The sequence below is a fragment of the Phyllostomus discolor genome, chromosome 6 (genome assembly GCF_004126475.2).
Source record: "Phyllostomus discolor isolate MPI-MPIP mPhyDis1 chromosome 6, mPhyDis1.pri.v3, whole genome shotgun sequence".
Lineage (NCBI taxonomy): Eukaryota > Metazoa > Chordata > Mammalia > Chiroptera > Phyllostomidae > Phyllostomus > Phyllostomus discolor.
In genome coordinates this window covers 85,829,512-86,117,869 of record NC_040908.2, presented here as the reverse complement: position 1 = coordinate 86,117,869, position 288,358 = coordinate 85,829,512, and the positions used below count along the sequence as shown (strand labels likewise).

The window sequence follows — 288,358 nt, the reverse complement described above, 5'->3', positions numbered from 1 at the left end:
ATGGAGGGGGGTAGGAGGACACCAGCCATTTATCAGAAACAAGTAGAAATTACCACAGAAGTTAGATACATATACATGGTTTGGCTATGAAATAATTGACACCCAATCATACCCATTGGCAAAGGTCTATTAGACTTCAAACATGCAAGAAAGTAGCTAGAATTAAGTAAGAATGTAAATTTAATGTTCAGCTCGTAACTGACACTAGCAGCTGACCATGGCGTTATCCAGCTTGGTATCTGCAATGTTCACCTACATGTCATAGAAAGGTCAATGTCTGCAAAATTCCTATACAGTATTCACTGATCAGGCTATTCTTCCCTGTGGAGAAAGTTGTTCTTTTCACTCCCCTCCTGCCTGTTAAAATTCTATACTTCAAATGCTAATTTCAAATACTGCTTCTGTGAAGTTTGTTAACTGTGACCTAAAGAGACCTCTGATTGTATTACATATTTTGGTATAATAGTGTAGAGCAGAGATTTTCAACCTTTCTCAGCTTGTGGCACACATAAACTAATTACTAAAATTCTGTGGCACACCAAGTGTTTTTTGCTGATCTGACAAAAATAGGTATGATTTTGATTAATTCACACCTGATGGCTACTGTTGTGTTGGCTGATGTCATTTTTTTTTATTTGACAGTCTAAAGGACAGGAGGTCAGTGCCCCTGACTAAATAGTGAAGTATTGCATGTTTTAAAAATTCTTCTGGCATACCGGTTGAAAATTGCTGGTATAAAGCACTGTGATAAATTTTAGATAATTTTATGAGATAGTTAATATAAATACCTTCAGTTTATAGATGAGGAAGCAAAAAAGGATTAAGTAAGCTTACCTAAAATCATGCAACTATTAAGTAGTAGGTGTGGCTTTGAATCCAGGTAGTTTGGCTCCTAAATCTATGCTCTTCACCATTAGACTATTCCATTATCTATGCTGTTCACCATTAGACTGGCTTCCATTATTATGCATTATTAAAAATAGGTGATCGTCCCTTTACATGCCAAAAAGCATATTCTTTGTACTTTTATTTACTATTTACGGTTATAAGTCTGCCTTTCCAACAAGACTGTGTGTTCTTTTGGAGCTTTATATTCCCTCTAAACTTATAGTAATTTACACACGTATGCCTAATTCCCCAAACTGTTTTAGTGCATTATGTAATGTACATCTTAAACATTTTAGTTGTGAGTGCTCTTCTTTCCTCACCTCTGGAAAAATTTGGAAAGCAGCTCCCTGTTCCTAGCTACCCCAGCTTTGCGTCCACAGTGCGGAAAGTTAAAACAAATTTGATCGAACTCCCTGTCGTGCAGTTCAAAGGCATCTGCGAGCTGAGTACAGTCCACACCAAAAAGTATCTTGGTACCTGAAATATAGACAGGAGGATGTCTTAACAGAAAACCAGAGAAAACCCTTCCCTAACCTGGACCGTGCGAAACAACTCTGGTCTAGGCACGGAGCGCGCTTTCTGTAAAGGTTCGTGGGAATTCCAAAAGCAATCCTCACATTACTTGAATCCCCAAGTTCCCACCCTTCCCACTTGGGGCTGCGCCAGCCCCTGGGTGGGGCTTCGAGGAGGGGTCGACTTACCTACCTCGCTGGCGCAGGCGACGCAGATTCTCCCAGGCCACCGGATCCCGGGCTAAGTCGGCCGGGAGCTGGAGGCAGGTGGCGGTTAGACTTGTGCTGGGATCCAGGGTCTCGCTTATTGCGGCAGCGAAGGAGAAATTCCCCTCCCCAACCAACAGGAGGCGCCGAGGTGCCATAGCCCCAATCTACTCCCCGCTCGCTCGGAAGCGCTAACTTTTGACGTCACTTCCCTCGCGGGTCTCCCGCGGCTTCCTCCTCACCCGTCGCTTGTTGATGGCGCAACACAGTGCTTGGAGGCGTTGACAACGTAGTACAGCAACAGCCAGGGAGGAAAATAGCAATGAGTAGAACGCGAGACGCCGACCGCGCCGTATGTCACCCCACCAGCACCCCTTCGGAAGTGTCAAAATAAAGGCCTCTTAGCCCGAGAGTGGCCTTGAGCGACTTCACACCTGCATGAAGTCACAAGCAGTCAGTAAAGCGGAGGGGCAGGCCGAGGGTGAGGCGAGTTGTGAGTGATGGAAGCGGGTCCGGGCTCAGGCCAAGGAGAAGTTAGGCTGTGTTTTGTACCTTCCTGTCATAGAGGATTTTGTAAATTATCTCATCCGAAATGGCTGCTGCCCATTGTCTCTGCTGCTCGGAATTTCTTCAGGTGGTTCTATCTCCTGCCTTTTATTTATTCAAGAAATGGCGCCTAAAATATTGAAATCCCCTTAAGATACTAAAAGAAAAATGGGAAAAAATACGGAGTACTTGTTATGTGCCACTGTGAGGATGGTTAGATAGATATTTAAATGAGCAAGATGGAGCCTGTGGTTTCACTGAGCTTGTAGTCTGTCGAAGGATGCACAGCAGCAAAGGCAATTCTGATATAATCAGATGCCATGCTATGAGTGGAGTAATTCAAGGTGCTGTGGGAGAACTGTGGGGTCGTGCTGGACATGGCTCCTCCAATCCCCCAGAAGGGAAGGCTGGCCCGAGGGCCCCTGGCCAGAAGGAATGTGCATTCCTTTAGAAATAGATTGTAATTCCCTCCTTACCTCTTTTTGGGAGTGGCCTCTTGTCCTGCTGACTGCTTTTCGACCTTTTCTCTTTGCACATACACAGTGAGGTAATGCAGTTTAGAGTCATGTGCAAGACATGTGTCCCCTTGTCCCCTTTGTCTGGGACTCAGGGAGGTGTGGTCCTGCTGCACAGACCTGCCACCATTGGTGCTCCCTGTAATGTGAGTAATAAAGGCTATGTCTGGTCCATCCAGTCGTCCTTGTGGTTTTTTCGGCTTATCTGAAGGAGCAGGTGCCCCCAGGTCGACCTTCTGCATTATAGGCACACAGAAGGGAAATCTTGCCATTTTGGGAGGTGGGGGGTGGAGAAGTGAAAAATTTCCTGGAGTTGAAACTTGAGTTGAAAGCTGAGGGGGAAAAGTACACCAAAGGATCAAGAGGAGTGAAGAGGCAAAAGGAACAACATATGCCAAAGCATGATGGAGAAAACGAACTGCTGTTTGGCTGAAATGTACTTGGAGGGGAGCGTGGGTAACATGTGAGACTGAAAAATAAAGCAAGGGTTGGGTCATCAAGAGCATTATAACCATTGTAACAGCCTGAATCTTACTCTGAAACAGTGGCCAGATCCTAAAACATTTTAAATCTGTAGGAAAAGGACACACTTAGATTTTCATTTTTGAAAGTCCTGCTTTTTTTGTGGAGAAGGACTTGAGAAGAACTAGGCTGATGGCAGGGAGATCCGATAGCATCCAGGGCTGATAGTGGTCTGAATTGGAACTTGGCAGTGGAATGGAGGCTAGTGGGCTGATTCAAAAATGAACAAGACCTAGTGATTGGATGGGTATAAAAGGTTGAAAGAGAAATCAGTATCCAAGATAAGCCCCAGGTCCCAGGAGTAGACAACAGAGTGGTTGGTGGTATCCATCCTATAGCCCCAGAACAGTATCGCCTTGGCCTGCAGTCTGAATACTAAGCCTGTTGGACTTTGGGACCAGCTACTCTTCAGTCATCATGCTGTTTGTTGACATCAGTGCATGCATCTATCTTCACAAAGGCAGATGGTATGAGGACAGTTACCTTTAAACCTACAGTATTGGCTTTGTCCCTACCTGTGGAAAGGTGGGTGAGTGGTGACTCCCAAATCATGGCCACCTGGTCATGGTGATTTGGGTGATGTACATTTCTTTTTTTGCTCGGAGAATTGAGAGGACCAGATTTGGCAACATCTCTCTTTTAAGAACATGGACTGGAAGTGGAAGGCTTTCTGTCACTTTCCTATAGAATCTGCAAACAACAAAAGTTACTCGGCCTCAGATTACTCTTCTTTGGGGAAGGTATTGTCTGCTCCTAAGCCAAGGAACCAGACTTTTTAAAATTATTATTATTTAATCTTTACCCAAGAATATTATTGATTTTAGTGGGGGGTTGGGGGAGGAGAGAGAGAGAACAAGAGAAACATTGATGTGAAAGAGAAACATTGATTGGTTACCTCCTGTATGTTTTTGGGGATCAATCGGGGATCAAACTCACAACCTTTTTGGCATACAGGATAATGCTCCAACCAACTGAGCCACCTGACCATGGCCAGATATTCATCATTCTCTCTCTTTTTTGTCAATAATAAAAATGGGTAGCCTTTGATTTCCTACAAAACTGAAATTCAGACATTGGTCATCTGGTATGTTCAAAGAACTGTTGTTTGATAGGGCAGGCAGAAGGAGAGGGTGTTGGAATGAGTAAGACACAGATCTTGTCCTTGGGATTCTACAGTTAAGGGATTCCACAGGTACTTCAAGAACTCCTGACACATGGTAGAAATCATAAATATAGAAAGATACAAACAAGTACTATGTGAGACAAATAAGGAAAGGTATATGGAATAAGTGGCATTTGAACTGGGCCTAGAAGGAAGGAAACTAATTTATTGTTAACTCGTTTTCAAGTTCTCATTTGTTCCTATTATCTTTGTAACAATACTTTTAGTTCTTAAATTCCCATATCTCAAAATGACCTGAACATTTAGCTAGTATGTAGTATTGGGGGTACTAAAGTTTTTCTATCTTTTCAAGGGGGAGCATGATCTCTATAGTCATTCATTACTGCTGAATGAGAGGATAGCTCAAAGGACTTGTGGACCTGGAGAAAAAGAAACAGAATGACAATTAATTTGTGATGAGAGTCTAGATTTTTAGTAAGGTGTGCTTGTATTGTGCTTGGCCAAGGGTAAAAAAGGGATGCCTTTTCTGCTCTCTGATTTGTGTAACAAGCTTATCTATTCTCACCTTTTCCCAGAGACAGTTCCTCACCTGTTTCCTTACAAACCCACACTATGGCAGCCTCATTAATGCAGATGGCCATGCTGAAGTGTGGACAGATTGGAATGATATGTCCAAGTTTTTCCAGTATGGATGGAGATGCACCACTAATGAGAATGCCTATTCAAACCATACCCTGATGGGCAACTGGAACCAAGAAAGATATGACCTGAGGAATATCGTGCAGCCCAAACCTTTGCCTTCCCAGGTAATCTTAACTTTCTCTGTTTCCTTCTGTTAGCAAAACAAATACCAGTGGCCATTTGAGAGGCAGTCATTTGATAACTTCTTATGCTGAAATCTCTCATGCTTCTGTTCAATGAAGTGGTTTAGGGAGGGAAGCAGTTCCTTAGCTGGAATACTTATTCCACTTTACTATCAAATTGAATATTGTACCATTGTAAGGTAATAAAAAGATGGGTAATATTCTTTCTCTTGCTTCTGTGTGAACTTTATTCACCTACAAAAATATATAATGTCTTCTGACTCAGCTAAGCTCTTCCCCAGTCCTTGCCCTTGTAGCTCTCCTAAGCACACAAACATATAAAGATTATGAAAATTGGTAGGATATCAAGTAATGACATATAGACCTTTAGTTAATCTAAAATATGACAGAGACTGTTAGAATTCATGTCACTTTGTCCTTTATTTCCCAGTATTGGTTATAGACTCCTATATTTTTAATCTATTACTTTTTCTTTCCAGTTTGGACACTACTTTGAAACAACATATGATACCAGCTACAATAAAAAAATGCCACTTTCAACCCATAGTAGGTGGACTATTCTTTTTAATTCTTATAGTCTCAGGGCCTAGTTCAGGGCCTGGAATGTAAAAGGAACTCAAATAAAAGTAAACTGAATAAGTGAATAAGTGAATGAATGAGTGAATGATGTCTTCTCTCTTCTGAATTTTGACAGGACTCACTCTATATTCCCTTAGAAGTAAGAATGAAATTGGTTACTAAGACTCCTTGCTATTGACTGATTTCTCTTGTGTTTCCTTCTCTTTTCTCTTCCCTTAGGATTTAAGCGAGAGCCTCACTGGTTCCCAGGACATCAACCTGAGCTGGATCCTCCTCAATACAAATGCACAGAGAAGTCAACTTATATGAGTAGCTATTCAAAACCTCAAATTGGACATCACTCTGCATGTGTGTATAGTCACAATAATTGCCCATTTCAGGGTCTAGGAGTCTAAGAAAAAATAAGAAGCTTCATTTTCCACAGTAGAATACAGGAGAGACCATGTTCTAAGCACACCTAAGAATTTAGCAGACTATGGCATAGTTTCACTCTCTGAATAAATAAAGCACAAAAAATGTTCTCTACCCTCTTTTAGCCAAGATTTGAACGTCAAATTTAAGTTGATTACATCTATTATTTATACCTTAGGGGTGCTGTAGAAGGGCAATAAAAATATTATTTCTCTCAAATCTACAACCAGTTTGTTCTTCCCTGTCTTCCATCAGGAGCAAAATTCAGTAAAACTTAGGTTACATTTGGCTAGATGTTCTCTGGGTATGAGTCTGGTAGACATGGTCACATAATTTAACTTTAATGTGATCTTAATGAACATTCCTCTTAAGGACTAGAGAAAGAAAAGTAAGTTTTTATTATGAAGAATTTAAAACATAAAAAGTAGAATGTTATAATGATTTTCCATCTTTAAGAATTTATGACCAATTTTACTACCCCTACTTTTTCTGTTTTTTTTTTTTTAATTAATTTTGGAGCAAATCTCAGAAATTATATGATTTTATCTATAAATATTTCCATTTATATTTCAAAAATATATAGTTGTCTATTTTTTACTCCCCATAAACATTACCACAGGAACCTGTTGATCAAACGAAGGTGAGTTATTAAACCTATAGCAAGGAAGTACATCAACTTGACGGTCTTAGTAATGATTGGAAATGAGAATATTTGGGTAAGTTATCCTCAGGAATCTGGGATAAGGGGTCATTTGGTTCAACTTTAAGAAGGGTCTTTGTAAGTAGGAAACTTGTAGGCATTGAGAAAAGTCTGTGATTAGTTTAGAGTTTATGAACCCATAGAGGCAACAGTCTTAATTTTAAAATGGCTAAACTTAGGGAAATCCAAGATGGCTGTGGAGGAGGTGGAAGCTACACTCACTTCCATCCAGGACGAAACTGGAATTACAACTAAAATATAGAACAATCAACCCGAATATTGAACTGAAGACTAGCTGAAGAGAAGTCTTATAACCAAGGATTTACAGAAGAAGCCACATCAAGACTGGTAGGAAGGTTGGAGGTTGCACAAAGGACTAGACCCACTCCTGTAAGCAGCAGCTGAGATTCTGAAGGGACATCTCAGCTGCAGAAGATCCCCCTGAGAAGCAGGGGGTCTCAATCCCAAGCCAGGCTTCCCAGCCCAGAGCACCAGAGCTGAGAAGAAGTGGCCACATAACATCTGGCTGTGCAAACCAGCAGGGATTCTATTTGCCAGGAAGAGGCAGGAGTCCACTAGAGACACAGGCACCCTATTAAAGGGCCAATGCACAGTCTTGTTCATAGCTACTCATCCTGGACTCTGGCAGAGGGAGGACAGAGAAGACTACAGTTGCATGAGGAGAGTCTGGGTTTCATAGCTCTGGAGAGAGAGCTGAAAGGATAACAGCCAGGATCCCTGTGATGAGTTCTCCTGAACTACAGATGTCATCTTTTTTGGCTAGAGCACTCCCCTTCATATGGCATCAGCCTGGGGGAAAGCAATAAACCCACTCCCTGGACTTCCTGCCCCACCCTGTGGGGTGTGTGCACTGCTGAGGAGTCAGGTGCCTAGGCCAGAGTATAGAGGTCTGGGCAAACTTAGGGGGTGTCAGTCACTGAGTTGTGTGGCTTTGGGGCAGGGGCCATTACCATCACTTTCCTGTGAAACTGCCTGGCTCCAACCCTCCATGAGAGATCTGCTAGCCCCACTCTCTGAGTTCCTGGCAGCCCCACCCTCCTGACTACCAGTACCTCTTCTCTGCAGAAGTCTGGGAAGAATCTGGCACAGACTGATTTGGGTGGAACCTCCCACTCAAAGGGGATCCACTACTCTCATCCTGTGATAGGGTTCCTGGCAGAACCTGTCACAGACTGAGTAGTGTTACTCTAGGGCAGGGGCTATTTTTCTCTCACACACCTGAACAGTGCAGAGCCCTCTCTTCACACAACCAAATCTTGGTCTGTTTGGGTCTCACCCTGATTACTCCCTGAGACCACACCACACCACAAATGTTTGCAAGCACCCAAACTTGGTGGCACCTAAACTTGGTATACCCTGGGACATTTTCTGAGTAGCGTCAGACCCAGTGCTGGTACCAAGTTTGAACCTGTATCAATATAGTGAATACCACTTGCCCCAAGCTTGTGAATCACTGAGAACCTACCTCATACAACTCAAGTACTGACAGAGGCTTTTACAATGACTGAGCTAAACAAGCAGTCAACAGGTGAAGGCAGGCAGAGGTGAAACTTGGGGTAGCTTGGGAATTTTTCGGACTTGCCCCTGGACCCAGTGTTGGTAAAAGCTGGCCTTGCTGCTCAGCTTTTACCTCAGCTTGGTCCTTCCTGTACACACCCAGGCCCAGCAGAGGCAGTTACAAACTGTGGATCACTTTGTAGCTCCAAACAGATTGCCCAGGGAAAGTCACAGGCAGCATCTGACATTGGTCTCAACCAGAGTCCCTCCCAAGAGGTCCTAGAACCAATACATCCAATTACAAGCTTCAAACAACATCAGAGCAGGATCCAATTAGCTTCACAAGTATCATATCCAAAGGCAGATCTCAAAAGGCACCAGACCATGTTTATACAAATTCCAATTTGTGTGGTCAGCATCTGCACAGCAGCTCAAACACTGGAGGTATGGGTTGATCCTCAAGTCAGCCAAACTGGGATTAACTCCAGACACAAAGGCCAATAGAAATCAAGATTCAGTCACAAGAGGGCCTACTTAACCCACATAAGGGAAATTTCTGGAGCACCCAGCTAAAGTGATCAAGGAAACTGTGTCACTGGGTTCCAAAGGACACCTACTAAATAAGGCCATATTACCAAAAATTGGAATTCATGGTAGAACTACTTCATACATAGAAACAAACACAAAGAGGCAGCCAAAATGGGAAGACAAAGAAATATACCCCAAATAAAAGAACAGGAGCATTCTCTAGAAAAAAAGCTAAATGAAATGGAGGCAACTGATTTACCAGATATAGAGTTTAAAACATAGTTATAAGAATGCCCAAGGAACTTAGTGAAAACTTCAGTAAAAAAGATAGCAAACATAAAAAAGGACATAGAAACCATAAAACAATTCAAGAAAGAAGAATGCAATATCTGAAATGAAGAATACACTAGAAGAAATAAGCAGTTGAAATGAGCAGAGGGTCAAATCATCAATTTGGAAGATAAGATGGCAGAAAATACCCAATCAGAACAGCAAGAAGAAAAAATAATTTTAAAAAGTGAGAATAGTTTAGAGGACTTAGGGACAACATGAAGCCTAACTATCTGTATCATAGTGGTACTAGAACAAAAAGACAGAAAGCAAGAGATTGAAAACCTATTTCAAGAAATAATGGCTGAAAACTTTTCTAAACTGGTGAAGGAAAAAGACACAAAAGTCCATGAAGCACAGAGTCCCAAACAAAATAAAGCCAAAGAGGCTGACACCAAAACACATCAAAATTAAAATCGCAAAGTTTAAACACAAAGAAAGAATCTCAAGGGCGGCAGGAGGACAGTTACCTACAAGGGAGCTTCCATAAGACTATCGACCAATTTCTCAATGGAAACATTTCAAACCAAAAGGGATTGGCATGAAATATTCACAGCGATGAAAAACAAGAACCTAAAATCAAGGCTACTATACCAGCAAGTTTATCATTTAAAACTAAAGGAGAAATAAAGAGCTTCCCTGTTGAGAAAAGCTAAAGAAGTTTGTTATCACCAAACCAATATAACAAGAAATGTTAAAGAGTCTTCTTTAAGAAGGAGGAGGAGGAGAAGGAGAAAACAGGAACATCATAAAAAGAATAAAATGGCAATCAATGTATACCTGTCAATAACCACTTTAAATATAAATGGCTTAAGTGCTCCAATTAAAAAAATAAGGTAGCTAGATGAATAAGAAAAGAAGATCATATATGTGCTGTCTACAAGAGACTCCACTCAGAATGAAAGATACACACAGATTAAAAGTAAAGGGATAGAAAAAAATATTTCATGCAAACCAAAAAGAAAACTAGCTAGGGTAGCAATACTTATATCTGAAAATATAGACTCTAAAACAAAAGCTATAGTAAGAGACAAAGGATACTACATAATGATGAAAAGAGCACATAACACAGATGCACCCAACATAGAATAACCTAAATATATAAAGCAAATTCTGATGGACATAAAGGGAGAGATTGACAATAATACAGAAGTTGTAGTAGGGATTTTAACAAATCGCAATCTATCTATCCATTGACATCAGTAGATAGATTTTCCTGACAGGAATTCAAGGAAACAGCCCTAAATGACACACTGGATCAGATGGATTTAATTGGTATCTTCAGAACATCTCACCCAAAGCACCCCAGTGCACATTGAACATTTTATAGGATAGACCATATGTTAGGACACAACACAAGTCTCAATAAATTCAAGAAGATTGGCTCTGGCTGGTGTGGCTCAGTGGACTGAGTGCCGGCCTGTGAATCAAATGGTTGCAGGTTTAATTCCCAGTCTGGGGCATATGCCTGGGTTGTGGACCAGGCCCCCAGTAGCAGGTGTGAGAGAGGCAACCACACATTAATGTTTCTCTCCCTCTCCTCTTTCCTTCCCCCTCTCTAAAAATAAATAAAATCTTCTAAAAAAATAAGAAGATTGATGCTCTGGCTGATGTGGCTCAGTTGGCTGGAGCATCACCCCATAAAACAAATGGTGTGGGTTCCTGGTCAGAGCAAACACCCAGGTTCGAGTTCAATCCCCAGTTGGGGCACATACAAGAAGACAACTAATCAGTGTTTCTCTCTCACATCTATGTTTAAATATATTTCTTTCTCTCCTTTCTTCTCTCTCTAAAGGCAATAAAAAAAATGTCCTCGGGTTAGGATAAAAAAATTAAATAACTTTAAGAAGACTGAAATCACATTAAGCATGTTCTCTAACCACAATATGTGAAAGTTGATATTAGTCACAAAAAAACTGAAAAACACACAGACAAGGAGGCTAATTAACAATATTAAATAATGACATCAAGGAAAAAGATCAAAAGATATCTTCAAACAAATGGAAAAGGGAACACAACAACCCAGCCTATGGGACATATCAAAAGCAGTCCTAAGAGAGAAATTCCTAGCATTAGAATTGTGTCTCAAGAAATAAGAAAAATCTCAAATAATCTAATTTTACACTTAAAGGAACTTGAAAAAGAACAACAAACAAAACAAAAATGTGTAGAAGAAAGGGAATAATAAAGATCAGAGGAGAAATAAACAAAATAGAATCTAAAAATGCCATTACAAAAGATTAATGAAACCAAGAGATGGTTCTTTCAGAAAATAAAACAGATGGACAAACATTTAACCAAACACATCAAGGAAAAAAAAGAGAGAGGACCTAAATAAGTAGAAACAAAAGAGGAGAAATAACAACTGACACCAATGAAATACAAAAGATTGTAAGCAATATTACAAACAATTATGTACCAACAAATGGAACAATCTAGAAGAAATGGACAAATTTTTAGGAATATACAATATTTCAAAACTAAATAAGGAAGAATCATAGAATCTGAATAGATAGATTACAACTAATGAAATAAAAGCAGCAATTTAAGAAAAAACTCCCAACAAACAAAAGTCTTGGATCAGATGGCCTCATGGGGGAATTTTACCAAATATTGAAGGAACTAACACCTATCTCAAAAAAAATTCAAGAGAAGAGAAGACTCCCAAGCTCATTTTACAAGCCCAACATTATCCTAATTCCAAAACCAGAATAAGACACTACGAAGAAAGAAAATTATAGGCTAATACCCCTGATGAATATGGAGGCAAAACCCTTAACAAATCATTAGCAAAGTGGATCCAGCAATACTTTAAAATGGTCATACACCAAAATCAAATGAGATTAATTTCAGGGATGCAAGGTTGGTACAATATCAACAAATGCGATACACCACATAAATAAAGTGAAGGATAAAGTCATATAATCACATTAACAGACACAGAAAAAATGTTTGATAAAATCCAACACCCATCTATGACAAAGTTCTCAGCAAACTGGGAATAGAAGGCACATGCAGTATAGGACAAACCCACAGCAAACATCATACTCAACAGGCAAAACTAAAAGTGTTACCCTTAATATCAGTAACAAGACAGGGATGTCTGCTTTCACCACTCTTTCAACATAGTACTCAAAGTCCTAGCCACAGCAATCAGACAAGAAGAAATAAAATGTTTACAAATTGGAAAGGAAGAAGTAAAACTATTATTATTTGCAGATGATATGATACTTTATATAGAGAACCCTAAAGACTTCACCAAAAAACTACTAGAACTGATAAGTGAATTCAGTAAATTAGCAGGATACAAAAAGCAATATTCAGAAATTAGTGGCATTTTTATATACTGATAATGAGCTATCAGAAAAAGAAACTAAGAAAACAATCTCATTTGCAATAGCAAAATAAAACTAATGTTCTAAAAATAAATTTAACCAAGGAGCTGAAAGACTTGTACTTAGAAAATTATAGGCTATTGAAGAAAGAAACTGAGGAAGATACAAATAAGTAGAAGTGTAGACCATTTTCATGGATAGGAAGAAGTAACATCATTAAAGTGTTTAGATAGCCCAAAGCAACCTATAGATTCAATGCAATTCCTACTAAAATACCAATGGTATATCTCACAAAACTAGAGCAAGTATTCAAAATATTTACATGGACCCACAAAAGATCCCAAATAGCCTCAGTGATCTGGACAAAGAACAAAACTGGAGGTTTCATGCTACTTAATTTCAAAGTATTCTACAAGGCCACAGTAATCAGAACAGCATGGTACTGGCATAAAAACAGGCATATAGATCAATGGAACAGACAGAGAGCCCAGAAATCAACCAACACCTTTATGGTCAATTAATATTTGACAAAGGAGGCAGGAACAGTCTAATGCTGAAAGACAGTCTATTCAATAAATGATAGTGGGAAAATTCGACAGATACATGCAAAATTATGAAAATAGATCTCCTTCTTACACTACACATGAGAAAAACCTCCCAATGAATTAAAGGCTTAAATGTAAGTCATAAAACTATAAAAATCGTTGAAGAAAACAGAGAGAGTAAAATCCTAGACATCTCTCACAGTTATATTTTTTTCTAATAGATCTCCTTGGGCAAAGAAAACAATAGAAAAAATAAACAGATAGAACTACATCAAACTATAAAGCTTTTGCACAACAAAGGAAACCAAGAACAAAATAAAAGGCAAGCCACCGAATGGGAGAAGATAATCATAAATGCTACATCTGATAAGGGGTTAATTCCCAAAATCTATGAAGAACTTAGACAACTGAACACCAAGAAAATAAATAATGCAATTAAAAATTGGCAAAGAATCTCAATAGATACTTCTCCAAAAAGAACATAAAGATGGCTAGAAGACATAGGAAAAAATACTCAACATCAGTAATCAGAGAAATGTAAATTAAAACCACAATGATATATTACCTCATGCCTGTCAGAATGACTATCACAAATAAGTCAACAAACAAGTGTTGGTGAGGATGTGGAGAAAAGGGAGCCCTCATGCACTGTTGGTGGGAATGTAGATTGGTGCAGCCACTGAGGAAAGCAGTATGGAGATACCACAAAAAATTAAAAGTGAAACTGCCTTATTACCCAGCAATTCCACTTCTAGGAATACAGCCGAAGAAACCCGAATTGCTAATTAAAAAAGAATTTTTGTATTCCTAAATTCAGTGCAGCATTATTTACAATAGTCAAAATTTAGAAGCTGCCAAAGTGCCCATCAGTAGATGAGTGGATTTAAAAAAACAATGATACAGCCCTGACTGGTGTTGTTCAGTTGGTGCATCATCCTGTAACCCAAAAGGTCGTGAGTTTGATTTCAAGTCAGGGCACATGTCTATGTTGTGGGTTTTGATCTTAGTTGGGACGCATAGGAGCGGCAGCTGACTTAGGTTTCTCCCTCACATAAGTGTTTTTCTCTCTCCCTCTCTCCCTCCCTTCCCTTCTCTCTAAAATAAAAAAAAAAATTAAGCATATCCTTGGGTGAGGATAACAAATGAAAGCTGTGGTACATTTACACAATGGAATACTACTTGGCTGTAAAAATGAAAAACAACCTTACCTTTTACAACAGCATGGATGTACCTAGATAGTATTATGCTAAGTGAAATAAGGCAGTCAGAGAAAGATAGATACCATATAATTTCATTTATATGTGGAATCTAATAAACAAAATAAAGTAACAAATAAAATAGAAACAGATTCATAGAAACAGAGACCAGAATGACAGTTTTCAGAGGTGAAGGGGCTTGGGGATCTGGATGAGAAAGGTGAAGGGATTAAGAAAAAAACAGACACAGATGAGTGTGGTAATTGCCAGAGGGAAAGGAGGTGAGGGAATTGGAATAGAGCAAATGGTGAATGAATGTTGGCAGAAAGATTCTGTACTCTGAGTGGTAAGTACACAATGCAGTATGTGAATGATGTGTTATAGGGTTGAACACTTGAAACCTGTATGGTTTTATTAACCAATGTAACCCCAATAAATTTAATTGAAAAAGACCCCTGGATGGTGTGACTCAGTGGATTGAGTGCTGGCCTGTGAACCAGAGGGTCACCAGTTCATTTCCCAGTCTAGGGCACATGCCTGGGTTGTGGGCCAGGTCCCCAGTGTGGGGCATGTGAGAGGCAACTGCACACTGATGTTTTCTCCCTCTTTCTCCCTCCCTTCCTCTCTTTAAAATAAATAAATATAAAATCTTCAAAAAAAGAAACTGATGTTTAAAAAAAGATAGAACAAAATGAAAAGAAATACACGTGTAGTATACAAACTTTATGTTTAAGATATCAGTATCTTTGTAGTTGTCATATTCCAGTATGTAGTTTTTATGCTTTAGAAATGTCAACTAGATAACTCTCTGGGACAAAAGAACATTCATGTGTGCCAGTGGGGCATGAATGACAATTATTTTTAAAGTGTGCAAGAAGAGATGTTCCTTGAGACTTTCAAAGTATCTTTACTTGACCAGAATGAGCATTCAACAATTTTTTAAAATTGTGAAATTTATTAGCATGAATACATAATATTGTCTTACTATCCTTTTAATATCTGGAGGGTATATACTATAACATTCTTTTAAAAAATATTTTCCACATTTTTTATTGTTGTTCAAGTACAGTTGTCTACATTTCCCCACCACCACTCCCCCTGCCACTCCAGCCATCTGCACCTCCCACCCTTGATCCTAGCCCCCTTTGGTTTTGTCCATGTGTCCTTTGTACATGTTCCTGAAACCCCTTCCCTCTTTTTCCCCTATTATCCCTTCTCACCTCCCCACTGGTTACTGTCAATTTGTTCTTAATTTCAATGTCTCCGGTTATATTTTGCTTGCTTGTTTATTTTGTTGATTAGGTTCCACTTATAGGTGAGATCAAATGGTATTTGTCTTTTACCATCTGCCTTATTTCACTTAGCATAATGCTGTCCAGATCCATCTATGCTGTTGCAAAGGCAGGAGCTCCTTTTTTCTTTCTGCTACATAGTATTCCATCATGTAAATGTACCATAGTTTTTTGATCCATTCATTTATTGATGGGCACTGAAGTTACGTCCAGCACTTGGCTATTGTAAATAATGCCGCTATGAACAGTGGGGTGTATAGGTTCTTTTAAATTGGTGTTTTGGGGTCTTAGGATATAATCCCAGCAGTGGACATGTTGGGTCAAAAGGCAGTTCCATTTTTAGTTTTCTGAGGAAATTCCATACTGTTTTCCACAGTGGCTGTACCAGTCTGCATTCCCACCAACAGTGCACTAGGGTTCCGTTTTCCCCATATCCTCTCCAACACTTATTGTTTGTTGATTTGTTTATGATGGCCACTCTGACTGATGTGAAGTGGTATCTCATTGTGATTTTAATTTGCATCTCTCTAATGGCTAGTGATGCTGAACATCTTTTCATATGTCTCTGGGCCCTTTGTATGTCCTCCTTGGAGAAGTGTCTGTTCGAGTCCTTTGCCCATTTTTTAACTGGATTGCTTGTCTTCCAGGACTTGAGTTGTGTGAGTTCTTTATCTATTTTGGAGATCAAACCCTTGTCTGAGGTATCACTGGAAAATATGTTTCCCCATATAGTTGGTTCTCTTTTCATATTAATGCTGTTTTCTTTAGCTGTGCAGAAGAAGCTTTTTATTTTAATGAAACTTGGTCACCAACTTACACGATACACAAAATAAATTCAAGGTGAATAAAAGACTTAAATGTAAGTTGTGACACCATAAAAGTCCTAGAGGAGAACATAGGCAGGCAAGTCTCAGATATTCCATGCAGCAATATTTTCACTGATATGTCCCCGAGAGCAAGGGGCATTAAAAAAGAATATTGAACACTTTTTTTAAAAACACAGTAAGTAGGAGAGAGTTTATGGTGGCTAAGTAGGTGAAAGGTGAGCCTACTTGCTTGTGCACCCAACTGGGACACATAGCTAATCTTCTGAAGGACAAAGTCAAGAGCAAACAGAATCTTAGCTGATATGAAGATTGAAAGCCAAAGTGTGCAGATGATGCTTCCAAATGGGTGCATAAAAGACATAATGAGAGCTGTGATTACCAGTAAGCTGGCTGGAACCCACCAACAAAGAAGCCACCAACAAGTAAAACTCAAGAACAATCAGAAAGCCCACACATACAGAAGAAAGGGCAACACTGGAACATCCAGACAAGGAGATCAAAGAGACTACACCACCAAGTTTCACAGAACTCCTACTACAGAAGTCTACCTCACAAAGACAGCTGGCAAAGCAGCACATCCTGAGATGTAGAAACAAACAAAAAGAGTCACTTGAAATGGGAAGACAAAGAAAGAACACTCAATTAAAAAGAATGGAAGAATCCTAAGTAAAAGAGCTAAATGAAATTCAGGCAAGCAAATTATCAGATATCGAATTCAAAAAGTGGTGATAAGGATGCTCAAGGAACTCAGTGACAACTAAAAGAAACTGAGTTGGGATACAACAGCGTAAAAAAGGAAATAGAAAATATAAACAAGAACCCCCAAGAAATGAAGAATACAATATCTCAAATAAAAAATACACTAGAAGGAATTACAATCAACCTGGATGAAGCAGAGGACTGAATTAATAAGCTGGAAGACAAGGTAGAAAGAAATAATCATGTAGAGCACCAGCAAGAAAAAAACTCAAAAAGTATGAGGATAGCTTAAGGGAATTTAAGGACAACATGAAATGTAACAACATTCGAATCAGAGGAATACCAGATGGGGAAGAAAAGGAGCAAGGGATAGAAACACTGTTTGAAAAAATGACAGGAAACTTTCCAAACCTGGAGATGGAAAAAGCCATGAAAGTTCTTAGAGATTCCCAATTAAGATGACCCAAAGAGGCCTACTCAAAGACACACCATAAATGAAATGACAAATCTTAAAGACAAAGAAAGAATATCAAAAGCAGCAAGGGAGAAACAGGAAGTAACACACAAGGGAGCTCTGATAAAGAAAGCGGCTGACTTCTCAAGAGAAAATTATAAGCCATAGGGGAATGGAAAGAAATATTCCAAGTAATGAAAAGGGCTACAACCAAGACTACTCTACCCAGCAAGACTCTCAGCTAAAATGGAAGGAGAAATAAGGAGCTTTCCATACAAAAGGTTAAAAGAATACACCTCCACCAAACCAGCATAGCAAGACATGCTAAAGGGACTCCTTTGAGAAGATGGAGGTATAGAGTGAAAGAGAGTGGAACACAGGAACAAAAGGAAAAAAATGGCAATGAATAAGTACCTTTCAGTAGTAACATTAAATGTAAATCGATTAAACATTCCAATCAAAAGACATAGGGTAGTTGAATGGATAAGAAACCATGACCCCCATACAAGCTATCTACAAGAGATCCACCTCAGAACAAAAGACATACACAGACTGAAATTGAAGGATTGAAAAAAATATTCCAAGCAAATGGACAGGAAAAAAAACCAGGTAGTAATACTTATATTGGACAAAATTAATTTCAAAAGAAAGGCCATAAAAAGAGACAAGGAAGGTCACTTCATAATAGTAAAGGGAAGAATCCATCAGGAAGCTATAAACATTGTAAACACATATGCATTCAACATAAGAGTGCCCCAAAATGTGAGAAAAATCTTGGAGGACTTCGTGGAAGATATGAATAGCAACACACTCATAGTAGGGGATTTTAACACTTCACTGTCAACAATGGACTGATCTTCCAAACAAAGAATCAACAAGGACATTTTGGCACTGAACAAAGCCCTAGATCAAATGGGCTTAACTGATATATACAGAAACTTTCACCTCCCAAAAGCAAAACACACATTCTTTTCAAATGAACATGGAACATTTTCAAACATAGACCACATGACAGGACACAAAGCTAGCCTCAACAAATTCAAGAAAATTGAAATCATATCATGCATTTTCTTGAATCATGATGGCTTGAAACTAGAAACCAAACTCAGGGAAAAACTCAAAAACAGTCAAATATATGGAGACTGAATAACATTAAACAATGAATGGGTAAACAATGAGATAGAGGAAGAAATCAAAAAGTTTCTGGAAACAAATGAAAATGAACACACAACAACCCTAAAACTATGGAACACAGCAAAGGCAGTTCTGGGAAGGAAGTTCATAGCAATACAGACCTACCTAAAAAAGATAGAAAAATTTCAAATAAATGGCCTAACCCTACATCTACAAAAACTAGAGGAACAACAACAAACAAAGCCCAGAAGAAGTGAAGGAAGGAAATAATAAAAAACCAGAGCACAATGAAATGACATAGAGACTAAAAGAACAATCCAAAGGATCAAAAAATCCAGGAGCTGATATTTTGAAAAGATAAATAAAATCAACAAGCCTTTAATCAGACTCATCAAGAAAAAAAGAGAGATGACCCGAGTGAATAAAATCAGACATGGAAGAGGTGAAGTTACAACTGATACCACAGAAATACATAGGATCATAAGAAATTACTACGAACAACTATATTCCAAGAAATTTGAAAACCTGGATGAAATGGACAAATTTCTAGAAACATATAATGCTCCAAAACTACATCAAGAAGAAGCAGATACCCTGAATTGACCAAGATTAGGTAGTGAAATTGAAGCAATGATAAAAAGAACTCCTGGCATACAAAAGCCCTGGGCTAGATGGATTCACAGGAGAACTTTACCAAACATTTAGAGAAGAGCTAACCCTGATTCTTCTCAAACTATTCCAAAAAATCCAAGAGAAGGAAGGCTCCTAAACTCTTTTTATGAAGCCATGATTATCTCCTAATTCCAAAACCAGATAAAGACACAACAAAAACTACAGGCCAATATCACTGATAAGCATACATGCTAAAACCCTCAACAAAATATTGGCAAACAGGATCTAGCAATACATTAAAAAGATCATACACCATAATCAAGTTGGATTCATCCCAGGGATGCAAGGATGATACAATATATGCAAATCAATAAATGTAATACACTACATAAACAATAAGAAAGACAAAAACCACATGGTCATATCAATAGATGCAGAAAAAGCATTTGATAAAGTACAGCATCCATGTATGATAAAAACACTCAGCAAAGTGGGGGTAGAGGGAGTATAGCTCAACATAATAAAGACCATATATGAGAAACCCAGAGCCAACATTATAGTCAATGGGCAAAAACTAAAAGCTTTCCCCCTAAGATCAAGTACTAGACAAGGGTTTCTACTTTCACCACTTCCATCTAACATAGTATTGGAAGTCCTAGCCACAGCAATCAGACAAGAAAAAGAAATACAAGGCATTCAATTGGAAAGGAGGAAGTGAAGCTCTTGTTGTTTGCAGATGACATGATAGTGTACACAGAAAACCCTATAGACTGCACTGAAAAACTATTCAACCTAATAAATGAATTTGGCAAAACGGCAGGATACAAAGTCAACATTTAGAAAATGAAGGCATTTTTGTATACCAACAATGAAATATCAGAAACAGAAATTAGGGAAAAAAATCCCATTTTCTATAGCAAAGAAAAATAAAATTCTTAGGAATAAACTTAACTAAGGAGGTAAAAGATCTGTACACAGAAAACTACACAACACTGAAGAAAGAAGTTAAGGAAGACACAGATACATGGAAGCCTATACTGTGTTCGTGGATTAGAAAAATTAACATCATCAGAATGTCCATACTACCTAAAGTGGTCTATACATTCAATGCAATCCCTATCAAAATATCAATGACATAGTTCACAGATATAGAACAAACATTTCAAAAATTTATATGGAACCATAAATGACCCCAAAATAGCCTCAGCAATTTTGAGAAAATAGAACAAAGTAGAAGAGATCACAATATCTAATATCAAACTATAGTACAAGGTCACTGTAATCAAAACAGCCTGGTACAGGCATAACAACAGATGCATAGGCCAATGGAACAGAATAGAGAGTCAAGAAATAAACATATGTCAATACTGTCAGTTAATGTTCGACAAAGGGGGCTAGAACATAATATGCAGTAAAGATAGCCCCTTTGATAAATAGTGTTAGATCTGGACATCTACATGCAAAAAAATGAAACTAGACCACCACCTTACCCCATACAACAAAATAAACTCAAGATGGATAAAAGACTTAAATATAAGTTGTGACACCATCAAAGTCCTAAAGGAGAACACAGGTAGGAAAATTTCAGATATCCCTTGCTGCAATATTTTTACCAATACATCCCCTAGGGGAAGGGACATAAAGGAAAGAATAAGCAGGGGAGGGAGGTAGAGATGGCTTGCAGGGAGGAGGAGTGCAGGGAAAATGCAGAAAACTGTACTTGAACAACAATAAAATAAAAAAAACTTATGAAATTATAAAAAAAAAAGAATGAACAAATGGGACTACTTCAAACTAAAAAGTTTCTGCATGGCCAAAGAAACATCAACAAAATAGAAGGGGTGTCAACTGAATGGGAAAACATATTTGCTAACAATACTTCAGACAAGGGTGAGATCTCCAAATTATATAAAGAACTCACATAACTCCACACCAGGAAGATAAGCAATCCAATTAAAAAATGGGCAAAGGACCTGAACAGCCACTTCTCCAAGGAGGACATACAGAGGGCCCACAGACACATGAAAAAATGCTCACCCTCACTAGCCATTAGAGAGATGTAAATTAAAACCACCAAGAGATACCACCTTACACTGGTCAGGATGGCCATCATTAATAAATCAACAAACAACAAGTGCTAGTGAGGTTGTAAAGAAAAGGGAACCCTAGTACATTGTTGGTGGGAATGCAGACTGGTGCAGCCACTGTGGAAAACAGTACGGAACTTCCCTGAAAACCTAAAGATGGAACTGTCTTCCATCCAGTGATCCCACTTCTGAGACTATACCCTAAATCACCAAATGAAATCCTGAATACTGAATCACCAAATGAAAAGAACCTATGCACCCCAGTGTTCATAGCAGCATTATTTACAATAGCCATATGCTAGAAACAGCCTAAGTGCCTATCAGTAAATAAGTGGATCAAACTGTGGTATAGCCCTGGCTGGTGTGGCTCAGTGGATTGAGTGCCTGCCTGAAAACCAAAGGGTGGCTGGTTTGATTTCTGGTTGGGGCACATGCCTGGGTTATAGGTCAGGTCCCTGGTGGGTGGCAATGTGAGAGGCAACCACACATTGATGCTTTTCTCCCTCTCTTTCTCCTTCCCTCCCACTCTTTCTAAAAACAAATAAATAGATATCTTTTTAATAAGTGGTGGTACATTTAGACAATGGAATACTATACAGCAGAAAGAAAGAAGGAACTTCTACCCTTTGGAACAGCATGGATGGAATTGGAGTGCATTATGCTAAGTGAAATAAGCCAGGCGGTGAAAGACGAATACCATATGATCTCACCTATAAGTGGAACCTAATCAACAAACCAAACAAATGAGCAAAATAGAACCAGAGACTTGAAAACAAAGAACAAACTGATGGTGACCAGAGGGGAGTGGGGAGGGGGATAACGGGGGAAAGAAGGGGAAGGGGCAAGCAAAAGAACACAAACAGAGGACTCAAGGGCATGGACAATGGGATTGACTGTAGGATTGGGGGGATGGCATAGACATGAGCGATGGGGTAAAAGATGGGACAACTGTAACTGTAATTTGAAAAAACAGTAGGTAGTTTGCTTACTTAAATGATGCCATATATTCAAAGCATGTGGGTAGGTACAAAATAAAGGCCAATGTATAATTTCTGAAGGTTGAGTTCAATGATGATTCATATGCTGAATATCACACCCAAGCTTTCCATCCTGGGAAAAGTCAGCTGAGGTTTTTAGGGTCTATGGCCTCCTGTAGGAGCAAACTCACTTGTCCACCCACACTGAGAACAGTTCCTTCCTCCACTGCTTTGGGTTTTTCTTGTATTTCCCTCAAGGCGCTTTCAGCTACTTTTTGAGGCTCTGATCAGTTTCACAATGACAAAAACACAATTGTATTAATGAAGTGGAAAAACAGTTCAAAGGGCTTTCAGAACAGGAAAGTATGAACTGACAATAGTCCTTCCTAAAATACTGCTACCTGAGATTTTGTTTGCATTCCTGGTCATCTGCATTCTGAGTGGAGTGGAGCTCAGTTTTGTCTCCCTGCCTCTGCTGTAAATGCAAAGCTTTCAAAGGGTTCATGATCCAGTCAAAGAGAGGATCATACTGGAGGACCTAGATAGGAGAACATACATGTTAAAAGAACAATGTGCAATTTGATCATGTATTTAGAAACAGTAGAACAAATATTACAAAACTCAAAGAAGCCAGTCATATGGTAGTTGACTGGTGGATGGGACTAACATGGCACAGGTTTCTTGTTTCCTCATGGAGGAAACTATACTAGCACCATGCTCTGGGCTTCTTATCCCATTCTCAATAAATTCATTCTTCCACATGAGTGGAGGCAGTGACATCTCTTGACCCATGTTTCCTTATGAGGTGAAACTAATCTATTGAAAGGAGATAAGCACCAGTCACTCTCTTTCCTTCTTTCTTTCTGTCCTGGGTAAGGGCATTTACTTTGCAGGCCCAATTCTCCCTCAGGGGGATAGTGTAGGTTGTAAGACCTGGACAGCACAAGTAAGCTTGTTTGGACCTCACTGCTAAACCATGTTCTCCAACAGCTTTATCAGTAATAACCTGACATTTTGATCTCTATTCTATTCCTAAGGCTCTTTCTTTCCACCCCACCCCCAATTAGTTCCAACTTTGAGTGGAGAAAAAAAAAGCATAATGTATTGAAAGCTCCTCAAAACCCAAAGTTTAGTGCCATGGTTGGCATCTTAATACATACATGGAGTAGAATTTGAATACCAAAATAACTGGCATGAGCAAGCGGCTTCAGGTCATAAATTTTAGTAGTGAAGTCATGAAGGGTTCCTGACCTCGGCAACTCAGAACAGCTAACCAACTCTGGTGTTTATAAGTACTCTTAAAAAAAATAGGCCTTAGCAAGTGCTTACCATACAGGTCTTAATAATAAGTAAAGACTCAAATCCAGGGACAAGTCACATTGCAGGATATCCCAACACTACAAAGTCAGAGCACTTTTTTTACTGATGCCTTTACTATGTTTCTCAGCAGGTCTTCAGGCTGGGACTGTAATATGCCTTTAGCATTACATGTTTAATGTACCAGATCAGCAGTAGCAAAATCTGGTCACTTGTTTATGCAATTTTGTGTGTCCTCCAGGGCCATTAAACTGAGGAGGGAGTGACTGTGAATATAAGTGGTTTGTCCATAAGTTCAGGGTCCCTATGTGACTTCAAGCTGAGCACTGACATGGCTTTAGATTTCAGAGATACAAACCAGTTTCACCCCAAAAGGGAGGTCTATTTTATTAGTGAACTAATGAGAAGGAATCAAGTCTTCACTTATATAAAAAGATTATATGGTCTTGCTAGGTTGAAGTAGAGAAAAAAACACAAATAAATTATTTCAAACCCAAGGACTTGTATTAGGAATCATATTTGCAAACTCTAAAATCAAGAAGGGAGCAATTTGAAAAATATACTTTTGTTTTACTGTCAGAACAAAAGTGGTTGGCTAAAAAAGAAAATAACATCTTACTATAAATGAAAGACAGTTTTGATTCACGGACCCCCAAATAGAATTGGGGACCCTCAGGAATCTCTATGCCACACTTGAAGTACTGCTGTTCACCAGCTCATCAAACTTTCCCGTTGCCTCTCTTCCTTATAACTCCCCATCAAAGAAATAGTTGGAATTACTCTGTAGGGGTTTCTTAAGGAAACCTATCCTCTCTTTACTTAAAGACATCTTTCATTCAGAGGAAAAGTTCCTACATTTGTAGCACTAAGAATTACCAATATACTTATTAATGAAAGCAGAAAGAAGTTTTATTCCTTCATTCTCTAGTTAAGAGAAGCCACACCAATGACTGTGTCTTTCACTATGCAATTTTGAAACACCATATTATTTCCAGAGTCTAAAATTTCCCTCTCCTTTTACTCACAAAGTATATTCATGCTTTACTTTAGCATAATGTGATGTAAGTATGGTGATGTTAGTAAATTATACCCTCTTTCCTTCCTCCTATAATAATAATATGACTCAGAATGACAGGTCTGCAAGGGGCCTTAGAGACCATCAAATGTAAATCCCCCGTTTTAGAAATGAGGAAAGTGAGACCCCCCAAATAAGTGACTTTCTCAGGGTCATAGAATCCAAACTGAGATCTATAGCATCCAGAAGAGCTGCTTTAGCTCATTTTCCAATATTCTGAATCACTTCCTTGTCACCAATCTCCCCGACACAACCCTCCCTGACACAAATCTCCCAACTCATTGACAGTCACTGAATAAAGACAACTGAATGTTTGATATGAACATTCAGTACTATACAGTATGAGTCAGTCAACAGGAAAATACACTGGAGATACAACAATAAACAAAAGAATGAGCCCCACTTTTAGGGAGCCTCTAGTACTGCATAGCAGAGTCTCTATAAAATGGCACTAATGTCAATGCAGTGTTAAAGCTTGATGGAGTATAATATGCTATGGCAAAAAACATAAGGAAACACTTTTATCTGGGGTAGAAAATGGAAAATGTGGTAAAGAAGAAAACATAAAGATAAATTTTAAAAACTTATATTCAATACCTTTGAAAATGTTTATTTGAGTAAGACCACAGTTCACAAGACTAATCAACTTCTATCTCCATAGAAGGAAAGAAATAAACTACTGTTGGTCTCTCTTTTGATTTTTAAAGTCACTGCTGGTAACAGAAAAACCACAACCGAGGGTGACAAAGCCATGTGAATCACATACCTTGAGAAAAGCTCCCCGATGTTTTCAAGCTCTCCGATGGCCTGCAATCCGCTCAGTGTGGGGTACAGTGAATACACAGACTCGAGGCTGCCCTTACACAGCTTTTCCACTTCTTTTATTCTAGTGACAAAAGAAACAAAACAACCAGAAAACTAAGACAAGGTTTTCAGGAAAGCCAAAGTTCAAATCTGTCATCAAAGAGCTCTAATCATAGGCTCTGATTTTGATCTAACAATACTGATATTCTCATCCCCAGTACAATGTAGTGAAAACAAAGTCTGGAATTATACAGTCCTGGATCTGAGTGCCAGTTCTGCCTCTTATGGCTGTGTAACTTTGGGCACATACTGGTTACCTCTGAATGTAAAATTTTTACTTCTAGAATTATTTTGAAGATTATAGGATACATAGAAAAAGAGCCTAAATGGCTAGAACATAATAAGCACTTAAATGGAGGCAATATTACTTCTGTAACAAATATAGGATTTAATAAGTAATTAGCAACTGTTAAACAAAAAAATAATGTTTAGTTTGTTCTATGTAAGTACTTTCTGGTGCAATATCTCATTTGTGCCCCATAACAAGCCTGTAACATTGACCATTAATACCACCTTATTAAACAAATCACTAATACTAAGAGAGGTTAAATCCATACAACTACTAAAGGAGACAAGATTAAAACTCTCAGTGTCCTAGGCCAGGAAGTGGCAATCAACAAATCTTTATTGAGAGTTCAGCACACAAAACTGACCTAGGATCCCAAAGAAAATTTTTTTAAAGGAAATAATATATTTAAACCACATAAACAAAGAAAAATATATTAGGAAAATGTAATGTTACTATGTAAGTACTCAGCACATGAGCATGGTCCTACACCTAAAACAAAAAAAGACATTGTTAGGGAGTTCCAGCCAAGATGGAGACCTAGGTAAAAACGCTTTGCTTCCTTGCACAACCAAAATAAGTATAACAACCAATTTAAAAACAAAAAAACAACCAGAACTGCAGCAAATCAAACTGCATGGAAGTCCAACAACCAAGGAGTTAAAGAAGAAACATTCCTACAGATTGGTAGGAAGGGTGGAGATCAGCAGTCCAGACAGAGAGGAATGAGGCAAGGCAGTGACAGAGGGGAGCAGGCTAGGCAGTGGCTAACGCATGGGATTTTCCACATTCAGATGCAGATCAGCCCAGAGAAACAACTGGGAAGCAAAACAAACTGAAGCAGCCCAGGTTCCAGCACAGGGAAATAAAGCCTCAAAAACTCTGTCTGTAAAAGCTGTGGGAGTTGTGGCGGGAGACACTCCCAACCTCACAGGAGAGTTTGTTGGAGAGACCCACAGGGTCCTAGAACATATACAAACACACGGACCCAGGAATTAGCACCAGAAGGGCCCAATCTGCTTGTAGGTAGCAGGGGAAGTGACTGACAGCCGACCAAGCACTCAGTAAGCGGCATTGTCCCCTCTCTGACCCTTTTCCCAAATACAGCACCACAAAGCAGCTATGTGGGTTGTTCCACCCTGGCCAATACCTAAGGCCCCACCCATTACAATGTAATAAGTGCACCAAAACAAAGAAATATGGCCCAAGTGAAAGAACAGATCAAAACTCCAGAAAAAGAACTAAGCGATGAAGAGATAGCCAACCTGTCAGATGCACAGTTCAAACACTGGTAACCAGGATGCTCATGAAATGGCTGAGTTTGGTAGCAAAATGAAGGAAGAAATGAAGGTTACACAAAGTGAAATAAAGCAAAATAACCCTCCTAAAGGAGGGTTATCAGCTAATGGTGAAGGGAAGGAAACCAGAATTCAAATCAATGATTAGGAACAGAAGGAAGAAATAAACAAACATCCAACCAGAACAGAATGAAGAAACAAGAATTCAAAACAATGAGGAGAGGCTTAGGAACCTCCAGGACAACTTTAAACACTCCAACATATGAATGAATCATAAGGGTGCCAGAAGGAGAAGAGAAAGAGCAAGAAATTGAAGACTTATTTGAAAAAACAATGAAGGAGAACTTCCTCAATTTGTCAATGGAAATAGACTTCCAGGAAGTCCAGGAAGCTTAGAGAGTTCCAAACAAGTTGGCCCCAAGGAAGCACACATCAAGGCACACCATAATTATATTACCTAAGCTTAAAAATAAGGAGAGAATTTTAAAAGCAGAAAGAGAAAAGGAGACACTGGTACCTACAAAGGAGTTCCCATTAGACTATCAGCTGATTTATCAAAAGAAAACTTACAGGCAAGAAGGGGCTGGAAAGATGTATTCTAAGTCATGAAAGGCAAGGACCTACATCCAAGATTACTCTATCCAGCAAAGCTATCATTTAGATTGGAAAGGTAGATAAAGTACTTCCCAGATAAAGTCAAGTTCAAGGAGTTCATCATCACCAAGCCCTTATTATATGAAAGGTTAAAGGGACTTATCTAAGAAAAATAAGATAAAAAACTATGAACAGCAAAATGACAACAAACTCACAACTATCAACAACCAAACCTAAAAAAACAAAAACAAACTAAGCAAACAACTGGAACAGGAACAGACCAGAGAAATGGAAATCATATAGAGGGTTATCAGTGGGGACGGGGTGGGGGAAAAATGGGGGAAAATGTACAGGGAATAAGAAGCATAATTGGTAGGCACAAAATAGACGGGTAGAAGTTAAGAACAGTATACGAAATGGAGAAGCCAAAGAACTTATATGTACAACCAATGGACATGAACTAAGGGCGGGAGGCAGAATGCTAAAGAGTGGGCATCGTAGGGTGGAGGGGGATAAAGGAGAGAAAAATCTGGGACAACTATAATAGCCTAATCAATAAAATATAGTTAAAATGCAAAAAAAGACATTGTTATATATATATATTATATATATATATATAATATATATTTGACAAATATACATTGAAGACTTCTCTAATATCCAACATTTAAAAAACCAATACCTTTCAAGATACAGAAAATAATTGTTAAGATAGGCACACCCGCACTTACAAAAAACATGCTTGCAGAAGATAAAACTCATCTGAGCACTCATTTCTCAGATATGCAAGAGCTATGAAACTGTTAATCACTGGATACTGCCCCCGCCCAGCAATTTGCACTGTTTGAGTTTCAACACTAATTTGTATGAATTTTTGTTACACAAGGAATTTTTTTAGAGGAGGTCAAGAATGACAAGGAAACACCCTAACAACAGCCACCAAGTCCTTATCCTACTTCACCAGTGCAAATCCATACACTGAAATCATTTGTCAAGTTTTCAGAAAACCAGCCAAGATATTAAATGTTAAAACACAATAACTGTCTTTTTATACTTCCTGATGTATTTGTGACTTTCAGAAAATGTGGAGAATTTTCTGTCTCTTAGAGACTGTAAAGCATTGTGCAATGATTCGTGGTAACTTGTTCCTTGTATTCCTTTGCTGCTTTGAGATAATTTTGAAAATAAAGGAATAAAACATTTAAAAACAAAGAATATTAAGATATACAAGTATAAATAATTTCACCCAAAGACATAATTTTTAAACTAAAATTAAGATTTCTTCATTTTAAAAAATGCATTTTTAGAAATTTTTGTAAGAAATACAAAGAATTTGGTCATTTAAATTCTTCAACCAGAAAAAATAAATTTCTCACATACTGTGCCTGGTTCTAATTATGCTATATTCTCACTTACTTATTCAATTAACATGTCTTATGTGCCAGGAACTAGGAACCCACTTCTAGATGCAGACAAGTCAGATTAGGTCCCCATTCTTATAGAGCTTGTGTGCTGGTTTGGAGAAGATGGACAATAGATGAGAAAAATATCAGGTAGTGACAAGGAATATGCAAAGAATTAAAACAGAGTAACAAAATAGAAAGACTATTTTAGAACGGGTTGTCAGAAAGGACTCTCTGAGAGGTGACATTATTAAACCAGAATCTGAATGATAAGAAGCCACACATATTAGGTAACATGGGAGAAAAGAAAATACAGGTGGAACTTGGCGGCTGCTATGGCATCCAACAAGGACCAGGAGATGATCCTGGCAGATTTTCAGGCATGTACTGGCATTGAAAACATTGATGAAGCTATTATGTTGTTTGAACAAAATAACTGGGACTCAGTAGCAGCTATTACTAGTGTAATATCCCAGGAAAATGGCATTCCACAAAGTAACTATGGAGGTGAAGCTATACCAGGACCTGTATTTGATTCAGCAAGTCAGCCAGCTGCAGTTCCTGCTCCCTCTTCCTCATCAGCATCTCAACCTACAGTACCATCTAGCCAGATTGTAGAAAGGCAACCTCAGATGCTGGACTTCAGAGTTGAGTACAGAGACAGAAATGCTGTGGTACTTGAAGACAGCTATACTGTTAGAAAGATTAAATTCATTCTAGAAAATGAACTCTAGATACCTGTGTCTAAAATGCTGTTAAAAGGCTGGAGGACTGGACATGTGGAGGACAGTATGGTCTTAAAATAGCTACATTTGCCAAAAAAACAAAAACAAAACCCAAACAAACAATAGTCTTTTTGTTCTTACACCAGACTTGCCACCACTTTCATCCTCTAGTTATGCTGGGGCCCTGTAGGAGTCGTTAAATCAAAACTTCATGCTGATCATCACCCACCAGAAGCCCAGCAGGAAAACAATCTGAACTTCTCAGGAAGAAGTACTATTCAAGAGGTAAAAAGAAATGCGTAGGACCTTATGAGTATCCCTGTTTGCCATCAATTATAGGAGGGCTGGCCAACTTCTGCCACAGATGACACAATGTGTCTTGCTGAATCAGGACTCTCTTATCCCCGCCATCCTCTGACAGGGGGAAGATCTTCACCTGCATAGACCAGGAGCAGTTGGAGGAGCACAGGACCAATGTTCGTATGGTTAGCAATAGTAATGGAGATGACTGTGAAGATGCTCCGAACTGCAGAGGATGATGGAAAGGTATTCAGTATGGTGTCGTCTGTCCTGAGAAAATCTCCAATGATGCCAGAAAATGCAGAAAATTAAGGAGATGCCTTATTACAATTTACAGCAGAGTTTTCTTAAAGATATGGATATTGCCATCCTGTATTTTTCATTGGCTTATTAGAAGCTGCTTTACAGGAGGCCTTCTATGTGAAAGCCCAAGACAGGAAAACCTCTTGTTATTTACCTCCACCATGATGAAGTGTATTAAACAACGTGTTTTGCTCACTAATGCTTTGTGCTGAATCTGTTGTCTCTTATCTGAGTCAAATTTTATAACCTGGGCTTGGGATGTGACAAAGGAAACCAATAGAGCAAGATTTCTGACGATCTATTTTTTAAAAATGCATTTTTGAAATTTTGAGGCAATAGATACCTCAGCAGCATTGTTGCATGCACCTCAAAGAACAGATCACTTTCCACTTTTTCTGATTATTATGGGAAAGCGGTCATCTAATGAAATGTTAAATGTGATACCAGGTACAACAGTGGATGAGTTAACGATGAGACTCAGGGCTGCAATGGAGATCTTCACTGCCCAACAACAGGACAATATAAAGCAGGGGTGTCAAACTCTTTCTCACCGGGGGCCACATCAGCCTCACGGTTTCCTTGAAAGGGCCGAATGTAATCTTAGGACTGTATAAACGTAACCACTCCATATCTAGGGGTAAGGAGCTCAGTGCTGCTGCTGGGTAGAAATGAGGTGCTGGGCCAGATAACACAAGGTGGAGGGCCAGATTTGGCCCACATGCCTTGTGTTTGCCACCTGTGATATAAAGGATGAGGATAAATGTGAAGCCAGAAGAAATATGAAAGAGAGCAAGATGAGGCCTATCACCTTCAGTTGAAGCTGACAGAGCAAACAGGGAAGCTCTTGAGTGATGGCAGAACAGTTTAGTCTCTGGAGCAGATTCACGAACAAGAGAAATGGGAGCCCATTTGGCCCTCCTTAGCGCAGGCTCCGCCCCCAGAGCCAAAAGAAGATGATGTTGAGCCCACTAGCAAATTGAGGATCCCACCCGGTGAACAGTTCCTCCAGCAGTCTGCGGCATTTCCTGGCCAGCAGTAAGCTTCATGTTGTCTTTGATTTTGTAGCTTCCAAAGGATTTCCATGTGATGAGTTTGAGTTACTGAGCATCTTTCCTAGTGATAGGGGCTTAAGACTTGGGAAAATTTAGCTTAAGGTAAATAGTCATAAATCTAGTGAGTAATGTGTATGTTAAGTTTTTGTTTCAGTAACTACAGATAAGGCCCATCCTGGCGCCTGAGAATAAGCAGCTGACCTCCTGGAGACATCTGTACCAGGAAGAAGCAAGTGACTACCCTTTCCCCCTTGGACGCAACTGTTGAATTTCAAAGCTTCATGCTGACACCTTGTTTGCCCTCCCCCAGACCCCTTATAAAAGATCTGGCCGGGAAAGAAAGAGTAAGATGGTTTGTTAGGGTATAAACCCGCCATCTTCTCAGATCGCCGGCCATCTGAATAAAGCGCCTATAAAAGATTCAATCACTGTCATTGCTTACTGGATTTGGTAGTGACAGGCAACCCAAATGCTGGTGTCTTTTCCGGTTACACTAGGAGAGATATAACCCAGCTGGACCCAAATAAATCATTATTGGAAGTAAAGTTGTTCCTCCAAGAAACCCTTTCCCTTGGAACAAGAGTAAAAAAAGCATGGTCCAGTGGGGGAACCAGCTGTTCCTTGGTTCCTTGACCAGCCCAGGCCTGCATCAAGAACAGGGCTCTTTGCCATTACACCTATGCCCTCAGCTCACTGAATTCAATGTCACACTGCTGCCTCTTACAAGACAGATGGAAAAAAGTAATAATAAACATAGCTACTTAAAAAAGAAAGAAAGGAAGAAAAGAACATACATGTAAGGCCATTAGGTAGAAACAGCCTGGCTTGATGAAAAATCAGAGAAGGCCTAGGTACTGAAATGGAGCAGGCAAAGGGAAGACTAGCACATGGTGATTTACAGGGCAGGTAAGAGCAGCTCACAGACTGTAATGTTTTAAAAGTATGAAAGCATATCTCTAATGTTATGAAAATCGCATAGTTTGAAACTTGAAAGACATACCAATTAACGAAAACTTTTTTTCTGTGAAGACAGTTAAACATACAGTTAATATGATTTCATTTTTTGGTGTTCACTAGTTCAAAAGACTTTTTAACAAAAATACAAAGTCTTTTATTAATTAGGCATTTGGCTTTTCACTTAGAAAACATGGTAATCTTACATATAAGCTATAGATATTATCTTCTTGTGTTAGTAATTTAGCAGCATATTTAATAAGAAAAGTTATTTCATAAATAAAGCTAAACAGTCTTTCTTTCATGTACTGTTCAGCCAATAAAAATGCTAACTTTTTTGTAGAAAGGAGTGGGGACAGAAATGCTTATTTTTCCCTTTGGATTTATAAATATAAGTAAGGACATTCTCGTGAGAAAATATGTTTTATATTTCTATTTTCAAATATACTTGGAGGTGAGGGTAGAGTTTCCATAATGGAAGAGAGTAAAATTAAAGCCTAGGGACATTAATTGCTTACTGCTATCTTATTGAAGCATTTGGACATATTTATATCTTACAAGATCTCAAAAACATAAAAACAGAAATACTGCTACATTCACAGAACAGTATTTCAAACTGTGCCATTTATGCCATTTAGAGAAATGGCTTAAAAGTGCCAGAGTTCTTAACAGAAGCACAGTGGTCCCATTGCTTACTCCTCCATGCTGCCTGGTAGTGAAGTTCCTGTAGTTCAGCACAGCGCTCTTTATTTCCATGACCTAATCCTCTTAAATAGACAGAAAGAATATGGCAGTGTCCCAGGTTCTGCAGGGCCTGAACAGGAGTTCAAAAATAATAATAAAAGATAACAGTAGAGACACAAAAACCAGTCAAACACAAAAAGTAACTTTTAAAATATTTTAGTATTAGAAATGCGCCAGAAATATGCCTGGCTGCTGTAGCTCAGTGGATTGAATACCGGCCTGCAAACCAAAGGGTTACTGGTTCCATTCCCAGTCAGGGCACATGCCTGGGTTGTGGGCCAGGTCCCCAGTGGGGGCCATGTGAGAGGCAACCACACATTGATGTTTCTCTCCCTCTAAATAAATAAATCTTAAATCTTAAAAAAAAAATGCTCGAGAAACAGAGGGGGGAGAAATAGAGGTGGGAGGTGATCCGATCCAAGTGCCTTTATTTGATGGCAGGCTGAGGGGGTGGGGGGATAGGGGAGGGATTAGTCTCTAGTTCTTTCAGGTGGGTGCCTCAGGGTTCCAGGATATGAGCCGTAACAATGTGTTTAGGTAAAGGGCCTGGCTGTTCCAGGTACAAAAGGGTCAGTCTGGCCACCGGCTATTGTGGCTGGTGCCAGGTGTCCATTGTGCAAGTGAGAGAGAGTTTTGATTAAGCCTCTGGCTACCAAGTGAGTCAAAACAACTGAGTTACAGACAATCCAGAGGGTTGGAAACTGGCCTGACTGGGTCTTTAGCAGTTGGGGGTTGGGGATCTGGCCTGACCCTCTATTTAGTAGTGTTGTAATATATCGCTAAAATTTTAAAAATATTGGTTGGCATGTTCCCCACAAAACACAAAATAAAGTTCAAAGGACTCTAATATTTGACAGAAGCATGGTTAAGGAATATTAGCCAGTAATAGAAATCATGTCTTCTGGGCCCAATTCTGATGCAAACTATAAGAAACAGTTTACATGAGATTATCCAGGTGAAGGACTTACTCACTATCTGGCACATTGTACACAGTCAAGAAATGTCTCCTACTGTTAGCTAGCACTTTTCTGATTGACAAATCTATACTATCTTTTAGGTCAGTGCCCTGTCCAATTTACCTCTGACTTTTTAACCCAATTCCTGAAAAACAGGTAATTTTCTGCTTTATACCTAGAATTTATTTGGCTGTATAAATAAATATTCTCTGATGTACTGAAATAATCTCAGCACCACATTTGTAGTGCTTTTCCAAAGCAGAAAAATAAAAGTACCTGAATTATTCCTGCCTGGTGGGGCGATGAGATCACTGACTCAAGGGCATGTGTTATTGGGGCTTTCTCCCCACACTGCTTCATGTTCCTATGTTCATAGTCTGTAACTAAAAATTTCAAAATACCTTTGAGTTCTACATGTATGTAACTCCTTTCCAAGCAGGATTCCAATACCATTACCTAGAAAAATGCAACTCACCTAGTCAGGGGTTATAGAATTTTCCCTCCACCACAGCCATACAGACTATCTGGTCTCCTATATTGTGTAAATTTCTGAGAGCAGATCCTAAAACATGGAAACAACAAAAATTGGAGAGGAAAACCATCACTTTATGAATTTAGCAAATTGGAAATTTACCAATTGTACTGTAACAAGGTGCAGCCAAGGGGGGGGGGGGCCCAAATAGGGATTTGGAATGGGGTCCAGAACTCAAGGTGTCCAGGAAATATTAGGATGTCCTCACTCACCGCCCCCCCTCCACAGGTGTGAGTTGGGGGAAGGGACAAGTGGAGCAGGGCCACTGAGAGCTGTTTTGCATAGCAACAGCTTTGCAGCTACCCTCTGGTGTGGTCATTTAACATATCTATACCTTTAACTGGTTGCATAGATATGTTAAATAGCTGTGGCCTTGCTCTGAGCCAGGGGAATGGAAGTAACTACACCACCAAGACATAACTGGGGGCAGGTCCCCTGAGTTACAGACCCTGCGTGGGAGCTTGGAGAAGATTGGCTCCATGACATAGGGCCATGCCTGCCCATATTCACGATGGCAGCCCAGTAAAGCTGGAAAGGATATCAGAATGCTGGCAAGTGTAGCTGATTGTGGGAGGAGTCAGAAATGGGGCTGCAGAGGAAGATTGGCGTGGGAATTTAAACTGAGACTCCACAGCCATTGGAGGGAGAGGACCACGAGGCTAGGGTAGTAGAGAGAGAACCACGTGGTTTTGCCAAAGTGGCAACCACCCCTCCTCACAGCCATTGGGGAGTACCATGCAGTTTTGGCTGAGTGGAAACTCCTTGCAGCCATTGGAGGGAGAACCACTCAGTCTTTAGCAGAGTGGGGACTCCTGCAGCCCTGTGAGAGAGAATCACCATGTGGCTTTAGCAGAGAATCGCTACTTGGCTTTGGCAGAGTGACGACCCCCCCACTTCCTAGCAGCCATTGTGCTGAGAGAACCACGCAGCTTTGGCAGAGTGAAGACTCCCGCAGCCATTGTGAAGGGAGGACCACATGGCTGGGGCAGTGGAGAGAGAACTTCGTGACTTTGCCAGAGTGGGGACTCCCACAGCTTTAGAAGGGGGAACCACCACCCAGCTTTGGCAGAGATCCTGGGGACAAAGCTGATGGTACTGGGAACTGAGGGAGGCCTACCAGCCAAGACGGATTACTGGGAAGAACTAGGGGCTGCCTGAGGCACAGACTTCTATTTCTTTTCCTGGGATATGGTACCCCAGACTGGGCAAAGGGGGAAGGAAGGACTGTATGTGTTTGTGGGTGTTTTAAGGGACTTTGGGATTTTGATGAAGACATTAGGTCACTACTTTAAGTCTGTATAGCATTAAATAAACATTTCCTTTCCTTTTCATGAATCTCTGGCATTGAGAGATGTCTTTCCTCTGGTGGTGGACATAATGAACCTGGGGGGGGGGTCCTTTCGGCAACAGTATATTGCCTTTGGCCCCCTTTTGTTTCTGTAACAGTACCAATGTAAATCCCACTTCTAAATGCTATGTTAGAAAGTAAAATATGAGATTGAAATAAATGCTCAAGGTTTGGATTAGCAACACAAAAGGATTCCAGACAGCAGAATTATGATGTAATACCTGAGAAGAGTTGCTCACAATTTCATGAATGAGATAAGAAACAAACCTCAACTAAGCAGGCTTTTCATACATGCAAAAATAATCATTAAAAAGAAAAAACACAAATAATCCTGTCAACAGCTAAAACTGTAGATAGGAAAATAACATTCTGAAACAAGGTCTGACTCTTGAAAACAGAATTTGGTAAAATCAAAGGTCATTAATTTTTCTTGGAAAGAAAACTCAAAATTGCATTATGTCATAATTGGTAAAATGTGATGTGAATAAGAAGAGGTCTGATGACTCAAATCTTTGCTGCAGAATTTACACACCAAATATTAATTCTGTTTAAATCACCTCAGTAAAATTAAAATTAAGAAAGTTAGAAATGGTATTGAACAGAAAATTGATCAAACAATTTAACTGCCTAAAGGTGCTTGTTCTAGAGAACATTTCCTACTTGAAAATTCATTGATATTGGCATCATTCTGTAATTGTAATTACATTGTTTTTATTCATAAATATGAAATCAAGTCTTTGGTGTTGGAACATTTAGGACTTAAGCTTAGCCCAGTGCCTGGTAAACAGAAAATATTTCAAAAACTCAGTAAAAGAGAATAAGACCATAAAGAAGCAAAAGAGAGAAAAAGAAAAATTGATAGAATGGAATAAAAAAAGGGTAAGTAGAACATATTTCAAGCAAGGCATGATTGATGGTGTTAAGTGTTAATGAAACATTAATAAACATTGAATGACAGGTGACCACCAGACTTAGTGACATGAAGTGTATAGATGACGTTAGCAAGTGCTATGTCAGTGGAGAGAGAAGGAGAGGAAACTGAGACACCAAATACAGATAACACTTTCACAGAGTTTTGCTGTGAAAGAAAGAGAGGGGAAAAAATGACATTTGAATAAAGAGAGAACACTGGGACAAGAAAGACAATCCTGTGTTAGTCTAAAGGAAAATAATTTTAATTAAAAAAGTCTGAAAATGTTTGGATATGTTGAAGGAGGAGGGCACAGCACAATAAAAATTAATTTTCTGGGAAAGAGTGATGAGAAACAAAGCCCAGGAAGAAGGACTAGTCTTTGGAAGAAGGAGAAACTAGGTCTCTTCTTTACAAGAGGAAAGGGTGCAATGGGAGCAGAGGCAGGCAGGTTTCTATGTCTGGTGGTGGGTGTGGTGGGATTCCCTCCCTATCTATGCTGCTGTTTTCTCCAGAAGCAGGAGGCAAGCTGAAAGCAAACACAAAGGGAAGATCAGACGTTTAAGCAAAATGGAGAAGTTGAAACTGTCATTTCAGAGGAATGAGTTTATTCAAGAAATTCAGAGCAAATATTAACTAATTTATTTTAAAAATCAGTTTGCCCCAGATGTGATATATAATAAACAAGTAAACAAATAAATATGTAGTTACAAATGTTAAGTTCAGTAAGGAAAATAAACAGAGTACTGTGGCAGAAAATATATGGTATAAATTACCCTATGATACAGGTGTTTTTACATCAATTTTTCTAATTAAAAAAAAAACGACTCTAGGTTGGAAAGGTCAAGTAACTGGTACAAGATTATACAATTTAGTGGTAGAGTCAGGATTAGAACTAAAGTTCTAGTCAGGATTAAAACTCAAGTTTGTCTACTCCAAGGCCTAAGCTGCAAACCATGAATTTGTGTATGTGACACTCAGTCCAAAAAGTAACTTCAGTTTGAAAATTAAATGACATCTATACAGGTTCTATAAGAAAGTAAATCAAAGCATAAAATAAATAGTATCACAACTAATAGGGCCTGTAGCATTTACCTATAAACTTACACCAGTCTCTTTTTTACTTTTTCCACTCAAGTTAGAAATATTTGTACTTTGTCTTCTTTCTTCAAATGCAGAATTTCGGTTTGTCACAGAGCACTTCTTTTAATGAGAAAATACTATTTTGATGTTTGTGAATATATATGCTATAGACTTTGATGGAAAAACTAACAAAGGTCACGAATAAAACCCTTTATTCTATAAAACATAATACCATTTGGCCTAGAATGAAAAACAAGTTTGTGAAATCAATTTTTCAATGAGAATTACATTGTAATAACAATGTCATATATGGGAAGGCTACATATCAAAATGTGGTTATTTACATAGACAGGCTTATTTAAAAATACAGCAGCTGACCACAGTACAATTCCTAACTGTTCTGCCAGTGATTTTACCTAAACTTCAACCTTATTAACAGCCACAAGCACACAAAATAAGATCATACTGTAATACCACTTAACACCTGATAAACTGGCAAAAATTAAGATGTCTGAAAATAGTAAGTGTTGAGAAACCTACACCCAAGATTTTAAAACTAGTAAGTAACAATAAGGATTAGAACTTGTTCTGCTCCAAGGCCTTAGCTTTAAACCATGCATTTATATATGATCTTCAGTCCTATAAGTAATTTCAGTTCTAAAATCATGCCACCTACACAATGTCTATGAAATACTATCATATGTATCATATGTGTCCTGGCTGGGTGTCTCACTTGGTTAAATGTCGGCCTATACAACAAAAGGTTGTGAGTTTGATGTCTGGTCAGGGCACATACCTAGATTGTGGGTTCAAACCTTGGTTGATGTGTGTATAAGAGACAACTAATTGATATTTCTTTCTTTCTCTCTCTCTTCCCCTCCCCCTCTCTCCAAAATCACAAACATATCCTCAGGTGAAGACTTAAAAAATACTATCATATATGACAGAGCTTCTATTATTTATCTATAAACTTATTCTAGTTTCTTCTTTACCTTTTTCACCCAAACTACAAATAGTTGTACTTTGGCTCCCTCCCTTCTTCCAAGGTAAGACCTCTTACTGATCCATTTCCTGACAAACCCCACTCCTGAGAAGCATGCAAACTGGTATAATCAGTTGAAAAGACAGTTTGGCATTATTTTATGAGATTCAAAATTTACATATCCTGCCACCTAGTAATTCTACACTTAGGCACTTATCATTAACAGGGGAAGGGGCAAATTAATTGTGACATATTCTCCCACTGGTACACTATGTGTCAGTGACAAATTAATGAACTATAGTAGCACACTACATAAATAGACCTCATAAATGTATTAAATGAAAAAACTAGTTGTAGAAAAGTAGACATACAGTTTCTTATGAAGCTCAAATATAAGGAAAACTACTATATATTTAGGGATTCATACTCACATAACAATATCACCTAAATGAATGATAACCACAAAACAAAAGATAACTTTGACCCCTTGGAAGGAGCACGGAGGGATGGGACAGAGACCACTGACTGACATGATGGTACTGACAACATTCTACCTTGCTTTACTACCCTTGTACGCAAGTATCACATAGATTTCCTTACTGGAAAATCATACAGAAAAAAAGTTTTTAAAGGAGAAAATAGGAAAGTAGAGAAGACAATATTACAGATTGTGACTCTGAGTCTAAATCTGCAATTCATTCAGACAAAATGAAATTTGCAGGACTTTTGTCACAAACACTGAAATGACTGAGGTTGCCAACTAATGACACTTTTTGTCTAAATCCTGTTTGAAGAAGTTTTGACTTCTTTCTAAAAATATTATGGATATTAACTTTTGAAATCTCATACTTTCTCAGGAGCAAATTACAATAAAACTGGATATGTATTTTTGAATACCTAGTGTGGAGAAACTTTGCTATTAAATAATTTTAATTAAAAAGTTGAGAGCAATTCACTTCTTGCACATGACAGTGTTTGTAAACTGTTTGTGTTTTGCTTACAGTTATTCTTTTCCTGATCACCTTAAATTTACAAAGTGTCAGTTCACCAGAGTTACTGAACAATACTGGCATTTTCTTCACTCTATACACCTCGTATCTCTGTTTGCCATCCCTTACCCATCAAGCATCTGGGGGAAAAAAAAATCAAAACCAGAGTATTAAAGCAAATAGCAAGCACTATTTATTTGTCAAGCACTTTTTCCAAATGTTAACCAAAGTAAAATCTAGGCACTTTTGCTCGTTAGACAATTAATTTTGCAAAAATTTGCTACATTCTATATAATCACCTACCATCAAATTAAAGGTACTTTTATTTATACTCATAGAAGAGCTCAATTATAGACTCCGTATTAGTAACAAATACCATTAGTAAGAAATACCAAGATACTGAAGCACATTTGGTTATAATTACTACTACCAAGTGTACAGCCCTGACTCAAAATTTTAAGGCTTTGAGAATAGGCAATAATCAATTTATTATTCAATACATACTTGAATAAGAATGTATTCTTAGAGAACAATGTACTAGTCTTCACAGGAAGTCCACAGTGATTGTGAACATATCAGTTACATATCATTTACATACTATACTTATAATCTACATAGTGTAGAGGTTTTCTGTTTTTAGTTGGAAAGTGGAAATTAAATACCAAACCAGAGAGTTAAGAAATCAGTTCAAGTGTACTAAATTAATTATGTTTGGACTAGGATCTGAATTTTGGTTGCTAGTTTTCCACAGTGTAAAAACCATGCTTCCAGATTAATGGAAATTAAAAGTAGCAAGCATGAGAAATGTATCAACATAATACATATTTGCTGTTTCCATTTTGTAGTAAGTAATTTTGTGATGGGAAAGTGAGACTTACTATAAAAATAAACACTAGGCTATTTCAAATGAATAAAAATTTGAGAAGGGCAGTTGGGATAATAAATTGTATTTTTACTCTTGAACTTTCTTGACTGTTTTTTGTTTTTCACTGTTACATAGGACTATACTTATTAGATTCTTATGAGAGTTCTAATTTAGAGGAAAACAAATTAAAATATTAGAAATACAAGTAGGTAAAAACACAGTAATGAAAGTGATTTAATCACAGAAATAAATCAGTTATAGTACTTCACAGTCAACAAGTAAAATGGATATTGACTAAGCTGAGAAAATAATGGTAAACATAATTTAACTGAAATCAGGGAATCACTCAACTATTTGAAAAATATCTACTGTTCCCTTATATTCAGTTTGCAATGCTGGTTGCTACATGGAATACAGGGAAAAAGAATTATGGCCTCTGTCTCCCAGTAGACCCTTATCTGTGTAATTTTTACAATTCTTAAGTAATAAACACCTCTAGTTAATGGAGAACAAAATTATTTATTTCTTTTAAAAATTATTATTTCTCTTTAAAATATAGAAAACTTTCATCTAAAATATCTTTTAAATGGGGGAGTTAGGATAAAAGTCATTAGCTTAATTAAAACAATGTCAACACTCATTTTAAAAACCAAAACTTGTAAATTCTACTACCTATTCTCTTGATCATCCATGTTTTTCTTGTCTGTATAGATTTCTGCATTGAGTAATGCTGTAAAGTGAGCAGCACAAGACTAAGCTACCTTAGCAACCTCTAGATAATTCAACTCTAGCTCAAAGATTCACCACACATTATTCCTGAAGAAGCTCAAAAGAAAAATTCTAAGTGAAGTCATGTACACTGCTTTAACTTCAATCTTAAAAGAAAAGTATGTTGACATAAAATACAATGGAAGATGGGGGCAAGATAGGTGGGAGCTGAGTTCACTTCCCCCTGCACATGGGTTAAATACCTAGCCTATCTTCTGAGGAACAGAGAGAACACCCAACAGTATCCCAGCATATAAGAAGATTGGAGACCAAAAATTGTAGAGGACATTGAAAAATCAGATGAGTAGGTGGAAGCTGTGAAAACCAGGACACCTACTAGAAGGGGAAACCCACCAACAGATAACAATGGAAGAACATGATGGAGGGAGTGGAAGCTACACTAACCTCAACCCAGGACAGATCTGGAAATACAACCAAATGGCAGAGAAATAGCCTGGAAAAAACAACTGAACAAGAGCAAGACCTCTTGAAGCTTCTTTGAAGAAGCTTCAAAACCTCATACACACAGAAGAACCAGCTTCAACACAACCTGTCCACACATGCACAACAGAATACAAGATGTGGCAGATGAAGTAGCCCTCAGTTAACCAGCTGGAGGGAAGGACCCACCAAAGAAAGACCCAACAACAATCAAAGCCCAAAGACATACAGAGAGCCAACATAAACGACAGCCTAGGACCAACGAGCTCAGGAGATCAGGGAGACTACACCACTGAATCTCACAGGTCTCATACCATAGAAGTTCACACCATAAACACAGGGAGACAGAACAGACCAATTTAACAAGAAGAGTCTCACAAACAATGGGAAGACAAAAAAAAATCCCCAAATGCAAGGAAAAGAGGAAGTTTCAGGGAGAATTCTAAATGAAATAGAGGCAAGTCAACTATCAGATATTGAGTTCCAAGCAATGGCTATCAGGAAACTTAATGAGCTCACTAAGAATTACCAAGAACTACAGGGAAACTACAATGAACTCACTGTGAGTGATATCAAAATGAAAAAGGAATTAGAAATTATCAACAAGGGCCAAGAAGAAATGAAGAATACAATTTCTGAAATGAAGAGCACAATAGAAGGAATCAAAAGCAGACTAGATGAAGCAGACACTTAGATCAGTGAGCAGAGGACAAGGTAGAAAAAATCTCTCAAAAAGAGGAAGAAAAGGAAAAGAGGCTCAAAGAATGAAGAGGAATTAAGAGAAATGCAAGACAATATGAAACGTAATAATATCCATATAATAGGGATACCAGAAGGAGGAGAAGAAGAAGAGCAAGGGATAGAAAACCTATTTGAAAAAGTAATAAAGGAAAACTTCCCTAATCTGATGAGAGAAAAAAGTCACACAAATCCAGAAAATACAGAGAGTCCCAAACAAGAGGAACCCAAAGAAGCCCACTTCAAGACATATCACAATTAAAATGGCAAAATTCCAAGACAAAGAGAGAATCTTAAAGGCAGCAAGGGAGAAACAGGAAGATACAAGGGAGCCCTGATAAGACTAGCAGCTGACTTCTCAATGGAAATGCTCCATGCCAGAAGGGAATGGAAAGAAATATTCAAAGTAATGAAAACAAGAGGCCTGAAACCAAGACTACTTTATCAAGCAAGGCTCTCAACTAAAATGGAAGGCCAAATAAGGATCTTCTGAAGCAAAAGAAGCCTCAAAGAATATATCTCCTCCAAACCAGCTCTGCAAGAGATGCTAAAGGGTCTGCTTGAAGAACAGGAAGAAAAACAATGAGGGAGAGAGAGGAACACAGGTATGAATAAATGTCAATGAATAAGTACCTATCAATAATAACCTTAAACATAAATAGATTAAATGCTCCAATCGAAAGACATAGAATAGCTGAATGCATAAGAAATTATGACCCACACATATGCTGCCTACAAGAGACCCACTTCAGAATGAAAGACCTTCACAGACTGAAAGTGAAGGGCTGGAAACAAATATTCCAAGCAAATAGATGGGAAAAAAAGCCAGGGTAGCAACTCATATCAGACAAAATAGACTTCAAAAAAAGAGCCATAAAAAGAGACCCAGAAAGTCACTTCATAATACTTAAGGGAAGAATCCATCAAGAAGACATAAACATCGTAAATATATATGCCCCCAACATAGGAGCACCAAAACACATAAAGAAAATCTTGGAGGACTTCAAGAAAGATAATGACAGCAACAGAATTATAGTAGGGGATTTTAAAACCCCACTGTCAACAATGGACAGATCTTCCAAACAAAATATCAACAAAGATATTGTGACACTAAACAATGCCCTAGATCAAATGGACTTAACTGATATATATATATAGTCTTTCATCTCAAAGAAGCAAAATGCACATTCTTTTCAAATGCACATGGAATAGTTTCAAAGATAGGCCACATGATAGGACACAAAACAAGCCTCGACAACTTCAATAAAATTGAAATCATATCAAGCATTTTGTCTGACTACAAGGGACAGAAACTAGAAATGAACCTCAAGAAAAAAAAAAACCAAACACTCAAACTCGTGGACATTGAATAGAATACTACTAAACAATGAATGTGTGAAGAATGAGATTAGGGAAGAAATAAAAAAATTTCTGGAAACAAATGAAAATGAACAACAATCCAAAACATATGGGACACAGCAAAGGCAGTCCTGAGAAGGAAGTTCATAGTGATACAGGCCCACCTAAAAAAGTTAGAAACATTTCAAATAAACAATCTAACCCTACACCTACAAGAACTCAAGGAACAACAACAAAGACAGCCCAGAGCAAGTAGAAGGAAGGAAATAACCAAGATCAGAGCAGAATTAAATGACATAGAGATTAAAAGCACAATTCTAAGGATCAATAAATTCAGGAGCTGGTTCTTTGAAAAGATAAACAAAATCGACAAGCCTTTAAGCAGGCTCATCAAGAAAAAAAGAGAGAGGACCCAAATAAACACAATCAGAAATGAAAGAAGAGAGATTACAACTGATACCACAGAAATACAAATGATTGTAAGAAATTACTATCAAGAACTATATGCCAAAAAATTTGAAAACCTAGGTAAAATGGACAAATTTCTAGAAAAATATAATCTTCCAAAACTCAATGAAGAAGTAAAAGCCTTTACAGACCAATAACAGCTGATGAAATTGAAGCAGTAATCAAAAAGCTTCCAACACACAGAAGCCATGAACCAGGCAGTTTCACAGGAGAATTTTACAAAGCATTGAAGGAAAAGCTAACCCCTATCCTTCATAGATAATTCCGAAAAATTCAAGAAGATTGAAGACTCCCAAATTCTTTTTATGAACCCAGCATCATCCTAATCACAAAACCAGATAAAGAAATAACAAAGAAAGAAAACTTCAGGCCAATATCACTGATGATGCTAAAATCCTCAACAGAGTATTGGTAAACAACATCCAGCAATACCTTAAAAAGATCATTAGCATAATCAAGTGGGATTTATCCCAGGGATGCAAGGATGGTACAATATGTACAAATCAATAAACATAATACATCACATAAACAAAGCAAAAGACAAAAATCACATGATCATATAAATACATGCGGAAAAAGAATTTGATAAGGGAAACTACCCATTATGTTAAAAAACACTTGGCAAAGTGGGAATAGAGGGAGCATTCCTCAACATAGTAAAGGCCATATATGAGAGACCTACAGCCAATATCATATTCAATAGGCAAAATTTTAGAGCTTTCCCACTAAGATCAGGAACAAGACAAGGATGCCTGCTTTCACTGCTCCTATTCAACATAGTATTGGAAGTTCTAGCCACAGCAATCAGACAAGAAAAAGAAATGCAAAGCATTCCAATTGGAAAGGAGGAAGCAAAACAATCACTGTTTGCAGATGACATAATAGTGTACATAGAAAATCCTAAAGACTCCACAAAAAAACTATTTCACCTAATAAGTGAATTTGGCAAAACAGCAGGATACATTGTCAATATTCAGAAATCAAAGGCATTTTTCTACACCAACAATGAAACATCAGAAACAGAAAGCAGGAAGAAATCCCATTTGATATAGCAATAAGAAAAATAAAGTACTAGGAATGAACCTAACCAAGGAGGTAAAAGACCTGTACTCAGAAAACTATGCAACACCCAAGAAAGAAATTAAGGAAGATACAAACCAATGGAAGCATGTACCATGCTCATGGATTGGAAGAATTAACATCATCAAAATGGCCATACTACCCAAAATGATTTATAGATTCAATGCAATCCCTGTTAAAGTACCAATGACATATTTCACAGATATAGAACAAACACTTCAGAAATTTATATGAAACCATAAACAACTCCAAATAGCTGCAGCAATTTTGAGAAAGAAGAACAAGGTAAGAGGGATCACAATACTTGATATCAAACTGTATTACAAGGCCACTGTAATTAAAACAGCCTGGTACTGGCATAAAAACAGGCACATAGACCAATGGAACAGAACAGAGAGTGCAGAAATAAACCCAAGTCTCTACAGTCAATTAATATTTGACAAAGGGGGAAAAAGCACAAAATGGAGTAGAAATAGCCTCTTCAACAAATGGTGTTGGGAGATCTGGACAACTACATGCAAAAAAATGAAACTTGGTCACCAACTTACACCATACACAAAAATAAATTCAAGGTGCATAAAAGACTTAAATATAAGTCATGACACCATAAAACATCGGCAGGAAAATCTCAGACATTCCATGCAGCAACATCTTCACTGATATGTTCCCTAAAATAAGGGACATAAAGGAAAGAATAAACAAATGGGACCTTATCAAATTAAAAAGCTTCTGCATGGCTGAAGAAAACACTATTAAAATAAAAAGAAAACCAACTATATGGGGAAACATATTTGCCAATGATACCTCAGACAAGGGTTTGATCTCCAAAATATATAAAGAACTCACACAACTTCACTTTAGGAAGACAAACAACCCAATTAAAAAATGGGCAAAGGACTTGAACAGACACTTCTCCAAGGAGGACATACAGAGGGCCCAAAGACATATGAAAGGTGCTCAGCATCACTACCCATCAGAGTGATGCAAATTAAAATCACAATGAGATACCACTTCACATCAGTCAGAGTGGCCATAATAAACAAATCAACAAACAAGTGTTTGAGAGGTTGTGGGGAAAAGGGAACCCTAGTGCACTGTTGGTGGGAATGCAGACTGTTACAGCCACTGTGGAAAACAGTATGGAATTTCCTCAGAAAACTAAAAATGGATCTCTCTTTTGACCCAGCAATTCCACTTCTGGGATTATATCCTAAGAGCCCTGAAACACCAATCCAAAAGAACCTATGCACAGCAATGTTCATAGCAGTACAATTTACAATAGCCTAGTGCTGGAAGCAACCTAAGTGCCCATCAGTAAATGAGTGGATTTAAAAACTATGGTACATTTACACAATGGAATACTACTCAGCAGAGAGGAAGAAGGAACTCCTATCCTTTGAGACAGCATGGATGGAAATGGAGAGGATTATGCTAAGTGAAATACACCAGGTGGCGAAGGACAAATACCACATGATCTCACCTTTAACTGGAACATAATCAACAAAAGAAAAAAGCAAACAAAATATAACCAGAGACATTGAAATTAAGAAAAATCTAACAATAACCAGAGGGGAGTGGGGAAGGGACAACAGGGGGAAGGGTTTTCAGGAACTATTGTAAAGAACACATAAACAAAACCAAGGGGGAGGGTGGAAGTAAGGGAGGGAGGTGGGTTTGGCTGGGGTGGGGGGAGTAGGGAGGAATGCAGACAAGTGTAACTGAACAATAAAATAATTTAAATAGCCCTGGCTGGCATAGCTCAGTGGATTGAGCTCGGGCTGTGAACCAAAGTGTCGCAGGTTCGATTCCCAGTCAGGCCACATACCTGGGTTGCAGGCCATGGCCCCCAGTAACCGCACATTGATGTTTCTCTCTCTCTCTTTCTCCCTCCCTTACCTCTCTAAAAATAAATAAAATCTTTAAAACAAACAAACAACCCCCCCAAAAGATTAAAAAAATAATTTAAATAAATAAAATACAATGGTAGCAAGTACCAGTTAAAAATGAAAATTACATTTAAATAATCAAAAACCACATTTCCTCATACATATGCAGTTTTCCCTTGGTATCTGTAGGGGCTGGTTCCAGCACCCTACAGACATACTAAAATTCACAGATGCTGAAGTACCTAACATAACATGGTGTAGTATTTGCATATAAGATATGCAAGTCCTCCTGTACACTTTAAATCATCTCTAGATTAGTTAAAATATGCAGTACAGAGTAAATGCTATGCAAATAGTTGTTATACTGTATTGTTTAGGGAATAATGACAAGAAAATAAAATCTGTTTATATTCAGTACAAATGCAACCATCATACGCCTAATTATACATTACATGTCAGCAACAAGGTAAAACTTCTTTTTTCTAATATTTTTGATCTGCAGTTGGTTGACACTGATTAACCAAAGCACTATGCTAAACATGAATTATAACAGGGAGATATAAGCATCACACAAATTAAATACAGCACCTTGCAGCCACATCACTTCAAATAATCATGTAAAAATTCAGCCAACAGTAACAAGCTACACTTCCAAATCCCCAAACTCAAAAAGCAGTATTCATTAATTACCTCTTTTGTCTCTTCATGTAGTCCACAACAGCAAGCATTGTTCTTTGTGACTTCTTACGCAAGCAACATTGGGGAAAAGGCTCTGGCTCTGGGGAACAAAGATGCCTCCTCTCAGTCCCAGGTGCACTTGCTTAAGCCCATTCTTCCTTTTGTGTGTGTGCCCGCCTCCCTCTACACTATAGAAGGATCCTGTGGGCAGCACCAAGTACAAAATTGGTTCTTAATAAATATGAATTGATACCTGGAATTTAATGGCATTCTTTTTCTTTTAAAAGAAAGCACTGTGCTTAATAAAACTGAGAAATTGATTGTAATTTATATTTTATTTCTGAATGGGACTAATTCATTGATTTGATAAATATTTATCTAGGATCTTTTATGTTCTATGTACAGTATACAACTATGAATGAGACACACTGTTTCTGACCACCTAGAATTCACTAACTAGCCTGAGAGACTATTAATATAATGTGATAAATACTATGATTGGAAAAGTTTAGAATAGCAGCAAAGAATATAGAAAGGAGCAAAATCTCAAACAGAAAAAATACCACAGAAAAAGTGAGATCTGAAAGAAGAGTAACGGTCCAGCAAGAGAGGAGGAAAGGACAGTGTTCCAGGCAACAGTGATTCTACCTGAGATGCTGGAACAAGGGAGAACTTGGAAAAATTACTGAAAGAAATTCAATATGGCTGAATTACAGAGATGTAAAACACTAAGGACATTGGGGACAAAGAGAAATACATGGACTAAAGTTATTTATAACACGGAATTGGCAGGGTTTGGTAATGAGATGAGACATGTGAGAAAGATTTCTGGCTTGGGCAACTGCATGCCATTTGTTGATGAGGTACACATTAGAGAAGCAGGCTGGGGGAAGAGAATGAAGACAGTAAGTTTCCCTTCCCCTTTGGACAGTTGAGTATGAAATGCACAGGGGACCTTCAAGTGAAGGCAGCGAGATTCACATCAGAAAAGATAAACTACTTAATTTGATAGAAATCTGTATTTACTTTCCTTTTTAATAATAGAATTTTACATGTGAAATTTAAGTTTTCAGTGAAGGCAATGAACATATTGGCACTCTACATACACAAAATAAAATTGGCTGATTTTGCCTTTGAATGTTTATAGCATAAACATGTATGTACAAAGAATAAACATTAAAAAAAATCTTGACCATGTTTATAATAAATTATTAAGTTATCATAGGTAGTGATTATATTAAATTTGGCAGGTAAAGTTGTGTTTAATACTGCTTTAAATTATGTAATATTTAAAGTTTAAGTGCTTACTAGTAACTGTGAATTACTTATACCTGTATTTCCTGAGTTAAGGAAAGGAGATATGTAGTCTAGAGAGTTGGTGAAGCCTCTATGATAATTTTTATTTTAGGACTTTCATTACAATGGCCTAAAAAAATTTCAGGTTAGCATATTCTGGACAATTTACATGACAAATTTATAATCTAGCAGGACCACAAAATGGGTATCCGTATCTATGTTTATAAGTATATTATCACAAATACTAGGTTTATTTTTTAATATATGTTATCGATTATGTTATCACAGTTGTCCCATTGTTTCCCCCTTTATTCCCCTCCACTCTGTACCACCTCTCCCACAACCATTCCCCACCTTAGTTCATGTCCATGGGTCATGCATATAAGTTCTTTGGCTTCTCCATTTCCTATACTATTCTTAACAACCCCCTGTCTATTTTGTACTTACCACTTATGCTTCTTATTCCTTGTACCTTTTCCCCCAGTCTCCCCCCTCTTCCTCCCAGCTGATAACCCTCCATGTGATCTCCATTTCTCTGGTTCTGTTCCTGTTCCAATTTGCTTAATTTGTTTTTGTTTTTCTTTTATTTCACTTTGCATAGCCTTCACTTTTTCCTCAAATTTTCAACCATACTCAGCCATTTCTGTGAGCATTCTGGTTACCAGTGTTTTGAATTGTGCATCTGACAAGTTGGGTATCTCTTCATAGCTTAGTTGTATTTTTTCTGGAGTTTTGATCTGTTCTTTCATTTGGGCCACATTTTTTTTTTGTCCTGGTATGCCTTTTATGTAGTAAGAGGTAGAGTCTTAGGTATTCCTTAGGGCAGGGCAACCCACTTCTCTGCATTCTGGAGCTGTATGTGGGGGAGGGGTCTGAGAGGGGACATTGTCACTTGCTCTGCTCTCAGCAGGCTTTCAGTCACTTCCTCTATTACCCACAAGCAAATTGGGCCCTTCTGGTGCTGATTCCCAGGTGGGTGGGTTTGTGTATATTCTAGGACCGTGGGGGTCTCTCTAATGAACTCTCCTGTGAGGCTGGGAGTTTCTCCCACCACCGCAACCCCCACAGGTTTTTTCATTCAGAGGTTTTGAGGCTTTATTTCTCTGCGCTGGAAGCATGGGTTGCGTGGTCTGTCTCGCTCCCCAATTGTTCCTCCTGGTTTACCACATGCAAATGTGAGTCTGCCTGGTCTGCTGGCCACTGCCTCACCTACCCTGGTCCTCCAGCTGCGGCCTTGCTGCAAATCCTCTCTGCCCCAGCTACCCATCTCCACCCCTCCTACTGGTCTGGATGAATGTTTCATCTTTAACTCTTTGGTTGTTGGACTTACATCAGTTCCATTTTATGGCACTTGTGGTTGTTTTTTGTTTTTAAATTTGTTGTTGTCTTTCTTTTGGTTGTGTGAGGAGACACAGTGTATCTACCTATGCTTCCATCTTGGCTAGAAGTCCCAAATACTAGATTTGTAATTGTTGTTATCCAAAAGAAAAGAACACACATAGATCATGAAGCAAAGTAAAGTGAAGTGTAAATGCCATCACAGTCATGTTAAATTAAAGTTGTACTAGTAAAAGTAAAAGAAATAATTGGAAGAACTGAGTAATCATGACCTATGCCAAAGTTACTAGTCAAGGCTGGGAAGACAATTTAGTTGAAACAAATATCACATTAAATTAATACTTTTCTTATAATTGTATTGGTGTTAAAGCACAATTAATGAATTTGTACTTAGCTTTATGTTTGTATACAAAATATATTAATACAGTATATTAAAGATAATAAATTAACATTAAAGATCTATGATTTTTCCTCTTTTTTAAAATTTGTTTGAAAAACTGACCCATAGCAAGCCTTCATTTATGCATTTACTTATAATGCACACCCAGTTCCTGATGGAACTTCTCCTGCTGTAAGCCCTTAGCATGGGAAATACTTACAGAGCATGGAAGTTTTAAAAAACTAGAAAGATACATAGCAAATGTTAACTGTCATTATCCTAGATTATAAAACTATGGGTAATTTTTTAAGTTATGTTAATTTTTCTATACTTTCCAGAATAATTAAATTTTGTAACAAAAAAGGCTGCTTTTAAAAAATGAGTTGGTCAGAGCTTTAATATGAAAATCCCATTATTTCTCCAACACAGGACCCATAACATTTGGCTGCACATTTGACTGGTTCTTCCTTTGCTAGAATAAAGGCTGTGTCTTCTTCACATCTATGTTGCCAGTGCTAAGCACCATGCTTGACACATACAGAATGCTCCATCAACAACAGCCAAATTTTACTGAGGGAATATTATCCATCATGTACTATCCTAGGTGCTTTACATACATTCTCTTATTGAAGACTTCCTACAGTTGTTATCTCCACTCTATAGATGAAGAAATAGAAGTTTAGAAGTTATGGAATTAAGCTTACAAAGCATCTTGTTGAGATTCAAACAAATCTGTTTCTAGAACTGAGACGCTAACAGCATAAATGTGAGAAATTTAACAGAATAGCTGAATCCAAACCTGCAGGGGTCATGGATCAGTTCCTTTGTGAGTAGCAGCTGAAACAGTTAGTAAAAAATCCCTAAATGTGTGTAGAAAGTAGATTTCTCCATGATGCATTTGTATCTTGGAATATCATGAATCAAGAATGGAAGCACAGTCTGACAAAATCAGCTTTCACCTACAGTACACAAATATATCCAGTCAGTATTTTAAGTAAAAATAATATATTAAAAATTTCATTCCATGTTACTGGCATATTAGCTTTTAATAAAATGATAGATGAATATGCCATAAATTCAATTAACTGCTAAAAACATATAAAAAGCATGTGTACCAGGTAGTGTTTTTTAGGGAAAAATTCAAACTAACAGAATAACTAGATAAAATATATGTGGTTAGCAATAATGTTTGTTTCCAGTCTTGGCAATTTGCATATAATGAAGGAGAATATTATTTACAAATAAAATTATGTCTCTACTGTAAATAAAATTTCATAGTTGAAAAGTGTTACTAATAACAGAAGTTCTCTAATTTGGTACAAAGGAAAATGTGGACCAACACTTATTTAAAAAGTTGAAAATTTGATTTTTGCACATTTTCTACACTCACTGATGAGCTACAACAGCTATGTTGTGTTTATTTTTTAATAAACATCAATTTCTGGGTATGAAATTTTGGTATTTGTGGCATATTCCAGAGTGCTTAGTACGTCTGGTGCATTAAAACAGTACTCAACCTTATTTCTGCAAAGAAACTGTCTTCATATATTCATCACAGGCCTCCCCACGCAAGGCAAGCTGTAGATTACGAATTTCCTTGTTAAACTAAAGACAAGGCAAAAAGCCAGTTTTAGAAAGAGATAAGGAACTAGGAACTGAGGTGGACATAAATGTATATTTGGAACATTTTACCTTCTGGCCCAAAACCAGAATTCTATAAACACCCTAGGTGTACTCACCCATGAGGAATGTCCCAGGTCTCACTCCGCTGACCTGGTAGAGTGCAGAGCGGCGCTGCGGAGAGTGGGATGACATAGTCACTGTAAACACTTTCTCTGTGAAAACGAAGACTGTGTTGTAACGGCTCCCAGTGAGTGCGCCTTACCAATATACTCACTTCTCTATCTGTAATTGGTGAATACTTGACCTCAGATATGTTATTTTCATATTTCTGGTGAAACATCTTGGCAGTAGTATAAATTAAGTAGATTTTAAAGTCTTGGAGCACCATCAGAGTGCTGTTTAGGATGATGTATTTGATATAAGCATGTAACATAACTTTGTGTTTGATTTGGTATGTACCTTTACTCTTTATTGAAATAAATGGTAATATACTTTCAAAAGTGAAAAACCAATGCTAAAGAAAACTATTAAGACAAAAATCAAATTTAAAAAAGCAAAGATAGGGATTAAGTAAGTCACAGTAATCTTTTTACCTCACACATTGGCTCTAGTAATTGAAGAAGTTCACCTTTTGTGCCTCCACTATTCAAAGAATCAGAGGTCAGTGTCTTTATCCAAATGTCATGGTTTTCACCTTGAGGAATCCACAGTCTTATCATCCAAATCCTTTAAAGGGCTTCTTCTGTGAAGTCTGGGTACATCTAAAAACTAGAAAAAAAACTAACCAGAAAATATAGATAAGATCATCAGAAATACATTTTATCTTTCCCATGGAAAACAAATACCTAAACATAAACAACTCTGTTTCCAAGTAAAATTAAATATAGTTAAAATTAAATCTGGAGGCCATGGCTACCTTTTAAATTTAAAATACATTTATGTTTACATGCCAGGCAGATTGGTTAGGTAAAAAAATCACTGGCCTAGACAGCAGAGAATGAATTTACTCTCACCTCATGACCAGTAAATTATACAGATCACAAACTCTCTGCCTCATCTGTCTTATGTACAAAACCAGTCCAAATTTACCACACAGAATTGAGTTAAAGATGAAATAAGAGTCTAAAATGTTATAACTATAGTGCTTACAGGTTACATGACTAGTTTTATTAATAGTTTATATCACCACTAATTTCACTAAGACCAAAATTGTATTTATGATACATTAAATTGGTGAAAACTGAATTGTACATTTCTCAGTCACTTCATGAAAAGAAAATATTACACAGGAACATTTATACTAAAGGAAAAGCAAGAGGTCTTAAATATCCTTCAGAGAGTACTTTGGGTGGAATCTTGTTATGATGTCAACAGGGAAAAAGGGAGAAATCTATAGGTCATCTTACATGTCACTGCGGGTGCTGTAATACTTAAGCTTGCTGTGTTTGTTGATTTCAATATGTAATAAACACACCCTGGAGCAATGGCTTTTATGAAATCAGAGTCAGGGTTTTTTACTCATGAGAAAAAAAGGCCCGTAGTGAGAACTCCTCCTTTCCCCAAATCAATCATCACTTCTCTAGTACACCTATATCTCTCAGCTTTTCCACACTAATCCTTATTAAAAACACAAATCCCTTGGATACAGGAAATACAGTTGGAATTATTTCTAAAAAAGGTTAAATGCTAGTATAACACTATTTAAGCAATTTGATATTCCTATTCCACAGCAAGAGGAACTGTTCTAGAATTGTGGATATTCACTAAACAGTTATTATTTGAGAGACCTTTTTCCTCAATGCCCTAAACAGGTATATACAGATCAACATGGGATCAGTTGTTGTCCTATAAATCTCCCAGAAACTATGACCAGTCTTTCTGGCTAAAATGTTTTTCAAACAGCTAACTTCACTTTGATACTGAAAAACAGATATAATTCAAAAGCTGAGAAAGCATATCAACTTATTTATAAATATTCAACAATCTCCAGTGAGAGAAATTAAAATGCATATCATTAGGAAAATTTTACATTAGAAAATTTTACATAATTAAAATTCTATTATATCCCAGACAAAATTATCAAAGGTTTTTAAATATTCTTTCTGTAAGCTAGAGTAACTAAGCATTGGAACAGCAAAATTTTTTTTAAATTTTATTTTAATCATTGTTCAAATACAGTTTTCTCCTTTTTACTCCCGGTCCAATCCCCCCTCCCACCCCCCCACCCCCACTTTCCTCCCATTACCACCCTCCCCCTAGTTTTTGACCATGTGTCCTTTAAGTTTGTTCCCGTGAACCCTTCCCAATGTCCCCTGAAATTCCCTCTACTGTCCCCTGTGGTCACTGTCAGCCTGTCCTCTATTTCAGTGTCTTTGGTTATATTTTGCTTGTTTCTTTGTTTTGTTGTTTAGGTTCCTGTTAAAGGTGAGATCGTATGGTATTTGTCTTTCACTGCCTGGCTTGTTTCACTTAGCATAATGTTTTCCAGCTCCATCCACGCTGTTGCAAAGGGTAGGGGCTCCTTCTTTCTTTCTGCTGCATAGAATTCCATTGTGTAAATGTACCATAGTTTTTTGATCCATTCATTTACTGATGGGCATCTTGGTTGCTTCCAGAATCTAGCTATTGTAAATTGTGCTGCTATGAACATTGGGATGCATAGGTTCTTTCGGATTGGTGTTTTAGTATTCTTAGGATAGAGTCCCAGCAGTGGAATCGCAGGGTCAAAAGGCAGATCCATTTTTAGTTTTCTGAGGAAGTTCCATACTGTTTTCCATAGTGGTTGTACCAGTCTGCAGTCCCACCAACAGTGCACTAGGGATGGACCCCTTTTCTCCACAACCTCTCCAACACTTGTTGTTTGTTGCTTTGTTTATGATGGCCATTGTGGCTGGTGTGAAGTGGTATCTCTTTGTGGTTTTAATTTGCATCTCTCTGATAGCTAGCAATATTGAACATCATTTCATGTGTCTTCAGATTTTCTGTATGTCCTCCTTGGAGAAGTGTCTGTTCAAGTCCTTTGCCCACTTTTTAATTGGATTCCTTGTCTTCTTAGAGTGCAGTCGTGTAAGTTCTTTATATATTTTGGAGATTAAACCCTTGTCTGAGATATCATTGGCAAATATGTTTTCCCATACAGTTGGTTCTCTTTTAATTTTGATACTGTTTTCTTTAGCTGTGCAGAAGCTTTTAATTTTGATGAGGTCCCATTTGTTTATTCTTTCCTTTATGTCCCTTGCTCTAGGAGACAAGTCAGTAAAAAAGTTTCTTTGTGAAATATCTGAGATTTTCCTACCTATGTTCTCCTCTAGGACTTTAATGGTGTCACATTTTATATTTAAGCCTTTTATCCACCTTGAATTTATTTTTGTATATGGTGTAAGTTAGTGCTCAAGTTTCACTTTTTTGCACGTGGCTGTCCAGTTCTCCCAACACCATTTGTTGAAGAGGGTATTTTTACTCCATTTTATGTTGCTGCCTCCTTTGTCAAATATTAATTGACCATAGAGACTTGGGTTTATTTCTGGGCTCTCTGTGCTGTTCCATTGGTCTATGTGCCTGTTTTTATGCCAGTACCAGGCTGTTTTGATTACAGTGGCCTTGTAGTATAGTTTAGTATCGGGTATTGTGATCCCTCCTACTTTACTCTTCTTTCTCAAAATTGCAGCAGCTATTCGGGGTCATTTATGATTCCATATAAATTTCTGAAGTATTTGTTCTATGTCTGTGAAATATGCCATTGGTACTTTAATAGGAATTGCATTGAATGTGTAAATTGCTTTGGGTAGTATGGACATTTTGATGATATTAATTCTTCCAATCCATGAATACGGTGTATGTTTCCATTTGTTTGTGTCTTCCTTCATTTCTTTCCTGAGTGTTATGTAGTTTTCTGAATACAGGTCTTTTACCTCTTTGGTTAAGTTTATTCCTAGATATTTTATTTTTCTTTTTGCTATTTCAAATGGGATTTTTTCCTTGATCTCTGCTTCTGCTGTTTCATTGTTGGTGTACAGAAATGCCTTTGATTTCTGGATATTGACTTTGTATTCCGCTGTTTTGCCAAATTCATTTATAGGTCAAGCAGTTTTTTGGTGGAGTCTGTAGGATTTTTTATGTACACTATCATGTCATCTGCAAACAGTGACAGTTTTGTTTCCTCCTTTCCAATTTGGATGCCTTTTATTTCTTTTTCTTGTCTGATTGCTGTGGCTAAAACTTCCAGTACTATACTGGATAGAAATGTTGAAAGTGGACAGCCTTGTCTTGTTCCTGATCTTAGTGGAAAAGATTTTCATTTTTGCCCATTGAGTATGATGTTGGCTGTAGGTCTCTCATATATGGCCTTTATTATGTTCAGGAATGCTACCTCTATCCCCACTTTGCCGAGTGTTTTTATCATGAATGGGTGCTGTACCTTATCAAATGCTTTTTCTGCACCTATTGATATGATCATGTGGTTTTTGTCTTTGCTTTTGTTTATGTGATGTATTACATTTACTGATTTGTGAATATTGAACCATCCTTGCATCCCTGGAATGAATCCCACTTGGTCATGGTGTATGATCTTCTTAATGTATTGTTGGATGCGGTTTGCCAGTATTTTGTTGAGGATTTTAGCGTCAATGTTCATCAGTGATATTGGCCTGAAGTTTTCTTTCTTTGTTGTGTCTTTATCTGGTTTTGAAATTAGAATGATGTTGGCCTCATAAAAAGAGTTTGGGAGACTCCCATCTTTTTGGATTTTTTGGAATAGTCTGTGAAGGATAGGGGTTAGCTCTTCCTTAAATGCTTTGTAGAATTCTCCTGTGAAACCATCTGGTCCAGGGCTTTTGTGTGTTGGGAGTTTTTTGATTACTGCTTCAATTTCTTTTGTTGTTATTGGTCTGTTCAGGCTTTCTGCTTCTTTTTCATTGAGTTTTGGAAGATTATATTTTTCTAGAAATTTGTTCATTTAAACTAGATTTTCAAATTTCTTGGCATACAGTTCTTTGTAGTAATTTCTTACACTCCTTTGTATTCCTGTGGTATCTGTTGTAATCTCTCTTCTTTCATTTCTTTTTTTTAAAATATATTTTATTGATTATGCTATTACATTTGTCCCATATCCCCCCTTCTCCCCCTCCACCCTGTACCCCCCTCCCACCCACATTTCCCCCTTTAGTTCATGTCCATGTGTCATACTTATGAGTTCTTTAGTTTCTACATTTCCCGTACTATTCTTGCCCTCCCCCTATCTATTTTCAACCTACATTCTATGCTACTTATTCTCTATACCTTTTCCCCCTCTCTCCTCCTCCCACCCCCCTGCTGCTAACCCTCCATGTGCCCTCCATTTCTGTGGTTCTGTTCCTGTTCTAATTGTTTACTTAGTGTCTTTCGGTTTTGCTTTAGGTGTGGTTGTTAATATTTGTGAGTTTGCTGTCCTTTTACTATACATGTCTTTTCTTTATCTTCTTTTCTTAGATAAGTCCTTTTAGCATTTCATAAAATAAGGGCTTGGTGATGATGAACTCCTTTAACTTGACCTTATCTGAGAAGCACTTTATCTGCCCTTCCATTCTAAATGAGAGCTTTGCTGGATAGAGCAATCTGGGATATAGGTCCTTGTCTTTCATGACCTGGAATATTTCTTTCCAGCCCCTTCTTGCCTGTAAGGTCTCTTTTGAGAAATCAGCTGACAGTCTGATGGGAACTCCTTTGTAGGTTACTGTCCCCTTACCTCTTGCTGCTTCTAGGATTCTCTCCTTCGTTTTTACCTTGGCTAATGTAATTATGATGTGCCTTGGTGTGTTTCTTCTTGGGTCCAACTTCTTTGGGGCTCTCTGAGCTTCTTGGATTTCTTGGAAGACTGTTCCCTTTGCCAGATTGGGGAAGTTCTCCTTTATTATTTGTTCAAATACGTGCTCAATCTTTTGCTTTTCCCCTTCCGATTCTGGTACCCCTATAATTCGGATATTGGAATGTTTAAAGGTGTCTTGGATGCTCTTAATCTTTTCCTCAATTTTTTGAATTCTTATTTCATCATGCTTTCCTGCTTGGTTGATTCTATCTTCCTTCTGGTCCACTGTATTGTTTTGAGACTCATATTCCTTCCTTGCACTATTGGCTCTCCTCCGCGTGTCTTCCTGCATCTGTTTTATGGTAATCTGCATTCTTTCATCTAAATTTCGTCCAAAATCAACCAGTTCCGTGAGCTTTCTGATCACCAGTGTTTTGAACTGCGCATCTGATAGATTGGCTAATTCTTGGTCACTCAAAAGGATGAGTCCTGGGGGACTGATCTGCTCTGTTGAAAACATGGTTTTTTTTCCCCCTGTCTCTCCTTTTTTTTTTTTTCCCGGTCTGGTTGCTCTTGTTACGGTGGGGGGCGGAGCCTTAGGTGCTCACCGGGGCTGGGCACCCCAGTCGCTAGATTGTGACGTTATAAGTGGGGGTGGGGCGGGAGCAGGAGCGGGGCGGGAGAAAACAATGGTGGTAGTTGCGTTCCCCTGGAGTCAGACCCTTGTCTAGGCTTCTGGGCCACGAGCTCTGCCCTGGTCCACAATCGCTACCCCTCTGGGTCTGCCAGCCGCAGCTTGCATACTCAGGGATCACCGCTGCCTTCTTGCGCGCCGGTTGGCTTTTGCGCCGATTTCGCGCCAAACCTTCCCCCGACCTCCGCGTGCCGCCGACCCGAGCCAGCCCCGCGCCCGCCTGGCTTGTCTTCTCCTACCAGTCTGGATGAATGCGTCTACTTCAACTTCTTGGCTGCCCGACTTCCATTCAGATAAATCCTCTGCCGGATCTGGGTGTTATTCTGATAGTAAATTATTGTTGTAAATTATTGGTTTTCTAATCTTGGTTGTACGAGGAGGTACGGTGCGTCCACCTATTCCTCCATCTTGCCAGAAGTTCTGTCCTTTCATTTCTGATTGTGTTTATTTGGGTCTTCTCTTTTTTTTCTTGATGAGTCTGCTTAAAGGCTTGTCGATTTTGTTTATCTTTTCAAAGAGCCAGCTCTTGGATTCATTGATCCTTAGAATTGTGCTTTTAATCTCTATGTCATTTAATTCTGCTCTGATCTTGGTTATTTCCTTCCTTCTACTTGCTCTGGGCTGTCTTTGTTGTTGTTCCTTGAGTTCTTGTATATGTAGGGTTAGGTTGTTTGGAATGTTTCTAACTTTTTTAGGTGGGCCTGTATCACTATGAACTTCCCTCTCAGGACTGCCTTGGCTGTGTCCCATACGTTTTGGGTTGTTGTGAGTTCATTTTCATTTGTTTCCAGAAACCTTTTGATTTCTTCCCTAATATCATTCTTGACCCATTCATTGTTTAATAGCATGCTATTTAATCTCCATGATTTTCAGTGTTTTGGGTTTTTTTCCTTGGGGTTGGTTTCTAGCTTCAGTCCCTTGTGGTCTGAGAAAATGCTTGGTATGATTTCAATTTTCTTGAAATTCTTGAGGCTTGTTTTGTGTCCTATCATGTGGTCTGTCTTTGAAAATGTTTTGTGTACATTGGAAAAGAATATATATTTAGCTTCTTTTGGATGGAGGGCTCTGTATATATCTGTAAAGTTCATTTCATCAAGGGTATTGTTCAATGCCACAATATCTTTGTTGATATTTTGTTTGGAAGATCTGTCCATTTTTGATAGTGGGTGTTAAAATCTCCCACTATAATTGTGTTGCTGTCCAGGAACAGCAAAATTTGAAAGGACTCATAAAAATAAGTAAAATAACACAATGAATGATGACAATGACAGAACATTTTGATAATATTTTTCCAAGAAATACAAATATTTCCCTCCACATGATAAAATTATTGTCTAGAACAATTTTAAACAAACAGTAAGTGTGCACTTATTGTGATCAAAAGCTACCTGAGAATGATGGCATGAGGCATAAAAAGACTCTAATAAAATACAGAAGGACCTTCTCTTTTGCAAAAATAAAGAAAAGAATGGCTGCAATACAAGAGCATTGAAAATAGAACAGCTAACCAAAAACATAAAAATGTCATAAAGACTGATACTGTAAATGATGGTCAGCTATCAAATACAGGCCAAATTCCTTTTAGGTTTCTAAAAGCATAAATCCTAAACTTGGACTTAGCCTTTACTCCTCTCTGTTCCCCTACTCCTCTATATCCAATTAGTCAGCAAGTCCTGCTGTCTGTACATTAAAAATATACCCTGATTCCATCCATTTTCCATCTCATCTACATTACTGCCAACCTACTCAAGGTCACCATCATTTGTCCTTGGGACTACAGCAACAGTTTCATAATAGGGCTTCTGGTTTCCACTTTTGCCCTATCACAGTCCATTTGCCATACAAAAGCCAAGTTAAACCATAAGCAGCATCTTGACAGTACTTTGCTTAAAACTCCATGGCTTCCTCACACATTTCAAATAAAATCCAAATGTCTATATTATAATTAGTCCTACCTTTCTAATTTTGTTTCATACCATCTTTTTCCACACTAGGTTTCTTTCTGTTTCTCAAACACACCAAGCTTATTTCCACTCCAGATGTTCCCCATCTGGAATGTTTTGTCCCTAATCATCTTGCAGATGATTCCTGATCATTCAGATCAGCAAGATGCCATTTCCTCAGCACAGCCTTCCATGATCAGTTGTTGTGAGAATTCCTAGGTCAACATCCCTCCGTAGACCTGAGTGGCTGCAAACATGTAATGATATTTTCCCTCTTACAAAAACCTAGGGACAACAAATTGTACCTATGTTTCCCTAGGTCTCTCAAGTTTAAGTCAAACTAATATATGTATACAAGCTGAACCTTTTTAGAAAACAATAATTACAAACAATAATTATTGTGTAACAAATGAAACAATGTGTGCAAGTTTTTGTGGAAAATCTCTTCAAAAACTGTGCCAGATATACTTTAAAGTACATTTTTAAGATGAGGTGAATTAATAAATAGACAGAAGGATGGCTAGATATGACAAAGCAAGGATAGTAGTAAAATATTAATGGTAGAACCTAGTTATAGTCTAAGTGGTAAGTATATGGGTGTTATTGTAAATTTCTTTCAACCTTGCTCTTTGTTTGAAAATTTTTATAATAAAATGTTGGAGGAAAACATGCCAGCCTATTTATTGTAACAACAAAAGAGAGAAAGATACACATCCATTAAATCAACAATGAAAACATGGCAGGTAGACATTACGGTCAATCACTTATTCCCCAAGAAAAGGGAGGAAGGGTTTGGAAGGAAACAGATGCAAAACACCTACTGACCTTAGACAGATTGTGGGCAAAAACTCTTTGAACTCATACTCCCAAAATAGTGATGAGGTGCTCAAATATATTAAAAAATAAATAAACAGATAAATGGGAAGCAGTGGGGAGAAAGAAACCAAAAGTAACCTCGTAACCAGCAAGCTGAAATTATTATGTGTTTCAATTTTGTTTTGCAGTGACTAAATGGGTAAAAGAAAACTTTTGATTATATTAAACATTTTTGAGTTATGAAATTTCTGCTCTATGACTTATTTTAAAAGGATCAAATAGTCTAGCTGAAAAGAATGGCACATTTGATTTTGACAAATGCCCCAAATATCCCACTTTGCATTCCCCTATCTTAATGTCCTCTGTAGAACCAGCTGGCAATTTTCTTATTATCTATTTGTCTAGTCTGTTCTCACTAGAATTTTACATGGACCTTGTCCAGTATATTCATCACTATATCAAATGCCTGGTACACAGTAGGGTTTCAGTAATTTTGTTCATTAATAAAAATACAGTAACAATTTTCATTAAAATATTTGAGACTGAAAGAAAAGTATGGCATACATTTACATGATGGAATACTATGCAGCAGAAAGAAAGAAGGAGCTGAGACGGCATGGGTGGAACTGGAGAGCATTATGCTAAGTGAAGTAAGCTAGGCAGTGAAGACAAATACCATATAATCTCACCTTTAAGTGGAACCTAATCAACAAAACAAACAAGAAAAATATAACCAGAGACATTAAAAGTAAGAACAAACTAACAGTAACCAGAGGGGAGGTTAGAGAGGATAATCGGGGGGGGAGCAGGGGAGGGTTTACAGGAATAACTATAAAGGGCACATGGACAAAACCAAGGGGGGTGGTAAAATCAGGGGAGGTAGGTAAGGATGGCTGGGGTGGAGGGGAGAGGTAGGAGGAAAAGGCAGACAACTGTACTTGAACAAAAATAAAAATTAATAAAATAAACAATTTAAAAAAAGAAAAGTATGGTAACATAAAAGAGAAAGCTTTAAAGTTATTGGAAATGTTAATTTATGTTAAGTGTCACTTTCCTTGAATGTCAGATTAAGTTAATGTTACCAGAAATAAACTATCATTAAGTACTTACCAATCCCCCACCAGTGTATTATTCAGGTAGGTCAGCAGTGTGAGGGTCCATTGAAGTTCTTTAGCTTCAAATAATTCAAGGGCCTTGGTATAGAATGTATCTTTACTAGGTTGTATAACTATCATAGAAAAATCTACCGGACCCACTTCTCCCAAGCTAATTCCAACAGCCTCTACAGTTAGAAATTACATTGCAGTAGAGTTATAGCTAAGAGATCATACATACAACAGAAATTTCCTAATTTCCCAAATACAAAGCCATTTTGTCATCCTTTAAGAGTTAAGTGTTTCTCAAAGATTTTGAATAAATTAAAAAAAAAAACTACAAAATATTATATCATTTCCTTTACATATCATACATACATGTGGGTAATATTTTCCCCTGTAAAATTATGTTCAAAATTTAGATTAAATAGGAACAGAATACAGGTATTAAGGGTGAACGTTTAAACATAACCACTGCATGAAAGTATCAGCAGACTTTAAAACTTGAAAATTTGTTAGGTATAATATATAAAGGACCACAAACCTTGAACACTCTATTCAGTGAAAACTCACACATACACACATGCACACATGTGCACAAACATAATATATTTCTCATCTGTGTTATCACTACCCAGATGAAGATAGAATGTTTTCTGCACACCGGAGTACTTCCTCATGCTCTTTTCCAGTAATGGTGGAATTTATCAAAATATGTTCACAAATTTTTTGACAGTTCTCCTTTCAAAAGGTGAAGTCTAATTCTTCTCTCCTCTTGAGTATGGGCTGTCCTTTGTGACTCACTTCTAACAAAGAGAATGTGTACAAGTCTTTTACTTCCTTGGTTAAGTTTATCTACAAGTATAATTCTTAGATGCTATTATAAATTAAATAGTAAATGAAATGGAATTTCCTTTTTAGACTGCTCACTGCTGGTGTACAGACACACTACTGAATTCTGTGTGTTGATCTTATATTCTGCAACTTTACTAAATTCATTTATTTTCTCTATTATACTAGCTTTCTTAAGATTCTCTGGAGATGCATATGTTTTATATATATGTTTTATACACACACACACACACACACACATATATATATATATAATATGTCACTTGTGAATAAAGATGATTTTACCTCTTCCTTTCCAATTTGAATAATTTTTATCTCTTTTTCTTTTCCAATTGCTATGGCTAAAATTTCTGATATAATGTTGAATAGCAGTGGTAAAAGTGAGCAAACTTTTCATGTTCCTCATTTGAGGGAGAAAACCAATCAATCTCTTACCATTAAGTATGATGTTTGTTGTGGGTCTAAAGATTTTGTGCTGTGCAGGAAAGTCACTTAAGGTTCTTGTAGCAAATGCAGTTTGTCCCCAGAACCAGTACTACTATGGACAAAGAGGTAAATTTCTTGGTTAAAGAAAACTTCTAGGGTGCTGATAGGTTCGGTTTCTTGGTCTGGTTGCTAGATGCATAGGTGTGTTCTGCTTGTGAAAATTCTTCAAGATATGTACTTATAGTCTGTACACTTTCCTGATATATTTCAATAAAAAATACCAAAAAATTAAGTACCCTAGATATTAGACTCCCAATGAGAAGAAAAACTTCATTGAAAGATAGTGTTATCTGTGAAACAGCTCTTATTCCTTCCATTTCTCTTATTTGAAGCATGTTGTCATGACAACTCCAAGCTGATTTTAATGTGATTTTTCCCTCCTGTGATCACTAAACCTAAATATCTATACTAGGCAAGATATTGGCTGTTTACCTTCCATTAGGTTACCCTCAAATGGTGATAGTAAAGGACTTGAATACAGCTTTAATATTTGACTTTAATCTAGTATTCCCAGTCCTCATTCTTATTTCTGTTGTATAAAAAAGATATTAAGTGCCAGTCATTTATTTATATATATATACATATATATGAAGTCAATCTATTTGCAACTTTTCTACAAATAGGTATGTCTGATTTTCCTAAATATTTACAAGATATTTTCAAGCTGACATTTATGTACATGTGTAGATGACTGACTGTCTATATATATATGAATGTGTAAAAAACAAAAATATGAAAGAAGGGTGGCTTAGAGAGTCTTGAACTAAATAGAAATGTTACTTAAGTAGCATCTCACATTTCCACAATATCTCAAATGACAAACACTTTCTGATTTTCAAATGATCGCTAAAAAAAACCTCATAGCTCATAGTTATTCAGTCAAAATGTTTACCTAAAACTTGTCTTTCAGCAGCATGGTTTAACACCATCTTGGATAACTGCAACAAGCTACAACTAGTGTCACCATTATGCCATCTTGTGGGTTATCTATGAGTAGTTTTGAAAAATTAAATTATAAATGAAGACCACACTTTTCTTTAATATGCATACATATTAAAATTACCTGACTAGGAAAGTCTTATAAAGTATTTTGAAAGGTTTTACATCATGAGCATCTCAGAAATATTAAGTGATACCAAGCATATTCTCTGACCACAATGCTTGGAATTTAAAAATCAACTGCCAAAGGAAGTGGAAAAAAAACACAAATATGTGGAGATTAAATGACAAGCTACTAAAAAACTGGGTCGAGGAAGAAATAAAAAGTGAGATAAAATGATATATAAAAGCAAATGAGAATGACAATACGTCATATCAAAACTTTTGGGATGCAGCAAAAATGGTAGTAAGAGGGGTGTTTATATCATTACAGACCTATATCAAGAGACAAGAAAAATTCCAAGTAAATAACTTAACATTGTGTCTTAAACAATTATAAAAAAAGGAACAAAAGGAGCCCAAAGTCAGCAGAATAAAGGAAATAAGGAAAATTAGAGCAGCCCTGGCCAGGTTGCTCAGTTAGTTGGAGCAACGTCCCATATACCAAAAGGTCATGGGTTTGATTGACAGTCAGGGCATATACCTTGGTTGTAGGTACATAAGGGAGGCAACCAGTCGATGTTTCTCTCTCACATCAATGTTTCTCCCTCTCTCTCTGTCTTCATCCTCTCTCTCTAGAATCCACAGGCATCCTCAAGTAAAGACTGAAAAAATAAAAATTAGAGCAGAATTAAATGAAATAGAGAACAAAAAAAAATACAAAAAATTAACGCAACAAAGAGCTAGTTCTTTGAAGAGATTAATAAAATCGCGTAACCTCTGGCTAGACTCACTAAGGAAAAAAGAGAAAAGATTCAAACAAAATCAAAAATGAAAGAGAAGTTACCACAGACACCAAAGAAATACAAAGGATCATACAAGAATACTATGAAAGACTATATGACACCAAATTCAATAACCTAGAAGAAATGGATAAGTTCCAACAAATATATAACCTCCCTAGATTGAATCACAAAGACCTGGAAAATTTAACTAGACCAATCAGCAGTGAGGAAGTTGAAACAACTGCCAAACACTTCCCCAAAAGTTAAAAGCCCAGGACCAGGTAGCTTCACTAGTGAATTATAACAAGCATTTAAAGAAGATTGGATAACTATCCTTCTCAAACTTTTCCAAAAATGTGAAGAAGAGGCAATGCTTCCTAACACATTTAAGGAGGCCAACATAACCCTACTACCAAACCTGGTAAGGATAACACAAAAAAAGAAAACTATGGACCAGTATCTCTGATGAACATGGATGCAAAAATCATTTAAAAAATACCAGCAAATAGAATACAACAATACATTAAAAAATAATACATCACAATTAAGTGGGGTTCATTCCAGGGGCACAAACATGGCTCAACATATGCAAATAAATCAATGTAATACTCTGTACTAACAAAAATTATATAATCATATCAATAGATGCAGAAAAAGCACCTGACAGGATACAACACCCATTTATTATTAAAACACTCAATAGAATGAGTATAGAAGCAAAGTACCTCAACACAATAAAGGCCATATATCACAAACCCTCAGCTAATATCATACTCAATGGTGAAAAAGTGGAAGCTTTTCCTCTAATTTCAGGATCAAGACAGGGATGTCCACTCTCACCACTGTAATTCAACACAGTACTGGAAGTCCTAGACAGACCAATCAGACAAGAAAAAGAAATAAAAGACAAATTGGGAATGTAAAAGTAAACTTGTCACTTTTCACAGATGACATGATTCTTTATATAGAAAACCCTAAAGACTCCACCCAAAAAACTGTTAGAAACAATAAACCAATACAATAAAGTTGCAAGATACGAAATCAGTGTGCAAAAATCCATTGCATTTCTTGCATTGATCAAGTGGGAACCCGGGCAGGCCTCCCAGTTATGGGCGGCAACAAGAAGAAGCGAGATGGGGACCACCACGCCTTAGGCTCAGCTCCCATGAGGAAAAGCGGTGCGAGTATCTGGCTTCCAAGGTGCGAGGCGGAGTGGAAGAGGGCAGCTGAGGAGAAGATCAGCAGTGGCTCAAGCAGGAGCAGAGAAGCTCCAGAAAGAGAGTCGCTAGGAGCACTTGCAGAGGTTGGCAGAAAGAGAGTAAGAAGGTGAGGAAGGAGGTGAGGAACTGGAACGGCCAGTGATGGCGAAGTCGGAATCAGTGCAAGGCGACCACCCAACCACACAGTCACTGTAACCACTGTCAGCAACCTGGACCTCTCCGGCTGGCTGCTCAGACTGCTCTGCCTAGGCAAGGGGCTGGGCGGGGACTGAGGAGGAGGTGGCATTCCGGGAGAAGCTGACCAAAGCCTTCCGCAGGAAGTCTAGGGCCCCCTGCTAGTCCAGCCGATGTCCTCTCTCGAGGCATCTGCATCTGTGCGACCCACAGTCGCAAGAGTCAAGAGAAAACTCTGACAGGCAAAGAAGCCCCAAGTGCTGCTCCTATCACCAAGACCCAGCACTGCCCACCTGCAGAGCTCCTGGCAGCGGAGAGTGATCCCGAGAACCAGGCCAGGTCCAGCCTAGGCTGCAAAGGTCTGTCCTATCCCTGCTTGGCTGTCCAGGTAACCCAATCTGCACAGAGGCATGGGGCTTTTACGCCAGGAGTAGTGGGCAGCTGAGAACTACTCTCCCTCAGGAGGGACCTTCAGGGCCAAATTTGAAATATCTTCCAAAATGTATACACCACTGGGCCTTTCTCAGATTTGGAGGAAAAAAACAAAATCATTGCATTTCTGTATACTAACAGTGAAATTTCAGAAAAAGAAATGAAAAAAAAATTCCGTTTGCGATTGCAACAAAAAGAATAAAATGCTTAGGAATAAACTTAACAAAGGAAGTGAACAACCTATACACTAAAAACTACAAGACAATACGAGAGATTGAGGAAGGCACAAAGAAATGGAAAGAAAGATAACCCACATTCATAGACTAGAACAATCAATATAGTTAAAATGGCCATATTACCCAAAAAAGAACAAAACTGGCAGTATCACACTCTCTGACCTCAAACTGTACTATAATACAAAGCAACAATAATCAAAATGGCATGGCATTTACAGAAAAATAGAAGACACACAGACCAACGGTACAGAGCAAGAACCCAGAAATAAACCCTCATGTGTATGGGCAAGTAACTTTTGACAAAAGAGCCAATAACATACAGTGGAGAAAAGAAAGCCTCTTCAATAAATGCTGCTGGGAAAATTAGAAAACCATGCCCAAAAGAATGAAACTAGACTACTGTTTTCCCCCTTACATACAAATTAACTCAAAATGAATCAAAGACCTAAATATAAGACCTGAGACAATAAATTACATTAAAAAATAGGTACTAAAGTTATGGACCTTGATCTTAGAGAAGATTTTAAGAATTTTATCCCAAAGACAAGAAGTAAAAGAAAGAAGAAAAGAGTGGGACTATAACAAACTAAAAAGTTTCTGCATGACAAAAGAAACCATCAACAAACAAAAAGGCAACCAATCAAATGGGAGAACATACTTGCAAACAACAGCTCCAACAAGAGGTTAATATCAAAGAAATATAAAAAAACTCATATAACTCAACAACAAAAGAAAACAGTCCACTTAAGAAATGGGCAGAAGACCTGAACAGATCCTTCTCCCAAGAAGACATAAAAATATCAACAGATACATAAAAAGATGCTTGAGTTCATTAAATATCAGAGAAAGGCAAACAAAAACTACAATGAGATGCTGCCTCACACCCGTTAGAATGGCCATTGTCAACAACACAAATAATAACAGTTGTTGGAGAGGCTGTGGAGAAAAAGAAACCATCATTCACTGTTGGTGGAAATGTAAACTGGTACAGCAACTATGGGAAACAGCATGGAGTTTTCTAAAAAACTTAAGAGGAGAGATATCATATGACCCAGCAGCCCCTCTCTGCATATCTACCCCCCAAAAATGTTTTGAAAAACATTTATTTCAAAAGATATATGTATCCTGTGTTCATTGCAGCATTCTCACAGTGACCAAGACATGGAAACAACCGAAGTGTCCCTTGATAGATGACTGGGTAAAGAAGATGTGGTACATTTATACAATGGGATACTACTCAGCCATAAGAAAAGATAAAATACTGCCATGGATGGGTCTTGAGTATATCATGCTAAGCAGAATAAATTAGCCCCCCCCAAAAAAAGTCAAGAACCATACAATTTCACTCATATATGGGATATAAAACTGAAAGCAACAAATAAATAACCAAGACAAACAAAAACTCACAGACACAGGCAACAGTATGGTATTTACCAGAGGGAAGGAGTGTTGCTGGGATGGTGAAGGGTAAAGGGGGTTGAGTATATGGTGACAGATGCTTTGACTTTGGGTGGTGGGCACACAATGCAATATGCAGATGACGTAGCATAGATAGAATTGCACACTTGAAATCTATATGATCTTATTAACCAATGTCTCCCCTGTAAATTTAATAAAATAATAAAAGATAAGATAAAGTAAATCTCTTTGTACTTCCCTATAATAAAATCATGTAAAAGTGATCAGCAACATTTAGTAAACAGAGAGAAAAATGTTTTAAGTTGTATAGAAAAGTTAATACCTTAACAAAATCACAAACAGAAACACAAAAATCATTCAACATTAAGCTAGAAAAAAACTTGGGTGCATGCTTGGTTTTTAACCTCTAGCATTTAGTCTAGACCAGCATTGTCAAATAGAACTTTCTGCAATGATGGAAATATTCTATATTTCCAGTGACAGCCACTTAGCTTTGTGTTACTACTGAGGATTTGACATGCCCTAGAACAATGAAGTAATCAACTCTTAAATTTTATTAAAGTTTAATTCATTCAAATTTAAGTAACTCCAAATAGTGAGTGGCTCTATTAAACAAGGCATGTCTAGACCAATAAAATACCCAAACAAATGACAATAAAAGATAGAGATGTTCATATTTTATACACATATATGTAGATCTCAATGTGTCAAATGCACTAGAAACTCTGAATTAAGATGGGTACAACCAAAATTAGCTTTAAAAAAAGTACTTAGGATAAAAAGAACACAATAGAAATATGAAAATAATGGGCACTAGAAGATGAAAATCAAAATGTAAGTAGATAAAGATTCCCCCAAATACAATAGTATGATAATGTAAACTCAAATTAACATAAAAATATTTTCTTAAGTAAAACAAAGCTAGGAACATGTGTACATATGTATGTATATAAGCACACACATACTACATACATATAACACACATACTTAAATGATGTTTCAAATGAGATAAATTTCTTTTATTTCAATAAGTTAGAAAAAAAGAAGGAAATTGGAGCAGTAGACAGACACAGATTACCTTATATGCCTGGCTTCAAGGAATTCGTGTTCCTTTTAGGCAGCAGAAAGTTAACATTTTTTAAGCAATAAAATAACATGACCATGTTTGGGTTTAAAGAAATCATTCTGGCAGAAGTGCAGAGGATGGATAAAGTGGGAGTCATTCAAGGTGAGGAGACCATTAGGAAGTCTTTGTGGTTAGATGAGAAATGATGAGGGTCTGAACTAAACGACAAGGGTAAGTTCATGGCAATTAAACCCAGAGCAAGAATTTATAAAAGATTCTTTTAAAAAGGAATAAGTACAAATAACCCACGTCATTAAAATTAGTAAATTAGTGCCTGGAGCCCTTATCAGTGTGCCTCAGTTGGTTACGAGTTGTCCCACAAAGCAAAAGATGGGTATTTGATTCCCTGTCAGGGCACATGCCTAGGATGTGGGTTCACAGTCCCTGGTCTGGGCTCATTTCAGAGTCAGCTGCTGGATGTTTCTCTCTCACACTGATGCTTCTCTCCCTCTTTCTCCCTTCCCCTCTCTCTAAAAAACAAAAATAAAAAATTTAACTTTAAGAAAAATAAATAAAAAAATAAAAGTACCCTGGGCCATCATATGATCTTTCTGTTGTTCTGGTTGTCTTCAAAGACCCTTCAAGCCTTGATAAAGGAAGTGCATCAACAACACTGAGAGAAAATGCTGAATTTCCTAAAAGAGAAATTATTTCTCTTTATGTTACAGAACAAATAAGGGGGGCCTGGGACGATATACTATTATTGAAAAAAAAGCCCCCAGGTCCATCATGTCCGCAGCCCGAGGAAAGACGTCTCTCAATGCCAGAGATTCGTGAAAAGGAAAGGAAATGTTTATTTAATGCTATACAAACTTAAAGTAGTGACCTAATGTCTTTATCAAAAAATCCTAAAGTCCCTTAAAACACCCACAAACAGACACAGTCCTTCTTTCCTTCCCCCTTTGCCCAGTCCAGAGTACCATATCTCAGGAAAGGAAATAGAAGTCCATGGCTCAGGCAGTCCTCTGGTTCTTCCCAGTTAGTACTCCATCTCAACTGGGAGACCTCTCTGGGTTCCTGGCACCCTCAGCTGAGTCACCGGGATCTCTGCTAAAACCAGGTGGTGGTTCTCCCTTCTAAAGCTGCGGGGGTCCCCACCCTGGCAAAGGCACGTGGTCCTCTCTCCCAAGGCCACGGGAGTCCCCACTCTGTCCAGGCCGCGTGGTTCCCTCTCTCAGGGCTGCCAGTGTCTGGGTTTAAATCCCCACGCTAATCTTCTTCTGCAGCCCCATTTCCAACTCCTCCTACACTTGGGCACACTTACCCTCAATCTGCTGTCTTCTCCAGCTTTTCTGGTCGCCATCGTGGGTCTGGGCAGGTGTCACCCCATGTCATGGAGCCAATCTTCTCCCAGCTCCCATGCAGGTGCTGTAAACTCAGGGGACCTGCCCCCCAGTCCCATCTTGAGGGGAGATCCCTTTCCATCCCCCTGGCCTTGAGCCTGGCCATAGCTATTTAGCATATTTAAGCAACCAGCCAAAGGCTATAGGTATGTTAAATGTCCACGCCATGGATTAGCTGCAAAGCTGCCCTGCATGTTCTTGCTCTGTGTGCCCCTTCCCCCAACTCACACCTGTGGGGGAAGGGGTGAAGACACCTTAAAATCTCCTGGACACCTTGAGTTCTGGACCCCATTTCAAATGCCTATTTGGGATCCCCCCTCTTGGCTGCACCCTGTAACATTTAGTTAGAAAGAAAAATTATTTCTCTTTAGTTAGAAATAATTTACTCCTAACTTGTTTAGTGGTAGTAGTGAGATTAGTCAGAGTAAATGGAATTGATTTTGATATGTATTGGTTAAGTGTGAGACATAAAACTTTAAAAAAATTAAGTGCCTTTTATAGACTCTGACTAATCTCACTATTACTACCAAACAAGTTAGAAGTAAATTGTGTCTTCTATTTCAAATCCTACAATGGTTTAATTTAAATTCTAATAGACTCCCTCATGATAGCATAGGTAGATTTTAAGAATGTTATAGCATACTCAATTAGAAAGAAAAGCTTCAATTCCTATTTATTTAGCACTGTAACTTTAGTTTTAGATCTTAATATACTCACCTATATTTTCATATCGATACATAGCAAAATACAGAGTATCATTTTTAAATTATAAGATTTTATTTATAAGGAAAAATATAACTGAACATAATTTTGAAGTTTATAAAGATTAAAACAGAACTAAAACTTGAAAAATGTTTTAAAAAGTTAAATCTCTAATTCGAATATTAAACTGTCCATCAAAGAATGGTAATTTTGAGATATTGCTGAATCTTATACATATGAAAATCAAGCATATATTATACTATATCTCTCCAATATTTAAATTTGAATATATACCAAGAAACTGATATTTATACTTTTACTACAATGCAAGAGGATATATTAAGATTCGGGGAGGTTTTACCTAAGAGAGTTGATCTCATGCTATCTTTTCACCATATTAAAAAAATTTTAGTTTCTCACATTGAGAGCATTAGAGGTTTTCAAAAGGTACTAGTGTCTATCCTTTCTAATATAAAAAAGTAAGATGATGAAATAAGCATTACCTCCAATAGTGAAAAGTGTCTTCTACCACCTGAGAGTTGCCTGGAGGCTAGAAAAGCTATAGGCATTGCTTGAAACCATTAAGCTGGCCAAACAACCCACAGCTGCCTGGGGCAAAAGAAGACTGTGGGAGGCCCTGGCTGGCATAGCTCAGTGGATTGAGCACAGGCTGCAAACCAAAGTGTCACAGGTTCAATTCCCAGTCAGGGTACATGCCTGGGTTGCAGGCCATGACCCCCAGCAACCGCACATTGATGTCTCTCTCTCTTTCTTTCTTCCTCCCTTCCCTCTCTAAAAATAAATAAATAAAATCTTTAAAAAAAATACTGTTGAGTGATACAAAAGATTTCCTAATGCCTAGGAGGAAAAGTTGGGGAGAGAGCTTCCTTGGGAAATTGGAGCACTCAAAATCACCCATTTATTTCAGGAATTTAGGAAGCCACCACATGCCCAGGATAAGATGCTTGCTAAAAAGTTACCTTTGAAGACATAACATTTCACTTTGGGCTGGACTCTAGGCTCAGTGCAAGCCTGACTAAGTGTTGAGGGAAAGTCCTAACAGCCAACCTGCCAAGACAAGGAAATGTTTACTCCCTCTTTTTCTGGCTCCTGCTTTCAAGGAAGTCTCTGTCAAAACACTACCTGAACATAAGTTAAGGAACAGTCTTCAGTGACCATTCATACCAAGAAATACATTCTCTGTAAAAATAGTTGAACAAATTCATCAAACAAATGGACTACTATAGCCTTCAATAGTAAGAACAAAGAAAAAGTCAAACCCTGAACAAGAGGAAAATCTGATTTCCACAGTTACAGCATTATAGTAAAATGTCCCATTTTCAAGAAGAAAATCGCAAGGCTTTAGCAAATTAGGTAAGTAGTTTGAAAAGTATAGCCTATTCATAAAAACAAATATACTGACTGACACAGTTCCTGAGAAAGTCCAGATAATAGACTAGTCCAAGACTTCTTCAAACAACTGTTTTAAATATGCTGGAATTACTTAGAGACCAAGGAAAATGAAGACACAGCATACCAAAACCTATGGAATGCAGAAAAAGTAGTGCTGAAAAAAATATATATGTGACATTAAACACATTTTAAAAAAAGACTTGAGCTGGTTTGGATGAACATGTTAGATCTTTGTCCCATAAATGAAAGGTTGTGGGTTCAATCTCAGTCAGGGCACATACCTAAGTTATGGGTTCATTCCCTGGTCAGGGCACATATGGGAGGCAAGCAATTGATGCTTCTCTCTTGCACTGAAACTTCTCTCTGTTCCTTCCTCTTTCTCTAAAAAGTAATAAATAAAATTTCCTTGAGTGAGGATAACAAAAGAAAGAAAAAAGACAAAGAACACTAAAATACTTAAGAATAATTAACTCTGATATTTCTCAAACTCATCCTAAACAGGATAGAAGGGAACTCTTCCTAACTCATTTGATGAGGCCAGCATTTCTCTGATACCAAGGTCAGGTAAAGACACCACAGAAAAATTATAATATCCAACACTCTTTATAAATACAGATGAAAAACTTCTCAATTGGGGGGGACTCCACTCTCAGGCTCCACCATCCCTGTCCCGACCCCCCCGACCCCCCACAGCTGCCATGGTGAGAATAACTCTATCAAGACGTGATCTGCTTGGAGAGGAAAGGTGGTGGAAAGGAAAGGTGACTCTCAAAGGAGAAGGGCCAGGAGCCTGTTCCTCAATTGGCTTTGTCAGGCAGAAATGATCAAACAATAGATAAAATTCAAAGAACTCTGAGGGCTTAGTCTGAGACAGGGTCAGATAGTTAAAGGGCCATAAAACTTTGGGGAACAAACTTGCTTCATTCTTGGACCCTTATTATTTAAACTGAGGGTATTAGCAAAGCAGGTTTCACAGGATTTTATGCATGCTTTCTTAGGCCTGATTGCCCTAGGGCACCTGCCTTTTCCAGCACAGGGCCACACCCACCTCCAGCATTGTTTCAGGCTTAAGTCAGGCAAGGGAAGTAAGGCAGGCAAGAGATTAGAAGGCTTCTTGCAGACAATGAGGACTCAGGCTATGTCAAAGCCAAGGGGTGAGGGTCCATCACCCCCTTTTTCTATAGCCCCCCAACTCCTTCCCTGAGGGCCCCTTCGTGACCATTGCTTGTCTTAGGTCATCCCTCCTTTGAGGAATCTTACCTGTCATTGGCTAACCGGTCATGCACTGGGAGCCAGGCAGGGTGAAGTAAAGGGGGCAGAGGCAGAGCACCTGCCAAGAAGATAAGCTTTGTCTCCTTAGTGGCTTAGGATCCCAAGGTCTCTTACTCAGTCTTAGCCATGGGGGGTTATAGCTTCTGAAACCAGGCAGGGCAGTTCCCAGAACTCAATAAAATATAAACAAACTGAGTCTGAAGCATATATAAAGGATCATGTACCATAAGCAAGTAGGATTTATCCCAGGAATACAAGAAGAGGTCAATATAAGAATATCAATTCATATGGTACACATTAATGGAATGAAATTATTCATCACCTTAATAAACACAGAAAAGGCATTTAACAAAATCAAACACTCTTTCCTGATAAAAACACTGGGAAAGACATGACTAGACAAGAACTTTCTCAATGTAATAAAGGTAACCTATGAAAGACCCACAAATAACAAAATAATCACTGTTGAAAGACTGAAAATTTTCCTACTAGGATCAGGAACAAACCAAGGATACCCATTTTCACCACTGTTCTTCAATATTATACTAAACTTCTGGCCAGAGCAATTAGACAAGAAAAAGAAATAAAAGTTATCCAAATCTGAAAGGAAGAAATAAAACTACATCACTGATTGTGTGATTGCATATACATATATACTCCCAAAGAATACTAGTGGCAACAAACAAATTGAAAAAATTTGCAGGTCATAAGATCAACATACAAACATCAGTTGTATTCCTATATACCAGGGATGACCATCCATAAAGGAAATTAAAAAGCAATTCTATTTTTGATAGCATTTAAAAGAACTAAGTTCCTGGAAATAAACTTAACCAAGGATATGAAAGGCTTGTACACTGAAAACTATAAAGAATGGATGAAAGAAATTTTAAATGTCCAAATAAAGGGAATGACATCCTGTGTTCAATGGAGTAGAAGACAAATTGTTGAGATGTCAATACTATCTAAATGAGCGCATATTCAATGTGACTTCAGTCAAAAGTTCATCACCTTTTTTTAATATAAATGGAAAAGCTGGTCATCAAATTCATGTCGAATTGCAAAGAGCCCAAGAGCCAAAGCAATGTTGAAAAATTACAAAATTGGAGGACTTACATTTCTGATAAAGGATATGTACCCAGAATATGTTAAAAACTCTTTTTTTGGGGGGGGGGGGTATCAAAGATGTTACTTTATTGGCCAAGTTTAACCTGCGCAGGGGCGAACTCTCAAAGTGTCCAGCAACACAGTGCCCACAAGGAGCTGCAAACGAGAGCCGCCCTGAGCGCGTACAACTACGTTCTTATATAGGGGCGGGCAAGCAAGCGTTATACAGAAGCAGACGTGGCAGTTAGCAATTTGCTTACAAAGACCTCGCGCGGGAATTTCAAACCAAGCATTCTTGCATAAGGCGGGAAGGCAGGCTGTTTGTTCATTAACCTAGTAATCTCCTGGCTCTAGCTAGCTAGTTTTCTATTTTCTCATTGAAAACTACAAAGCGTTGCTTATCTAGCCTACCCAGGGGAGAGCGTCTGCTAGACACGGGATGTTTGCTTAACTGCCCTGTGTCTCCCTTATCATTTCCTTTTAGCTACAATGTGGTTCTTGTCTATTAGAGGAAATTTAGTTCTTAATTTCCTTATTCCCAACATTCCCCCGTTTTCTCTTGGGGGTTTGTCAAACCCTTGACTCTTCATCATTAGGAATCATAGTATAGGGTTGAGATAAAACCATTAGCTTTACTACTTCTATTCTTTCTTTAATAAAGGCTATGACCCTATTTAAAATGTAGGGCCCTATAGTGATTGCTAGCAGGAGTATATCCTAAGGTCCAGTCTACTTTTCTTCTAATTGATTTTCTGGGGATTTTGTCCTCCAAATCTCTATTTGGGGACCCTTTGGCTGTACCCTCTTTTTAGATATACCCACTTTAAATTCTTTTAAAGGACAATGGACGAAGGTCTCATCTTCTTGTAACTGCTTCTGGCTGGAAACGGACGTTGTTTTACCCACCCATGGGTCAGGGGTGCCCTGAAAGGGGGGGTGCATCATGGAGAGAGTCCTTCCTGCAAGGGGAAGGACCTTACAGAATCCTGGTCAGTTGGCTATTACCAGGAAGTCGCAGGCTCGGTGTCCAAAGGCTGGCATTACTGGACCGTTGGCATCCTGGTTATATTCTGGAGGTGACAAATTTGGAAAGAGTTGGAAGGCACAATTAAATCATAATTAGTAAATGACAAAGGCAGGAACTTAAGTAAAGAATGGCTTATCTGGAGGAAGGTGTACAAGGCATGCTGCACCTATCCAAAACTTGTGGCCTGCTATACTTCACTTGGGCTGAGGGGAATATGTTAGGATTTCCCTCCTTTCAGATACCTGGGCCCTTTCTGTCCAAGCCATCAAGACAGAAAAGGCAAAATTAGTTCTAAAGTGAAGCCCACAGACTGCCCAAACCATTCATCAACCCAACCACTCAGTTCAGCCAAACCGTTGAGTCTCAGGGGGTGATGATGAAAATGGGCTCCTTAAGCAAGGTTTATATTCATTCACTCATTCAACCAATTACTCAGGTAATGAAGTCATAGGCATATGCCCTGTGAAAACAGAAGAACACACAGGTTAATTCACACAACAATCCCCAAACCAGTCTCTGTGCCTGTGAGACTGTCTTCTGGGAAGACATTCAATTGCAAGGTTCTTCCTGCAATAACATTTAGCAATGGCAATTTCACAGGTCCTCCGTACCTGTAAAATGTATATTTTTGGTGATATTACAAACTCAGTTTTAACTTTCAAATGAAAACAAACTTTCAAGACAGCTGCACCATTCTGATGTCCAATATTAAGCATTATGATTTTCCTTGAACCACAATTTTTCTCCTTAAGATCACCCTCACTGTTATTACAGGGACTACTTTGAGTCCTGCTTTTAATTTTGACTGTTCATTTGCATAAACACACCAAGAGCAGCCTGGATCACTTATGATCCTTGAGTCTACCTTGCTGGAACTCACACAGGGAACCTTTAGATTGACTCCTCAGTCCGCCCCTCGGGGCACAGAAGCAGAGCCACACATCCGCCATCTGGCTTCACCTGTACCAGTTGTTTCACTCAGATCCTTGAGGCTTCCATTGTGCCCACAGGTTTCTTTTTGGCCATCTTTCAAGAAAGCAACCTTCGTTCCTTCCCTGGAAAGACTGCCATGAACCGCACAACCAACCAAAGTACCAGGCTTTTCTTGTGGGCTTATACTAGCTTCGCAAGTCAATCCCAGTTCCTCAGGGCTTTCTGGTGATGACCAGAACCCATACATGCCTCCTTCAGACATGATATTCCAGTCAAAGTCTTGATTAACAAAACCACTATTAGCGACTGGTCTTATTGGTCTTATGCAAAGAAACCTTATGTCTTCACTCACTCCTTCAGAATGCCAAATTCTGGAGGGATCAGGTAGGGAGAAAAATACAAAGCATGAAGGAAAATCCTTTCCCTTCTGATATCTACCAGGCTTTTCAAAACTTTTACTTCCACAGACTTTCTGCAACACTCACAAACCCTCTATTCTTTCTTTCATACAGCTTCTGATATCCACCAAAATTGCATCTCCATGCCTTATACCTTCTATTATTAACTAACACCACATAATTCCTTCCTAAAACTTTTACTTTTCCATTTATTTTTGCAGTTTCCCAAGTCCTTTTTCATTTATATATATATATTATATTTTTATTCACTTCTCTACAGAATGTAAAGTTTCAACCTTCCCTGGAATCCTCAATTTCCTTTTTAGAGCAGATACAGAGCAAAATCCAAAACACAGAGTTCCAGAATAATACACAGATAGGGGCATTATCTCTCACCAATGCATCCATTGGTGCCTCACAGAGACATGCTCCTTCAGGCCTGGTCTTTTGGCAGAGACATGCTGCTTTGCCTCTGGCTGAAGCACTCATCAGCCCCAAATGACCCTTCCTGGGTCCCAAGTGGCAATGGCATTCTCCCCAACCGGTTACAGGTGACCTTTCTTAGGTCTTACAGGTGACCTTAAACAGGTCTTCAAGTACAGAGGGTCTCTGATCAGAAACAACACCAATGTTAGAAATTTGCTCTTTTCCCACAAAACCAGAAAACAAATAGTTGAGGTTTCCTTTACTCCAGGGTTAAAACTTTACATTCTTTATACATAATTTTACTCATTCATATTTAACCATCATTCTCTTTTAATCCTGGTTCCTTTCCCACTCTGGGAAGGACTATACTTAAACTCAGCATGTGGCAGCCAAAAGTCCCTGGCACTGCAGGTACCTTCCACTAAAATTCCCTAGATTTGTAGGGACATCCTGCAGTTTTCTGAAACTCAGACCCTGCAAACACTCTATAGATCAGATGTTCACCCTTGGACCTCAGTTCCTGTCCTTCAGAACCAGAGCCATTCTTATCAGAACCAGTTACACAGAGAACCAGACTGATGCGGTGCCCACACAGCAGCAGCATTAAGCCTATAATCTGAAGAGAGCCCTTAGCCTGGCACCTAGCCCAGTTCCAAGATGGAGGGGCTCTCACGTGACCCATCATCCAAGATGACGACAACCTTGCACGCTCCACCCTCCACGGTGGGGCACTCACATGGCTTGTCCTCCATTTTACCCAAAATAGCAGCGTACCCACATGGCTTGCTGTCCGATCTCCAACATGCATGCAATATAGAACTGTGGCAGGACACCCCCCCCCCCATGATGAATTCTCCCGATCAGCGCTGACAGACAAGGGAGGCAACTCTCAGGTCCCCCGCCTGTCCTCACCCTTCTCGGGGTTCGTAGGTTCCATCTTAGGTAAGGCTGCCCGTGTAGAATTTGGGTTAAACTTCCCAGCCGTTATGCTGTATGACCTACCCAGGAACCACAGGTGAGGGCCCAATCAGACTCTGTAAGCCTAATTTGGCTCATGGACTCATAGACACATTTACACTCACACTCTCAGTCACACAGAGTTTATAACTTTTCCTCCCCTGAGCTGGAGTCCGGTGGTCTGAGCCCTATCTTAACGTGGCCCAGACTCCTGAATTTCTGGTTGAGAGGTGATCAGCCTCTCCCTGGTCTCGGGTCTGGTCCCCAGGGCACTTACCGATCTGGCGCCTCCGACAGTTCAGGGTCTGTCTCTCCCCTTCCGCCCGGGTCTTAGAGCAGCCAGGTATGCGCCATGGGAGCCTCCGTCCCGGGAAGCCCGAAACAACCGGGGCATGTGCTCCTTCCCCTGCGACAGGGCTCCCCCACCGAGCCCCTGGTCGTCTTAACTGGAGGCAAATGTTTGCTTTGTGAGTCGTTTTCCAGTCAGGGAACCAAAATGTTGCAGGAAAGAATAACTCACATGCAGTAGAGGTGGCGGAGAGGAGACAATGGGACTCCAAATTCTGAGCCCCGAACTCTGACCTTCCAGGGTTTAAATAGCCCTGGGCTTCCTGCCTACGTGGCGTAGCAAGGTTACAGAAGCCCAATGCGGAAGTTAGATCTAGCTACCTTATTTGGCTAAAACAAAGAACAAAGCACAGGGGCTCGACACGGCGGTTGCCCGTCACAATACAAACTATAAGCTGCTGATCTTGTGTTCATGCACTACAGCAATGTCAGATTGCTGTAAAAGTTTCTAACTATTCTCATTGCTTTCTTTATCTCATTGGAAAACAGACAGTTCAGTGACTGTCATAGGTCTACAGACCACACTCAAAGTAGCACAGTTTTAGCCCTGACTGGTGTGGTTCAGTGGGCTGGGCATCCTCTCACAAAACAAAATGTCGCTGATTCAATTTCTGGTTGGGACACATTCCTGGATTTTGGGCCAGTTCCCCAGTTGGGGGGTGTGCAGGGGAGGCAAGATTAATGTTTCTCTCCCTTTATTTCCCCCTTCCTTTCTCTCTCTCTAAAAACAAATAAATAAAATCTTTAAAAAAAACTTTCTAGAAAGATTTTATTTATTTATTTATTTATTTATAGAAAGGGGAAGGGAGGGAGAGAGGGAGAGAAACATCAATGTATGATTACCTCTCGAGCGTCCTCTACTGGGGACCTGGCTTGCAATCCAGGCATATGCCCTGACTGGGAATCGAACCTGTGACACTTCGGTTCACAGGCCGGTGCTTGATTCAGTGAAACACAGCAGCCAAGGCAATAAATAAAATCTTTTTAAAAAATACCTTGATCAAAATAGCACAATTTTAGAGATCCACCTACAAGAGATTCACTCTAACCCTTTATGTACTATCCCACCCCACTTAACTTTTCAGGTCAAACCTGCAATGAATTGTTCTCTTGCTGGTGACAAGGTAATTTTTACTTTATTTTTTAATTATATGTTATTGATTATGCTATTATAGTTGTCCTGATTTTTCCCCCTTTGTCCCCCTCCACCCAGCACCCCTTACTCCCTCAGGCCATCTCCCCACCATTATTCATGTCCATGGGTCATGCATGTAAGTTCTTTGGCTGCTCTGTTTCCTGTAGTGTACTTTACATCCCCATGGCTATCCTGTAACTACCTATCTGTACTTCTTGATCCCCTGACCTCTTTACTCATTCTCCCCCTAATCACTCCCCTCTGGCAACTTTCCGGTAATTAAGTTCTTTTCTCCCGCTTTTAAGAGTCTCTCTTTATCTTTAACCTTTGGCCTTTTAACAATAATGTGTTTTGAAGTGGGCCTCTTTGCTTCTGTACTGTAAGAGGAAGCAGTCTGGCTTCCTTACTCAGGTGTCTCGGGAACTAAGGGAAGCTGTGTTCCTATAGCTTTGGAAAGGCCTGACAACCAGTGTTCTCATAGCCTTGAGAGTGGGTCTGATAAACTGTTCTCATAACACGTAGTGGGCTGGAATGTGCAGAATTATGTTATATTATGTAATATTCTGCCAGTTTTCCAGCTTTGTTCCCTTCTAGTACTTAAACAGGTAGGGACTCCCTGGTGGGGGCAATGATGGGAGACCCATGCAAGGAGACAGATGCCACAATGAGTGCCACTCTGGGGAGCAAGGGCCATGACATGTTCTATGGAGAGACATGCAGATAGACACACAGCTTGCAGCGTGTGTGGCTCACCCACCCACAAATACAGGCATGTCAGATATCCCAACGGCTCCCTGGATATTTCTCCATCTGCATGAATATCATGAACCTGTCAGGCCCTATGATGGTTGCAACACAGCATCCATCATAATTGGGACTTCCTGTGCCTCTTGGATTTGCATGCCTATTTCCTTCACCAAATTAAGAAAGTTTTCTTTCACTATTTTTCTCAGATAGATTTCCAATTTCTTGCTCTTTCTCTTCTCTTTCTGGTACCCCTATGAAGCAAATGTTGGACCTATTAAAGTCATCTCAGAGGCTGTTTATACTATCCTAATTTTTTAAAATCTTTTTTCTTCTTGTTCTGCGTGGTTGTTTTTGCTTCCTTATGTTCCAAATCATTGATTCAATTCTCAGCTTCATCCACTCTACTATTCTTTCCCTATAAATAGTTCTTTATTTCAATTAGCATATCCTTCATTTCTGACTGGGTCTTTTTTATGCTGCTGAGGTCCTCACTAAGTTCCTTGAACATCCTTATAACCAGTGTTTTGAATTCTGCCTCTGATAGATTGCTTAAGTCCATTTTGTTTAGCTCTTTTTCTGGAGTTTTGATCTGTTTTTTCATTTGGGCCATGTTGCTTTGTCTCCTCATTCTGGCAGCCTCCCTGTGTTTATTGCTATGTATTAGGTAGAGCAGCTTTGACTCCGTGTCTTTGTAGTGTGGCCTCATGTGGTAGGTGTTGTATAAGGTCCAATGGTATAGCCTCCCTTATCATCCAAGCTGGGTATGCCCTTCTTGTGGACTGAGTACAACCTCCTCTTGTAGTTGAGTCTTGGTTGCTGTTGGTAGATTAATGAGAGGAATTTACCCAGTCTAGTCAGCAGCAAAGACTGGCTGTGACCACTGACTACCAACCTCTGCCCTCTGTGGTGGATCAGCTGTGCAGGGGTAGGGTGGTGGTGGTCCAACATTGTCTGTAGCTATCCACTGGGTGTGTTGGCCCTGGAGTTTTGCAAGTGGTGCAGACCAAGGTCAGAGCCCACCTGTGTTTCACCCAGGGCACCCTGCCTGAGCTGTAAAGCAATCTGAGATAGCTGCTATTTGTGCTGGGCCTGCAGATTCCCAGGTGAAACCAAGCTGTGACTATAATATGGCTGCCACTAGGGCTCAATGAAGCCAGCTATTGCTTGTTTGATAGGATTTAGGAGCCAAGATGAGCCATTCTTATGGAAAAGCAGCTTGGTCTGGCCATAAGTTGGGTGGGGTAGAGCCTCTGTGAATCTCCAAGGTGGCTCACATAGTGTTAGCCTAGTTGATCAAGTCTCAGACATGCCTCCAGCTTGCTGGCTCTGTGAGGGGAGGGCTCAGCAAATGGACTATGGCCTCTGCTTACCCTGATGCCAGACACTTCAGTCTCTCCCTGTATACCACTGGTGCCCTTTAAGCTGCTACCTGGTGCTGGAGTTCAGAGGGAGTGAGTCTGAGTAGGTGAATCTGTGGGTGGATTCTCTAGGAGGAACTGCTTACAACTCTAGCAGCCTCCTTCACCAACTCAATCTCTGCTGGTTTTCGCAGCCAGAAGTTGTGGGCACTTATCTTCCAGGCACTGGTATCCTGGGTGTGGGGTCCTGGTGTGGTTCTGGGACTCCTTATTCCTGAGATATCCCTCTGAACTTTTATTCATGTGGGTGTGGGACCAGCCCATTCCACATCCATGGCCCTGGATGTGGTTTCTTCAATTCTGTAGTTGTCAGACTTCCATTCAGCTCAATTTCTGATGTTCCTAAGTGATGGTTGTTCTATATTTCAGTTGTAATTCTGGTGTGGCAAAGAGGTGAGCCATACCTGCCTATGGCACCATCTTGACTGGAAGCCCCAACAGGGTAATTTTTAGAAGTTCTTCTTATTCAAGTAGTACATGTTCATTATAGAAGTAATAAAAATAAAACATTTTAAATTCCTCCTTAATTCTATCACCATTATTAACATTGATATTCATACTTATACATACATAGTTATACACACATATATTTGAATAAGGGAGGGAGAAACTAACACAAATAGCTTATTACAGATAGCTGTTTAAGAGACTGCTCTTTAAAAATTGTACACTATGATATGAGACATTTTCCATTTCAATATGTGCATTTACAGCATCACTTTTACTATTCTCCCAGGATTCTATTGTATGAATGCGTCATTTAGTTAACTGATCTCCTATTCAGTCAGCCAGCAAATATTTATTGATCACCTGGTCTTTGCTAGAAATAGGGCATACAGCAATAAGCAAGAAAAGATTCTGCCTTAAGGGAACTTACACTGTAGGGGGCTGAGATAGGTAGTAAACATGTTCAATACACATGAAAAGGATACTGATTTGTCAGCATCTAACAACCTTTAGTCTTCATTTCATGAGAAACAGGAAGCAGGTGTCTGCAGGAAGCCTGTGTGAAATTTTTTAAGTCAAAGTGCCCAATAAAACTGATTCAGACATGTTTACACAGTTAACATGGATTTTTAAAACCCAGCTTTAAAATTTTACCTACAAAACTGAGTGTTTTGGGGAAAATCATACAATCTGCATGAATCAGCACTGATGCTATTTTGTGGCATCTCTCTCACACATATCCACTGCTTTATACCTTAAAGCACTAAGCATAACAAGAATAAAACTCACAATTCCATGATTGCGAAGTATATTAAAAGATCCAAAATAGTCCTAATGTCCCAGTTATGTTTAATTATTCACTTTGTAAAATCTAGAAGTTAGGGACTCTCATACAATGCTTATAAGTGTAAATCAGCATTTTTGAGGACAGTGTGCCTGTGTCAAAATTTTAAAGTGCATACTCTGTTTTTGTGTAATTATATATCTTAACTACATGTAAATTGAAAAACAAAATCACACAATATAATAGAGCATATTGGGTAAAAAGTCTCCTTTTCATTCCCAACTAAACCCAATCTTCTTAGTTGCCCTGGTCCCTCCCCAGAGACTATCACTCAGCAGTTTCTGGTATCACCTTCCAGAAAAAGTCCATGCAAAATACATGTCATAGAGATTTCACTTCTAAAACTCTGCCCAACAAAAACAGTTGCACATATACACAAACAGGTGTATAAGGGTATTCACTTTGTAAGTGTAACAGCAAAATATAGAAACAATCTGCATGTCCAATGATAAAGTATTAATAAATTATGGTATGCTCATAATTAGGAATACCAAGGGAGATATGTATTAACTTGGAAAAGTTTCCAACACATATTGTTAGGTGAAGAAAGCAGAAAATAAGTATAATTTCATCACATTATTGCAAACAAATAATCCTGTATGATGGAATGTGTATATGTGTGTATATATAATATATATAACCATGTACATGTGTACACCTTTCAAGAAAGGACTGGGCTAGAAGAAACGGAGGCTTTTTACCCTACTGTTTTATATTGTCTGAAAATTTTACTACAAGAATGTACTTATGTATTATTTATATAATAACTTTTAACGTAAATAAAATTAAGCAGTAATATGAGTAATTTTGGATTGTAAACAGCAGTGGGATGTTAAATAGGGAATGATATTTACATATTTTTCTGATATTTAAATATTACCCTGATTCTATGGTTAGTTGTGAATACCAGATACCTGTATCCTGTATGCTGACCAGTGACAAAGCACTTGGACAGGAAAATGTAAGAGTAATGAGTCTATATCAGAAAGGCTACTTTTCAAACCAATGGATAAAAAGAAATGACAGGATTTGAATTCAATTGATTAATCAAAAAATGAACAATGAAATTAGAGATTATCATAAAAAGAGTAATAAATCAAGATAACCACCATGTTTCAAAATTCAGTATACTTATTTTTCTATATTTTCCTCACATTTTAAAATCAAAATTTTAATATTATTTTAAAGTTATAATAAATCTCATATGGCAAATCTACCTTCTGTATTTATTTCTTTTAATGCTAGAAATAGTGACAAAGTCCTTTAAAATTATTAAAACTGATTATCATACTATTTGCCAGACAACTTTTTTTTTTCTATAGTGTCCTAAAACATACAGATAAACTGCAATTTGTTCCTTCTCCACCTGCTGGATAGAAAGAGTGTATCTCAAAATACTATCCCTTGATTAAAATTGGCAGTCGTTTAAGCCACAAATATGTTTCCTTATTATTATTGACACTAATAGTTATTTGTAAATTATGAGAATCATTGTGTTTAAAATCTTAATTATATCAAGTTTTTGTCCAAAATAATGCACACAAATAGTTCTTATTTTTGAAAATTTTGTACAATCATGACAGATACAATTTGTTGAATGGTTATGATGGTCCAGAAATATACTACATGCTTTATCTGCGTTTTCTGATTTATTCCTCACAATTCTATGAGGTAGATACTATGAGTCCCCATACTTTATGGATGAGAAAACTGAAGTTGGAAAAAATTAAATAACACACAAGATCACATAACTAAGAAAGTATATGGTAGGATACTTTCTTAAAGATTTAAACATCTTTAAAAAAAGATTGTATTTATTCATTTTTAGAGAGGGGGGGAAGGAAAGGAGAAAGAGAGTGAGAGAAACATTGATGTGTGGCCACCTCTCACATGACCCCAACTGGAGACCCAGCCCACAACCCAGGCATATACCCTAGACTGGGAATCAAACTGGTGACCCTTGGATTCATAAGCTGGCACTCAATATACCAAGCCACACCAGCCAGGGATGTCTTTCTATTTTTTTAAAGTATATTTTATTGATTATACTATTACAGTTGTTCCATTTTTCCCCTTCTCTTTATTTCCCTCTGCCCCGTACTCCACCTCCCACCAGCATTGCCCAACCCCTTACTTCATGTCCATGGGTTATACATATAAGTTTTTTGACTTCTCCATTTCCTATACTATTCTTAACATTTTCCTGTCTATTTTGTACCTACAATTTATCCTTCATATTCCCTGTACCTTTTCTCCCATTCTCCGCCAACCCCTTCACAGCTAATAACCCTCCATGTGATCTCCATTTTTGTGATTTTGTTCCTGTTCTAGTTTTTTCTTAGTTTTTTTGTTTTTGGTTCAGTTATCGATAGTTGTGAGTTTGTTGTCATTTTACTGTTCATAGTTTTGATCTTCTTTTTCTCAATAAAGTCCCTGTAACATTTCATATAATAAGGGCTTTGTGATGATGACTTCCTTTAACTTGACCTTATCTGGGAAGCACTTTATCTGCCCTTCCATTCTAAATGATAGCTTTGCTGGATAGAGTAATCTTGGATGTTGGTCCTTGCCTTTCATGACTTCAAATATTTCTTTCCAGCCCCTTCTTGCCTGCAAAGTTTCTTTTGAGAAATCAGCTGATAGCCTTATGGGAACTCCTTTGTAGGTAACTGTCTCCTTTTCTCTTGCTGCTTTTAAGATTCTCTACTTATCTTTAATCTTGGCTAATGTAATTATGATGTGCCTTGGTGTGTACTTTCCTGGGTCCAACTTCTTTGGGATTCTCTGAGCTTCCTGGACTTCCTGGAAGTCTATTTTCTTCACCAGATTGGGGAAGTTTTCCTTCATTATTTGTTCAGGTAAGTTTTCAATTTCTTGCTCTTCCTGCTCTCCTTTTGGCACCCCTATGATTCAGATGTTGAAATGTTTAAAGTTGTCCCAGAGGTTCCTAAACCTCTCCTCATTTGTTTGAATTCTGGTTTCTTCATTGTGTTCTGGTTAAATATTTATTTCTTCCTTCTGGTCAAAATGATTGATTTGTCTTAGTTTCCTTCCCTTCAGTGTTGGTTCCCTGTACATTTTCCTTTATTTCACTTTGCATAGCCTTCACTTTTTCCTCTAGTTTGCAGTCATACTCAACCATTTCTGTGAGCATCCTGATTACCAGTGTTTTGAACTCTACATCTAATAGGTTGGCTATCTCTTCATTGCTCAGTTGTATTTTTTCTGGAGTTTTGATCTTTTCTTTCATTTGGGCCATATTTTCTTGTCTCAATGCACCTGTTACATAGTAAGGGGTGGAGCCTTAGATATTTGCCAGGGCAGGGCAACCCACTTAGATGCATTGTGGTGCTGTATGTGGAGGAGGGGTCTGACAGGGAACAATGATAAGTAACAATATGGACAAAATAAATAACAAAATATTTGAATAAATAAAAATAAAGTTCAGGAGAATGGACTTATTGGCCTCTAGGTCTAGAAGCCGACAGTGGCAGCTAAGATTTTCATTTTTACAGGGTAAAGGGACTAAAAGTGCTCATTTCCAAGACAGAAGGAAAAACCTGCTTATTGCTTCAAGTCAAGAGGCTGTGATGAGATTTTCTCATTTGTGAAAGAAATCTGGAAAAATCCTGTTTATCAAACTTCTGGGAGGCTTAGTTGAATAGAAACTCTGGGCTTAGTGAGGTGGGAAAATTCAGACATAACGTTGTGATTACAAATTTATAGAAGCTCTACTGTGGCTCCATGATAGTACCCAATATGATAGCAGAATGGCAGCCCCACTCATCATTATAAAACCTGGTTTAGAACTGGGGAGGGATGTAGAAAATGAAATGGAGGCAAGTGCAAAACTACTGAGGAATAGGGAACAATGAGCCCAGAGGTAGAGGGAAAAAAAGAAGCAAAAAACATTTATGCCAGATAACATACACAGGACTATTTTTCATTAATGGAATCACAAGTTTTGTCTAGGTTCACAAAAGTGAAATGAAGATGTTTTTGTAAAAGAATATGTATTTGTTTAAGCTAAATAATAGAATCAGTCATTGACTATTCAAATTCTAAAAGTTAACTTTTTTTTATGGTGGGCCATTGAATTGGAAATTTTCCAGTCTTAGTTTTAATAGGTATTTGCCAGATAATTTAGAGACTACACTTGAGAGGCTTGTTTAGTTCTAATCACCCAAGTGCTATTTACTGCCTTTGTGAATCAGCTGAGGGCAATGCTTATCAGCAGGAAAATGTCAAATAACTTTGGGGGCACCATCTCTCCTCCCTAGTTACATAAATAACTTCAGAGACATACTAAGACCTTTTATGTATTGTTATCCCAGAGTTCGTTTAGATTTGTTGTTGGAACTGAGGACCAAAATCAAAGAGGGAGGAGTCAGAGGAACTGATATTCTTTGAACTCTGCCAAGGGCTTTACCTACCTTTTCTCTTTAATTTACTCCTCACAAAAAGTGTATAAATCAGTACTCTGTGTTATAAATGGAAGCTCTAAAGACCAGAAAGTTTAAATGACTTGTAAAACTTATGCCACTAGTGAGTGGTGGAGACAGTCATCTTGACTCTAATATCCCTGGAACCCCCTAAATCATAGTATGATGATTAAAGATCTGCTGTGTTTGTCCAATTAAAAAAAACAGCCCTGACTGGTGTGACTGAGTTCGGCATTGTCCCACTAAGTGAAAGGTGACCATTTAGATCCTGGTCAGGGCACGTGTCTGGGTTGCTGGTTCAGTCCCTGGGCAGGGTGTGTACTAGAGGCAATGGATCAATGTTTCTCTCTCACATCGATGTTTCTCTCCCTCTTTTCCCCTCCCTTCCCCTTTCTCTAAAAATAAATAAATAAAAATCTTAAAAAAATAAACATAGCACAAGGCAGTTCAGTTATCTGTTGCTGAATGATATTTTATTAGCTTAATAACTTGGGCCTGCCCTTAGCATTAATAAGCTTCAGCACTAGTCATTAAGATTTTTATTCATTGGTGGGGAAACTTTCTTGTTTTAAAAAATGCAGTTAGAGAAAGGGCATCTACTTCTTGGGAGCTGCAGCAACAGCAGGCCTCTCTTCACGAGTGATGGGAATGGTGCGCTCAGGGCCAGAGGCCTGTTTCCTTGGTCCATTCACACTGAGGACCCCATCAGATGACAGGGATGAAGTAATTGCAAGAGGGTCCACATCTGCTGGGATCCGGTATTTTCTGTGGAACTCCCGGGAAATGAAACCATGTTCATCCTAATCCAAGAGAAGGAGGAAAGAGACAGAGAGATAAGAACAGGAAAATCACACCATTTGTTTAGAACTTAGACATCTTCCTTCCCCTTAGGTGTGACCAAATGCCATGGCAACATGAGAGAAAGCTTTTCCATTTGGGGCTAAAATGAAGTTGTCTAGGTGGTCACTCCTACCAAGGATAATCTGAGAAGTCAGAAACAGGTAAAACTTCACAGCTCTCCAAACTCTGAGGCATGGATATGTTTAGAGGTATTTCCCAAAAGTTTAGATCAATATTTGTTGGGCCGACAGATCTGGAATATCATCCAGTACTGAAGATCTAAGGCCCTGAGAGAGCCCAGAAATTATCCTGACTCTTCAGGAACATCCCAGAATGTTCCAGATCAATAGGACTGCTGCTATTTAAGAAAAAAAAAAAAGACTCCATCCAGGGAGACTGTGACCCAAACCTAAATCATATATGCAAAATGGAAATGGTTTGAGGACCTCAAACTGTACTGTTTGATGCATATGGTTCTCAGTTATCAGAAACTGTTAAGAAGCAAATTCATTAAAAAACCTTCCCAGAAAGAAATGAGAAGCTATTCCATTCTTCAAAATTCTGTTAAAGAATTCTGACCCTAACCCTTGTACCTGCTGAATCTCAAGCATTTATCCAGACAGGTTCTCAACAGATTTCCACTTGGGTTCTAGGGTATTAGAAGCTGAGTACAAACTTAGGCAAACCAAGTAGTTCAATGTTATGGTGGACTAAAGAGAAGAGGATTCCTGAACATCAAAAAGTACCAAACTCTAGGGCATTCAGAGTGCATGCAGTTAATGTAATTATATAAAGCAACCAGGTATCCAACAGGCAATATGCCTAAATCATTGCTCCTCATCCTTGACTGTACGTTACAATTACCTGGGGAACTTTTAAAAATGCTGATAACTGTGTCCCATCCCTAAAAATTCTGATTTAATTGGCCTGATATGTGCCTCAGCATTGGAATTTTTTAAAATTCCCCTCCTGATTCTAAAGTGACCAAGGTTGAGAACCACTGGCTTCAATGGTAAGTGAACATCCCAACTATCCCATCTAAGGCAATCAAATTAAAACAAACAAAAAGCAACAACGATCTCTTCTCTGACCAAAACAATCACAGTACCAGGTCTATCCCCGTTTCCAAACCCCAGTGGCTTAGGACTAGAATGTGGCCAGCCTCAGAAGCTAATGGCAGGATCTGGCACATAGTATGCACTGAATGAATGAAAAGAAGAGAAAACAAGCTACATGCCTGGCGTTCTTCATGTTTGCCATGCACCTCAATCACATCTCCCAGCACCTTGACTTTGAGTTCCTCTGGGGAGAAGTGCTTCACATCCAGGTTGACAGAGAATCTGTCCTTCTCCAGACGCATCTAGAAATGGCAAGGTGGGAGAAAGAAGCAGAAGAAAAAATGGTGGGAATGTGGATTACTAGTAGAGTATCACCATTCTGCAGACTTGCAGGTAGTTTATCTTCCTCTTTTTGGTTAAAAAAATCCCTTTTTGAATAAACATGGCTCTCTGGTTCAAGGGAGCCACCACAGTGGTACCCAATGCACACCATTTGGACATCAGGCCCAAACTTTATTTACAGAGACAGGGAAGAAGACAAGTCACCCAGGGGACCAATTACAAGGATGAGCCTGGGCATGGCTTCTGTTGCCTTTCTGACCCCAATGCCTGGCCTTGTCATTTGTCTGTGAGACAAAGGACCCTTCTTCTTGCTCAATTGTCTGCCAAGTTTCCCACCCACTCAATCTGGAATGTTCTGCTGGTCTGACTGTCCTTCCAAAGCCCTTCCCTGCTCAGCTCCTGTTTACTCACACTTGGATATTTTTAAACCAGAGTTTTATCTGCAACAGCTTCTATCAACCTTTTGTGTTCACCACATTCTACCTCTTAGGCCAAGTGGTGGTGGGGGTTCCCAGACTGGACCTACATTCTTCCTTCCTTATGCCTAGATCCAGGCTAGTGTCCTGTCATAGCCCCAAGCAACCCAGAAAATCATAGAAGAGGAAATGAGAAGGAAGGAAATAGTGGTTGCTGTCTCCAGCTCCACATGGTGGGGATGAAAAGCTCAGGATGAAGTAGGGCTGTCTCCTGGCTCTGAAACTTGAAATGATAAAATTTTTCAGGAGTATGAGGTATTAGAAGTGATAAGCAAAGGAATCCGAAGGCAGCTCTTTCTTTGTAGATCCTTATGAACCAAGCCAGAGAGAGGTGTCTTACTTAAAATTTAGGGAATAAAAGACCTCCATATCACATGGGAAAAAAAACACAGTAAGTAGGATATAGAGGAACATTGAAAACAAAAAGGTACTGGGGGAGAGAGGAACTAGCAAACCTCATCTTTCTTCACTGCAGGATATACAAGTGCCTAAAAGACAAGATACTTCGACGTAGCCAGATTTAGAGAGGGAAAGGAGGGCAGCTGGAGATGTTTCCAGAAACCTCAGCAAACTCTCCTGCGGTGTAAAGGGGAGACTTACCTCTGAGAGCCCAGTGTCAATCCAGCTGGGTGGCCGCAGGAATGAAGGCAGCCGAAGGTAGAAAGGGCTCAGGGATGTGGAAGTTGGGAAGAGATCAGACTCCAGCAGGTGCTCTCCAAAGAACTGGTCAAAAAGGCGGCTGGGGGAGTGGAAAGGAAAGAAGGGGCGGCGGATCCAGGGGTGGTGGATGGCGATGTCCATGGTGGCTGGTGAATGTCGGGGGTTGGCTGTCAGCTGGCTGGTCAGCTCCTTTCAGCAGCAGCTACAGCCAGTCCTTATATACGCACTCTTGTGAAGCTTCTGGAATGATGATGTCAGGGGTTTTATTATCCCAGCTCACCGCCGTTGGTGGAGACTTGTGATCAGGGATTTGGCAGTGTGACACATACCCAGTACTCACTGAGCTAAGAAAAGAGAAATACAAACACGTCTGAGCTGGTCAGTGACTTGTGCCGGACTTGTGTTCACTAGCTTTCTAGCCACACCCAGTGGCACCCTGCCCCCCACTGGCTGGGACACAGTCAGGAATCCCAAGCAGGCAGATGGTGTGTCCCTCCTCCTCTCCAGCCTAGCCAGCCAGGCGTATGGGGCCAGCAACTATCTTGGGCTCCAGCACAAACTGGAATCTTCCTTGGCAGGGCCCCAGAAACATTAACTCTTTGAGGGTTCCAGGAGGAAAGCAGTGATCACCAACATGTCACTGGCAGGCATCTGTGTGGTGCTAGAGGTTGACCTGGGTTCTGGTGAGGACACTGACATTCATCTGGGTAGCAAGACCCCTCACCACAAACCAAAGAAAGTGTAGAAAAGTTTCTTGCATCTTTCACCTTACATGGATCCCAAAACAGGGTGCTTGCGACTGAGGAGAAAAAAATGGTGTGGGAAATGTGCAAACTGTAAGGGTCTCAGCCAGGGCTCTCCGGGACCTCTGACCAGCCTCCGCTCCCAGCTCACACTCCAGCCAGGACCTCCAGCTGTCCTCGCTGGTCCCCTGCGACAGCTGAAGGGTGTGCTGGGGAAGGGACGGGGGTCCAGGCAGCGCTGGCCAAACACTGGTGCCTGGCCTCAGGGCCCCCACTGCCCGCCCCTCCCCCAGCCTCGGCACTATTTTGGGTGGTGTAGACCCCGCCCCCACCTCCGTCTGAGCCCTGGCTCTGCGGGCAGCTGGAGGGGTCGCACTGCTCCGCGGACTAGGGCTGCCTACTCGTCTGAAGCCATGTCTGGCCGCTCGGTGCCACATGCCCACCCGGCCACCGCCGAGTACGAATTTGCCAACCCGAGCCGCCTGGGCGAGCAGCGCTTCGGAGAAGGTATGGCACAGACACCTCTCATTTGCCTCCCACCCCCACTGCCTGAAATTCTGGGCTGGCCTCCCAACGGTGCTGGCCTCCACCTCATTCCGGGCTTAACTGAACCCCTGGGCCGAGCCATCTCCTACCCCAGTTCCTCCCTTACCCCCTCCAGGCAGGGCTCTTTCTCCTTCCCACTGACCTCACGCAGACGTGATGCACGCTGTGCTCTGACACCTGCCGCCTGCTTTCTTGTTCCCCTTCTGTCTACCCAGCTCTGCTTTGGTTTGGCCTCCTCCATTCCCATCTCATTCCCTTTCTCAGTCCCCTGTCCCCAGCTGCCTCCTTCTAGTCATCGTGTCCCCCTCCCACCCATTCCCTACTTCTCCTGACCCCCATCCTGCTCAACCTAGTCCTCATGTCTTATTTTACCTCTTTTGTGCCTCATCCTGCCTCTTGCCTTCTCTTTCTCTGCCCCTCAGGCCTCCTGCCAGAAGAGATCCTGACTCCCACCCTCTACCATGGCTACTATGTTCGGCCGCGAGCCACCAGAGCAGGGGAGGGCAGCAGGGCAGGGGCCTCTGAGCTCAGGCTCAGTGAGGGCAAGTTCCAGGCATTTCTGGATGTAAGCCACTTTACCCCAGATGAGGTGACCGTGAGGACTGTGGACAACCTGTTGGAGGTGTCTGCCCGGCACCCCCAGCGCCTGGACCGTCATGGCTTCGTATCTCGAGAGTTCTGCCGCACCTATGTCCTGCCTGCTGATGTTGACCCCTGGCGTGTCCGCGCTGCTCTCTCACATGATGGCATCCTTAACCTGGAGGCTCCTCGGGGTGGCCGACATTTGGACACAGAAGTCAATGAGGTCTACATCTCCCTACTTCCTGCGCCTCCTGATCCGGAAGAAGAAGAGGAGGCAGCGGGAGTTGAGCCCTGAATGCCACAGACCTGGTATCCAGCACTTTCTACCTCCCTCCCGTGGTGATACGGCAGCTGCCATCACCCTAGAGGTAGCAGCATCCTTGGGAAAGGGGAAAAGTGCATGGGCCACAATGTATGGTTTGGTCCCTTGGGACATGTCCTAGCCTTTGGTTTAGTTCTGGGTGGAGCTGAATAAACCCAAATCTCAGGGCCTTATTTGTGCTGTTTCCTATTCTGTGGCCTGGAGGATGGGGTGGGAAGTGGGGGAGGAGGTCATAGATAGGGAAACACTCCTCAGTTAGTTGTACCCAGTGTTATAGAAGCCTGAGCTCACACAGGGATGCTGAGATCACACCCGGAAGCTGACACTGGCTCCAGATCAAATTCCTAGCCATAATTTTCTCACAGTGCAACAAAAGAGAGAGTGATCCTGGGAGAGAAAAGGGATATACCATCCAAACAACCCAGAGGGCACTGTCTGGGCTGGTGATTAGGGACACAAAAAACAAGGGTCTCCAGACTGTCTGGCCTCTTTGGGGTAGGGGTTGGAAACAGATTTTGGCTGGAGAGAGTTGCCTAAAGCCCTGTTTTTCCATACTAAGGTCTGTCCACTGAAAATAGCCTCTGATTCTAAGGGGACAAGTATGTATACACAGGAGCACAGACACAGAAATCTCTGCCATTGTCACTGAACCCCATAGTCTCCCTACCCTTTGCACAGGGGAGGCTCATGAGAGAAAGCATTTGCCTCATATCTTGGAACATCCCATAGAGAGGAATCACTGTATAACCGCCACATAATCTGAGACTAAATGCAGGGCGTCTAGGGCTACTGGTATGGTTGTGATGGCCAGGGAAGTGTACTTTAGAAGTAGAGTGTTATTACCAGAGCTGTGGTGTGTGCAGGAAAGTCTGGGGGTCTGACCCCTCAACTACTCTCTGTAATAAAAAAGCATGCATGTGTATGATTTGGGGAGTGTCCAGAGATCTCTCTGTCCCCAAATATATCTTTTATGAGACTGTGGTGGACATCTGAAATTCTTCCATTATCCTGGTTAATTATTAAATTTGTTGGGTTGCTGACCCATTTGAAAATTGGACAAAAGCTATAGATACTCTTACCAGAAAAATACATATGCTTCCAAGTTTGGCATATAATTTGAATAGAGCTATTGAGGTCCATTCATATACCCCTCTTAGGGGTCTGTGCATCCCCAGGATAGAAACTCTCACTTAAAGAAGCCAATAATTGGTTAAAGGATTGCCATTGATTTAAAATGAAAGCATGCCCTCTGGCTGGGTTAGTTGGAACATCATGATGAACACGAAAGGTTGTGGGTTTGATTCCTGGTCAACGCACAGGCCTGTATTGCGGGTTCAATCTCCAGTTGGGGTACATATGGGAGGCAACCAATCAATATTTCTCTCACATCAATGTTTCTCTCTCTCTCTGTTTCAAATCAATAAATATATCCTCAAGTGAGGAGTGAAAAAAATAAGTAGATTTTAAAATGAAAGCATGCTTCAGAGAAATAACTTGATATATTCATTTGTTCATTCAACAAATGTTTATCAACCCCCAAGTGATACACTATGGGGGATACACATTGTAAATATTAATTATGAAAACTGGTCTTTTATTTTCTACTCTTAGAAATCATAGTACCTAACTGAAAAGAAAATTAATTTTAAAATATCCCACTCTGACTTCAACTGAAACAGCTTCACATTGATCTGTTTTGTAGGTGGGGTTCTCACATGAGCTTTATTTAAAAGAAAGGGTTCCTTAACTAGAAAAAAATCTGAGACCTTTGATTTGGTCTAAATCCCCACATCATCCATGTTTTTTAAAGATTATTAGACAACTTCTTCTGGGACATTTTGAATGACTGAGAACAAAGAATTTCATAAAGTAGCTGACTTCATTTTCTTTTTGGACATATCTGTTAAGAATTCTTCCTTTCTTTTTTTTTTTTTTTTAAGATTTTATTATTAGACAGAGAAGAAGGGTGGGAAAGAGAGGGAAACATCAATGTGTGGTTGTCTCTCACACGCCCCCTACTGGCCCACAACCCAGGCATGTGCCCTAGACTGGGAATTGAGCTGGGGACTCGCTGGTTCACAGGCTGGCACACAATCCAAGGAGCCACATCAGCCAAGGCCTTCCTTTATTTTTTTAAAGTATATTTTATTGATTACGCTATTTACAGTTGTCCCAATTTTTCTCCCTTTGTCCTCCTCCGCCTAGTACTCTCATTCCCTCCAGCAATCCCCCTGTAGTTTACATCCGTGGGTCATGCATGTAAGTTCTTTGGCTTCTCCATTTCTTATACTGTTCTTAACATCCCCCTGTCTATTTTGTACCTACCAATTATGCTTCTTAATCTCTGTATCCTTTCCCTCATACTCCCCCTTCCCCTTCCCAGCTGATAACCTTACAAAGGATCTCCATATCTATGATTCTGCTCCTGTTTGGTTGTTTGCCTAGTTTCTTTTTTGTTTTGTTTTACTTTTTAGGTTCAATTGTTGATAGTTGTAAGTTTGTTGTCATATTAATGTTCATAGTTTTGATCTTCTTCTTTTTCTCAGATAAGTCCCTTTAACATCTCATATAATAATGGCTTGGTGATGATGAACTCCTTTACTTTCATTTGGTCTGGGAAGCACTTTATCTGCCTTTCATTCCAAATGATATCTTTGCTGGATAGAGCAATCTTGGATGTAGGTCCTTGCTTTTCGTCACTTTGAATACTCCTTGCCAGTTTCTTCTTGCCTGCAAGGTTTCTTTTGAGAAACCAGCTGATAGCCTCATGGGAACCCCTTTGTAGGTAACTCTCTGCTCTTCTCTTGCTGTTTTTAAGATTCTCTCTTTATCTTTAACCTTTAGCATTTTAACTATGATGTGTCTTGGTGTGGTCCTCTTTGGGTCCAACTTCTTTGGGACTCTCTGAGCTTCCTGGACTTCCTGGAAGTCTATTTTCTTCATCAGATTGGGGAAGTTTTCCTTCATTATTTGTTCAAACAAATTTTCAATTTCTTGCTCTTCTTCTCCTGCTGGCATCCCTATGATTTGGATGTTGGCACTTTTGGAGATGTCCCAGAGTCTTCTTATTCTCTCGTTTTTTTGTTTTTTTTTTTAATTCTTGTTTCTTCATTCTGTTCTGGTTGACTGTTTATTTCTTCTGTATGTTCCAAATTGTTGATTTGAACCCCATCTTCCCTCCTTTCATTGTTGGTTCCCTGTGGATTTTTCTTTATTTCACTTAGTGTAGCATTCACTTCTTTCCTTATACTTTTGCCATACTCAGTGAGTTCTCTGAGTATATTTATCCAGTGTTTTGAGCTTTGCATATGGTAGGTTGGCTATCTCTGTTTCATTTAGTTATTTTTCTGGGGCTTTGCTCTTTCATTTGAGCCATATTTTTTTGTCTCCTCAATTGACAGCATCCCTGTGTTCATTTCTGTGTATTCGGTAGAGCTGCTTTGACTCCCTATTTTGGCGTACCTGTTATGTTGTGTGGGGTGAAGTCTTAGGTAATTGCCAGGGCAGGGCAACCTGCTTCACCATTTGTCACAGTACGTGGGGGAGGGGCCAGAGAGGGGAGAATGCTGCTGACTGGCTGCTGGAGGCTTACTTGGCACTTGCCCCATTTCCAGTCACTTCACTCACTTCCTGTATGTGACTGGTGCTCCTCTAGCTATTGCCCTGGTGGTGATTCCCAGAGTGAGTGGGTTTGCATAGGTTCTAGGAGTGTGATGGCCCTTTAAAGGAACTCTCCATAGAGACCAGCAGTTTCTTCCATTGCCCCAACCCCCACTAGTTTTTACAGCCAGAAGTTATGAGGCTTTATTTTCCTGGTGCTAGAACCCTGGACTGCATGATCTGGCCTGGGGCTGGGACTGCTCACTCACCAGGTCTCTCTCCTGATTTTTATCCACCACACCTGAATGTGGGGCAACCTGTTCCACTGGCCACTGCTGCCCCCTCGCTGCCGACACTGCTTTCTCTCTGCCCCAGGTCCATGTTTCTGTCCCTTTTACCTATCTGGATGAATATGGCTTCTTTAAATCCTTAGTTGTCAGACTTCCATACAGTTCAATTTTCTGACAGTTCTGGGTGTTTTTTATTTTGAAGTTAGCTGTGATCCTTCTTATGGTTGTGCAAGGAGGTGAAGTGTGTCTACCTATGACTCCATCTTAACCGGTCAAGAATTCTTCCTTTAATTGAACCAAACTCTGCATTTCAGTAACATCTGCCCATTGTGTCTGATGATGTCCAGAAAATAAATGCAATTCTTCTTTTACTTGAGAGTCCTTCAGATATTTAAAGATAATCATCCTTTTCTCCTAAGGCTTCCCTCTACCAATTACACATACTTAGTACACACAAATGTCCTAGTTGCTGGTAAGTGTGGAATGGGTGTAATTTTGAGTCATTGGAAGGAGAAGCTGAGTTGAGCTCTAAGTGGGAATTCTACATTTCTGTGCTGGAATGAGGAAGTGAGTGCTTAAGAAGTGCTGAAGCCCTTGCAATCATACAGTCATATGATTTTCTACCAGAGACAGGGTAGGTAATAGGTTTAGTACTCCATTTTACAGTCCTAAGAAAAAAGTGATTTGCTCACGTTATTTCCACTAGGAAGGGAGAAAAAATATAAAAGGAGTCCACTTCCCTAAAATTAAGTTTCCTAGAGACTCCAGTGTTCAAACCCAGATTCTGGACACAGACAATAAGAAACTGATACTGATAACCTTGAAAGTGAAACTCAAAGCTGACTAGTGCTGGGAAACATAAGGTAAGACTCTGCTCTATTATGGAGGATATATTTACGTGACAGTGTGATATCCTGGAGAAACATTTCTTTAGGAATCCCACAGCCCTTTTTTATCTCAGGTTTCTTTTCACCGAAGCTTGAAGCTCAAAGTCCGTGGCTTCATCAAAGCAGCTCCAAATCCCCAAGGTGAGATAATTCTCACCTGGAGCCTGTGTGTATTCCTCTACCCTTTGGCTGGGAGCAGTCACCTGGGAATCATTCCAGCAGGTGGCTTCCAAAGTCCAACCTGCTGGGTTGAAATCTGACACTGACAGAGACTCCCTGGGAGCTGCTACTGAAAGCTAAACCAGGAACCAGGAAATGCTTGAGCCTCTTTAGGTAGAAAAACAGCTGGGCTCCCTCGGAGACAGAGCGCCATGGGAAACCGGCTCTGCTGTGGGAAAAGCTGGTGAGTAAGGGGAAAGGGTAACATCTGTGTGGGTGAACGTGGAGGCTCTGAGAATAAGATAGAGCCTACAGACAGTCCTTTGCCAACTTCTCACTGCCACCTTCCTCTGCCTGGCACCTCCCTGTGCCACCACCAGAACAGCACCTCCTTCTGTGCTCACTCCTTTTAAGTGACTTCAGTAAACACAGCCAAGCCAGCTGTCAGTAGAATGCCCAGAGCAGGGCTGGAATGGTGAATTGTCATTTGTTCCTCTTTGTTCTCCTGTTCCTTTCCTTTCCCTTCTGTCCCTTCCCTTCTCCTGATGAGGGAAGGCTTACTTATTTGATAGCTTTCTATTCCAGCCACTTTACAATGAGATTAATTAAATTAATCTCATTTAATTTTCCCAACCATCCTGTGAGGGAAGTAGCCTTACTCTTCCTCCTGTTTTTACAGCCCAGAAGCTGAGGCTCAGAGCAGTTGTCTGAGGTCACATGGCTGGTAAGCAAGTAAACCAAGATTCCAACCTAGATCTGTCTGACTTTAGAGCCCATGCTTTTAACCACTGCATAATATTGCCTTCCAAATCAAGCCAAACAACGTTGGAGAAATGTTCATTTAAAAGGGCAGAAGTCAGACTACCCCAGACTACCCCGGAATATTTGAATATGACTTTCACACTTACTTGCTTTGTGAACTTAGGCAAATCCTATTACTTTCTTACACACACACACGAAGTAATATATATGAAAAAATACATATAGAAAAATACATAAATATATATAAAATATATAGGAAAAATAGGATTTGCCTAAGTGTTTTATATATATATATATATATATATACATATATATATAACTTAGAGATATATATGCCTAATATATATATATTAGAAATGTAGATCACATGACTTATGTTGTTTAGATCATAGATTTGAAGAACAGAGAACATGAGAAAGCCTCACTGTAAATTAACTGCAATGTCTTTATTGTTCTTTCCCAGAGTAGTCATCACTATAAACCTCTGGGCCTGGCTTCATACAACTAGTGCCTTCTTTAGGGGCATTCCAAGTGCATTCCAAGCCTGGGACAGTGTTGAGGATATCTCGTTTATGAATAAAGTATCATTATCTTTAGAAACATAGGTGACATACATTGAAAATGGTGTATGATTTAGAGTCAATACATTGAAGTCCTATTCCTATTATTCGTTTATTAAACAAGTATTTTACTCAACACCTATATGTATCAGGCAAAGTGACAGACACAGAATGCATAGTCATAATAGGAAATTTGGTCTCTGCCTTCTTCAGTAACAAAGTTTTAGGGCCTTAGCTGATCCATCTGTAAAATGGGAACAATAATATGTGTTTCCTGACGTGCTGTCAGAATTGAGGGGGGAAAAAAGCACTTTTTAAACTCTAAGATGTCCTACAGAGACAGGATATCTAGGAACATATAAATGCTTCTAAAGAAGGGAGTGTAACAGCTTCTTTCACTTCCCTTCTTCCCAAGTCTTCATGTTCTTTGTTTTCAGTTATTTTTCCTCTGATGGTGGCAGTCACAGTAGTCAGCTTTGACTGACACTCATTATATGTCAGGCAGCTAGCTGAGTAGTTTATATTTATTATTTTATTTAATTCTTACAACAATCCCATGAGGTTCAGGTTCTATTATCATCCTCATATCATTGATTAAAACATGAAAACCTTGCTGAGGTTAAAAACTTGCTGAAGGTCACACAGCTAGTCTGATAGCATCATTCTGACTTCAGATCCTGGCTAGAATTACACCAGATATTCCAACCAAAATACAGGGTAAGACAAAAGTAGGTTTACAGTTGAGAGTATGTGAAACAGTTTATTTTTGTATTATTATTTATTAATTATTGTATTGTCCATACAAACAACTGTAAGCCAACTTTTGCTCCATCTGCTATGTTTTTTCCTCTTAAAACACTAGTAGGACTGAGTAAATTTTATTTCCCATCATTTCAATAAGCTTCCAGAGACTTAAAAAATTATGAAAATTAAAGAGATTTTTATTTTGAAATATGATTATTTTTTATTACAAAGGAATACATATTCACTGTAGAATATTTGGAAAGTACCAAAAAGTAGAAAATAAAAGTGTAAGTATAAGCACCCAGAGATGACTGGATGTATTTCCGTGTAATCTTTTTTAAATGCTTATGTGCATAGTTTTTATCCCAAAACATATCTTATCATTTTATTAACTTAGTAACGAGTAAAATTTCCTATGTTAGTAGGTGTTCTTCTAACATCTTTCTTGAATGTGTAATGTTCACTGATTGGAGATACCATTTTTTTCAGTCCGTTCCCAACATTGGCCATATAGGATATTTCCTGTTTTGGGCAATTATAAATAATGCTACGATGAGTATCCATATTTGTACCTGTCTGATTATTTCTTAGGATATGGAATTGCTACATCAAAGTGTACTCACATTTGTTTAAGGCTTTTTACACTTAGTGCCAATTACATTCTAGAAAGATTGTACCAATTTTTATTCCGACTGACAATATGCCAGAGTGCCCATTTAGTTTCCTTAATTCTAAGCTAAAAACAAAGTTGTATCACCTATAAGTAACTGAATATTCCATTTGAGTTGTGTCCAAACATTGTGCAATATCCAAATTGGGCGCAAGCTCCATTTACTAAAACGGGATCAAACAACTCTATGTTATTTTAGAATTAATATGTTCTTCACCCACTTAGGTAAGGGTAAATAGGAAGACAATAATGACAATGGGCAGGGATTTAGAGGCTAGGATAAGGCTTTGAGTAGGCAATGGTAAGAGAAAGGAAGAACTGAAGTGGCAGAAGTGGAAGTAGAAAGACCCAGAAGTAGTTTCAGAGCTTTTTTTCGGGACTACCTGTGGAGTTCACATGGTGACTCTAACTGCTCTCAACTCGACAAGCTGCATTAAAACCGCAAATCAAACCAAACACAATCCTCTGTCAGATTTGTGTGGGAAAAGCCTGATTTTGCCACAGTAATTAAATGGACATGATTTAGAAGTTTTCCCCTCTTTTTAAGTAGCAAAAGAAGGAAACTTCCTTGGGGAGATAGGAGTCAGACAAATAAGGTTGGCTCCGGTGAGAGCTGGAAATGTACTAGCAAGAAAAAGCATTGAGTAAGCTCCAAACTATTCAGCCTATTTCCTCAGACAAGTGTTTCTCTGGCCATCAAACAGTTGACAATCACAGACACACTGGCTCCACTGGGGACCCCAGAGAGTCAGAAATAAGTGTAAGAGGTCTGTCTTGCAGGAGGGCAGCATAGCTGAGTCACTCGCCAAATTCAGAGCTCCCTGTGCTGTGGGCCTTAAAGGTTAAACATCTCTCACTTTCTCTATTAATTAAAAACAAGGACAGGGAAGCAGGAAGGGAGGTCACCTTTTAGGAAAGGGCTTTGAGGACTTAGACCTAACTAACAAGCCCTGGTTGTGACTCCTAGAATGAGAATCCTGGACTGGCAGAGACCCCATAACAGGCAGTGAGGCAGAAGCAAGAGGGTCTATGAATCCAGGAATATCCCACTATTTGGCAGGTTTCCCTTACCCTCTGCTGGAATTAGCCTGTTAGACAATCCCAGAATAGCACTCAACCCAGTATATCCTTGGCATGTAATGCCTGCTTGCCTGAGTCTGTATTTCGGGTTTGGTTATGTCAGTTGTACCGCTCCACCTTCCAGAACCATCCCTTTGGGAGAGGTGTGGTACCCTTGATAATGCTTTGGGGCTGGTTCTGGGTGACTCTATGTTAGTGGGAGCTAAGGGAAGATCATCCCAGAATGTTAGGGAGACCGTAGAGCAAATGGTGAAGGGGAGAAGATAGAGGCCAGGGCTATTACACACAGGTGATCTGTTTTTCCTTTCACAGGAGCTGCCCATCAATTTTCCAGAGGAAAAAGAAAATGGGTAACTGGGGAGAGGAAAGGGAATGGGTGGGGTTGGGGGGAAAGCAAATTAGAGAACATAATAGAAGCAGTGTCTTTGGAAAGAGCATATGGTGGCAAAGGGTAGTGCTGGAAGGGATAAAGGAAGACAATGAAGCACAGAGACTCTTTAGGTTACTGGGTTCAAGACCAGCTCTGAAACTTTGGGTCTCATCCTTTCTATTATCTCAGAGTGGTTCCTCATTCTTTCATTCATCCAGCAAAAATTTACTGAGCACTTATATTGTATGTGAAGCACTGAAGAATCTCAAGGAGGGAGAGAGGCACAAGAGGAAGGACATACTGTCTTGTCCCTAAAAGAGTGGACAATCAACTTTGAGAGATAGATATGTAAACAAGTAATTGTAATACCATTTACTAGTCCTATAATAGATGCATACATCTGCTGTGGGAGAATGGGAGGAAACAGCAATGTTAAAGAAATAATAGCAAGTTCACAAGTTGGAAGAGGAGCAGGGGAGGAGAGACTATTTTAGGCAAGGGAATTATCTCATGTAGAAAAAAGAAAGAAAGAAAAAAAAGAGAAGAGGATAGCTCAATTGAAAGTGACCAATGGTTTGGTAGCTGAGCACTTACCACATTGCACTGTAATAGTCCGTGTACTTTTTTGTCTTCCTAGCTAGTAGACTGTAAGCTCCCTGAGGTAGAAGAAATAGCCTACTCATTCTTCTATTCCCACAATGTGGCACAGAGCCTGGAGTCTAATGGGTTCTCAGCATGTATTTGTTGAACTTGTTAGGGACTGGTAAAGAATGGGGATGGAAGATATTATGGGCAGGGCCAGATTGCATTCCCTGCTAATGAGTTTGGATGTGGGAATGACAGAAATGAAAGAGGTGAGAAGAGAAGTAGGGAGATTAGTTAAAAGTCCACCATAACAGAGATTTGAAGAGGGCAGCCTCAGTAGAGACAGGGAAGAGAGAATGGATTGAAATTGGATTTCCTCCTCTCAGGGAGTCAACCAAGATGGACACTGAAGCAGCAACAGCAGCAGAAGCAGAATGGCACAAAGGTAATAACAGGCCTCTGTCCCTTCCCAAGGGCTGCTCAGATGTGGGATGCCAGGACTTGGCCTTTTCACTCTGGAACAGACACATCTCAGTCATCTATAGAACTTGCTTGTTTGGCTCATCCTCCTCTGCCCTCCTAAAGGAGCAAAGTGAAGGGACATCGGTCTAACTGACCCAGCATTGAAGGTGAGGGACCAAACCAAGCCAAGAATCTCTCTTAGTGCTGTCTATTCTTTGCAGGGACGTGACACAACACAATATACGTGTGAACCGGTATTGGAGCAGCCTGTGTCTCAGGAGAGGAGCCAAGGCCCCAGGTCAGAGGACAGCAGCTTACATTATGCAGTCATTCAAGTGTGCAGCCATACCCAGCCACGCTCTGCCAAGGAGGTGAAGCACCTACAATTAGAAAATGCGACAGAGTATGCCACCCTGTCCTTCCCCCAGGCCACACCCTGCTATGACAGCAAGAATGGGACCCTAGTGTGAGCCTAGGGGAGGAAGGACTGGTTTCCATCATTTCACCACTACTCTTGTGGGAGAATCTACTGCTTTGGGGAACTGGGTGGCAGCCCAGGAATGGTGACCACATTTTAAGCTTAAAGAATTCAGGAGCCCCTGAAATTGTATGTCCCCAATCTTGCTCTCTCCCCTATGCCTATTTCTTGTTTGCCACTGAGAGCTTCCAGTTGTATTTGGGTTAGTCAAGGGTGAATGGAGTTGCACAAAATAAGGGGGCTAGGTTGAATGTGCAGGAAAGTAAGTTTTGAGCCCCACCTTTGCTCCTGGCTTTCAAGAAAAGTGCAGAAAAAATAGGTCAGCCCTTCAGAACTTGAGCTGATCATGCTGAACTTAATTTAATGGTATCCTTTTTACATACCTGAAACTCCAAAGCTGAAGAAGAGGCGCTCTGAAAAAGCATTCTGGGCTTTTATACACAGCCCCCAGTCCTGGCTTGGGTCATTTCCTCAGTGGCTGGGTCAAAGGTCATTGACCTAACCAGACAAATAAGGTCAAAGGCTGAGGCATGGAGGAAGCATTTTCTGACCTTCCGTTACAAAGACTTCAAGTCACTGACACTGACAGCACTACGTGGATAGACTGTTGGCTCTCGATGGTGCTGAGCCTCCAGGAACAATAAATTGCGTGCAGAATGTGCCTGTTGCGTTTTCTGGGGTTGGGATTTGCGGGCTCTACGTCACGGAGGTGCAGCGGGTCTCTCCCCGCCTAATGGCAGTTTGGGAGTCCAGTAAGTTGACAAAGGCCGGCCTTCGCGCCCCACTCCGCGGGCAGCGGCTGGGGAAGAGCGAAAGTGTGGTTGGGACCCACTCAAGGCAAGCTCCCTCTGCAGCAGCCAGGGCTCCCTGGAGCGGAGTCCCAGCCAGTAGGAGGCGCCTCTATCCACGAAAGCGAACGGATCCTGGAGGAAGTCGGGAAGCGGAGTCCAGACAGAGGGCGGGGTCAAGGCCGGTGAGGGTGGTGATCTGAGCCTTTAAGAGGCGAGTACAGCTGGGTCGGGGGCGGTGTCGTCTGCAGCTGGCTGGGGCCGGCTGGAGGCGGGACCGAGGTGGCCGGCCCCCCATCACCATGGCAGCAGGAACGCAGCAGCGAAGCTGCTGGTGGAGGAGGTTCTGCTCAGAAGGGCTAGCTAGGTACGGAGATGCAGAGCCAGACTGACCGATGATTTAAAAGGTAAGTGCTGAAAGGCGGCGGGTTACTGGGAAGTATTATTACTGCCATTTGAGCATCCAGATCAGTACTGGGGACTCGCGGAGGGGCGAGGGAAGGGCTAAGGAGGAGGAAGTGGAAGATTCGAACCCGCTCTGAGCCTTACAGGTTCTTAGTGTGCCATTCACGATTCAGACTTTCAGAACTTGGAGACAAATGCTAATGCACTCCCTGTTCTCTATCTGGACACCACCTTTCCTAAATACAGCTGGCCCTCGGTTTATTCCTGAGAGTGATTCTTCTTTAAGACGGATAGAGTGCTGAAAATGGAATCACAGCACCAAAAAGTTGATCATAATAATGTCATCTTCATGGAGTGTGAGAGTTGTAAGCACTCGGAATGTAGTCCAATGCTGGCTGCAATTAGCATTATTATCATTATTTTCCCAGCCTGTTCTGTAACACAGACCTTAGTGCAAGTGGATTCAGAAGAAGTGGCTAGAAAACTGCCTCCATCACTAATTGGAAGAGGCTGTTTTCTATTAGCTCGGAGTAATACTGTGAACTCTATTTCCAAGAGTTATTTACTGTGATGGTCAAATATGATGTAGGTGATAGCACTTTGTAAACTTAAAGTGCTATATAAAAATTTCTGCCTTAGAATATAAATGCTGCCTTTCTAGTTTAATACTTAATTTCTGAGGATAAAGGGAAGTGTGTGTCAGAAGCTGAGCTCCCAGTATTTTTCCTGATTGTCTTCAGAATCCTTTGTATGGTCTCAGACTGATAAATGTAGGGAGGAGAGAAAATGCTTCCTTGTTTCACTAATGATAGGGATCCATTACTCTTTATTACCAGTAAAACCTAAGTGACTAATTTTTTAAAATGCCATTGGAATAGCCCTGTTGTGATTATAAGATCTTGAACGGGAGCTCCTGCTAACCAGCTTCCTATTTCTGAAACTTCTAGATGACTTAAGTTGGTAGGTTTGAGGCAGGGGCCTGACCCCACTAGATTGGTTTAGCTTTTGGAATTTTTTTTCCTGTACTCTGTTTTTACACATTTCTTCCTCTTTCTATTTCAAGGTGGCTCTGATCTAGCTCTTCCGAGAACTCGGAAGATGGGGACCCATGTGGTTTTGAGACTCTGTCACTCCCTGCTGCCAGTGGAACCCTCTGTAAGTGTACTGTTTAGAGGAATGTGACGATATTAATGGATTTTCAGTACAGTTCTACAACTGGGGGATTTCTCCATCAGGACTCAGATCCTGGAACTAAATTGTAATATATTTGCTTTCTTTTCTTGCTTCCCCTTCTTATGGAAACTCAAGCTCACTTCATTCATTATCTTTATCTGGAACTAATAAAATCAAGCATAGGTTGAACATTTCTAGTGATTTATCAGAACAAATGCATGGTTTAAAAGATTTATATAATGTTTTTGTAAAAATAAGCATGTTAATTGTAGAGCATTTGAGAAATACTACAAACCATGACTTTCAAAAACCATAATCCTCTCATCCAGAAGCAATCACGGTTAATATTTTAGAACATTTTGTTCTAGTCTTTTTTCTATCTGTATTATTGACATGTTTGAGGTCATATGCACACACTTTTTGACTTTTGCTTTTTAACTTAATGTTTGTAAATAAAAATTGTTAAAATGTTTGTTTTAATGTGGGTACAAATGCTTGGTAAACATTACAATGTCTGTAATTTACTTGACCTTTCCTCTATTGTTGAACTGATAGGTTTCATCTCCCCATTGTAAATAAATAATTGATTTCCTCATTTCACACTTTTTTCATAGGGTAGAGTCCCAGGAGTAGAATGCCTAGGTCAAAGGATGTCAACATTTTAAGAATAAGTTACCTTTTAAAGGAATTGTGGTATCAGATTTTGTGTACGTCCTTCAGAGAGCACAAGGACATTAATTGAGAAATTGAAAGGTCCTTAGTAGAAAGCTAGCTGCCTCTTGCAATGAGACCTTGGGTTCTGCACAAAGATTATTTCATGATAGTGCAATTAGTAATGTGATGCCCTAACACATTATAAATGGCAGCCCAGAGGCACGGGGGCAGGCATTTACAGTGTTTTAGTAGTAGAGAAACTCAAGGATCAGTTCCAAAATATCCACCAGGTGTCGCTCCTCTTAATTTAATTTATACCTGGAGGATAGCTGGCTGGAAACTGAAATGTAAATTTTAAAAATTCATGTTGAATATATTTGCATATCTGCTTTGGTATAGTTTATATTAAGCACTAGCATCTGGTGATTACTTTGGCAACATCCTACTCTAGTCTCTCACCATTCTGTCTTTTTTTCCTTTTTCTACCCATTCAGTCTGTCACACTCCCTTTGTACACTGTACCCACATAATTAATATTGGAGTCTCGGTTTTACCAGTGTTCACTTTACCAGTCTTTCTTTTTAGTCTTTTTTATTGCATGTGTGTATATGTGTATGTATTTATGTGTAACTGAGTTCTTGAAGTTTTTGCTAAAAGAATAGGACCTAGCATGTAATAGCATATAATAGGTGCTCAACATATAATTAATGAATGATTAATGAAAGAATACATTGATGAAGAAAGGTTAGAAGAGTACCAGAAATTATTTATATTTGTCTTGAAAATACAGCAGAAGAGATAAAGTTCACATTCTTAATTAACTATAAGTGCTAAATGATATAGTATGGAATATGCTATGACCTTTGAATTTCAAAGAGAGGAAGATTCATTCATTTATTGAGCCAATATTTATTGAATATCTACTATGTGTCATGACATATTCTTGGTTCTTGAGATTACCCAGATAACAAAACAGTAACAAAACAGATAAAATTCTTTGCCCTCATGGGGAATTTTATATTCTGGGCAGGAGGATGCTGACTATAATAAATAAGTGAATATCTAATATACAAGATGGTGGTGAATGCTAGGAAGAAAAACGAATATAAATCAGACTTGGAAATGCTGGGGTGAGGGGATGCTGTCATTTTAAGGAGAGCACTCAGAGCAGGCCAAATAGCTAACATGACATTTGGACAGGAATGAACCATGAGTTATCTGGGAGGTGAGTGTGTCAGACAGATTATTATCAGATCTGCCTTGATTTTAACAAAATTAAGAGTGGTCAGAGAAGTTTCGCAAGGAAGTGAAACTTGAATTAGGCCTAGTGAAGATTTGAGAAACAGAAGTTTGGGAGCCTTTTTTCTCCCTCTTAGTCCTCTTGCCAACTGCTTGCACCTCCTTTTTTGTTAGCTGCCGTCCAGCTCCTGGATCCGCCAGCACCATGGGTTTTGGAGACCTGAAAATCCCCACTTGCCTCCAGGTGCTCCATGACTACCTGGTGGAGAAGAGCCACATCTAGGGCTATGTGCCATTACAAGCAAAGGTGGCAGTATTTAAAGCAGTCTCTGGCCCCACCATCTGCAGATTGCATCACACCACACGTTGGTATAATCACATCAAATCTTACGAAAGGAAATGGCCAACGTGCCAGGAGTGAAGAAAGTTTTGGGCAAGTATAGCCCTGCTAATGTGAAAGACAAAGTGGAGCTATGGATGGTAAAGACAATGAGGACATTGATTTCTTTGGGTCTGATGAGGGAGGGGAAAGCTAAGAAGCAAAGCACCTGAGAGACGAATGCCTTGCACAGTATGAGTCAAAGAAAGCCACAAGACCTGCATTTCATTTGTTGCCAAGTCTTCCATCTTACTGGATGTGAAACCTTGGGATGATGAGACGGGTATGGCAGAATAAGAGGAGCTTGTCATGGGCATTCAAGCAGACAGCTTAGTCTAGGGTTCTTCTAAACTGGTTCCCATGTGGTGTGGAATTAAAAACCTTCAAATGCATTGTGTAGCAGAAGACGATAAAGTTGGAACAGATATGCTGAAGGAGTGGATCACTGCTCCGAGGATCATGTGCAGTCCATGGATGTGACTGCTTTCAAGAAGATCTAAAATTTATCATAGATCATTGTTTTTAAATAGGAGCTTGAAACATAAACAGATAAATAAATAAAGAATGGTAGAGGGACATTCAAGAAGGCATGGAGGTGAAAATGAGCCTTGTAAGTTTGTGGAGCAGTCTAGAACCTGCATACCTGAGCCTAGACAATGTGAGGGGAGGCTTTAAGAGGTGGGAGTAAGGAATTCATATCTGACATGCTAAGAAGAGGGAGTGTTTAAAGACATTTGAGCAGTCTGAGGAAGCTTAAGGGGTGCAGACTGGCAGAAAAGCCTGGAGACAAAGAGAACAGTTTAAGATCTAGGACATGTTTGAGACCTTTGCTGGTAGATATGAGCCCTTTTGTGTAAATTTATGCTGATGTCTCTAAAGATAAATGCAGTGGAAATTCTAAACATATGTTATTGCCAAGGAACTTGTTAATGTGAGGAAACGGAAGATTAAGAAATTATTTCAGATTCATTTAAAATATTTCCATTGAAAATTCTGGTTTGTTTATTCAATCTGCCTTTCTGCTTCATAGTCATTAATGATTGCTCATAATCGATGTGTTAAATTTTATATGGGTGTGAACTTCACACATTTCCCTTTTACACAAGGAGAAATCACAGTCAATATTTTCACCAAAAGACAGTTCTGCTTAAGGCTCAAAGTCTTACTTAGGCTAACATGTTATTATCTGTATTATTAGAAGTGATGTAAGAGTTTTGATGTTTCCTCCACTGGCTCATTCATTCATTCATTCATTCACTCATTCATTCAACTGAAAACATTTACTGAATACCTCCTTTGTTGTAAGCATCATGTAAAAGTATTGCATAATGATTAAGAAACTGGACTTTGGCTTCAGCATTTAGTAGCTATAGGGTCTAGGGCAAATTACTTATTCTCCAAACCCTCCTTCTTTATATGTAAAATGGGAAAATATAAAAAAATGTTTATGGTAATTTGGCCACCAAATGAACTAATGTATCTAAGCAGTTGGCACAGGGCTTGGCACATAGTAAAAGATCAGTTTTGCTATATTATGGTTGTATAGCTTTTGGTTTGAGTCACTGAGGGAGGTATCTACCTTCATTGTTAAAATAATGCAGGGCTGAGGAAACCTAGTATAATTTCAGAAATCAGGCAGCATGGCAGTGATACACAGGAAGCAGCTTGCTTGGACTCTTTGCCTCTCCTCCCAGGCAGAGTGAATGGCAGGCCTGCATGAGTGGGAGTGTTCCAGCTACCCAGAGTGGCTTGCTGATTTCTCGGACGGGGCACTATGGGATGCAGGTTATTGTCCTAGTTATTCCTAGTTCTTGTAGCTAACCCACTTTTTCTCCCAGTTATTATATTGCTATCACAATAGGGTGGGATGGGGAGGATGGAAGGAATACTAAATGTTAGTGCTGCTTGGAGTAAAAGCAAAGTTCTTCACCTGGGCTACCTTGTCAGGCAGACCATAAGTATGGTGAACATATCTTCTGAGCAAAAAAGCAGATTATATGCTCCAACAGGAATTTTGTGCTTTTCCCAAGTGTGAGACCAGGCTATATATGAAAATATCATAATTTTTAGAACATTTTAATAGTTGTATGGGAACAATGGAACAGAATATTTTGCAACTGTACTATCTAATTTTTTAAAACAGTGAGTACTTTTAAAAAATATTTTATTTATTTATTTTTAGAGAGAGGAGAAGGGAGGGAGAAAGACAGGGAGAGAAACATTGCATGGTTGCCTCTAGTATGTGCCCTGACCAGGGACCAAGCCTGAAACCCAGACATGTGACCTGACCGGGAATTGAACTGGTGACCTTTTGCTGGGTGGGATGATGCCCAACCAACTGAGCCACACCAGTCAGGGCTGTACTATCTAAATTTAAATGAATTAAAAATTAATGCCATTTACATTTTAGGTCCACATTTATATTAGCCACATTTTTAGTGCTTAATAGCCACATATGGCTAGTGGCCACTGTATTGGACAGCACAGATACAGAACATTTCCAGCATCACAGGAAGTTCTATTGGACACTACTGCTGTAGAATATGTGGTTGACATAATTATAGACTTTCAAGAAATAGTTTAATCTTGGACCATATGCCCCATAATAAGTCTTTTACCAGTTTGCCACAATTACTCTCTCAATTCTCCAGCACACTGTGAGGTGCAAGGCAAATAGCACAGGGTTGGGCTTAAGAGACCTTGGCTTCAGATCCTAGCTCCCACATTGTCTAGCTGGATGACTGTAAGCTATCTCCTAGCCTTGGTTCCCCATCTGTGAAATGAGGGAGTTAGGCCAAATGAGATCAATGAATCTTTTCTCAGGAACATTGAGCTCACAGGATCTCCTTTAATAAATGACTTATTTGAGAAACTGACCTCTTGGCATAGATAACAGCAGGACCTCCTTCTGATGTCTCAATAGTGTCTGTTGTGTCCAAAGCATGATGGACTGTCAACCAATCAGAATTCTCTGTTCAGAGAACCACCGACTGGATGTTTGGGTTTGTATCTCTATGCATGTAGATGTGTTGCATGCAATTTTATGCTGTTAGAAGCAACGTACTTCTCTTTTAAAAGGGACTTGTTGCATTAACATGGGTTAGTGACTTACCTGAGGGTATATGGACTGTGGTCCAGGTGAGGGGAGTTCTTGGCAACTAAATTTCTTGGATAGATTATGAAAGATAGTCTTCTGACTTGTGGGCTGCTCAGGTTCAGTTTAATTTGTTGTCATGGTTTTTCCCAGTCTTAGTCAGAATAGAACCCATAGTATTAAATCAGCACCAACCACTTAACACCTTTGCTGGCTTTTTGTTCCCTGCTTGCTATGGTTGGAAGGAAGGTGTCTCTCTTCTCAGAAGCATATTTGTGTTTAGCAGCTTTAAACATTCAGGGAAGATGTTGCTGGTTCTGGCTGTTCTGGGTAAAGATTTTTCTCCACTGACCCGAGAAGGACGCCATTTGGTTGATTAAGAGCCCTTACTGACCTTTCTTGATAAGGTACTAATAGTGTATGGGGAAAGAATCTGGGCCTTCTGCAAAATTATGCTCCTCAAACTGTCTCTGTCACAGACCAGCTGTGTCCTTGGACAGGCCTTGACCTTTTCTGAGCCTCACCACCAAAACGCTTCCCCTCCATCTGGGATCACGAGGTGTAACATAATACATATGAGTGTTCTTTGAGCTTCCAGTTTTCCTATAGGAATAGGAGTATGCCCTGAGAGTACAAATGACTAGTGTTCTTAAAAATAAATAAGGCTGTGACTTGTATAACTAGAAAGAGAGGGGAATAGCTCTATTTCACTTGAGCAAGCTTTACTTAACTTTGAAAAGCACCAGGACATTTTTGTTTTTTCATTAAAATCCATTTAACTTAAAACTCATTGAAGATATGGGTTTTACATTTTATTTTATTTTGTATTTTTTCCATTACCATTTATTCCCCTTATACTCTCTCCCCACTCCCCCATCACCACACTGTTGTCCATGTCCATGAGTCCTTTTTCCTTCTTGCTCCATGTCTCCATCCCCTAACTCCCCCAGAGCTGTTAGCCTGCTCTCTGTTTTACCTTTTAGAAGTTATTCTAAAAAGAAAGAAAGGGATATTTTGTTAAAGCCTTGGTCATCCTTGGTTTATCCTTGATACTTCTGTTGTGATCCTGTGTGATTTGTTTAGTTCTATTTCTATTAAATGTATCCTAATACCATCAATAACTAAAGTTTTCTTTTTTCTTCTTTTGAATGGTTCTTCTCTTTCTGATTTTCTTTCCCTTTTGCTTCCCCTTCTTTAGCCTAACCTCACTGTCCAGGCCCCATATGGAAAAAGGTTGCTGTTTTCAGCTCGTGGCAGTGGTGCGGGGGGGGGTGGTAAGACTATGATTCACTCCCCTTCCCACCCACCATGCAGTGGGTACTTGAGGCCCTAAATCATAAGATCTCACAACCTCGGCATCACCCGCACATATACTGCTGTATAAGTACCGCGCTAACTGATTAAAACAGAAGGGCAGATAAAGTGCTTCCCAGATAAGGTCAGGTTAAAGGAGTTCATCATTACCAAGCTCTTATTATACGAAATGTTAAAGGGACTTATCTAAGAAAAAGAAGATAAAAAATATGAACAATAAAATGACAACAAACTCAGTTATTAACAACTGAACCTAAATGAACTAAGCAAAAAACTAGAACAGGAACAGAACCACAGAAATGGAGATCACATGGAGGGTTATCAGTGAGGAGTTGGGGGGAAGGTATAGAGAATGGTAGGTAGAAGATGTACGGGGGGAGGTTAAGAATAGTATAGGAAATGTAGAAGCCAAAGAACACATATATGACCCATGGACATGAACTAAAGGAGGGGAATGCGGGTGGGAGGGGGTGTGCAGGGAGGAGGGGAATAAAGGGGGGGAAATGGGGCAACTGTAATAGCATAATCAATAAAACATAAAATAAAACAAAATGAAATAAAAACAACAACAACAAAAAAACTCCTACGTGTGTGTGTGTGCGCGCGCGCGTGTGCAGTGCGCGTTCACTCAAACATGCCTGCCTGCAGATCTGGTGTGTGCATGTGTAACTAACTGCAAGCGCATGCACACGCCGGCCCGCCCGCCTGTTTGACAGCGTGTGTGTAGCGCTTGTGACTATGTGCGGCACGCCCCCCCCCCCACCCCCAGTGCTGTCCCTCCCTCAGGCTGGGCGGAGGCCGCTAGTGAGCGCGGGTCCATCCTGTGCACACCCAGCTGTTTCTATAGGAACCTCCGCTGCGCCTCCCGCCCCTCCTGCAGAGGCCTCTGTAGGAGCATGCCCAGTGGAAGCCGCTAGTTTGGCTCAAGTCTGGGTTTCCAGTAAGTGGCTTGGAAGACTCCGGAGAAAATCCCTATGCGCTGAACCGAGAGTCTTTGTGTGCAGCGGGAGGAAGGAGGCGCAGCAGCCTGGCCTGGAGGCCCCGCTCAGGAGCCTTGGGCAGGAACAATGCTAGCTTGCCTTACCCGGGGGAACTTGCTGGACGTCCTGCAGGAAGGCTTCAACGAGGTAACTGTCTGCTCCTCCCACTCCCCAGTTCCCCTCCCCCAACGCTTCCCGCCTATTCTCTGGAAGAGGTCTTCCTCCACCCCCATCCTCACGAGGACCTCAGAACAGTTCGCCTGCAGAGCTCTAAGGGGGCTAAGGTAGAGGATGCTGTGCTGAAAGACGGGTGGAGTGGGAGAAGTCAAAAGGGCTGCCTACCACCAGCTGAGTTGGTCATTGACCTCTGGAAGCTTACCTGAGCCCAGAGCACAGGACCACATATTCAGAGGTTATCTCCTTCCAGAAGAGGTTGTCGATACTCTCGACGGGAGATTCTCCCCAAAGAAATTCCTGAATATTGGGAAAACTGCTCATTCTATTTCAGAATCTAACAGATAAGCCAAGGGAAGTGTGGGGTGGCATTGCATTGGTAGAAAGTTTGAGAGAGGGCAGGATGAGAAGGTGGTCCATATGAATCTTCATGTTGATATCTTTTACTAAATCCAGGGCAACAGATTTCGCCACAACCGAGGGCATGATTGGCAGAGAGGACATAAGAGGAGAGAGGAGGCCCAATTCTGGGGAGCCTGCATTTGCTCCCTCCTGTTTGAGAGTGGGGATCTGGGGCTCCAACCTGACAGGCAGCAGGGGGGACAGGCTGGTTAGGGTCTTTTTCTCTTCACTGTTTTCTCTCACAATTCTGTCATATATTCCATTTCCTTCTCTTGTGACTCAAAAAATTTTGATTTAGGACCCTTCCCTTACTGCGATTTGCACCATCTTTCACTGCTTCTTAGCCCCACCCCTTTAGGTTGCCCTATCCCAGCATCCAGGGAGACACCTACAAGGAGACCTAGATTGTTAGTTGTGTCTTTCTTCCTTCTTCCTTTTCTTTCCACCTCTCCTTCTTCCTTTTCTTTCTTAAATTGAAGATTTTTTTTTAAAAAATTAGCTTTTAGTTAAATAACAAACATATGAATACATTTTTAAATATGAACATTACCAGCATGACCAAGTGCCTTGGCCACCCCTCCAGTCTTGCCTTTTCCCCAGAGGTAACAATTCTCATGAATTTGTGTGTAAGGCTTTCTTTCCAGACCTGCTGTACAGGCTCTTTTCTTAATTCCTGTGTCTAATTAAGGAGTTCTGCTGCCTGACCTGTCCCAGAGCCTCCTCCAGTCCTGGCCAGCGTCCCCCAGCTTTGTCCCCCATAGAGGAAAACTACAGAGATGCTATCCTGACTTAACTGACTTGAGTCAGAATTTTCATTTGGCTGAAGGGTGTCACAGCCTTCAGGGAAGGGCAGAATTTGCATCCTGCCTGTACTGCGGGGATCCCCATCTATATGTCAGCCCCCTTTGAACACACATATGGGAATTGTAGCCAAGAGCCGGGAAGCCACCTCTTTGAGTGCTTCCAATATTCCTGATTCCTCTTTTCTCTGCCTTTAGGCCTCTCGTGGTCTCAAACTTCGTATGTCTGACTTAACCACCAATTATTGCAGAAGCCCCTTAGGTCTTTCCTCTGGCCTCTCCTTTTTTAAACACAGTTGCCAGGTATCAGGTCCTACTGTCTTATAGGGAGGAGGAAACCAGCAGAGTTAGTCCTACTCTTTGCCTTCTGTTCATTTTTACTTCCAGACCTTTGTACTGAAGAGCCAAGAGGCTTGGCTGTCAGTTTAATGCTGTAGTGTGTCCATAAATATCCTCCAACCTCCAATTCTTATAAAACATAAGGGCAAGGGAGAGTGGGAGAGTTTTCTTTTTGTGGTGGTCATGAGTCTTCATAAAAACAATAGACGCAACTCTGTTATTATTTCATCTCTAGAATAATGCAGTAATGCCTCTTTTTTCCTTTTTCACATTTGATTTTTCTACCCAACCTGTAAACCTCCCTCCACCTCCCCTACAGGCTAGTATGGAACCCATTCCCTTCTTTTAGTGGATTTGAACTCTGACAGCAAGAAATACTTTTGGTTTCTCTGAGAAATTGACATAATCTAAATAATAGTAATATGTTAAATTTCAAAGGTCCTTTAAAGTTTAAATAATTCTTTTATTCACATAGTAAATTGAACAGTTGTTTTTACATACTGTATCACATTTAGTGCTACTGAATAATGATGTGATTAGTTATTTCAGAATTGATGGTGCCCCAATTGACCTATTCCAGCCTCTAGGGTTGCTCAATAGATCCAGTAATATTGAATTTCTTTTTTTAGAGTCATGTGATAAGGATGTAGATAGGGACGTAAAAGCCAGTGTCAGAATATACTTCAGTTCCTCTGAGAAACTCTTCTTACTGAGACTAAGAATACTACATGAACCCAGTCATCTCTGGGGCATAATCCAACATATCTGAAGCTATTCATCACCTAGTTGCTTCTAAGGTCTGTGTAGTTAGGGCTGTGACCTTATTCTTTATGGCAGAGAAAACTGCCACAGGAAATGAAGCTATAGCCCTAACTGGTTAATTATTAGGGTTCCATGCAGCCAAGAGAGACCCTGCTCAATGAATCAGGGCTTCCCCCTACCCACCATTGGCTCTGTTCTCAATCATATGCCACTATACATAACTATGTATGACAAAATTTTCTTCTGTCGTGTTCCTTGAATAAAGCCCTGGTCTCAACACCCAGACACATCACTCACAGAATTGATCCATCTCAGTGGTTTTAGTGTAGCCCCTTTTATTGACATGGGTAATCTGCTTATGAATTTTCCACAAGCTTTGGCTACTGCCACATTCTGTAGCCCATCCCTGCTGTCATCCCCTTCTCTTAGGTTTTGGGCCCGGCCTTTCTATAGTTTACATTTGTTTTCTCTGCCACCTAGTATTGATGACACATGAACATTGCCTTTGGTTAAGGTGCCAACATGAATTTCTGCAAGTGTTTTTTCTGGGGCCTAGACTTTCTTTAAAAAAGTATTTTGGTGCTTGTGTTGGATTTTTTAGTAGACTGAAGACTACTGTAGTTTGGCCAATAAGTATTAATTCATTTAGTTATTTAATAGTTCACTTACTGGATGAGGAGATGGATAAAATAATTGAAAAACACCTAATTCCTGCTTCCAAGGAATTTATAGGGAGAGATCTATAGGTGTACTGAAAAAAACCATAATAGGATGCTTAATGTGTGATAAGTGCCATAAAAGAGGTAGTATTTGTGGGGATTATAGAGATATCTTCTACTTAATGATACCATGAAAAGTACCAAATATTTACCAACTTACCTGCTTGCTGAAACCAGACTTTTTTATCTGCTCCTTGGAAAACATGCATGCAAGTACTGATTCAATAGACATTCACTGAATGATTGTGTTTACCAGGCACCATGCCAGGCTCTGGAAATGTAAGTTGAATAACATTGAGTATGTGCCCTAGTGGATCTCACAGGTCAATGAAAATAAACAAATGTTCAAAGTGTCAAACTTGGGAAAATTGTGGTGATGCAGGAATCCTGCTTGTCAGGCAGAGCAAACCCATGTCTGTCTGGACTGGGGATTGCCTGAGGGACTGAAAGTTTTAGGAATGATTTAAAATGTTGATCAACAGGAAATCAAGTGCCTGAGCCTTAACCTTTTAAACACATGACCTGGGAGACTCTCCATACCAGTTTTTCTCCATGTAGAAATTTAAATACCACGTGGAGAGTCATTTGCTTGGCAGTCCCTGAGAAATACAGGAAGGGCCTTTGTCTGGCGTCTTTCCCATAAGGGGACATAGGGTGAGTGAAGAAGGGGATTGGCATGTGGAGCAGCTACAGCCTATCTCTCCTGAGTGCCTCATGCCTTCAGGTAGAGGCTTTCAGACATTTCCATTGACTTCCTCTGTGCTTTGCTGTAGAAATTAAAGGACAGTTAAGTCTTTAATGTAACAAAGCATCACATTCCCCAGCCTTCGTTTTTCTATCCTGACTGGTTTCTCCTCTCCTCACCCAAACTCATTGGCTTTGTTCCACGGGAGTCAATGCCAGCTAAACAGATGCTCCCTGGCAGCAAACTATCATGCAGCATTATGTGATGGTGAGTGACGGCCTGGCCAGGCGTGTGGAGGAGCAGTGATAGGGCACTCTTTGGCAGGTGCCACTCCCTCACGACCAGCCTTGTTGTCTAGGCTGTGAGGACTCAAACTGAAGGAAACTTTCTTGAATGTATTTCCTTATTTGTTATCCCCAAACCTGTTTAAGTGGTCATGGACATAATCTTCAGTGGTCAGATGTTGTAGGGGGATAGGGAACAATCCCAAAGGCACTGAGGGGGACTCCATGCCCTGTTTTTAGTATGGGACATTCATTGATACCTCATCTGTTCATTCATTCATTCGTTCACATGTGTTCATTGACACTTACCTTATAACATGCACTTGTAAAGAACAGAGTGTTTACAGAGCTTGTGACTAATGGAAATTTAAAAGTCAGGTTAGGAGGTGAAATTTTTCAGAAAGTCTTTAGGTTTTTACTTTCTGGTATATTATCCTTTAACCACTGGGCTGAACACTAGTACAATGAGCCCTTCCATGTAGGGAGGAAGAAAGTTAATATTTTTACTTGTGAACTTTATTTTTACCTAATTAGCCACCAAATTCAGTGAACAAGTAGCCTTTCCTGGTTAAGCAAAGGCCTAAAGGAGTTAATAGGAAAAAAAAAACCCCCATATTACATTCTTTTACTGGCAGAATTCAGACCAGTGATAACTCAAGGTTTCCGAACTTCCTGCTTCCTCTCAGTTTCTCAGCAGTGGCCCCACCCCGACCTCCCCAGCTTCTGCTGCTAGATGGTGTCTCAGGGTTGGAAACAGGTATCTGGTTTCACTGTGAACTGATTTCCCTCCCCAGCCATTCAGATCTGTGGAACTCTCCAGCACAGCACAGGAGTCCAGTTGCTTTCTTGCTTGTCAGCAGGAAGCCATAAAAGCCCACTCCTTCGATGTTTCTACACTAGGAATGGTAGGTCCCACAGACTTCTCTGGTAAAGCCCAGTCAGTGCTTTTGCAACTCTTAACCAAACAAGTCCCCTGTAGGAATTTTCTTTCATCTTGAGGCTTAAAGGAGATAGAAAGCAGAGGCTGAGTTTACAAACTTGTTTGGAAGCAAGGGCAGGTCCCAAAGAAAAACAAAGAAAGTTACATTTGGCAGTGGGGAAGCTTTCAAGGTCAAGATGTCCTGCACAAATTAAGATGGTAGACAGAATTGTTTTTATTGGAAGAGTTTAAATTTATGTTGTAGGGTTACTTGGAGTGTCTTAAAGGAAGCTGATGGAGAGTATGGGGTTGCTGAGGTCCGTTCCCATACCAGCCACTCATAGCTTGAGAGTGGGTCAGCCTTGTGAAGCCAAAGTCCTGCTCAGACAGCTTTGACTGTTGCTGCTTCTGCTTGTCTTTTCCCTGAGATCTGATTCAGAGGGTTATCATAAAAACCCTCAGTCTTTCTAGACCTCTGGATTACTTAGGCATCCTTCTAGTTTCCATGGAACAAGTTAGAAATGTTAATTCTGGATCAAGAGTAGTTCTTTGTGGTCACAAACATTGTATGTTTGATTGTCTTTTTGTTGTTGTTGTTGGTTGTCAAATGATCTTTAATTGAAATATTTTCCTTTGTAGTTCTTAACTGGTGGGCATTCTACTGCACCACTGCTGACATCATTTATGATGTCATGAGGGTGGTGGCCATCAACACTGCAGGGCACAGCCTAGGCAGTCCCCAGAGTCTCTTTAGTGGTTCAGGAGAGTTTTCTAGCTAAAGATCAGTGCCGTATCTGTCAGGCAGTGTGGATGGTGTCATCAAGAGTGATATTTCCACTGTGCTTAATGGGTTTTTTTGTTTTTTGTTTTGCTACTTTCTGTCTCTTGGCAGTTCTTTGAGGGCTTTGATGATCAAGGCAGAGGCAGAAGGTGTTGAAACCAGAAAAGACCGGTGTTGGTGCTGTCTGTCACATACTGGCCCCAATAAGCAGAGACAGGGATTGAATCTTTACGGGTGCTTATTCAGATGGCTGGTGATTTAAGAAGATGGCTGGTTCATACCCTAATGGACCATCTTACATTTTCTGTCCAAGCCAGCCTTTTTATAACAAAGTACAGTGAAGGGATTTGAAATTCAGGGAAAATTAGATTAAAAACCTGCAATATTCTCACCTGGGAAGTTGGCTTTTCCTAGGGGCAGGTGGTCATCTGTCTCTCCCTGGAATACAATGGTCCAGGTGCCTCCATTTGTTCCCCAGGCAGTAATCTTTAGCAGTGCCCCAGGAGGTCGGCTGTCTCTCTTGGGGGCCAGGATGGGCCTTTTCTGTAGTTTCTGAAACAATAGCTTTAACACATGCATTACTTACCAGGCTTATAACTACTTACCTTAAACTAAAATTTCTCAACTCTTGAGTCACTTATCAGTATTACTTCATTTTGGGCTTTTCTGTTCTGAATGGTCATTTTCACTGTAATCCTCAGACCCTTAGAGTTGTTGCTAGTGAAGTGGGGCTCTTTCACAGGATCACAAGCATTTCATGGACCCATGCAGGGGAAAGTGTGGCGTGGCAAGATTTATTTGGATGGAAATAGAAGGCTGTCTTGGGGTTTCTAATGTCCCATATCTTTCCATCCCACCATGGAAAAAGTTCAGTTGTGTCCTCAGCAAGGCTAAAACAAAGGCCATTGTCCAGAGTTTTTGTTTCACTGTCCCAGCATTAGCAGACTCAGTCCCTGTCCAGGTAGCTTAGAGCTATTTCTGGCTGTGATGCTGTACCCAGGCTCCCACCTGGAGCCTGCATTTGTAGTCCACACAGCTGCTATACCTGCATGGTTACTATGGAGAGAATGCAGGAACAAACAGGGCAAGCACTTGTTCCCAAATGAGAATGAGAAGGGCTTTGTTCCCTGGGATTATATTACTTTGGGCTTGGGAAGGACCAGGAGCTTCTTGAAAATAACCAGTCAACTTCCCAAGCTTTTGCAAGTTTGCGCTAGCCTGACTTCCAACTGTCCATTGTTTCCCTAGGCTAGACTGACCAGCCTCTATGGTTGCCATTTTGGCTCCTATTGCACATGTGCTTACCTCCCCTTGTTTTTCCCTTTCCCCAGTGATCTACAGGGACCAGGCTTGTGGTTTTGAGGGCAGTGTGTGAAGCTGTAACTTCTCGATGGAGCAAACTGGCCCATGCTCCCCAGCTGACCCTGCTTGACAATGTCTGATTCCCTTTGCTTCCTTTCTTTATTAATAACTAGCTAACTACCTATGCTAATACAGTCACTGTTTGCTTTGGTGATGTGATCACCAATTTTTTTTTGGAGACAGACCCCAAGGGCTGATCTTGGGGGCCAGGATGGATGAAGCACCAAGCTGCCCATCAACATACCTCAGGTACCTCAGGTATATGAACAACTTTGATCTAGTTGGGGTCGAACTTGGTGGCGTAGTGGAAGCAGCTGGTGTCAGTTGAACTGGATTCAATATGAACAAAGTAAGTCCCACTTAAGCCTCTGCCAAGCCAAAAGCATCTTCCTTTTCTTATTAGTTTGGTTGCATGTGCCAAGAACCCAACTTGAACTAGCAGAGATAGAAAATGGAATCTACTGACTCATGGAGTCCAAGGAAAGACTGAAAACCTAAATCATGGAATGGGCAAGGATGGAGCAGAGTCTCAATGAATATCAAGAACTCAAATGCTGATAGGATCTCTCCCTCTGCTTTTTGCCTCTTATCTCTGGTTCCTCTTGTGGGTGGCTTTATTTACTTTCACTACTAATGGCTTTTCTCTCTCAGGTGAGCAACATGGTCTATGGTAGCATCTAAGTTTTGTATCTTACAATTTTGTCAAAGAGAGGCTGGAGAAACACAGAGAGAAGGATGGTGGGGAAGGTGACTGATTCTATTACTAAATGCAAGATCAAAAAATTTTGGAGATCTACTGGGTTTGACCAGTCAGCTGTGGCTGGGGGAGGGAGTGATATAATAGCAACTCAGTCCTGGGGCCTACCATTGAATATGAAGAGGGCGCATGGTTCTATGAAAGAGGGAGTTTTGTGAGCTGGACAGCTATGGCAAGAGCTGTTAGTTACACCTCCAGCCTCTCCTTTTTTCCTCTCAGCCTGATTGAAAACTGATTGTAGTTCTTTGGATCTTATATATTTCTTGTTTTTAAATGATTTTGTTTATTTACTTTTAGTGAGAGGGGAAGGGAGGGAGAAAGAAGGAGAAACACCAATGTGTGAGAGATACATCAGTCAGTTGCTTCTCGCATGCCCTCCCTCCACTGGGGACCTGACCTGCAACCCAGGTATGTGCCCTGATGGGGAATCAAACCAGCTACCTTTTGGTTCACAGGCAGGTGCTGAATCCACTGAGCCATACCAGCTATTGCCAAGATATATTTATGAATATTTCAGATGTTTTCATTTTGCTGAACCTATTGTATTTTGTCTTTGCTAAATAATTGACTTATAAAATGATACTGCTAGAAGTAAACAAAATTCAGTGCTTTTTTTCCCCCAGCTTATACAAGAACCACTTAAGGGGATATTCCAATAGGCTTGCAGGGTATACAGGGGCAAAGGTGGCTAGACTTTGAATTACCCACCCTGGTGCTAACTAAGAATCACTGTTTTCCCCTATTTTACTTATCTGGCTTTCACACAAGTTGAATTTTGAGAAAAGATTCTGAGCCCCCTGCTGCCCACACCCCCGCCAAAAAAAAAAAAAAAAAAAAAAAAGAAGAAGAAAAAAATGGAACTGCTAGTTCAACCACCAGAGAATAACAGTCTGTTGCAAAAAGCATATGGTATTTCAGAAGTACCTCTAGTAAAATTTAAAACCAGGGCCTAGGTTTCCAGTATATGCATCTTTTAAGAAAACATCTTTGTGGCACAAGTGGGTGGTGTGGGTGGTCCTCATGAGTGTCTGATTTGTCATTCAAACCAGTTTTTTCAGAGCCAGCAGTAGGCATTTATAGCAACAACAGGGTCTTGACCTGTCTCTTGGATACCGAGTACAGATATCTTCAGGTCAAAGAGAAGACGCAGTGACACTTGGTTTCGTGGTTGGCTCCCAGATTAGACTTAAAAGGAAGGGAGAAGAGCTAGTCCTTGTAACCCTTTATCTGTGGATAAGCATAGCCGCATTAGCTGTGAATCTCTGATCTCTTGGCTAGATGCCATGTAATAGGTCTCTGTCAGCATGCAGACATAGTAGTGACATGACATGACATTTTTCAATTAAAAATTTTTGTCACTGATTTCATTGAAGGCATGCTTATCATTTTTGTTTGTTTGTTTTTAAGTGATATGAATCTGGGCAGAGTAGTAAATATCCTCAGCATCTCAATACCTACCAGTCTCCTGGAATGACTCCAGGATCCATGATGAAGGCAGTGGAGAGGCCTAGTTCCTTGGCCATCCCACTGCCATGATTGTCCCCCTCTGTGCCACTACAACAATGCCATGTAGCAAGGCTACATTGGAACTTATTCTACAGAATTACCTACCCTAGAAATCTTGAACTCTGAAACTCTACTCTCTGCTTAAACTCCAGTTTCACACTCCTCCATTCCTATTCAACTTATGTTCAGTGGCATCAAGTTCTCCTCTCCTTGCTCTTTTCTGTGCTCTCAGTTTATCAGCTCTGCTTTAATTTCTTCTCCCTGGTGCAGATCCCAAAATGAGTCACTTCAGAGACACTCTCACCACCATCCTCACTTTCCTGGTGATTGCTGCTTTTCCTCTGACCGATTTCAGTAGTTTCCTCCACTCACCATTCCGGCCTGCTAGAGGAAATCACATAAACTTGCAGATTGATTCATAACAAGATTATGATTTCTAGCCCTACTGAGTCCTTGGTGCCATCATCGTTGGTTCCAGCCTCCCACAGGGTCCCTTTCTGGAAGCCTCCCTCATTCTCCCTGTTCCTATCACTCTCAACAGATAAACCCATCTACTTCATAATGAATAGAGGGGCATTTAGATTTGGGCTCCTTCAGTTTCCCCTTTTCCTACCTCCAAATCTCCCCACGTACATACCCATTCCTGCCTCCCCACCATCTTCCTCTCCTCTGGAACCTTGCTATATCATTCATACCCTGCCCCCTACATCTGTTTCTCCTTCACTAACCCCTTCTCTCAGCCTGCACATGTCCTCTTATCCTCAATACCCTCATTCTCTGTTCCACCTTCATCTCCAGCTGTCCTTTCTCCTCCCCTCACTGCTTCTGTTTTTATACTTCCTAACATCTTCTCAGTTCACTGCCATCTGCTTTAAACGCCACCACTCTACAGTATCTGTCCTCAGAAAGGTCACCAATGCCTGTTAATTATTAAATGCAATGGGATCCTTAGTCCTCAGCCAGACTTTTATACAACATTTGACCTTACTGGTCGCCCATCTTAAAATTCTCTCATCCCTGAATTCCCACATGATATTTTTCTCTTTCCCTCTGATTGCATGTTCTGAAATAATTTTTTGTTGCTCATTTCACTTCCTTGTTCTTTTAATGCCGATATATCCCTTTCTCTGCCCTGCATATTCCCTTTTTTCTCATTGTATGCTTTCTTCAGGATTGTGGACGTACTGTCTTTGGAGTATGATGGAGGAGGTTCAAGTCCCATTTTCATCAGTTATCAGTGCTATGATCTTGAGCGAGGTTTCCCACATGGAAAATGGGGCTAATAATTTCGCTTTTGATGGTTGGGTTTGAAGAGCAAAGGAGACAGGCACATACAGTGCCTCTTTCAATGGCTGATGAAAATTGCCACTTAGTACATTTTCATTCTTTTCTTTCCCTTTCCTGCCAAATAACTTCTTGTAGTTCACCTTTCTTGTACACCCAGGATTTGGAGTAAGCACTGAGTTCGATTCTTGTTCTCACACTTACCAGGACTGTGACCCTGGGCTTGTTCTTGCTCAGAAGCTTGGTGTCCATGTGTGTGAAATGGGAATGATAATTTGTCACAGTAATGTGTGTGTGTGAAAAAATTATATATGAAAAGATACAGTAAAGTGGTTAGCACAGTCCCTGGCGAGTAATAAGTGCTCAGTAGATGGTAGTTATTACCTCTCATTTGCGTCTGTGGCTATACTTACCACACATAGATCCTCTCAGACAAGCACCTCCCACCCTCACCCCTTGTGCACTACACCTGTATTTTGCCAGCTGGCTGTGGAACATCTCTACCCTGATGTTCTACAAAGAGTTCAGACTCTTATTCACCACTGAACTCTTTGCTTTTTCCCAACACTAGATCTTCACATATCCTCCATTTCTGTTACACTATTGTCATCCAGCTAGTCATTCAGGTGTGGCTTTTTGGACCCTCTCTTACCAGTCACTTCTGATTTGTTTCTGGACTTTGTGATTTTGTGACTATACAGCTTCAGTTTAGGCTCTCATCCTCTCTCACTGGAACTGTTTCCTCATTTCCTGGTTGTTTCTCCCAACCTGGATGCTCCTCTTTCCCATATTTGGTGCCGTGTCCAGAGTGTCCTTTCTAAGAGGCGGGTCTCACAGTTTCAGTCTCCAGTTTCAAAACTCCAGGCTTTCCTGCTGAAGGTCTTCAAGCCCTAAGTCTAAGTGCTGGTAGGCCTTGTGCTGGCCTATGTCTCCATCATCATTGCCTCCCCCCACACTAATTGATTAACTGGCTCTTCCTCCAAGATGCTATGTGCCTTCACAGCTCTTTTTAAAAAATCACCTGTCCCTAGGATGCCCTTCTCTGCCTGACAAACATCCTTAACAAACCAGCCAAATGTTTCCTTCCCTTTTCGCCCTTCCCTGACTCCCACGTCCTCACATCATTTTGCTCCTTCTGTGCATGAAAAGCAGTTTGAACATTTCTCCATTGCTGCAGTAATCACTTTGTGGCATAGTTAATTAACGTGCCTGTAAGCATGGGGTTTGGCACAGCTCCTGGAAGTGTTGGCTGCTTTGAATAAATGAATGCATGAAATGACAGGGTCTGGAAGGATCTTGGGAGATGGAATCTGACAGGTTGAAATTTGTAAGAAATAAATGTGGGTCAAGAAGATGAATCTTAAAAGATAGAAGGTGGAAAAATTGGTTTATCAGCAGAATGTGTTAAAAATTACAAGTTTTTGTTGCCAGCATTGTGTGAGTCAACAATGTGAGGTGGTAACAAAAAAAAAAAAAAAAAAGGAAAAAGGGAAGAGAAAGGAGAAGAAGAATCTGAAATTTGGGGAAGGAGGATGCTGAGTGTCTGATTTTACACTGCAGAATTGTGGTGGTTTCTAGGCGTCATGATTTTAGAGGGACTTAGTCCAGAATAGCAATAATTTTTTAAAGCACTTTTAAAAGATTTGTTGGAAATATCAAGATAGGTAAGCTACTGGCTAACTAACACAATAAAGAAGAAAAAAGGAGAAAGCACAAAGGATAGAATATGTGGTATTAGAGAAGTAACCAGTGAAACAAAAAACTTACTAGTCTTTGCAAGTCTGTGCAAATACGTTTTAAAATGTTGATGAAAGGAATAATTTCCTTGGGGAATTCTCATTATCAAAATTGCTAGAGACAGAAAATTTAAACAGACCAATTTTTGTAGAAGATATAAAGAAGCATTTTAAGGAACTATTCCTCAAAAAAGATACCAGGCCCAGATTATTTCACAGGAGAATTCTGCCAAACCTCTGCATATCAGATAGTCCCAAAGCTCTAGAAATTATTTCAGAGTATAGAAAATGTAGAGAAAGTTTGTACTTCATATGAAGCAAAGATAATACTGATACTTAAATATCAGACAGTGGAAAAAGAAAACTACAGACTAATTTTGAATACCTATGAAGTGCCACATATATAGTGCTAATATAGCAGTAATAAATATTTTATTAATGAACAGAATCTAACACCACATTAAAAATATAATTCACTATGATTAAGTGAGTTTAAGTCCAAGACTCATTATTAGAGAAGTAGGCTCATTATTAGGAAATCCATTAATAATTATATAGTATCATATTAATAGGTTTCAGGAAAAATAATCATACGATTATCTTCATAATGATGACAAAACTTTCAATATTCTATATCCATTCCTCATGAAAACACTCAAGAAAATATGACTTGATGAATACTTTCTTAATAAAAAATATATATGCTTCTAAAATCAGTAACTTACGTATAGTTTTAAAACCAGTAACTTATATGTAGTTTTAAAATCAGTAACTTACTAAATTGGGAAACACTTCAGGTATTTTTTCTAAGCCCAGAAACAAGGGAAGAAGGCCACTATCTCCACTCCAACATTACACCAGAGGTATTGGCCAGTGCAGTGAAACTAGAGAAATTGATTAGAGGCACAAGGCTTTATAACAAAGGGAAACTATTTATTTTTACAGTTGATGTGATAGTAATCCTGAAAACCACAGAAAATCATGGGTAAAAGTTATACAATTAAAGATAAGGTAACAAGTTATAAAATGAACATAGTGAAGTCAGTTGCTTTCATATACATGAAAAGTAACCAATTAAAAGATGTAATGGTAATAAATATCAGAGCAGACATAAACAAAATACACTCTAAAAAAAATACAAAAGATCAGTGAAACGAAGAGCTAGTTCTTTGAAAAGATAAACAATATTGATAAAGCTTTAACCAGACTCATCAAGAAAAAGACACAAATAAAATCAGAAATGAAAGAGCAGAAGTGACAACTGATATCACAAATACAAAGGAGTATAGAAAATATAATGGTAGAGAAACCTCATTTGTAGTAACAAAGAAGATTGACTACGTAGCAATGAACTTAGCAAAAAAATGTGTAAGACCTACAGGAAGAAAATGTTAAAATACTCCTGAGAGACACATTTGAATAAATGGAATGACATCACCAGTTCTTGAGTAGGATGATTGAACATCATAAAGATGATAGTTCTTCCTAAATCAATTTATAAATTAGTCCCAATAAAACTTCCAACAGGCTTTTTGGGGGAAGTTAGATAAATAGACATGCAAGAATAGTCAAGAAAACACTAAAAACAATGAAAATTATTTTTGTCAGAACTGGAATGAAGAATCCTAAAATTTATATGAAACCACAAAAGACCCTGAATAGGCAAAACAAACTTCAGAAAGAACAATAAAATTGGAAGTATCACATTCCCTGATCTCAAACTACTGCAAAGCTATAATAATTAAAACAGTATAATTCTGGTACAAAAACAGACACATAGGTCAATGGAACAGAATAGAGAGACCATTAATAAATCCTCACTTGTATGTTCAGCTAATCTATGATAAAAGACGTAAAAATATACATAGGAGTAATGACAGGTTCTTCAACAAGTGGTATTGTGAAAACTGGACAGATACATGCAAAAAAAATGAAACTGGACTACTCTCTTACATCACACACAAAAATAAACTCAAAATGGGTTAAAGACTTAAATGTAAGGACTGAAAACATAGGAAGTAAACCATCTCACATTAGTCTGAATAATATCTTTGTGGACATGTTCTCCTTGAGCAGGGGAAACAAAAGAAGAAATAAATGTGACTATATCAAACTAAAAAGCTTCTGTACAGCAAAGGAAACCATCAATGAAACAAAAAGGCAACCTACTGACTGGGAGAGTGTATTCACAAACTATATATCTGATAAAGAGTTGATAGTCAAAATATATAAGAAATTCATACAACTCAGTAACAAAACATAATTCAATCAAAAATGACAGAGGACATTTCTCCAAAGAAGACATACAGATAGCTAACGGACAGACAAAAATGATGCTCAACATCACTAATCATCAGGAAAATGCAAATCAAAACCACATGAGATACCACCTTATACCTGTCAGAATGGCTATTGTCAGAAAGTCAACATGCCCTGTGTGGCTTGGTTGGAGCTCTATCCTGTACACCAAAAAGTTGTGGGTGCTATTCCTGGTCAGGGCAAATGCCTAGGTTACGTGTTCAATTCCCAGTCAGGAAGTATATGTGAGGCAGCTAATTGGTGTTTCTCTCCTTTCCTTTCTCTAAAATCAATTAACATGTCATCAGGTAAGGATTTTTAAAAAAATGTCAGCAAAGAACATGTCAGTGAGGATGTGGAGAAAAGGGAACCTCTGTGCACTTGTTGGTGGGACTGCAAACTGGTAAGCCCCTATGGAAAACATTATGGAGAGTCCTCAAAAAAAAAAAGCTAACAATAGATATATGATTCAGAAATTCCACTCCTGGGTATATATTCAAATAAAATGAGAACATTAATTCAAAAAGAGATATGCATTCCAATGTTCATTGCAGCATGATTTATAATAGCCATGATATAGAAGAAACCTAGGTGTACAGCCATAGATGAATGGATAAAGAAGATGTGAAACACACACACACACAATGAAATATTGCACAGCAACAAAAGAGAATGAAATCTTTCCATTCACGACAACGTTGATGGATCTAGAGGGTATTTTGCTAAATGAAATGTCAGGTAGAAAAAGGCCAATACCATATGGTTTAACTTACATGTGAAATCTAAAATTAAAATGAACCAAACAAAACAAACACACTCAGAAACAGACCACACGGGTGGTTACCAAAAGGGATGGTAAAAAGGGGAAGGGACATATAGTCAGTAATACAAGTTTACAGAGTGACAGATGATTACTAGAATCAGTGAGGTAATCATGTTGTAAGGTATAAAATGTCGAATCACTGTATTGTACTCCTGAAACTAATATAACTAATATAAGGTTGTATTACTTAGACTTCCAGCCAAGATGGAGGTGTAAGTAGACACACTGTGCCTCCTCACACAAACAAAAGAAGGGCAACAATAAATTTAAAAACAAAAACACCAGAACTGAGAGAAAATTGAACTGTGTGGAAGTCTGACAACCAAGGAATTAAAGAAGAAACATTCATACAGTCCGGTAGGAGGCAGAGAGATGTACAGTGGTGTGACAGGACTCAAAGGAAGGAAGCAACTGGTGAACCTGCAAGGTAGCAGATTGTAGACTAGGCGGTCCCACGTTTGCATATAGATAAATTGGGAGGAACAACTGGGGAGCCAGATAGACTGAGCAACCTAGGGTTCCAGTGTGGAGAAATAAAACCTCAAACCTCTGATTGAAAACACCTGTGGGGAAATGGAGATCACATGGAGGGTTATCAACAGGAGAGTGGGAGGAGGAGAGAGGGGAAAAAGGTACAGAGAATAAGTAGCATAGATGGTAGGTAGAAAATAGACAGGGGGAGGGCAAGAACAGTATGGGAAATATAGAAGCTAAAGAACTATGACACATGGACATACAGGGTGGGGGAATGTGGGTTGGAGAGGGTGTGCAGGGTGGAGGGGAGTGAAGGGGGAAAATGGGACAACTGTAATAGCATAATCAATAAAATATATTTTTTAAAAACAAGTACAAATTGGTAGGTACAAAATAGATGGGGATGTTAAGAACAGTATAAGAAATGAAGTAGCCAAAGAATTTATATGCATGACCAATAGACATGAACTAAGAGGGGGATTGCTGGAGTGAATGGAGATATTGGATGGGGGTGAAATGGGGAAAATTGGGACAGCTGTGATAGCATAATCAATAAAATTTATTTTAAAAAGAAAAAAGAAAACACCTCTGGGGGTTGAGGTGGCAGTGGGAGAAACTCTCAGCCTCACAGGAGAGTTTGTTGGAGAGACCCACAGGGTCCTAGAATGTACACAAGCCCACTCATCCAGGAATCAGCACCAGAAAGGCCCAATTTGATTGTGGGTATTGGGGGAAGTGACTGAAAACCAGCAGAGAGCAGAGCAAGTGGCATTGTTCCCTCTCGGACCCCTCCCCCACATACAACGCCACAATGAAGCAATGTGGGTTGCCCCGCCATGGTGAACACCTAAGACTCCGCCCCTTACTACATAACAGGTATGCGAGACAAAAAAAAAATGGCCCAAATGAAAGAACAGATCAAAGCTCCAGAAAAAAATACAACTAAGCGATGAGACAGCCAGCCTATCAGACGCAGAGTTCAAAACACTGGTAATCAGGATGCTTACAGAATTGGTTGAATATGGTTGCAAATTAGATGAAAAAGTGAAGGTTATGCTAAATGAAATAAAGGAAAATGTACAAGGAACCAACAGTGAAGGGAAGGAAACAGGAACTCAAATCATCATTTGGACCAGAAGAAAGGAAGAAACATTCAACCAGAACAGAATGAAGAAACAAGAATTCGAAAAAATGAGGAGAGTTTTATTAACTTCCAGGACATCGTTAAACGTTCCACCATCTGAATCATAGGGGTTCCAACATTCGAACCAGAAGAAGAGGAAGAGCAAGAAACTGAAAACTTATTTGAAAAAATAATGAAGGAGAATTTCCCCAGTCTGGCAAAGGAAATAGACTTCCAGAAAGTCCAGGAAGATCAGAGAGTCCTAAAGAAGTTGGACCCAAGGAGGAACACACCAAGGCACATCATAATTACATTAGCCAAGATTAAAGATAAGGAGAGAATCTTAAAAGCAGCAAGAGAAAAGGAGACAATTACCTATAAAGGAGTTTCCATAAGACTATCAGCTGATTTCTCAAAAGAGACCTTGCAGGCAAGAAGGGGCTGCAAAGAAGTATTCCAAGTCATAAAAAGCAAGGATCTACATCCAAGATTACTCTGTCCAGCAAAGCTATCATTTAGAATGGAAGGGCAGATAAAGTGCTTCCCAGATAAAGTCAAGTTAAAGGACTTCGTCTTCACCAAGCCCTTATTGTATCAAATGTAGGGATTTATCTAAGAAAAAGAAGATAAAACATATGAATAGTAAAAAATGACAACAAACTCACAGTTATTAACAACAACCTAAAACAAAAACAAAAACAAACTAAGCAAACAGTCAGAACAGGAAGAGAATCACAGAAATGGAGAGCACATGGAGGGTTATCAGTGGGGGAGTGGGTGGGGAGAGAGGGGGGAAAAGGTTCAGAGAATAAGTAGCATAAACGATAGGTAGAAGATAGACAGGGGGGAGGTTGAGAATAGTATAGGCAATGTAGAAGCCAGAGAACTTACATATATGACCCATGGACATGAACTAAAGGGGAGGAATGTGAGTAGGAGGGGGTGTGTGGGGTGGAGGGGAGTAAAGGGGGGGAATGGGACAACTGTAATAGCATAATCAATTTATATATATATATATATATATATATATATATATAAAAGAGTTTATTTATTTAGTTTTAGAGAGAGGGGATGGGAAGGAGAGAGAGAAGGAGAGAAACATCAATGTGTGGTTGCCTCTCACTTGCCCCCTGCTGGGGACCTGGCCTGCAACCCAGGCATATGCCCTGATTGGAAATCGAACCGTGACCCTTTGGTTTGCAGGCCTCCACTCAATCCATTGAGCTACACCAGCCAGGGCCAATAAAAAAAATTATATATATTATTTATTTATTTATTTATTTATTTATTTATTTTTAGAGAGAGAAGGGAGGGAGGGAGAGAGAGAGAGAGAGAGAGGGAGAGAGAGAGAGAGAGGGAGAGAGAAAGAGAAATATCAATGTGCGGTTGCTGGGGGTCATGGCCTGCAACCCAGGCATGTACCCTGACTGGGAATTGAACCTGCGACACTTTGGTTCGCAGCCCACGCTCAGTCCACTGAGCTACGCCAGCCAGAGCTAAAAAATATATATATTTTTTAAAAAATATATTTTATTGATTATGTTACTACAGTTGTCCCATTTTCCTCCTTCATTCTCCTCCACCCTGCCCACCCCTTCCCACCCACATTCCCCCTCTTTAGTTCATGTCCATGTGTCATAAGTTCTTTAGCTTCTACATTTCCCACACTATTCCTGCCTTCCCTGTCTATTTTCTACCTATTGTCCATGCCACTTATTCTCTATATCTTTTCCCCCTCTTTCCTCCTCCCACTTCCCTCTTGCTAACCCTCCATGTGATCTCCATTTCTGTGGTTTTTCTCCTGTTGTATTTGTTTGCTTAGTTTGCTTTTGTTTTAGGTGTGGTTGTTACTGAGTTTGATGTCTTTTTTTACTATTCATAATTTTTATCTTCTTTTTCTTAGATAAGTCCCTTTAACATGTCATGTAATAAGGGCTTGCTGATGATGAACTCCTTTAACTTGGTCTTATCTGAGAAGCACTTTATCTGCCCTTCCATTCTAAATGAAAGCTTTGCCGGATAGAGCAATCTTGGATATAGGTCTTTGCCTTTCATGACTTGGAATACTTCCTTGCAGCCCCTTCTTGCCTGCAAGGTCTCTTTTGAGAAATCAGCTGACATTCTGATCGGAACTCCTTTGTAGGTAACTGTCCCCTTTTCTCTTGCTGCTTCTAGAATTCCCTCCTTCATTTTTACCTTGGCTAATGTAATTATGATGTGCCTTGGTGTTTTAGGTATGGTTCCTCCTTGGGTCCAACCTCTTTGGGACTCTGAGCTTCCTGGACTTTCTGGAAGTCTATTTCCCTTGCCAGATTGGGGAAGTTCTCCTTTATTATTTGTTCAAATAACTTTTCCACATGTTGTTTTTCCTTTTCCCCTTCTGGTACCCCTATAATTCGGATGTTGAAACGTTTTAAAGATGTCCTGGAGGTCCCTAAGCCTCTCCTCATTTTTATGAATTCTTGTTTCTTCATTCTTTTCTGTTGGTTGTTCCTTTCCTCTTTCTGGTCCCTTTCATTGATTTGAAACCCAGTTTTCTTTCCATCACTATTGGTTCCCTGTGCGTTTTCCTTCATTTCTCTTATTGTAGTCTGCATTTGTTCATCTAATTTATAACCAAAGTCCACCAATTCTGTGAGCATCCTGAATACCAGTGCTTTGAACTGTGCATCTGATACGTTGGCTATTTCTCCGTTGCTTAAAAAATCTGGCTCTGGGGCTTTTAACCCTGTTTGAGCCATCATTTTTATTTTATTTTATTTTATTTTTTTCCTTTGGTCTGGTTGAGCCTGTTATGTATGAGGGGCAGAGCCTTAGATGTTCACCAGGGTGGGGCACCTCAGTCGCTGGGTTGTGATGTTGTATGTGGGGGCGGGGTCTGAGAGGGAACAATGGCACCCGCTCCAGTCTCTGTAGGACTTGAGTCCCCTTTGCCGCTTCCCACAAGTAAATTGGGTCCTTCTGGTGCTGGCTCCTGGTTGGGTGGGTTTCCCCAAGAAACCTCCAGTGAGGCTGAAAGAATCTCCCGGCCTCAACTCCCACAGGTGTTTTCAGTCAGTGCCTTTAGGCTTTGTTTCCCGGAGCTGGGTCCCTGGGTTACGTGGTCCGTGTCGCTGCCCGTTTTCACTTAGTTTGTCTGCACTTGAATGTGTGGCTGTGGATAGCCAGCTGTCTTGCGTGCCTCACTGGGTCTGCTCGTTGTCTCCCGCGCCCAGGGTCTGCCACCGGTCTGTCAGCTGCCCCTGCGCTTTTGAGGTCTGCAAACTGCTGTCTGCGCCCTGCGCATCTGCATCTTCCAGCCACCAATTTTTCCCACAGGTACCCTTCAACCCCTCTCTATAGGCCTCCGATTCCGCCCCTCCTTACCATTCTGTATGTGTGGTAGTCATACTTCCGTTTGGTTCATTTCTCTCTGTTCTGGTTGTTTTTTGCTTGCAAATTCTTGTTGTCCTTAGTTTTGGTTGCTTGAGGAGGCACAGTGCAAGCACCTATGCCTCCATCTTGGCCAGAAGTCCAATAAAATATATTTTTAAAAAAGATTTTATTAAGTAAAAATATAAATTGAAAAAAATAATATTTTAAAAATAAAAATATTTTTTTCAGAGGGGAGGGACTAGCCGTATTAGACATTAAAATATACTATAATGCTTCTATAAATGAAACATTGTGGTAGTGTTGCATAAACAAATACACGAGTGAAGTAGAATACAAAACCCAGCTATAGATCCAAGAACTTAAGGAAATTTAGTATATGATAAAGGTAGCATCTCAAATCACTGGGGCAGAGAGGGACTTTTTAATAAATGGTGCTGGAACAGCTGGGTAGCTATTTGGAAAAAAGAGAAATTGGATCCATATCTTACATCATACACAAAAATAAACTCAAATGGATCAGAGATCTATTGTAAAAATGTAAAAAATGGTTGGGCCCCAGTCCTCCCCTTGTGCCCATGGGAGCCTGTTTGCACTGACTGACCACAGTCCGAGAATTCTTCACTCAAAGCTGGTCCAGACTGCCCACACCTCAGCTTTCTACCCTTTGAAAACATTAAGAATAATGTTCCCGCATCAGTTTTTACTAGAGCCAGTCACCCTCATGCCTGGAACAGGGATGGTACCCAGATACCCTTGGACCCAATAATCATGAAATCCACATCTGTAAGAAGAATGGGAGTCTGTGGGTAAAAGCTCATGAACTCAATGAGCACAGTGGACACATCACAGGTATCGGCTGGGCTCCCAAGATGGACTACATCATTACTTGTGAGGCAGACCTCAATGCCTATGTCTAGGGTCAGGACAGTAGTATCTGGAAGCCGACCCTACTAATCCTGAGAATTAACCGTACAGACACTTGTCAAGTGGTTACCAGTAAAGAACAAATTTGCTGTAGGAAATGGAGCAGGATTCATTTCTGTTTGTTACTTTAAGTCTGAAAATGTCTGGTGGGTAAAAAGGTGGGCAAGCATGTTAAAAAGCTAGTTTGCTCCAAGGTCCTCAGCTTGGATTGGCATCTCAATAATGTTTTGCTGGAGCCAGGATCATGTAATTTTAAATGCAGAGTGTTTTCTGCATACATTAAAGGAGTGGGTGAAAACCAGCAAGGGGTATCGAGATGCCTTTTGGTCAGTTGATGGCAGAGTTTGTGGCAGTGGCACTGGTGGCTGGATGCATGGCATTAGCTTTTCCACCAGTGAGAGCTGCCTGACTTGGGCCAGCTATGACAGTACCGTGTCCCTTCCCAATGCCTCAGAAAGCATGCAGGTCTCAACTCTGAAAACAGAGTTCCTGCCCTTCCCAAGTTAGGCAGTCCAAAACAGAGCATCCAGCACAACACGTTTACCGTGGAAGCTTCCACCACATGGATAATAGGGCCACACCTAGGACCACAATAGAGCCTTGGACATACTGAGCCAGAATTGCACTAGTGGCATCAAAGAAGCCATAACAATTTGGGATTTCCAGACCTTAGAGTCTTGTATCCAGGACCTTCAGATAATGTGAAGCTGAGGGAGCCTCTGAGATCCAGCATGACAAACTGACAAACTGCCCCCACAACAGCTCTGCCATTTGACGGAGAGCCAGCCACAAAAACCAAGCCTCCCCCGCCCCGAAAAAACCAAACCACTGATACACATATCTCATAAATGTTGTGTGTCTGTGGTAGTGGTTGAATATCAGTAGTGAAAGTGTTGATTTTCTAAAAGCAGCAGTGATTGTGTTTCTTTTTTCTTTTCTGTTTTTGTTTTTGGTTTTCCTCTTTCCATTCTTGACCAAAGGTTCTCTTTTAGTAGTTTATTGTGGAAAATTGTCACACTAACTTAAAAGAAAGGGTGGGGAGATATGTAAATTTCTTTAAAAATTAAATGAAAGTACTGAATGTATAAAAATTATTTTAGCCCTGGCTGGTGTGGCTCAGTGGATTGAATGCTGGCCTGTGAACCTAAAGGTCACTGGTTAAATTCCCAGACAGGGCACATGTCTGAGTTGGGGGCCAGGTCCCCAATTGGGGGTATGCGAGAGGCAACCAGTCAGTGTATTTCTTGCACATCGATGTTTCTCTCTATTTCAGCCTCCCTTCCACTCTCTCTAAAAAATAAATAAATAAAATCTAAAAATGTTTTTAAAAATACATGTAAAAAATGGAACCATAGAAGAACTAGAAAGAAAAAAAACAGGTGAAATCTTTTTTCTAACCATAACTTAAAATTCAGAGGCAATGAAATACAATATCACTAAATGTGATTATATAAAACTAAACCTTTTTTCATAGCCAAAAAACCCACTGCAAAAAAAGTCAAAAGACACCTGACAAACTGGGAAATATCTGGAACATATATCAGGTGGTGCAAAAGTAGGTCTGCAGTTGTGAGCACACAAAACAGAGTTTATTCTTATATTATTATTTACTAATTGTTGTATTTTTTCCATACAAACAACTATAATGCTACTTTGACCCCACCCTGTATAAAGGATTATTAAAAATGGAGGGACAAAGGACCAAAACTTTTGATGGAAAAATTGGAAAAGGACATGAACAGAATTCACATAGATATGAAGAAAGATATGATATTAAATTGTTCAAAATAGTACAAAAAGAGTTCAAACTCATAATTAAAGAAATAAACAATACTAAGACAATTTCTCACCTCTCACAGTGGCAAGAATTAAAAAATATGACAACATATTCTGTTGGCAAGTTAGTGGGAAAGCACACTCTAATGTATTGCTGATGGGAATGCAAATGAATACAGCTCTTGGCGGGGAATTTGGCAATATCTGATAATATTAATATTTTAAAAAATATTTTATTTATTTTTAGAGAGAGGGAAAGGAAGGGAGAAAGGGAGAGAACATTGATGTGTGGTTGACTCTTACACACCCCTACTGGGGACCTGCCCCGCAACTCAGGCATGTGCCCTACACTGGGAGTTGAACCGGGTGACCCTTTGGTTTGCAGGCTGGCACTCAATTCACTAAGCCACACCAACCAGGGCTAATATTATATTCTTACTTGCCATTTGACCCAGCAATCCCACTTCTTGGAATCTACCCTGAAGTTTAGACCTCCATCAACATGAAAATACACATGCATATGGTTATTCATTGCAACATTGTATATAATGTCAAAATATTGTAAGAAACATAAATGTCCTTGTGTATGAGAGTGGTTGAATAAACTATGGTATACCTACATAGCGGAATACTATATATCTGTAAAAATGAATAAGGAAGATCTCTAGACCAATATAGAGTGATTTCCAGAATGTATTAAGTGAAGGGAAGTGAAAAGTGCAGATGCAAAAAGAATATTAGTAATATACTATTTTCACATAAGAAGGAAAAAATAAGAAATGTGCATTTTAAAAATTTTTTGGATAAACTGGAACTGATGAGATTGGTGACCTAAAAGGGTGGATGGCAGTGTGTGGAAAGAACGGAGAAAAAGGAGTGGAGTAGAAGGAAAGGTGGAGTGACTCTTTTCTCCATATGTTTTTGTATCCTCTGACTTTTAGAATCATGTTAATCTTTCACCTACCCCAAAAATAAATAATTAAAATCAACCTAAATGTGGGGAGAATCCAAAATGGACTACAAATAGTGAGACATGAACTTGAATGTATTATAGATGGATAACAATCACACTGAACAGGGTAGAGAAGAAAAGGACTAACCTGAGTCGCTCTGGAATTGGTATTTCCACTATGTACTGTAAGGCTAAAGACAAAAGGTACTATATGTAAATATTATGGCTAGTAAATTTTTTCTCAAGGTATGGATTAGCAAGACCCTATTTTATGTGTTTTATAGGACCGGGCAAATGTTAAAACTATGCTGTGGATAATGATTGGTTTCTTACTTGGGGAAAAGGGAAAGGAAAGAGTGTACCTTCTGCGGTGTTGGATTAAAGGAGGGATCGGTATAATTTATGGTATAATTCGTGGTGTGTCTCTGTCTGTCAAGAAAAGTAGATCAAGATATGTGGATATACATACACATATTTTCTACACTACTACTGAGAAGACCAAGAATGTTACCCAGTAGCAATGCATACACCTCATGCCCAAATTTGGTTTTTAAAAATTATTCTCCAAAAAAAGAAAACCAGAGTTCTTTTGAGAAACGGATGATTCCAGAGTTGGGGCAGTACAAGGTGAGGAATCTGGAATATTTCATGATGCCAGAAAGTAAAGAAGTGTTCAAAAATGATCAGGCCATATGATGTAGTAACTCTGCTTTTGTGTCTGTATATCTAAAAGGATTGAAAGCAGGATTTTAAAGGGATATTTGCACACCTGTGTTTCTGGCAACATTTTTCATTATAGGCAAAGAGATGGAGGCATCCCAAATGCCCATCAACAGATGAATGGATAAATAAAATATTTATTTTATTTATATAAAATAAAATATGGTATTAAAAATACAATTGAATTTTGACCTGGCTGGCATAGCTCAGTGGATTGAGCATGGGCTGGGAACCATAATGTCCCAGGTTCGATTCCCAGCCAGGGTACATTCCTGGGTTGCAGGCCATAACCCCCAGCAACCGCACATTGATGTTTCTCTCTCTCTCTCTCTCTCTCTCCCCCCCTTCCCTCCCTAAAAATAAATAAATAAAAATCTTAAAAAAAAATAAAAATAAAAAAATACAATTGACTTTTAATCAGCCTTAAAAAGGAAGGAAATCCTGTTACAACTATTACGTGGATGAACCTTGAGGACATTATGCTAAATGAAATAAGCCAGTCACAAAAAGACAAATACTGTCTGATTCTACTTATATGAATTATCTAAAGTAGTCAAATTTGTAGAAACAGAAATTAAAATGGCATTTGCCAGGGGCTAAGAGGAGAGGAAAGTGTGGAGATGTTGTTTAATGGGTATAGAGTTTCAGTTTTGCAATATTAAAAAGATCTGTAGATTCTTAGCACAAGTATATTAACAATGTTAATATACTTAACACTACTGAACTGTACACTTAAGAATAGTTAAGATGGTAAATTTTGTTATGTGTTTTTTACCACAGTTAAATAACTGGAACATCTGAAAAGGATACAGGAACTATCATTTGTCCCAGTAGCCAAATCTGAACAATTTGAGCAACAAAATAATGCTAGTAATGGATTAACATAATAAATAAAAATAAAATAAATATCCATGAGCCTATATTGATATAAATAAATAAGTAGGGGGAAAGGGGAGAGCTCTTCCTTGTGTTATAAATTCCAATTAATAACTGTGGGAGTCGTGATAATTAGAAAATCATCATTTGAGAAACACCATAATAATAATTGTGGCAGGAAAGAAAAATCAATGGATGTTAAATTTCATATGTACAGGTAAAGTGATGATGACTAAAAGGATATTTTTATAGTCTCAAAGCATTTTCCTATAATATACTTATTAATTACAAAGGGGAAAATTTCTTTACAGTAGAGAAGCCTGGCAGACACTACCTTAACCAAGAGATCACAGTTAACTTCATCAATAATAAGATGTATTGGCATCATGTGCCTTTTGATATAATGCTCTCAAAAGAGCACAGTATGACTTCTGTGGTATTCTTCCCCCAAATCCATAGCCTGAATTTAATCGTTAGGACTTCAGACAAACCCCACTTGAGGGACACTGTACAAAATAACTGGGCCAATGTCTGTCAAAATTGTCGTGATCACAAAGGAGAAAGATTGAGGGTGACTAAAGAGATGTGACAACTAAATGCCGTGTGAGATCTTGGATTGGACACTGGACCAGAAAAAGGACATTAGTGGGACAAATGGTGAAATTTGAATAATATCTGTAGATTACTTAATGGTATTGTATCAGTGTTAATTTGCTGTTATGTAATTTACTGGGTTATGTAAGATGTAAATATTTGGCGAAGGTGTGTAAGGAAACTCTTTGTGCCATTCTTGCCACTTTTCCGTAAGTCTGAAATTATTTCAAATTGAACAGTTAATAAAAATAATATTTAGGGATTTTGAATAAGCCCCCTGATGTGCATCAACAATGTGGTCTGATGGCCAAGGAAGGAAGGAAATGAAGAAGAAGGGAAAAGAAGGATAAACACCTAGAATGAGGAATCTGCATGTCTCCTTTTATTTATTTTTTAATATTTTATTTACTTATTTATTTTTAGAGAGAGGGGAAGGGAGGGAGAAAGAAGACGAGAAACATTGATATATGACAGAAACATCAGTTGGTTGACTCTCACACACACCTCAATGGGGGGCTGGCCCACAACCCAGGCATGTGCCCCGACCATGAATCAAGCCAGAGACTTTTCACTTTGCAGGATGATGCTCAGCCAACTGAGCCACAATGGTCAGGGCTGCGTGTCTCCTTCTGTATCTAGAGTATTGTATTAAGTTCTAGATGTCATGGTTTCAGGGAGATTCAGATAGGAAGATCAACAGTACTTCAGATCATTTTATGTAAGGAGTGGTTAACCTTGGCTCACAGCTCTTGTATCTACTTGGGAACACTTAAGGAATGCTGTTATACCTGGGCCCCACACTCAGAAAATCTGACTGGTCTATGATGGAGTTTAGATATTACTAAGTTGTAAAAGCTTCCCAGGTGATTCTGATGGGTCATCAGGGTTGAGAACCCTTTGGTTGAAGGATTTGGAATGTTTAGCTACAAGACTCATTAGGTCTACAAGAATCATATGGAGGAACTTGGGACTAGAAAGTTGAGTTCCACCCCCTGGGAGAGTTTGGTGGATTTGGGACAAGGTCTCCACATCTGTATTTTGGAAAAGTTTCCCTTGTGATGTCACCATGCAGCCCGGTATGGGAAGAGTGGGCTGGATCAGACTTCTCAAACTTTAATGTGCCTGTGAGTCACCAGGGGATCCTGATAAAATACAGGTTCTGATTCATTCGGGGCTGGGGTGCAGCCTTAGAGTCTGCATTTCTAATAGGCTTCTAGGTGATACTGATGCTGCAGGTCCAGGGACCACACGTGAATGGTAGTAGACAGATACTTGGTGCAGAGTATTACACAAGAGACTCAAGCACTGGGTGTGGTGGAACAAGTGGTTTAGAGGAAGGTATCTTCCGTCCTGTGAGTCTGAATAATGTCGTTGAAACCTCAGATACATTTATTTAGGCGATAGTGTGGTAGAATGGTAAGAGCGTTGGCTTGAGCATTAGAGTGGATCTCATGTTCATAAGCTTACTGTCTGGGTGACCCTGAACAAGTCATTTTACCCTTTTTGAGTCTCAATTTTCAATTAGCAGAAGATAAAGAATAAAATCTCCCTAGCAGATTAATGTTAGAGAAAACGTCTTTAAAGGACCCAGCATAGCTCTTCATACAGAACAGGTGTTCAGAAAAGTGGTGACTGTTAATTATCACTTACAATGCAGAGTCCTCTTTTGTTGGAAGACTAGAGCTCTGATTAATGTGCATGCATGAAAGGTATTGTTATGAGCCCCTAACCATTTTTGCATAAGAGATGACTTCTATTCAACAGCCAAAAGAAGGCTATGATTACTTAAATAGAAACTGTCTTGGCCTAATGAAAAAAAAACACTTGTTCTTGTCTGCCCCCCAGGTAAAGAACTTTTGCTATCATTTTAAGTCTTAGCGTGATGAAATTTAACAAGTGATTCACTGACTCAAATATTTGTTGAGCATCGGTTACTCTTAGTCCAATAATTCTGAACTGTTGTAAGTCGTTGCATAGGGCATAGTTCATATCTGAGCTCCTTTGGGCTCACTGTCCTCCTTGCCTCCTTTTCTCCTGTAGGAAACTCCCCTGGAGTTTGGGCTTCAGGTTGTGCTAATACTCTCTTAGCACCCTATGCACCCTGTCATAGCACTTGTCTCTAACAGACTGCAGGCTTCTCCTCCTCTTTCTCTCTTCCCGTTTTTTCTGCAAGCTTCTTGGACATAAGACTCGTTGTAGTCCCATTAACTTAGCACAGTGCCTGTGCTGGAATTATTGTTGAACTAATTGTGTTACACAGGACGCTGTCAAGGACATCAAATTGTCTGAGGTATGTGGGGGATCAGGGAAGGCTTTCTGGGAAAGATGCTACTTGAGGTGATACTTAAAAGGAGATGGCAGGCAAGGTGGGGGGGATGAATGGCTGAAATGCATGGTGGATTTGGGGCACTGCACATGGTTTGGATGAGTTGAAGCATGAGTTGGGGGCATATGTGGGAGGGTAGTGAATGGAACTGGAGAAGAGGCAAGGGCTAGCACAAGACAGAATTAAATGCAGCTAAGTCTGCATTTTATCTTGAGGATAATGAGAACCCAGTGAAGGATTTTAAGCAGGAATGTTTGGAAAGTGGGTTGAGCTTGATATTTGCTACAGGGAGATTAGTTAGGAGTTTTATACATGTCAGGTAATCAGATTCCAGCTGTTACCCTTAATGCCTTTTCTGGTCTTAACTCCTTTTCCCCAGAGCAGAGTGGTTAGGTATGGAGGAGGTGCCCTTTATCTAGTCTGCCTCATGTTACAGTACATTTGCTCTGCAGTGGGAGCAGACCTGGGACGAAAGTCTGATCCACGTTAGGCAGAAGGTGTAGCCACCTCTATTCTGTGGAATGAGTTGGATAGCAGGAGGCCCATAGCTTAGACCACATTTAGTGGGTTTCATAATACGCCTACTATGTCCTAGCTAAGTTATATATCCTCTCTGAAACTCATCCACAGACTGCAGATGATACTGACCCTATAGTGCTTTTGTGAACATTCAATTAGATGATGATAACAAAAATAATGACCATTTAGTAAGCATCAATTGTGTGCTTTTCCAGGTATATTCATTAGTCCATTAAAACGTGTAAAGCACCATGAACAGTAAATTGACAAACACAACTATCAACAACTGAACCTAAAAAACTGAAACCAAAAACATACTAAGCAAACAACTAGAACAGGAACAAAATCACAGAAATAGAGATCACATGGAGGGTTATTAGAGGGAAGGGCGAGGGAGGAGAATGGGGGAAAAGGTATAGGGAATAAGCATAATTGGGAGGTACAAAATAGACAGGGGGAGGTTAAGAACAGTATGGGAAATGGAGAAACTAAAGAACTTATATGTATGACTATGGACATGAACTATGGGGTTGGGGAATGATGGTGGGGGGAGGGGTACAGAGTGGGGAGGAATAAAGGGGAGAAAAAAATGGGACAACTGTAATAGCATAATCAATAAAATATGTTTAAAAAACATGTATAAAACACCAAAAATAGTGTTCAGTTCATGGTAGGTTCTCTGTAAATATTAGATCCCTTCCCCTATCTCCTGCTGATCACTGCCCTTCCTATAGTTTGTCAGTAGCTGATAGATTATTGCCTTAGTACTGTCTTCCAAAGAACTTCATTCCCAAAAATCAACATAAATAATGAAGATTTAATTTAAGATCAGCAAACAACCAGTGAGTAATTTCCAACATTATTTTATTAAGAAAGTAGTTGGGGCTTACAAATCAACTGTACTTTAACCAAATTATAATTTAATACTGTTAGCTCTTGAACTTAATTTTTAGGTTCAGGTTCTTGGTCTTCAGAAACCAGACAGAGCTGCTGCCTGTATTATGACATTGTTCATGTGCTATTTTAATATTTAGTGCCCATCTTCAGACCAAATACTCAGAATAAACTCCCACATACAAGCTCTGTGTAAGGGACAAGGACCAATGGAATACATAAGGCTCTTTGAGAGTTGGGATAAGTTATATGTCCCTACTCGGGGGTAACAGGCTTCTGGGGATTCTGGGCCCTACCTTTGTCTCCCTTTGTCTGAAAATAAATGAAACGGTCCACTCCCTCACCCCTGAGACTTTCCCCAGTCTTCAGGAGCACTGCTCACCATATCCTTTCTTTTTCCTTCTTTGTGAAGATTTTAGGTAACTAGATCCTTTCTGACAATATAAAGCACAGATTAAAACTAATTTAGTAGCAATCCCAGGATTATGAGTTTAGGAGAATAACTTTTAGGTTGAGTGTGAGATGATTTCAGTTAAGTCTCATACTGAGGAAAGCAGCAATGGGAGAAGTGGTTCTGCACTTGGTTTACTGTTTATTCCTGATCCCCCAAGATCAATTTTTATGAATATCACAGTCCACTGAGCATGTGGGATATGCGTGATTGTTCCTAAGAAGTGTGATAGGTTACTAGCAGCAGTGACTACCCTGAAAAGCTGGCTGTGGTTCTGGGTGCAGTCCTCATACCTGGTCAACAGAGCAGAACTCAAGGAAATGGGAGTCATGGTCATTGAAACACTTGTCTGCTTCTCTGTGTGTATACTGCCCCCCCAGTCAGAAGTTAGCTTGTCATTGGAGCATAAAATTAGAGAATTTTAGAACATGCTGTATGTCTGACCATCTTTCTTCTTTCAATCCTAGGGCCTCCTTCTCCCTCTGGATATAGATTGCCCACCACAGCTCAGTTTCCAGCGGTGTAGGGTAGAGGTGAAGAGTAATAGGCAACCTTTCCCTTATTTCTATCTTTCATTTTCCAGCAACAACTGCAGGCGTATGTGGCCTGGGTGAACGCACAGCTGAAGAAGAGGCCAGCGGTGAAGCCTGTGCAGGACCTGCGGCAGGATCTTCGGGATGGGGTCATCCTGGCATATCTCATCGAGATTGTTGGTCAGTTGGCCCTGGACTGTGGTGCTGACATAAACCAGAACATGGTCTTCTTTATCCTTTATGTGTCTTTCAGAACAGATTGCTACTTCTTTAAAATGTAGGGAAATGGAAATAGAGAAGACTTGGAGTACTTTCCCAAGGTTAATTCATTTATTAGTCAATAAACACTGTGTGCCACATACTATATTATGTTTTGGGGATATGGTGATGAGCACAGTCTGAGCTCTCAGCAGCTCCCCAGTCTAGTCGGAAAGACTGGAAAGTGAAGTCATTTCCATTCATGAACTTAGTACTCTAATAAAATAAGTGCAGACAGTAGAAGCACATGGGGGAGTCACCCAGTCTAGTTTTAGGGGTTCAGGAGTAGCTTGTCAGAAATGATGTCTGAACCAAGGCTGGAAAAGGAAGTAGTGGTCAGGTGAAAGCCCCCCTCTACAATACTGACTACCGTAATGCTTCATGAAAGCGCTTATCCTTCTGAAGCCCTGGAGTTGTTGCTGGCCATTCTTATTAGATGTTACCATAACATTATTTCAATAGCATTTGTGCATAGCCCTGTTAATTATTTTATTTCTTTTCACCAAATGGTAATTGTTTACTATCTTTCCTGTGTACAGTGAGCTCTGTAAGAGAAGGTACAATATAATTTTTTTCTGGTTCCATAACTCTTACCCACATGCCTGATAGCTGACCTTACTTACAGTCCTTGAGGACTACAGGGCTGCAGGAGGTGATTAAGAAGCCCAATTTGCCACAGGCAGCCTACCTCTCATTGGTGCAGCTCATAGGTTCGTCAGAGAATTCATTGATAATGCTTATAACAGTGGTAATAGTAATAGCAGCTGCCATTTATTAAATACTTTCTATCTCATTTAATTTAATTTCATGTAATCATTCAACCCTTGAGAAATAGCTAGTATTATCCCCATTTTCAGGAAACAAGCTTAAAAGAGAAGATTTATAAAAATACATAAATTTATCGAGCACTTGGAGTATATAAAGCATCGTGCCAAGCATGCTGCTTTGGTGGGTGTATGACATGGGTATGATATGAGCACCACTGTCCTACTCATTGTAGGAGGTTTTGAAAAGGCCAAGGCACTTGACAAGATCACATTACTAGAAGTGGCAGAACAGCGGTACAAACCTAGATCTGCTTTGATTCCAAGCTCATTCTAAACATTGAAATTTTCACTTAATTCAATAAGTTATACTTGAAAATGTAAGCAGATAAAATATCCAGAAGATATAAAAGGATATAAAGTCAAAAGCCTTTTTTCCATCTATGTCCCTGTGCCAGCTACCTGTTTTTTTCTGGAGGCAACCAGTGTTCACAGTTTTTTGCATTTCTTTCAAGAGATAACTCAGTGCATATACAAGCAATATGAATATGTGTTCATGTTTTCCTAAAACCCAGTTTTTTTGTGCCATCTATTGTGACTTTGCCTTCTAGAAAAACTCACTGAATGCACTTCCTTCTTCCCACTCATTCTTTATCCCACCCTTATTAGGCTTTTGGTCCCACTATTCTATTAAAACTGCTTTCCTCAAGGCCACAACCTCTGCCTTATGAAAGCCAGTGACCAGGTCTCAGTCCTCATTTTATTCAGCTTAGGAGAACATTATACAATTGATCACTCCCTCCTCCTTCAAATGATTTTTTTAAAAAAAATTCTCACCTGAGGATATATTCATTGATCTTAGAGAGAGGAGAGAGAGAGAGGGAGAGAAACATTGATGAGCTGCCCTTCATATGCACCCAGACTGGGGATCAACCCCCCCCCCTCCAACCTATTGGTTACAGGACAGTGCTCCAACCAACTGAGCCACTGTGCCAGGGCTCAAAGAATTAAAAATAATTTTATCCTCACCCGAGGACATGCCCATTGATTTTAAAGAGAGGGGGAGAAGCTTCGTTGTGAGAGAGAAACATTTATCAGTTGCCTCTACCCCAACCAGGACCAAACCCACCACCTAGGTATGTGCCCTGACTAGGAATTGTACTGTGACATTTCAGTTATAGGATGACATCCCAACCAACTGAGCTACCAGGTTAGGGCAGGGCTCACACAATTTCTAAAATTTTTAGGGGGGTGACACTGATTAATAATAACATTATATAAGTTTCAGGTGTAAACATTATTTTTTATTTTTTAAGTATATTTTATTGATTATGCTATTACAGTTGTCCCATTTTTTTTCTCCCCTTTATCTCTCCTCCGCCCTGCAACCACTTCCCTCCAGCATTTCCCTCACTGCCTTAGTTCATGTCCATGGTCATACATACAAGTTCTTTGGCTTATCCATTTCCTATACTCTTCTTAACCTCCCCCTGTCTATTTTGTGCCTACCGATTATGCTTCTTATTCCTTGTACCTCTTTCCCCATTTCCCCTCCATCCTCACTGACAACCCTCCATGTGATCTCCATTTCTGTGATTCTGTTCCTATTCTAGTTGTTTGTTTAGTTTTTTTTTGTTTTAGGATCAGTTGTTGATAATTGTGATTTTGTTGTCATTTTACTGTTCATATATTTTTTAAAGATTTCATTTATTTTTAGAGAGAGGGGAAGGGAGGGAGAAAGAAAGGGAGAGAAACAGTAATGTGGGGTTGCCTCTCACACACCCCCTACTGGGGGTCAGCCTGCAACCCAGGCATGTGCCCTGCCTGGGGATTGAACTGGTGACCCTGTGGTTCACCGGGTGCCCGGCGCTCAATCAACTGAATCATACCAGCCAGGACTTACTGTTCATATTTTTGATCTTCTTTTTATTAGATAAGTTTCTTTAACATTTCATATAATAAGGGCTTGGTGATGATGAAGTCTTTTAACTTTACCTTATCTGGGAAGCTCTTTATCTGCCCTTCCATTCTAAATGATAGCTTTGCTGGATAGAGTAATCTTGGATGTAGGTCCTTGCCTTTCATGACTTAGAATACTTCTTTCCAGCCCCTTCTTGCCTGTAAGGTTTCTTTTGAGAAATCAGCTGATAGCCTTATGGGAACTCCTTTGTAGGTAACTGTCTCCTTTTCTCTTGCTGCTTTTAAGATTCTCTCCCTATCTTTAATCTTGGATAATGTAATTATGATATGTCTTGTTGTGGTCCTCCTTGGGTCCAATTTCTTTGGGACTCTCTGAGCTTCCTGGACTTGCATGTCTATTTCCTTTGCCAGATTGGGGAAGTTCTCCTTCATTATTTTTTCAAATAAGTTTTCAATTTCTTACTCTTCCTTTTTTCCTTCTGGTGCCCCTATAATTCGGATATTGGAATGTTTAAAAATGTCCCAGAGGTTCCTAACTATCTCCTCATTTTTTTTTTAATTCTTGTTTCTTCATTCTCTTCCAGTTGAATGTTTGTTTCTTCCTTCTGTTCCAAATCATTGATTTGAGTTCTGGTTTCCTTCCTTTGATTTTTGGTTCCCTGTATGTTTTGCTTTATTTCACTTTATAACCTTTGCTTCTTCCTTTATTTTGTGGCTGTACTCAATTATTTCTGTGAGCATCCTGCTTACCAGTGTTTTGAACTCTGCATCTGATAGGTTGTCTATCTCCTTGTTGCTTAGTTCTTTTTCTGGAATTTTTTTTAAGATTTCATTTATTTAATTTTAGAGAGAAGGGAAGGAAGGGAAGGGAGAAAGAGACGGAGAGTAACATCAGTGTGTGGTTGCCTCTTGTGTGCCCCCTACTGGGGATCAGTCCAGCAACCTAAACATGTGTCCTGACTGGGAATTGAACAAATGACCCTTTGTTTCTCAGGCTAGCACTCAACCCACTGAGCCACACTTGCCAGGGCTTTTTCTGGAGTTTTGATTGGTTCTTCACTTGGGCCATTTTTCTTTGTCTTGGCACACCAGTCTGGATGAATGTTTCTTCTTTAACTCCTTGGTTGTTGGACTTCCATACAGTTCAATTTTCTGGCAGTTCTGGTTGTTTTTTTGTTTTAAAATTGGTTGTTTCCTTCTTTTGGTTGTGCAAGGAGGCCAAGTGTATCAGCTGACATCTTTCTCTTGGCTGGAACCTCAGGCATACATCTTTATAATAGGACATCTGTACACTCTGTCAAGCAGGGGTGTCCAACTCATGTCCCAGGGACCACATGTGGCCCAGGATGACTATGATTGCAGCCTAATGCACAATTGTAAATTTACTTACAACCTTTTTTTTTTTTGCTCCTCATTTTTTGTTAGTGTTTGTGTATTTAATGTGTGGCCCAAGACAACTCTTATTTTTCTAGTGTGGCCCAGAGATGCCAAAAGGTTGGACACCCCTGCATGCCTATTGTGTGCCTACTGCCTGAAGTCTAGTCTCCTTGTGTCACCATATATTTGACCCCCTTTACCCTCTTTATCCTTTTGTCATCCCCTGCCTGCAGGCCCCCCCCCCCAGCCACCATAGATGAAAATAAATCTACCAACACATGATCTGCTTGGGGAGGTAAGGTGGCCAACCTCTCAAAGGAGAAGGGCCAGGAGCCTTTTCCTCAGTGGGCTTTTATTGGGTTCAGTTTTCACAGGAATAGAGGTAAAGCTCATCAGTCATTGTCAGGCAGTAAGGATCAAACAATAGATAACATACAAAGAACTATGAGGGCTTATTCTGAGTCAGAGTCAGTTAGCTAAAGGGCTATAAAACTTTAGGGAAACAAACTCATTTCATGCTTCGACCCTTATCAGAAAACTGAGGGCATTCTTAACAAAGCAGGTTTCACAATATTTTATGCATTCTTTCTTAGGCCTGATTGCCCCCAGGGAACCCGCCCTTTCCAGCACAGGGCTGCACCACCTTCCATCATTATTTCAGGCTTAAGGCATTGTTTCAGGCTTAAATCAGGCAGGGGAAGCAAGGCAGGCAAGAGATTAGGAGACTTCTCACAGATGGAATGAGGACTCAGGCTACGTCTAAGCCAAGGGATGAGGGTCCCTCACCTTTTTTTTTCTATAGGTCCCCAACTCCTTCCCTGAGGGCCCCTTCATGACCATTGCTTGTCTTAGGTCATTGGGAATCTTACCCATCATTGGCTAACTGGTTGTGCACTGGGGGCCAAGCAGGGTTAAGTAAAAGGGGGCAGAGGTGGCACCTCTGCCAGGGAGCTAAGCTTTGTCTCCTTAGTGGTTTAGGGTCCCAAGGTCTTTCACTCAGCCTTGGCCATGGGTGGGTTACAGCTTGTAAAACCAGGCAGGGTGGTTCCCAACAATCCCTCTTCCCCTGTGGTAACCACCATTCTGTTGCATGTATCCATGAGTTTGTTGCTTTTTATTTTAAATTCCACATACAAGTGAAATTATATGATTTTTATTTTTTTCTTCTGACTTATTCCACTTAGCATAATTCTCTCATCCATGAGAGTCCATCCATGTTGTTGCAAATGGCAGTAATTCATATTTTTTATGGATGAGTAGTATTCCATTGAATATGTATACCACATCTTCTTTATCCAGTTCATCAGAAGGAATGGGCCTACATCAAACTAAGAAGCTTCTGCATGGCAAAAACAAAACAAAACAAAACAAATCAACAAAACAGAAGGACAACCAGACATTTTCTTGACCTGGTTTCCAAGACCCTGTGGACTTCATTTTGCTCCTTCCTAACTAGCTGGTGGCTCTGCTGGCTTTTTCTCCTTCTTCCAGACCCTGAATTTTGAAGTTCTCCAGGTTCAGTCCTTAGCCATTGAATACTCTCTATCCCTAAGTGATTTCTTTCCAGTATATATTATATCTTTATCCTAAACTTTTCCTTGAATTCTAGACATGAATATCAACTCCCTTTCAGCATTTTGAAATGTCAGGCATACTTGAATATCTAAAAAATCTTCATCAGAACTTTTTATTTTATTTTTCTCACTAATCCGTTTATCCTCCAGGTTTCTTCATCTAAGTAATGTATCACAGTACCATTCACCTAGCTCTAAAAGTGGAACACTTAGAAGTTTTCTTTATTTTTCTTTTCCTTAAGTATCATATCCAGTCTTCACATGTGCTGTTTGCTTTATATTAAAAATTTTCCCAGTATCTTGCCTTTTCACCTGGCAACCTCTTCCACTCTGGCCCAAACTGTCATTAACTCTTGCCTTGACTGTTTTCATTTTCTTTCTAAAAAATCTCCTTGTTTTGTCTCTGCATAATCTATGTCTATACAGAGTTGACTTTTTGAAACATAAATCAGATCATGTAACTCTCTCGCTTCAAACTCTCCATTGGCTCTTCATCACACTTAGAATAAAATTCAAGCTTACATGACCTGGCCTTGCTTATATCTCTGCCTCCTCCTAGGACTCAACTCCTGTCTGTTCCTGCTTCCAGCCACACTGGCCTTATTGCTGTTCCTCAGGTAGGCAGAGCTTATTCCTACCTTGGGCTGTTGGAAATGCTTCAGTTGGAAATGCTTCCTCCTCAAATCTTAACATCTCTTACTTTATTCAAGTCTTTGCCCAAATGTATTATCAGAGAGGCCATGATCTCACCTCTTTGTTTTTCCCTATAGCACTTATCACTACCTGAAGTTAGGTCGGACATTTACTCCTTGCCTTGGTCAGCTGTCATTGTTGCAGATACAAACTGTATGATGGATGGGACCTTTACCTTTTTAATTAATGATATTTTTGTTCCTTTTTGTTGTTGTTGGAAGAGTCTTTGTCTGCCTTGTCCACTAATGTTTCTCTGGTGCCCAGAACAGTGCCTGGCACACAGTGGATGCTTAATGAATATTTGTTGAATGAATACATGTGCACACAGTAACTTTATAGACCCCTGGTAATAGACTTAAAAATTTGCACACCCTGCAAAAGACTTTCATTTTCCTATTCCCCATCCAAATTACAAATACCAGGCTTAACTCACTTACATATTTGTATTTATATATCTATTTATATCTTACTCTTTACATCAAATATTCCCTTTTTTTGTGTCTGGCCATATGAGACTTTGATAATATTACTCCCTATAACTTCATATATTTTCTGTCTTCCAACAGCAGGAGAAAAGCTGAATGGGGTACAACCAAGCCCTAGAAACCAACAGGAAATGAAGAATAATGTGGAGAAGGTGCTACAGTTTGTGGCCTCCAAAAAGATTCGTATGCACCAGACTTCAGCTAAAGGTCAGTGCCTCTTTATGCTCTGGGTCTTCAGCTAAGAGTTGCTGGGTTGTGTAGCCGAGAGTTCTGACAGACAGGAGGAGGATCAGGCTCATGGCCTCATGTCATTTTCCTATGAAGAACGTTCTTGGGACAGAGCAGTTATCAAAATTTGACTACTTTGGAAACCTGGGTGAAGATAGACCATAGACATTCTCTATTCATTTTAATTGAATAAAAGTTTACTTGATTGTGCATAGGACATAAAATAGACAAGAAATCACAAAATTGGGGTATTAAATTTAGAATATCTATTAAGTTATCAAAAGTGAGGATAGATTGTTTTTCTCAACTTCTAGAATTTCATGACTAAGAATTATTTCAAATCATAACAGCCTGCATTTTTTTCCATCTAGTTTTCCAGATGGAAAGTATTTTCTAGCATTTTTTTTTGACATCACAGAACATTCTTGGCAGATTGAAAGGGGCTCTGTAACCTCTGTGCATGTGCTCTCCTACAGCCACTCAGCCAGAAGAGGATACTTCTCAATCCATTTTGAGCTCAGGCTACCGGGAAGAATAGGTGTAGGTATCCTCAGAAAGCTCAGGCTCCCTAGTCCTCTTGCCATTTCTCTAGAATTGATCGTAATCTGGTTCTGTTTCAGCTTCAGATTCTGGGCCTGATTACCTGTGGCTCTGGTGAGAATGGGGGCAGGCGGGAACACCCCTTTCATGCTGGATTATTGATGTTCTCTGTGTTGGGGTCATTCAGGTAGGGTAGAAGCTGTCAGTCAGTCCTTTCAAAACCTCGCATATTTAAAAGGCCATGAAACAAACAAAAAAATATAGAATTTACCTATTTTTTTTACATTAACTTTCACCAGACCTATCACATTTTTTTTCTGCCTCCATTCCTCTCTTTTTCTAGGGCAAATTTAAAATGCAATAATCTTATCTGGTCCTCATGAGGGGTGGGCTTGGGGATGTGGCCCATTAAAGTCAGCTATTTTGAGGGAAAGCTGCCACTCGGGACACCATTGTCTTTTACCTAGTGAAGTGCAGTGGCTCCCTGATTTAGTCCCACTGCATTGATTTCTGTCTTCCTTCTGTCTGCTCTCCACACTGCAGCCAGAATGATCTTTCTAAGAGTGCATGTGCTCATGCAGTACTTTGCATATGAGGGTCCCTAGGATAAAACCCAAGTCCTCCCTATGGCTTATCATGCTCTTTCTAACCTAACCTCTGATCCATCTCCTCATCTTTCACTCTCTCCTCCTACATTCCAAGCTCTCACTACGCTGGACTTCTTTCAGTTCCTCTACCACACAGCTGAGCCACAGAAATATGTGAGTCACATGTGTAATGTAAATTTTCTAATAGCCACATTTTTAAAAAGAAAAACATGAAACTAATTTGAATAATAAATTTATTTAATTCAGTATATCCCAAATATTATTTCAATATGTAATCAATATAAAGAACTATTAATGAGATTTTGCATTCTACTTCTTATACTATATCTAAGGAGATATTTTTCATTCTCTTTGTGTGTGTAAGTTAAGTAAGTACTACACTTACAGCCACTCCAATTCAGACTGTTGCTGCCTTTTATGGGCTCAATGTGGCTAGCAGGTCCCATATCAGCCAGTGCAACTCTTGTATGTCATGCTTTCTCTTGCCTCTAGACCTTCATACTTGCTATTCCCTCTTCTTGGAATATTCCTTTCCTTCTCTTCCCTCATCTGATGAACCACTATTCATCAGTCATGTCTCAATTTAGAACTCACTTCCTCTGGAAATCCCTGAGTCCTTTAGACTAGACAAGATGACTCTACTCTGAGCCTCCAAAGAATCCTGTACATCTTCTATCATAACATATTACTGTACTTGATTGTAATTGCTTTAAAATCTTCTCTGTCTCCCTGTTGAATGCAGCTTTGAGAGGACAGACACCTTGCCTGCCTCACTCACCTTTACCACTAGCAAGTACATACTGAGTAAGCGAGTTCTGAGCTCTCCACCCCACTCTGAGGACTTCTCGGTCTGCTCTGTCCCTCAGATATTGTCGAAGGAAACCTGAAGTCTATCATGAGGCTGGTCCTTGCCTTGGCAGCTCATTTCAAACCTGGTCCTGGCAGGACAGTAAGCCAAGGACGGGACTCCAGAGCCCCTCTGCAGAGTCACCAGCCACACTGTGCCACTGCTGTGGCCCAGGGAGCAGCTGCTGCCTTGGCTGATGTGTGTCATGATGTGTCACGGTCGGGACGGGATGTCTTTCGATACAGACAGAGGTAAGGGTAGAAATCTGAGGATGGCAACTTGACTCTCTCTGATATTTCTTCTCTTAAATGGTAGTGTGCAGTAGATGAAAATATTACCTAAACAGGTGCACTGTGCAGCAAAGAGCTTGAGGTAGAGGCTGTTGAGAGCACTTCAAACAAGAAAAGCCCTTTTTATTAGAGAGCTGTGTTTGCATTTAGCAGAAAGTACAGGAATTACATATGTTATGTTTTGCTCTGGTGCCCAGAATTTTAAATACATGCCTGTGACACTGTGTGTTTTCTTCACTGGGAGATATATGGGAGCAATGTTCCAGTTCATCTGGGAGAGTCTCTCCTGGGACTGTGTCCTGAAGGTCAAGCTGTTCTGAAGTTATGGAGCTTTGGCAGTTGTGTTTCTGCTAAGCATGACCCTGAGATATAGAGAAGATTGGTGAAATTACATATTTTTGTGTCAGTCTTCCCTGCTAGGTTTCAAGTATCTTTAAGGCAGGAGCTCTGCCTTATTTATCTTTTTCCCCACAGTGCTCATGAAGTGGCCATCTGCCAGTTCTTCTTGAGTTGACCTGAAGGATTGACATCCTTTCCTTTGTTACTGTCCTCTGTCTTTAGGAACAGCAGCATGGATGAGGAGATTGAGAATCCATACTGGAGTGTGCGGGCTCTGGTGCAGCAGTATGAAGGGCAGCAAAAGTCCCCGTCTGAGTCTAGCTGCTCCAGGTAACTGTGGCCTCTGAGATGATTCACTACTAAAGTCCTAGCTCAAAGCTGAATTCTTGGGGATTCTCAGGGTTCTTGGCCTGTCGTCCTCAAATAGCAACACGACAGGCCATAAAGGCACCCAAACCCTTCCTCTTTCCCTCAGTTTACGTTGGACTTTAAAGGGGTAGCCCTCAGCACCACCTCGTGTTTGTGCTGGGAGGAGGTTAGGGTGGGATGCTGGTGAACTTCCCACATGTGGAAGCTTTGTGCAGAGCCCCAGTGCCAGTGCTTGGCTGTGTCCACAGGAGGGCATGACTGGGACCTGTCATGGCTCAGCCTGGTGGTTCTAAGGTTTGTGTATCAGCTGCCAGTATTTATGAGAACCAGTTCCATCGCAGTGTTTCTCTGCCTGCAAGGGCTATATAAAGCTCATAGCAAGAGAAAATGAGAAGAGTTGTCTTAGAGCATTAGAATGTTTGTAACTTTCATTTATAGGGCTGGGAATTGTGGCAGATTAGTACATATTTGAGTGAGCTAATGATGTATGTGACTCTAGCTGAAAGGCTGTCTATATACCTGAGAGCCAAGTGCAGAGACCAAAAGAGGACATAGTGTTCTCATAAAAGCCTGATCAATGCCAAGTATAGTGGCAGGAAAAGACTCCTTTCCTGGCTCCTGTAAACCATGCTTCTATAAACACATCTTTAGATCATTTATTAAAATGATTATTTAGATTATTTATTAACTTCATTTCATTGTTGAACCATATTTAATTTATGTGATTCTGACCATTTTTTTCTTAGGTCACCCCAGCTTAACCCAGTTAAGCCAAATTGTTCTTTATCTTCTATGTATTGTGTCTTTGTTTTTCCCTCTTATTTCTTTTTCTCATAAAGTTTCATCTTAGCTTGAAGTGCAATTTCCTAATTTATTGATGTCACATGAAATTCTTTCTAGCATTTTACTATATTGGTAACCTTGCTCAACTTTCCTTAATTTTCACATTTAATATGTGTGCTTTCCCCCACTGTTATCAGTTTGTTTGACAATAGTTGGTTTAGTCTAGATGTGCTTTGTTAGGTATAACATTCACATAACATAAAATTAACCGTTAGTCATTTTAAAGTGTACAGTTTAGTGGTATTTGTAATGTACAACCATCACCTCTATCCATTTTGAAGACATTTTCTTCACCCCAAAGAAAACCGATTTCTTCCTTGATTGCCACTTATGAAATTGGAAAAGTCAGTGTTCATGCTACCTGCCACTGTCAAAGCCAATAAGTAGAGACAAGGATTGAATCGTTGTGGGTGCTTTATTCAGATGGCTGTAGATCTGAGGAGATGGTGGGTTATGTACCCTGAAAACCATCTTAACATCTCATCTCAAGCTGACTCTTTTTATAAGGATAAGAAGAGGGTAGGTAAGGGGTTTTGAATTCAGGAAAAAAGTAGGTAAGGGGTTTGGAATTCGGGGAAAAGGTTCATCAGATAAAGGCTGCAGTCCAGCGATTTTTCTAGCATCCTTTAATCTGCTGACCTATGATTCCTTATCTGCGACCTGGGCTGCAGACGTTTTCTCCCTGGAGTACAATAGCTCAAATACCATCTCTATGTCTTGCAGTCCTCCTGGGGCACAAAGGTTGAATTGCTTGCAGGCTTCCTAGAGTCAGGGTTGGTCCAGTCCTGTGTTCCAATTCCTGGAACGACAGCTTTCTATGTGCATTAATCATTAAGCTTTTTAGTTATAAGCTAAAGCTTAAAAAATTTTTAACTCTTGAGTTTCCCCATCACTTGGCACAGAACCAAAGGATGTTTCACTGTATACTGAGATCTATGGCTTCCTGCATGGCTACAGGCATTTTGCTTTTCTGTGCCATCATGATAGTGCCTGCATTAGGTGGTGGGTGCGGGGGTGGTGAGGCGGAGAGAGAGAGGAAGGGGTCTGGATTTCTTCCTGAGAGCACCTGCTTTCTCTCTGTCAGAATGCAGACTGGGGCAGAGGCAGGAGGGATGATGGTGACAGTTTTCTAGGAGGGGCTCAGAATAGTTTACATTCCTCTCTTTCACTCCTTTCTGATTTTATTATTTTCTTCTAAGCTCACTTCTCACTCAGCTCATTAGGGTGCTCAGTCAGCACACTGCCTCTCCCTTAGTTTGCTGGCTGGGACCAAGCAGGCTTGGGCACTCTCTGCCCCTTCCCTCCACCCTTGCTCAAGGGTAGCCTATCTAATGATTCAGTGAGTGTGAAGGCCAGGAGATCCCCGAGGTGTGACTCAGAACAGAGGGAAGTTTAGGTTTAGATTGGAAAGATAGCGCTTAATGTCTAATTCCATGCCCTAGATCCTCTAGAGACACTCTGCCCGCCTGTTGCTTCCAAGAGAGGCCAGCCTCTCTCTGTATCCCAGCAAAATGCTCCCTAGTTGGTAAAACAAAACAAAAACAAACAAACAACAACAAAACACTGAAAAGCCTGAGAGGAAGGTGGGAGGAGATGGACGTTGGAGGGTCGGGGTGAGGGGGACCATATCCCAAAGGAGCTGAGTAATCCCTACCCCGACCTCTCTGGCCTCAAAGGGAGGGCTCTGGGTTGAGAAGGCAAGGTTTTGAGATCTGGGAATCTCAGGATGAGGACCACAGCCCCCTCTGGGGATGCTGGCCACCTGTGTGCCTGCCCCAGCAGTAAGCCTGGCCCCGCCTCTGCCGAGCTCTGGGCCGCGGTGCCCACCTGGGTTCAAGCCTCAATACCCAGCCACGTGTGACAGCTTAGGAAGGGGCGGGGAGGGAAGGGCAGGGAGGGCCAGGGGTGGCGCTGCGGAGCTGGGGTTGCCTGCACCCTTGCTTGCAGCCCGAGACTCGACCTGACCGTGGAGCCGCAGGAGCGTTTCTGGAGGTCGGAGATGGGTTGAGATGCCCGCAACCCGCGGCAGCCCCGAGCCGCTTGGCCACAGAGACCATGATGCGCCTCCAGCCGGCAGCCTGTGAGCGGACGCGGATTCCGCCCAGACCCAGCTGCAGCTGTGTCTGAGCCGCCAGGGCAGCGTGCCTCAGACCCGGGAGCATCGCGGTCCCGGAGCTGAGACGCCCGCCTCTCTGTCCTTCCTTCTGTCTTCCGTGATCGATAGAGGCCGGCAGCTCTGGTTGTCGGCCTGCCTGCGGACTCATTCTTTGGGCCCCAGCTGGAGGAGACATGCCCGAATTCGGGAGCGCTGTGACTCTCAGCCTCCCACTTCACCCAGGGAAGCAGGCTTGCTGAAGCCGAGCCAGGACAGGGACCATGGGAGGGACGCAAGTCAAATGGTGAGCTGAGGCCACTTTGGTTCTGAAGGTGGGGACATAGGTGGGAGCTGAGCCAGAACTGGAGGATGCTGTTGGCCAGAGGAAGACAGGGGTAGTGGGGGCGCTATATTGGGGAGAACAGGCTGCTGGCTTGGGATCATCACTGTGAAATACCGTAGGTTGGGGGAGCTGGAGCCAGCGTAGGGAAAGGCAAGGTGGCCCTGTACCCTGCCTTGTCTCTGCTAAGGGAAGGCTCTTGAGGGAAGAGGATCTCTTTCTCATCATTCTTTACCAATTTTTTAAAAATTGATTTGACTGTACTTTGCAAGTATCTCTGCTTGTCTGATAAATTAAGGTTGGAGAGGTGTTAGACCTGTGGGGATTAAGAAGTATATTGACTGTTCTCTGATTTGAGAGGATTATGATGGCAAGTGGGAGATTACTTGTTTATAAAATAAGGTTGTAAAGCTAATTGGGGAGAGCCTATAGCATATAATTAATTAGTGTGAAAATACTTTTCTCTGACTTGAGGCAGAGGATTTAATGCACATTTAATCCTCGTTCATGAGGTTCTTCTTGCCTCAGAATTTTTTTTACCCCTCAAGTCCTTTCTGTTTTAACTTGGCCATCTAGTTTCATGGTCTTAGCTCTCTGGCCTCACACACTGGCAGTCTCAATTCAAGAATGAGAAATGTTGTTTTCTTCTGGCTGCTCTGCCACTCCCCTGGTGGGGTTGGATATGCAGACATCCGCCTCCTTCTGCCCGTATATGGGAGACAGCTCACTCAGGAGGGAGGAGGTGGAGCTGAGCATGCGTCTCTGCTTTTAGGAAAGCAGTTTTCCTGCATCTGAGGTTCACACCACCCTTCCCAACCCCACCTTTGTCTCACACATTACCCACTGTGGTCCAGCCAAATGCAGACAGTGGGACATGTCACTCATAGCACTTTGTCAGCTGAGAAAGTCTTATTTCTCAAAGAGAAGCAGCTGTTGCAAACCTCTTTCTGCACTTGGATTCCAATTTCTGGAAGAAGGCAAAGCTGAGGCCTGAGCAGTCATAAACCTGTTTCTTTATAAATGACATAGTACCTTTAGACTAGTGTTTTTCCAGCAGCTAATTCACATTGGCCTGGAATCAGATTGCCTATGCAGTGAAAGGTGGACAAGAGTTCCATAAAGCAATTACCTTTTCTAAATACCACTTCTTACCACTCTTCATCCCTCATGCCTGTTCAGGTTGTAGATCTATAAATATGGTTAAGTGCTTTTCTTTAATTTGAAGAAGCAAAACAATTTTAAAAGTTTCTGTGTTCTAATTGGGATGAGAATGTATTACTGGTGAGGTCATTCCCACTGAAGGCTTTAAACTTTGGACAATGACAGGGATGAGACCCTAGTCCTCTAGTTGCTTCATGGGGTTTGAACTCTCTAGCCACATCCACTGTGCTTGCCTCTTGTTTTTACTGTTTCTAGGAAGAAGAAATGTTAACTCCTGGTTGTGGCTGTGAGGATTAGCCTGGGAGACTTCAGGGGCACATTAAGTGGGTCAGTGAATACTAGACACTGTCACTGTTGTCTAGGTGATGGATTTGTAAAGAATTCTTGAGAGGGGGCTGGGCCTGCAGACCCCACAGCCCCTGAGATTGTTTCAGTGCCGATGTTCTCAAGGTGCAGTGGAAAGAAAAGTGGCTCTTCAGATGGAAGCATTAGCTTTACATCCCCATCTTGTCTTATAGATTTGCTTTTGTTCTGGAGATTTAAAATTCCATCTCCCTAAAAATATGAACATTTCCTTCCAAGACTAGTAATTTTTACTAGAACTTAAGAATTGTTGTGAGTTTTCTGATCACAGTTTGAAAAGTGTGATAGAAATATAAATAACTCTGGGAATAAATCAAGTAAACAATTTCCAAGCAGGCCTTTTCCCCTTTTGACAGACCTGTTACCCTTTTCCATATTATGTTCTAACTTTGTTGATATATCACTGCCCCTTCATCCATCCTGGTACTGTCCACACTCTACAATTTCTCCCTGCTGAGGTGCCTTCCACTCCACTCCCTTCTTCGGCATCCAGAGCTGACTTGCTATGATGACTCTGCTGATATTGCTTGTATCTGTGAAAGATCAATGTATTGGAAACAGGTTTTCCTACAGTTTCCCAAACATACTAAAACACATACTACATCAGTCTCTGAATTTGGTCCCAGGGATGGTGGTGGTGGTAAGTAAATAAAACAAAACAAAACCTGAAACTCTTTAAAATGCCTGATTACCCATCCTTCTGATACATTTCTTCATAATCAATTAAGCTTAAAGGCAGCCTTGTTGTAGAAAAGATTTCCTAGGACTGGGTCATTTATTTATTCAGCATTCATTTCATTCAATGAGTGTATTTATTAAAAAGTATGGTATTTATTCTTATTGTGGGCCAGGTATGGCATTAGGCAGTAGGATTAAGATAAGTAAGAACATGTCTCTGGGATAAATTATAAAAGTTGGCTTCTAGACAAATGTTCATAATAATTATTTCTTTTTCTTTTATCACAGCCTGACTTCTCCCAGTCCTATCCACAGTGCAAAGAGTGAATCCATTATCACCCAGTCAGAGGAGAAGGCAGATTTTGTGATTATTCCCTCTGAAGGAATAGAGAACAGGACAGGTACTATTTCTCAGCCTGCCTGGGTTGGTTCAAGGAATAGCCCTCAGCTTGAAGAGTTGGGGGATACTGACTGTCTACTTTTAAACTTCCTGTAGTCTGTGCATACAGGTTTAGCTGTAGAGGGCTGTAATGCTTTAGAGCCAATTAATGTAGTTATCCTCTTAGAGAATGTCACTTCCAGCGTTCTAGCTGTCAAAAATCTTACAGCAGTATAGACAGGCTATTCCTCAGCCAGCTGCCTGTGAGTTAGGAAATGACTTTGGAACAGTCAGAAGCCTAACTCAAGTAAATTGTTTTCATTATTTCTGTGTTACACAAATAATTTCACTACTTCCCTAACTTAAATTGGGGCCAGGAATATAGAGTAGGAGCTGGTGTATCCATGCGAACATATAGTACAGAGCAGGTCTACATCAGGCTTGGTATGAGGGCTACAGAAAGGACCCCAAGGAGTTCCCTGTATTGAGACTTCTCCCTCTGTTTAAGTAGCTCTGTTTTTACTTACATAAATGTAGAGGGAAACATGGTAGAGGCAAAACATGTGATTTAGACGAGATCAGGCACATTCAGGGTGGTATGGCCGTAGAGTAAAACATGTGATTTAGATAGTTTCATTAACCTATTAGAAATACAATGAAACCAAAACCCTAAGAAGAAAAACCGGAATTAAATTCTCCATTATTCCAGTTTTCCTCTCGCCCTGGCATTGGTATCAAAGAATAAGTCATGTTACTCAATCAGATACTCTTGGGACCCCAGAGAGGGAGAAGGAAAGCATTAGTAAATGCTTTCACTCAGTAGAGTGCTTGCTCTGGGCAGGGCACCACGTGGCCCTGCACATAAGTTACCTCATTTAATCTTACAACAACATTGCCAGAGGGAACAGACTCACTATATTCATTTTTATGAATGAAATCAGAGCAAAGAGATTACAAAGGTAGGAAAATAAAACAAAACCAGAGAGAGAGAAATTAAACAATTAGTACAAATACACTTTTACTGGTTTGTTTCCTGTGTGAGTCACACAATGTTATATGTGACAGGAGATCAGTTATGATGGAATAGTCAAAGGAATATTGAGTTGAGGTCTCTCCTCTGAAGCTCCAGAGCAACCAATAGGAATTTTGTTTTCATTGCATCTGACAGCACCCCTCTTTGTATTTGGCAGAATCAAGCTCGGAGAATGCTAGTCCCAGAGAATTAATAGTCAAATCTATGTGTACCAAGACCCCCAAAGGGGAGGTCTTATTGCTTCCTAAATGTTCTAAAGAGGATATATTTTCCCAACAGAATTAGTGTTGCTCCGATGAGCCTGGGTCTGAGTTCATAGCCAATTCTTTATGTCTCACAACCCCACCTGGTGGAGAGTCCAGTAGTGCACTGAGGACAGGTTCAGGAGGAGGCTGACCTGAACCTGTGAAAGCAGAGGACTGTGAATGCTTTCTACCGGAAACTCACTTTTCTTCACCATGAACTGTACTTCTTTCTTTCATTTTATAGAGGAGACAGACTCTCCATTATCCAGAGACTGGAGACCAGGTAGCCCCACAATCTGTCTGGAGACTTCATGGGAAGAACAGCTGTTGGAACAACAAGAACATTTAGAAAAAGAAATGGAGGAAGCCAAGAAAATGATATCAGGATTACAGGTACCTCTTTCCCTTGTTGTTTGTTTTCGGTGTACCAGTTTGATTATTATTCTTACATCACTGGTCTCAATTGAAAATAAGCTGACTCAGTTTTGTGTGAGGTCAGAATTGATTAGGGAGTTTAGATAGAGGGCATATTACACAAAGCATAAAATTCTTTTTATGTGAGTACAGTACTCACGTTATGGACATTATGGACTCTTGTTTACAAAACAACTGTTAGGAATTCTGTGAGCCTGGAAGCCAGCATTGAGCCCTACTAAACCCTTATTCTGGCTCTGCTTATCCATGGGTTCTTCCCCTCTCTGCAGCTACCGATTTGCAATTGCTGTTTTTTACTAAATAATGGCACTCTGAAGAGTCTGAGGTTGTCTCCTAATAATTCTTCAGCAGGAAGGGTACAAGAGCCAGTAATGCCATAGGTCTCTGAATCAGAGGGATTTAGCTCACTTCTTAATGCATTTGCAAGTGGATGCCAAGGTTTCATGACCAGGTAGAAGAGGTTTTCTTTGAGCAACAAAGCCCTCCAGTTTTTACTATACCTTCGGTGCCAGCTCAGGAAATCTCTCCCACAGGCCAGCTGACCCACTTGACTTAGTTTCTACCCTGAAATGATCCCCCAACCCTCTGTCTTTGTGTGTTTGTCTCTATTTGAGGGAGCCCTTATAGTGTGTTGATGACCCTGAAATTGGCTAGGAATATTCCTTTCTGTTTGTGCTGGGAACCGCACTGCTTCTGAATTGTCAAATATTTATGGACTCGTAAACAAAGCCCACATTATGTGAGTGGCTCTGGCAGCCAGCAGGTGGAGAGCATGCTCCCAGCCAGCCAGCAACTGGGTGGGGACACAAAAGGTCCCTAAAGAAAAAAGAGATTGGTGCCGGTGGTAAAACAATTTGCATAATGTACACCCCAGGAACTGAGAAGGGCTATTTAGGCAGTAAACATTCCTCCAAGGAGAGTTGTTGATTTCTTCCCCAACTCCCTCCTCCTCCCCCATTTTCTCTGTACTTTTAAAATGTCTGCCTTTTAGATCTCTTTTCTGCCACTCTATTAAGGAATGGTTTAATTAATGGAATGGTTTGGAGGTGGGTTGTGTTTTTTTGGGGGGGTGGGGTGGGGTGGGAGGTGGCATTTTCCTATGATTGGAAAACTTTAGGTTTACACCCAACCAGATTTTTCCCAAAATGATTTCATTATATGAACATAGATACTCATTAGTCTGGCCTTCAGTTTGGTTTGCATTTCTCAGTCTGGGAGAAATACGACAGCAGGTTAAACAGAAAACAAAGAGAATTGATAGGCAGAAAGTTAGCATACTAATATTCTCTGCACACAGAAGAGTTTTAATTCATAGCCACATGATCACAATGAGAATTCAGTTCCATTATAGAATACAATGGGGCTCACAGCATCCACTGGGCTTCTTAACTCTTTCAGTGATGAAAAAATTGCATGCCACATCCTGGATTTCTGACTTATTAGTAGGCTTTAGTTAGAGCCCACCGAACACTTTGCCATTAAGGTCAATATTTCTGTGATGTTGCTCTCCATTAGCTCCCTTGCAGCTCTGTGGCTTCTTGCACTTGTCTATACCTCTTGCCACAACTCCATGGGAAAACCAAATTAATTTGATTTAGTAAGCTTTTATTATTAATTATTGCTTGGTAGACCAACCAGTGGTTGGGTTTTTTATATACTAACATTTGTGATATAATTTGTGTTAGATTTATTGAAACATCATTTAACCTCTGTAACTCTTTTGATTGGATTGAGAAAAATTTGTGATGTAAAATGAGGACACATTTTTAAATCTTTCTTTCAGCCAATAGATCTCATAATACCTACCTGCATGGGTAGATCCAAGTTTTATGAGTCCAAAAGTACACAATTTAGGGAGCCATCTTTAAGAACAAGGTTACATGCCCTGGCTGGGTGGTTCAGTTGGTTGGAGCATCATCCTGTGCAACCTTTTGTGCATGAAAAGGTTGATTCTTAGTTAAAGCACATACCTAGGTTGTGAGTTCAATGGCTGGTCAGGGAGCATTTGGTAGGCAACTGGTTGATGTTTCTCTCTCTCTCTGTCTCACTTTCTCTCCTTCTCTCTCTCTTTTCCTCTCTAAAGTCAATAAACTTGTCCTCAGATGAGGATTTTAAAAAAATAGAATGCTGTACAGATTATGCATACAATATTAGATATAGGACCTTGGGAAGGCTGTACACAGGAGATGGCCCTGGGGTTTGAGCTTCCTTAGCTTTTCAGGGTAAATCTGCCCCACCCTCCATATTCTAATGAAAACAAAACCTGATGTGGAGAATGGAAATGAATTCCCATGTCTTTCTGCAAGTATATTTTCCTTTTTGTTCTATCCAGGTTGCCTTAGGGACTAAAAATGCAGAATTACTAAAACAAACCCAAGTCAGTGCTCTAAATGTATTCTAAATAATTCATTATAATAAACTTTTGTATGCTAGAAAATTCTACAGTTTTTAGATCACTTTCCAGCTGGCAAAATTCAGTTTAAAATGCTGCTTCAGAAAGAAATGTTTATTTTACATTGTTTTCTGGGGCCAAGGAGTCTTGGAGCAGAGGATTCAGGTGCTTCCAGAGACCTAGAGTATGGCCCAACCAAGGGAACTCCAGATAGACAGACCCAAGATGAGCAATTGGACATATCTAAGGATCAGGATAAAAAATTACCAAGGAAGTTTCTAGAGGAAGTACAGTTATAATTTGAATATGGGATGAGCCTACCAAGCCGAACCCTAGACTCAGTTCTGTGATGGTAGTTAAGTTTCTTTGTGCCTTTGTGGTTTTTTAGGCCTTACTGCTCAATGGGTCCTTACCTGAAGATGAACAGGAGAGGCCCTTGGCCCTCTGTGAGCCAGGAGTCAATCCCGAGGAACAACTGGTGAGCTCCTTCTTTTGTGACTGGACACCAAATAATCTGGTTAATTTACTTGATTTGTTTTTAGCATTTGACCCTGTTGCCTGCACCTTCTTGAAATGCTCTTTACCCTAACTCTAACTCTCCTGGTTTTTCTATTATATTTTTGAGTACTTTTCCTTTCCCTTTTTCTTCCTTTCATTCATTTAGTCACCAAACATTTATTGAGTGCCGACTCTATACCAGTCACTGTTTCAAAGAGCTGGAGATATGCTAATAACAAAATAGGCCTAAGACCCTATTCTCATGGAGTTTACAGTCAGGTCCCTCTTGCTGCCTGTGCCTTAAATGTTGGTGCTTCTCAGGGTTCCACCCCAGGCTGTCTTCCATTTAACACATTCACCTGGATGATAGTTGCCTCCATGGCTTCATTCACTTCCCACCTGACTCAGATGTTGCCTCTCAAATGTTTATCTCTAGCACAGCTCTCTCTGTGGTGGTCTGGATTTATATGTGCAGCATGTAATTGCCTGTTGATTACCTCCACTTGTGTATCCCATAAGCATCCCTATTTCAATGAATCCTAAATTAAACAGCTTTTCTCTCCCTTCTCTTCCTATCACCAAAACTTTTGGATTCTGTTTTTTAAATCACTATTCATCTAGCCAAATACCCCAAACAGAAACCTAAATATCATCCTTGAATCCTTTCTGACTCTTCCCTCTACGTCCAGTCAGTCACTAAGTTTTGTCTGTTGACCTTTTAAAAATATCTTCATTCAGTTTTCTCCATTCTCACAGTCACTACCTTAATTCAGGCCTTTAGCCAAATATTCTAGTGACCTTCTACTGGCTTTCCTGATTCTGCTCCTGTTATCCTCTCATTCATTTTCTATAAAACAGCAAGAATAATTTACCTGTATGGCTAATAACTTCATTTTGTCATCTGTTTGCCTAAAACTTTTCATTGACTCCCCATTGCCCTCAATGGCTTTTCATGTGGCCCCTATTTTTCTAACTTCATCCCTTGCTATTTCTCTTTCCCCTTGCCCAACCTCCTGCACCCAACACATATTTACTCTCTCTGAATTTTATCCAGATTTATCTACTTTCATTGCCCTGAGCATATATGCTTCCACTAGAGGCCAGGAACTGTTTTTACTACTCTTCTTTGTATCCACAGTACAGAGCTAGCATCTAGTAAGTGTTCAATAAATATTTGATGAAATGAATGACCTCTGAATTTCACACCATACATCACATAACCATCTCTTTTTGCCTTATATTCAGATTATAATCCAAAGTCGTCTGGATCAGAGTATGGAAGAGAATCAGGACCTAAAGGTATGTCAGGACATGTACATTTTACCCTTTGAAAAAAATTATGAGAATGTTACAGACAAACTTCAGGAGAGCAATAGGGAGAGGGGAAGGGATGTAGACCTGTGACTCTAGCTGTATCTGTATTGGTATATACCTTTAACTGAAAGATTACAAAAAGGTAACATCTTTTTAATCTTGGAGGTGAGTAATGGGGATCTGTATTATTATTGGTTATACCTTTCTGTATGTTTGAAATGTTTCATTATTTTTATTTTTTAATTAAAAATAAAAACTGGATCTATTACCAATATGGTCTTTTTTTTGTAATTGACAATAACACATTAATTTCAGATAAAGAATTTATTCATGCTGTATATATCAAAGTGATCAGCACAGTGTTTAGTTAACTAGAATCTACACATAGCTACAGTTTTTTTCTTATGATGAGATCTTTTAAGATCTACTCTCTTAGCAACTTTCAAATATACGATGCAATATTATTAAAGATAGTCCAGTATCTTTTTTACAGAATATTCCCGAGAATTCTTTTAGGTCAGTGGGTCTTAAATTTTTTTGGAGTTATAAGTATATGACTAAAGTAATTAGCCTTCTCCCCAGAAATATGCATGAGTGCACATACACTCACTGACTTGAATTTTTAAATTTTTAAAAGAAGATTGTATTTATTTATTTTTAGAAAGCAGATAGGAAGGAGAAAGGGAGAGAAACATAATGTGTGGTTGCCCCTTGGGTACCCTCTACTGGGGATCTGGACCACAACCCAGGCAACCCTAGTCCTGACTAGGAATCAAACTGGCGACCCTTTAGTTAACAGGCTGGCACTCAGTCCACTGAGCCACACCAGCTAGGGTCACTGACTTGAATTTTAATTGGAATAACTTTAGAGCCCACCTGTAGAGTCCAGTTTAAACTCCATTTTATATATGTTAATTCAAAACTCTTAATGTGATACAATAAGAGAAGCGAGAGGAGTCCAAGTTATGGGTGTCCCTCTCCTAAAATCTTTTTCCTAGTGACAATCGTATATGTGTATTTACTCTGTTGTAAAGGAGGGTTTATTACTTAGTTTTTCATTATGGGGTCAAATGTGTTTCTGTTTGGTCCATAAAGAATAATACCCTCATAGAGAATCAGAAGTGGTCTAACACTTTGCTGAACATTAAAAACTGAGAAAATCATTTAAGACATTGGGGTGGGCATATTATGATATGACTACATGTTTCAGTGAGAAGGATTCAGATTATGATTAAGTTTTTTTGTTGGTGAAGATTGCTAAATACAAGAATGAGAGCCTTTGGGAATGAGTGATATCTTCTTTCTTGGCAAGACTCTTTTCTACCTGGCCATTGGAGCCTGGATGCCACAGGGTAGAGTGGAATCGGTCCTATTCTTGTTTCTATGGGTCAGCCTGTACTGTTTACTGGGCAAGACCTGCTCTCTGTCTCAGCAGAGGGTTAATTTTTCATGGAATGGCTATCTGCATTTTGTGTTCCTACTGACAGAACAAGGAAATGCTTCTGAAGCAGCCCAGATGCTACCATCTGACCTAATTATATTTGGTTTGCAGAAGGACTTGCTGAAATGTAAACAAGAAGCCAGAAACTTACAGGGGATAAAGGTAAAAAGGAAGACATGTAACTCTTTAAATAAACTCTACAAGGTAAAGTAGTCTACTGGTGAGAGTGGATGCTAGGAGGCTAGATGGGTCCTATAGTCTTTTCTTGTATACCTTTGGTAGGACCTTTAACAGGCTCTGTGCTATTAGTAAAGGGAGGGCTTTGTGGATGAAAATGAGAAATGTTAAAGATTATGTAAGGATTATAAGGATATATGTCTCTTACTACAGCTGATTTTTGGGAGTTATGTCTCCTGGTGCTATCACTTCCCTCTGTGCTACTTTGTTTCATATGTAAAAACAATTTTTTTTTCAGTTTCAGTTTCTTTTTCAGTTTTCATCAGTTCTAAAGAAGAATATCATCTTAAAATACTGTAATATACTTAGTTTTGAGTACTTAATAATATTCAAATGTTTAAAGTTTAAAAGGTACACAAGGACAATCCTTGAAAAGTCTGACTTCTGGCCCTGTGCCTCCTATCACCTAGTTCTGTTTCCTGGAGGCAGCTTATCCATTATCAATAAATATGTATGTATATAATTTCCCACCAAATAATACTATACAATAGATAAAGCTTGACACATTGCTTTCTTTCATGTAGTAATTTATTTTGGAGATCATATTATTTGAGTACATGAAGACCTTCCTCACCCCTTTTATGGCTGCATAGTTGGCTGATATATGTGTATATGATTATTTACTCCATTTCCTATTGATGATCTTTTAGGTTATTCCTAATCTTTTGCTATTACAAATACCAATATCTAATAGCCTTGAATATATAATAACTAATAACCTTGAGTATATGTTATGTCACCCAAGTAGGAGTGTATCTGCTGTATAAAATACCTAGAAGTGGAAAAGGTAGGGCTTTGGATGCTGCTTTCCCCCTCTTTCCTACACTGCCATTCAGGAGCTAAACTAGAATATAACTCAGCAGCATTTTTTGGAGTAAATTCTGTAGCCTTAGTCCTACTTCAGAAAACAAATGTATTCCATGGTCAAATACGTTTGAGAGATGCCCTACCAAGTTGAAGAGTTACAGTGAACAGTAACATAATAAAGGATATGAGGAGGTTTCTCATAAAGAAGTTGGCCTTTAAAAGTTCAGAATTATTAACCACAGAAGCACTTTTTCTCCCATGGAGCACAGTTTGGGAAATCTCCCTCTGAACTGCTGGTGCGAAGGACTTCTTAGATTGCCTTTGCCGTGTACTGTCATGGCAGACAGCATATATTTAAGAAGGGACTCCCACATTCTCCAGAGCTTGCACCATTTCTCTGCAACCTTAAAAAAGAAAAGTCAGGGTAAATATACTGGAATGCAGCTCCAGTCCATAGTTCCATTTGAAGTCACTGTGGTTGGAGGAATGTGTTGCTGCTGACCCTTTTAAGTTAGTATGTATAACCCACTTTTCTTAAGCGTGGTAGGAACCAAGAGGGTCCAAGCTGAGAGAAAGATAGCCTAAAGTTGGTAAGATTCTAGGATACTGAGAAGAGGAGCCATTAGTCCAAGAACAGTTAGGAGCATGGAAATATATTCCCAGTCCTGGTCCAGATTAGGTATGGAAGGTCCTGAGAGGCACAGGGCTCTGGAAGGCAGAATGGGAGTGACTTCAGGGATTTATATGAATAGGGTGGCAGACAGAAATAGGTCTGAGCCCTCTAGGAAATAAGGAGTTGGCAGAGAGATAGATTATTTATATGCCCAGGGTACAGCTGAGAAAGTCAGGGTGGGAGGAAGGGGAGTGCATTGTCCAAGGTCACTGTCATGAAAGTAAGTAGTGGACTTGTAATGTGAATGTAAGTCTGTTTGATTCCCAAAACCTTTATCTAGGACATCATGCTGTCAGGAATGAAGTAGAGGGTAGTGGTGAGTAGTAGGGGAAGGAAAAATCAGGTTATATTCAGCTTGGTTAGGACAGTGGATGGGATTTCCCTTTATATACTACTGTCCTGGATATGTAGTGAGGGGTTTAATAACTTTTAGTAATAACTGGCTGATTGATTAATTGGGACCACTATAATTAGTATGCTTTTTTCACTAGGATGCCTTGCAGCAGAGGTTGACTCAGCAGGACACATCTGTTCTTCAACTCAAACAAGAACTACTGAGGGCAAATATGGACAAAGATGAGCTTCACAACCAGAATGTGAGTTAAATGAATAACTCTGACCTCATTGGGCCCCAGTAGCAAAAGAGGATACTGCATGAAGTCTTTCTTGTTAGATCTGCTATCCTAACCTCTTAATTTCAGGTTGTCTGCTTTCAGTGTCTGCAGTTATTTTATTCCCTGTCAGATTTGTCTCTGTTGCCACAGGAAAGCCTACAACTCACTGGCCTTGAGCCCTTCAACTTTGAGGACACTGAGACACTGAGGTTATATTGTGGTTCTACAGTCTATCTGATTAAAGACATGGAGAGAAGCTGTGTGTTTTTATCATAGCCATGCCATCTCTGTGTTTCAGACATGAACTCTGGTTACTGTGGAGCTCGTTCCTGCTGGTGTTGGCAGATAGTACCTCCATGCCAGTTCTTTCTTGTCCTTGCAGGTGGATCTGCAGAGGAAGCTAGATGAGAGGAACCAACTCTTGGGAGAATATAAAGTAAGAATGAACATTAGTTTGGAAATGTTTTCCATCTGACCTTTTATGAGCAGTCCACAGTTATTGTTCAAAGAGCACTTAAGTGCTCTCATCCTTGCTTTCAGCGAGGAAATTCTTTTCTCCGTTCCCTTGATTCACTAACCCTAAAAACAGAGGGCATGGCTAGGAGAAGGAGCACAGAACTAGGAATGTAGAAACTTCAGTTCTGTCTTAACCTTTATATCTAGCATGGATAGCATGTCGTGGTCCCTCTACAAACAGTAGTTCACCTTCTCCTTACTCTTCCAAGAATCCTTTGTGCTGTGCAAAGCTGCTATAGTGTATGATGTCTTCTGGGTGTAGTTTAAGGAAAGGACCATTCCTCCAAGGCTGTACTTTCCTGAGATGGAAATTGCATCACAAAAGGTGAAGTGTTTGATGTGTTTGGCTTTGCCACAAATCGGAAAGCTGTCTCTCTATTGTAGAAAGAGCTGGGGCAGAAGGATCGCCTCCTTCAGCAGCATCAAACAAAGTTGGAAGAAGCACTCCAGAAACTCTCTGAGGCCAGTAACCAGCAGGTGGGAATATTTCCAGCCACTGACTTTCTTGCCCCGTGGCCTGAAGAAATCCTTTTCTGATTTAGTATCTGGTTTGCAGGTGGATCTAGAGCGGGAGCTAGAACACAAAGATGTCCTTTTGGCTCACTGTATGAAAAGAGAGGCAGATGAGGTAACCCGTAACTCGGGATCTCACACACTTACAAGGGCAAAGAGGGAAATTCAGTTTCTGACTCAAGGCTGAAACAAGGTCATAGGTTGGTTTGTTAGGAGGCTCTTTGCTGAGGGTGTTATGAATACAGATTCCAGGGTAAGAAAATCTGGTTTTAGATTCTGTCTTTACCACCTTTGACCGTTGTGTGATCTTAATTGGCTTAGCTTCTAAACCTTAGAAATAAAGCTTACCTGGAAAATGGAAAAAATTGTGGCCCTCCCCACCATTATGAAGAATACATAAGATAATCCAGGTAAATAACTAAACACAGTCCTGGTAGACCTACCCAGCACAGAATGAGGCTCGAGAAATGTTAGTCATTGTACTTGTTTTTTTTTTTAAATTATTGAAGCAAAGGCTGGAGGTGCTGAACAGCATTCTTAGGCCCTCCAGTGAATAGGCAGAAGCTGGGTCGGGGGCCTGTGGGCTGAGATTTTGTTTTGTTCATTCTACATTCAGCAGTTCCTACCAAGTTTCAAGACGGGATAGAGCGGAAACCAAAGGGGAAAAAAAAGAGCTGCACTCATGAGGTTTACGTTGTAATAGAAGGAGACATGAAACAAATACATAATTAAACTATGTTAGGAAGTGATAAATGTAAAGAAGAAAAATGAGACAACACATCTTGGTTTGGAATTTTCTCATAATATAAATATAATTTCTTCTTGCTGCTATAGGTGACCAACTACAACAGTCACAACTTTCAAAGCAATGGTTTTCTCCCTCCAGTGGCAGGAAAAGGAGCTGCTTCAATCACTCACAGAGGGGTAGGTTCTTAAGATTTGAGTACAGTACTGCCACTTAAGCTAAAACCAGAAGAGTGCCTTAGCTGTCACCAGTGGACTAGGTGATAGTCCCTAATTCTTTTATATTCCAGTTCTCCAGTTCTTGAATCTGTTGGGTATGTAAAGATGTGAGCTACTTGTTAACCAAAATTAAGAATTAGTGGGAAAACAGTAGGCCCACTTATGTGGAGGAAAATTTCTTATAGTTCACACCTCCCTCAAAAATAAAACATCCTGAAAACCTTTCCCTTGTGTCTTCTTAAGTCCAGTGATTGAGATATAGTTAATTATATGACACTGCACCATGCCAGCAGCACCTCACTTTTGCCTCTAGACCAGCGACCTGCAGCTTGTTCGAGATGCCCTCCGCAGCCTGCGCAATAGTTTCAGTGGCCATGACCCTCAGCACCACACCATTGACAGCTTGGAGCAGGGCATCTCCAGCCTCATGGAGCGCCTGCATGTCATGGAGACACAGAAGAAACAAGAGAGAAGGGTAATCCTCCTTCTGTGGTGCTTCTCTTAAGCAAGTTCCCGAAGGTTGATTTTATCAATTTTAATTTAGATGAAGGCAGCGCTAAAAGATGAGACTCTGCTAGAGGTTACAGTTGCTTTTTCCTTTGGATTTCCTCTGAGCAGAGCTGACTCTTCATCATGGTATGACAATCAGGGAGAGAGTTCATGATAACTCTTACTCCCAGCAACTGTTTAACTGTCTAAGGAATTGTGGTGCTTGACCACAGGTTTCTCTTTAATGTTTATTCTCTTTGACCTTCTTCTCAAATGACCTCACATTAGATAAGGAAAGACATGGGAAATGCATTGAAAACTAGAAAGCCCTTTATAATGTATCCAATTTTATATACTGGAAGAAAATGTGATAGAGAGAGTATATTTTAGGTACACTTTTTAAAATTTAAATTTCTTGGTTAAGTTCTCCCTTTGATCATAACTCTTGTGATTTTTGGCTCTCCAGGTTCGGGGCAGGTCACCCAGAGCTCAAGCAGGTAGTGAATACCAGGAGTCCTCGCCCCCTAATTCAAGTAAGTGCCCACTGTTGCTCTCAGTAAGGTCTCCTAGCATATTAGATCAGAAAGTTAGTATTTTTCATTGCTACTAAATATTTTGCAGATAGGATTTTCTTGTAGTGCTTCACTCTTAATAATATGTTGTTTCTGTAGCAACACTACAATTGAGTTATTTCTAAGAATATGAAGATACTATCATTATCACTTCTATCACGCCAAGTACCATTTATTTAACCATGTTGACTCAGAGAGGCTAAGATATCTTTGGGACATATACAAGCTCAAAACATTACACCAAACAAAACAAAATATAAAACAACAAAAGTACACACAAATCATCCTACAACTCAAATAACACAGCAAATTTCCAGTTCTTCTTAGGGGAAAGACATTTAATTTCTTTGGGGATTTTCCTTTCCTTTTCTTTGGGGATAAACTTTGAGTGCTTAGGTCATTCAGTTTATGGCCTGCCAAATCATTGTGCCTTCTAGTGGTCATGGCCAGAAAGTGTTTAACCTTCTCTATGCCTACTCATTGTATTTGTCTCCCTGTTCATTCCAACATGTCAGAAATCTACTCTGATTGATAATTTCTTTTTACTCTATCTTACCTTCTGGTTTAATAAAATTCAAATAAAGTTTGTTAGTACCAAAATTATTTTTTTCCAGCATTGTTTTGAAAGTCATTTCTGTTTTCTTGAAATGCTATTTATTTTACTCCTTTTTTTATAAACTGCCAGTGAAGATGTCTAAATATTTGGAAATTCTTTTTTAAAAGTGTAATAAATAAACTCCTCCCCTGGAAAAATTGTTTTGTGTATATTAAGTACTTATCCAGAATACTATAAATAAATTCACAGCTCCTTGTAAACTAGGGTGTTAATCTAATACCCATATTCACAAATTAGCTAAAATGTCTCTCAGCAGAAAATATAAAAACTTGTGTAACTTGCTAGCCATCTAACTACTGACTTCATCTTATTTTTCCACATCAAACTGCTTGAAGAATAGTCTACTTTTGTCCTTTTTTCATCCTTACTTCCCATTTACTACTAAAGCCAATAGTTGGACTTGTACCAAGTTACTCCACTTAGTGTTCTTTTTGTCATATCTATTCTGACTTTATTGTTGCCTAATCAAATATATAAGTACATACAAATATAAAAGACTAGAGATTGTCAAGTTGGATGAAAAAATAAGATTCAACTATAATTTGTTCATAAGATACTCATTTTAGATATAAGTAGGTTAAAAGGAAAAGGATGGAAAAAGACATATCATGGAAACATCCCTCATCAAAAGGTGTGGTTATATTAGTATCAGATAAAATAGATGAGGAATGTTTATAGGTATACAGACCTAATAAAATGATAAAGAGATCAAATTTACCAAGAAGACATAACACTCCTGTGTGTGTCTATAATATACAACTTCAAAATACATGAAGTAAGATAGAAAGTTTTTGCAGCTGGAGACTTTAATGTTCTTTTTGCAGTGATCCATAGTACTAGTGAAGAGACTATCAAATAAAGATACAGAAAACCTGGAAAATACTACCAATCAACTCTTTAATTGACATTTAGGGAACATTTCATCCAGTGACAGTGGAGTACATATTCTTTTAAAGTACATTTGGAACATTCACTGAGATAGCCTGTGTTTTGACCAGGAAACAAAGCTCAACAAAGTTAAAAACATTGAAATTATATAAAGTGTCCTCTGACCATTACTAGAGATCAATAACAGAAAAATATCTGGAGAATCCTCAAGTATTTGGAATTGAACAATATACTTCTAAATAACCTATGGGTCAAAGAGGACTACATACAGGAAATTATATAATATTTTGAATTGAATAAAAAAATGAAAACTATATAAAAATTCATGAAATGTAGCCAAAGCAGTGTTTAGAGCTTAGAGGGAAATTCATAGCATTAAATACATTGGAAAAGAGGAAAGGTCTCCAGTCTTTCAGATTTCAGATTTTTAAAAAAAAAATAGTTCCTTTAGCTAAAGAAAGTAATGCATGTAGTTGTTTTGTTTTTTTTTTTAAGATTTTATTTATTTATTTTTAGAGAGGGAAGGGAGGGAGAAAGAGAGAGAGAGAGAGAAACATGTGTGGTTGCTGGGGGCTGTGGCCTGCAACCCAGGCATGTGCCCTGACTGGGAATTGAACCTGAGATGCTTTGGTTCACAGCCTATGCTCAATCCACTGAGCTACGCCAGCCAAGCAGATTTCAGATTTTTTAAAAACTATATTTTATTGTTTATGCTATTATAGTTGGCCCAAATTTTTCCCCTTTGTCCTCCTCCACCTAGCCCCCCAGTCCCTCACGCAATCCCCATACTGTTGTCCATGTTCATGGGTTCCTGCATACATGTTTTTTTGATACTCTATTCCTTATGCTGTACTTTACATCCACATGACTATTCTGTAACTACCAATTTGTACTTCTTAATCCCTTCACATTTTTCATCCATCCCCCTGAACCTCCTCCCATCTGGAAACCATCAAAACATTCTCTGTGTCTATGATTCTGTTTCTCTTTTGCTTGTTTATTTTGGTTTTTAGATTCAGTTGTTGTTATGTATTTATTGCCATTTTATTATTCATATTTTTGATGTTTTAAAAGACCCTTTAACATTTTATGTAATACTGGTTTGGTGATGATAAACTTCTTTAGCTTTCTCTTGCCTGGGAAGCTCTTTATCTGTCATTCTATTGTAAATGATAGCTCTTCTGGGTAGAATAATCTTGGTTATAGGTCCTTGCTTTTCATCTTACTTTGAATATTTCTTGCCAATTCCTTCCAGCCTGCAAAGTTTTCTTTAGAGAAATCAGCTCACAGGCTTATAGGGGCTCCCTTATAGGTAACTAACTATTTTCTCTTGCTATTTTTAAGATTCTCTCTTTGTGTTTAATTTGGAATTTTTGTGTCTTAGAGTGGGTCTCTTTGGGTTAATCTTGTTTGGAACTCGCTGCACTTCCTGGACTTGTATGTCTATTTCCTTCACCAAGTTAGGAAATTTTTTGTCATTATTTTTTCAAATAGGTTTCCAATTTCTTCTCTTTCCAGCACATTATATGATGTGAATGTTGGTGTACTTGAAGTTGTCCCAGAGACTCCTTACACTATCATTGCTTTTTTCTTTTTTCTGATTCTTTTTTCCTTCTTGCTGTTCTGATTGGTTGTTTTTTGCTTCCTTATGTTCCAAAATGCTGATTTGATTCTGGGCTTTATTTACTCTACTGTTGATTCCCTGTAACTTGTTCTTTATTTCAATTAGTATATCCTTCATTTCTGACTGGTCATTTTTTATGCCGTTGAGGTCCTCACTAAGTTCCTTGAGCATTCTTATAACCAGTGTTTTGAACTTTGCATCTGATAGATTGCTTTTCTCCATTTTTGTTTAGTTCTTTTTCTGGAGTTTTGTTCTCTTCTTTCATTTGGGTACTGTTTCTTGGTAGCCTCCCTGTGTTTGTTTCTATGTATTAGGTAGGGCTACTACATTTCCCAGGCTTGATAGAGTAGCTTAATGTAATAGGTGTCATGTAGTGTCTAGGGACACAGCCTCCCTTATTATCCAGTCTAGGTACTCATGGTGTGTGGGCTGTATACACCTTCCTCTTATAGTTGAGCTTTGATTGCTGTGGGCATGTCCAAGGTCAGCCACCACTGTGTTCTGTCTGGGGTTGCACAGCATTAGCTACAAAGTGATCTACAGATGGCTGCTCCTTGCGCTGGGCTGTGAGGTGCCCAATAGAGGCCAAGCTGTGAACCAAGGCCAGCCGCTGCTAGTGCTGGGACTGGGACAACTTAGTGAGAGTATGGGGTTCACTGAAGCCAGATGTTGCTTGTTCAAGAGAATTTAGGAAAACCTGAAGCATGGGCCAAGATAGGCCTTTCATATGGAAAAGCCACTGGAAACAGCTTGGGTGAGCCTGAAAGTCGGGTGGGGCAGGGAGTCAGGGAATGACCAGGACGGGGCAAATAGTGCTAGACAGGATGATGGAGTTTCAGATGTGGCATCTGCCTGCTGGCTCTGTGGCGGGAGGGCTCAGAAAAGGAACAATGGCCAGTGTGTATGTCTGGGAGAAAGGTGCCCTCCCCCAGGCTTTTGCCCTGAGGCTGGACAATTCAGTTCTTCCATATGTCTCTCTGATGCCTTTCAATCTGCTACCTTGGCACTGGAGCTCAAAGGGAGTGAGTCCAGGTAAGTCTGAGCATGGGCCCTTTAAGAGGAACTGCTTTGGATTCCAGTAGTTTCTGTCTTCCACAGCCTTAATCCCTGCTGGTTTTTACAGCCAGAAGTTGTGGAGACTTATCTTCCTGGCACTGGAGGCCTGGGCTGGGGGGGGCCTGGTGTGGCTGGGACCCTTCTCTCCTTAGATATCTCTTCCAATTTTTATCTGCTGCATATGGGTATGGGACCAGCCCCTTCTGCATCTCTGCTCCTCCTACCAGTCTCAAAGTGGTTTCTTTAATTCCATAGTTGTAGAACTTTCATTCAGGTCAATTTCTGATGGCTCCAAATGATAGTTGTTCTGTGGTTTAGTTGTAATTTTTATGTGGTTGTGTGTGTGATGAGGCTAGCTGAGTTTACCTATATGGCTGTCTTGACTAGAAGTCTAGCCTCAAATTCTTTTTATTTCCTGTTAATGGGATTACTGGTTTCCAGAGTTTTTCTCATCCAACTCATACTTTATTTTGCTGCTTGATTAGCCTTTCTAAAATGCCAGTCTGATTGTACCATTTCCTTTTAGTATCTCCCCAGAGCTTAAGACTAGTGTCTAAATGTCTTAGGCTGGCAGAGTCTTTGTAATCTGTCCCCTCCCTATTCTATTATCTTCATCTTCCACAACTTCCCAATGTATTCCTTGCGCTCCAGCCTTACTAGTTAACTTTTAGTGTCATAAATACCAATCACATTTCATGCATTTACATGTATCTTCCCTCTTGGAATGCCCTTTCCAACTTCTCTGTATGATTATTTTTTTAAGTGCTATTTAGGGATTCTTCAACTGTGGGGCCTTCTGACCTCTTCCAGGTGGTATTAACCACTCTATCTTAAGTCTTCCTGTGTAGTTTGCAAAAATCTGATTTTAGTGTATTGTAATTATTTATATCTGTAACTGTCATACTGGACTGGAAACTCTTTGAGGTCAGAGACCACATGTGGTTGATTTTACATTCTCAAAATCTAGCACATAGTAAGTGTACAATAAACGTTCATTGCATGAATGAATTAATAATAAAATTTAATGATTAAAGTGAACATTTTATTTTATTAAACAGCCACTGTGTGCCAGGCACTCACTGTTTTAGATGCTGGAGTCAAAGGAGCAGCATGGCATGTAGGTTTCAATAATTGGCATCCTTTGAATAAAAATTCTGAAAACTGTGACTGCTATGCAGAGACTGTTCCCTAGTCTTTCTTCCTTTATTAATTCATCTCTCATACACCTTTGTATTAAACCTCTTCCTAGAAGTGTTCTTCTGTGGCTGCCAGTTTGATTGGGATCAATGTCTACAAAAAGTTAAGAAGGAAATATTTGTAGATGGACTTGTAGGACAGACTTTAATGAAACTTTAATTTTTTTTGGTCATTATGATAAAAGTTTCTGATTGGTCTTTTCTCCTATTCTCGTAGTCATAACCAAAGTACTCACTAATAAAAAATTTCCGTAAGTACCTATATAAAGAGTAGAGACAAGATGTGGATCAAGAGACCTGAGTTAGAAACCGTGACCAACACATACAGAGCTTCTGTAGCTAAGGGATTAGGCAGCTCTTGTATGTTATATCTAGAAGCATGAAGCCCCCTTGGCATCTGAGTTGTTAAGGTTACTTCACTCCTATGGTTCTTGTTCCTATTCATTTCTCTTTTCATGAATTGCATGAGCATTCTCTACCATAGACCTCTGAAATTTAAACATTGGCAGTGTCTGCAGCTCCTGTTATGTGTCCACTTCTACCTTAGCTGAAATGTTGCTGGATTTCTCTGACCACTTTTTCCCCTGCTTGAAATACGTGGAATGGGTAAGAAATGATGGTCCTTGTACTAGTGTCCATGTCATTAGACCTTTTTGTTTTTGTGGTCCCAGGGGTAACTTCTCGTGGGTCATACCCTATGGACTTGGTATTTGGCAAGGATGTGAAAGCTGTACTGTGATCTCAGCCAGCTTCATCCTCCAGGGACATTTTGAATAACTGGAAATGATGTGTGGTTGTGAGCAAGCTGAATGTTCTGACCACAGAGTCTCCCTGTGATTGCAGAGTTGCCTCACTCACAGAGCTCTCCAACTGTCAGCAGCACCTGCACTAAAGTGCTCTATTTCACTGACCGGTCACTTACACCTTTCATGGTCAATATACCAAAGAGGTAAGGTTCTTGGATCTATTTCTCTTTTAAAATGGACAGGAAGGCAGAATCATTCCTTACTGCTCATCTGTCTAACCAGCTAAGAGGTGCTGAGAAGCTGTATGGTGTAGTGAGAAACAGACGGGAGGTGGAGATTCTAGTTTCAGCTTTACCAGTGGAATTACAAAGGATAGGTCATGATCTGCTGCTGCTAGGTACAGACACAACAATAATGCTTCCAATCCTGATATGCAAATATGCTTCAACTTAGGAAAAATAGTTTTTTAAGTGCTCAAAATAACTCCTGCTGATAGCCATGGATTGCAGTTTGGCACTCCAGGGCTACTGCCCATTGATCTTTGTTACTATTTGATCACTACAAGTAAGCTATTGAGAATTCATGTTAAAAACCTTTACATTACTGGGCTAATCTACTTCCTTCAAAGGTAAATGGCACTGAAATAATGTATTTAAACTGTGGAACCAACTATTGAGAATGGTGATAAGATTTCCTTTCTGAGAGAGGCTGCTTACTTGGTCTGGGTTAGAAGGGAGCTTTCTGAAGCTAGGTGGATAAAGATGGTGATACTTGACTTAATTCTACCAGCCTAGAGAAATAAAATGTGGTTGCAAAGGAAATCAAGAGAATTTAGACATATTGGTTCAACAAGTCAGATTTCAGAGACCTTATGTCTGATTTTCAGAGGGGAAAAAACAGTGATTTGGCTGAATAAATGTTATTTTAAATTCTCAGATCACCTCATATGTAATGTTTTTTTATTTCCTAATGGTGACTGGCTCCCTCAGCTCTGCTGTTTTATAATCATCTGGGTTATCAGGGGCAGTGACCTAACAAGGCCATGCTATTTCTGCCTCAAGAGACTTGGGCAAGTGCCTGGAATTAAAGCTAACACCTTCTTTCCAACCTATTGATAAAGTCTACTTTAGAGCTCTCTGTTTGTTGAAGGTTGGGGGAGGTGACACTGAAGGATTTTAAAGCAGCTATTGACCGGGATGGGAATCACCGGTATCACTTCAAAGCACTGGATCCTGAGTTTGGCACTGTCAAAGAGGAGGTACAGTATCCTTGGGGAATCTGGGTGGTATTATTGGTTCCCAAACGCCAAAGCCTCTTACTCAAGGACTAGTTCCCAGAGGTACCTGAGTTCCCTAACCAGGTTAGAGCAGCTTCCCAGGGCCTCACAACAGTCTGATTACTCTAGGCTAAGAAGGGCAGGGAGTGGCCCAAGAAGCTGATAGCTTCCTTAGTTCAAGGACTTAATCATTTTGACCAAACTTGTATAGAATGTTCATATTAAAAAGGGAAAAGTTTGTTAGGAAAAATAAAGGACCTTCATATGAACAAAAGCTTGACTTTAGGTTTCCTTTCCCATCTGTAGCTAAATCTTAGAAAATGTTCTACGTAGCACAAAATCAATAAGCATGAATGTGGAACTGTATATTGTGGTGGTAGTTTCTTGGATAATAACAATGAAGAACTTCTGGAAAGTCATGTGCTTCTGGGTTATGGCATATTGTAAGTGCTCTCATTATGGTTATAGATTGGAAAGAGTTGGAAAAGCTAATATTTTATTTTGCAAAGAGTTCCTCACTGAAATGTTTTAATAATTCTCTTTCATTAGTGGCTTAGCAAATGACTGAATGGATGAATAAATAGAACTGCATGAAAACATGTTAAGGTCTTTCTAACCTTTCTTTACAATGCCCAGGACCAAGATTTTCCCTGTTCTCATGTTTATATTACTGCCTTCTCCTAAGTCTAAAGTGCTCTGTTAGCAATTTATTCATTTTTATATATCTCTGTGAGCAAAGTGGTGTTACATATGCTCTTACCATTTCAGAGATGTGGAACTAAGAGTATGTAAATGTGTATGTGTGTATATATAAAATTTTTATCAGTTATAACTTTAGGGACAAAACCAAAGGAACATAGACTCTAACTCTCTAACACAGCTTTCCTCTATACTTTCTTATCCTTTATGTTTGTGGTCTTATTTTTATCAGCAGCAATTGTTTAGTGAGACTCTCTATCTTCCTGTTATTTTTTTCTATATGGTTTTTTTTCTTTCTCTAGGTTTTCCATGATGATGATGCCATCCCTGGATGGGAAGGAAAAATTGTAGCCTGGGTGGAAGAAGACCATGGAGAGAATTAATGCTGAGTATTAATTAGATTGGGGCTTGTGGAACTTGGCACTCCCTGGCTGTTTCACTCAGGAAGAGGACTAAAAGTAGAATACACTAAGAAGTTTCTAGTTTGTGCTGCCAATATAGAAACTTCTACAAATGTGACAGCCAAAGGCCAGTCCTGTTTCTGTGCCTGGTGTATGTGGTACTGAAAATCCCTGTCCAAATGTAGACCATGAATTCATCTGGAGTTCCTTGTCCATGGGAACACAATGTTTTATTCTACTCTGAGGACAACAAACCGAAGGCCTTAACCAATAGGGATGGATGATTTTGCTCCTGTAGGGGCATGGCTGCTATTGTCTGGAACCTGGGAATTGGATGCATCACTCCTATGTGTTAGTGTTATTTTAATTGGCCTCAGTGGTTGCAGTAATCAGAGTCCCAGCAATTGTACTCATAGACAAGGCAAAGATACCAGCTTTTTTGCTTCTTTGAAGCGATTACAAACCAAGAATAACTCATGGGGTGGTACCAAAGATGAAAGCCACTCCTTAGGAATCTTCTGGACTGGACATGGATGGTGCTGAATTGTTTAGATGAAAAAGGGCTGCCCATGTTGTGCTATATTATGCCAAAACCATAATTAAGACCTTGGGCTGCTTCTTGTGTCTTAACTGGTTCTGCTGTTTGTCTTTTAGCCCACAGAGGGCATACTCCATGTACTGCTAGTTTTCTCTGGGGACTCTTCAACTTTAGAGCCATTTTTTTCCCTTTCATCTGATGAACTTTGTATTTGAAAGAAATAAGGAGTAAAAGTCTCCTTAAAAATTCAGGCGGGTATGGAAAGGTGCTGCTACCCATATTTTCTTGACTTTCTTTTTCTCATGACTTTGTTTAGCCCATGGCATCTCCTTTGTAGTCAAAAGGAGACAGACTTTTAATAATTTCAGTATTTTGGTTTATGAAGTATTGAGCATGAGTTACTGGTCTATGAATCTTCATTTCAAGGCCAGAGTTATTTTCTGTTACACATTTAGTCTAGGTTGATCCTTTAAGACACAATAGAAACCATGGGGCATGGAGCATGAGTTGTAAATGGCAGGGTTAATTCTGGGTGAAAAAACCTAGAGTCCTTTCTCAAGTGCAACATTATCAAATATAGAAGCTAACAGAAAATTGCTAATTTCTAGGGGTTATTTAATAACTTGGGTTTTCTCATTCATTCATCAAAAACTATCAACCAACCAGCCATTTTATATATAGAGAGAAATTTTTTGCCCCCTAAAAGCAGTCTGCCTGTGACCACCAATATACACTGCCAACCAGAAGAGTCAGACAGATCATTTCTGGGTTCTTGACCTGTCTGTCTCTACTTATCTATCCTTTTCAGCCATTTCAGCAGACTACTTGTTGGAGCTCTGAGATGACATTTTGTTGTTTTATATAAATGTCTTTTTAAAATTATCCATGTTCGGAGAATTCTTTTATACTCATTTGCTTTTTGTCTGAGAACCATGTCTATTTTTATAACTTGAGTGTGAGTTCTATATATTCTCACATTCTGTATACAGTGTCCATTTTCTGGAGAAACCCAGTAGCTTTTATACAGGCTCTTCTCTTCTTATCAGCCCTTATGGTTTCAGAATAAGCTTTATTTTATTACAAGCATACTAATGATAATTAACTCCTCTTCCAGTTTTACCTGCCATTTTAATTGTGGAGGTAGTTTTACATAATCTATTTGAATGCTCCTCTAGCAGACAGGAGCTAAAAAGACACCTGACGTCTTTCATGTAAGTTTACCTGGTCACCTTCTTCTATTAAGAATGATTTCTTATCAGAAATGACTGCAAAAGTTTGTGAAAGTCAGGCAAAAGCAAGAATAATTCATTATGAAAACAAACGGAAGAAAACAGTTTATTCTCAGTTTGTTTTTCCCAGGAAGCTTGGAGGAAAAGTCCTCATGTCACTAATTTGTCTGTTGCATGATTCTGTGTTTTGGTATAAGATAGCATGAGGATTATCAAGCCAAATTCATTCTTGTATTTCCAGTATAATTTATGTTGTCTGTCTCTTGATAGTTTGTACTTGTCAATTTTCTTTCAGCAAGCATTCTTACCATCATATAGAATTTACCTTTTAAGAGAAAATTAAATGAGAGAAAAATATCAAAGTCCTCTACCTTACTGTCTTTTATCTCTACATCCTTTGGGAAAGGAGCTGCATGGCCTTAGTGCCTCCACAGAAAGCTGAAGTTGAATTCCGGGAAGAAAATGAAATAGTTCTTTCCCTTGAGCTCATTAATTTCACATGCCAGCAGTAATAACTAAGCACCCCCATTACAGGATGTCACTCCAGTAATTCTTGTATAAAATGTGTTGGTAATCATCCCAGTTTCTAAAGACAGAGAAACCTGGGGAGGAGTGTGCATTGATTCATCCTGGTTTGAATAGTCTCCTATTGGACACCCTGTGGCTGCACTCTTAAGAGGCCTATTGATTTATTCAGAGTATTGTTCACTAGTGGCTTTTGTGTGGGACAGTCCATCCTGCTACTGCTGAAGTTCTCTTTCTTTGAGAAAACTAAGGAACTAGAATGTTTAGAGACATAAAATAATCTCCAAAACCTGATAAAAAAAAAAACCCTCTTATAAAAACTAATTTAGTAGAAAGCTCAATTCCTTTAAAGGCCTTCATTTAAAAACTCAATGCTGTATGTACTTACTCCATTCCCTAAATTAGCTGGAATTGGAACACTTTCCAATTTGTACCTAAAGAATTTAGGTTAAACTTACTTGGAAATGGCAGTCCTACTTACTGACCAACTTTTCAGCTCTTTTTGACCAGGATGGTTATAAATTGGGGGAAATATAATCTATATCCAATCCAAGAGGACTGTAATCACGTAAAAGCATTTAAGTCATAATAGTTTTTTTCTATAAAATAAACATTATGATTGCACACTCCTATTGTCTGAATTTATGTAAGAGGTATAGCTTGCGTAAAATATATATGTAAAGTTATATTTTCTTAGAAACATGGATGTTTGCAACCATTACTTTTAAAGAGATTAATATGTATTCCCTCAGTTTCACAATGTTTTCATAGACTGTGTTATACCAGAGGCTTCTGATTATCAAAGTGGTAACCAGTTTTCATTGCCTGTATATACCAGATCTGTGAATTAATTAAAAAACACTACGAATAAAATGGAGTTTTCAAACTAAATACTATTAATCATTTTCACTTGTGTTTATCAACTGAAATTAATCAATAAAGCAATTTACACTTAGTGAAAGTAAATTTCCTCCAGTGGTCTCCCTGGTAGCATGTTTATTCATTGTTTGGAAAGTGGAGATAAGGACTACTTTATTGCTACAGATATTTTCTATCGGTATTTCTAATGTAAGCACAAAATAGTTTATCAAATAAAATCCATTGATTTAGCCCTTATTTTGATACTATACATAAATATGCAAACTAATAAGAACTTAGGAGTGCAAACCCTGTTAGTTTTTACCTTCCTTTTTCTTAAATTCCTTTATCCAATCTGTTTAAGAGAGTTCAGGTCTATTCTCTTAGGAGTGATTTGATGAACATTAGAATACTAGCCTACCTCTGGGGTCAAGCTGTCATCATCCCTGGACTGTTTTCACCTGTGCCTTCCTATGAGCTAGCTACTCCTGTCAAAAGTATATTCAAAATGCAGAGTTGCTATACACTGAAAACTACAAAAGTTTTAAGCAAGCCTACCTAAGTAAGGTTAACAGCAAACTGAAGATCATCTTCTACAAAGGCTAATTTAGGTCCAGTTATTAAATTCAAAAGCAGTGTAAGTAGATATTTTAGGCAATTCAAAATCATTACATTTTTATAGTTTATAAAGTCATAAGCCCTTTCACTAATCACAATTATTCTTCCACTGATTCTTCCAATTGTTATTTGTAAGTAGTTTTATGTAATTTAACAATATAATTGCTTTACTTAATATTATTTCACATGTGCCTTTCCATTTAATCTGGAAATTTTATATTTCTCAAATGTACCACCTGCATATTATTGTTAGGCAGCTGTGCATGCTAAATCTTTTCCTCATTTTTTATCATTTCCTGTGTTTTTTCTGTTACAAAAATACCAAAAGCTTTAGTTCGTTGTTTTAAATGTCTCAAGGAAACCAGAGTAGGATTTGGGGATAGGGGGATATAAACTTTTAAAAAAATTATTTCTTAGTAAATTGCATCGCTAAAACAACCAGTATTTAGTGCCCCCAAATGAGATAATCTCTGTCTCTGCAATCTCATTAATAACTGAGTTTTTAGACTTTAAAGTTTCTAATTTAGGTGTGAAATAGTACCTCCTGGCTGTTTTAATTTTCCAAATATTAAATCACTAGCAAGGCTGAACATATTTTTCAAATGTTACATTTTCCTCCTATTTGTTGTTCTTGGCATTCTCTGACCATCTGCACACTGGGGATTTAAGATACAAATTCAGCACTAGCTTCCTGCTAATCAAATGTCATCCTCAGCTCAGAAATGAGATATTTTCTAATTATAGGATGACATCCCGACAGTAAAGTGTACCTAACGAATGTTGTAAAAAATTTCTAATTAAAAGGACATGTATTCAGCCTCCACTACTTACCAGATACTAGAATACTAAATTCTAGGAGACATGGAAGAACAATATAGACATGCCTCCTGCTCTACGGGTTTATAGTTCAGTTTTAGGACAATACATTTCAAGCATAACAAAGCTTTATGCGACTTAAAGGGATTTTATGGTTTTTCAGAAACGCAAATCTCTTTTGAAACTTGTATCTTCATATAGGGAATAGGCATAATCCTGCTACAGTACACCTGGATGTCGGAATATATCTTCCAGTTGTCCCCTGACACCATTTGGCTGGAAAACCTGTTCATTCTGGTTTCCCGTTGGGCTACAAACCTGAAATTAAATCTCTAACCGCCTGCGCAGAGCGGGACATCCCGGCAGGGTCAGTCAAGGCCAAGCACGCACCCGGGAACTCTCAGACTAGCCCTCAGGCGGACCCAGCTCCCACCTCTCTCCTCAAGCGTTCCAAACCTCGCCCCTTGGCTTAAGGCTCTCAAGCACCCAGCGGTCCCACGGCTTCACTTCAGAATTTGGTCACTCCCCTCGGCCCACCTTTTCGCACCACTCAGCGGGTTAGCTGGGCCCTCCCCGCCTTTTTAGGCCTCTACCTTCAGGGCGTGCCCTTCACCTCGCTTGGACCTCGCACTGCGCGGAGAGCTCCCAAGACTCCACCGCCTTCCGCTCCTCTCGAGGTCTGGTTTCTCCCAAATTTGAGCCTGCGGTGGCTCCGCCTCAATTCTCCCGCTCCGAGATTCCAAAGTAACTGTCTTCACCCACTTTGAACCACCCACCCCCGTCAAACCGCCCCGAAGGAGTGTCGTTAAATGAACCTCTGGTGAGAGAAGAGGGGTGGGGCTAATATTTGGAGCCTGTTTTACGACGACGTGCGGCTGCGTGCCTTGGTTGACGGCAACACCGCACTGCTCTTGGAGAGGTCACTCCGGAGACGGCGTTGGTTTGGGGGTGTTGGGGGCAGTGTTACTATGTGGCGCGTTTGTACGCGACGGGCCCAGACTGCGGCTCCCAGGGCAGGATTCCGGGCTCTGCGGACCGCCTTATGGGAGGAACCGGGAGTTCTGTGCGTGGCCCCGCGGGCTGGTCCAGCTCCGGCTCGTTGCAACAGCGCGACCACTGGGTATTGTAGAGGCCGGGTACTCTGCGGCTGGCGTCCCGGCTTGTGGGCCATACCACGGAATCGCTTTCTGCTGCAGCTTTTGGGAGCGCCTGGCCGCCGCTGGTATAGTCTTCCCCCGCATCAGAAGGTGAGCCCCAGACCTGTACTTCTCAGGACCCTTTGTCCTTCAGGGTCGTCTTCTTCGCCTTGGGTATTCCCTCACAGGCCTCAGTGGTTCTCCATCCCCCTATCAGTATATGTCATTGACTCTTTTCCACTGCGCAGCTTTGCTGTAACTCTTGAGTTTCCCTCTCCTGATCTGGTTCCATTGAAAGAAGAGCCTCAAACTTGGGGCTCTACGTGGATGGCTGCTAAGGTACAATACTTGTTCTGTCAGACCAACGGGACTCTGGGACAGGAAGCTTGTCATTGGAAAGATCTGGCAGGACCTCTGTTTATATCCCCATATTCTCAGTGCGCAGTGTGTGGTGAGACTCAAACACTTTGCATTAAATTAAATTGAATGGTATGAAATATTAAACCAGACTGAGCTTTACGTAGCCCCTTTTAAATTTAGTGTTTCTCCTTTTTCTCCTCCAGGTTCCATTGCCCTCTCTTTCCCCCACGATGCAAGCAGGCACCATTGCCCGTTGGGAGAAAAAGGAAGGAGAAAAAATCAATGAAGGTGAACTAATTGCAGAGGTAAGTTGTTTTAAAATATGGAAATAAGTTAGAAGGGACTGAGTTAGTTAAACTGACTGAGCATTAACTTGCTGGGTGGGTAATTATTCCTTTTGCTTAAGAAACTTAGATGTTTATTACAACTTGATATTAGAGAAGCTTGGTTAGATAAATTGTCAGCAGCTAACCAAACTAAGTGTTTAGTTAAGGTTTAAAAAAAATTCCTTCGGCATTGGCTGGGTGGCTCAATTGGTTGAGCATCGTCTCATACACCTAAAGGCTGCAGGGTGGATCCCGGGTTGGGGCATGTATGGTAGGCAATCAGTGATGTTTCTCTCTCACATCAGTGTTTCTTTCTCTTTTTCGCTTTCTCTCTCTCCCCCTCCCTTCCCCTCTCTTTGAAATCAATAGACATAAAAAAAATAAAATGAAATCAATAAACATATCCTTGGGTAAGGATTAAAAAATAATAAAAATTAAAAAAGAATAATTCAAATCTGTGATAGAGACTATTTCTTCACATAAGTTGTATAGTGTAGACACATGCTAATCTTCATACTTGGCAGTACAAGCCTCAGCTCCTGCTTTTGTGTTGAAAGGTTGAGACTGATAAAGCTACTGTTGGATTCGAGAGCATGGAGGAATGTTACATGGCAAAGATACTTGTTGCTGAAGGTACCAGAGATGTTCCAGTTGGATCAATCATCTGTATCACAGTTGAAAAGTGAGTAGTAGCTTGGTGATTTTTAGCACTTAAGTAACTAGTGGAGTATTTTAACCCAGAATTGACAATTTAGGAGTTAAAGGCTCCTAAGACTCCTTCTGTAGTAGCTAAATCTGCATTATAATCCCCCTTATACTTATGCACTCTTTCTCTTTCTTAGACCTGAGGATGTTGAGGCCTTTAAAAATTATACATTGGACTCGGCAGCATCTACCCCACAAGCAGCCCCAGCACCAACCCCTGCTGCCACTTCTTCGCCACCTACACCTTCTGCTCAGGCTCCTGGTAGCTCATATCCCACTCACATGCAGGTGAGGCTCAGCCTCTGGGTGTTTACTCTAGAAAGTTTATTACTTACTCATTAGTTTTTGTAGATGGCTATTACATTCTGGCAGCTGGTATTAAATATGGCTAGCTCTTGTCATTTGAAAGAAATAGAAATTTAAACATGAAAATGGACAACTTTTATTCCTAGTTATTTCTAGGTGTGTTAATTTGGACAACTAACTTTAACCTTTCTCAGCCACAATATAGTAGAAAGAATAATGCTTGGCATTTCTCATTTAAGAACATTATGTTAGATTTTGAGGTTGTACTTATATCTACCTACTCCCCTATAAATAGAGTTTTTAGTAAGCCTCAAGTGCTGTCTATTGAATGAAAGTCCCCGGTTGGTGTTTTTGCTTGACATGTGGTGTTCTGTTTTCTAAGAGTGGGTGAAGTAGTCCAGTAAGTAGTATTAATAAATGAGAAAACTGACAATGAAGAATAAATATAGAATAGACATACATAATAGCATTGCAACAAAGCTGAAGGCAACAATTACTGTTGGTTCTATTAACTAAATCAGTTTCTAAGAAATTAAACCAGTCAATTAGATATTAGGGCAACTGATGTATGTTTGTGTGTTTTAGCTACTGGAAATGGATGAAAAGCCACTATCCTTTTCCTAAAATATTAAGACTAGAACTTTTCCTTCACTTTATTTGTAGAAATTTTTGTATAGGAATCATTTTCTTCTTTGGACATAATGTCCTACTCCATGGTCTATTATTAACAGTCACTCATGGTCAATTTTTCCTGGTGTTCAGTTCATACATTTATTTCATCTTGTTCAGCATATTCTGTCTTACTACATAAGACTTACTGGGTTGGCCATAAAGTCCATTTAGTTCTTTCCATAAAATAAAAGACACATTATTCATTTTTACCAATGACTATTGATTTGGCTATTTTGAGTATGTCGGCTATTTCCCACTATTGACTTCTAGGGGGTAGAGCCCAGGGGTGCTGCTAAACATCCTCCAGTGCATAAGACAGCCCCCCACAGGAAAGAATTATTTGGCCAAAATGTCAGTAGTATCAAGAAACTTCACAAACCACTTTTGACATGTTCAGTCAGTCATACCACCTTCTCTATACGCTGCATGAATCTTTTTTGTGTGTTTCAGTTGCATTTTCCCTGCCTTGAAACAATGAAGCAATAAAGCATAATACTCTGAAAATGTTGCTTTTTTTCTTCCATATTAAAATGACTACACAAAAATTCACTTATTTTGATTTTTTAAAAAATACACACTGATATGACAGCTGTCAGAATACAGTCCAATAAAATTGTTTCCAATGAAGTTAAAAACAACTAAGCCCTACTATAGGTATAGTACAGAAAAAACTAAATGAATGTTTTGGTTAACCGAAAACTTATTTCTGTCCATTTTATGTTTGTCTTTATGTGCAAGTATTAGGGTTATGTCTTAATTATCCTTTACTGCATAGAGATTATCAGTTCCTCTAATTTTTTGATGTGAGAAATATTATTAAAGTTATTGGGAACATTGGTTAATAACATAAATTTCAGAAGTACAGCCTTGTTCTTCAACACCTGTGTACTCTGTTATGTGCTCACCACCCGAAGTCTACTTTCATTCTGTCACCTTATATTTGACCCCCTTTACCGTCTCTATTGTCTCCCACTCTCCTTCCCCTCTGGTAACCACCATTCTGTTATATCTGAGTTTGTGTTTTCTTTGTTGCCTTTTGTTTTACATCCTACATATGAGTGAAATCATAAAGTTCTCCTTTTCTGTCTGACTTACTTCGCTTAGTACAATACTCTCAAGATACATTCATACTGTTCCAAATGGCAAGCTTTCATCTTTTTTATGGCTAAGTAGTATTCCATTATATATAAGTACCACATCTTTATTCCAGCTCCACTAATGATAAGTAGATGAAAATGACAAATTTTGAACAAGAAGAACATTTAAAAATGTTTTCTAATTAGAATTTTAAATTTTGTTTTACCTTTTTCCCAGCTTTCCCGAGACATCAGTTGAAATGATTTTTCTCTCAGCATACTCCTACTGTTAATTAAACGCACACAACTAAAAAGACTGCAAACAAAATCTGTAATCCATAGTAAGCATCCAAATTCAATGGACACATATAAAGTCATATAAATAGGAAAACAATTTTTAATTTAGATCAGCCAGTCTGGTGTTTAGATTTCATTGGTGTGGAAGTGGCTGTTGTGAAGAAGAGTTCTTTTTTTAAAAATTTTTTTTTTAATTTGAAGATTTTATTTATTTTTTATTTTTAGAGGGGGGAGGGAGGGGAAAAAAAAGGAGAGAAACATCAATATGTGGTTGCCTCTCACATGTCTCCGACTGGGGACCTAGCCTGCAACCCAAACATGTGCCCTAACCGGGAATTGAACCAGCTACCATTTGGTTTGCATGCTGGAGCTCAATCCACTGAGCCACACCAGCCAGGGCAGAAGAGTTCTTAATATTAGTTATTTTTAATCTTGGAAATATATCTGGGAAGTTTAGAAGAAATGCAATTTCCTCTGAGTAAAAAGATAGATACTAATACAAAGTACAGCAAAATTTTAATGGCATAGTGTAGAATAAGATCATTCTGTGAAAAATGAAAAATTCTATCTTAATCTAAGTGTTAGAAAAGATGAAAAAAGGCTCTGCTTAGAAATTGAGGGGTTAATTTTGACTGTCTACAAAAATAATCTTTCCCATCTGCTCATTGCTTTTAACTTTGGGGGCTGGTTCAGGGTATCACTGATATGATACACCTTGAGATTCTAAGGATAATTTAACTGTTGAGACACTGAACTTTTGCTGTTATGGGGGTATCAGGCAGATGGGAGTTTGCATTGTCATGGTTACCATCACTCTATGAAACTAAGCTTGCCTCAATGCCATTGTGCTCAAGGCTTGCCCGTATTAAGCAGTAATTGTTTGTTTCTACAGGTGGTTCTTCCTGCCCTCTCTCCCACCATGACCATGGGCACTGTTCAGAGATGGGAAAAAAAAGTTGGTGAGAAGCTGAGTGAAGGAGACTTACTGGCAGAGATAGAGACTGACAAGGCCACTATAGGTGAGATTTCTTCAGCTCTTAATGGTTGAGACACTGAGTTTTCCAGTGAGGGAAGAGGATTGCTGTCCTATCCTATAATGAGTGAGTGATAACATGAAACATTTTAATTCTTTGGATTCATTTCCTGGAACACGATATTTCATAGCAAAAGTGTGCATAGTCAGATTTGGCACTTTTATTGAATCAGGGATATGTCAATTTAGAGATTATTTTTAGGCCTTAGTTTGCTTTTTATCCTTATTATGTTACTGAGAAGCAGTGTCAGAATTGCCATTCTCTAAAGTGAGCAAGGGAAAAAAAGAGGAAAAAGGAGAAAATAATTTCCAAGGCAGGAAATACCAAAGAATTTAAGAATTTCCCTTTTAGGGAAAACTGAAATCAGGGTTTAGATTGTTTTTGTAGTTTGAGATATGGCTGATAGAAAATAAATATATAGATATATGTTCAGATACCATATTTCCATATATTTTCTATTCATTTTTGTGCGCAGAACAAAACCCACATAGATAACCATATAATACTTACAGTTTTTATAGATAAATATCTTCTTTCCTGTCCAGTCCCCAAATATGCAGTAGGTGGTTCTGGGCACCCTCTGCAGTAGTTTTTTTCAGATTGTGCTCTGAAATCACGAAATCATTGGTTTTAAACCCCATTATTCCTTGATGGGCAAAAGAGGACTTAACAAGTAGGACATCTTTTTGCACATTGTACTTTTCCCCATAGATTCTCTTAGAAAAAAAGGATTCGTTTGTTAAAAAAAGAGAAACAAACAAAAAACCTTGATGACAATAGATCTGCTTTGCATACCAGTATCTCCTGTGAATACCAATGGTACCATAGAGGCTGATATTCTAGAGAGTAATAACTAGAGAAATATTACCTTGGTCAAACTTTTTAAACTCTCTTGTGGCCTTGGAGTCTTTTATTTTCTTTTAAAAATATCTGTTATTTGATATTTCTTAATTGGGGTATAGAAGCATTCATCAAAGATGTGTTGATCAGGGAGAGGCACAACACCAAAGAAAGCCAAGATCGAGAAGGCAACCATTGTCTTTTGCAGGGGCTTTAGTTATTTTTGCAACCTTTCACGTGTGAGCTCCTTGTAGGAAAAGCAGCAGGTGAATGAAATGTAAGTTGTCAACACTATAGAAACCCAAGTAATACTGTATTTCTTTATGTTGAAATATTTGATGTAATACCAACTATAACCCCTTTAAAAAAAACCCAAAATGCTTTTAGTGATGTACTCCCACATCACTGTCAAGCCTAGTAGCTCCCTTTATTTAATATCCATGTGGTTCTGATCTGTACCAGTACAGTTAATGCCATCTGAAAGTCTTGTGGGTCTGCATAGGGTCTGCCCAAGGAAATGTTTTTAGGAAAATGTTTAGAACAACCACTGTCTATAATCTCTCATAGTTTTATTTAATAGATATTTATTTAGTGTTTACTTTGTACAGGGTACTATTTCTAAGTACTTGAAAAATACTGATTCGTTTAATTTTCATAACATCCCTATCATGTGCATTCTATTATCATCCCCATTTTGTAGGTAAAGAAGCTGAGACACAAAGGTTAAATAGCTTGCAAAAGGTTATATAGCTAATTTGAAGGAGAAGAACCTCTTACTTAAAACTGTATTTTGAATTTAGAGGAGCAGGGAGCCCTTTAAGTTCCATGTTAGTTTTTCTTTCTGTTTAAGGTTTTGAAGTACAAGAAGAAGGTTACCTGGCAAAAATCCTGGTCCCAGAAGGAACAAGAGATGTCCCTCTAGGAACACCACTCTGTATCATTGTAGAAAAAGAGGCAGATATACCAGCATTTGCTGACTATAGGCCAACTGAAGTAACTGATTTAAAACCACAGGCACCACCACCTACTCCTCCCCCGGTAGGTATGCTTCCAAAATTGAGGGAACATTTATTTTATTCTTTTCTGAATTCAAGGATCAAATTCGATGATATTCTAGATTCCTTGTAGCTCTAAGATTCTATGAATGAGAAAGGAGGTAGTCAGTATTTACGGAGACCTACAGGGTGTGTGGCTCTGCACCATTCACCTAATGGTCAATAATTTGATCCTTGTAGCTTTCCTTTTTTTTCTGCTGTCTTGAGTTGTGTTGAGAACAAAGCTGAGAGGACATGTTCCTTTTCTGCTTTAGATGTTGATATGCATATGGAAGGTAATGCTTTCTTCCCTATTTTCTATAGAATTTGCTGTGTAATCTTTGTCACTATCAATCCTGTCAGTATTCACATATTATAGTGGGTCAGGCTTATATTTATACATTTGAACCTTGACATAACATGGCTTGTCTTGCATAGAATTTAGTCTGACACTATATACTATGCACTAAATTCTATATACCTATAACATGAACTTGTATGAACTTTAAGTACTGATAACACTATAACAAGGCTTTTGTATATGCCAGATACATGTATACTAGGTACACATTTCTGTGAGAAAACTTGATTTCTGACTGCCATGCATTCATAGGAAGCTGGAGAGTAGTAGTTTTGGTTTGTTTCTTAAGGTACTTTCAACATGGAACCTTCCAACATAATTTATTATTTTGAAATTAGGTTAAGTAAAAATAAAAATGTTGGTGATATAAGAGAATGAAAATAAAAAAGCAGCAAGAGAACAAAGTGAAGAAAGGCTGTAAGGATGTGTACTGGTCAGTAATATTAAATTCCAAGCCTCTATGGTATGATGGAGTAAGAGAGCTTGACTTTATTTTGTTTTTGACATAAAGTATTGCTGTTATTCATATAGCTGTATTATGTTGGTTAAGAGACAAAACTGCATTATGATCTTTGGGAAAGAGGTGAAAGTTAATTAAAATAGCTTTGACTTATAATGTAGACTGTTGATCTTTTAGACTAACTTTTGCAGTGGTAAATTAACAGTTTGTAACTTTTTTAAAAAGGTGACCCCTGTTCCTCCAACTCCCCAACCTGTAGCCCCTACACCATCAGCCACTTGCCCAGCTACTCCTGCTGGACCAAAAGGAAGGTTGTTTGTTAGTCCTCTTGCAAAGAAATTGGCAGCAGAAAAAGGGATTGACCTAACACAAGTGAAAGGTAAGTCTGTTACTATGGAATGGAGCTATAAAGCTAAAATCTGGTTGAGTTTCTTCCTTAAGACTAATAAGTACAACTATATGTAGTTGTCTTATCTGGGATAACAAGGAGAAGAATGAGCAAGGGAAATGTGTCTTTTGTTACCACCACAGACTTGGAAGACTTAGTCTAAGATCTACCTGTGTAATTTAGATGGCTTTTTTAAATTGTCTGTTCATGGGAACTGCTAAATTATTGGTAAAGATGTAATGTGCTTGCCCCACTTGCTGTGGCTTGGTTGGGCATTGTCCTGCAAAGCAAAAGGTCCCAGGTTTGATTCCTGGTCAGGGCACAGGCCTGAGTTGCGAGTTTGGTCCCTGGTTAGGGTGCATACAAGAGACAGCTGATCGATGTTTCTCTCGCTTTCTTTCTCCCTCCCTTCTCCTCTCTCTAGAAATAAATAAAATCTTTAAAAATATATATAATGTGCTTATTCAGCAGAGCTAGATTATAGAACTTGATTATATAATAAGAAATCTCTATTACTGCTAGGCTGACTGAATGTAACAAATACATAAACATAACATGAGATTTGGGTGATTAGAAATGACTTAAAATAATAAAGTTGACATAAAGCTGAAGTAAAACTCCAAGAGGGCAAAGGAAAGTGTTTTACTGATCTCTTTCTCCCCAAAGAAAAAGTATAGCTTAGTGATAAGAGCAAGGGGTCTTGAATCATACCATCTAGGTTTTGATTTTGGCTTTCTCATTTTTCTGTGTAATGAGTTCTTTGGTCAGTTACTTGTATATGCCTTTATATGAATTACTTAATTCATCTGTTTTTATATCTGTAAAACTGACATAATACTGTACATCAAAATAGGTGAAATATTTAGAATAGTACAATATAAAAGTGAAAACATAACTCATTTTGTTCACATTGTTATTATTGCCTAGTATTTAAATAAATGTTTTTAAACTAAAATTAACATCAAGTTTAATGTAAGATAATTAAGATTAAGTGATTATCTAATCACTTAATACCACATTTAATTTGTAACACTTTTTGAAGAATTATCATTACATTTTTTTGAATATGAAAATAGACTCTTAAAGGATCTCCCTTTCTGTTAAGCAGTAAAGTTACAGTTTGAATCTGGATTTCTTTAATTCCAAAGCTTTATTCTTCCCACTACCCTATACTGCTTTCTCTTTGGATGTTCTGCCTTCCTTAATCACTCGAGAAAATAATGGTTAGTTTCCCAGTTGTCCAGCTATGGGCACTCATTGCTGGTTATTATGTTCACAATCTGTTGTTTTGTGGTTAGAAAGCAAGCCAATTGCCAAAGATACAAGAATAAAATGTTGTAAATTATTTGGACCCCAGAGGATTCTTGTAATATTGGAAGACCTGTTTTTCTATCTTAATGTATATAACTAGTATATTGCAATTCTTGTAAATCAGGGACAACATGTAAATTGGAATTTTAAGGGAAAGAAGGACTGGGTTAATAATTATATCTGAAGAATTTAGACAAGTAAAGAAGGATCATTTGTTAGCAACACTGGCTACCTTGCTAAAGATATAAGTGGAAACATCCCAATATTCTTAACTGCGCAGTTTGAGTTAGGTGATTCACTTATTATTTAAACAAATATTCACTGAGTATTGTCTGTGCATTCATTTGCTCATAAGACAGACAAGATTTTAGTTTCAGATGGTTTTATTACCAACAATAAAGAATCAAATTAAAAGAAAGGGAGTATAGCATAATATTTAGAAGTGTGGATCCTGGAGCTGGATGAGTTGAGCGAGTACCTCTCTGGATGCTGCTGTTTGATCAGGCAAATATGAAGTGAGAGTATCAGCTGGAGAATGAGTGTGTGGAGGTTTGAGGTTAGATTGTATAGTGTTCTCAGAGACTGGGAAAGTGAATGAAAGGAAAACATAATTTCAGCATAGTTTTGTGTGTCTATTTTAGGTTTGTGACTCTGAATTTATAGTATAGTCAGTTAGGTGTGTACTTTTTTCCTCCAGCAACATTAAGCAACTCTGCTGGCATTGAGAATGCCAACATTTTAGAGTTTGATCAGGGAGTGATTATAACAATGATCTATAGATTGTAAACTGGGTAAGGAGGAAATGAAGGAAAGAGGAGACATGGATGATGAGAGTAGAGGAGTCAGTGGAGTGAAGACCTTGATGAAGTGGAATGAAATTTACAGTGAAACAAGGGAATGGCTTAGAATAAGTAAACAGAGGATCAGTGATTGTGTGGCATTTTCTGACACCACTTTTGACACTAAATGTGTTTTTTTTCCACACTAACAATCATTTCTACAACATCAGCTTGGTATCCGGCAATTCAATCTTATTCTGACCCTAACTATCCAGAGTTAGCATTGGATCCCACAGTTTATGGCAGGGGTGTCCAACCTTTTGGTGTCTCTGAGCCACACTGGAAGAAGAGTTGTCTTGGGCCATACGTTAAATACACAAACAGTAACAAAAGCGGATGAGCAAAAAAAGGTCCATGTATAATTTTTGTGATGTCTGCCACCACAGGTAAGCAAAAAAAATCCTCACATAATAACCCTAATTATGCAGCGGCCCTTTTGATAATCTTTTAAAATTGTCAAGCAGGTCCCAAGTTTGTGATCCACTAATACAGAAAATGTGCATATCTAAGTAATAAAACACCATTGATTTTTAAAATATTTTATTTATTATAAAAGTAAAAGAAAAAAGGGCAACATAAAACTAGTGGGATGTTTGACACTGTATTTGAGAAAGTATATCAGTATCTGGTTTGAGAGTAGTTGGAATTCTCAGCCAGTTTTCAAGGTGCTCATCAGTGCTTTGGTTATAATTTTACTATTAATGTGTTTCGTTCTTGAAAATAGTTGCTCACAAATGTAGGTTCTGCCAAATAGCAATGACATGAATAAGGCATGATTGTGAAGCAACGGATATTTGTCTCTGGGAAGATAGGACCTATAAAAGTCCAGTGAAGAGACATGATCAATTTTTTTCTTTAAGTTGGATGTCAGATTGCAGCTCTATGCATTCCATTTGAAAACTGGCAGGTAACATATTTCTGTTGACTGAAAATGGAGTTGCAAATAAAGTAAAATATTGTTTTCCCAGAAATCTTGAAGTCTGTTTTCAAATTCTAAATCAAAAAGCAAGGAGGCATATTTTTCATTGTTCAAAGGATTATGGTTAGCCAGCGTGTCAAAATACATAAAATTGTTTGCCTTAATTTGAGCTTGCTGTAATTTCAGTTTCATTTGGAACACTGTTATGTTTTGGAACATTGTACTGATAAGTTGGTTTTTACCTTGAACACACATGGTTAACTTTTAATTTTTTAGCACCAAAAATGCTAAATCTGTAAGCCAGTTTTCATTGTCAAGTTTCAGCACAGAATTGTTTTTTGATACCGTAAATGACTTGATAACATGTCACAAACCAAAAATCTTTTCACCATTTGGCCTCGGCTTAGTCATCTTACTTCTGAAAAGTACATGATGTCCCCATAGTCAGCATCAATACTTTTAAGGAATTCCTGAAATTGGTGATGATTCAGTCACTTGGCTCTTAGAAGGTCAAAGCCTTGATGATGATTTGCATGATGTTACCCATTTTAAAGCTTTTGTGCATAAATTTTCTTGGTGTATGATGCAGTGATACTTCATCAAACATGAGTTTTGGGTGGCAATTGTATCATCTTTTATTACTTTTACAAATCCCTCTCTTAGCTGCCATCGTTGGGGCACCATCAGTAACTATACCAGATATGTTAACAATGGCCAGAGAAAATAGCTTTAACGTATTTTTTTACTGCTTCGTACAAATCTCTTGATTTAGTTGTGTCTTTTAATGGCACTAAAGAAGCCATTTCTTCAATGACATTACATTCATCATCAATACCTCTAATAAAAATGGCAAGTTGAGCCGTATCTGTAGCATCAGTGCTATCCTCTATCGCCAAAGCATAAAATTTAAAATTAGCAGCTTTACTTTCCAAAATTCTTTTGTTAGATTTTTCCAGTTTCTTCAGTTCACCTGGCTTTAGTCTGGTGAGACAAACTGATTTTAGAAATATCTCCTTTTGGGGGGGGGCAGATTGTATCTCCCATTCTTTCTATACATTGCTTGATAAACTCGCCACCAGTAAATGGTTTCAATTATTTTTGCCATTAAATATACTACTACATAACTGGCTTTTACAATGGATTCTGCCCAAGTTGTAACTTTTTGAAAAAATTTTTGTGAAGACAGACTTTCTTTAGTTCCACTGTTTTGTCATGACACAATCCTTCATTTACATTGAATTTGGCAACATGTTTTTGTATCTGATGCCTTTTAAAATTATAGTCATTGAAAACTTGCAGTAATTCCCTACAAATTAAGCAGAACATCTTACTATTTGTCTCAACAAAAAAGTAGTCACCTGTGCACTTTTCATTGAACAGCCTTCCTTCATCTGTAATTTTTATTTTGGGGGGTTCCTTTTTTTATTGTTGTTCAATTACAGTTGTGTCACCTTTTTCCCCATTGCTGTCCCCTGCCCCGTCCCCTCCACTCCCACAGTCAGCACCTCTCATTGTCCATGCCTACAAGCCCTCTATTCATGTTCCTTTGCTTGCCCCTTCCCCTTCTTCCCCCTGTTATTCCCCTCCCTTCTGGTCACTGTCAGTTTGTTCTTTATTTCCATGTCTCTGGTTCTATTTTGCTCATTTGTTTCTTTTGTTGATTAGGTTCCACTTACAGGTGAGATCATATGGTATTTGTGATGCAGACACTGGCCCACAGTGTCTGCATCATTATAGATGAAATGAGACATTCATATGGATTACTGAATCCGATGGAGGAAAAGGGATAGAATGGCTTTTCTCTCAAGGGAAGCAAAAGCTGTGGCCTCTGCCATGACAGGCCTTTATTGGGTTTCTCCGCCCATTACTTGATGGTCCTCATTTACTGTGCACAGGTTCGCTTTAGGTGGTTACCTTTTACAGAAAACAAAGGAGCCAGTGCGGCTAATCACATCACAGAAGAGGGGGATATTTGCAAATGAAAAGGCAAAAGTGGTTGAACTGGTTACACTCATCCTTGGAAGGTTTAGCATGGATTTTAGGAAGTTACTTTGCAGTAAATGTCCTCAATTCAGAGAGAGGGAGTTTTAGCAAAAAGCAAGGCTCAGAGCGGCCTAGGTACATTGCAGGCCTGATTCCCCACAGGAGAACCTATCTGTGGGCGTGGGTCCTGTGCATCTCTGAGTGGGAGCTGGCCCATGCCATGCAGAATGGTCTACTACATACTTGTCTTTCACTGCCTGGCTTATTGCACTTAGCCTAATGCTCTCCAGTTCCATCCATGCTGTTGCAAAGAGTAGGAGTTCCTTCTTTCTTTCTACTGAATAGTATTCCATTGTGTAAATGTACCACAGGTTTTTTTTTTTGTTTGTTTGTTTTGAGATATTTATTTATTTCTAGAGAGAGAGAGGAAGAGAAGGAGAAAGAGAGGGAGAGAAACATCAATGTGTGATTGCCTCTCATGCACCCCCTACCGTGGACCTGTCCCGCAACCCAGGCATGTGCTCCACTGGGGATCAAACCAGCCACCTTCTGGTTCTCAGGCAGGCACTCAATCCACTGAGCCACACCAGCCAGGGCTGTACCACAGTTTGATGCACTCATTTACTGATGGGCACTTAGGCTGTTTCTAGCACTTGACTATTACAAATAATGCTGCTATGAACATTGGGGTGCATAGGTTCTTTTGAATTGATGATTCAGGATTCTTAGGGTATAGTCCCAGAAGTGGGATCACTGGATGGAAAGGCAGTTCCATCTTCCATTTTCTGAGGAAATTCCATACTGTTTTCTACAGTGGCTGCACCAGTCTGCATTCCCACCAACAGGATACTAGGGTTCCCTTTTCTCCACAACCTTGCCAGCACTTGTTTGTTGATTTATTAATGATGGCCATTCTGACAGGTGTGAAGTGGTATCTCTTGGTGGTTTTAATTTGCATCTCTCTGATGGCTAGTGACATTGAACATTTTTTCATGTGTCTATGGGCCCTCTGTATGTCCTCCTCTGTTCAGGTTGGGGTTCTTTTTTCTATTGAGACATTATTGAAGTCGTGCTGGGATTAAAAAAATAATTAAGGGACTTTATTTTTATTATGAAAATTAATTGACAGGAAAATAGCAAGGTTTGGGCCCTTCCTTAGCCCTCTTGGCTGCCGATGCAGGGCGAGGTAGAGGGCCAATTATAAAGCATGGCGGGTGATGTGTGATGCACTGCCAAGGTGTGGAAGTACCTTTAATAATCAAATAAGAATGCTTACCTGACTTCTAAATAACATTAAACACCTAACGTTGCAATGGTAGGTTGAAATATTATTGATGATCGCTGTCCCGCTAAGTCACCATGAGCACATGTAACGTCTGATGGTGTCAATTCTACTGTCTGCCCTTGGTAGGATAACACAGTGGAATCCACACACGGCCATGAAACTGAAGCCAGGTGTGCGTACAACTAGCGAGAGCATACATACGTTTATTTTACATGACATTGTGACACATAATCACAAAAAGAAATCCCATAATGTTTTAAGTAAATTTACAGTTTTGTGCTGAACCACATTCATAGCCATCCTGGGCTGCATGCGGGCCAGTTGGACACCCCTGGTTTAAGGGCTCATTCCCATGAGTCTGCTCCTACTTCAGATGACAGTTTAAATCCTGGGACCACCCATACCTCTCATCCGCTGGTGGTAAATCAGAAGTTCCTAAGAACACCCCATCCCACCTCTGGTTCATTAATTTACTAGAACAATTCATAGAATTCAGGAAAACCCTTCACTTATTATTACCAGTTCATTGTAAAGGATGCAACTCAGGAACAAATAGAAGACATGCATAGGACAAGGTATGGGTTGTAGGTTGGTGGGGTGCAGAGCTTCCATACCCTCTTTGGGGTCACTACCCTCCTAGCACAGTGATGTGTTTACCAACCTGGGAACTCTCCAAATCTCGTTATTCAAGAGTTTTTATTTTTATAAGGGTTTCAGTAAGAAGACATGGTTGATTAAATCGTTGGCCATTGGTTATTGGGCTTAATCTCCAGTCCCCTTCCCCTCCCTGGAGGGACAGATTACTCAGCAAATGTAACTAAAATGTAATCATTTGGGGAGAAATTTTCAAATCTTAAATCCTGATGTTCAGAGTTTGATTTGTCTCAAAGCTACCCATATTATGTTTTCTTTTTCAAAGCACTTTCACATCACTATCCCATTTTTCAATTTTGCAGTTGACATACAATGTTATATTAGTTTTAGGTGTTCAATAGTGACTAGACATTTATATGCCTTACGAAGTGTTCACCCTGATAGGTCTCATACCTATCTGACATCATACAGAGTTATTACAATATTATTGACTGCGTTCCCTATGCTGTACTTCACATCCTTGTGTTTTTATAACTGGCAATTTTATCACTCCCCATTTTATCCTCACAACGTTCCTGTGAAAGTAATACTGTCAGAACAGTATTACTGTTTCTGACCTATAGATGAGACTGAAGACCAGATGAGGTTAAGTGACTGTAGTTATGTTTAGTTTATGTTTGACAACAACCCTATATTTTTTATCCTAGTTTAGTATTCTTCCCTTTATCATATTGCTTTATGATGGCCTATTCCTTTTTAGGAAATAGGCAAAAGAATTTAAAAGATCTTGACTAACTCCTAATAGGAAACTCTTGCAGGTGGCTGAAGGTTAGCATACGGCAAGGCAGTACTGCAGCTTTCCTCCCTTTGAGGACTTGTGGAGTCCAGATCAGCTTTATTTTTAAGGGGAGGTTATGGCTTCTGTCTTTTATAAAGGAGGGGAATCTAATAGGGATACTACTACCTCTGTTCTAGAGCTCCTGGTGAGAATAAACAACCCCTGCCAACTCAGTTCTCACAATGAGGGAAAGGAGTTGGGATGAACTGCATACAAAGAGAATCCTTTTAAAAGTTTGCCTTGGGGGCAGATGAATCAATTTGACCATTCTAGAAGTGGGCCTATATAAAAGGTATTTTAATAACTAAATCCTGAGTCTCCTTAAAATTAAGGTTCAAGATTATCTACTTGGGTCTGAAGTTAAATTTAAGAGATTATAAATTGGAAAAGGAAGGAAATTGAAAATAAAATTAAACCTATTAAGAGAACTTTGGAGGTCTTTCTTCAAGTGTGGCATTATACTTGTTTCCTTCAGAGACTCTTAACACAGGCCAGTCAGTTCACAGCCTCAGCTATTGGGTTGGCCAAAAGTTTCTTCTTCCGTAAGAGGACTCTAGTAGTGCTTAGTTGTCTTGAACTTCATTCAGAACAATTTTGTTAGATTGTATTGTGACAGCTATCAGATCAGCATGCATTTTTTTAAATTATCAAAATAGGTGAATTTTTATGTAGCCATTTTAGTATTGAAGATGAAAGGTAAAAATGCAACTGAAATGGAAAAAAGATTTGTGCACTGTATGGAAAAGGTGTTATGACTGATCAAATGTGTCAAAACTGGTTCATGAAGTTTCATGCCAGAAATTTCTCTCTGGATGATGCTCCGAGGTCAGGAAGATCATTTGAAGTTGATAGCTGTCAAATGGAGACATTAATTGAGAACCATGAGTTAATCCATGTGGGAGATAGCCAACATACACAAAATATCCAAATCAATAAAGTTATTGGTGAAAATGAGAAATGTGATTTTTATTTTATGGAAAAAACTAAACATTTTTTGGCCAACCCAATACTATGAGAAAGATGTGGAAAGTGGAAACCACGTAAGGAATGAATGGTTGTAAAGATGAGGTCATTATGACTGATGGTTACACTGTTTTGAGTTGAAAAAATTGACTTGCCTGATTTATCTAAAACAGTTGTTTCCATAACTGTTGACACTGTACAAAAGAAATTCTTAATGATCAAATGAATCTAGAACCCAAATGAGATCTACTTCAGGGTTCAAAAGGACTTTTTTTGAAGTAACCAAGAGGAGGCACCTAGACTTCCTTTTGGAGGTATAAATTGTACTCAGAATTATCTTTATGCTGGTATTTCCCAATTTAAAAGTAAATAAGATGAAAAAATGAAGTACAGCTAATTAGATAAAACTTTAAAAGAGGAATGCTTGCTGTAGTTAAAAAGCAAAGAACCACCACAAATCGAGCAAGAACACTCTGAATTAAAATTAATAATTGATAAAAGCTGGTTAATTTTAGGGAGAACTTTAAGGGGCAGGATTAAGACCTTGATCCCTTCAGAGAATCTTTGGAAGAGAACCCTTCTGAGCTTGCATTTCAGGACCACAGTGTTGGCCTCCTTGAGGAACCAGCAATAGGCTGTCATCTATTTGATTGTTATTTATGTATCTCTTCCAGGGACTGGACCAGAGGGCAGAATCATCAAGAAGGACATTGACTCCTTTGTGCCTACTAAAGCTGCTCCTGTGAGTTAGATTGGCTTTTTTATTTCCTAGTTGATCCCCTGCAGAGTGCTTTGTTCAGCCTGTTAGACCCTTTCATACAGTGTTTATGAAAGAAATAGCTTAACCAGAACTGTGCTTCAAATTTGTTGTCTAATGTCACTGGCTACAGTATATGGATATGAATATTACATTCCTCTATAAAAGCAAAGATGATACACTACATTGACATGCTTCCCAAATTGGGGTTTTTTGAATAGTAATACTAAATTTTTTCTAATACATCTTTTTCTTTTTATTCAGGCCCTGTTATTTATTTATGTATTTATTTTATTGATTTTAGAGAGAGAAAATGAGAGGGGGAGAGAGAGAGAAAGAGGAACATCCATATGAGAGAGAAACATTGATAGGTTGACTCCTGTGTGTGTCCCAACTAAGGATTGAACCCACAACCTTTTGGTGTACAGGGTGATGCTCGATTCAACGGAGCCTTGCCATGGCCAGGCTCTATTATTTATTTATTTACTTATTTATTTATTTGTGTGTGTGTTTAATCATTACTCCCTCTTTTTTAAATTTTTAAAGAAATTTTATTTATTTTTTGCCTTGGATGATGTAGCTCAGTGGATTGAGCGCTGGCCTGTGAACCAAAGGGTTGCCAGTTCAATTCCCATGCTAGGGCACATGCCTGGGTTGTGGGCCAGGTACCCAGTAGAGGGTATGTGAGAGGCAACTACACGTTGTATCTCTTCCTCTCTTTCTCCCTCCCTTCCCCTCTAAAAATAAATAAATAAAATCTTTTTAAAAATATTATTTATTTTTAGAGAGAGGGAAAGGGAAGGAGAAAGAGAAGGAGAGAAACATCTATATGTGAGGGAAACATTGATTGGTTGCCTCTTGTATGTGCCCCAACCTGGGACTTCACCTGTAACATAGGCATGTTCCCGGACCAGGAAGTGAACCAGTGACCTTTTGCTTTGCAGTATGATGCCCAACCAACTGAGTCATACTGGTCAGGGCAAGGCCCTATTTTTAAAAGCATGCTTGCAAATTGTTTATTTAGAGTTTATGTGGTTAATTATTCCCACGAGGATTAAATTCACATAGCCAACTTCTGTTTGATTGGTTAAGTTGCTAAGACAGTCAACTAAAAGTAAGGAAAATGTTTTAGTTACTTAGGTATTTGCTTTAAAATTAAAGATTTGTTATTTTTCTTAACACTGTTCAAGAAAATGAATTACCTTAAGTTTCTCTCTTAATCCTTTCATTTTAACAATGCTTTGATTCCTTTTTTTGAAGATAATTTTGCTAAAATAAAATTATTTTGGCATAAACTAATCATTAAACATACTCTAGCTTAAAGAAAAATGATACTTAAAACATGATTACAAAATTCCAAGTATAAAAATTAAAAACAAAGCTCTTAAACAAGCACATCCAAATCTGAGTCCTTTTTGATCTCTTGGACTAGAAATAGCTATTTTTCTGTAAGCCTTTTAATTTTTATTTTGTCATCTGTACAAGAGTTATAAGGAGTTGTTCCCAATTGCTTATGCTAAGGTTGAGCCTTAGTTACTAAGAGTATTTTTTACCTTCCCATAGGCTCCAGCAGCTGCTGTGCCTCCCCCGGCTCCAGGAGTGGCACCAGTTCCTACAGGTGTCTTCACAGATATCCCCATCAGCAACATTCGTCGAGTAAGAGTATTATCATAATCTGGAACTTATGCTGTTGGGGCATATTTATTGCATCCACAGTTTAAAACACTAAGAGTTTTTTTTGTGTGTGTGTAGAATCTTAGATGATTACTTTAAGAGATGTTTGGCCAGTTAAGTAGTTGGGATAAACAAACAGTACATTATGATTAAATACTGTTAGAAGGGGCTAAGTATGATATAGCCTTCCATCTTCCAAATCTAATTATGCTTTTGAGGTAAGCATTACTAGGGAGCAGGGTAAAGGGGCAAACAGAACCCCGAATTAGGTAAAGTGTCATCTCAACTCAATATAATCAACTTTATAATCTCTTTGATTTTAGGTTATTGCACAACGGTTAATGCAATCTAAGCAAACCATACCTCATTATTACCTTTCTATTGATGTCAACATGGGAGAAGTTTTGTTGGTACGGAAAGAACTTAATAAGGTAAAAGGTCTGGAAATTCCAACTCTGTAAATTCTAAAAATCTTGCTTTTCCCTGCTAAACATTTCCTTTTTTGCCCATATTTTTTGTAATAGTGTGCTGATTGATGATGGAAAATGAGTGTCATCTTAATTTTAACTTGCAAAGACTATCCTGGAGAATTTTCATTTTTCTAACCCTTGATTTAAGCCTATGATTTAAAGTTGACTTTGCCATGGATCCATTTTAGCTTAGCAGAGTCACTGTGATTCTGTGAGATTACTTGAGTTTTTTGATATGTAAGAAACAGTATGTTTACTTTGTGTTTATATTTAAGTACTATAAAGCACTTATATAATGATTAGTATAAGGCATTTTTGGGAACATAGCCTAAGGCATAGTCTTTCTCCATGAGTTATAATCTAATTAGGGAGATAATGCATGTGGGAAAAAAGAGGAGGCAATTTTTTAGTAAAGTAAAAGTATTCTTTTGTAGATCAGTCTCTTTGTGGTAATGCCCCTCATCTGCTAGATTATATCATATAGTTAAGTGTTATAGGAGTTCAGAGAATGGGGAGACCAGTGAAAGTAGTTGGAGAATTCAGTGTGGTGTAGGAAAAACTTGGTTGAATTGTTAATAGGAAGCATTTGGATTGGCAAAAAAGTTGAAGAAAGTTCATTCTTATGATGGTGTATCATAAAAACAAAGTACCTTTCAAAAAGGAAATAACTTTAGCATATGTGGAGATAGGTTACCTTTTCTAGAGTGGATACAGTTGTTGGTTTAGGGAACACCTTGATTTATATGCAGAAGAATTTGGACTTTATGAATTAAACATTAAGTAAAAGTGACATGGGCACATTTCCCTGCTTGGGAATACGCCCATACCTTTCTTCCCTCTGTGGTGTGCATCTTTACTGTTCTCTTTTAAACTCCAAGGGTCCTCAAGAGACTTGCAACCAAAGGAGCAATAGGCAGTGGCAGCTTGTCCCAAGCTAACTTCCTGAAGCTGTCTCCAAGGCCCCCTTTTCACTGACTTTTCAATAAGCCAAAAGTAGCCCTGCCTGGGAGCTCTCCTGTTGTTTCCTCTATCCCTAGCCCTTGTTCCATTGTCACCAGCTTTAATAACATACTCTCAAAAAAAAGTGACATGATACCAATATTTTAAGAAAAATTAGTGTCATAAATATATACTGGCATACCTTAATGATAGAGACTGTTTTTGCTTGTCATATAAGCATGAAGTGATGGTAATAAGGATCTGGATTGGAGGTCTGTATTAAGAATGGAGTAGGAGGAGAGAGGAATATAAGACATACTCAAGAAGATGCAAAGTATAACCCAAACTCCTTAGAGTGGCACACAGGGCCTTACACGGGCTATTTATAACCTCTCTGACTTCCTGTCTTACTACTTTCCTACTTGTTAGCTCTGCTGCAGACACAATGGCTGCCTTGCTATTCCTCAACACTACCTGTATACTCCTACTTGAGGTCTTTAGGACATGCTGTTCCCTCCACATGGAATATTCTTTAGTATCCACTTGGCTTTTTCTTGCACCTCCAAAAGGATTTTATTCAGTATCACCTCTGGTTCCTCTGGTCACCTTATTCCAAGGTTAAGAGAAGAGTGAGGTGAATGAGTTCTCTCTTTAGTTCTTTTTCCCAGCTTTATTTTTCTCCTTAGTTCTTAACTCTGTTTAACATACTATATGTTTCTCTTATAGACACCCCTTTAGAAAGTGAGCTCGCTGAGAGTAGAATTTTTATCCTTTTTTTTTTTTCACTGCTTGATGTCCAGGGCTGCAGAGTTATATGCCCAGCAGAGTAGACTCAAATTTAGGTGCATGAATGGATGAATGAAGCAGTGAAGAAGCATCAACACAACTTTGTAACTGGCCTCAGGGATTACAGATGATGGCATGCTTCATTGTCAAAATAATAAAGCTATTTTATATTTTGGGGGAAATTAGACATGAAAAATATATGTCCAGTGTACTGTTTTATTCAATTCTTTTAAATTGTTTATTCAGATACAATTAAATAGCAATAATTCACCCTTTACACTTTACAATTCAGTGGGTTTTAATATATTCAGAGTTGTAAACCCAATCACCTCAATAAATTTTAGAACATTTTTATCATCCCTAAATGAAACCATACATCTATTAGGCATAACCTCTGACCCAATACTCCCATCCTCTCTAGCCCTAAACAACCACTAATCTCCTTTCTGTCTTAAGGATTTGGCTATTTTGGATGTTTCCTGTAGGGCTGGGGATCTTGAGATCAATTTGGGTAGTATTGCCATCTTAACAATATTAAGTATTCCCACCCTAAGAGCATGGGGTGTCTTTCCATTTATTTAGTATTTAATTTCAGCAATTTTTACAGTTTCAGAGTCAAGTTTTTATACTTTCATTAAATTTATCTGTAGGTTTTCCTCTTTTTAATAGTTGTAAATTTTATTTCTACATTGTTGCTGCTTGTTGCTGTTGTTTAGAAATACAATTGACTTTTGTATATTGTATCCCGCAACCTTGTTTTTTATGGTATTCCTTAGGATTTCCTATAGACAAAATCATGTCATCTGCATATGAAGATGGTGTTGCTTTTTCCTTTCCAATATGGATGCCTTTTGTTTTCTTTTACTGCCTAACTTCTCTGGCTTGCACATCTAGTACAATGTTGAGTAGAAGTGGCAATAGTGGATGTCCTGTCTGGTTCTTGATCTTAGGAGGAAATAAGTTTTTATTTTATTTATTTTTATTTTTTTATTATTTTGGGGTTTTTTTCTAATTTTATTTTAATCATTGTTCAAGTACAGTTTTCTGGAAATAAGTTTTTCACCATTGAAGTATGATGATGATTGTGGAGTTGTTGTAGATCTGTTTTATCATCAGGAAGTTACCTTCTACTTCTAGTTTGTTGAATGTTTTCATTATGAAGGGGTGTTGAATTTTGTCAGATGCTTTTCTGAGTCTATTGAATAGTTGTGTGTTTTTTTGTCCTAATAGGATTAGGACATTAATTATTTAATTATTGATTTAATTATTTAATCATTGATTAATTATTAAATTAATCAACTTTTAAATGTTAAAGCAACTTTGCTTTCCTGATCCAATTTTGTCATCGTGAATAATTCTTATCATATATTGATGTATTTGGTTTGCTAGAATGTTTTTCAGGATTTCCATATTTATATTCAAAAGGGATACTGACCTATAGGTATTTTGTTTTTGTTTTGTTTTTCTTTTTTTATTGTGATATCTTGGTCTGGTTTTGGTTATCGGCTAATACCGGCCTCATGGAATGAATGAGGAATGGTTCCTTCTTCTTCTGTATTTTTTTTCTTGAAAAGTTTGTAAAGAATTGATATTAATTCTTTAAATGTTTGGTATAATTCACCAGTGAAGTCACCTAGGTCTAGGTTTTTCTATGTGAGTGGTTTTTAAATGACCAATTCATTTTCTTTAGTAATTATAGATCTATTCAGAGCTCCTGTTCCTTTTTAATTTTGTTTTGGTAGTTTATATTTTTGCAAGAATTTGTCCATTTCATCAAGATTATTCTAATGTGTTGGCATAAAGTTCATCCTATTACCTATAATCCCTTTTATTTCTGTACATTAGGAAGTAATGTCTCCTTCATTTCCAGTTTGAGGAATTTGAATCTTTTTCTTTGTCAATCTAGCTTAATATCTGTTGTTTTCAAAGAACCAACTTCTGGTTTTAAGATAAATGAAATGAAGACACAAAATACCATTGCTTATGTGATGCAGCTAAAGCATTGTTTAGCAGGAAACTTATAGCTGTAAACGCCTACATTAAAAAGACAAAAGAACCACTTCTGGTATCATTTTATCCTTTCCACATCAGGACATTTGTATATCTACCCCTAGCCCCCTTTCTCAAGATTATATCATTTCAGTATTTGGGAAGAGAATTTAAGAAACTACAGTAGTTTCTTGTCTTTGCAGATGTTACAAGGAAAAAGCAAAATTTCTGTCAATGATTTCCTCATAAAAGCTTCAGCTTTGGCATGTTTAAAAGTTCCTGAAGCAAATTCTTCTTGGCTGGACACAGTTATAAGACAGTAAGTATAACACTGCTGGGGAAGGTGTATATCCATCAGCAGTTTTCTTATGTAATATATAACCAGGAATATGGGGGTTACAGAGAAATGGAATACAGAGGGGGAGATGACTTCCATAGACAAAAATAAATTAAAAACAACATGAAACTATTTATGAGGCATTGCTAAATTAACTTAGTAAAGACTACAAATTCTTTGTATTAGTTCAGGAAAGGGAGATCAGTGTATGAATATGTATAATTAAATTGATAATGACTCTTACAGAGCAAGGTTGATATGATTTTTGTTCATCGGTTAGTTCTGAACTTTAGAGGGAGAGCAAATTTGAAAACTATCCAGAAAACAGTATTTATTAGTATTATGGTGCCATGTGACTAGCATGGTGCTCAGTGTCTTTCACGTGTTGTCTCATTTACTCCTTGTGACCACTTAATGAGTTAGGTGTTTCACTCCCATGTTTAGATGAAGAAACTGAGGCTGTGAGTTAAATGACTTTCCCTCAGTTAATTTGTTAGTAAATAGCAGAACTGTGATTGGAACCAGGATTTCTGATTTCTAAGCCTAGGTTTTTTTATATTGTTGCTATTAATTTAATTTTTATTAAAATAATAATATATATGTTATGTGAACCAAAGTATCACTGGTTTAATTCCCAGTCAGGGCACATGCCTAGGTTGCAGGCCATATTCCCAGTATGCAGTGTGCTAGAGGCAACCACACATTGATGTTTCACTCCCTCTCTTTCTCCCTCCCTTCCCCATCTCTCTAAAATAAATAAATAAAATCTTAAAAAAAAATAATAGTATATATGTTAAAATATTGCTGCATGACTTGCAGTGACCTGCTCAGCCTTTAATCTGAAGTCCACTCCCAAGAGGCAAACACAACTTTTGAACTATTATTTCTTCATATTTCTAATGACTTTTCTGTTGCCTTTTATTCTTTTTACTTTATTGAATGACTTTTTATTAAAGAAGATTAAGATTTAGCTTTATTGTAGCCTCCCTAAACACAGACACACCCGCATCATCTGTGAAGCTGATAATAGCACAAATTTTGGATCAGTACTCAGTGTTAATATTTTTATGCCTATGAATATATTGTTTATGACCAAGACATATAGTATTATGCCATGAGTACAACCAAACTGCTTTTAGTGATTGCCTAAGAGAAAGCTAGTTTTCTGTGTATTCATCATTATTTCTTCTGAAACTCTTCAAGAGAACTCTAAACCATTTTTCACTTTTCTCAAACATATCAGGTAATCTACTGATTTTAACTTTTTCCTTGGTAACACCCTTCTTGGAGAACATCTGAGGGTCTTACAAATCCTTATATATTATATTAGTTTTCTAGGACTGCCATTACAAATCACACAAAATTGGTGACTTAAAAAAATTTTAGTCTCTGAGTTCTGAAGACCAGAAGTCTGAAGTCAAGAAGTTGGCTGTTCTGTGCTCCCTCCACAGGCTCCAGGGGAGAATCTGTTGCTTTTTCCAGTTCTTGTGGCTGCAGGCATTCCTTGGTTGTGGCTGCATAACTCTTACCTCTAGCTCCATCTTCACATGGTCTGTGTGTATGTGTCTTTTCTTCTGTCTTACAAGGACACTTGGCATTGGATTTAGGGTCCACAAAGATAATCTGGAATGATATGATCTCAAGATCCTAATTACACCTGCCAAGACTAAATAGGTCACATTGGTAGATTCCAGGATCAAAACAGACATATCTTTTAAAGAGCTGTTATGAACATTTGTATACAATTTGTGTTGACATGTTTTCATTTATTTTTGTTAGATTCCTTAGAGTAGATTTGTTGAGTCATAGAGTAAATTTATATTTAACCTTTTAAAAATATCTGAAAGAAACACTATTTAGATCAAAGTATTCAGGTTGCAGGGCAGTTTCTTGATATTGTTAGTTAATTCTTACCTATTTGCTGTGTGATACCTTGGCCAGAGCCCAGCTGTGGTAACTGTTAAAGGTCAGAAACTTTATTATCAGAGCGGGTCTATTTGTTTGCAAATGGTAAAAGCTGCTGCCTCTGGCCAGCTTGGGCACATTGAGAGATTTCGTACCCATATTCTCCTAAAGTTTGTGCCTAGAAAGAGCTGGAGTTTTTCTTTCATGTGAAGTGTAACTTTTTCTCCATTGTAGAACACTTTATCAGGGGCCCTTAAGCAGATGCCCAGGGATACTGTGGATACAATTCAGGAATTAGGGAACTTGGATGAGGGAAAGAATCATTCTTTTCCACTAACCTATAACTGAAATTTAGTATTTTCTCCTGTTAAAAAAATGTAGAAAACAAAAGTGCTATTAATAGTGCTTGTGCTAGTGAGCAGTAAAAATCCATTATTTTCATGTCACATTGTAACTGCTGCAGATGTCTTAACATATTGTTTTGCATATCATTACTTTAAAATTATAGCCATTATTAGACCTCCTGCAAGATTTTGTTAATGAGTTAATACAATAGCACACATACCACTTTTTATTTTAAATGCTCACTCAAGGATATGTTACTATTGATTTTAGGGAGAGAGGAAGGGAGAGAGGGACACATCGCTGTGAAAGAGTAATATCGATCAGTTGCTTCCCATACACACCGCGACTGGGGATCAAACCCACAACCAGGGTATGTGCCCTGACCAGCGATTGAACCCACAACCATCTGGTGTATAGGACAATGATCCAACCAACTGAGCCACCCATCCAGGGCATGTTTTGTTTTTTCAATAGATAACTAACTAAACTTCAATATAGTTGTTTTGTTTTGACAATTTGTTTCATGTTCTATGTTAAAAATATAAATATAGCCCTAGCTGGTGGGGCTCAGTGGATTGAGTGCAGGCCTGAGAACCAAAGGGTTGCCAGTTCAATTCCCAGTCTAAGATATGCCTGAGTTTCAGGACAGGTCATGTGCCTGAGAGGCAACCAACCACACATTGATATATCTCTCCCTCTATTTCTTTCTCCCTTCCCCTCTCTCTAAAAAGTAAATAAATAAAAGTGTACAAAAATTAAGTATATTCTGAGATGAGACCCAAAAGCAAAGATGCCCATAGTGTAGAAAAGATTGAGAATTTTATGTTTTGGGGCACCACCAACGTACATCCTGTTTTTCCCGCAATACAGTCCTTTCCCTTTAGTTTTTCTTTCATATGCTCAAGCTCTGCTTGCATACTTAACTCCAGCCACTTTGGCTCAAAATCTCAGTTCTTTTTGTTTAATACTCATTGAATACTGAGCCTTTCTTCTCCACCTAAACCCATGTGTTAGTTGAAACAGATGGGAAAGTTAGAGTGCATGTGAAACCAACCTACTGATACATCATTCTTTTTTTTTTTTTAAGTCTAAATCAAGGGGGTGGGGGTACAGCAGAATGTAAAAACCAGGAAAGGTACTTCTCTAGCTGAACAGTAGCAAAAACTGAAGTAAATGTCAATATTCTTGCTTAACCTGATACATACGCTCTTCATAAACAATGTTGATGATTATTGGGATTTCCTTTTCTTTTTTCTTTTTAAACAGAAATCACGTTGTTGATATCAGTGTAGCAGTCAGTACTCCTGCAGGACTCATCACACCTATTGTATTTAATGCACACATAAAGGGACTGGAAACCATTGCTAATGATGTTGTTTCTTTAGCAACCAAAGCAAGAGAGGGTAAACTACAGCCACATGAATTCCAGGTAAAGTATTTATTTATCTTCTAAATGTTAAGAATTATGTTATTTTTAGGATTGGTATTATGCTTTTGTTGCATTTTCCACCTTTTATTCTGTTTTGTATTCTCACTTGACACAAGATCTTGAAAATAAAGAACATTGACTAACCTATCAAAGGCTGAAAATAGATGTTTTCCAACCAGAGTACAAAAGCCACAAAACTGACTTTTGTTTGTATTGTATGATTGCATATTTTAAGTAAAGAGTATTTCATTCAGGCCATTTTTTCCTTTCAGCTTTAATGATATTATAATTAGCAAATAGGAATTATACCGTATTTTTCGGACCATAAGACACACCTAGGTTTTAGAGGAAAATAGGGAAAAAATTTTGAAGCAAAAATGTAAAATATTTAATAACATAAATAACGTAATATTTCACCAATGTAAATGTAAACAGAACTCAAGAGCAGCATTAACCACTATTGGCGGGGGATGCATCTTACAGTCCAAAAAATAAGGTATATATTTTAGGTATACAACTTAATGTTTTGATGTATATATACATTATGAAATGATCACCACAATCAAGCTAATTAATATGTCACTTCATATATTTCTGTATTTTTTTATGGTAGTTCAGAGGCTTGAAAGATTATCTTAAGGTCTTTTTACAAAATGTCTTTTTTTCTGAAATATATTGACAAGTAATTAACATCATGTTAATTTTAATTTTTTTCCCCCAGGGTGGCACTTTTACGATCTCCAATTTAGGAATGTTTGGAATTAAGAACTTCTCTGCTATTATTAACCCACCTCAAGCATGTATTTTGGCCATTGGTGCTTCAGAAGATAGACTGATTCCAGCAGATAATGAAAAAGGGTAACTGTCAAAATGGAAAGGGAGCTATAAAATAATTTTCATTATACCTGTTTTTGAGTCCTCCGTTTTAGAATTATTGGCATGGCATACTGGAGCTTCAGGTAGAATCAGACAAGAAGGATAAAATGAAGTTTCTCAGGGCAGCAACTCTTTATTTTACTAAATGAAGTTAATCTTGAGATAGGAAGCCTTGTTTACCTTAAAGAAGGGGTCACTGTGCTTATTTCTTAAAGATACACATTGTAAATATTTAGGCTTTGTGGGTTATATGGTCTCTGTTGCAAATAGTTGTAGTGTAAAAGCAGCCATAGGCACTATGTAAATGAAATCCAGTAAACCTGCATTTGGTAGGATTTGCTGATCCATGCTCCACATGGGTGTTCGGTCTGTTTTCTTGAAGCCATTAATTTGGGCAAGAAATATACAGGACATAAAGAATAGGTAGAAAAATAAATGTTACCTGGTTGGGATTATAGAGCCACAGTTGGCATTTGAGCTAAAATCCAGATTGCTTTTAGAATACTTAATAATGTTTTTCTTCTTTTCTAGATTTGATGTGGCTAGCATGATGTCTGTTACACTCAGTTGTGATCATCGAGTTGTGGATGGAGCAGTTGGAGCTCAGTGGCTTGCTGAGTTTAGAAAATACCTTGAAAAACCCATCACTATGTTGTTATAATTAACCCAAGCATTTCTAGTCTCTTCCAGGTCACATTGGTTCATTCTTATCAAGATATAAATATGTTATTAAACAGGTGGTTCTTTTTATGTTAAAGTTAACCAGTTATTTTTAAGTCTGTCCAGTTATTTGTTATGGTCATTACTGAATTTTTTAAATACCAGTTACACCCAAATAATTGTGCACATTTAGTAAACACCAGATTTTAAGCTGTGTACTCCCTAGTCAAGGGACATATGGCATAGCACTTTGGTGGTTAAGTACTTCCACTGGGAAATGTAAGGGTAGAATTGTGGTTCCCTATTGAGTCGGTATATAAAAGTAACCTGGATAAAAGCTTGAGATTTTGAACTTTAATTGCCTCAAATGTTTTCCTTATATTTGAGGAAAGGAGTCAGGAAAATGTGTTCTCTTGGAGAAAGGGTTTTAACTGAAGCTTGATTTTAGAATTTAACCCTAATTTACATTTTTCTCTTATGTGATCTTGGTTTTATCATGGATGGGAAGAGTAGAGAACTTCAAGGAAAATAAGTGAAATTTTTAAGAAGTTAACATTCTCTTAGACTTTTCAACCATTATTTGTTTATTTTTCTGTGAATCCCAAAGTGGTTGTTTTCCTTTCTTGAGATGAGATACAAATATAAACCAGCCACTGTTGTAAATGAGAATTTGTATATTTAAACAACTTAAATGTGATTCTGAGCAGAACTCTATAATTACATCCAAATAAAAGAGTATGGTTAGAGAATTTAATGGAGAAATTGTGAGAGTAGAATTTTTCCTCAATATTCATTACCAGAATTTACTACTCAAGTAACTTTGGAAAACTGTATCAAGTAACAGTGGAATAAATGTACATACGTAAAATATGGTTTCTAGCAAGATATGTGCCAAAGTCCATACATTTATCAACAAGTTCTGTCTGAAAAGAAGAGGGGGAGACATGATGCATTAGTGAAGAGTTTAGAGTACTAAAAAATAATGACCAAAACAAAATGGTCACTTCTTCTTGCATAAAGTAAAAATTGCTAAATGTGTATTTTAAAAAGTGTCCTGTGTTTTCCCACCACAGTGTTGATTTGTAAAATAAAATAAAAAAGTCCAAAAATCCTATTGGAGAGAAAAAAATTGTTTAGGTAGCATACTACTTTTTCAGCCTAAATATTTTTTTCCATTTTGCCTTTCTTCTGCTGTTGGAGAAGGGGGTGATATTCAAGATAATGAAAATGAATTGGAACGTTATCACAATTCCAAGACTTTCTATTGATGTGCTTTAATAAATATATGAATTTGTTTGACTATTTAAAATTAATCTGACTAGTGCTTCCTTGTATGTAATATATGAAGCTATACCCTGAAATTAGAACTTTCATTGTTGAATTTATTTTCTAAATGTTTATTATTACATGGTACACAAGTGACACTCCATATATTCCACAAATATTTTTCTTGTACTGTTATGAAAACATCAGTACAGTAATTGGTAATTATAGCTTGAACTGAAGATTATGCAGAAGGAACAAGCTTATCACAAGGGACCATCATCAGTATGAGCCACATCTGGTTCAAATACAGGAAACTTCAGAGATAATTCGTTCGTTACTAATGTTTATGGCTCTTTTGTTCCCTTGAAAGAAAAATAAAAAGTTACCTTCTAATAGAAATTGTTCTGATTTAAAAATTAATCTGACCTACAATCTAAATCTGGATTCAGTCTATTTATCTTACCAGAATTGAGAGTAAAACCTAGAAATGATGGTTTGGTTCAAATTAGATTGTTTTATGTCTGGTCTAATTATTGACCTGTCAGCAATTAATTTTCATATTAAATGATTAAGCACAGGAACAGCTCATTAATCTGTTTAAACTCTTAATACAGAAACATTTTGAGTTTATAGAATTGATAAAATCAGGACTGAGTTCTCAAGCATATAATTTAAACACTTTAAATTCAAGGAGTTACTGAAGCACCTGATGTTGGAGTATGGCACATAGCAAGATGAAAGTGTGATCTGGCTGTGTTAGGTATTTTACTCTAATCCTGAGGTTTGTGAATGTAGTTATAGTATTTCGAGTCATGGTCTACAAGAGGGTTGACCAGTGCAAGGCATGAAAGGAAACATGTTGCAAGGAATACACATCACCCAGTAGTGAAGAAGCTCTAGAATATATGGAAAAATCACTGATAATTTTTTAAAATATTTTATTTATTTGTTTTTAGAGAGAAGGGGAAAGGAGAGAGAAAGATAGGGAGAGAAACTTTGATGTGCAAGAGAAACATCAATTGGTTGCCTCTCGAGAGTGCCCCCAACCAGGGACCTGGCCTGCAACCCAGGCATGTGCCCTGACTGGGGATTGAACCAGTGACTCTTTGGTTTGCAGGCCGACATTTCATCCACTGAGCCACACCAGCCAGAGCTCTTTGTTGTTGTTGTTGTTTTAAGTTAGGGAAAGATTTATTAAATGGAAACAAATGGTAAGTATAAAATTTAGATTCCTAAATCAAACTTCATTAAAACAAAGACCTGTTTTCATCACAAGACACCATCAGAGAGTGAAAAGGCAAGCCAGAGTATGTAAGATTTATAATAGATATACACAACAAAGAACTCATATCCAAAATATGTGAGAATTCTACAGTTAAGAGACAACCCAATAAAATTTTTGCAAAAGCCTTGAGAAACATACTTTATAACATAAGACTTTGAAGAGTTCAATACAGCTACTTAACATCATCCCTTATTAGGCAAATGCAAAATTAATCCACAATGAGATACTATTACACTGCCACCAGCATGTCAGATTTAAATGGACAATAAAGATGCAAAACAATGGAGATCATATAAACTTACTGGGAACATAAAACTGGCTCAATCACTTTCCAAAACTGTTTAGCATTATTTACTAAAGCTAATATGCATACCCTGTGATGTAACAATTCTACCAAATTCACACCTAATAGAAAATTGTATATTTTTACACCAAAAACACAGGAACAAGAATGTTCATAGCATCATTCTTAATAGCCCCAAAGTGAAAGTTCCAATAACCCAAATGTCACCAACAGTCCAATAAGTAAATAAATTGCAGGACATTCATAAGATAGTATTACTATACCGCAATAAAAAAGAATGACCACTACACACAACAACACGATGAAATCTCAGAGGTAACATTAAGTCAAAGAAGCCACACAAGAGTTTTACATTTTTAACATTTATAGGAAGTTCAAAAACAAGTAAAACCAATGTATGATGACAAATCAAAAGACTGGTTACCTTGAGGGAAATGACTAGGAGGATACAAGAGGGAGACTTCGAGGGCAAGAATAATAATCTCTGCTTTGATTTGTGTGGTACAGGTGGGTTTACTTTGTAAAAGGTTCTGCACTTCATATATATTTACATATATTTTACTTTAATTGAAGTGAAGGGAAGGAGGGAAAAAATGAATAAAGAGGGAAATGGAAGAGAGGTGGGAAGGTGAGAAAAAAAAGGCTGACTATATCCTACAGGCAATGAATGGTTATTGAAGGTTTTTGAGCAAGGAAATGATGCAGTGTCATGAAGGCATTTTCTTGGCTGTGCAGGATTTACTGGAGAAGTATAAATACTGGAAGAGAACCAACAAGCAGACTATTGCAACAATTCTGGCATTCAAATCACCTGATAAATATTTATCAGTACAGTAATATCCTAGGCTTTTGCATTCACTTACCACTGAACTTGAAATGTGGATAATAGTTGAGCTATTCCAATAGAGTCGAGAGGAAGCACAAAGACAATAGCTACAGGTACAGGTTTGATGAAGGATCAAGGACTGAAATCGATCCAGTAAGATCACAGGTAAAACACACAAATTTGCCAATTCCAAAATCACGTCCTTTACACCCTAGGAAAGCAGGCCAACAATCACCCCTCTGGCTTGACATTGTTTCACTTCAGCCCTCAGTTTATCTCACAGACTTCTCAGTTTATGAATCTTGCTTCCAAGAGTGCTTCCCACTGCCTGTGCTTCTTCCTGTGGCTCTTCAAATTTTTTACAGGATCTAGTTCCTAGTCTTCCCAAGTAAGCTAGAACACCTTTTGGACTCGACATTTTGACTTAAAAGTACTTACCAGGTCCATCTCTTCAGATTCCCAAAAGCCTTCCTAGGAAGCTGTCTAGGTACCTAGATTTCCTTGCTCCTCTCCTCTGGCTCACCCAGTCCAGGGACAAGAACTCCCGTGGCTCTAGCCTTCAAAACCAAGCCGTCATTACTGATAATCTGATCTAAAACCAAGTTTATGGAAAACTGGTTTCTAAATCAAGGTCAATTTATGTCAATCTCAAATAATTTCCAGTTTTGAGGACAAAAGATGTCTGTAAGATTCAAATTTACTCCACAGTTCATTATTAGTTAATGTTCCTCCTGGGCAGTTTTGCTTTTTGTAGGGAGGGGGAAGGACAAATGGTTTTATGAAGATAAAATCCACTGAAATAATATCAGTGAAAATATTTTGGGAAATAATTAGGATATTAATTTAACATTTAATCATCGTGTTGTACCTTGATATGCATTTCATCAATATGTACAGATACACAGATAGATGCTGACCTATGTTAATGAGGACAGTACAAGAGTAGAGAGATTCAACCAGGAAATCAGTTTTGATTGATTTTGCAGAAGAAAATGTGAAAGCACTCCAAGTTTTTTGAGGGATGAGAATATAATAGGTTTGTTAATTTTAGGACATCATACAATTGTAGACCATTTTCAGATGATAAATTATCCTATTAGCTAGAAGGATTCAAATCCAGGTGAAGTTTAAGAAAATTATGTTTTTAGCCCTGACTGGTGTGGCTTAGTGGACTGGGCTTTGTCCTACAAAACCGAGGGGCAGCCAGTTTTATTTTCAGTCAGGGCACATGCCTGGGTTAAGGACAGGGTCCCCAGTTGAGGGTGTGTGAGAGGCAATCAGTCACCACCAATCAATGTTTCACACATTGATGTTTCTCCTTCCCTTCCCTTCTTTCTAAAAATAAGTAAAATATTAAATAAAAAATGTTTTTAAATGTCATGTATCAATTATATCTATTATACATATAAGTTTCTAAAGTTAAAAAGTTTTAAAATTAGTAACTTTAAAAAGACTGTTGAACTAGAAACCAATCATAAGGAAGTTGTTTTGTATGTAGAAAAGATAATTAAGGGGTATTTGTAGTCTGATGTGAGCATTGCTTACCTGGGATATAAATTGGAAAGTTGATACCTTTGTATTAAACTATCTGACAACTTGATGAATGGGAATTGTAAAGTATGTCACCTCTATATTTTTAAAAATTACTTTCCTAGGAGAAAGGCACTTGTCCCCAAGTCAACTCCTTTTTCTTAAATTAGAGTTGGATGTATTTTGCATCATATGTGCAATAATATTCAAGTACTATTATTGCTTCATTGTATCCAATCCACAGAAAGGTTCACATCTAATATTAAAAGGCCTATCTGGGTAGCTTGCACTCCCTCCAGAGCTGTTTTATAGAAGTACAGAGGTTCACAGAAGCAATACGTTCGCATTATTATATTGGCTTTGTATCTTTATTGCTGGAGGAAATTTTTACTACTGTGGCCCATCTTGATAATAAAAAAACTTCTTGCATTCTGGGATTTATTTCTGATTCAAAAATAACCAGAGACAAAAGTTTTTTTCAACCAGCAAACTGAGAATTCTCACATGTTACTTGGAAACAACTAGAATTTTTCCAAGTGGTATTTGTTGCTTAAGACTATTACAAATATCTTCAAAACAACTATATCAAGGCAATACTATTTTTAGTAGTTTTTGCTTGGTGCCAAATTTATTTGAGGAGAGTTTTTTTTTTTTTAAGGTAACAGTAGATGAGAAAATCTCATTCCATCAAAAGGAATTCTTAGAAAATATGAAACTAGTACTTAAGGTAAATCAATATCTCTTCACCCATAATGAAGGTCCTATAATTCACATAACATTATCACTGAAAACCTGAAAAACATAGTGCTCTTGACTTACACCAATGGCATTGTGACGATTAATGTAGCTTTCTCTTTGATAAATTTTGCTGTAGTCATTTCAGTATTCACAGATTCTGGAAGATTCAGATGTAATCTGTACTTCTCAGAAACCTCAATCAATAAATCATCCTAAGAATAATAAACCAAGAAAGATTTTAAAGGATGAAAATACAAAAGTATTTCCTGGTTAAAATTAGTGCCATTAAATTACTGTTCCCAAGTTATTCCTTTCCCATAAGAAAAGGATCCCAATTTACTGCCATGTGACTTGCAATGAGCAATAAAGTTGCTGTTGTAAATCCCTGAGCTTTTGAGATTATTTGTCATTGCTGCTTAATACATCAGAAGTTTACTAGTAGCAGTACCAGAAGATGGATGTTGTGATCCCAAATTATGTGAATTGACTTTGGGGCAGGCTAGCAAATAACAAGGAAACTTATTGGAGACTGGAAAGATGGTGATTCATGTTTCATAATGATAAAACCCTTAGGGAAACTATAAATAATTTGGAAGACAAATTGTGTACCTAGTTAATTTGTGGCTTTAGGTAAAGAAGTGAGAAAATAAAATGTTGGTAGCGTGCATTGGTTTTATTGGCTACGTCTAACAAGGTACAACAAAAAGATGAACTTAGACTAGAATTTACCAGTTTGCAAACAGAGTTGGAATATGCAGAGATCAGAAATTCTAAGACTTGACAAAAATGCAACTAATTTTTATTTTCAATCAGTAACAGATAAAATTTAGATTTTCAAATATCAACAAGACTGATCAAGACAGCCTGGAGGCAAAGACTAAATCACAAGTCTATTCTTTTGTTAAAATTTCTACCTGGGTTAAGGTAGACCTCAGTAAATCTTTACATTTGGCTCAGATGATAGCTATTCAGTCAAAAACACAGGTCACTGAAAAATGGACATGTCTAAAAATAAACTGTTAGGTATAGCACTGACTGGAATAAAGTAAAAATGTTGCCAGCCTGGACTAAAACTAATGTAAAATCATCTTTGGACCCCAACATTGTGGGCATGAAACAGGCTGAGTAAACTGCTCAGCATCTAAGGATGGCATAATCTCCCTCCCATGCTCTCTTTAGATGTGGCCAAGGTAGATAGTGAAAGTTGGGGCTGGGTGGGGAGGAGGGGGTGGTGACCTCTCAAAGAATGGAACTGAAAATAGTGGAAAACAATGGGAACAAGGAGGCTCGGTAATAAAGAAATCTGTCATGGCCCTAAGTGAGAACATAGTCTACATTCAGGGAACAGTACCCTGAAAATATTGTCAACCAGGATTTCAGAACTGCTATGTACCTCATATTTTTACCATTTCTGAATTGAGACTATTAATTGTGGTTATCGTCTATTTCATATTGTATGGTACATGGGGTTATAGGAGTAGATAACTTGTGTTTGTCGGTGATAGGTCCGGTTTGAGAGGAGCAGAATGTAGACTATCATGGCAAAATCCTGTATTTTGGAGTCTGATAATGGAATTGGAAGTGTCTTCCTTGAGAAAAGGTGCAAATATTTGTGACCAAGTGTGGACTGTGGTAGACTGAGGATTATTACCAATTATTTGATCTTCCATAAGAGGATTATACATATATCCCTGCCATGCAACTTTCTGTGACTACTCTTGAGAAGCATATTTTTCCCTGCCCTATTGATGTAGGACTTGGTCTAGTGACTTACTTTGGCTAATAGAAAGTGAGTAAAAGTGATATATGCCATGTATGAGAGGAAGTTTTAGGATCCATTGCATGGTTTGGCCATTTCTATTTTTTCCCTGCCAGGAAAATGACATGTCAGATGGGAATCGCTTCTTCACCTGTATCTTGAAATGTGTAAGATTTGTCAATAAGAGCAGGTCTAGCTGACATGTAACCTGACCAAATTATTAAACCACTGAGATTGTGGAGTTTGTTACTACAGCATAATATATACGGAATATTGACTGATACAAATTTATAGTATAAACTATTCAACCCACCTGAGAAACACTAAGGTCACAGAGAGATACTGAATTAATACCAGGTAATTCAACTTTTAATTCCATTTTCAGTGGTTTCTCATTCTGATCCGCCACAATTTTTAATTCATAGGCTGGTCGCTCCATGTCTACCTGGATCTCTGCACTGGAAATCTCTTCTATCAGGCACCCTTTTTTGTCTGAAACTTGGTCTTTTGGTAGTAAAAGTTGAGGGAAGTGATCTGGATTGCTCACACTACTACTTCTTATCTGTTCAAGGGTTAGTTCTTTATGAAATAAAGAGGGGGATAAAAACCACAAAATTAATCAACATAAATTACTATCAAACTATAAGCTGCAATATATATATATAGTGTTAGCCAAGATGGCAGACAAAACTACAGCTAAATTAGTTTTGGAAACTTAAACCAAAAATATTTAAAAGTTTGTAGGATTTAAAAATCTTTAAGGACATGCGAATATTTCTAATATCTAATCTTTTTCTTTTTTAAGTTTCTCATCTTCTAAAATTGAGATTTCTAGTTTGCAAAATGTACACAGGATACAAAAATTTTAAGTGAGTTTTTCATTTACATTCATTAACTTACCCTTTCTCATGTTCTCTCTTAAATCTGTGCCGTCAGTTTGGATTCTCATTAGATTTTGTTTCATCCTTTGAATGCTTCCTTTTATTTTAAATTTAGTAATATGGTAAAAGTGTGAGAGAGTGAACTGGAATTGTTCCTCAATGCATTTCATGGCCATCTGTATTAATTGGTCTTTTTTCACTTGGTCCTTCTCTGCTGCCTGGAGAACATCAGGGTTGTAGGCAACATCGATGACAGTGTAAACATCTGAGTGTGAGATTCAGAGGGTATGAAATGAAGTCAGCTTGTTTCACAATGATATTGTCAAGTAATATATTAAGTCATCATCCTGATAAAGCTAGAATGTATAAATTCTATTCCTATATTTTTCAGAGGCAGCCATAATGATGCTATCTATGTACACAAAATTTCAAGTAGGCATTTTATACGGGTTTAAAACAGCTCATATTATTAGACAAACAATATCAATTTGCATAAAGGTACATTTACTTAGTCAATCACTACATTATAACCAAATAAAATAGTTTACATGTAATGTCTTTTATCAAGTAAAATCTGGTTCATGGTATTCCCAATACAATTTTTAAAATGTGCTTTGGGTCCCATATTTCTATGTACCTGATGTTTCAGACATATCTTCTGGTCTGCCAACACTTAGAGGTATTGGATGAGTGGTTGATTGTGGAACTGGAATCCTTTTCCACTGACATAAGTTGATAAAAAGTATTTTTTCTTTTGGTTTCTAGAAATCAAATAATTTTGCATATCTTCAAACCCAGTTTTTTTATGTTTAAATAATATCCTAAAAGTAACACATCACAGAATTTGAATCGTAAAAACTTTAGGCTTCAAGTAAGTCATTACATGCATTAAAACTGTGTTTGAGAAATACTGTTACCTGGTTTCCCCAAAGCTTTGCATCAAGAATCCAGTTGCTACTCTCAGAGTAACTGGGAGGAGAAAGGGGGAATTTATCTAAGCAGCTGCTTCAGGTAAATTTGTTTGACGCTCTTGTACTACTTCCTTACGTCCCCAACTAAATAACTTCTCTTTATTTGAAAACTCTCCTAGTCTATGATTCTCTATTAAATTATTACATTGTTACTTTTTATTTCATTCTAACAGAAAAAAGTCTCATTTTGAGATCTCCAAAATATATCAATATGAATTTCCCATTTTTACTCCTTCGATGCAATCTTCCACACTACATACACTTCATTCTCCACTTAGAGTGGCAGTTTCCCTCCTGTTTTCTTGTGTTGAAATAGCAATGGCTAGGGGTAAGCTATTCTGTGGTTATTGCAGGATCTTTTCATTCAGGACCTGAGGATTGAGGAAGTCTCATGTTGACCTCATCACACACACACCTCTGGCAATTTCCAGACCACATGGGACACCAGTCAGCCAAAAACCAGGTGCTGGAAAAAGGAAGAATTCCCTGGGCACCACATCTACCTACCAGGATTCTTGTTTGTAGACAGAGTTGTGGTTCCGGGGCAGCACAGAGCTGTTTGCCCTCTTTCAGCTGCTGTTGAATGAACTTCTTGTAGCTCTCAGGGTTACTTTCAGCAAGATCATCTAAGAGGTTCCACAACTGGTTAACTTGGGTGAGCAGACCCTTTGAGGACGATTCCATGATTGAGGTGAATAGGCCTCTTGAGTCTGTGGAAAGACATGACTTAAGGAAAAATAACGGTGTAACTATTGATTCATTTCTTTTGGAGGGTGGGGAGAGGAACAGGTCAGGAATTGTTTTGGTGAAGTTAGCTGTTATCCCTAACATATGTCTAAAGATTGTGGATCAGAACCACTTTATCTTTTGCTTATTCTTGAATTATCTACTATCCCTTCTTGAATTTTCAAGTCGTCCTCCAGATAGTAAGGCCTTACCTCTACCTACACCCTCACAAGCCGTGAGGGGGGCGAGTACCCATTTGAGTCTGGATTTCCCGGTGGTTTCCTTTTTCCAGGACCTGGGTTTTGGCTGACCGGTGCCCTGTGCTGTCTGGAAATCGCCAGAGGTGTGTGTGTGGTGAGGGCTACATGAGACTTTCTCAATCCTCGGCATAGCTTAGTGGTTAAAAACATGGACTCTGGAGCCAGAATGCCTGGATTCTAAGCTTAGCTCTATCACCTACTAGCTGCGTGATCTTGAGCAACTGATTTATATATACGCTTCAGTTAATTATCTCCAAAATGAAGACGATAATACCTATCTCATGGGGTTATTGTGAGGATTAAGTAGGCTAATGCAGAGAGGCTGGAATACTTGGTCAATATGTGAGAGAAATGATAATATCTTCTCTACATTTTGAGATAAGTTCCCTCTCACCCCCCCCCCCCACGGAAAGTTGTTCCGGAGCATCCATAGAATGAGGAAAAGAGGAGGTTTGAGTTCTTCAAATACTATATTAGGGTTAGACTAAAGGGAAAACTTAACTAATGGACAATCATTCCAAAGGCCTGAGAACCCACCTCTTCTTTCGGCTTCTCTACAAACCGTGACGCCTGTTACCAGGGTAACCAGGCTAGGTACCTCATGCAACTGGGTCCGGAAAGCTCCCGGCAGAAAGGTCCTTTTACATTCGGTTCCGGAATCTCCCCCTTCTGGTCCTTACTCTGCTGAGCACCACCTACCTTTTTTCCAGGAAGGCGTCCGCCTCCCTTCTGCACCTGTTGACTTCTTGAGTGACCTGGAAACCCTCCCTGTGAAAGTCTGAGTCTCCTGTTGGTGGGAAGAATTTCTCAGCAGCACGACTTCCGTCCTGAAACGGAAGCGCGCCCCCTTTCCTCCCAGACCGCTTCCTGCCCCCACCCCCGCCACGCGAGGCTGCGGTGCACGGTATGGGAGTGTTTATGTGCGTTTCTGTGGGGAGGGTGTTTGGAGGGAAGGCTACCGAGAGCTTCTTGGCCGCTGGGGGGGCAGGGATTCCGGTGACAGAGATGGGGGTATTTTCTCTGTCTTCCACATGGAAGCCTCAGCCCCTCCTTTAGGCACTTTAGGTATTCTTGGGGCCCAGTCAACGGCCTTACTCGTCCAAAGCGTTCCCAGTGGGAATGAAACTTAATCCCGGGGTCCGTTCCAGAGGAGCCTGAGCCAGGAATGCCCCGGCCAACCCGGGCGTCCGGACTCCTCGCCGGCGCCGCCTCCGGCTTCAGTCCCGACAGATATTTTGCGGGTGGGTCTGGGCTGAGGGAAAGGCAGCAGTGGCCTGGGGCACGGGTGAGGGCAGAATAACCGGTGGGAAGGCTACGTTTTCATGAAGGATTCGGGTGAAGCTGCAGAGCTGCCTTTGAGCACTGACTCCTTGGCTTCCTTGGTCGGAGGAGATCTTGTAATGGAGTGGTTCTTCGTCTCACAGTAACAAGATGCCTGATTTCCTCAGGATCGAGGGGTGAGTGAGCGGTGGGGTGGTTGCACAAAGCCCCTGCTAGCAACACACATGAATAGCCCTGTTATGTTTTTTGGAGGCGTCTATACAAAATAGAAAATAAAATTCCCCTGAATGGAGAAATTTAGGGTATTTCTGTATTTGATGATTTTAGGGGTCAGTTTTTGTTACTTTTGATATTTGTGTTCCCGACATTCTCAAATCCAGATATTTGCGTCATCGCACATTAATTAGGATTTGAGAATTGATTTCTAATCTGGACGTTGTTTGTCTTGGACTCTTTGGCCTGGGACAATGGCTTTAAGGGAATTTTATCAACTAACTAGGAATGAAAACACTTGCCTCATATAAAACAGTAATTTTGAGGAGTAAATAAAATAGTGTCATTTCTTCACATTTCTGTGGTCAGGCACTTTCCCTTTTAATGGTGAAGAAAAAACTATTACTCAAGACCTATGAATTTTAAGTGATCTTTCCCTTACCTCATGCTTTTTAAAATAACGTTATAAAAAAGATAAGGTGATAAAGGAAATTATTATTTTTAAATGTTATTTATTGATTCATTTCAGATTGAAGAATGTCCCGGGTTCCACTGGGAAAAGTCCTCCTAAGGAATGTCATCCGGCACACTGATGCTCACAATAAGGTGAGAGGTGCAACCTAGTTATTCCTCAATACTAAGTGAGGGCTTACAGTGTGCCAAACATTATTTTGTCACTGTGGGGTAATACAAGATGAATAAAATAGGTAATTACAGAATAATTTGATAATTACTGTATTAGAGACATATTTTGTGCACTGAGAAGGGAATAATGCAATCTGCCTTGGGGAATTAGGAAAGGCTTCAGAGGATGGGTGGTATTTGAGGTGCTGATATTTGAACTAGTTGATGAACAGAGAGAAAATCATGTACTAACATGGCAATAAGAAAATACATGAAGCACTTGGGGCATGTTGAGAAATTGTATGCATCCAGAAAGTAAGGAATGTAGGGCATAGCAATAGAAGATGAGGCCTGAGTGGATTATGATGCTTGGAGATTAGATTTTTTTCCTCTACGTGATAAATAAACTATCAAATATTTTTAAGCCAAGTGTGACTTGATTGTATTGGTAATTTTAGAAAGATGATTGTTCAGTTGGGTAGGGGATAGATAGATTAAGTAGGGTGAAACAGTGGAGAAGCTAATTAGGAGGCAATTGCAATGTTCCAGGTGAGAGATGTTGAGGAGGTTTTGCATGAAAGCAGGGATGAAAATGAGGAATTTAGGAGGCAGAATTCAAAGAACTGGGTGACTGATTGGATGATGATGGTAATTATGGAATCAAACATAAAACTACCTGTGTGGCTGTGTGAATGATGGCTGGATGATGCTATTTATTAAGATAGGGAACAAAAGAAAAGGGACAAGTATGATTTGAAATGTAATTAGTTTGATTTTGAACATATTGATAGTGAGGTGCTTATAGGATGTCCAGACAGTTGGAAATTCAGACTTGGAGGAAAGGAGAAATATTGAGGCTAGACATAGAGGTTTGGGTATTTCCCAAAAGGTCATGAGAGTAGATGAGGTCACCTTGGAGAATACATATAATGAAAAGAGGGCCGAGGACCCTTGTTTAGTTTCCTTTTGTGACCTGTACAACTCTAGTTTGATCATAAATGGTATTACTGTCATATCATCTGATATTTTTTAAGTGTATAAATATAACTGTTACCTAAGCAACCTCTGCAGTTGCATTAAACCACCCCTAGTTGAATAGTGAGCTTAGGTTTGAAAGTGATGGCTAAAAAGATAAATCTAGCACAGATTTAACACAGAATTATAGGAGGGTTTAGATATAAAACATATTCTTGTTTTTTGCTCATTTGTAATCTGCTTCTCTGGGAATTCTCTAGCAGTTCTTATGTTTTATTTTGTTTTGCTTTGTTTTAATAAAAATTATAATGTTGTGAAAAGAAACTTAGCCTGAAAAGTTTAAAGACCTGTCCCTACTAAGTAAGCCTTTTGACTTTGGTAAAACCTCTGAGCTTTTGTTTTTTCTCAGTAAATTATAATAATGGTATCTGCTTGGCTTTCCTCATAAGATTGCTTCAGGTTCAATTGAGATGATACAGTTAAAATCACAAAGCATTTTAGAAACATAAGGGATTATCATTTGATAATTACAGCATAATTGCAAAATTGATAAGGTTGTAAGTGTGTCTATGCAGGGGTTAAAAAGTTCTGTTGCTGCAGAATTATACGTATTTGAGATTTACTGGATTGGATTGTTTAATCATATTAGAGAAGCTAGAATTAGTTGCTCAGGTCCTTTTTTTTTTTTTAAGATTTTATTATTTATTTTTAGAGAGAGGAGAAGGGAGAGAGAAATATCCCTTCTGTGGTTGCCTCTCACACGTCCCCCTGCTGGGGACTTGGCCAGCAACCTAGGCATGTGCCCTGAGTGGGAATTGAACTGGAGACTCTTTGTTCACAGGCCAACATTCAGTCCACTAAGCCACACCAGCTAGGGCAGTTTCTCAGGCTCTTGATCATAACTCAATCTAAAATCCAATAATTAGAGAAGATTGTATTTTTGGTTGCTTTTTTGTTATGTAAAATGTTATTCTTAGTAACTTATTTTAATTTCTTCCCTATTAAAAAATGTAGATTCAGGAGGAATCAGATATGTGGAAAATAAGAGAACTAGAGAAACAGATGGAAGATGCTTACCGGGGAACCAAAAGGAAAATGTTACCCAGCAGTTCAAGGTAAGGTTGGAGCTATGAGAACCAAAATCATTTTCATCTTATTCAGAATCATCAACTTTTGTTTAAAAACATTTTGGTATGCTAAATATATATGAATTCAGTTCTGTGAGTCCTTAAGCCTTCCTTCTTTCACAAACCTAGACCCAAGTATAAAGATAGTGGCTATGATGCATATGGTCCCATTCTTTGTACTTATTTGCAATCAAAAATTGTGTCAGTCCTGGCTGGCATAGCTCAGTGCATTGAGCACGGGCTGTGAACCAAAGCATCGCAGGTTCACTTCCCAGTCAGGGCACATGCCTGGGTTGTAGGCCACAGCCCCCAGCAACCGCACATTGATGTCTGTCTGTCTGTCTGTCTGTCTGTCTCTCTCTCTCTTTCTCCTTCCCTTCCCTCTCTGAAAACAAACAAACAAATAAATAAAAGAATTGTAAGTGTCTACCTTGAACAACTTTAAACATTGAGTATTCTGTGGATTCTGATTATACCTGATGGCTTTTAACCTTATATTTTCTATTTGTATCTTATGGTCACTTAGCTGATCATTTACTCCATTCCCCTGTTAGTCTTCAGTCTCTCTCAGCTCCTTTTTTCTTTCCTTTCTCCCTTTCCTTTCCCCTTTTCCTTTTCTTTTTCCTTCCCTTCTCCCTTTCTCCCTCCCTCCCTCCCTCACCCTTTTTTCCTGCCCTACCTACTCACTATTTTTGCCAAATCACATGGCCTTTCACATTACCTTATTAATTTTAGTGTAAATATGAAGTATTATGCTGGCTTAGTTGTCTTACAGCAGTATAGGAACATCTATTGGGCTTATATGCCTGTTAGTGTTCAGCTGTGTATATGAAAAATGACTAAAAATAATAGTGCAGATTTCTAAAGCTACCCAGGGAAATAGTTCGTAGTAGGATGTGTAAAAAGAATGAGTGTGCCTGCAGAATATGTGAACTTTGGAGTGTGGCTGGATGTGTGCAAATGGCTTTAGAAAAGAAAGTATGCAGGGTATCCATGGTAAAGAAAGCAGAGTCACAACATAAAAATAAATATCTTCTTTTTCTCTGAAGGTGTTTTTTTGAGAATTTAGAATTACTGTTAGTACAGATAATGATTTGTTTTGTGTTGATTATTTAATTCCAAGTGGCACTTCCAGGAACAAAATGTTACTCTTTTTGAGTGGACTATAATGCCTGTCATGGTGAATAAGTCTTCAAACATAATCTCTTTTTAGAAAAGATTTTATTTCTTTATTTTTAGAAAGAGGGGAAGGGAGGAAGAAAGAGAGGGAGAGAAGCATGGATTCCTTCCCTCTTGCATGCCCCCATCTGGGGACCTGGGCTCATAATGTAATTTCAGCTCCTTAACAGTTAAGGAGTAGTTACATTTATACAGTCCTAAAATTATTTTGGCCCTTTGAAGGAAACTGTGAGGCTGATGTGGCCCCTGGTGAAAATGAGTTTGACATCCCTGGGTTAGGCCCTGATCCCATTGTTACTAGAACCTCATTACAGCAAGTTTTTGGTTTACAGGAAGGGAGTGTATTTAGAATCTCTGGGGTAGTTTGAAATGCTCCCAACTGTGATTGTGCTCTGCTTCCCACTTTGCATACTCTCCTTATCTGAGAATTAATGAGTGAGCTACAGTGTGCCACAGTCCAGAAGTTGTCTCATTTATATTCTGCAATAGGATGGATAATAATGGTCACATTTTCACTGGATAACTGTACAGACTTACAGAGAGGAACAGGTCATGTCTTTTTACATGATTTAAAAAAAAGTATCAGGTTGTTTTGTTTTCCCTCTTAGCTTGTTCAATAAGTTTTGTGCATGATGCTCCATGAAGTAACCTCACAAGTTGCTTCAAATATGGAAAGTTCTTCTGTTTCCTCATATAGCCGAATGCGTAGTGATGGTTTTGATGAAGAAAGTCAAAGAGACAATTGGAGGCCAAGGAATGAAATTCCTGGGGCACTGGAAGATGATTTTCTTAAGGCTAAATCCTGGAACAAGAAGTTATATGATTATGAAGCTAACATGCCAGACAGGTTTGTGATTAAATTCTTGTGACCATTAATGATACTAGCCTGAGAATGTATACTTTAAAAAGTTACTTATCTCTACAAAAACTTGTATACAAATGTTCACAGCATAACTATTCATTATGGCCAAAAAAGTGGGAACCCAGATGTCTATCAGCTGATGAATGGATAAACAAATGTGGTATACTGAGTGGTAATATTGAGTTGGCCAAAAAGTCCATGTGTTTTTTTCTGTAAAATAAAAGTCACATTTTTCATTTTCTACAATAACTTCATTGATTTGGATATTTTGAATATGTTGGCTATGTCCCACTATTGGCTTCTAGTGGATAGAGGCCAGGGGTGCTGCTAAACATCTTCCAATGCATAAGACAGCTCCACAGCAAAGTCAATATGACCAAAATGTCAGTAGTACCAAGAAACTTCGTAAACCACTTTTGACACATTCAATCAGTCACAGCACCTTCTCCATATACTGCACAAATTGTTTTTTGTGTTTCAGTTGTTTTTACTTGTCTTTTTAAAATATATTTTATTGATTATGCTATTACAGTTGTTCCATTTCCCCCCTTCACTCCTACCCTGTGCACCCCCTCTTACCCACATCCCCCCTCCCTTTAGTTCATGTCCATGGGTCATACATATAAGTTCCTTGGCTTCTACTTTTCCCATACTATTCTTAACTTCCCCTTGTCTGTTTTCTACCTACCATCTGTGCGGCTTATTCTCTGTATCTTCTTCTCCCTGTCCCACTTCCCTGTTGCTAACCCTCCATGTGATCTCTATTTCTGTTGTTCTGTTCTGTTCTAGTTGTTTGCTTAGTTTGTTTTTGTTTTAGGTGTGGTTGTTAATAATTGTGTTTTTACTTTTTTTTAAAAATTTTATTGATTATGCTATTACAGCTGTCCCATTACCCCCTCCATCCCACTCCACCCTGCACACCCTCCCCCACCCACATTCCCCCTTCTAGTTCATGTCCATGTGTCGTAAGTTCTTTAGCTTCTACATTTCCCATACTATTCTTGCCCTCCTCCTGTCTTTTTTCTACCTACCATCTGTGCTACTTATCCTCCATACCTTTTCCCCCTCTCTCCTCCGCCCACTCCCCTATTGCTAACCCTCTAGGTGATCTCCATTTCTGTGGTTCTGTTCCTGTTCTCCTTGTTTGCTTAATTTGTCTTTGTTTTAGGTGTGGTTGTTAATAATTGTGAATTTGCTGTCATTTTACTATACATGTTTTTTATCTTCTTTTTCTTAGATAAATTCCTCTAACATTTCGTATAATAAGGGCTTGGTGATGATGAACTCCTTGAACTTGACCTTCTCTGAGAAGCACTTTATCTGCCCTTGCATTCTGAAGGAAAGCTTTGCTGGAGAGAGCAATCTTGGATGTAGGTCCTTGCCTTTCATGACTTGGAATACTTCCTTCAAGCCCCTTTTTGCCTGCAAGGTCTCTTTTGAGAAATCAGCTGACAGTCTGATGGGAACTCCTTTGTAGGTTACTGTCTCCTTATCTCTTGCTGCTTCTAGGATTCTCTCCATTTTTATCTTGGCTAATGTAATTATGATGTGCCTTGGTGTGTTCCTCCTTGGGCCCACCTTCTTTGGGACTCTCTGAGCTTCCTGGACTTCCTGGAAGTCTATTTCCTTTGCCAGATTGGGGAAGTTCTCTTTTATTATTTGTTGAAATAACTTTTCCACTTATTGCTCTTCCTGTTCCCCTTCTGGTACCCTTATAATTCAGATGTTGGGATGTTTAAAGATGTCTTGGAGGTTCCTAAGCCTCTCCTCATTTTTTTGAATTCTTGTTTCTTCATTCTTTTCTGTGTGGTTGTTTCTTTTTTCCTTCTGGTCCACTCCATTGATTTGAATCACAGTTTTCTTCCCATCACTGTTGGTTCCCTGTGCATTTTCCTTCATTTCACTTAGTGTAGCCTTCATTTTTTCACGTAATTTGTGACCAAAATCAACCAGTTCTGTGAATATCCTGATGACCAGTGCTTTGAACTGCACATCTGATAGGTTGGCTATATCTTGGTCGCTTAAAAGGATGGGTTCTGGGGCTTTCATTTGTTCTTCTATTTGAGCCATCTCTCTCTCTCTCTCTCTCTCTCTCTCTTTCTCTCTCTCTCTCTCTTTTGGTCTGGTCGTGCCTGTTACATATGGGGGCAGAGTCTTAGGTGTTCACCAGGGTGGGGTAACCCAGTTGCTGGGTTGTGACGCTTTATGTGGGGATGGGGTCCAAGAAGGGACAATGGCGCTTGCTCCTCTCTGCTGATTTCAGTCCCTTCTGCCACTTCCCCCAGGTGAACTGGGCCTTTTGGGTGCTGATTCCCATGTGGGTGGGCTTGTGCACCCTGTGGGTCTTTCCAACCACCTCTCCTGTGAGGCTGGGAGTCTCTCCCTGCGCCTCAACCCCTACAGGTGTTTTCAGTCAGTGCCCCAAGGATCTATTTCCCAGCACTGGGATCCTGAGTTGGGCGCAGTGCTCTGCTTCACAATCGCCACCTCGCTGGGTATGCAAGTTGTCACCCCTTGGCCAGGGTTTGCCAGCCGCTGCTTGCATGCCCAGGGTCTGCTCGCTGCAGTCTTACGTACCCAGTCCTGACGCTCTGCAAGACCCCTCTCCACCCGGCTTCCCGACTCGGCCCCTCCTGCCAGTTTGGATGAACGTGTCTGTTTTAACTCCTTGGTTGTCTGACTTCCATGTACTTCAATTTTCAGTTCTGGTGATTATTCTGTTTCTAAATTGTTGTTGTCCTTATCTTGGTTGTACGAGGAGGCACAGTGTGTCTACCTATGCCTCCATCTTGGCTGGAAGTCTGTTTTTACTTTTCTTGAAAGAATAAAGCGTAATATGCTAAAAATGTTGAGTATCTTCTTCCATCTTCAGTATTAAAATGGCTACACAAAAATTAACCAATTTTGATAATTTTTTAAAAAAATGCATGTTGATATGACAGCTGTCACAATATAGTCTAACATAATTGTTTCAAATGAAGTTAAAGACAACTAAACACTACTAGAGCCATCTTATGGAAAAAAACAAATGAACATTTTGGCCAACCAAATATAATGTCATCTGGCAGTAAAAGGAATAAAGTACTGATAACATGTTCCTACATGGATGAACCTTGAAAATATTGTGGTAGATGAAAAAAGCCACACACAAAAGACCACTTATGTGATTCTGTTTATATGCTATATCCAGAATAGGCAAATCTAGAGAGACAGAAAGTAGACTAGTGGTTGCCATGAGCTACAGGAGGAGGAGGATTGGAGAGTGACTGCTAACAGATGGTGTTTCTTTTTGGTGTGATGGAAATGTTCTGAAATTATAGTGGTAATGGTTGCAGTTCACTGAATATACTAAGAGCCACTGACTTGTACACTTTAAAAGGGTGACTTTTACAGTATTTGAATTATATTCAATAGTTATTTTTTAAAATTGTACCAATGTAGACAGAATTATCTTATGAAGTGATTTTGAAGAAGTACTTCATAGCTAAAGAGCACATTGTAAGAGTTGCTTCTGTTTCTTAAGGAAGAGAATGGTAAGTTCTCTTACAAATTGGCAAAGGCATCCTTTGTGTCTAAAATAATAGTGTGCACTACAGAAAAATGTAGCATAGCCAGCTAAGTTAACTGAGCTGTAATGTGCAGTTAGCTTTACCGTATCTGTTTTCTTTTTTCTGTGTGTATGTCTGTGTGTGCGTGCACTCCAAAGTCTGTCTAATTTAATTTTCAAAACATGCATTACTTTAACAACATGCATTACTTTAACAATATGTGTGATAAAATGTCATCTTACAGATGGGGTCACAGTGGTTATAAAGAATTATACCCTGAAGAATTTGAAACAGACAGGTAAGACAAATAGGCACAGTGGGAAACAAAAAGTTAGAAACCAAGCTTAATACAAAGTTTGAACTGTAAACTGAGTGCCTAGTTTTTACAAAGCATGTAACATTTACCATTAAAAATGTAACTGAGAAATAATAGGCAATTTAGACAGAAGGTCATTGGTATTTTGCCTTTCCCTGATTGATGTTTGACATATCTATAGCACTTAGTTTTTTCATATATAATGTCCCATACAGTAGTTCAGTATGGTGGATTAGAATTATTTCATATTAAAAATTCTTTAACTTAAAAACAATTTTAAACAAAACAGCTTTCTTCCTATCAGATAGGCAAAAAAATTCTTTTGGATAATGCCTAGTGTTGTGGATACTAGTGGTAAGCCTATCTTCTCAATATACTTTTTTTCTGAGTCCAGTGGTATTTAATGGTTTTAATGTTGTTTTACAGATTAGAATTTTTATGTTTATCTTAAAGATGAGGAAACAAAAACTCAGTGAGAGTGATTAAATTCATAGTAGCCCTATATCAAAGCTATTTTAAAATTCATGTTTAACTTCCTATCTAAAGTGCAGAATATTAAAATACTAGTATACTTTGTTTTCTATAGTAAAGCAGTTTTTCTTTTTTATTATCAGTGATCAGCAAGATATTACCAATGGGAAAAAAAGATCCCCCCAGATAAAACCATCTACTACCCATGAATCTCACAAACACAAGAAGTCAAAGAAATCTCACAAAAAAAAGCAGAAAAAAAAGTCACGGAAAAAACAGAAGAAAAGCAAAAAGGAAGCAACAGATATTACAGCAGATTCCTCAAACGAGTTCTCAGAAGAAACTGGGGCTTCTAGTACCAGGAAACAACCACATAAGCGTAAGAAAAAATCAAGGAAAAAGTCTCTCAAAAAATCTACTTTAGTTTTAGAGGCAGAAAGTGACACTTCTCAGTCAGGTGATTGCGCATCCAGCAGTTCTGAGGAAAGTGAGGAAAGAGACACTAAGAAAACAAAAAGGAGAAAGAGAGATAAAGTCAATATCCCTATAGTTAGCAATGAAAAACAGGAGAGGACAAACAAGCGCACAAATTGGAAGGTGGCTACAGATGAGAGGTCTGCTGAGAGCTCAGAGGATGACTAAATGAGAAACATTCTTCAGTTTCCGTGTGACTCCGATATTTACAACTCTTGCACCTTGGGGCTTTGCCAATGACTCTGTTACTCAGCACAGGGCCTGAGGTCAGAGCAGTCCTGTGCCATTTATATACATTCTGACAGACTTGTCTTCTATTTTGGCCTGTTAAACTTGATTCTTATGGTTAATAGGGAATCTGGTATTTTGTTATGAAGGTTTCTTGAAGAGATTATTTTTTGCAGTTAATTACATTGGGCATAAAGTACATATACAGCAAATTAAAGGACCCAGAAAGTAGAATCCAGTAATGACCTGGGTACACCAATTAGAATGTTGAGTTTGGGGGAATCAAGGGCTGGGATCAAGAGGTAGATTGGAACCAGTGCTGTGCACGATGTATGAGGGAACATCATGTTGCCTTTGTTTGGTTTATACAGCAGGTGCCAGTTGACATTGTCTTAGCTTTGGTGCTTTGATTTTTCTGTATTTTGGCCCCACGTGTATGGTTGTTTATTCATTGGGGAAATGAGCATAAGAACACTTTCCCTTCATAACATCCATAGACAGCTATTAGAGGAAACTAGGGTTTTCTGTCTAATTTTCCTGCTGGACAGGGACTGTGGCTATTCTCAGTATGCCCATAAACTTGGATAGTACTTGGTAATTGGACAGTAAATGGTTTTCTAGTGTCATTGCTGTATATTGCCTAAATGGACTTGGTTTCAAAAATTCTTTTAGGTAAGTCCTCAACAAATGCTAAAGAACTAAGAATTAGTTATGCTAATGGTGCTCTGAACAGGCTTCAGGGCAGCTCTGCCATTTAAACAGTCTTCCATACCCATTTATAAATCTATTAATAACTAGATTTTCCCTGAAACTAGATTGAATCAAATCTGAAATGAAATAGACTTCTCAGGGACATAGCCACTTTCTGGTCTGCCTTTGGATTAAAGCACCAAGCACAGGCCATATTATTTCCCTTTGCTACATACTGTAATCCCTACTATGTTAATTCACAAGAAACCAAAACACTGAAAGTGGCTGACAGAACAGATTTTTGTTAGGGCAGAAGATCAAGTGACATTTTTCCTGGTCATCACTTTATGAGCGGAGTAAAAAGCCTGAAAACTCGACTCTTGGTTGTGAGGTCTGGAGTGGGTAAATTAACCTCCCTAGCCTTCCTTTCAACCCCATGTTAATACACAAAAATACTCCATGGTGACATGACAGTGTAAGACACCAGCAACACAATTATGACAACCTTCCATGGTGGTAAGATTTTATAGTTCTAACTGCTAAATTTTTCTCTTTACAGAGCAGATTTCTAATAAAATGATTAGTCATAAAGTACATGGTTGACCAGAGGTTCCCTATCCCGATAATAAGCAGGTGCTACCTTTGGGGATATTTATTTGAACTATTAATACTTTGATATTCAATTGTCAATGTTCAGTGGTATACATTTTTACCTTTGGGATCAGTAGGGGCCCAAGGAGGGAAGAACAGTCTATAATTACTACCTCTTAACCTAAAGCAGTTTTGTTCTTCGAGCAAGTGAAATCTTTGTTGAAGTGTTTGTGGTGTGGTTTTTTTAAAAGCAGTGTTTCTGTGCTATAAAAGTACTGATTCTAAGCACAGATTCAGGATAGGTGAATAGAACAAGGCCTCTCCAGGAAGTTGAGTCCTGGCCTTCCTTCTTCCCATAGTAGCAGGCCTCTTTCCCAACAAATACACATCTTTGCCTGTTTTGTTTTTTGCCATGTTTACCTTTTCTTGGTCATATATAAGCAATAAAGCTGTTTCTGTTCTTCACCTTTCTCAACCCTAAATTTTCTTCTGTGCCTTAGGCTAGGGCTTTGATGGTTCTTCCAGCACCTTAAATATGGCTTAGGGTGACTCTTCAAAAGACAATGATCTCCCACTTGCACTACTAGCCTTGGAACATATTCATTTCTAGTGTTCCTGCTGATCGGAGATATTATTAAATCCTAAAATGAGATTTTAAAAAAAGTTGGGGAATTCACATTTATTGAATAATTTCTGTGATACAATATGAAACTGTGAATTCCAAATAAATTTCACATTTGAACATTTGATCTGTTACTTTTTAGCACCAACAGGCCTGGTATTAGCCTGAAGTTGACCTGACAGTGGGCTGACAATTTGCCCCCACTGGCTCTTGCTTAAGTCCTTTGCAGCTTCCATCATTCTCCAAGGGAATGGCCTACTGCCCTCCTTTCTGTACAATCTGGGCAAACCGATTAGTGATAGCAAGTGTAGTGTCAATGAAGCGATCCACGCAGCTAGAGAGACAATTTTCAGTGCGAGAGTCGAGGCGATTCCCTGGCTTATCCACACATTTGTCCCAACATAGCTCCATGAAGTGATGCACCTGAGAGGAAAGAAAAATAGTTAACCATTGGGTCTGTGCATAGGCCCAACTGCTAATTTTCCTATTTCCTTCACATTTTTATTTTCTGCCACCTAACTAAAACATGCTTTCAATCAACAAACCATGGCTCTCATCTTTCCTAACTTTCTAATATGTCTCTGATAAGGTCCAGATCCTCATTCCTACATTGCAACAATCCTTTTACCCTCCTTTTATATTTTTCTTTAATAATCAGAAAATACTTTCCATCAAATCATCTCTGTACTTGCTTAATACATCAATTTCTGTTAGCCACTCAAGGCACTCAATCTCTTATTTAACCCTCCATTCATACTGTTTTTAAGATTTTATTTATATTCCATTTAGGAAATGCCTTCCCTAAAGATTTTACCCATATCAAACAGTTTAGATTCTTACCTCCTTGAAGTCCACTGTCTATTATTTTCTAATTGTGTCAAGTCCTCAATCAGAATGTAAATTTTCAGGCAGGATGCCTTTTTTTGTATTCCCAAATAAGCACCAGTGTAAGCTGGGAAGCTTACCAATTAATGTGTGTTGCCAATTAATTCCCCCAAACCACTGTGCCCAAATCATTCTAAATCTATCCCTTATTAAAGGGTAGTTCTTAAGTTTTTAACCTTTTGGGAGTCATGGACACATCTGAGAATCCAATGAAGCTTATGGATCCACTCTCCAGGGAAAAAGTGCACATACAGACACAGAAAATGTATACACTTTGATAAAAGTTCAGGACTCAAAGATTTGTAACCACGGTCTTGGGAGTGGGGTGGGAGAAGAAAAGGCCATTGACCAATGGTTGACTATTGGCAGGCTGGAACCAAGCAGTCAGTCAACCCTTTCCAGAAGACTAAAAGATTACTTGTTACTCTCGTTTAAAAGGCATGGTTAAGTAATTAGCCCTGAGTAATGCAGCTAAGTAATAAGGGGCCTTGCCAGGATTCCACCCATGCCAAAAGGGCTCCAAAACTCATGTTGTAAACCAATAGTCTAGACAGCCTACTTCAGAGCCCTCCCCTCGTTGTCCAATAAAGTTTCACCACTCTATCGTTTTCCAGTAATTATCGTATTTGATCCTCACAGTACAATGACGCAACGGGTGATTGCGAAACCAAGACGCATTCTGAACGAGCGTCTCGTCCGGGGTCACATGGCCTGTGAGTAACAGGGAGGATTAGGTTAGAACCTAGATCTTTGAATATCAGCCCTTGCTGCCAAACTAGGCCCCTAGGCCCTTATGTCGCCTTTCTTTTCTGCTTTACATCTTCTGTTTCCCCTACCATGGGTTTGCTTAATGGGCACTGAGCACTACCGGTCACCAGTGGCAGGAGTGCTACTACCTGTTTCTTTCGTGAGGGGAACCAGGCCTAACAGAGAACTAGGGTGACCTGAGACGCTAGCATACGGAGCTCCATGGGTGCCTGGGACATGTAGTTGACCCCTATCATCTCTTCACCCCAGTCCTTGGCCCCCGTACCTGTGCAGTAAACTGCGCCTTCTGCTGTTCTGCCGCCACCAGGCGCTGCAACTCGGCTTGGTCCGCCTCACCCATATCCGCCATTGTCCACGTGGTGCTCCCGACCTCCAGAACAGGGAGTGTGCGCAGTGGGTGCGCGCTGATTCCCACTTCCGGTCCACCTAGCCTTTTCCTTTTCCTAATTTCGTCATCAGTGGGTGGGAGTTGTCGTATGACTGTTTCCGGGTTGCTGGGTGACCTTGAGCTTTAAGGAGCGAGATGGCGAGTATCTGGAGGCTGAGTGTCCTCTGCGGTGCCCAAGGAGGCCGAGGTGAGGTGTTCCGTCAGGCGAAGTTTCTTAGCACAGCTTCCCAGCTGGGGAAGCGGGTGCGGTGAGGATTCGGCTGCGGGGTGGTGAGACCTTTTGAGCCAGGAGTCCCTCCTCCTTCCCTTTGGCCACTGGAGCTCCTGCCAAAACCGTTGCCTACGGGCCCAGAAATTAAGCTGAGCGTGTATTTCTCCTGTTCTGGGCCAACGTGGTGAACCGGCAAATCTGAAAGAATTCTTTCTGGAAGCTAAAGTCCTGCTGCGGCTATTCATAAGAGCTCTTATTTTCCCTTCCCCATTCACTGTCATTTTAATGTTCCCACTTTTTTTCCCTCCCCATTCACTGTCCTTAGAATGAGTCGGAAAAGAGGATCTAAGTCTTAGTTCTTGGTCTTGCTCATGTTCCCTGAATTTGGTTCAGGGGATCAATTTGGTAAGCATTGAACTGGGCACTGTAGTAAGGTTGGGATACAAATGTGAATAAAACATAGTTCTTGCTCTTCAAGATTTTCCTTTTTATAGGGTAAACACTTATAAGCATAATTTACTATCCAACAAAAACTGTTGTGCTGTACATAAATTGTTATGCCAGTCCAGAGGGAGAATATATTTAGCTCTGTGTTTGAAAGGATTACTTTGTCTCCTGTCCCAAGGGAATTGTGTCTGATTTGAGTCTTGAGGCTAAAGAAGACCACAGGAATAAGGGCATTACAGTTAGGGCTACTGGGATAAGCAAAAGCAACGATGAAGCTGTAAAAACTGTTATGAGGGAAAATGATAAATCAGATATTATTAGAGCATGAAGCTCAAGATGAAAATAAGAGATGAATCTAGAAAAGTGAACTGGAATCACACCATACAAGAATTTGTCTTGTATGCATTTTATGTGGAATAAAGGGGAGCCACTGAAAGATTTGACATAGATTTGCAGTTTAGATTGACTTTGATAACAATGTGGTAGATGGCCATCATGGGAGATGGACAGGCTAAGACACAAGTGAAGGAGATGAAATAGGGCACTATTGCAGTAGTCCAGGCAAGGAGGGTAAGATCCTGAACTTAGAGAGTAGTACAAGAAGGAGAAAATTGTCTGAAGAAATGCTGGGGTACATCAATTTGGCAATTGACTGAATTTAGGGAGAAAGTCCTATATAACTTCCAGATTTCTGGGTTAGTTTGAAGAGTAGCTGGATGTCATTAAAGTGGAGAACATGCAAATGGGGGACAATTTTAGATGAGAAAGTTAAAGGATGATTTTAGTTTTTGGCCTGGTGAGTTTGAGGACTATGTAGGATATCAGGTGAGAGGCCCAGCAGGGCACTTAAACTTCTAAAACTGAGAAGATATCAGGGCTGGAGATACAGAATTTGGATGTTATCCGCTTATAGGCAGTAGAAGCTGAGTGGACAGAATGGCTGGGAATGGACAGGAAGGAAGGAGAGCAATGGGCAGAGGGTAGAATACTGGGAAGACATTTAAGAGTGAATGCAGGAGGAGACTGATAATAAAATGATCAGAGAATCAAAGAGAGATCCAGGAGAAGGTTTTGCCTGAGAAAAGAAGGGAGGAAACTTATTCCCACCACTTGCATATGGCCACTTGAGATCATCAGCAACTTACCAAAGCAGCTTTGGTGGGGATAAAAATAAGTTTTTGAGTTAAAGAATGATAAGTAAGTGAAGAATTCAAGATGATTTCAATAACTCTTTAAAGAAGCATACATAGAAAGAGGAGGAAGAGAGAAAAGAAGAGTACATGGGCATTAGTGGTGTTAGAATCAAGAGAGGTATTTTACATCAGTGGAGGGAAAGTGGCCAATAGGAAGGAGAGGTTAGAGGTAGGAGAGAAAGTACCTTTTGTTGAGTGCTTAAACTTTCTGGGAATTATACTGAATGCCTTGCCATATTATTTAATTTTCAAGAGTATTATTAAGTAAGTACTACTATTTCCATTTTGAAGATGAGGACATTGAGGTTAGAATGTCTATTTAGCTTCAGTGCTGATCATCTCACAGCTATGAAGTGGCAGAGTTGAGTTATTTAGGTCTGCCTATTTTTTCACCAAGAGGCAGGATCCCAAAGGCAGCAAATGGATGGGTTCAAGAGTACAAGTGGAGAAATTGATCTTGAAAAGGTAAACGGTAATAGATAAATTTGCCAAACTATACAGAATTCCTTGAGGACAAAAGCTGTATCTTTTATCTTTTAATCCAGTGCAGAGCAGATGAATAAATGGAATGTGAAAGCTATAATTGACTTTAAAAAAAAAGTAAAAAATATTTATTTTTAGAGGTGATGGGGGAAGGGAGAAAGAGGAGAGAAACAATACAAGAGAGAAATAGAGGTTGGTTGCCTCTTGCGTGCCCCCAACCAGGGACCTGGCTTGCAGCCCAGCCATGTAACCTGACTGGGATTCAACTGGCAACCTATTAGTGTTCAGGATGATGCCCAACCCACTGAGCCACACCAGTCAGGGCTATAATGTACTTTTTAAAAATAGTAAAAGTAAAGCCCTTTTATATAAGTAGTTTGATTGTGCAGTCTTTCTGTGGTTACTTAGTCTGACCTCACAGCAACCCAGTGAAATAGATGCTGTCCTTATTTTACATATAAGATGTTATCAACTATTTGGGTTGAAGTAGCTTGCCTATGACCATTTAAAAAGTCTGTCTGTCCTGTTACAAGAGAGGTGCTTATGATTACCCTCACATCTCTCTTTAGCTTTCCTCCGAACCCCAGTTATCAGACCTGCTCAAATCTCAGCATTTCTCCAGGATCACCCTACGCCCGGATGGTGTGGAATACAGCACATTCACTTGTCACCGAGCCGCCATTGTATGTTTTCTCCATTGCTGCTGCTTTCTGGGCTCTGGCCATCTTCATCTGAGCTAATTACCATGTCTTTGGGAGGACTTGTCTGTGGGGGGAACTCTTCTGTCCAACTCTATCAAATGAAGACCTAGCTTACACCTGTGGGCAGGCAATGCTAGCATGGTTGAATAACGACATTTACACGTATAAAGAACTTTCTGGTATAAGTCGTCTTAAATTTTTAAATTTTTTAAAAAAGAACATAGCTCTGTATGAAGAGTCTGTTCAGTAGTTTAATCACTCTTATTTATTTAGCTTATGGAGAGGAGCCAGATATGAATAATTTAGAATAGTGTACAATTTTTTAAAAGTCATGCATATTTATAGTCATAATTGTTTATTTTTATATATGTTGATATTAAAATCATGGCATTTCTTAGATGAATACTGTTTAGATATTAAAATTAGTCTTAGAAAGTCTCTAGGTGAATAGTAAGTTAGCTGTAGTATTTCCATTTTTGAAGTCTGGAAAGATCAGTATTTTACAGAGATAAAGACTTCTCTTGAGCGCTGGCTGGGTGGCTCAATGATAGTTAGAACGTCGTCCCAATATGCCAGAATTGTGGGTTCAATCCCCAGTCAGGGCACATACAAAGATCAACCAGTGAATGCATAAAAAAGTGGAACAACAAATTGATGTTTCTTTCTCTGTTTCTCTCCATTCTTCTCTTTCTAAAATAAAGAAATAATACTGTTTTTAAAAAAAGACTTCTCTTTATTCTTATATCAGCCACTTATAGTTGAATCTGAGTTATGAGAAATCAGACAAGGGTAGTCTTCTTGCTTTTGAGAATACTTTTATCTTTGAAAAGTTTTTGTTTCTGCATTTCTTTGCTTAGCTTAGTTAGATTTAACAGAGTAGTTTTAACTTGGGGTGCATGGGACTGATGGAAAGCCCCTGAAGTTGTATGTAGAATTTTTAATGTATGTGCCTGTGTGCATTTTTCTGGGAAGTCACTCTATCCTTTTATTAGATTCCCAAAGGGATCTGTAACCACAAAAAGATAGAGGCTCTCAAAGAAATGTCTTTAGCCCATTTTGGTTTTCATTTTTTAAAATAAGTTTTCATGTTCCATTTCTGTTTATAAGTAATGGGGCAGAACAAGGACCATGATCCTAAAAATTGACATCAGAACTTTGCTTCTCTGAGTTGGCTGGTTTAATTTTGTCTTAGGAGGATTTTTTAAATTAATTTATTTTTAGATAGAAGGGAAGGGAGGGAGAAAGAGAGGGAGAGAAACATCAATATGTGGCTGTCTCTTGTGCACCCTCTACTCCAAACCTGGCTTGCAGCACAGGCATGTACCCTGACTGGGAATTGAACTGGCAACCTTTTGGTTACCAGGCTGGCACTCAATCCATTGAGCCACACCAGCCAGAGCAGGAGGATTTTTAGTATTACCTTACTTATGATCAGAAGGTATGAAAAAGTAATGTTTTAAAGGAATTTATCAAGTGTCACTAACATATTCATAAAGTATCTATCCATTATATTAAAGTCCAAGATTGGTAACTCTGCAGATATTTTGTCCATCTTTTTGCCTATAAGTAAAGTGGATCTGTCTTCTAATCAACATACGTAGGTGTTGAGACACCTTGTACTAAAAAAGGGAGATAGCATCTCTTTCCATTTCTGTCTTTATCTTACCCTCTTTATGCTCAGAGTTAAGTCTTATGTGCGTACTGTTTCCTATTCTGTCAGTTTGAGTTATGTTGTGGCAGATACTAAATGAGAGAGATAGGTTTACCCCTTTGATCCTTATAAATCAGGTTTTCTCTTTTTATAGCTGGTTCTAAGGCTGCCTCTCTCCACTGGACTGGTGAGAGGGTTGTCAGTGTTTTGCTCCTGGGTCTACTTCCAGCTGCTTATTTGAATCCTTCCTCCACGATGGACTACTCCCTGGCTGCAGTCCTCACTCTCCATGGTCACTGGCAAGTACAGCAGTGCCTTCAGTATTATATTGTTTGTTCAGTGTGTTTGCTGTGAGCATGTTTTGTTATTGCATGTAAGGGAGAAGTTGATTGAGATATTCAAGACCTGTTGAAAACTTGAAAAAACACATAAAATGTTTCTATGCCTAGATATATATATCCACCTACCTGTTTGATGTCTTCACTCCCCTATAGGTATTTTGAATGTAGGATGTTATAAAACTTAAGTCCCCCCAGATTGTTTCCTCCAGCGCTCTTTCCCATTTGAATTAATTTCCATTCTGTTTGTTCATACCCCAAACTTGATCGTGGTCTTTGATGCCAGTCTCTTACCTGATCCCCCTTCTGTCTATTCCCAACACAGCTGCCCCACTGATCCTGTAAAAATATTAAGTCAGGTCAAGATAGTCCCCTTCTCAAAGCCATTTGTTGTCTTCTAATCATACTCAAACTAAAAATAGAATTCTTACAGTGGTCTAGGCTCCATGTGATCTGGTCCCCTGTTTCTTTATGTCCAATTACTACCTCTCTTATTCACACTGACTTCCTTGATAATTCTTGAACACAGCAGGGACACTCCAGGCCTCAAGACTTTATTTACTCTTATTGTTCCTTCTGCCTGAAACTCCTTTTCTAGTTATATACTTGGATTATTCTCTCATTTCCTTCAATCTTAAATGTCACCTTCTTATTGAAACCTTCTCTACACTTACTCAAAATTTCAGTGTCCTTCCCAACATTCCTTATCCCTCTTTCCTGTTACATTTTTCTCAGTAGCACTTACTAGATTCTAATATGATATATCATCTATTTATTACTTTACATATTTCTTATTCCCCCACTAGAATAAAAGCAGAGATACAGAAAATTGCAAGAATCAAATCTGTGGCTTAATGAATAATTATAAGGGTAATACCACCTGGGTCAAGAAATAGAACTTTGCCTCCTTGTCCAGAAGTCTCTTCCTTGTGTCCTATCTCTGTCATAACTGTTTGGTGTCCCTCATCAGGAGTCATCATCCTGATTTTTATAGTATTCACTTCCTTACATTTCATCATAATTTTATCACCCAGATGTGCATCCTCTGCACTGTATCTCAGTCTTGCCCTTTTTTAAAAAAAATATGATAGAGGTTTTTGACAATTCTTGTTTGTTATTATATTTTTAGTGCCTTAGCAGTACCTGACACATAGCACTAAGTAAATATTTGTTGAGTGAATGAATTTCTAGTTTCTAAATATTTTATCCAGTTGGGTTCCTTGAGTTCATTTTATGTTGTTTTGTAAGGACAAAATGATATCGTGGATAGGGGAGGCATTTTGGGTTGTTAGAACTGAAAGGACTTGGAAGAGTATCTTACTTAGGTCTGTTATTTTACAGATATGGAAACTAAACCCCAGGGAAGTTAAATGACTTATCAGGATCATTTTCTACCTAGTGTTAAAGGGGATCTTGCCTACCTAGCTTTCTAGGGTTTGTTAGAAGAATTACCCTTTAACTATGTGGACCTATTAAAATAAAGTGTTGTAGTTGCATATAAAATGCTAGATTACAAGTATGATAATTTTTCTCTAACATGTGTTTCTTGGAAGGAGATCCATCAAAATTAATGAAAAATCAAAGAGAATTCTACAGTAATACATTTTTTAATTACAATTGACCTCTTCAGTTACCTCACTAATTCTCTTTTACTTTTCATACACACAAAGAAGTGACTGGAAAGAATCGTCTTATCACTGTGCACTACCAGTTCCTCAGCATCCAGTCTCTCTTAACCCACATTAATTGGGGTTTTATCCCAGCTATTTAACTGAAGTCATTCTTACCAAAGTCACCAAAGACCTTCATTTTTCCAAATCTGGTTGTTGGTTCTCTGTCCACTTATTTTAATTCTCATCAACGTTCAACTTAATTGAATATTTCTTCCTTAAATAATTTTTCTTTGGCTTTCTAGAGGCAATATACTGTGTTTTCTTCTACCCCTCCAGCTGTACCTTCTCAGTTGCATCTGCCAGCTCCTTCTCCTCTCAGCTGACCTCTGAATAATAACAGTCTGAACCCTGGGGTCACTTCTTGGCCTTCTCATCAATATACTTTCCTGAGGTTAGCTCAGACTTAATATATTTTTCTCCTGAGCTGCAGACTTTTATTTCCAGTTGTGTAACCTTAGTCACTTCTATGTTTAATAGTTATCCTAAATGTAACTTGGCCAAAATCACTCTTTCACATCTCTCTTGATTTCCCCTCAAAACCTTCATTTCTCACTCCCTGGCTGGCGTGGCTCAGTGGCTTGAGCACGGGCTGTGAACCAAAGTGCCGCAGGTTCGATTCCCAGTCAGGGTACATGCCTGGGTTGCAGGCCATGACCCCCAGCAACCGCACACTGATGTTTCTCTCTCTCTCTCTCTCTCTCTGTCTCCTTCCCTCCCTCCCCTCTCTAAAAATAAATAAATAAAATCTTTAAAAAAAAACCCCGAAAACCTTCAATTTCTCTTCTTCCCATCTCAATTAAATGTAGTTGCTTAAGCCAAAAATCCTAGGAGTCATTCTAGATATTTCTTTTTGTCCTACATCTACTCCATCAGCTCTTTCTGTTAGCTCTCTCCTTTAAACAAAGCTAGACTTGTCCCTTCACACCGTCTCCCCTGTCACAAGCCTAGGCTAAGCCAACAATCTTGCCCGTAGTACTTCAGTTGGCTCCTAGGTAGTTTTCTGTTTCTGTTCCTGCCCTCAGTCTCCTGCCTCCACTGTCCATTTGCCACACAACAGCCAAAGTGACCTTTTTACAAAGTGAATTATATTCACTTAAAGAACATATACAGATGGCCAGTAAGCACATTTAAAAAGTGCTCAACATCATTTGTTATTAGAGAAATGCAAATGAAAACCATAATGAGATTCTACTTTATACCTACCAGGATGGCTGTAGTCAAAAAGTTGGGCAATAACAAGTGTTTCAAGGATGTCAGAAAGTTGGAGTCCTTATATTTCTCTACTAGAAATGTAAAATGTTGCACACACTTTGGGAAGTAGTTTGGAAGTTCCAGCAAAAAGCTATAGTTACCATATGACTCAAAGATTCCACTTTTAGGTGTATATCCCTCCCCCAAATTGAAAACATATGGCTCCAAACAAAAACTTACACAGTAATGTTCATAGCAGTGTTATTTATAATAGCCAGAAAGTGGAGACACTCCAAATGTCTGTCAGCTGATGAATAGCTAAACAGAATGTGATATATGTGACTACAGGTAGACCTCCCAGGTAGTGCGGGTTTAGTTCCAGACCACTGCAATTAAATGAATGTGACAATGAAGTGAATCACATGAGTTTTTTGGTTTTCCAGTACATATAAAATTTGCTTACACTGTATATATTGTAGTGGATTAAATGTGCAATAGCATTATGTCTAAAAAGGTATATACATTAATTTAAAAATATTTTTTGCTAAAAAATGCTAATCATTATCTGAGCCTTCAGCAAGTCATAACTTTTGTCTGGTGGAGGGTCTTGCCCTGGTAATATCAAAGATCACCATAACAAATATAATAATAATAATAATGAAGAAGAAGTTTGAAATATCTTGAGGGTTACCAAAATAGGCAGAGAGAGAGTAAATGAGTAAATGCTGTTGGAAAAATGGCACCAATAGACTTACTCGATGCAGGATTGCCACAAACCACAATATGTGCAAAATGCAATAAAGAGAAGTGCAATAAAATGAGGTATGCCTGTGTCATTTGAAGGATTGAAGTACTGATACATGCCACAACATGGATGAACCTTGAAAACATTGTGCTAAGTCAAAGAAACTTGATAAAAAAGGCCACATGTTATCTGATTGCATTTACATAAAATGTCCAGAGTAGGCAAATCAATACAGACAGAAAACAAATAAGTGGTTGGGTAATGGGCTGTTAGGTATAGGGTTTCTTTTGGGGGTGATGAAAATGTTGCAGAATTAAATAGTAATAATGTTGACAACTGTGAGCGTACTAATAGTTACTCAATTATACACTTTAAAAGGATTAATTTTATGGTATGTGAATTTTATCTAAATAAAACTGTTATTTAAAAAAGTAAAATTAGGTCACTGTCTTCTTAAAGCACATCTGTGATTTCTCATGTATTTCAAATAAAATTCAAATTTCTTTTCATGATCTTCATGACCCTGTGTAATCTGTCCCTGTGTTCTGATTTCCACATTCTCCAACCACACTAACCTTTTTATGATTCTTCAAAGATGTCAAGGTCATTGTCACTTCTGCTTGAAATGTTCTCATTCAGGTCATCCTTTCTAAAACATTACTTCATAGCACATAGGTACTCTTTCTTTCTCCTTCACTGGAGCAAATGTTCCATAAGGGCAGGGGTGCTGTCTTAGTTACTGTGCTCCCAACATCTCTAACAGGTTTTGGCACATATCTGTTCAATGCATTCTCTTTGAATTAATGAAAAACTCTGTAGAGCATTGTTTAAGTTTTTTTTTTTTTTAAACTAAAGATTTTGTAGATAGAGTGGCAATTAATTACTGCCTCTGATATAATAACTGGAAAATTGAATCTGAAGAATGGGAAGGCACTTTATTATATTGTTAGGAAAACTTTGACTCCTTTTTTTGGTTTATGACTTGTTGCATTTTGTACCTGATTATCTTTTTGCAGCCAAGTTATCTGTATAGTATGTTTTCTGACTTCATGTGTGATTTCTCATTTGTACTGTGATTTTTTTCCTTAGGGGCCTTGGACAAGTTGTTACCGACTACGTGCATGGGGATGCATTGCAGAAAGCTGCCAAGGCAGGCCTTTTAGCACTCTCAGCTTTAACTTTTGCTGGGCTTTGCTATTTCAACTATCATGATGTGGGCATCTGCAAAGCTGTTGCCATGCTGTGGAAGCTCTGACCTTTTTGTCTTAAAACCTTGAGAATCGATTGTGCACCTCTTTGCCTCTGCTCTGTCATGCTATTCATCTCACAATCAGGAAGAAATAACAGATAAGTCCATTGGTGAGATAAACCTCTTCTCCACATCACCTGATTAGTTTTGGAATTTAATCTGTGAGGCAGAGGTTTGAGAGGAATTATATCCAAGAAATTGTGGAACTGAATTCCATATTCTCGTGAGTTACTAAGGTTGTCTTCCCAGCTTCCCACAAGATTCACAGTGCAACTGAACATTATATATGAGCTTTTGCATTTTAATTGATCAAACTCTTGAAGGGAATTCAGCTTTATTACTATCAATACCTAATCAAACTGCTATATTTTCCCTGGGAGAGATGGATAAGGGGAAAACTATTAATTCATAAGTGAAGACAACAGAAAGTTAGGCAGCACCTGATGTTTGAAAACTTCTTTGTTCAGTTGATACCAGTTACTGATGGTTATACGTCTTTGGGAATCTTTAAAGTTTGGAAATGCTGATATTTCACATTACTAATTTCTAAATTCTGGAAAACTGCCTGGAGAGCTTTTGAATATAGAGAACTTCCATGTAGGGAAGAGGTCCCTTGTATCAAAATATTACAGATTCTAAACTGAAACTTAATCTTCAAATGTATTCATTTTACTTGTCCTGAAATGTATACAAATATAAAGCTTTAAATAATAAATTGTTATTTTCCCACTGAGACTCTTTAATGTGAAACATTCTATGAAAATAAAGGTTTTTTAAAATAAAATTCTGTATAATAAAAATGTATTCTACTTTGTTACATATTAATAGTCCCCAGTTTTATTCAGTAGAATTGAGTATCGCCTTTATAGCACTTAAACAGGATTGAGTGTTTAAATTTCCTTACGGGGCTTAGCAGTTAGGTAAATGAAACACAAAGTGCAAAAAGACTTACATGTATTAGGTAGAAATAGACTTAGTGTAAGTAGTTTGATATGAAGAGAATTTTGGGAAGAATGAGAATTAGGTCCAGATTATGGTTTTTTATGAATGCCAGCCTTTGGAATTCAAATTATGTTCTGTATGCAGTTAGCCTCATCTCTCGGGTAATTTTAAGGCATGATGGTTTGTTTCTCTCAGCAACATAGAGGAACTGGGACTTGGCACATTTCACTTGCTGAGGACCTTACTGGGCAGCTGTTGCAAACTGTTGATGGGAAGCTGGCCAGAAGGGTAAGTGTGTTCCTGAATGGCTATACTGGTTAAAGATAAGTTCCCTTTAACATGCTCTGACTTTGTAGGAGGTTCAGATGTGGATGAAGGGTTTAGGAAAGAGGTGATTAATTCTGTTTTCAGGTGGGTTAAAGATTTCAGAAGAGTTATGCCTGAATAGCAGTGGTTCACTCAGGAGTGGTGTTGCTGGGCCTGCCCTCCCTGGCAGGAAGGAATATTTTATTACTGACATTGTTTAGAATTGCAGTTTTGTGATGGTGATAAAAAGCAAACTGAGCCTTTGTCAATTTTATGATTTTAAAATTCTCTATAGACATTGATCCCCCTTGGTGGTGTTCTTCCTCTCACCCCAGCCCCCAGTGCACCACTACAGTAAAATGGTGCGAGGGAGTTCTCCATGTGGCCAAAATGGGAAAGGCTGTAACTGGATATGGGAATCCTGTAGCTGTCACCAGTACCATCAGATGCTAGGTTGGATTTGGAAGGATGTCTAACACTAATAAGCTTTGTTAGATGGCGATTGAGAAATTAAAGTGGAGGCTGCCTGAGTACTATCTGCCCCTCCTGGTTGGTTTTGTAATTAGGATAGAGCTGAGCTGTCTCTCTGGGAAAACAGTGGGTTGCCATGAGCTGCTACAGCAGCTGGGAAAATGAGGCAGGAGCCAGTGGCAATAGGTTTCTGAGGTTCAGCAGGACATGGTCAGAATTGTGTGTGTTTCAGAAAGAATTTAGGTGACATGAGGAAGGTTGATAAAACTAGAGGCAGAAGGACTTGTAAGAGGACAAAGGAAGAAAGTGCTTGAACTCTGATAGTGGCAGTGGAAGATATGATTCAATTTCATAAAGTATTGTAGAAATTAAAAACATTCATTCATTGATAGGTACTAAGAGTACCTCATGTAGGTGGCATTCTGCCAGGTGCTGTTGGTCAGCAATAAGAATTTCTGTGCCCTTAAAAGGAATTTGTAATCTAGCTGGAACAGGTAAATGATTGCAGTACAGTGACAAGTGCAATAATAGTTAAGCACATCTAGCAGCAATGTAACAAAGGGTGCGGTAAGAATTTGCTTGTAAGTTTCCTGGAAGGGAAGAGTCTTGACCTCGGTTCTGAAAGATAAGGAGCTGCCAAGTGCCCAAGGAAGCTGGGGTATGGTGTGAGGCTGATTGGAGGGTACTAGATCAAGCAGAAGATTGTGCATAATTTGGTATAACTGCAGTACAGAGAGGGGCTGGTTGTAGAGGACCTCATATGCCATGATAAGTAATTGAGACTATTTTTATGATAATGGAGAGCCAGTAAAGATTGTTAATTATGCAAATGACATGGTCAGATGTTTATTTTAAATAGGTTATGCTGGTTGCTATGTGAAGTATGGATTTGAAGGAGATAAGCACGGAAATGGAGATTATTTCAGTGATCCAGAAAAGAAATGATGAATTCTGAAGGCAGTAGCCAGAGTGAAGAGGATAAATTCAAGAGATATTTAGAACTTAGATTCTAAGAGTTATACTGGGGTGTGAAAGATTGAAAGAGGAGGGAAGGTGTGCTCATTTTTTTTCTGTTGTAAATAGGTGGATGGGAAGTACTGTCATTTATTTTTGAAGGAAAATTAGGTATGGTAGTAGAGGGATAGGTCACTACCAAAGATTTGTATTAGTGAGATATCCAGGAAGAGATAGAATTTATAGACTTCTATTTTTGACACCATGACAGACTAAATTTTAGAAATTATTTTGCTATTACACACCTAAGAATGTTTTAATTTAACACCTTTTAAAACATATCCCTGAACTTGCAAAGGGAAATCCGCTGAGGCCAGGAGAAAGTGAGCATACATTCAGGGAGGTGAGCAAATCCTGGGGGTATTGGTGGCCCTGGTAGCATTTACTGATCCCAGGTAGCCTACAGTTCTAGTTTTAAGGTGACACAGGCCAGGAGCAAAGCTTTGAGTTCAAATGAGAGGCTGAAGACTCTAAGAACACTACAAAGAATTTACCTTCAGAGAAAAGGTGAATTAGAAAAAAAAAATTGTACCTGAAAAAGTAAAGAGCAGAGAAACTTGTCTGCCTTACTTTGGTTCTGGTTGAAGGAAGGAAAAATATCCTATAAGAATATGTGGCTAAGGGTCCACCTTCATGCCAGTCTGTGACCTGAGTTCACACTATCTGCATGTCTGTAAAGACCACATGCTGCACATTTAACATTTGTCTAGGTTGGTAGTGCCCTAGATGCCTGGTAGAAGCGAGTAAATCCTCCCCAGAAGAATGTTCCCCCAATGCAAGCCTCAAAAATCCACACCAAGTTCCAATGAATGTGAACTTCCAGCAATAAATCCCAATCTTACAGAACACCCTGAACAAGAGTCAGCACAAATAACAAGCAGAAGCATAGCCACAAAGAATTCAGACTGGTGGGATTTTCAGACACAAAATGTAAATAAAATGAGATGGAAGCCTAAACACAACTTTGGTAGTCAGATCCGGGATCAGAAGGTCTTTGGAGAAAGGGGTCTAGCCTTGATGTCTTCTTGACCCATAGGCTCCTGGGAGGTAGATGTCTGCTCAGGAGAGTTGGGTTTCTCTAGAGTCCTTATGAACACCATGATCAATTCTCATTGGGTCTGGATACCCAGGTTATAGGATCCTAAGCACCTTTACGCTATACTGGGGCCTAGACTTTAAGAGCTGTATTTGAAGTTAGGAGTACCCAAAATGGTCACTTCCAGTGTGGTTCTAAGGCTGAGATTTATTGGTGTCTCTTCTAATAAATCTAGTCTCTCAGTTGTATATCATACTGCTGATGGTGGGGGACACAGTATGTCTGATGATACGTCTTTCATACAATAGCTTGTATGTTGGTCCTAAGACTGTATATGAGATTCATTTTTGAAAAAAATGTAACAATTGCAACACACCAAGGATGGAGTCTGTTGAGGATGAATCAAGCCCAGTGTCATGGGATTTTTCTATAACAGTTTCATAGGAGAGCTTATGAAGATTTTTTTAAAATTCTTATTTGAGGATTTTTTAATCCTTTAGGATAGGCTTCATTGGTTTTAGAGCAAGAAAAAGGCAGAAAGAGAGAGAGAGAAACATTAATGTGAAAGAGAAACAGATCTGTTGCCTCTTGTATGCACCCCTACCAGGGATTGAACCCGCAACTTACTGGTGTACCAGACAACAACAACTGAACCACCCAACCTGGATGAGCTTTTAAGATGGAAATCACTATATCATTAGACCCAGGAATAAAATGTAGATATAAGGGAAAATTTCAGTCTAACTAGAAAAGTTACAAACACTTAAAGGTACTTAAAAAGTTATCATTTTGAAATTCTACGGAGCAGAGAGAAAGAAGGAGCTTATACCCTTTGAGACAGCATGGATGGAACTGGAGAGCATTATCCTAAGCAAAATAAGCCAGGCAGTGAGGGACAAATACTGTATGATCTCACCTTTAACTGGAACATAATGAACAAAGGAAAAAAGCAAACAAAATATAACCAGAGACATTGAAATTAAGAACAATCTAACAATAGCCAGGGGGGAGGGGGACTGTGGGGAGAAGGGTTTTCAGGAACTACTATAAAGGACACATGGACAAAACCAAGGGGGAGGGTGGAAGCAAGGGAGGGAGGTGGGTTTGGATGGGATTGGGGGGGAATTGGTGGGGAGAAAATGCAGATGACTATAATTGAACAATAATAAAGTAATGTAAAAAAAAGACAATGCAGAAAGTTTTGCACCTCAAAAAAAAAGTTATTTGGTCAGCTCATCCTATGTTCAAAGGCTCTTTGATGTGAGGATTTCTTCATATATGTTATGGGTTATAATTGAAATGAATAAAATTTTTATCCCTTGTTGAGCCAGCCACCTAGGAAAAACATTTTTTTGATTCTTTAGATGATTCTTGTATGTGCCCTTGTATGTACCCTGACCAGGGATTGAACATGCAGACTTGGAGTATCCAGACAACTCTCTAATCAACTGACCTACCAGACCAGGGCCAAGGATTTCTTTTTAAGATTTTGTTTATTTAATTTTAGAGAGAGAGGGAGAGGAACATTGATGGGTTGCCTCTCACACATGTCCTAGCTGGGGACCAAACCAGCAGTCCAGGCATGTGCTCTGCCTGAAAATCAAACCAATGACCTTTCGCTTTGCAGGGCAGTGCCCAACCAACTGAGCTACATCACTCAGAGCTTGACTTTAACTTTTTAAAAATATATATATAATTTTTAAGTATATATATTTTATTGTGCTATTACAGTTGTCCCATTTTTTCTCCCCTTTATTTCCCTCCACCCTGCAACCCCTCTCTCTAGCATTCCTCCCGCTTAGTCCATGTCCATGGGTTGTACATACAGGTTCTTTGGCTTTTCCATTTCCTATACTATTCTTAACCTCTCCCTGTCTATTTTGTACCTATCATTTATGCTCCTAATTCCCTGTACATTTTCCCCTTATTCTTCCCTCTTCCCTTGCCCACTGTTAATCCTCCATGTGATCTCCATTTCTATGCTTCTTCCTGTTCTAGCTGTTTGCTTAGTTTTTGTTTTTGTTTTTTTAGGTTCAGTTGCTGGTAGTTGTGAGGTTGTTGTCATTTTACTCTTCATAGTTTTTATCTAAGTTCCTTTAACATTTCATATAAAAAGGACTTGGTGATGATGAACTCCTTTAACTTTACCTTATCTGGGAAGCACTTTATCTGCTCTTCCATTCTATATGATAGCTTTGCTGGCGAGACTAATCTTGGATGTAGGTCCTTGCCTTTCATGACTTGGAATACTTCTTTCCAGCCCCTTCTTGCCTATAAGATTTCTTTTGAAAAATCAGCTGACAGTCTGATGGGAACTCCTTTGTAGTTTACTCTCTTTTCCTCTTGCTGCTTTTAAGATTCTTTCTTTATCTTTAATCTTGGGTAACTTAATAATGATGTGCCTTGGTGTGTTCCTTCTTGGGCCCACATTCTTTGGGACTCTCTGAGCTTCCTGGACTTCCTGGAAGTCTATTTCCTTTAGCAGATTGGGCAAGTTTTCCTTATTTGTTCAGGTAAGTTTTCAATTTGTTCTTCTTCTCCTTCTGGCACCCCTATGATTCCAATATTAGAACATTTAAAGTTGCCCCGGAGGTTCCTAAGCCTCTCCTCATTTTTTTGAATTCTTGTCTCTTCATTCTTTTCCAGTTGGATGTTATTTCTTCCTTTTTTTCCAAATTGTTGATTTGAGTCCTGGTTTTCTTCCCTTCAGTGTTGGTTCCCTGTATATTTTGCTTTATTTCACTTTGTGTAGCATTCATTTCTTCAGTTTGCAACCAATCTCAATCAATTCTGTGAACATCCCGATTACTAGTGTTTTGAACTCTGCATCAGATAGGTTGTCTATCTCCTTGTTGCTTAGTTCTTTTTCTGGAGCTTTGATCTGTTCTTTCATATGGGCCATGTAAGGGACCGGTTTGTTTTGGTCTGGCAAATGTGACTCAGCTCTGTATGGAAAACCTACAGAAACGAGGTGGTGGGCAGGAGCCAAGTTTTCCTGTGGGAATCAGGCCTAGAAAACGCATACAGACTGTTATGGCTTGCTCTTGCTAAAACTCCCTCACCCTGGTCTGAAACAGTAAATGTATATCGTCTATCTTCAAGGTAATTTCCAAAGCCTGTGTGAACTTTCCCAAGGGCAGAGCTAATCAGCTCACCGCCTTTCTCTTCTGCATGTATTTTCATTTCCTGGATTGTACCTAAAATGTAGACAATAATATTCTATGTAATAGATAATAAATCCTTCTTTGATATAAGACCCAAGAAAAGCAATAAAAGCCTATATAGGCAAGGGTCAGGGTGCTCTCCTCTTGAGAGAGTGGCTGTGCCATCCCTTTTTCTCCACAGGATTGCTGTAGCCTGTGCATTTATTCTTGTCTTCAGTCACAACAGGTGTACTCTGCTGGCCAGAGTCCGCCACAGGCCATATTTCTTTGTCTCATCACACCTGTTACAATGTAAGGGGCAGAGCCTTAGGTATTCTCCAGGGTGGGGTAATCCACTTTGCTACATTTTGGTGCTGTCTGTGGGGTAGGGGTCAGAATTGCTCACCTGTCACCCCAGTTTCCTTCCCTCATTTCCCAAAAGCAGATTGTGCCCTTTCAGGTGCTGATGTGTAGGTGGATGGGTTTGTATATTTTGTAGGACCCCGTGGGTCTCTGCAATGAGCTCTCCTGTGAGACTGGGACAGGACTGGGAATTCCCCCTGCTGCCACAATATCCATAGATTTTTACAGTCAGAGGTTTTGCATCTAGTTTCCCACGCGGAAACCCTGGGTTTCATGGTCTGTCTTGCTCCCCCATTGTTCCTCCTGGCTTATCCACACACGAATGTGGGATCTCCCCTGTGGTCTGTCGCCTTGCCTTGCTGCATCCTCTCTGCCCCCGACTGTGCCCCCTCCTACTGGTCTAGATGAATGTTTCTTTAACTCTTTGGTTGTTGGACTTCCATGCAGTTTGGTTTTCTGGCAGTTGTGGTTGTTCTTTGTGTTTAAATTGGTTGTTATCCTTCTTTTGATTATGCGAGGAAGTGAAGCGTTTCTGCCTATGCCTCCATCTTGGCCAGAACTCTGTGTTCCCTGTATATTTTTCTTTATTTCACTTTATATAAACCTCCACTTTTTCCTCTATTTTGAGACCTTACTCAATCATTTCCATGAGCACCCTGATTACCAGTGTTTTGAACTCTGCATCTGATAGGTTGGCTGTCTCGTAGTCATTTAGTTCTTTTTCTGGAGTTTTGATCTGTTCTTTCACTTGAGTCATATTTCTTTGTCTCAGTGCACCTGTTATGTTGTAAGGGGCAGAGTCTTAGGTGTTCACCAGGGCTGGGCAACCCACATTGCTGTACTGTGGTGCTGTCTGTGGGGTAGGAGTCTAGGAGGGAACAATTCTCCTTGTTCAAGGCTTGCCCCACTTTAAGTCACTGCCCCCACTACCCACAAGAGAATTGCACCCCTCTGGTGCTGATTCCGGATGGGTGGGCTCAGGGCCAAGGATCTTAAAAGATGTAAAAATACTTGAACATTAAAAAATGCATTATTAATATAATCATGCCCTGGCTGGTGTAGCTCAGTGGTTTGAGTGCAGGCTGCAAACCAAAGGGTCGTCGGTTCAATTCCCAGTCAGGCCACATGCCTGGGTTGTGGGCCAGCTTCCCAGTGGAGGCCACATGAGAGGCAACCACATATCGATGTTCCTCTGCCTTTCTTTCTCCCTCCTTTCCCCTTTCTAAATGTATACACAAATAAATAAATATCTTTAAAAATTACATAAAGTTCATTACTGTGTTGTTTTTATTCCTAATAATGATGATAGTGAACATTAGGTGGTTATCTATACTTGCATACCACATACACTACTACTTTCCTAATTTAATACTCATGACATCTCTATGAATATCTCTATGAGACAAAAGGTATTATTTTCAAACCCATTTTAGGAATCATGACAAATACCCAAAGCCAGAAATTAAACACAGATCTACCTGATTCCAAAAGTATGCCTTTATTGGGTTAAATATCATTTTAGTGGACTTACAGATTAACTATTTGTTGTCTTAGAAAATAAATCAGGCCTCGACCAGGTAGCTCACTTGATTAGAGTGTCATTTCGATGTGCTAAGGTTTTGGGCTCGATCCCTGGTCAAGGTACATACTAGAAACAATTAATGAATGCATGAATAAGTGGGATGACAAACTGATCTCTATTTCTCTTAAAAAAAAGAAGTTAGTGATATATACAAATAACTCTATAGAAAAATGAACAAGGAGTATAGATAAATGGCTTTTAAATACAGGAAAAGTATAATATCTTTACTTATAATAATAAAAACCATAATTAGATACTGTGGCACTCATGTGATTACCAAAGATAAAAAAAGCTTAATAGTACAGCTGGTGAACTTATAGTGAACCAGTCAGAAAAGGTGAAGAAGGCAAATCAGCTTGATAAGGATCCTGTGAGAAAAAGTTATTTAACATCCTGTATGGTTTTGTTTAACACATATGTAAATATTCACAGAAATAAGAGGTTCCTATACTCTAGGGGCTCCTAGTCTGGCAGAGGACACACACACAGGCAAGTGTAAATTTATGATACAGATTATAAAGGCCTATAATATGAACAAGTACACAAGGTAAGTCTGAGGAGAGAGAAGAGGGCGTGGGAGTCACAGAATTTAATTTTCTACATAGCATTTCAAAGTTTGTGTGGGAAAGAATTAAGAGCAAAGCTCCCAGACAAGCTCATTGAAAGATGCTTTAATAGTTGTAGTGAACATTAGAGAGACTTCTGGGATACACCATAAAAATCCCAGAAGGATTTTGGATTTGCTGTAGTAAACCAAAGTTAAGATGCTGCACTAGGGGAAAATTGGGCAGTGGTGCCCGGTCACAGGTGTATAAGCAATCAGAATCTGATGTGGAAACATTATCATATTCTTGCATCTCCTCACCTGGAATGACCTTCCCCATCTTCTGTCAGCTCTTCCTCCTGTTCTTATTCATGTGTGTCATCCTCTAGAATTCTGGGTTTGTGTGTGTAAAAAGTTGCCATCAGTGTCTTTTCCTCTTTCCCCTCCCCCCCTCCCTCCCTCCCTCCGTCCCTTCCTTCCTTCCTTCCTTCCTTCCTTCCTTCCTTCCTTCCTTCCTTCCTTCCTTCCTTCCTTCCTTCCTTCCTTTTTTCCTTCCTTTACTTGCTTACCTAATTAATTGACTAGAGAGGTTTATATTACATTTTGACTTAATCTAGTTTCATATTATTTTCAGGAAGTTAACCCAGCTCTAAAACTGAAGTTGTTGCTACATGAATCTCATTGTATTTTATATATTCCCTTGATGGGTAAAAGTTTAGCTACTGTCATATAATCTGACAGAAATGAGGGTGTGTGTTTTGTATTTTTCCTTTGGATTTTTCAGCTGTGCTTCCTAGTTTAAGAAATGCTTAGAAGCCAAGTGAAACATAGCAGAGTCTTAATTCCCCAACAATAGTAACAATACAGAGCAGTTTCCCCAGGTTTTGAGATTTGACTCTTTGAATCTTGTATAGTTTTCTTTTACTTACTGTCAGAAAATACCTACTTTTAATATCACAATACCTACTAATCATTTAGAAACATTTTTTCTTCTGGAAAAATAAATAAGCAATTGTACCAATTGGACTTTAGTATTAGTATTATGACTGTGATGGATCTCTAGGAGAACCTTTTAAGATATAAAATCAAAAGACTGTCTCATCTTATTAGATAAATTCACATCTTATTATAATTTAGAAATTTTCAGGTCATGTTTTAGTTGCCCAGCTGGATTCTGACATTTTTAGGGGCTGGGAACATGTCTCAGGTTCTTTTGTAGTCCCACTCCTGAACTCAGCACACTGTCTAGCACATGCTGAGTAGTCAGGGGAAATTGCTGAATACATGAACAAGTTGTGGCTTCTGTAGTCTCTGTTTTTTGTGAGCATGCCTGTGTGGAAGGAGGTGGTTATAAACATAACTGATATATTGTGCAGCTAGTGAATAATGAACAGATACTCAACAATACTGTGACACTGTAAATAAATACTTTTGGCAGTAGCACCTGCTTCTGACAAAAACAAACAAACTAGACATTTAAAAAAATCTAGACATCGTGGCCAAAGAATGAAGAAGACTAAGATGGTTTGTGTCCAGCTCTTTATAGAAATGATTGAGTGAAAATTTAGAGAGGTTAATGCTATTGAAAGAAAAGCTGCTCAGAAACGAAGGCACAACACACCAGGCAGGGCCACAGTGGGGAGAAACAGTGTTAGCTCAGAGGCAGAGAGGGTGACAGAAGAGCACAGGCCACAGCCTCCATTATGTTTTCTCTTGAAAGGCAAGGAAGGGAAAGGCAAACCCTTTGGGATTGGGTAGTGTGAGTAATTCTGGTGGGGGTTGGGGCATTGGGCTGTCCCTAGTTGTCTGGAATCTGCCACTGGGTTGATTTAGTGCGGGGAAATATTGGCTTTGTGTGTGACAGCCAGATAAAGGAAGGGTAGGGGTATGGCCTTGGGATTGGTTGGTTTGCAGGGGAAAGGTAGATCCTCCAAGGTGTTTACTGTTTTAGGAATGACCTAATCCCAAAGGGCAGTCTCTTCCCAACCAGAAAGCCCCACCCCCTGAAAGATGTCAAAACATCATAAAACAGAAAATAAAAATGTAATTGATACATAAAACTCTGGACCTTAAAATAAATGTTATGTAAAGCAATATATATGAATGAGCCCTGGCCAGGTAGCTCAGTTGGTTAGAGGATCATCCCCATATGCCAAGGTTGTGGGTTTGATCCTCAGTCAGGGCGCATACAAGGAGCAACAAAGGAATGCATAAATAAGTGGAACAGCATTGATGTTTCTCTCATTAATAAGTAAAAATAATAAAAAAAGTATATCAATGAGAAATTCTAATCTATACCAATGAATATTGTACTGCTTTAAGTATTGTATTAAATTTGTATATTAACTTGAAAAGCATTGCCATCTTCAGTCCATTAAGTTTTCTTGTCTGTGAGTATTTGTCTATATGTTTTAGGGTTCCATCATTTCTCTTAATAAGTTTAATCATTTTTCTCTGATTAGCTTTTATTATCAATGTTAGATTATTCCCAATCTTCCTTTTACTATTATAAGTGGAATTTGAAAAGTTACGTGTTTTAGTCATATCACCTGTGTACTGAAGTGAAATTATATTTTTGTGGCTGTGGGTAAGGGTTTACAATTTTGAAGGATTAACTCATTATCTCCAATAGATCTTTAGTTTTAAAACTTTTGCTATAAAAATTGTTGGACTTGCAAGTAACCATCACCAGCTTCAACAATTACCAAAATTTTGCTTATTTTTTTTCTTTTTTTTAATGTATTTTATTGATTATGCTATTACAGTTGTCCCATTTCCCCCCTTCTCTCCTCTCCACCCTGTACCCCCTCTCCCACCCACGTTTCCCCCCTTTAGTTCATATCCATGTGTCATACTTATGAGTTCTTTAGCTTCTACATTTCCCGTACCATTCTTGCCCTCCCCCTATCTATTTTCAACCTACATTCTATGCTACTTATTCTCTGTACCTTTTCCCCCTCTCTCCTCCTCCCACCCCCCTGCTGCTAACCCTCCATGTGCCCTCCATTTCTGTGGTTCTGTTCCTGTTCTAATTGTTTACTTAGTTTCTTTTGGTTTTTCTTTAGGTGTGGTTGTTAATAATTGTGAGTTTGCTGTCCTTTTACTATACATGTCTTTTCTTTATCTTCTTTTCTTAGATAAGTCCCTTTAGCATTTCATAAAATAAGGGCTTGGTGATGATGAACTCCTTTAACTTGACCTTCTCTGAGAAGCACTTTATCTGCCCTTCCATTCTAAATGAGAGCTTTGCTGGATAGAGCAATCTGGGATGTAGGTCCTTGTCTTTCATGACTTGGAATATTTCTTTCCATCCCCTTCTTGCCTGTAAGGTCTCTTTGGAGAAATCAGCTGACAGTCTGATGGGAACTCCTTTGTAGGTTACTGTCCCCTTATCTCTTGCTGCTTCTAGGATTCTCTCCTTCATTTTTACCTTGGCTAATGTAATTATGATGTGCCTTGGTGTGTTTCTTCTTGGGTCCAACTTCTTTGGGGCTCTCTGAGCTTCTTGGATTTCTTGGAAGACTGTTCCCTTTGCCATATTGGGGAAGTTCTCCTTTATTATTTGTTCAAATATGTGCTCAATTTGTTGCTTTTCTCCTTCCCATTCTGGTACCCCTATAATTCGGATGTTGGAACGTTTAAAGGTGTCCTGGATGCTCTTAATCTTTTCCTCATTTTTTTTTTGTTTTTTTTTTTTTGAATTCTTATTTCATCATGCTTTTCTGCTTGGTTGATTCTATCTTCCTTCTGGTCCACTGTATTGTTTTGAGACTCAGATTCCTTCCTTTCACTATTGGCTCTCCTCCGAGTATCTTCCTGCATCTCTTTTATGGTAACCTGCATCCTTTCATCTAATTTGTGCCCAAAATCAACCAGTTCCGTGAGCTTTCTGATCACCAGTGTTTTGAATTGTGCATCTGATAGATTGGCTAATTCTTGGTCACTCAAAAGGATGAGTCCTGGGGGACTGATCTGTTCTGTTGGAAACATATCTTTCCCTGTCTCTCCTTTTTTTTTTCCCCCGGTCTGGTCGCTCTTGTTACGGTGGGGGTCGGAGCCTTAGGTGTTCACCGGGGCTGGGCACCCCAGTCGCTAGATTGTGACATTATTTGTGGGGGCGGGAGCAGGGACGGGAGGGAACAATGGCAGTAGTTCTGTTCTCCTGGGCTCAGACCCTTCTCTGGGATCCTGGGCTGCGAGCTCTGCCCTGGTCCACAATCGCTGCCTCACTGGGTCCCCCAGCCGCAGCTTGTGTACTCAGGGATCACCATACTCAGGGATTCGTTGTTCCAACGAAATGGAACAAAAACATCTAATATATGATTTTCTCTTTTGGGGGTGGGTGGGGTGGTGGAGCAGAATAAATGATTTTCAGCAGAGGGACAAGAAGCAAGAAAACTGCTCTTTCCAGTGGAAATAAAAGGATATCACTACTACTTTAGGACTAGCTTATCCGAATTTTTCCTGGCATGCCTCAGTATTTTACCATATAAAATTTTTAGCTTTAAAATACCATACACTTAGAATAAAAGGAAATTAGGATGCTATGAATAAAGAAGGAAGTGACATTTTCTATTGTCTACCAGTTCTCCTGGTTCTGGCCTTAATATTCTTCTCCGAAGCAGGTAGATGTGACTGATGGATGACACTGAATTAATGGTGCCTCCTGAACCCTGACTCCACCATGTCAGTGGCTCTGCCAAGTCTGTGGTCAGGGCATCTCCTTCCCATCTCCAAACTCTGACCATCATTGGTTCCTCTTCTTCAAGGCTGTGACAGCAGAATTAGGGGCTTATTTGTCATTGGTTTATTTCTTCCTATGACTTAAAGGCTTAGAGAATTCAGTAGCTTTTTATTTTGCTACTTTGCCTTACTTAATAGGTTTAGAAAAATTAAAGTATTCTTCTGGTTAGATCAAGGTCTAACCACACAGATTATCTCCGACTCAGTGTACATTTTAACCTAAATATGCTCAACACCTCACCTAAACACAATCTTTTTTGTTGGTGGTGGTTTTGCTTTGTTTTGTTTTGTTTTGCTTTGCTTTTTTGAGAAAGCAAGAGACATGGACTTGTTCCACTCGTTTATACATTTATTGGTTGGTTCTCATATATGTCCTGACTGGGGATTGAATCTGCAAACTTGGTGTATCTGGATAATGCTCTAACCAACTGAGCAACCTAGCCAGGGTGACCTCTATTTTTTTGTAAGATAAAATGACCCTCATAATATTCTCTGGAAAACTTTTACTGATTGATTGACCCATATTTTTGTTTTTCCTCATTCCAAACTTCTCAGGTAAAAGAAATTCAAATAGGAAACAACCTTCTGTGGAAATGTTTCCCAGTTGCCTATTAGTTTCATATCAGGTTCTGAATAGAACCTGAGTTTCTGAGTTGGACACATGGTACAAAGATATGAAGTTTAAGTTTTGGGGGTTTTTTCTTTCTTAGCATTAGTTCATTGTTATATTTTGATCATCTAAAATGCCCATTTTCTGTACCTTATATTTCTTATAATGTTATCTAAAAACATTAATTGACATTAAGACATTAATCTTGATTTTATACATTTGCATCTTCACTTGCTCTCAAGTATTTGCTTTTATACTTCCATTGCTTCTACTATGGAGGTGGGTACATTAGTCTGTCATGGCTTAATGGCATTATTCCTTATTCATAATCATAGTTCTTTGTTTACATAGTACCTTAGAATTTGCAGAGGTTTCACATTATTATTCATTCCCTTAAAAAATATTTAAGCCCTGGTTGATGTGGCTCAGTGGTTGAGTGCCGGCCTGTGAATCAGGGGGTTGCCGGTTCAATTCCCAGTCTAGGGCACATGCCTGGGTTGCAGGCCAGGTCCCCAGTAGGGGGTGCATGAGAGGCAGCCACACATAGATGTTTCTCTCCCTCTCTTTCTCTCTCCCTTCCCCTGTCTGAATAAATAAATGAATAGAATCTTTTTAAAAAGTCTGTGTCTTTAAGAAAAAAATGCTATTAAAAGATATTTATGTGTCTTCTATGGACTAGGCACTGTGCTGGGTCCTAGCAATATAAAAATGAAAAAGACATAGATCCTAATTCGCAGGAGCCCACAGGCTCAGGGGGGAGGCACATGAGACAATAGACAGGATACTATAAACAAAAGTAAATTTCTGATAATGGTTTGGTTTCTAACTAGATTTTTTTAAAACTGGAAAGTAAATATATTGACTATAGACACTGGAATTTTGTCCCTTTGATAGTTCTTTGCATGTTGGGTAGCTCAGTTGGTTAGAGCATTGTCCCGATACACCATGGTTGCAGGTTTGATCCCCAGGCAGGGCACATACAAGAAGCAGCCAATGAATGCGAAAATAAATGGAACAACAAACTAATCTCTCTCTTTCTCTCTCTCTCTCCCTCTAAAAAAATCAATTGATAAAAAATAAAATGAAATAAAATCTGAATGAGTTGTTATTTTGGCTTATAAATTAGTCTTTTAAGAGCAGGGTCAGCACTAAATCTCAACTGGTATCTGGACAAATGTAAGGATCTGATTCTTGAACTTGAAGCCCTATCCATGATGCCCGGTGATCCCACCAAGGCTCAGACAAACAGGGGAGCCCAATCTGATCTGTCAGCTGTCCTCTCTTCTCTTCTCCACATTGGTTAATAGTGCCAGATAAACAAAGGAGTCCTGTAACAGGTGACACCTTTCTCCCTTGCTGATGTTCATGCTGTAACTCACACAGGAGGAATCAAGCCCTTTCCCATGCTTCTCTGTCACTTTGGCATCATTCACAGTGGAAATGAATTCTGATGGTGTAAGTGTTATTTCCTGGGCAGTAAACATCTTAAATAGAGAAGTAAGTCAGCAGAGCCCATGAAACTTATGAACCAAGATTAGTCACATGAGTAGTGGAGCTGCTTAATCTGAATATAACTTTCTCTTCAGACCATTTCCCTTGAAACTGGGTGGAAATCCCCACAACTCTTGCTCAATTTGGCAGCTGCCAGGATGAGCTGAGGCAATAGTATCCTGGCAATGCTGTAGTGAGAGTTGTAGCTATTCGAATAATCACAGTAGTTAATGTACTTTAATTTGAACTTTTTCTTTATGTGCTTTTAAAAAAAGTATGGGTTATTATGAATATTGTAATGTCCAGTGAAAAGTTAAGGTGATTGAGGAAAGTACTCAGAACCACAGCAAAAACAAACTGCTGCTTTAATTCTAATTCGGGTGTTTGGGAATGAAGCACTTACGCGTTTTCAAAAACCAATACTGATCATGTGTTGTAGAAATGTATGCTTGAAACTTATATGATCTTCTTAACCAATATTACCCCAATAAATTTAATTTTAAAAGAAGGTGGGTGGATGGGCTCAGTGTGACTGCTTTTGAATGTCAACGAGACTAGTTAGTAGGCTGATGATTTATCTCAAGGTTTTAAAGACTGTTTAGATTTTCATTACAAAGGAAAAGTAAACTTTAATTTCAAACCTGAATTTTTGCATTCAGAACACAGAAAGGCTGTTTCTCAACAAGTTTAGCTGGATGCCTGGTAAGGCAGACCACAAGATTATGCTGCTTCTTGACTTTTAAGTGGAGACAGCGAGTCATAGCAGAAATTATCCAAAGAAATCACTTGATTGACCCCTCCCGACTTTGCAATTGTGACTTTTTTTCCCTTGCCCAAGGAAGATAGTATAAGTGAATCCTCCCTCCCCTCTTTTGATTTCTTTGATGTGCATGGCTCTGAGGAGGAGGTGAAAAATTTATGTAAGGGACTCAGGAACCTCTTGAAAGGATAGGCTCTAAGATCCAATCCCCTTGTCTCACCATTCAATGGTAGGGATCCTAGAGGGAGGGAAAGTGTGTGGCTTAGGAAGTCAGGGAAGGCCAGCAGTCCCAGTTCCCTGCTGTAGAATAACCATGATGGCTGGAGATGGGACCAGTGAACTGGCCTCTGTGCTAGTGAGATGAGGAGGACAAGGGCCCAGCTCTGGATCTGTGAGGTGGCCAGTGTTGGAACCTGGCCTTACCCAGCTTTCTTGGGACAGACTCACCTCCTGGGGAAGTAGCTGTGTCAAAAGAGCTGTCATCTTGAGAACCCCTAAATGAAATTCACAGTGAGTCATGAGCTGGTCCTCTCTCAGGGGACTTTTTAGTTTAGACATAGCAAATGGAAATGGACTGGGATACTGAGTGGAAATGGACAGGGTCACTGGGCCCAGAGTGACCCTTCCAGGGACAACTCATACGGTGGAGATGGGGCATCCTTCAGCTGTAAATATCAAGCAGGCTGGGGACTCTCCTTCTCCCTCTCTGGAGGCTGTGCTCACACTGGCTTTCCACACACCTCAGGGGTACAGAGGACCCCAAGGAGACTGTAATGGACTTACACTTCTGGGGCATTACATTTTGGGAGGAGGGCACTGTTCACACCTCCAAACTAGGATTGGATATTATAGTTACACAAGTAATGATTTACACATATAAGGGCAAATAAACATTTAAAATAAGAGCCTTAATTCTGTGAAATAGAGGGGAAGAGATGCTCCTCCTTTTCTTAGAGCATTTACTTTAGAAAACTTGTAAGTTCTTTCCCAGTGTCTTTGAAATATACGCAAATAACTTTTAAAAGTTAAATAACCATTTTGTCAGCTGTAGGTCTCAGGAGCGTCTTTCTCAAGGACCTGGGGGTTGTCCCTTTGAAATGTAAACATCAGAGGAACACAGTGCCAGCATCTCCCAGCTTGGATAGGTGAGAGGAGCCTTGCTTCCGTAGGCCCCTGGTTCTCAGCTGCAAAACTACCTCCTGCCTTGAAGACATAACTTCATTTTTTCTTTATATAAAAACCAGTTAACTGACACAGATAGTCACCCCAATTACCAGTTGAATATAGGATGGACTGTGTGTGATAAATGGTGCTCTGATTATTAAAATAAGTGTGCAAATGGCGACAAAACTGGCTCTCCAGAAGGGAGGAGGGAAGTCAGTTGCTCTTCTGCACAGGACAGACCTTGCATGTCTATAGGCAAGTATTATTTTGTGTTGCTAGCAGTTATGTGTGACTTAAAGAGTGGTAAAATAGTTCCCATTGGTTTGGAATCAGATAACTGGAGGAGTCTCCATAGGCCTATCAATGGAGGAATGGATAACGAAAATGCATTATGTATATACAATGCAATAAATTCAGACATAAAAAGGGATGAAAGCATGTTGTTTGTGATAGTTGGATGGAACTTGGAGTGCATTGTGTGAAGTGAAATAAGTCAGACAAAGACAAATACCATATGACTTTACTTGTATGTGGAATTAAACAAACAAACAAACAAAAACCCCAACATCAAGGACACAGATAACAGATTAGTGGTTGACAGAGGTAAGGAGTGTGGGAAATGGGTAAAGATGGTCAAAAGGGTATAAACTTCCAGTTATAAAATAAGTCATGGGGATGTAATATACAGCAGAGATAACTATAGTTAATAATATTGTATTCTATATTTGAAAGTTGCTAAGAGAGTAGATCTTAAAAGTTCTCACCATAAGAAAAAATTCTGTAACTATGTGATATTAACTAGGCTTACTGTGGTGATCATTTTGCAAATATACAAATATCAAATTACTATGTTTTATCTCTGAAATGAATATGTTATTTATCAATTATACCTCTATTAAAGAAAAGACACTGGAGGTTCCCACCAACACAAAATTTCCTCTACTGTCTTCTTCTTTTTACTGTAAAACAAACAAAACACATTATGACACTTTTGAGAAGTTGGCAATGTGTAGCAATTTTTTCCTCTTTTTCTCTACCAAAACAAGTCTCTTACCTTAAGTCTGATTACAAGTCCCTTTTTCTAGGAAGAGTTCACTGGTTAACCTTACATGACTTGACTCCTCTGTTATTACCATGTTTATTCATGTTATTTATTTGTATTTATGTTATTACATAAACATTTTTGTGTTTTTTTAAAAGATTTTATCTATTTATTTTTAGAGAGGGAAGGGAGAGAGAAAGAGAGAGAGAAACATCAATGTGCGGCTGCTGGGGGTCATAGCCTGCAACCTAGGCATGTGCCTTGACTGGGAATCGAACCTGCGATGCCTGGTTCACAGGCCGCACTCAATCCACTGAGCTACGCCAGCCAGGGCACATTTTTGTGTTAATATACTATTGCTCTGTCTGACACTTATTGTCTGTATAAATAATTATAATTCTGTAAGGTCATGAGTAACTGGAATAGTTAATAGAATTATTAATAAATGTAAAAAAAATTAAGCAATTGCCTTTCTTCAACTGCAAGATGCCAGATAACCTGCCTGGCTAATTAAAAAAAAAAATCCCACTAACAAAGCAGTTTTAAAAGGTAGCTTCACTAAATGGGTGGATGATTGTGGTTCAATACCCAGTCTATAGTGTCATCTTTGTCTGTTTGCTTTTAACATTTTTCCAATATATTTGTTTTAGTTCCTTATAGTCAGTCAGATTTCTTAAAAGCTGGTACTGTGTCTGGTTCATCTTTGTATGTCAAGCACATAATACAATGCCTGACATGTTGTTGGTGCTTAATAATATCTGCCAGGTGACTAACTCTCTGACTTAACTCTCGTGAGGACAGGGATCTTGCCTGCTCTCTTTCAGGCATGCTCAGTGCATATTGGCTTGAGTGCTCCTACAAAGGTCTCAATTAGTTTCTTTATTTTGAACTTCATTTTTATTCTCTCTTCGGGGCTTAGGGATGTTCAATAAATAGCGGAATGGTTTATGAGAAAACCTATGGCATGCTGGAAAGAGCACTGGATTGACTAAGGGCCAGGAGATTTGGCACTACCAGGGACTAGTTGGTGATCTTTGGGCAAAATATTTCACTTCCTTAGCTTCCAGGAAATCTTTTATTTCCTTGGAAGCTCAGTTTATTCTTCTGTGCAATAGGGATAACACTCTTTATCTTTTGTTTTTTCATTAGGGCATTGTGATTTTAAACAAGATCTGTTCTGTATGTTAAATTCTATGGCCTGGAAAAATATGGTCTGCAGTTTAATTTGGGGTCTCAAATAATTTTCAAAGTCACAGGCATATATGTTGGTTGTACATGTTATTATGAATACACATATGGTAGGTTTATCTCGGTTGCATTAGGGATCAAAGATACCCTTTGTAGTCATCATTTCAAACATGTGGCAATTCAGGAATATCAGACCTGTCTGGAGGCCTTTTTGGAGATGTCTGTCTCCAAACCTGTGTGTGATTTTGCCTACAGACAGCTCCATTATAAATGTAGAGGGGCAGGATTTGGTAGAGAAAGAAGATGGTAAATGAACTACACTCTTCAGATATGCAGCTTACTTGAGAGGTAAGGTTGGATAAGCCAGGTGTCTGTCAGAACAGTGATGTCAGACCCGAAACCAGGGGTCACTATTCTTACCCTCATGTTCAAACCACCAGCAATTCCTGCTGCCTTTCCCCCAAAACACAAGTGAATTTACATTCTTTCTGTCTCCACTGCTATGTCCTCATTCACTATCATCATCCCTCACCTGGACTAATGCATTGCCTCTTGTCTCCCTGCTTCCACCTTTACACACTAAAGTCCATTCTCTTCTTAGTGTCCAGAATGATCTTTTAGAAACATAAATTAGACCACATCATCCCCCCATTAGCATTTAGATAAAATCCACACTCCTTACCCAAGTCCCACAAATCCTCTGACCAAGACCCAACCACCTCTCCCACCCCATTCATGGCCACACCCCCTTCTGCCAAATCTCCTCTACCCACAAAGACCTCTTTCTCTGCCTCACACACCCCAAGCTCATTCCAGCCTCAGGATCTTTGCACTAGCTGTTTTCTTTGTGTAGAATGTACTTCTTCATAATTTTAGCATGGGGACCTCTGTTTTGGTCATTAGGTCTTAGTTTTACTGTCACTTCTTCATAGAGGTTCTGAATTCTCCACATAGCATTTTTCACTGTCTGATATTTTGATCTGTAAGAAAAAAAAGTATCTAGTCTCATTTGCCTTCTACTATAATGTAAGCTTCTGAGGACAGGGATGTGTCTTTCTTATTTGCTAAATTGTTAGTGAGTTTAAAAGATCTTGGCTCATCGCGGGCACTCAGTAACTATCTGTTGGATGCATGAAAAACACTCAGATACTTCTTATGTTGGTTTTTCCTTTACTTGTGGGTGAAACTAACATGTGAGCTTCAGGGATGCAATGCATGGCTTCCCACCTTGAGGAGCTGACTGGAAGGCAATGAGGTGAGGTGGTAAGGTGACAGAGCAAAGACTGGTAGACTGGAAGATGGGAAGGGGCCAGGAAAACAGGCTCTTGTCTTCATGGAACCACCAACTGATGAAGCTTATGACTTTGGCAGCCAGCTCAGGCTTAATCACTACTTTGAGGAATAGGGAGGCTCTGCCCTAACCCCCAGTGCTTCAGGTTGTTATTACTTCCTTAAGCAGTTTGTGGGCACCTGCCATAGACTATAATGGCCTTTGGAGCCTCTGCATTTGGAACTCAATTCATGGAAATCTGTGTAGTTAATGAAATAATGTCTGGCACATGATAGCCATTCAATAAGGTGGAGTTTCATTACTCTCTCTTGGGTGTAACTATCCCTGTCAGGATTCTAGGAGGGAAGGGTGAGCCTTTCTGGATGCTGGGAAGGTGAGAGTTGGAGGTGTCAACAAGGTGGGAAAGGACTGCTGACCAGCCAGAGCCGCTGTGTTAGTTTTGTACATTGTGCTCCTGTCTGCATAGCTCTCCTCAGTGCCCTGGGCCAGCAGATATTGGTGTTCTCTCTTCTGTTGTTCAGTAGTTAACCATGGGAGATGTTGCGGCTACAGCCACTGCTGAGAATGGGCAAAATAAAAAGTCATAGTTAGTTATTGCCCTTTCCCCTCACCTCAGAAAGCTGAAGCTGTTACCTGGAGTCCTCAAGACTTAAGTGAACTTGGAAATTTGTGCATTTAATTGCCTAACCTGCACAATCTGTATCAAAGTGTTAAGCCCCAGAATGTATACTTTCCCTTCTTCATTCACTCACATATGTTCATATACTGAGTGTGTGCTATATGCCAGGTTTTGCACTAGATGCTTAGGATACATCAGTGAATAAAACAGACAAGGTCTCTATCCTCATGGAGCCTACATTCCATTGGGGAATCTCACAGTACACAATAGCATTGTGAATAAGTTGATTATACAGTATATTAGAAGGTGATGGGCCTACAGATGAAAAGTAATGAGTTACAAGGGGGATCAGTAGTGCCTGGAGGTGGGATGGGGCATGTTATGGTATTATTATTTTTTTATTATATTTTAATCATTGTTCAAATGTTATGGTATTAAATAGAGTAGCCAGGATAAGCCTCACTGAGAGAGATTTTTATCAAAGGTGAGGAATTATTCAATGGGCATCTGCAGGGAGAGAACTTCAGGCAGAGAAAACAAATAGACCCTATGGTGGAAGTTTGCTTGGTGTGTTCGAAGAACAGAACAGCCAATGTGGCTGGTGCTGAAAGAATGAGAAGAGAAGTAGGAGATTAAATTGGAGAGGTAAGTGGAGACCAGATGCTATAGGGCCTTATAAGCTATCAGAAGGACTTTGGCTTTTACTGTGACGCAATAGGGAACCTGTGCAGAATTTTGAGCAGAGACGTCTGATGAGTTGACTTACATTTTCAAAAGGACCACTGCAGCTATTCTCTATATTGAGAATAGATTGTAGGGAAGCCAAGGGCAGTAGCCCAGGGACAAGGTGGGAGGTTGCTGCAGTAACCCAGGTGAGAAATGGTGTGGCTCAGAGCAGGGTGGTCTTGGTGGAGGTGCTGAGAAGTGATTGGATTCTCAGTGTGTTTTAAAGACAGAGCTAACCTGATTTCCTGATAGATTAAGGTGGGGTTGAGAGAAAAAGAGGAGTCAAGAGATGTGTAAGGGTGTTGGGCTGGAACAACTACAAGGACAGAGTAGTCATCAACTATGATGGGAATGAATAACCATGAGTGGAGCAGGTTTTGGGGAGAATTCAACAATAAACAAGCAAAAACTTGAATGAATTGCAAAGGGATTTCATTGAATGGAAAAGCCAGTTCAAAAATATTTATATAGCACATGATTCCATTTGTATGATACTTTGGAAAAGACAAAACCATATGGAAGATGAACAAATCCCTAGTTTTCCAGGGATTAGGGTTGAAGAGGTGTATTTAACTAGAAAGGGACAGTTTAAGGGAATTTGGTTGTGATTAATTGTTTTATATCTTGATTGTATTAGCAGTTTCACAAATCTATGTCTGTTAAAATCATAAATGGCACACAAAAGTGAAGTTAATTTTATAGTATGTTGATTTAAAAATTAATATATTAAAGCATAAAAAATGTTATGTAGGTGTTTCAGGAAATTAATATTTATGTATATTATATATAGTTTAATATCATTTATATATGTATATATAGTATTATTTGTGATATTTGTAAACTTTAAAAAATTATAATTTAATTTCTTTTCTTATTCTAAATATTTATTTTTGCACCTGATTTTTATTTATCATATTGTATTGTTATTTTTAAAAATTAACTTGAGAAAGAAAAAAATCAATTTATTGTTCCACTTATTTATGCATTCATTGGTTGATTCTGTATGTTATTCTTAAAGAAGCTATTCAATTGGATAGGCCTCAGGCCCCCACAAAACTGAAATCTGCCCCTGTGGTGCTAGAACAGACATCAAACTGGAGACACTGTACAGTTCACTATTGGCCTATATTTCTCTGTTTGCCAGGGACTGTACCCTAATCAGTCAGTGGTAATATACAAGCTTGCTGTCAACTACCATGGGTGCAGAGGGTGGATTTAGAGGATACTCCTAGACACTAGGACTATAGGCAGAGCCCTGCAGGGACACATGCAATGACACTATAGGCAGAAAGGCAGGGTTTAGTGGTGACAGCAGCAGAGATGCCTCTGTTTTCTGGGAGGAGCTTGTCTTGATTAGGCCACAGAAGGCTCCTCTAAAGGACTTCAACCATACAGCATGGTCCGAAGGACATCAAGGCTTTGGTGACAAATATGGGTGGAGGAGACTTGCCAGGAAGATTGCCATCTGTTAGGCATTCAAATAGAACTGTTCAGTAGAGAGTCGAATATGAGTCTGTGTTTCAGGAGGGTGCTCTGAGTTTCAAATATAAATTTGAAAGTCAATGTTTATATGGTATTTATTTCTGTTTCAGATCTTTGTCCTCTCTGGCCAGAGAGCACTGCCCTGTGATCATTCTCCCTTTTGTTTCTGATTTTTCCTGTTATACTTTGGCCTTTTCTACCCAGCCCACTAGTTTAGCCAAGAAAAAGAAGAGGACCCAAAGGAGACACAATTGATTTGGAGATATGGGATGAGCTGGCTACCTTCCTACAGCTAGTATCCACTTTTCTTCCCCAACTAGGAAAAGAAACCTCAGGGCAGAGGAGGTTAAATATGGGAAGGGAACCAATGAGAGATTTCCTGTTGAGTAGGTCATGGAGACCTGATTTCCCACCAGCCAGAGCTCTAGGGGTGGGGTGGGGTGGGGGGATTACTTGACACTCCTGCTCCCAATACACACAGATAGCATTGTTACATGTAAGAATAGAGATTTATGCCCCCTCTTCTGGGTTGAGCCCTAGGAGGCAGCAAGACAGTAAAAAAAAAAAAAATAATGGTTATGTGGTATATTTAGTAGATAAGACCTGAAAAACCTCTCAGAATTCTTTGAGCCCCAGTGGATCCAGAAGAACTGGAGTATTTTCAATGTACCCAGGTGTGTCACTATAAAGTAGGCTGGATTCATTAGAATGCTTGTGTATAGAAGTAATAAAAAAAATCCAATTCAAACTGATTTAAACGATAAATGGATTTTATTGGTTCAGTAATAAAAGTCAGAGGTGGTCCCTGGCTGGTGTAGCTCCATGGATTGAGTGCTGGCCTGCAAACCGAGAGGTTGCTGGTTTGATTCCTGGACAGGGCACAGGCCTAGGTTGTGGGCCAGGTCCCTGGTTGGGGGCATATAAGAGGCAACCGATCCATGTATCTCTCACACGTCAATGTTTGTCTCTCTCTCTTTAAAAAAGAAAGAAAGAAAGTCAGAGGTGGGAGTGAGTTGATCAGATACTGCCTGCATTGCTGTTTGTTGTCTTATGGGTGTTGGCTTTGTCCTCAGGCTGGCTTCTGCCCTAATAGCAAAAATGGTTCTGTCAGTCCCAGGTTTCACATCTGCCTGTTTAGAAAGGGAACTTCTTTTTCTAACCGTGGAAAAATAGTCCTGGACTTCAGTTTGCACAAGCCTCAGTCACATGCTTACCCTTAAAAGAACCACTGTGATTAAGGATTTGCCATTAAGGCAAGAGGAATGGGGTTATGCCTGGGCCAGTCAGGATCCACCAGATATTCAGATATTACTGAATATCTTTGGAAGGCTTGAGACTCTGTCTAATGTCAGCCTCTGGTCTTAAAGGCATTATGTTCAGAATACAGTATTTGACGGACAACAGTATGGTGATTGCCAGGGGAGGGGGAGATGGAGATGGAGGAGGTTATGAGGGAATAAAAGGTGATGGAAGGAGACTTGACTTGGGGTGGTGAACACACAATACAGTGTACAGGTGATGTGTAATGTAATTGTGCACCTGAAACCTGTGTAATTTTGTTAACCAATGTCACTCCAATAATTTCAATAAAAAATGGAAAAAAACAATGTAGTATCTGAGAGTTTTCTGGAAATAGCTCTACCTGTTTTTGATACTTCCGATGTCCAGCTATTTCTGGGAATATCTCCAATAAATATCTGTTGTTTTGGTTTTGTCAAGTGGCTTTAAAAAAAGAGCTAATGATTCTAAAAATATCTTGTAGACTATCCTGTGGTCGAAGAACCAGAAAGAAAGTGCTTCCTTTGTGATCAGTTGAGGAGCTGTTTCTGGACAGGTGGAGTCTCACGGCATCTTGCCCCAGTGTGGTGATTTCCAATGCCAATACCTTTAATGTTTTACTTTCTAGTTTCCTGAGCTGAGCTATGTGAGATAGACAAAAATCCTGGTACACTCATGGGGTGAGGGTCTATCCACAAGCAAACATATTACCATTGGAAGAAAAGTCAAAGGCTGAATTTTGAGCATGGCTCAGATGTGAATAGAAAATTTTGTTTTGCTGTATGGCTTTTGGAGGTCCAGAGATCATCATTAATAGATTTAGCAAAGTTTCAGATTGTAAATTGCTATTTTCTGTGGAGTAGGTGAAATTATATTTCTTCTGTGCAACAAAACCAAGGGCTTAAAATTTGGAGAATGAAAAGCAAAACAAAACAGGCTTTTATGATGTGACATGTTCTCAAATATAAAACCCATGTGTTGAGAGCAGATAGAGAAAAGCTACATATGTCTAAAAGCCAGAACAAATGTTGGAAAAACAGTGATGTTTTTATTTCTTAAGAGTGAGCAAGAGTTTATACATCGCAGGAAAAGAAATTACGTAAAACAGGGTGGGTTAGTTCCCGTAGGAAGGAAAGGTCCCATTTTTTCTGACAGGTGATGTGTGCATGTGTGTGATGTGAGAGTGCAGGGGGAAGTGGGTGGTGGCTGCATGGAGAAGTGAAAGCAGGGAAATAATACTTATTAGCTACCATGTTCCAGTGCCAGATACTACTGAGAGCTTTACATTATTTCACTTAATCTGTACAACTACCATATGAAGTAGCTATTTTTTAAAATTTGAATATATTTGGGTGATGTTAGTTTGCAAAGCCATACAGGTTTCAAGTGTACAGCTCAATGAGACATCACCTGCACACTGTATTGTGCACCCATCACCCCAAGCAAAGTCTCTTTCGGTCCCCATTTCCCCCCTTTACCTACCTCCCGCTACCCCCACCCCCTTTCCCTCTTGCTGTCTGTGTCTATTCTCACACTATTGTCTGTGTCGGTGGTTATTTTTGCTAATCCCTTTGCATTCTTTCATCCAGCCTCCCTCCCTCACCCCTCTGACCGCTGACAATCCATTTCATGTGTCCATGCCAAAAATAAGCCTCAGAGAGATGAGTCCAAAGTATACAAGAGATAAGAACTTTGGTTATGGGGCAAGATTCAAACAAAGTTGCATGTCTCCAAAACTCATTCTTCTCATTTCATCATGTCACGCTCACTGCCTCTTGAAATATCCACATTATATTTTTAGGAGTCAAAATATAAGGAAGCAAGACCAGAGGAGTTTAGAAAACAAAAGGGTATGACTCAGTCTTTCAGTTTCTTAAATCTGGAAAGGCCTGAGACAACTGCTAAGGGGTGATGAAGCAAAGCTGTTCTTAGGTGAATTATGTTCTGTATTAATCATTATTTTTTATTTTAATAAAAACTTCAAGAATTTCAACTTTGTTAAAAGAAGGCTTACAGATAAGATAGCAACACATGATCAAATTTATTTTCTCTAAGACCTGGGTATGGACAGAAAAGGGGACACATGAGCTAAACCCGACAAGCTCAGGAGAGGCTTACATTGCAGGCCCTACACACTCAGAGATCAAAAGTAACCACATAGATGATGTGAACATAAAAATTCCTAACTGAAAGTAAGTCATGGCGGGTAGTCATATCCTAGGCCCTCAGCTTCCTTAACCAAGGTCACTTGTTACTTTAACTAAGTCTGTTATCATCTTTTCGCGTCTAAAGTAACATACCCTTGGACTGTCAGAATAATCTTTTTTTCCAGACCCCTCAGAGTACACCCACTGCACCAGAGCAGAAGATCACAGAACCCCTCATCGTCTTGTTGTTCCCGGAATACCATCTCTATGTGCTGTAAATCTTCATTGTTAACCGGTAACTGTCCTGTACCTAATAATGTACAAGAAGCACGTGCCTTTGTTGTACTCTTTATCCAATTCTAGAGATTTCCACATTTTGCTTTCTCCCACCTCCCTAGTCTACCACCAATGAATTTCGTGTAACCCCTTCATGCCTCCTCCCTTGATTCTAATGTATAAAATAAGGTGCAAAACTGTCATTCTCCAGAGTATGATCTCAAAGCTTTGATTTTGCTTCCCAGCTATTGTCAGCAGTTTGGCTCAACTAAACTGATAAAAATTCTCTACAATTTTGTATGTTTCTTACATTGATGTATGGTCTGTGGCAAACTGATTTTAGCTTCTAGCCAACTAAAAAGTGATCAAATTAGTGATCAAATTAAGAGATAAAGAGCATAAAACAGTCTGATTAATATGATTAATATGAACCTAGTTTTATATTTCTTTAAAAAGTACTCTCCCTGTCTGTTAAGGTCTTGTTAAAATAGGCTCAAAGTCCCATTCTATTAATTGAAAAGAATCAATGTTCTTACAATTTTCTTGAGATTCCTGGGACCCAGGAAGACCTTTGATTCTGAACTGCTGCTTCCTCCAACAGTGATTATTCTGATTTCCAAAGCATGTCACTCTTCTGTTCACACTGATTCAGCTGAATTAGGTTAAATTAGGTGAAATTCAGCTATTTCACCTAATTTCCATGAAAAACAAATCACATAAAGTGCTGTGTGTTTAGCAGACTGTATTAAAGGTGTATGGAAATGGAGACATTTACATTAGAGTAATGCAAATAGTGGGCCATTGTACCTGTATTTCATCAATTCTGAGACATGCAACTTTTCACATCTTAATATCTCTGAAATAAGAATGCACCTTACAATTGAAGGTATCCCCTGCTTTAGTTGGGCAGTGTCTTCTTTTTCTCAGTGGCACCTAAAGTAATGGTATATTTTACAATCAATAGCATCTTAGATTCAATAAAGAGAGAATTCTACTTTTCTGGTTTTAAAAAGTTCTCTGGTAATTTCAGCTACTTAAGCTCTACCTTCTTGCCATGATGCCTTGATCCAGTCTGGTGTCATGTTGCTTCAGCCCATTTCTGATGCCAGCAGTTAAGTGCTGCAGAGAGTTCTATGCCAGCTCAGGCTAACAATATTATATTACCTTGAGCGTGCTGCGTTATTTTACTCTTTGCTGCAGATAAATCTACCTGGCCAGCCATAACACAGACCCAGCTCAAAATGATCCTATCTTTTTTTTTTAACAAGACAACAGACGGAAACTGAAAGTTGTGCAGGTGAAGCAGGTGCAGAGGAGAGAACTTTGACCTCCAGCTGCTCCTAGAACCAGAGTCTTGCCCTGCCCACCCCAGGGAGCCAAAAGACTTGGATTTAACCTAACGTTGAACACCAGGACCCTTTCTTAGGTGAAGGGTCCTTGTCCAGGAATATGCAGTGCTGAAGCCCCTTCACCGTAAATGACCAAGCTTCAAGGTCCCCTAATTATAACCTGCCTAGCAGCAATTCTACCTACCTGTTCTCCCAGCCCCTTAGAAACCTGCCTGAACCCTGGATCAGGGAGTTAGGGCTTTTGGGCATTAGCTTCCTGCTCTCCTGGGTAGCACCAATCATAATAAAATGGCCAGTCTTTCTCCACTGAAATTCTTGGTGTCTAGTGATTGACTCTGCCAGTGCTGGGTGAACAGACTCTTTCTGTTAGGTAACACAAACACAGCTCAGAAGTGTGGGGCTAAGGGCAATATTCAGTTAATGGGTGTCAGGAGCTGGTGGGTAGTGCTCCTGCCCATCCTGCTCCAGGGGGATAATTTGGGGGCATTTTGTGTGCTTCTCAGGACGTCTGGACAAACCAGGCCCACAGTAACAACCTTGATAACATCCCTTGTACTAGGTTCTGCACCTTCCCTTTCTCACCCTCCTAGCTCTCTTGCTCCTGCTCTCTTGGATCACCTCTCAAATAAAGGATCTGCACACAAATCCTTGTTTCAGGCTCTGGTGTGGTTTGATTGATTGACTGATTTTTATTTTTTAGTGGGGGGCAACTCAAGCCAGAACTCCATTTGTGCTTTCCCCCTCAGAGCCCTGTCTTTTCTAACCAGAACTATCAGCTCTTTTCATTTCTTACATCCAGATTCAGCTCAGGCCCTCTCTTTGCATATCTAAGATTTCATCTGCAGCTTTGAAAGATATACAAGATTCTGTCTAGGACAAGAAGTAAAGAGTGTTTTAATTTTTCAGCCTAAATTTCTGCAGAAAGGAAAACTGTAAGGATCTATACCAAAATGTCAAAAATGGTTATCTGAAGATAGAAGGATGAGTGGTTTAAATTTTCTTCTTTTGTTCTGTTAAGAAAGAGAGAGAATGGTCTCAAATGGAGTCACTTGGGCTAAGCCCAAGTCACCAAACCAAGATAACACCTAAACAGCAGTTCCAGCATCTCCTAGTCCATTTGGAATTTCCTGGTCAGCAGTACTGAGGTCATCCACCTGACAGACCCAAAGAAAGGTGAGGTAATCTGCTCTCCTTTTTTCTGCCCACTCCTGTCTATAGGAGCCTCCGATTTTGTATAGCTTCTCAGAGCTCCTACTTGGCAGATGGGATGCTACCTGATTCATGAATCACTCAGTAAAGCCGATTAGATACTCAAATTTACTCAGTTGAATTTTGTTTTTTAACAGTTCCCTTTGTATTTTCTAAAGTTTTTGTGATGGATATGTCTTAATTTTATAGCAGGGAAAAACAATAAAAGTTAATATAAAAGTTGATCAAACTGACTCGTTTGTTTTTAAAATAACTTTATTAGGGCATAATTTATATACTGTAAGTTTACCCATTTTAAGTGTATCATTTAATTATTTTTAGTAAATTTACCTAGCTGTTCAACTATCACCATATCCAGTTTTAGAGCATTTTCTTCTTTCCAAGATCTTTCATGTCTGTTTACAATTAATCCTCCTTCCCACCAGAACCCTGGCAAACATGAATTCACTTCTCTGTAGATTTTCCTTTTCTGGGCATTTTGTATAAATAGAATCATGTAATATGTAACCTTTTCTGTTTGGTTTCTTTCATTTAGCATCTTTTTAAAATTCATTCACATTGTAGCAAGTATCTGTATTTTACACTTTTTTTTTTATTAGTGTTGGTAATCCATTATGGATATACCACATTTTGTTTATCTCTTCACCAACTGATGGGTATTTGGGCTCTTTCCACTTTTTGGCTATTAAGAATAATGCTGATATGAACATTATTGTATGAATCTTTGTGGGAACATGGTTTATTTCTCTTGAATAGATATGTAGGAATGGAATTGCTGGCTCATGTGAAAAATTTATATTCAACTTTGTAAAAAACTGAAAATCTTTTCCAAAGGAGTTGTACTTTTTCACATTCCCATCAGTAATGTATGAGAATTCCTGTTTCTTAACATTTTTGCTACTTGTTATCTTGTTATTGTCTGTCTTTACGATCATAAACATCCTGGTGGCTATGAAGTGGTAATTCATTGTGGTTTTAATTTATATTTCTCCAAGAACTAAAGATGTTCATCTTTTCATGTGCTTATGAACCATTTCTATGTCTTTTTGAAATATGTCTCTTCAAATCTTTTGAACATTTAAAAACTGAATTGTCCTCTTATTCACTTGTAAGACTTCTTTGTATATCCTGGATACAATTTTTTTTCTTGCCATATATATGATGACAAACATTTTCTCTAGTCTGTGTCTTATCTTTTTCTTTTCTTAATGATGTCTTTTGAATGCAAAGTTGTTTCTAAAAAATTTTTAATTTTGAAATAATAAAGGATTCACAGGAAGTTGCAAAGATAGAGAGGTCCTATGTACCCTTTGCCCAGTTTCACTCCCTAAGTTTTCATTTTGATTAAGTCCAGTTTATCAGTTTTTTCTTTTATGGACCTAACTTCTTGGTTGGACCTAAAAAAACCTTGCTTAACCCAAGGTCTTGACATTTTCTCCTGTTTTATTCTTAAAGTTTAATAGCTTTAGTTTACATTAGTGTCTCTGATCCATTTTGAATTAATTTTTATATAGTGTTAGGTAAAGTTCTGTGTTCATATTTTTGGAATGTGGATATCCAATTGTCCTAGCACCATTTGTTGAAAACCCTCCTTTCTATCTTTGTCAAAAGTCTTTGTCAAAAATCAACTGGCCATAAATATAAGGATTTATTTCTGAACTCAAAAATCTGTTCCATTGATCTGTTTATGCTTATGTCAGTACCAGAAAGTTCTGAGAACTTACATTAAATTTTAAGATTAGGAAACGAAAGTTTTCCAACTTTGTTCTTTTTAAAAAAGTTTTTGCTATTCTGTCTTTTTGATTGCCATCTACATTTCAGGTACAATTTATCAATTTCTGCAAAAAATTCTGCTGGAACTTGGACAGAGATTGAGTTGAATGCATAGATCAATTTGGGGAGCGCTATCATCTTAACAATACTGAGTCTTCCAATCAATGAATGTGGAATGTCTCTCCACTTATTTAGATCATATTAAATTTCCCTCAACAGTGTTTTGAAAACTTTATTATACAAGTTTTACACTTCTTTTGCTGAATTTTTATTCATAAGAGTACTCTTAGTACTCTTATGAATGGAATTAATTGTACATTCTCATATGTAGAAATACAATTTATTTCCATATATTAGTCTTGTACCCTGCAGCCTCACTGAGCTTCTTCAGTTTTAATAGGGGTCTGTGTGCGTGTACACACATGTGTGTATTCTGATCTTCTACGTAAATAATCATGTTGTCTTCACATAAGAACAGTTTTACTTCTCTTTTTCTAATCTAGATGTCTTTTCCTTTACTTATGATTATACTGGCTAGAACTTCCAGTACATTGAGTAGAAGTTGCAAGAGCTGACATTCTCGCATTATTTTTTCACCGTTAAGTATGATGTTAATGGTAAGTTTTTCACAGATGCCCTTTATCACACTGAGAAAGTTCTCTTCTTTTTCAAGTTTGTTGAGAATTTTTACTATGAATTGACTTTTGTCAGAGGCTTTTCTACATCTACTGAGATGATTGTATGGTTTTTATTCTTTATTAATATGATATATTATATTAATTGATTTTAAAATATTAAAGCATTT

General features: G+C 39.2%; 12 protein-coding genes and 2 pseudogenes across 33 annotated transcripts in view; 10 read left to right on the top strand and 4 right to left on the bottom strand.

Annotated features, from left to right (window-relative positions):
- FDXACB1 (ferredoxin-fold anticodon binding domain containing 1) overlaps positions 1–1,800 on the bottom strand; it is a 4,239-nt gene extending 2,439 nt beyond the window's left edge. For both annotated transcript variants that reach the window (XM_036028581.1, XM_028517424.2), the window contains exons 1-2: positions 1,594–1,800; positions 1,209–1,365 (exon numbers count right to left, since the gene is read on the bottom strand). In XM_036028581.1, coding sequence (XP_035884474.1) covers positions 1,209–1,365; positions 1,594–1,765 — 329 coding nt within the window. In that variant the 5' untranslated portion in view covers positions 1,766–1,800. The remainder of the gene's footprint in view (positions 1–1,208; positions 1,366–1,593) is intronic.
- Positions 1,801–1,875: 75 nt separating this feature from the next.
- On the top strand, positions 1,876–6,832 carry C6H11orf1 (chromosome 6 C11orf1 homolog). Of its 4 annotated transcripts, none has more exons than XM_036028584.1 (4): positions 1,876–1,959; positions 4,889–5,119; positions 5,617–5,683; positions 5,936–6,829. In XM_036028584.1, exons 1-4 carry the CDS (start codon positions 1,930–1,932, stop codon positions 6,109–6,111), a joined length of 504 nt encoding a protein of 167 aa, XP_035884477.1. In that variant the 5' UTR covers positions 1,876–1,929; the 3' UTR covers positions 6,112–6,829. The 4 variants fall into 4 exon arrangements, with proteins under 4 accessions (XP_035884477.1, XP_035884476.1, XP_028372711.1 ...); XM_036028583.1 differs by having other exon boundaries at positions 1,878–2,814; positions 5,936–6,832; XM_028516910.2 differs by having other exon boundaries at positions 1,879–3,930; positions 5,936–6,831.
- A 22,697-nt stretch (positions 6,833–29,529) lies between these two features.
- Positions 29,530–30,009, top strand: LOC114498788 (FAS-associated factor 1-like). The gene has a single exon (XM_036027567.1). It carries the CDS (start codon positions 29,534–29,536, stop codon positions 29,930–29,932), a length of 399 nt encoding a protein of 132 aa, XP_035883460.1. The 5' UTR covers positions 29,530–29,533; the 3' UTR covers positions 29,933–30,009.
- Positions 30,010–90,497: 60,488 nt separating this feature from the next.
- Positions 90,498–93,891, bottom strand: CRYAB (crystallin alpha B). The gene is made up of 3 exons (XM_028515373.2): positions 93,368–93,891; positions 92,129–92,251; positions 90,498–90,851 (listed from the first exon to the last, which is right to left on the bottom strand). Exons 1-3 carry the CDS (start codon positions 93,566–93,568, stop codon positions 90,648–90,650), a joined length of 528 nt encoding a protein of 175 aa, XP_028371174.1. The 5' UTR covers positions 93,569–93,891; the 3' UTR covers positions 90,498–90,647.
- A 79-nt stretch (positions 93,892–93,970) lies between these two features.
- Positions 93,971–95,795, top strand: HSPB2 (heat shock protein family B (small) member 2). 2 transcript variants are annotated; one of them, XM_036028580.1, is made up of 2 exons: positions 93,971–94,677; positions 95,301–95,795. In XM_036028580.1, exons 1-2 carry the CDS (start codon positions 94,200–94,202, stop codon positions 95,591–95,593), a joined length of 771 nt encoding a protein of 256 aa, XP_035884473.1. In that variant the 5' UTR covers positions 93,971–94,199; the 3' UTR covers positions 95,594–95,795. The 2 variants fall into 2 exon arrangements, with proteins under 2 accessions (XP_035884473.1, XP_028371173.2); XM_028515372.2 differs by having other exon boundaries at positions 95,139–95,795.
- A 4,268-nt stretch (positions 95,796–100,063) lies between these two features.
- On the top strand, positions 100,064–108,862 carry C6H11orf52 (chromosome 6 C11orf52 homolog). 3 transcript variants are annotated; one of them, XM_036028577.1, is made up of 6 exons: positions 100,156–100,800; positions 101,236–101,280; positions 104,685–104,722; positions 105,714–105,772; positions 106,011–107,462; positions 107,906–108,862. In XM_036028577.1, exons 1-5 carry the CDS (start codon positions 100,769–100,771, stop codon positions 106,257–106,259), a joined length of 423 nt encoding a protein of 140 aa, XP_035884470.1. In that variant the 5' UTR covers positions 100,156–100,768; the 3' UTR covers positions 106,260–107,462; positions 107,906–108,862. The 3 variants fall into 3 exon arrangements, with proteins under 3 accessions (XP_035884472.1, XP_035884470.1, XP_028371176.1); XM_028515375.2 differs by lacking the exon at positions 101,236–101,280 and having other exon boundaries at positions 100,164–100,800; XM_036028579.1 differs by lacking the exon at positions 107,906–108,862 and having other exon boundaries at positions 100,064–100,800; positions 105,714–106,043.
- On the top strand, positions 107,764–111,427 carry LOC114499304 (annotated as a pseudogene).
- A 4,671-nt stretch (positions 111,428–116,098) lies between these two features.
- DIXDC1 (DIX domain containing 1) lies at positions 116,099–187,739 on the top strand. 4 transcript variants are annotated; one of them, XM_036028568.1, is made up of 20 exons: positions 116,104–116,440; positions 147,512–147,641; positions 154,614–154,739; positions 156,775–157,006; positions 157,607–157,714; positions 163,522–163,634; positions 165,135–165,283; positions 168,106–168,195; positions 169,461–169,514; positions 171,082–171,174; positions 173,179–173,283; positions 173,684–173,737; positions 174,202–174,294; positions 174,374–174,445; positions 175,165–175,254; positions 175,607–175,768; positions 176,249–176,315; positions 182,578–182,683; positions 183,630–183,738; positions 184,758–186,747. In XM_036028568.1, the coding sequence occupies exons 1-20, from the start codon at positions 116,381–116,383 to the stop codon at positions 184,836–184,838; spliced, it is 2,094 nt and encodes a 697-aa protein (XP_035884461.1). In that variant the 5' UTR covers positions 116,104–116,380; the 3' UTR covers positions 184,839–186,747. The 4 variants fall into 4 exon arrangements, with proteins under 4 accessions (XP_035884462.1, XP_035884461.1, XP_028370285.1 ...); XM_028514484.2 differs by having other exon boundaries at positions 116,107–116,440; positions 171,082–171,132; XM_036028569.1 differs by lacking the exons at positions 182,578–182,683; positions 183,630–183,738 and having other exon boundaries at positions 116,099–116,440.
- Positions 137,126–138,619, top strand: LOC118501198 (annotated as a pseudogene).
- Positions 187,740–190,295: 2,556 nt separating the features above from the next.
- Positions 190,296–220,647, top strand: DLAT (dihydrolipoamide S-acetyltransferase). Of its 2 annotated transcripts, none has more exons than XM_028514377.2 (14): positions 190,296–190,687; positions 191,140–191,241; positions 191,820–191,944; positions 192,105–192,255; positions 195,211–195,337; positions 197,043–197,230; positions 198,273–198,426; positions 207,842–207,909; positions 209,488–209,580; positions 209,922–210,029; positions 213,986–214,101; positions 217,636–217,798; positions 218,520–218,656; positions 219,206–220,647. In XM_028514377.2, the coding sequence occupies exons 1-14, from the start codon at positions 190,409–190,411 to the stop codon at positions 219,333–219,335; spliced, it is 1,941 nt and encodes a 646-aa protein (XP_028370178.1). In that variant the 5' UTR covers positions 190,296–190,408; the 3' UTR covers positions 219,336–220,647. The 2 variants fall into 2 exon arrangements, with proteins under 2 accessions (XP_028370178.1, XP_035884464.1); XM_036028571.1 differs by having other exon boundaries at positions 197,043–197,226; positions 198,272–198,426; positions 219,206–220,616.
- Positions 216,361–230,655, bottom strand: PIH1D2 (PIH1 domain containing 2). Of its 6 annotated transcripts, none has more exons than XM_036028574.1 (7): positions 230,418–230,654; positions 229,402–229,604; positions 228,561–228,684; positions 227,943–228,188; positions 227,356–227,621; positions 225,365–225,495; positions 216,361–216,388 (listed from the first exon to the last, which is right to left on the bottom strand). In XM_036028574.1, exons 2-7 carry the CDS (start codon positions 229,576–229,578, stop codon positions 216,376–216,378), a joined length of 957 nt encoding a protein of 318 aa, XP_035884467.1. In that variant the 5' UTR covers positions 229,579–229,604; positions 230,418–230,654; the 3' UTR covers positions 216,361–216,375. The 6 variants fall into 6 exon arrangements, with proteins under 6 accessions (XP_035884467.1, XP_028370180.1, XP_028370179.1 ...); XM_028514379.2 differs by lacking the exon at positions 216,361–216,388 and adding an exon at positions 220,721–220,962; XM_028514378.2 differs by lacking the exon at positions 216,361–216,388 and adding an exon at positions 220,721–220,962 and having other exon boundaries at positions 229,402–229,620; positions 230,418–230,652.
- A 10-nt stretch (positions 230,656–230,665) lies between these two features.
- Positions 230,666–242,919, top strand: NKAPD1 (NKAP domain containing 1). Of its 4 annotated transcripts, none has more exons than XM_028514592.2 (7): positions 230,709–230,784; positions 231,305–231,337; positions 231,904–231,980; positions 233,988–234,088; positions 235,977–236,126; positions 239,934–239,987; positions 240,620–242,919. In XM_028514592.2, exons 3-7 carry the CDS (start codon positions 231,912–231,914, stop codon positions 241,116–241,118), a joined length of 873 nt encoding a protein of 290 aa, XP_028370393.1. In that variant the 5' UTR covers positions 230,709–230,784; positions 231,305–231,337; positions 231,904–231,911; the 3' UTR covers positions 241,119–242,919. The 4 variants fall into 4 exon arrangements, with proteins under 4 accessions (XP_028370394.1, XP_028370393.1, XP_028370392.1 ...); XM_028514591.2 differs by having other exon boundaries at positions 230,726–230,784; positions 231,209–231,337; XM_028514593.2 differs by lacking the exon at positions 231,305–231,337 and having other exon boundaries at positions 230,666–230,784.
- On the bottom strand, positions 242,709–245,169 carry TIMM8B (translocase of inner mitochondrial membrane 8 homolog B). Its single transcript, XM_028514597.2, has 2 exons — positions 245,000–245,169; positions 242,709–243,504 (listed from the first exon to the last, which is right to left on the bottom strand). Exons 1-2 carry the CDS (start codon positions 245,081–245,083, stop codon positions 243,337–243,339), a joined length of 252 nt encoding a protein of 83 aa, XP_028370398.1. The 5' UTR covers positions 245,084–245,169; the 3' UTR covers positions 242,709–243,336.
- Positions 245,155–255,808, top strand: SDHD (succinate dehydrogenase complex subunit D). 3 transcript variants are annotated; one of them, XM_028514594.2, is made up of 4 exons: positions 245,155–245,309; positions 248,026–248,139; positions 249,963–250,107; positions 254,845–255,808. In XM_028514594.2, exons 1-4 carry the CDS (start codon positions 245,258–245,260, stop codon positions 255,008–255,010), a joined length of 477 nt encoding a protein of 158 aa, XP_028370395.1. In that variant the 5' UTR covers positions 245,155–245,257; the 3' UTR covers positions 255,011–255,808. The 3 variants fall into 3 exon arrangements, with proteins under 3 accessions (XP_028370395.1, XP_028370397.1, XP_035884469.1); XM_036028576.1 differs by lacking the exon at positions 245,155–245,309 and adding an exon at positions 245,362–245,738 and having other exon boundaries at positions 254,845–255,788; XM_028514596.2 differs by lacking the exon at positions 249,963–250,107 and having other exon boundaries at positions 245,173–245,309; positions 254,845–255,788.
- Positions 255,809–288,358: the final 32,550 nt, after the last annotated feature.

What these genes read in the sequence shown, in the direction of transcription:
- C6H11orf1 (XM_036028583.1), top strand. Translation starts at nt 2,704, where the DNA reads ATGCAGTTTAGAGTCATGTGCAAGACATGTGTCCCCTTGTCCCCTTTG. An exon ending in CCATTGGTGCTCCCTGTAAT is followed by an intron (nt 2,815 to 4,888) that starts GTGAGTAATAAA and finishes ACCTTTTCCCAG; the next exon opens with AGACAGTTCCTCACCTGTTT. An exon ending in CCAAACCTTTGCCTTCCCAG is followed by an intron (nt 5,120 to 5,616) that starts GTAATCTTAACT and finishes TTTTCTTTCCAG; the next exon opens with TTTGGACACTACTTTGAAAC.
- LOC114498788 (XM_036027567.1), top strand. Translation starts at nt 29,534, where the DNA reads ATGGCATCCAACAAGGACCAGGAGATGATCCTGGCAGATTTTCAGGCA.
- CRYAB (XM_028515373.2), bottom strand. Translation starts at nt 93,568, where the DNA reads ATGGACATCGCCATCCACCACCCCTGGATCCGCCGCCCCTTCTTTCCT. An exon ending in TTGACACTGGGCTCTCAGAG is followed by an intron (nt 92,252 to 93,367) that starts GTAAGTCTCCCC and finishes TGCCATTTCTAG; the next exon opens with ATGCGTCTGGAGAAGGACAG. An exon ending in GCAAACATGAAGAACGCCAG is followed by an intron (nt 90,852 to 92,128) that starts GCATGTAGCTTG and finishes CTCTTGGATTAG; the next exon opens with GATGAACATGGTTTCATTTC.
- HSPB2 (XM_028515372.2), top strand. Translation starts at nt 94,200, where the DNA reads ATGGATCCCAAAACAGGGTGCTTGCGACTGAGGAGAAAAAAATGGTGT. An exon ending in CGAGCAGCGCTTCGGAGAAG is followed by an intron (nt 94,678 to 95,138) that starts GTATGGCACAGA and finishes TCTGCCCCTCAG; the next exon opens with GCCTCCTGCCAGAAGAGATC.
- C6H11orf52 (XM_036028577.1), top strand. Translation starts at nt 100,769, where the DNA reads ATGGGAAACCGGCTCTGCTGTGGGAAAAGCTG. An exon ending in CTCTGCTGTGGGAAAAGCTG is followed by an intron (nt 100,801 to 101,235) that starts GTGAGTAAGGGG and finishes CTGTTTTTACAG; the next exon opens with CCCAGAAGCTGAGGCTCAGA. An exon ending in TGTCTGAGGTCACATGGCTG is followed by an intron (nt 101,281 to 104,684) that starts GTAAGCAAGTAA and finishes TTCCTTTCACAG; the next exon opens with GAGCTGCCCATCAATTTTCC.
- DIXDC1 (XM_036028568.1), top strand. Translation starts at nt 116,381, where the DNA reads ATGCTAGCTTGCCTTACCCGGGGGAACTTGCTGGACGTCCTGCAGGAA. An exon ending in ATATCTCATCGAGATTGTTG is followed by an intron (nt 147,642 to 154,613) that starts GTCAGTTGGCCC and finishes GTCTTCCAACAG; the next exon opens with CAGGAGAAAAGCTGAATGGG. An exon ending in GCACCAGACTTCAGCTAAAG is followed by an intron (nt 154,740 to 156,774) that starts GTCAGTGCCTCT and finishes TCTGTCCCTCAG; the next exon opens with ATATTGTCGAAGGAAACCTG.
- DLAT (XM_028514377.2), top strand. Translation starts at nt 190,409, where the DNA reads ATGTGGCGCGTTTGTACGCGACGGGCCCAGACTGCGGCTCCCAGGGCA. An exon ending in TACAGCCACATGAATTCCAG is followed by an intron (nt 217,799 to 218,519) that starts GTAAAGTATTTA and finishes TTTTTCCCCCAG; the next exon opens with GGTGGCACTTTTACGATCTC. An exon ending in CCAGCAGATAATGAAAAAGG is followed by an intron (nt 218,657 to 219,205) that starts GTAACTGTCAAA and finishes CTTCTTTTCTAG; the next exon opens with ATTTGATGTGGCTAGCATGA.
- PIH1D2 (XM_036028572.1), bottom strand. Translation starts at nt 229,578, where the DNA reads ATGGAATCGTCCTCAAAGGGTCTGCTCACCCAAGTTAACCAGTTGTGG. An exon ending in AGATATGTCTGAAACATCAG is followed by an intron (nt 228,189 to 228,560) that starts GTACATAGAAAT and finishes TCTCACACTCAG; the next exon opens with ATGTTTACACTGTCATCGAT. An exon ending in ATCGTCACAATGCCATTGGT is followed by an intron (nt 224,351 to 225,364) that starts GTAAGTCAAGAG and finishes ACTTATTTTTAG; the next exon opens with AAAGAAGGGAAGGGAAGGAG.
- NKAPD1 (XM_028514593.2), top strand. Translation starts at nt 231,912, where the DNA reads ATGTCCCGGGTTCCACTGGGAAAAGTCCTCCTAAGGAATGTCATCCGG. An exon ending in ATGTTACCCAGCAGTTCAAG is followed by an intron (nt 234,089 to 235,976) that starts GTAAGGTTGGAG and finishes TTCCTCATATAG; the next exon opens with CCGAATGCGTAGTGATGGTT. An exon ending in GAAGCTAACATGCCAGACAG is followed by an intron (nt 236,127 to 239,933) that starts GTTTGTGATTAA and finishes GTCATCTTACAG; the next exon opens with ATGGGGTCACAGTGGTTATA.
- TIMM8B (XM_028514597.2), bottom strand. Translation starts at nt 245,083, where the DNA reads ATGGCGGATATGGGTGAGGCGGACCAAGCCGAGTTGCAGCGCCTGGTG. An exon ending in AGGCGCAGTTTACTGCACAG is followed by an intron (nt 243,505 to 244,999) that starts GTACGGGGGCCA and finishes CTTTCCTCTCAG; the next exon opens with GTGCATCACTTCATGGAGCT.
- SDHD (XM_028514594.2), top strand. Translation starts at nt 245,258, where the DNA reads ATGGCGAGTATCTGGAGGCTGAGTGTCCTCTGCGGTGCCCAAGGAGGC. An exon ending in CTTGTCACCGAGCCGCCATT is followed by an intron (nt 248,140 to 249,962) that starts GTATGTTTTCTC and finishes CTCTTTTTATAG; the next exon opens with CTGGTTCTAAGGCTGCCTCT. An exon ending in CTCACTCTCCATGGTCACTG is followed by an intron (nt 250,108 to 254,844) that starts GCAAGTACAGCA and finishes TTTTTTCCTTAG; the next exon opens with GGGCCTTGGACAAGTTGTTA.